The sequence below is a fragment of the Adiantum capillus-veneris genome, chromosome 18, assembly GCF_014529385.1.
Source record: "Adiantum capillus-veneris isolate H3 chromosome 18, ASM1452938v2, whole genome shotgun sequence".
In the NCBI taxonomy this organism is placed as follows: domain Eukaryota; kingdom Viridiplantae; phylum Streptophyta; class Polypodiopsida; order Polypodiales; family Pteridaceae; genus Adiantum; species Adiantum capillus-veneris.
Genome location: NC_140948.1, coordinates 23,940,203 through 24,228,560, shown reverse-complemented (window position 1 = coordinate 24,228,560; position 288,358 = coordinate 23,940,203). Strand labels below are relative to the sequence as shown.

At 42.4% G+C, this 288,358-nt stretch overlaps 3 protein-coding genes, 2 long non-coding RNA genes and 3 pseudogenes across 11 annotated transcripts; 4 read left to right on the top strand and 4 right to left on the bottom strand.

Annotated features, from left to right (window-relative positions):
* The first annotated feature begins 6,601 nt into the window (after positions 1–6,601).
* LOC147435357 (cellulose synthase A catalytic subunit 5 [UDP-forming] pseudogene) lies at positions 6,602–7,048 on the top strand (annotated as a pseudogene).
* A 21,001-nt stretch (positions 7,049–28,049) lies between these two features.
* On the bottom strand, positions 28,050–34,368 carry LOC147435356 (uncharacterized). The gene is made up of 2 exons (XM_086487724.1): positions 34,353–34,368; positions 28,050–28,567 (listed from the first exon to the last, which is right to left on the bottom strand). Exons 1-2 carry the CDS (start codon positions 34,366–34,368, stop codon positions 28,050–28,052), a joined length of 534 nt encoding a protein of 177 aa, XP_086343850.1.
* A 5,309-nt stretch (positions 34,369–39,677) lies between these two features.
* LOC147435355 (uncharacterized) lies at positions 39,678–41,218 on the top strand (annotated as a pseudogene).
* A 416-nt stretch (positions 41,219–41,634) lies between these two features.
* LOC147435354 (uncharacterized) lies at positions 41,635–43,163 on the top strand (annotated as a pseudogene).
* Positions 43,164–111,783: 68,620 nt separating this feature from the next.
* Positions 111,784–214,255, top strand: LOC147435352 (uncharacterized). Of its 6 annotated transcripts, XM_086488412.1 has the most exons (12): positions 111,792–112,069; positions 154,005–154,035; positions 154,115–154,128; positions 154,232–154,282; positions 174,411–174,480; positions 181,782–181,880; positions 193,112–193,178; positions 193,899–193,966; positions 194,098–194,221; positions 213,461–213,500; positions 213,571–213,638; positions 213,855–214,255. In XM_086488412.1, exons 1-12 carry the CDS (start codon positions 111,929–111,931, stop codon positions 213,865–213,867), a joined length of 786 nt encoding a protein of 261 aa, XP_086344538.1. In that variant the 5' UTR covers positions 111,792–111,928; the 3' UTR covers positions 213,868–214,255. The 6 variants fall into 6 exon arrangements, with proteins under 6 accessions (XP_086344542.1, XP_086344538.1, XP_086344539.1 ...); XM_086488416.1 differs by lacking the exon at positions 181,782–181,880 and having other exon boundaries at positions 111,784–112,069; XM_086488413.1 differs by lacking the exon at positions 154,232–154,282.
* Positions 193,190–213,453, bottom strand: LOC147435353 (uncharacterized). 2 transcript variants are annotated; one of them, XR_015185078.1, is made up of 3 exons: positions 212,627–213,453; positions 210,659–212,235; positions 193,190–193,566 (listed from the first exon to the last, which is right to left on the bottom strand). It is a non-coding gene; the product is annotated as an uncharacterized LOC147435353 (long non-coding RNA). The 2 variants fall into 2 exon arrangements; XR_015185077.1 differs by having other exon boundaries at positions 210,659–213,453.
* Positions 214,183–214,864, bottom strand: LOC147435351 (uncharacterized). The gene is made up of 2 exons (XR_015185076.1): positions 214,501–214,864; positions 214,183–214,419 (listed from the first exon to the last, which is right to left on the bottom strand). It is a non-coding gene; the product is annotated as an uncharacterized LOC147435351 (long non-coding RNA).
* A 23,340-nt stretch (positions 214,865–238,204) lies between these two features.
* Positions 238,205–259,307, bottom strand: LOC147435350 (plant/protein, putative (DUF3411)). The gene is made up of 8 exons (XM_086488411.1): positions 258,755–259,307; positions 257,866–258,030; positions 257,685–257,777; positions 257,480–257,595; positions 257,275–257,373; positions 239,031–239,333; positions 238,786–238,950; positions 238,205–238,664 (listed from the first exon to the last, which is right to left on the bottom strand). The coding sequence occupies exons 1-8, from the start codon at positions 259,139–259,141 to the stop codon at positions 238,451–238,453; spliced, it is 1,542 nt and encodes a 513-aa protein (XP_086344537.1). The 5' UTR covers positions 259,142–259,307; the 3' UTR covers positions 238,205–238,450.
* Positions 259,308–288,358: the final 29,051 nt, after the last annotated feature.

Below are 288,358 nucleotides of genomic sequence, written 5' to 3'. Positions count from 1 at the left end.
TTTGCCGATGCCGAAATCGGAATCCTGTTTGCACTCTTGAAAGTGCACATGCATGGGGAAACGATTTTGAAAATGAAATCGCTCTGATACCAGATGAAGGGGAGGAGCTGGGAGCATAGCGGAAGAGGAATACGCACGCACACACTCACACACACACCACCATAGCCACACACACAGGTTGAAGGGGGAGAGCCAACGTACTGTGTGCCCCCTTTCTTTCTTCTCTATGTTATGCACTAAGGCACAATACATAGTGTACTTAGTGTTAGTGGCTCATACAAGTGTATAGAGTACACTTAGGGTTAGTAGCATTTCGTGATGGGCGGTCGGCCACATGGCCATTAAACCTAACAATTGTCAAGCACAACAACAAGTTTCTCCAATAGTCCTTGAACCTCTTTGTTTGAAATTTCTCACTGATATGTGAAGATATCATATACGGCCACATGTGTTCAAGGTACAAGCGTAGGCATTTGCAGCTACAGAAAGGCCTTCTCTTCGTTAAAACAACCCATTGCTTCTTCCTTTCCATAGTTGTCATACATATCCAATAGTCCCTGATTAGCAATCTCATCGCGTGAAGATCTTGGCTCCACGCTTGCTTCCTTCAACCGATGCCCATCGTGAATTGGATGCCTCTCCTCTCCCAACCCCATTTGCACTGCCATCATGTCCAATGTCGATAGCCTTTGGCCTTTAGCTTGCAGTTGGTTCATTTGCCCTACACAATTTAGGAGTCAATAGAGTTGAATTCCCTTGCAGGACATCATAATATCTTTCTATTCCTTTGCGACATGGTTGCAATGGAATTTCTTTGCATGCTTCGACTAGGGTGAACTCATCTCCCTTGGAACTGTAAAGCTATCGGCCAACTACAATGTTAAAAATCTTGAGATCCTTTTGGACTACATTGCGTATATCCTTTATACTTTCAGTTTCAATTGCACTTGCAGATAGCTTCAGCTGATCATCGAGCGAGCAACTGCATCTCACCAGTTTCTACTTCCGCTACGAGCTCTATAGCTTCTTCGAAGCGCCATCTCTCTCTCTCTCTCTCTCTCTCTCTCTCTCTCTCTCTCTCTCTCTCTCTCTCTCTCTCTCTCTCTCTCTCTCTCTCTCTCTCTCTCTCTCTCTCTCTATTGAAGCCATATTTGGTATATCCTGAAATTAGTGTTGTCCAAGAAACAACATCCAGTACAATCAGCTCATCAAAAAACGAATTGTTCAATGGCTAGTCTTTCTGATTTTGCCTAAAAGTTGATTAAGCTATTATCCAGGGCTACATGTCTTGCAAGAAAACCCCATTTAAGGATGATGCCATGTAACGTTGAGGAGAGCAGTATATTCTGCCAATCTATTTTAACATTGAGCACATGACTTTAAGGAGAGCAGCATAATTTCTAACGGTGCCATTTTGTTTTCCTTCTCCACATCCATCTTATGTGTCGGTTTTTCTTGTTACACGTGTCTGGTGAACATAATGCCATCTGCAAGCTGTGTTTTGGGCCTACCCAAGAAGCCATGCCTACAGCTCCTAGGTGCCTCTCCCAGCCAGCTACTCCTGAGGGTGGGTTCAGACTAGGCGGCAGAAGAAAAATGCAAAGGGGCATCGATCCTTCATGGTGAAATTTCATTGGTTGGAGTTGAGGCACTCTTCTGTCGGGCCCTCCATTTTTCTTCCGACCCCCCCCCTCCCTCGGAAGAGTTGATGGCCTCTCTCAGCTCCCTTCACTTTTTCACTTTTTCTCCTCCACAATGTTCACACTAGGCGGTAGCACATTTAAGAAGGCTTGTTTCTTCTGCCGGTTCAGTCTGAACCCAGCCTCAGACCCGCCATCGCATTCACGTGCCTTGTCAGCAAAAAACTTTATGGCCCTCATCGGTATCGCAGAGGGGAGAGAGAGAGAGAGAGAGAGAGAGAGAGAGAGAGAGAGAGAGAGAGAGAGAGAGAGAGAGAGAGAGAGAGAGAGAGAGAGAGAGAGAGAGAGAGAGAGAGAGAGAGAGTTTCATATCGTTACAGACCCCTCTGGTCGAATTTCACTCCCAAGTGCCTCTCCAAGCCAGCCACTCAGACCCGCCATCGCATTCACCTTGCCTTGTCTGCGACAATTTTTACGGAGAGAGAGCTATAGATTGTATTTATTTAAAGCATTGTGTTGCTTTTCATTGCCCTATTGCTTGTTTTTTTTTTTTTGATGCCACTTGGCCTTTTGTGGGCGCAAAGAGGTGCAAAAGGACCTTTGGCTCACCAAGTAAGAATTTAATAGACATGAAATTGAACAGCTTTATAACTCGTGTCTATTATAAGTGGTATATGCATGTTGTTTTAATGGCTCAGTCGATGTCTGCATAAATGAGAAAATATAGAAAGCATTGACAAACTCTAAAAATTGAAGTGCACTATTAACCTAGTAATCATGTATGCATGTTGTGTGCAAGATAGATGACGTTGTTTGTGTTAAGCTACTTGGAAACAATGTGAATAATTCTACATATTTTCATGCAATGAGGTTTAGAGTGAAAACGGTAAATATATAATGCACGTCATACAAAAGTATGGTGGAGAGTCGACAGAGTAGTCTCTCCAAAAAATATTAGGAATGGAAGCTGTGCCTTGTTCCATAGTCTTTATGTGTTGTCCAAGCAAATGCATAGGCATGGAGGTTTGGATGTAGATTGCAAATCCTGCAATTTTGTTGAGGTGGATTCGTCCTTGTCTATTCCACTCATCCACTGTTGTGAATAAGCCCTAAGATGGGCGACTTTTAATTCTTGCAATGTGTACCACAGGAGGCATGTAGTATTTAGATCGTGATATAAGTTGCTAGCGTGCCTTGCAATTCTTTGAATTGAATCGTCTCGATTTGTGATGATTTTCATAGGTGATGTATCAATGGAGCACCTTGTTTGCTCTCTTGAGAAATCTAGTTCATCCTCATCGAGCTCAATTCCAAGCTCCTCTTCAACCCTTCTTCTTGATACTAGACACATCATCATCATAATTGGGGCACTCTCTCACATCCTAGGCTTCTCAGGTAAATTCATTTTCTTCAACGATCGTCTAAAAGAGCCATTTTTAATCTCATATGAACATTTGCATCACATTGCACATGCAATAGAATTGAATCCTTGCAAGTGCCTCGTGTCAGATTTGGCACGAGGTTACCTTCTTTTCCACCTTCATGCACAACTTCCAAGCATGCTGGGGACTGCGTAGGTAGAGTTCCTTCTTAATCTCCACTAAGCTGGGCAAGCTATAGCCATCTCCATCATTGTTTGGCTCAGCAAGATAAAGGCTTCGCCATTCTCATCTCCTCAATTAGGCGAGATGCAGTCTTTGCTAGGGTATGCATGCCGGCTTTTTTCTCCCCTTATCGTACCAGAGAGGGCACCATCTTCAGCTTCGTGACTCGGTTGGTGTGGACCTTCATTGGGTCTTCTTGTGCTTCTTTGTGAGCATGGAGGGATTTTCTACCTGCCGAAGGTCGTCCTCTTGGCAGATCTTTGTACATGTGAACACCTCCTTTTTTACTTGGTGGGAAGCAGTCCCCCTTTATCTCCACTTAACGAGGGTAGGAGGAAGCCTTCTTCATTTCCTCCTTTGAACTCTTCATCTATAGGCCAGGAGGCAGCCTTCTTCATCTCTTCGTTGTTGGCACTACCATAAGGCAGGGTCTATAGGGAGGAAATTTGCTAGCATGGCCATAGGGGCCTTGACCAATGAAAATTTTCCGTGGGAGGGTGTTTTTTTTAGGTGGAGGACATGCATGCAAATGCTTTTTTTATTATAAAAGAAATGTAAGGTGTCCAATGTCGAGTTGGTTATCGTATCGACTACAGTGACGAGGCTGTCGATTCTCGATTGATGGGGTGCAGCTCTGTGTGTGTGTGTGTGTGTGTGTGTGTGCGCGCGTGCGCGTTGGGTCTGAGTTCGGACTTCGAAGTGTCTTTGAAAAAATGTCTGTTTCATCTGTGAGAAAGCCGCTACCCTCCAGCGTCAGGCTCCATGTGCGCTTTCTTTGATCCACCTACTTTCTTCAAACCCCTTTTGCCCATGGCAATCATCTTTTTATAGGGATAATTTTGGAGCAATTGGGTCTTAACAATGGGTGAACAACAATGGCACTTTTTTGGAACGTCCTCAGCTAAGCTACTCAAGGTCCATCAGAGCCGTTCTCAAAAATGATGTAAGGCCTTGAGTTTTTCTCTAGTTAGAGGCACTGGTTTCTCTCTTTGTCACTTTTTGAATGAAAATTTTCATTCTTGGACATTAGCTTGATCGAGGTCTCCAACTTTCATGATTCTTTTTGAGCCATGGGCTCCTTCTTTTGAGTTTTGTTATAAAGTTCTATGGTAGTCTCCGCTTGTTTGTGTTCTTTTGTGTCCTCAAGTCTTTGGAGAGGTGGATTTCTCTTTGTATGTTTTTAAACTTTTACCTGATTTCTTGCCTAAGAGAATGGAGTTCTCTTTCTATGCTTTGTTTTCTTTTACCTTGTTGTAGCCAGGGGGAGTTTTAGCCTCAATAGCTACATTGGGCCCACTTCACCAAGGTGGTGGAGAAACTACATAGTCAGATGATGATGTAGATGGAAACATGGATATCCCTATCCATGCGGGGCTTCCTCCATTCTTGATGTGGCAAGAAATCTTCTTTCAGAGGCAACTCAAGATGGCCCCTCAACATAGATGTTACAAGAAATTCAACTATTTTCACTTCAACCCAACTCCAAATACAAATCTGAAGAGCTTCCTCCATCTTTGGTAGTGTGCAAGCACTTGCAAGTCTTGGTGAGCATAGCACTTAAAGTGCCGTTGTGCCAGAATTATTCCAAGGTGCTTCTTAAGTACGTGATATGAACGGAGACAGGGGGCCTTTTTTATCTGCCGTTTCCAGGTTTCAGCAATTGAACCCATCTTTGTTCTCACAAGGAGAGGGTATTTCACTTGGCCAGTCTAGCTCCAAAGAAGTGTGTAGACACCTTGATTCTTGTCAATTGCAATATCCTAGTTTGTATGTTCTTCAAACTATTATTCAAAATCAGGTGGGACAAGCTGTAGGTAATGATAGGGTTGGATTTGCTGCTGCGTAGCACTATTGACACCTCTAACTTCATTGCATTTTGAGGTACTTGAATCACAGTAGGTTAGTTTGTAGTCAGTTTCTACTTGTTTTTCATGGCCTAATCTTATGATGCATACTTTAGATATAGGATTCAGTTAGGTATGAAAATAGCTTAATTGGCAGTCCACATGTTTGTCAAGATCTCGCACACCCATAATTGCATGTCTTGGAGGTTTTGTCAATTGTACTGAATGAGGAAGAGCAGCCCACACAGGTTTGATGTTGTAGATTCTCTGGTCACAGATTCTTAGAATTGTTGAGTGTAATTCAATTGCAATTTATGCAAGGGCACCCTGATAAAGGAACGCTTAGGGAAGCAGATGCAGAAATGTCTCATAGTTGAAATGTACTAGACAAACATCTCTAGATGTGGGGGTCAAATTGTGCGCTTAGAGATGTTTCATTCTTGTGAAACATCCACAAACCCTCAGCTACAGTGACTGTGGAAGATGGAAAGACTTTTGGTGTGTATCAAAGGAGGTGGAGGGTGCTTCATTAGTTTGTTGTCTCTTGCTTGTTCTTGTGCTTTGATGCTCTCGCTTTGGTGAAATGACTCTTTGTGGGCTATATTTGCTCTTTGAATAAGGACAAGTTTACATCCTTCAAGGGAAACTGAGAGTTTGTGTCTGCATCACATTCTATCCTTAAGGTTGTGGTAGACTCCGAAAACTATTTTCTCTCCCTCCTATTCCCCTTTTATTTGCATAATTTAAGGCGAAAAAGTAGTCCTTCCTCGATACCTTATTAGGGCTGATTTGTCCTTGATGTCAAAGACACAAAAGTTGAGTTCTTGCATTGTCTGTATTTGCTCATCTGCTTTGTCAAGGTCACGTTTGAAGTAGCTATCGCTTGGTTTTATATTTCCAATCTAATATTGCATTGTCACTTTCTTTTTCCTTGTGGGTTTATGGGCTTGATTTGTGCTATATGCAAGTTTGTGTTAGCCTTATGATAAAGGTATGTAGATGTTTGAGCTCATATGCATGCTTAATGGAGACATTTTTTGTTTGTATATGTTCATACATCACATGTCTCCATTTCATATAGTCATTGAACTGATTTATGTTGTACGCCAGAGGCTCTTTCATAATTGTGATGATGATCTATCCTCACCTAACTTCCTTTGCGCACAGGACGTCATTTGTCATGTGCAAAATGAATGTCTGTATGCATCCAGAGGTCAAGTTGAACTGTATGTTTATGCATCCTTTCCTTAACACTTTTTAAGTGGTGTGTCTGTTCGCACATCCTACTACATCCGTTATCTTCAAGGGGACCTTTTAGGTGCGAGGACGTTGATCTTTTGCAAGAAAAGAAAAATCATCCTATTCCAAGGATTCCTTCCTGTTTGTCACTAGTAATTGCAATGGCTCTCTTGAACATTGAGGCCCACAACAAGAATGATGCCTTTTATAGGTATAAGATGCCTCGGCTTGTTACAAAGGTCGGGGCAATGGAATAAAGACAAACCTTGTCAATATGGTTGATGTTGCCAAGGCTCTTGCTAGGCCTCCATCTTATACAACTAAGTTTTTCGGCCGTGATCTTGGTGGGCACTCCAAGTTTGATGAGAAGGATGGAAGGCCTTCAGAACTAGCAACAATAGATGTATTTATAAGTAATGTGGACCACATGAAGGAACCTCCAATTTTTACTACAAACATAGTTTTGTTTATCTTGGCTGTCAACTATCTAGTTGACAAGGTTGCTTGCTATCTCTCTGATGACGGAGTTGCAATATTGACATTTGAGGCAATGTCAAAGACCTCCAAGTTTGCTAGGAAGTGGATTCCTTTTTGGAAGAAGTTTGTGTCCGAACCTAGAGCTCTTGAGATGTACTTTGTACAGAAAATTGACTACTTGAAAGACAAAGTTCATCCGTCTTTTGTCAAGGAGCATAGAGCAATGAAAGTTTGTTGTGTTTGAGATCTACATTTCACTAGTTGGAAAATATGGAGAGCATTATTTGATTTATCCTGAGCATTACTACTTGTTTTTTGGGATAGAAGCATAAGAACCTTTATGTATTCTTACACTTTCTTTTTGGGATAGAAGCATAAAAGTCATTATATATTCTTAGAAGACACAGCTATCAATATTCTTTAATCGAGTTACTTTTGTTGGTGAGTTTACTCTTTTCCCATACCACAACTTATATTATTTGTCACCACCAAGCATAAATTACATCTCTATGATTTCACGCACGTAGAGCTCAATAATAGTTCTAGCGAGCAATTCCAATATTTAATCAAAGGCAATGCCCTTGTCTATTGTAGACGACCTTGTTGAGGATGCCGCACTAGCAACCCAAGCTTAGAGGATGTTATTTCGATCAATACACCTTGACCTTGTATTGGTCTTTTTAAGGCTCAAAGGTTATGGGTTGCAGCTTCGCACCATAGCCTACTTATTGTGTGTGAGGTTCAGAGGCTGAGAGTTTCCATATTGGCAGTGTAGCAATTTGTGGCACCTCTCCCACTTGTCACAATCGTGTGTGCTGCATGTGCAAATGATGTTGCTTGTCTACTAGTGTGTGGCCTGATTGAGGCTTTAGGAAAACGCTTCTCACTCTTCTTAACAAGGTCAATGATGAGCTCTACTAATGTGTCACATCAAAATAGTCAATGTTGGCTTTCAAATTTGTGCAGACCTCGAAACTACGATAAGTACTTTAAAGCTTTCAACCCATCAGCACTAGTTGCTTTTCGGCAATGATATTAAAGGATTGTGCAAGGTTAATGCATATTATTATGTGGTTTTAGGATGTTGGCCATGCGATTATAATTGAGGGCAATGGCCTAGATCATGCCAAGTGGCCACCTCCAGGATTTACAAAGTAAAAAAACACATTACACTTACCAAGTCAACACTAGTGTTATAGACGGTCTCATTGTGCATCATATGTAAAGAATGTATAGATTCTTTGTCTTGCCCAATCTTGACTCACCTTGCAATTTCCATCCCAAAAATGTACAAGACCAAAGGCTCATCCGGGAGAACCCTTCCTTTGCATTCATACTAAACAACCTAGTTTTTCCTCTCTGTGCCCTTATGGGGAACACCTTACTCCCTCATGCAAGCACATATGACTACATTTAGAGTTTAGTGCATTTGGCCATCTACTCATTAGGGTCAGACATGCTTCACTGTCTACAAGTAGTGGTGGCATAATCCCAAATAGTACTATAGGGCTTTGGGAGAGATTAATTTCACAAAGTCCTCATGGTAGGTAAGCTAAGGGGTCGGTTCTATGGACTAAGATCGGGGGCGTAGTTGATTTGTGATTTGGTCACTAGCTCTAGCAACTCAAAGAGCAACTCTTCATGGAAAAGTATCACCCATTGCTATCATGTATGGAAGCGTTAAACCCGGAGATATCATACATGATAGCAAACATAGGTGATAGCATTTGTAAATAGACCCTTAGACCACATTTTCAAAGCAGACTTGTGTTTTCTAGCTTGTATATCTTACGATCAAATAAATTTTAGAGAGAACATTTTTGAACATGGAGATTTATTGAGCATATTGCTCTTAAATAGACCTTGTTGCCACATCCTACAAACAATACATTTCAATAAACAACTCCTTTGATATGAAAGTTTCACGCTTTGTGATTTAATATGAATATATATTTTCCCAAGAAAACATTATGAATGCATATGTTGTGGTCCAACTTGCAAGCACATATTACTACATTTTGAGTTTAATACATTTTTCCATCTACTCATCGTGAACCTTGCTAGGCCAGGCATGCTTCATTGTCTGCAAGTAGTGGTGCCATAATCCTAAATAATATTGCATGCCTTTGAGAGAGGTTGATTGCACAGAATACTAGTACTCATGGTAGGTAAGCTAAAGGGTCAGATTATGGTATGGACTATCATCGAGGGACGGAGTTGATTTGTGATTTGGGTCACTATCTAGCAGCTTAAAAAGAAACTCTTCATGGTAGTGTCGAATCCAAACGTACAACATATGCGAGTAAAAAAGAGAGAGGGTAAGATTATAACAAAGCAAAAATGGTGGAGAGAGAAAAATTTGAGGGCCAGTCTATAGGTAATAAATTACCTACATAAAGAACTTGTTGCAATGCAATGAGTTGAAGTGCTCGGCAGTTTGGACATGAGGAGTATGAAGGGTGGACTTTGTCGTAGGGCACATATGGGAGGCTTGAGATGCTTGCAGCCTTAAAGGACAATTAATGAGCAACAAATAGGGATCAATGCTCAAAAACCATCTTATTCCAAAAACTCAAAAGACCTACTTACTTATGAGAAATATTAGAGGTAAATTTACACTATATTTCTCTAAATTTTGTAGGATCTCACCTTGAAATTTGAAATTTAGATATTAATCTCAAAATTTGTATGTTGGATTACTCTACACCTAGGTTCTCTTTAAGCACCGATAGGATTGGTGGTAGTTGGAGCGACTCGTTGTCTCTCTCTCTCTCTCTCTCTCTCTCTCTCTCTCTCTCTCTCTCTCTCTCTCTCTCTCTCTCTCTCTCTCTCTCTCTCTCTATTGCAGGCCATCATCGCCATGATAAAACTCTTAAGCTCCCAATGCACTTGCTCTATTGCAGACCATCATCACCACACTTAAATCTATCCAACTCCTGCCTTGACACAATCTACTAGACGAATCTATAATAGACGAGAGAGAGAGAGAGAGAGAGAGAGAGAGAGAGAGAGAGAGAGTATCAAGCCCTAACAGATCCTCAATTAAAGAACCCGGAGGGTCTCTTTATGCACACAGGCGTAACCTCAATATTGAAACTGGAAAGAGATAAAAGGATAGTGGGAGCTCCACCCATTGTGCAGTTCTTGCAAAGCGTCTACCCAACAACTCCTCTTGCTACACCTACATATGGTTAAGGCCAAAGCTGGTGATGGTGGGGTTGTGATGAACATGGGGAGTTGCTTCCGTGTAGGATGAGGTGATGAGCAAGGGTTTCAGTAGCAAGTCCTTTGCATACATATGGTGGGGAGTTGCAGCCGCGGTTTGTAGAGGCCTAGGTAGTTGTGGAGTGGGGGCGGGGGGTTGCAGGTTGTTGGGGTAAGCCTAGCTTATGGAGCCTTTCCCTAGCTCCCCATGACCATGTACACATTCCAAATGATGCTCATATATGTATAAATGACCCATGGACCTTTCTAGTAGTTTTCCAGAGGCCAAAAAGGAGGTCAAAATAGCCCCTAAAAAGGTGCATACGGGTTCTCCACTTGTTTACATTACATACACTAATCCTCCTCTTTTGAACTTTATTAATGATGGGATGCGTACTATTGAAGTGCCACTACCCACAATGATAGAATTAGAAGAATGGAATTGATTAGGCTCTTTTTCATTATTGAATCAATTATTTTTGCATGACACTCAATTTCTTGCATCTTTACACTAAGCAATTTACCTCTCCCTAGATTTCATTTCCTTTTTGCATTTGTGTGTGCAAATATCCCTCTACTTAGTCTTCAAAACGAGTCCTTAACCACTGCTTTTGGATGAGATTAAGGCCTCCTAATTACATCCCAAGTTTAGGTGTGTGTATGTTTGTGTGAGCTCTTGCTAACCCGAGGATAAAATTCTATTCTTGGAGCATGCACACGTGAAAATGAGATGGTTTTAGTGGGTACGCCACTATTTATAGTGCATTGTTGGGGTTGATTGAGATTCAAACCTCACAAGCCTATTTTGGAAGAGGGAGAGTGTGGACCGGTTTTAGATAGAGCGCTAAAGGGTGAAAGCATGTTAACGTGTCGCACTTTTTGTGCTAGTTAACATATGCCAACAAGCACATCTTGTAAGCATAACACATGATACACTTTGTATAGTTCATGATGGTGGCCCACACACTTGAAAATACATGACTGTTGGACTTCAAAAAAATGAATTGTAGTATTTTTAATTCTCAAACATCGAAGCTCAGTCGTTACATTGAGGTAGTGGTGTAGTCATGATGCGTGGAGGGAAGCACGACGCAGGGGCCAAAGGTCAGAGAGAGGGAGGAAAGCGATTGCGAGCTGCAAGCAGGTCTGTAGTTAGAGGTTAGCAGTCAACCCAAGTGGAGGATAGAGGAGCCAACCACCTGCGACGGCTCTCTTGACAGTACTCCACCGGAAGGAAGTCGAGGGGCAAAGGTCTGTTGCTTCTCCTCCACCCTACAAAATATTGAAGGCTTCTTATTCCCAAGGATCCCCAATGTCAAAGTACATGCATGCAGGGAAGGGGAAGTAGGACTCAGGTACTCTCTCTCTCTCTCTCTCTCTCTCTCTCTCTCTTCAATGAGGGGGCCACATTTGGAAGCTGTAAATCAAGCAAAGCATGACACATTTCTCCAGTAGTCCCCGACTACTAATCTGTTAGTGAATCCTCTCACCCATGAGAAAAATGTGTTGCTAAGCATATGTTGCAATCAACAGAGAGAATTATGCATTCAGCTTATATGCTTGTTTTTGCAGTAGGTAGCCCCTAGCTGCAATCTTGTTGTGGATTCTCTCACACTGATCAGGTGCTTGTGCTTTGCCTTAGGCATTCAAGGTGCATGCTTAGATGATTGCATCTAAGGAGAGCCCGCGCAATTGCTTGTGTAGAAATTACTTGACAACCCTATTCTAATGGGGTTCTGTAAGGTTTTAATCTTATAATCCTATGTGGTGTGCAGGCCGATGGAAAGCTCCCAAGCTTAACATCCCACTGCAGGGAAAGTTTTGTGTCACAGCAGAAGAGTTTAATGTTGTCCATGGCCTCTCCATGGACGGTGTCGACCCCAAATTGGTGAAGTGGGAGCAGATTACAGATGTGGAGTGGTTAAGTGTATCAGAGAGGCAAAGGATAGTAGCAAATATTGCTTCAAATGCAGTAGCATTCGTAGCGACATGTACGAGAAAGTACTTTGGATGCACTACAAGGTGTACCAGAAGGCCCCCACCAACATGGAAATTAATTCGGCTTTTGCAAAGGGTTTTGTAAAACAATTCAGTCCAGTGGCAATTGCAAGTGGCTGACTTTGCTGTCCAACATTTGCAGGACCTTCAAGAAAAAGGATACTATGATGTCCATGTTGAAAAGTGGAGGGTGCATAATACCCACCCCTCAAGTCAGAAAACAGAGGAGGGCTCCACGAAAACAAAGGACGATTGCACTGGCCAAGTAGCTCTGAACATTGTTTCTACTACTAGGGCAACACCCCTCTCTATTAACAGCTCTCACAAAGTGATAGCAAGACTACCATATTTTGGGCTCTTTGATTTGCAACACATCATAAGTGCAAGTGACCATCTCAAAATCGACTGCAGGATGCTAAACAACAGCTCAAGAATGCGGGTCAGGAGCTTGAAGCTGCGAGGGTTCTGAAAGCAAGCCATGATATGGTCAGCTCTGTAGTACTTGCTATGATATAGAAGCTTCATGATGCTGAGAATGAATTGTGGTGTTTAGGCCTCACTGATAGTGTGGATGCAAGGTGAGAAATAGAGCTCAAGGTAAATATTGAGACTTGAAAGATACACTGGATGGTTTGGGGTTTCCTCACAGTGAGGACACCCCCACTGCTGTTGATATTGACATAACCTGTCTTCGTGTAAGTGCTGATGGTTTTTGTGATTGAACCTTATGTTTTGAATATGTGCACAACTATCCTATGTACTTACCATGCTTCTGTTTTGATTGGTTTGTAGATTAATGTGGAGGTGTAGGAAGCAAAAAGTGCACGCCTGCAATAGTCAATTGCAGTTGCTCATGCAGATAAGTAGGATGATACAAGGCTCCTTCATCCCCATTGCCCTATGCAAGATAGCTATGGGCACTTTTACAGAGTGTATAGGAGGGGTACCTGATGGTACAACAAGAAACGAGTGTAGTGGCTATGGTCTGCCACTAGAAGTACATGAAATCAGTGCAATGATCAAAATGCATGTGAGCATACCTATCACCTAATCTGCTTTGTTGTTGTATGCTCCCTGGGGAAGGAATGTAGAGCTTCCACCTGTCTCAGTAGAGGATACCAGTTGAATGGTGTGGCAAGGTCAGAGGGCAAGGACCTCCAATAACACAGAGTTCTAGTAAGATAATGTTAAGGAACAGTTATCCCAGCCTTGATTCCTACACTAGCCCTGTGTATGCTAGTTAGCACAAAAGGTATGCTAGTTAGCTTAGTGGGTATGGTGGCTAGCATATTATGGTAATTGGCAAACCTAGTTATGCTAGTTAGCATACTATGAGATATAGCTAGCATACATTGTCATGGTGATAAGCATATTGTGTATGCTAGCTAGCACAGCTAGTTATCCTAGCTAACATATTGTGAATACTAGTTGGCATTTTTTGTATGCTAATAAGCATACCTTCTATGCTAGTTAACAAAGTATGCATGCTAAATAGCATAGAGAGTTTCCCAATTAGAAACAAAGTATGCTAATCAGCATATTACATATGCTAATTAGCATATTTAATAAATATGCTAATTAGCATATCCTATTTTCTAGTTAGCGCACACAAGCGCTAACTAGCAAATAGGGTATGCTAATTAGCATATTTAACATGCTAATTAGCATATTTAATCTGCTAATTAGCATACTTTTTATGCTAGTTAGAACATTGTGTATGATGGCTAGCATGCAAGTATGCTAATTAGAAAAAAGGTATGCTAATTACCCGGGTAGGTCGCCTAATAAAAATGTAACCTATCACGTGAGTTCAACAGAAGGGTATTTAAAGTTCTTGAAACTTACAGAAATATATATACAGAAGGGCATTATTTTTTCAGATTTGAAAAAAAATTACGGATTTTAAAAGAAAAGGGTACATTATATTCTTAACAAAATTCACGGATAAAGGGTTTTACAAACATGTCTTGATTGCATGTGATATGGTAGTTTTACACATAGTGAACCCCCCGAGGCTAATTAGCAGTGTGCTAACTAGCAAACAGGGTATGTTAACTAGCATATTTAATATGCTAATTAGCATACTCTTTATGCTAATTAGAACATTGTGTATGATGGCTAGCATGCAAGTATGATAGCTAGAAAACAAGATATGATAATTAGCATTCTTGTTCTTTTGGTGGGGATTCTTGAGTTCTCCTTTGGGAAGGAGATGCGTCGTCAAGAAGTAAATTTTTGAACCCTTCATATGGATCCTCGTCTTCTTCCCGAATATGAGAGAGGCCTCTTTTGGAAGTCTCACGAGGAGGCTTCCTAGGTACTCTCTCGTCATGGTGGGGAGTTTGGAGAATCCCATGAGCACGAACCTACCATGCACTTCACTTTGGAGGGATGGATTGCCCATGGCTTGTTGAAGCCTAGAAACAAGGTAGCTAACAAGCATAGGGGCATCATTAGTAGCCTGCTCATTAGCAAATCAAAGCTATCAACATTAATTTCACTCTCTTTACTATTGTCAGCCATCCTAACAATTGTTTAGGTGTAATATTTTAAGGTGTACTTTGGCACTTCAAGCCCTAGTTACTGCTCCTCTTTACCCCTTCAAAAAAGCACTCAAGCTAATGTACCCGTGGCTCGAATATCATTAATTGCAAGGAATAGAAGAGAAGGTCTTTCAACACCAAAATAGTACCGGCTCCTGTCAAGCTTCTAATAGCTCAATAGTGGTTAAGCCGTAGGCAAGCCCCGTAGGAATCCACTATTAAGACCATAGCTCTGGACGGTGATGCCCCGTTATCTGCACGAAGGCATGCGCACTGCAAGGTCGAAAAATTCCTATTCTGCTTACTCAATTACAATTAATAATACCAACCATTTATAGCTAGCTTGAGGACCTCCCTTCTTGAGCAAGAAAAGAGAAACCTTGTGCTTTGATACCAATGTAACATTTAATGGCCTAGTAACTTGTGTGTAGCGGAAAATAGCATAAACATAGTGAGCATTTCATTGGAATAGATTCCTAATGAGCATAGAAAGAGTGCTTGGATGGAGAGAGCAACAAAAAGCATAACACCTAGTTAGATAGGCATGAAAAATACTTCAAAAGAGAAAGAAATTAAGCTATTGACAACAGTTGGAGGACCGGATTTACATGGAGCCGGTCCCCCCTCCAAAAGGCTTTGTATTATAGGTTTCCCCCTTCAAGGGAGACATTTTACAATACAATACTTTGTGGTCCTTCAATAACTTGATGGTGCAATGAAGTTGGAAGCTTCAAGCACCATGCACACACTTATAAAACACAACATCAATTCCCTCACGGTCTCAGACCCAAGACCTCACACACCTTCGAAGATGGTGAGAGTTAGTGGGGTATGAGAGTAGATTGAGAGGAAGAAGGAGTAGTCTTACAAAGTATATCTCCTCACATAATCACTCATAATAGCTTAGCATAGCTTAGTAATTAGCATGGTAGAGGAGATGAGCATGCATTGAAGCTTGGATCTTGGTTGGATGTGCATCACAAAGCCAAGAGTTGCTGGTGTAGGCCTCCCTTCTCACTAGCCTGGAGTAGATGATGAGCTTTCCATTAAAGCTTGAGAAGGAGAAAGAGAGTCTTCTTGCTTCACACATGAGATTGTGTGAGTGTGTGTGTGATAATGCCTTGCCAAAATCAGCCCCCTCTCTCTGTTGGCCGACCCCTCTTGCAATTTACTCATGTTGGCACCCCATTGGACCCTGCAAAGCTTAGCCAATGAATTGAGAAGCATAAGTGATAGCCTTGTGACATGTGTTCCCCTTTCCCCTTTTGTGAGAGCTTTAGGTAATTAAATAAAGCAATTAAACTCTCATTGGACCCCTTTGTCATCTGGCCGATAGGAATCAAGCAACAAGCCATTGGGCAGTTGAATGCTCATTGGACTCCTTGGGAGACTGGCCAATAGCCTTCTACAGAGCTTAATTCTTATTGGTTATTTTATTAAGTGTTTTTAAATGAATTAAACTAGATTTACTCTAGCCTAATTCTCATTGGTCCACCTCCATGGCCATCCTGAATGCACCTTGTGGGCAATTGAGCTAGGAAGCTGACATGTGTCCACTATGTCCTTTGTGTAAAGGGGCTTGCATGAGTGTGGGTGTGGGTGTGTGTGTGTGTGTGTGTGTGTGTGTGTGTGTGTGTGTGTGTGTGTTTCTCTCTCATCCCCTACTAAAAGGGCTCGTCCCCTCCTATGTAGGAGCTTGCAAAGACTTTTTGGCACACTACAAAGCATCCAATTTTCCCTAGGGTTGGACCATTGGACATAACCTTTGAATTTTGGAACCTTAGCATTTTGGAAGTCTTAATGGGCTGAACCTTAGGGTCTTTGAAGCCCATTGTTTGCACATTTCTCTTTTGTAGAGCCCCCCCCTTTGGATCCCTATTTTCCCTCCTTTGGATCCCTACTGTGGCTGGTTTGCCAGCTTAACCAATATTCTAGATTTTTCTCCTCTGGTACTTCCCCATATTAAATTATCAGTTTAACATTAGGAAATCGTTTAGGTGAATTAGATATTACTTATTATGACATTACCTCCCTCTTGAAATCATAGTCATCATCGACTATGGGGTAGAGAAGATAAAGCCTATTCATTAGTCCTTTTTCTAGCGGGTAGAGGATCCCTATCTTACCCTACGACATTGTTCCAGAATGGATGACTTATCCATGTGGTGCTTGAGTGCCTAAGGCTGCCGCAAGCATGTATGCTTTTTAGTCATATCAATCTTCCATAGTAGAGTGACAAGCCCTACTTGGTGTTTAGAAGACATCATCTCCACAAACTTGATTCTAAGCATGCATACTACTTAACATTTGTGCACAATAAAGAAAAAGAGAGTCTTATAAGTCAAAAACTTTTTTCATTTTAGACATTTGTACATTTGCTTACTTAGGGAAGCATTGACAAGGTTTAGGTTATCCTTTAATTGTATGCCTTGCATCCATCGAGCATCTTCAAAAGGATAGTTCTTAAACTTAATAAGATAATCTTACCGCCTCTTAATACCTTGTCTTCATGTCGGAGAATGGACTCAGGTTGCAGCACCTCTTCTTGGTCCTCGATCTCCGGTGGGTCTTCAATAGTTGGTTCTTGAGGTGGCTCTCCTTCGTAAGGCTTTAGAAGGCTCACATGAAAAGCATTGTGTATGAGCCAATGGCTGGGCAACTTGAGTTGGTAGGCCATCATTGAATGGTTGAAGAATCTGGAAGGGACCATAGTACCTTTTTGCTGATTTAGCATAGTACTTTTGGTGTCCTGTAGGATTCTTGCCCGTGGTGTGCCTTAATCGAGCCTTGGAATATTTAAGCAAGACCCAATCATTTTCATTAAAGGCTTGGGCTCTTCTGTGCTTATCAGTAGCAGCGTTTTGCCTTTGTTGTGAGATAGAGATAGCATCCTTAATCTTTTGGAAAGATTCTTGTAGGTCTCTGCTATACTCATCTGCAGAGCGAAGATATTCCCATGTACCTTAAGTAGCAGGGGACCTTTAGATCTTCCCTCAATTACCTCGAAAGGTGCTTTTCCTGTGGAAGTATGTACAGTGTTATTGTAGGCATACTCCACTAAGGGTAAGTACTTCTCCCATTGGGACCTTTGATCTACTTCCGTTACATACGGTTTTAGTAGATCAAGAATTGTTAGGTTCGTTATTTCACTTTGGCCATCTGTTTGGGGGCAATAGGCTAAAGAGAACTTTAGCCTTGTCCCTAAATTCTCAAAGAGGCCCTTCCAAAAATTACTGGTCATTCTAGGATCTCTATCGGACACTATGGACATTGGCAAGCCATGGTACTTGAAGATTTGTGAGATGAAGAGGGTTGCCATTTTGATGGGCTTTGATAGATTTTTTGACATGTATAAAATGAGCTTGTTTGCTAAACCTGTCTACTATCGTCCATATTCCCCTATTCCCATGGATAGACTTAGGCAATCCAAAGATAAAATCGATGGATATGCTCTCCCATGGTGAATTAGGGATTGGCAAAGTTTGAAGCAATCCAGGTTGCTAACCTCTTTCCAACTCCGTCTTCTGGCATACCACACATTTAGAAACATACTCTTGTATGTTTGATTTCATGGTAGGCCAATAGAAGTATGTTTCAATCCCTTTTAGGGTAGACTGAATCCCTTTATGCCCCGCATAAGGAGGAGCATGAGATTCATACATTACTTTCTCACGTAGTGAGTTAGTAACGCATAGTCTATTTCCATAGAGAAGATAACCATCTTGTAAAGTAAATGGTTCCTCTTTCTTCCCTAGTGCAAGGGCTTAAATCACATCTCTAAAATCGAGATCAATAGCGTACTCATCTATCATAGAAGATAGATCATTGTGAGTTGCTATGGAAATTGCATTTACTCTTGACCATCTTGAGAGTGCATCGGCTACTAGATTATGCTTGCTAGCAATATGAAAATGAAATTGCAAAAGGAAATTTTCCCACCTCATTTGTTTGTTGGAGAGCTTAGTTTGTGTCATGAAGTACTTAAGGCTTTGGTGATCCGTCCGTAGAATGAAAGGAGTCCCCATAAATAGTGATTCCATGAATCTAAGGCATGTAGACCTACAAGGAGTTCTTTTCATATATGCCTAGAGCTTGCTCAATAGGGTCGAGCTTTCGACTTTCATAGGCTATTGCGTGCCCTTCTTGGAGAAAAAAAACTCCAAGGCAATCACCACAAGCGTCACATTGGACCTCAAATGGCTTTGAGAGATCCGGCAATGCAAGCACAGGTTAAGAGATAAGATTTTCGAAAGCATTGTTCTCCTTGGCAGACCATGTATACCTAACGGTTTTCTTTGTTAGGTCATGTAATGGTCCTGCTATTAGTGAGAACTTTTCTATGAAGCGTCTATATTATGCACACATACCTATATAGCTTCTTAGTTCATGAATATTTCTTGGATTAGGCCATCCTTTTATTTACCTCTAGCTTTGATGGATCCATTTGGATGCCATCTTGAGAGATAATATGACATAAATACTGAATCTCTTGTAAGAGAAACTCACTTTTCTTTCGACTAAGAGAAAGTTTATTCTTTCTTAGAACTTGAAATATTACTTGGAGGTGTTGCTTGTGTTCGTCTAATGAATTAGAGTAGATGATAATATCATTGAAGAAAACTCCGGTAAAGGTTCGATGAGGCCTGAATAGCTTCTCCATCAAGCGGCTGAATGTGGCTGGTGCATTGGTCAAGCCAAAAGGCATGACAATGTATTTGTAAAGACCATTTAGTGCGAAATGCAGTCTTTACAATGTCTTGATCAACTCTCCTTATTTGATGGTAGCCACTTTTTAGGTCAATTCTACTAAAGTAGGTCAACCCTTGTAGCTTATCAAACAGGTCTTCTACCCATGGAACCGGAAACCTACTTTTGATAGTGATCCTATTTAGTGCTCTATAGTCGACACACATACAATATGTGCCGTCTTTCTTTTGCACTAATAACACAGGTGAACAAAATGGAGATGATCTAGGCCTAACCATGCCCTTCTCAACTAACTCATGCACTTGCCACATAATCTCCTCTTGTTGAGCTTGAGAAACTTTATAAGGAGGTTTATTAGGCGGTGAACTTCCTGGAAGAAGTTCAATTGCGTGGTCATCATTGCCTCGTTTAGGAGGTAGTTCACAAGTGATGTCGTCAATAAAAACATCTTGAAATCCCTTGAGAAAATTGGATAACTCTAATTCCTTGTGATTGTTTATATTCTCTTTTGCTAAAGCATTAGGTTCATTTTGAGAATCTTTAACAAAAATCATGCACACCAAAATAGAGCTCTTTATTGACTTATTGAAAGCTTGCGTATGTACAATGGGTATGGTGTTACCCATCTCCTTAGCATCTATGTACATGTATTTTTCCCTGAACCTAAAGTAGATTTTTCTTTTAGGGAATTTAACATTGGCAGCCATGTGATCAAACCATGGTGCCCCTAGGATTACCTCCTCGTACTTGAGAGGAGAGATAAAGAAGTCCTCTTTGTCCACATAGCTTTGGACATGGAGCCTCAATTTCTTGATTAAGGGAGTGACTGAAGCTTCTTGCCCCTTGAAAGTACCATCGGCGGGTAGGACATCTCCCATCTCATAGGCTTGGATGCCTAGCTTGGTAGCCAACTCTGTGGATATGAAATTGTCAGTAGAACCAGGGTCAAAGAGAATCAAAGCATCATGTTCTCTTACCTTTCCCCAAGCATGGCATAGAGAAGATCCTTTGTGGTGAGCTTCCTCTTCTTGGATTTCAACCAAGTTAGCTCTAGGAGGCTCATGGCAGGTGTTCTTTTGGGGACAAGCGCGATATGTATGCCCTTGCTCACCGCATTTGAAACAATGGTTATCCTTGTGATAACTCTCAAGCTCTTCTCCGTTTAGGAGGTGATGGAGAGCGTTTTGCCTGTCGTCTTTGTGGAGCCATCTCCGCCAAGGTTGCAGGAGACTCACTTCTTTCTTGCTCTTTTGCTGGGGGCTCTTGAGTTCTCTTTTGGGGAGGAGATGCGTCGTCAAGAAGTAAATTTTTGAACCCTTCATATGGATCCTCGTCTTCTTCCCGAATATGAGAGAGGCCTCTTTTGGAAGTCTCACGAGGAGGCTTCCTAGGTACTCTCTCGTCATGGTGGGGAGTTTGGAGAATCCCATGAGCACGAACCTACCATGCACTTCACTTTGGAGGGATGGATTGCCCATGGCTTGTTGAAGCCTAGAAACAAGGTAGCTAACAAGCATAGGGGCATCATTAGTAGCCTGCTCATTAGCAAATCAAAGCTATCAACATTAATTTCACTCTCTTTACTATTGTCAGCCATCCTAACAATTGTTTAGGTGTAATATTTTAAGGTGTACTTTGGCACTTCAAGCCCTAGTTACTGCTCCTCTTTACCCCTTCAAAAAAGCACTCAAGCTAATGTACCCGTGGCTCGAATATCATTAATTGCAAGGAATAGAAGAGAAGGTCTTTCAACACCAAAATAGTACCGGCTCCTGTCAAGCTTCTAATAGCTCAATAGTGGTTAAGCCGTAGGCAAGCCCCGTAGGAATCCACTATTAAGACCATAGCTCTGGACGGTGATGCCCCGTTATCTGCACGAAGGCATGCGCACTGCAAGGTCGAAAAATTCCTATTCTGCTTACTCAATTACAATTAATAATACCAACCATTTATAGCTAGCTTGAGGACCTCCCTTCTTGAGCAAGAAAAGAGAAACCTTGTGCTTTGATACCAATGTAACATTTAATGGCCTAGTAACTTGTGTGTAGCGGAAAATAGCATAAACATAGTGAGCATTTCATTGGAATAGATTCCTAATGAGCATAGAAAGAGTGCTTGGATGGAGAGAGCAACAAAAAGCATAACACCTAGTTAGATAGGCATGAAAAATACTTCAAAAGAGAAAGAAATTAAGCTATTGACAACAGTTGGAGGACCGGATTTACATGGAGCCGGTCCCCCCTCCAAAAGGCTTTGTATTATAGGTTTCCCCCTTCAAGGGAGACATTTTACAATACAATACTTTGTGGTCCTTCAATAACTTGATGGTGCAATGAAGTTGGAAGCTTCAAGCACCATGCACACACTTATAAAACACAACATCAATTCCCTCACGGTCTCAGACCCAAGACCTCACACACCTTCGAAGATGGTGAGAGTTAGTGGGGTATGAGAGTAGATTGAGAGGAAGAAGGAGTAGTCTTACAAAGTATATCTCCTCACATAATCACTCATAATAGCTTAGCATAGCTTAGTAATTAGCATGGTAGAGGAGATGAGCATGCATTGAAGCTTGGATCTTGGTTGGATGTGCATCACAAAGCCAAGAGTTGCTGGTGTAGGCCTCCCTTCTCACTAGCCTGGAGTAGATGATGAGCTTTCCATTAAAGCTTGAGAAGGAGAAAGAGAGTCTTCTTGCTTCACACATGAGATTGTGTGAGTGTGTGTGTGATAATGCCTTGCCAAAATCAGCCCCCTCTCTCTGTTGGCCGACCCCTCTTGCAATTTACTCATGTTGGCACCCCATTGGACCCTGCAAAGCTTAGCCAATGAATTGAGAAGCATAAGTGATAGCCTTGTGACATGTGTTCCCCTTTCCCCTTTTGTGAGAGCTTTAGGTAATTAAATAAAGCAATTAAACTCTCATTGGACCCCTTTGTCATCTGGCCGATAGGAATCAAGCAACAAGCCATTGGGCAGTTGAATGCTCATTGGACTCCTTGGGAGACTGGCCAATAGCCTTCTACAGAGCTTAATTCTTATTGGTTATTTTATTAAGTGTTTTTAAATGAATTAAACTAGATTTACTCTAGCCTAATTCTCATTGGTCCACCTCCATGGCCATCCTGAATGCACCTTGTGGGCAATTGAGCTAGGAAGCTGACATGTGTCCACTATGTCCTTTGTGTAAAGGGGCTTGCATGAGTGTGGGTGTGGGTGTGTGTGTGTGTGTGTGTGTGTGTGTGTGTGTGTGTGTGTTTCTCTCTCATCCCCTACTAAAAGGGCTCGTCCCCTCCTATGTAGGGTGCCATAATAGCTTAGCATAGCTTAGTAATTAGCATGGTAGAGGAGATGAGCATGCATTGAAGCTTGGATCTTGGTTGGATGTGCATCACAAAGCCAAGAGTTGCTGGTGTAGGCCTCCCTTCTCACTAGCCTGGAGTAGATGATGAGCTTTCCATTAAAGCTTGAGAAGGAGAAAGAGAGTCTTCTTGCTTCACACATGAGATTGTGTGAGTGTGTGTGTGATAATGTTTTGCCAAAATCAGCCCCCTCTCTCTCTCTCTTGTTCGACCCCTCTTGCAATTTACTCATTTTGGCACCCCATTGGACCCTGCAAAGCTTAGCCAATGAAAATTGAGAAGCATAAGTGATAACCTTGTGACATGTGTCCCCCTTTCCCCTTTTGTGAGAGCTTTAGGTAATTAAATCAAGCAATTAAACTCTCATTGGACCCCTTAGTCTTTTGGCCGGATAGGAATCAGGCAACAAGCCATTGGGTTGCTGAATGCTCATTGGACCCCTTGGGAGACTGGCCAATAGTCTTCTAGAGAGCTTAATTCTTATTGGTTCTATTATTAAGTGTTTTTAAATGAATTAAACTAGATTTACTCTAGCCTAATTCTCATTGGTCCACCTCTATGGCCATCCTGAATGCAACTTGTGGGCAATTGAGCTAGGGAGCTGATATATGTCCTTTGTGTAAGGGGGCTTGCATGAGTGTGTGTGTGTGTGTGTGTGTGTGTGCATGTGCATGTGTGTGTGTGTGTGTGTGTGTGTGTTTCTCTCTCATCCCCTACTAAACGGGCTCGCCCCCTCCTATGTAGGAGCTTGCAAAGACTTTTTGGCACACTACAAAGCATCCAATTTTCCCTAGGGTTGGACCATTGGACATAACCTTTGAATTTTGGAACCTTAGCATTTTGGAAGTCTTAATGGGCTGAACCTTAGGGTCTTTGAAGCCCATTGCTTGCACATCACTCTTTTGTAGATGGCCCCCCCTTTGAATCCCTATTTTCCCTCCTTTGGATCCCTACTGTGGTCGAGGTCCGCCAGCTTAACCAATATTCTAGCTTAACCAATATTCTACCTTTTTGTCCCCTGGTATTTCCCCATATTAAATGATCAGTTTAACATGTAAAAGTCATTTAGGAGAATTAGATATTAGTTAGTATGACACATTCTGAGCTAGTTAGCATAATATGTATGTTAGTTAGCATACGTCTTTGCTAGTTATCGTAATGTGTATTTTACTTAGCATGCACAGTATGCTAACCGGCAACAATGGTATGTTAATTTGCAGAGACGTTATGTTAATTAGCATAACTTATCTTCTAGTTAGCATACCATCTATGCTAGCATACATGGTATGCTAATCAACACACCATCAGTAATAAGCATACCATTAGCATATACACAATTTTTCTAATTAGCACTTTATATAAGCTAATTAGCATACATTCTACGCTAGTTAGCATATTGATCATGGTGGTTAGCACACTTTGTATACTAGTTAGCATAGTTAGCATAGACAATATGAATGTCTACAGGATATAGATGCCTACCATACATGGAATGCTACTTGTCACACTATGCATACAAGCAATCCTAATGGTATCAATTAAAATTAACGGGTGAATGGAATACATAGGTATCAATGATGTAGGATGCGAACTTGAGAAGACACATGTCAATCAAAGGATAGAAGAGAAGATCTGTAATGATGAATCTGATGAGCAAGATAGACAGCATGAAAAGGGAGATGTAATGCCACAGCATGCGACATCGTACAAGGCTTCTACACATGGTAAAGAAACAGATAATGATGATGAAAATTTTATCATGATTACTCATCCAAACCCAAGCCCCCTACAAATGATCAAACAAGTGTCTCAGAGGAAACATTTAGGAGTATGCAAGAGGAAGGTAGGAGTGCTCAAGAGGAAGGTTTCAGGACTGATAGTGGGCTGACTGCACAAGACTTCGGTGATGACAGCCCCTTGCAGGGTTTTGTAAACAAAGTGAAATTAAAGAGAAAAGGTGGCCTGGAACAGATTCTTGAAGATCCTGGGGGCGAGAAATGTGTTGCCCCTCCGAGCACCCTGGATGACATAAATGAACACAACAGAGGTGAAAAGAAAGCCATTCGCTCACGTGCTTGCAAGAAATTATGTTGAATATGTTCCCTATTGTGTCCAAGTTATGTAGTGTTAGCAATCTCCACACCCTGTGGAATTGTATCTCTCTGGATGTTTATAATGGAGAAACTCTTTTGAATATTATTTTATTGTGCAACAGTTCAGTAGTTTTTGCTTGTCCTTTATGATATCTTTATTTGATACCATTTTTGTGCCACAGGGCAAGAGAAACTGCAGTTAGTTGCCCTGCATGATTTGAATTATTCCATTGCATGCAAAACCATACGAAAGGGGCGTATTGCCAAGGCTAGATAGCTACGAAAAGAAAAAGCCGAGATTGAGAAGCGCCTAGCTAGCTATCTTAAACGCTTAACGAAAATTGTTGAGTACTTCAGCTATGTTCATCCCTTGGGGGAAGTTATTTTTGGTGAGTGGTATGCAATGCCAGACCCAATATGCGTGCCAAAGACATTGCCAGACGAGGGGCGCGCTTTGGTTCTTGATTTAAATGGCCTGCTTGTTCAAGTAGTAGAGCCAATGCACGTGGTGGCATTCCCCCTAAACATGCAAGGGAAATGATAAAGCACAATGTGCAAGATAGGAGGTATATATTTTGTCGTACAAACAGCCACAAATTTTTCGATTGGTGCCTCCGATTTTTCCATGTGTTTATATGGAGCACCAGTATGGCACCTAAAGTGAATGCAATATTAGAAACAATATTCAAAGAGCAGTGGGCTAATCTAAGAGGTGTTTTTTCACAGAATCATTGTAGTGGCCAGCCTTGGCAGATATATAATAAGCTTGTATTCTTGAAGGGTTTGAGATTGTTTAGGAAGAACTGCAAATTTGAGCCCCAAAACTATCTAATTATTGACGATAGGATGTACAAAGTGTGTCAGAACCCTGAAGGAAGTTGGCTTGTTACTCCTAAGATAGAGGACCAGACCAAAGAACATCAACAAAACTTATTGATAGATACTTTGAGCAGCTGGTTGTTCCTATGGCTGCAATCAGAGAATCGTGCAGCGTATACAACTGAAAATGCATTTGATATTGCCCCATATTTTTTTCACAAGAAGTGATCAAGAAGCTGGAATTAGAAATGCAAAGGCACAATGAGGCCCAACATAAGGAAGCCTTACGTAGGAGACAAAGGGAGGCTGATGAAGAAGCTAAAAGACACAAGAGAGAGAGAGGCTACAGAGGGAAAAATTACAGAAGCAGCAACAAGAAGAAGAAGAAGAAAGAGAGTTGCAAGAACCAAAAGCTCAGCAAGAAGAAGAAAGAGAGCAAGACCCAAAAGCTCAGCAAACAAAGAAGCAAACGGACACTGCGCAAAAGCGAGTGTACAAACATGCTAAACCACGATCTTATCTAGAGTAGGAGGCTCTCTGCAATTTTGTAACATTATGAGGGAAATTTGTAAATTGCCTTTTTAATGTTAGTAACTATTCCGACATTCACTTCAGATAGTAATGATTAGATCCTGTACTATTCTTTTTTTGAAGACAATACTATGTGTATTGTTGGAATTCTTTTTTGTCTTGTAAACATTGAATTTGTATACATTCTCGTTGGAAATCAACAAAGGTATGATAATCAGCATAATGTTTATGCTAGTTAGCAGCCTAGTTATGCTAACTAGCAAAAATAGTATGCTAATTAGTATATAAAGTATACAGGAAGCTACCATGTTTTCTCCTTGAAACCAATAATGGTATGCTAATTAGCATACTGGCATAAATAGTATGCTAATTATCATACATGGTATGCTAATTAGCATTCCTCCAATTAGCATACTGTGGTTTTTTGTTTTTGCTAACTTCCACTCATAGCATAGTATGCTAATTAGCATACATAGTATATAGAAAGCTGCCATCTTCTTGAAACCAGCATACAATATGCTAATTAGCATACATGGTATGCTTATTAGCATACAGAGTATATAGAGAGTTGTTATCTCTTCTCCTTAAAACTAGCAAAGGTATGCTAACTAGCATATTGTCTGTGCCTACTGGCATAGACAATATGATAATTAGCATACCTTCAATTGGCATACTATACATTTTTGTTTGTGCTAACTTCCACTCAATATAGTATGCTAATTAGCATACACAATCTACAAAAAGTTGCCATCCCTTTTCCTTGAAACCAGCAAAACTATGCTAATTAGCATATTGTTTATGCCAGTTAACTATGCTAATTAGCATACCCACAGAATGCCAACTCGGATAAACAGTATGCTAATTAGCATACACAGGATGCAGAGACATGTCATCTCTTCTCCTTGAAACTAGCAAAGATATGCTTATTAGCATACCTTCAATTAGCGTACTATGCATTTTTGTTTGTGCTAACTTTCACTCATAGCATAGTATGCTAATTAGAACACGCAGTATACAGAAAGTTGTCATCTATTCTCCTTAAAACCAACAAAGGTATGCTAATTAGCACAAATAGCATGCTAATTAGAATGCACAGTGAGCTGAAAGCTGCCATCTCTTCTCCTTGAAACAAGCAAAAGTATGCTAATTAGCATACACTTTATACAAAAAGTTGCCATCTCTTCTCCCCTAAACCAGCAAGGGTATGCTAATTAGCATACTGTTTATGCCAATTAGCATAAACAATATGCTAATTAGCATTCCACTCACAGCATAGTATACTAATCAGCATACACAGTATACAGAAATCTGTCATCTCTTCTCCTTGAAAACCAGCAAAGTTGCTAACTAGCATATATAAGTTTATGCTAATCAGCATAAACACTATGCTAATTAGCATTAGCATACACAGTATACAGGAAGCTACCATCTCTTCTCCATGAAAACCAGCAAAAGGTATGCTAATTAGCACATTGTTTATGCTAACTAGCATAAGCAGAATGCTAATCAACATACCATTTATGCTAACTAGCATACCCACAGAACACAATTAGCATACCTTCTTATTATCATACTGTGCAAGCCACTGGCCTTCTTTGTACACATCTTTCCAGACCCTAATGCCTTTCTTATAAGCTAGGGGTGCCTTCTTTTATAGTTTCCATTTATATTTGTGGGCTTCTTGCCCAAACCATATGGAGTCCTGCTGTAAAAAGCGTAAATTGTAAGACACCAAAGGAGGCAGACTTTGAGCTTGTTTGATCACCTCTCTAGAGTTCTATAGTTTCTTGATGATCTCATATCCTCTAGGTTTAATGAGACAGGTTGTACAAATGATCTCTCTTAAACTGAGACCCCTCTGTGATAGACACCAAAGCCATGCATACTCAAAGCACACAAGAGACACAAGAGACAGAAGATACCCAAGTTTTTGATAAAACTGCATTATCTCCGAGCAAGAACTATATTGAAGATACAGTGATTACAACTTAAATGCTAAAGGGCATGCTATTATAGATTGCTTCATAGCTTTCTGGGTTGATTGTGTACACTTGCCGTCTCCTTAGGATGTGCTCCATGGGTATTTTGATACATCGTACTAGATGTGAAAGTACGTGGACGATGGGATGCTTGTGGTCTAGCTTGAAGGTGTATTCATCCAATTGCTCGTAATACAAACCTTGCACAACATATGAGTCTCTATCAATTGCATTGCCCCACTCATCGAGGTACCCCTTCTCCACCTTCTCCTTTGCCGCAACACACTTGACAAGGTAGAAATCCACATCCTCTACATTGGTCGAAGCATCTGGATTTATAGCAAATGTGTTGCCAACACATAGAGCGCTACTCAACACATCATGATGACCTTCGTACGTGAAGTCATCATAGGCGAATGCTTCATCTGCCTGCTCAGAATCTGACACAGCCTCATCAGGTAATGGCAGTAGAGTATGATAATCCCAAGGCTGCACGTGAGCTTTATTGACGCAGGGATTCCATCTTCCGTACATGCATGCATCATAGAAGCATGCCAAGGCTCTTGTTGCAAGGGAAGCTAGATCCCCAGGGTTGTGACCATGAAAAGCATGGAGAGAGCGAGTTTTTGCCACAGTGGCACAATTCCACTTCACCTCCCTATTCACTTCCCCCTCTTTAACCTCCCAAAACACAATGACACATTCCCTTTCTTTTGAAGGATAGTGTGAAGGTGCTCCCTACGACCCTTGTCTAAAATAGCATATCCATCATGCTAGTGAGCATACTAGGTGTTAACTAGCATAAGTGGTGTTAACTTTCATACTTTTTGTGTTGACCAACTAACTCTGTATGCTATTTAGAACTTAAGTCCTACTAACTAGCATACTCCATATGCTACCTAGCAAACTCGAACTAGCATAATCACTTTCTGTTAGACAGCACACTTATCATGCAATTGATCATACTAGGTATGTTAACTAGCATACCAGGTATGTTAATTAGCATACATATTGTGTTAACCAACTAGCTCTGTATGCTATTTAAACCCAAGGCATGCTAACTAGCATACTCCATATGCTGAGTCTTTCAATAAGGCGAGCGACTATTTTCGAGCAAGTGACTATTTCGAGCGAACACACACACACACACACACACACACACACACACACACACACATGAGAGAGAGAGAGAGAGAGAGAGAGAGAGAGAGAGAGAGAGAGAGAGAGAGAGAGAGAGAGAAGAGAGATGGGAGGAGGAAAGGAAACATGGTTAAAAACATCAAATTATTGTCAAATGTTAGATAACATAAAATATTGAAACTTATGTGAGTTTCTTAGAAAAATGAGAAATTCTCATTAATTTCTAGAACATATAAAGGATGAACTGATTGCGACTTAAGTCAATGACAATAGGGACATCCGAGTTTCAAAACTTATGGCACCCTAAATTCTAGCTATAAGAGTTTTTCATGGTTGAAACGCAACCTCAATGATCTAGCTTAGATCAAACATTTAAGACTCTTATCTACGAGGACCTTAGTATAGATTATGTTTTTGGTAGCACACTCTAGCTGAAGAGAGAATTTGAAATAGATTATGTTATTGGTGGCACACTCTAGCGCGCACACACACACACACACACACACACACACACACACACACACACACACACACACACACACACCGAGAGATCATTTGAGATGGATGGACTCTATCAATGTCCCGATCGCTATCAAGTTGGGTAGGAGTCCATGTGACACGTGTAGGGGGTAAACTGTTAACCTGCTAGTATAAATTTCAATCATTATACATTAGTGATAATTTGTTTCGAAAGGATCTAGCATAAATTATGAACAAAACACTCTTTCATTTCAAAACGATTAGTGATCGTACACTTTGATTAGCTAGACGCATGTCATTGAATACATGCAATCATGTGGCCCCATGCCACAAATCATTATTTGAAGAATCTCAAAGGATTCAAAGGTGTCACAATAAGAGTTCTCAAGTTAAACACCAGATAAATTTTTGTCAGACTCAATCGTGTGTAGAGAGAGAGACAAGATCATCTTTACCTTGAGTGCATAAGAACAATAAAGATGTCATTGTTAGCAAAGGGTTGGTGAAATAATTAGTTGTGCTTGACAAAGTATCTATTGACTTGCACTTATGAAAGACCAATGTGTTTACAAAGAATGTCATACCGAAGATGGGGTCAATTGGAATTGCATGAATGCAAGGTAGGACAACAAAGGTAGGTATAGGGAACTATGGGTCATTTTTTGCAAATGTAGTGCAACTCTCTCCCTCTATATTCATTATCATGGATTTCACTTTTAGGGCCAAATTTCCACCAAGGAATGGCCAAGGAAGCGTTTGGATTGTTTTGAATGAAGGCAACAAGAGGGCTTTTTGAATTTACTGCAACCTATAGTTTCGACAGCTGTCTAACTTCTCCAACGTGATCGGGGGCTTTTATTTTCATATAAATGTGATCCAATTTAACCGAGAAGACGAATATATATAAAAATAAAGAAAAAATCTGTTGTAAAACCGCATGGTAATCCCATCGCAACGTTGCTCAAATCCATCGCCGTCAACAACGGCGCCCGCCCCATGCTGAAACTGGTCCACGTTTGTGCGGATTGGTTTGGACTAGTTTCACTAAGGATGAGAGCTAGAAAAATACATTTTCCCTACCTGATGAGAAAAAGGGAAAACTTAAATTCTCTCCATTTTAAGGTCAAAATTTGAAGTTTTCACCGATAATTACATTCGAACATGTGTAAATTTTCTTATTTCCTTAAAGGCAAGCTCAAAATCTAACTGGGATTTCACAATTTCTAACACTACAAGGCCATATGTGGAGTTGATAAAATATCACGCTAAACCTATTGGAACCGGCACGGACTGGTTTCGAGTCTCCACGAAGATGATTTGTATTTCATTTGCGAAACCATCATGCACCCCCACCATCACGAACTTGCTCTTCATCACTACCCTACTCTATGTCAGCATGGAAACAATGCCTTGCTCCACAGCACCCTCATGGCCGCCAGAACCAAAACACCCGCAATTGTCTCGCTAGCTCTGTGGAACGCCCTGGAGAAGTGTCTCTTTGCTCGTTTATCTGCAGCCAAATTTTCCCATGCTTAGGGAGGAGGCGGGTAGGAGGAGGGGGCTGTGCAAGGCTTCCCTACAGCCATGCATGAGGCATGAGTGGGGCACAAAAAGACGGCTTTGTATATCGTGTTGAGGAGATGATAAAATATCAAGCTAAACCTATTGGAACTAGTCCGCGCCGACGCGGACTGGTTTCGATAGGTTTCACAAGATTCTACATCAATATGGAAATAATGCCTTGCTCCACAGCACCCTCATGGCCACCAGAATAAAAAAAGCCGCAACTGTCTCGTTTGCTATGTGGAACTCCATGGAGAGTGTCTCTTTGCTCATCTCTTTGTTGTTTATCTGCAGTCAAATTTGCCCATGCTTAGGAGGAGGCGGGCAGGAGGATGGGAGAGGGATGGGGGTGTGCAAGGCTGCTCTGCACCATGCATGAGGAGGCATTCTCTCTCTCTCTCTCTCTCTCTCTCTCTCTCTCTCTCTCTCTCTCTCTCTCTCTCTCTCTCTCTCTCTCTCTCTCTCTCTCTCTCTCTCATGAGGCAAGCAGACGCTTGGGCAACGGAATGTTTGAGCAGGCCCTTAATCTCCAGCTATCAGTCTTTGTAAAGACACATAAGGAACTTTAAATCAATTCCTGCATAGGGAAAACCTATGTATCTTGTAAAATGTATCTATTCTACTAGTTATACCAAGTTGAATTTCCTACATATATCTAGGAAAAGGTAATGTCTACATAATACGATGATTCTATATAGGAAAACAAGTGGATTATCTAGGTAACATGCTATTCAATATAAGAAAATGCTCGTACCTTCTATTTTTTATATAGGAAACCATAGTTAACTAGCACACTTCTATTAGACAATATTCTCTATATAGGAAATGTAAACACATATTTAACTACAACGTAGTTGATGTCAAAACTTTTACTATCTGTAAAAAAATTCACCGGAGTTGTTCAACAATGAAAAAAAAGCACCATCTATACTACTTCTTTATAGAGCTTAAGAAATTCTCTAGTTGAGCGTTGCCACGTGTCACAAATGTACGTGTACATCCTAGAGAGAGAGAGAGAGAGAGAGAGAGAGAGAGAAGAGAGAATAGGATGTGGATTTTTGACGCGAGGGATTTGCTTGGCGTTTCAGACGATGCTTCTCTATCTCTGTGAGAGGTTGAGGGATCCTTGGGCTTCATTCTCCCAACAGGGCTCAGTTCGTCGCACATTCTACTCAAACTCAGAATCGAACCTTCTCCCGCTGGCACTCACTTCAGTTGTCTTATCTCAGGTCCTTGTTTGACCACTTTGCACCATGGCTCTACCAACGGTGTTTTTTTTTAATCCTAAGGTAGCATCCATGCCACCTGTAAGGGCTGACAAAGGCACGTTCTCTGAAGCTGAACTAACCAGTTGCCTAACTGGGGCATTAACCTCCGACCCTCAAGTTAAAGGGCAACATACAATTTGCATCCCTATCATAAAAGTCATGTCTCAGGTCTCAGCTTTTAAGAGTCGTGCTATAGTGTTGTATTTCATAGGCAAACTTTCGGCCCTAAATGAGATAGCAGGTTATCTAGACCAAGGCTTTAAGAAAGTTATAGTCGAGAAGGTTTTCTACAATGGGTTAGGACTGTATGAAGTTCTTTTTTTTTGGGCAGAGGATCAGAAAGCCTTTCATTCTACCTCAATAATTATCTTATGTGGGCAAGTTGTTCATGTTCTTCCCTGGCAGCCGGTCAAGAAAATTAAGGAGGATTGTCGTCTGAATGCCCAATATGGGTTGATTTTGTGGACATACCAGCTTTTTTGTGGCCTTGTATCAAGGATATGGCTATCTATCTAGGCAAAGTTCTATTCGTCCCCGCTATCAACTGTCCCAACAGGAACAGAGCTTGTGTTATGTGGAGCACTAATAAGAAGATTCCTAACACTATGAAAGTTAGTTATGGATACCCCTTGATAATTCTCCTCATGAAAGTTTGCAACCTTCAGTGTTAAGGGCCTCAGCCACCCCTCTAGGTTGCTGATATTTCAAAATTGGTTGCTGACCTCTGATTTGGATATTTGTCTAGTTCAAGGGCATAAGTTGCATGATAAAGTTGGGGATGTTTTGCAATTTAAAGGATACAGTCTGTTTTTTGGTGGAAAAAGAGGACAACACTCTGGTACTTTGACATATATCAGAAACTCCCTCAAGCCTCAATGGATCCTTGACCATAAATCAGGGAGATGCTTTGTCTTCCAAGTGGAATCCCAATGGGGACCAATGCAAATAAGTAAATTTATGCTCCTAATGATGTTGCAGAGTTGTGGAGATGGCTCGCCCTTCTAAACTGGTCACAAGGTATGCTTGGAGGAGACTTTAACATGGTCGAGACCTTTGACCAAACCACCTTTACAAAATGCTGGCCAAATCTATTGCTATCAGAATAGCACTTGAGCTGCAAAAACACATTCACCCTGCCCAAACATGCTTCATTGGTGGCAGATCTATTTATGATAACATACTTACAGTCCAATTGGGTATAGAGCATGCTATAAATTCTAAGCAGGACATGGTTATGTTTCAAATTGATTTGTCAAATTGATATTTCTTGAATATTTTACACCTTTATGTCCATCCCCCATTCCATAGAGGCTTGTTTGATTGTTAGGTCAAATATGGACATTCTCTCTAGACCAGAGAGCAAAAATTAATCATCCAACCTTAGATTTTCATTTTGATCATGTTAAATATATTTAAGTGACGAAAAGAAATTTCTAGTACTTTTAGAGTAGTTTTGGACCTACCAAAAATCAATTATCGTGACATACACTTTCTGAGAAATGTATCCACCATATCCTTGCTGCATTCTTTGTCCTCACCACCAAAATTAGGAGGCTTCATGCTCTTGAGCAATTCTTCCACCTCTTTTGAAGGTCTAAAGATGGCAACAAATAAGGCTCTTCAAAGTATCAAACCCTTCGACACGTTTCATGACTACAAGAGCAGCTATTAAATCTATGTTGCAAGGTGTGGATCCATGCTACGGCCTATTGACTCATGAAATTGACCATTAGATCTATAAGGAGTGATGAAATTTTCTCTCAATGCAATAATTTGGTTCTATAATGCATCTTTGCATGCCTCTAATGCTTTAAAGTCTTTTCTTTTGACTAAAATTCCCCAAATCATTAGTATCATGCTTTGTGCTTAACATGCATACATCATGAGAGAATACTTGCCAGCTTCTCTCAAGAATGTAAGTGTATCTTAATTGATTGCTAAAGCTTTTTGATGTCCACCCGTGTGCATGCACTTGCATGTAGCCTCCAATAAGGGAAAATCTTGGAATTTTGCCATTCATCACAGTACCAAGCTAGAGAGAGAGAGAGAGAGGATTTCTATATCTGTTACAATGCTCTCTGTGTCACGGGTCACACACACACACACACACACACACACACACACACAGGATTTCAATATCTGTTACAACGCTCTCTGTGTCACGGGTCACACACACACACACAGAGGTGTTCGTCAATGGGTATGTAATGCAATAATGGTTTGAGGACATGAGAGGTCTGGATTAAAGAGAAAGTTTGGTCATGTCAATGTTTTTGTCCACTTGGAAGGGACAAAATTTGTAGCATTTTATTCGTCTTTCAAATTAACTTACTCTCTAATCCATAATTCCTTGGCTATACTACATAGATCACTTGTTTCTAGTTTAATTTGAGAGGTACATTGAATAGTGGACTTGACCTAATCTTTTGAGTTAGGGTCCCGATGCTAACTCCTATCATGAATGACGAGGCACGAAAAGACCATTTATATGCATTCCGTGCCTTAAATGAATAATTGCAAGACGTAGTAACGCCACAAAGGTTATGCAAGGGTCACTGGACCTCCCTCGCTAGGAGGGGAACTTACCTTGGCTGAGCCAACCGCCCTTTCTTCTAGTTTCATGCACATTGGAGACCAAGGAAACTGAGTTATGAGCTATGATCAAAGTCAAATTGATAGGTATACAATATTTCTAAATCCATGATGCATAGTGCTTAAAAAATTCTCGAGCTATGAACATTGCCACGTGTCACGAGTGTGCGTGCACATCAGAGAGAGAGAGAGAGAGAGAGAGAGAGAGAGAGAGAGAGAGAGAGAGAGAGAGAGAGAGAGAGAGATGACAATCACCGTTACTTGAATGCTTCTAGATTTGATCACTAGAGTCCATACTTACTCTCTTTCCCCATCACTTTGTGGAATGTTAATGGTCACCCTTATATCCACAATCCTCCATCATCGAGTTTCATTAATCAAGCTCAGTATAGAGCATACATCATGTTTCATTTTCTACCATACATGATGTTTGACCTTTGAGGACAATAATACAATCTATCCATCTCTCTCTCTCTCTCTCTCTCTCTCTCTCTCTCTCTCTCTCTCTCTCTCTCTCTCTCTCTCTCTCTCTCTCTCTAAATGCAAATGCCATGCACCTTATCCTGCTTGGAGACCTTGCCAAACATATTTCCACTGAGGATGCCAAGACTAACTTACCGACAATATAACCTTTCATACAAGTGATTATTTAAACACAATCCAAAGCTAGGAAATCTCTCTTGACTCTCTCGATGTTGAAACTATTATGTATCATATGAGAAGATTAGAGAGTAGATAACATCCATGAAAAAGAGAGCATTGACTTCTTTAAGACGGAGACGCTGTCATGCTAACTTTTTTTCTCAAGACATTGAGAATGACGATGATGATCATTCTCGCTTTTACTTCACTTCATTTTGTTTTGAGCCGAGCCATTCTATCAAATCCACCAAGATTGCATCGGTTTGGTCTCGTATGGCATTTTGGCCTTTTGAAGACGTTTAATATACGTTTTGTCTCTCTCTCTCTCTCTCTCTCTCTCTCTCTCTCTCTCTCTCTCTCTCTCTCACACACACACACACACACACACACACACATGCATGCACAAACGGGTATGCGCGAGCTTGCACACGCACACACACCCATACATAACAAGATGAGTCTTTGAGGTTTTCGGCCTTTGGCTTGGGAAATTCTACATATGGCGGGACATTATAGTTCATCACACCTTGAAACTATTTCAAAAGTTGAGGTTACTCTCAAAGTTTAGTAGGCGGGATTACGAACCCTAGCCAAGGCGTGAAATGAAGCTGTACCTACCTAATCATAAGCAGATGTACCTTATTTTTTGGCGCGCAAACTCAATGTTAACGTTTTAGGTGGAAACAAATACTCCTGGTGATCTTGAGTATTCTCTTTTATTTTCACCTGTTCTGCGCCACAAAGCTCGAAGAGTTTCCATCACGCGGGTATCGGCCAGTTGCAGCCTCTGCAGAGGGCATAGATCGGCTTAAGTACAGCCTGATCTGCAGGTGATACTTGCGAGTTGCAGCGACCAGTTGCACGTACTGCAGCCTCTGCACTAGGTATGATTGGCTTAAGCTACACTATAGCATTAATTCCTCCAGCGCCTGATCTGCTCTCCATTTACGAGGGCTGGCAGCTACAACTACCCCTTGCGAGCCTGCTCCCCCCGGCCTGGCACGTGGTCTTCAACCCAGTGGAACCAGCTTCGCAACGTACAGCAACAGCTAGTAGCCGGCCTACTATCAACCCCGGCCCGACGTAGCCCTTGCGCGCTCTTTCCGCCCGTGGCCCTACTCTCGACCCCGGCCCGTAGCCCTTGTGCACCTCCTCAGCTGGCCTTGTGTGCCCACAACTAGTACTGCTGAAGCTCGTCCAGTGCACGCTGCCGGAGTTGATCGACATCTTCCTCACGGGTTGCAGGCGCCCAAAAGGTATACACCGCCCCATTTGATATTTGTTTAAATCTCGCAGTGCACTGCCCCATTAAGCCGCTGAGGGCACTAATATGGAAACTTCTACCGTTCTATAGAAGCTCCAGTGCATCCGAACAAGCATAGCAAGTAATAATTATACCCTAGGACGTAATATTTTGCCCACATAACATTTCATATAAAATCTTTACTAAAACCGGCTTTGGTTTTATGGTAGTGTGTGAAAAATATCTTACATGTTCTCATTGCAGCTCATTGTTTTATGCGCAGAGAATCGACCTGCTGCAATGTCCATGCTTTTTTCGAATTGAGGAAAACAACGACGATTCTAGAAGTTCGGCCGTGAGCGGGGTGTCATCAACCAAGAGAAGCTTCTCTGCGCCTTTTTTTTCTCAGGTAACTACAACTTAACTCTCGACTTTGAACCATGTCTCTTTCCTTTGCATTCACGCACATAGTCTGCACATCAACTCACATAGATATTCATATAAATTCATGGCCATGTATATGCACATATATATGCCAAAAGCATTAAATTAAAATCAAAGTGATTGTTTAAAAAACACTTTGTTTCAACAAGTCTTTCATGTGCATTTTTTTAAAGGGTTGCTTGCTGTGGTTCTCACACACACAAAGACATACACATACGTATATTTAAAACAACGAGCTCTATCTCAAGGGACAAAGTTACGTTTTATCATTTTCATTTGTCATACCATGCTTGTGTCTATTAGATACAAAGCAAAAAGGATTATATATTACAACATATTTGGTAGTAGTTTATTGTGAGAGTCATGAAACATGTGTACGCATGTATGTAACTCAAAAATAAAAACAAATATGAACATTTTTTAAAATTTTCACAGTTTTAAAAATGAAATATCCTTTACATAAGAGCGACGTTTAGCCGTGGCATAGTCATGACTCTTGAAGAGGTTTATGTCATGCTTAGATTTCGCTGAGACTAAGTACGAGTACTCATCCTACTGCCACCTTTGAGTGGGTCATTCCAATACTGTTACATGCATGTTATTAATAAAATAGGTTTGAATGCACGGTGCTCATTCTTGTCAACATGCATATGTAGGTTATGGCTCGACAGGAAGTAGTAGAAGAACTAGTTGCTGCTGAGATAGCTTGTCATCTTGAAGGGCTGATCGTTTGGCCAAAGAAACACTTTTATGTCTTTGGGAGAGAAAGGCCACCGATACGCATTTCAAGAATAGTTATAGATGACACTAGGTGGTGGCCCGAGAATATGGCTTTAGTTCTTTTGAAAGAAACGTTAAATCCACTTGATTATTACAAAGTAGTTTTCCATGATGAAAAATGTAAATCTCCAAGGATTTTAAGTGATAGGCTTGTTGTGATTGAAAGCCTTATTCCAATGTATGTGAATCTCCAAATTAATGAAGTTGCAGAATGCTGCAAAGTTATATCTGATTTGTATATGCGACTTATAGTACTTGGTACTACAACCTTTGACACTTGCATCATGTACATGCAGTCCATTGCTCTATGGCAGACATACATTCCTTTTGCCACCTTTGAGTGGGTCATTCGCATATTGACACACGCATATTATTAATAAAATAGTTTTTGAATGCACGGTGCTCATTCTCATAAATATCTAATTTGTATATGTGACTTAGAGTATGTGGTACTACAACCTTTGCCACTAGCATCATGTGCAAAAGTGTTTTTTTGGGTCACTATAGTCCGTGTAACCATGGCTCATGACATTTAGGTGATACATGCATACATGGCTTCCACCTCCAAGACTTTCAAGTGTGCATGCACATATAAATGTGCATTTACATTGGAAGGATATCAAATGCTGAGCAGAAGCACATTTTTTCAACATAGAAAACAGGTGGCACTCCATAAAGTTCACCCAGCAGATGTCCATTACAACAGAAATTTCGAAGCCCTACAAGGTCAATCACCTAATGTGAATGAGCTTGATAGTACACCACCTCTCCATAGTGCATCCGACAATGACACCACACGAAGAATGTCGTGCACATGTTCTGCATTTTTCCAGGGTGGAAAATATGTTGGGAAAACGACATTTTTCAGGCATGCACAACTAAGGAGTGTTGCAGGCAATCTAGCAAGTGAGCTTGGGTTTGTAAATCGAGATGGTGTGGAGGTAAGACACTTTGATGACAATATACCATACGTGGAACCATCAGAGGCTTCTTTGAATGTGGAAGAGGGCTTTGAAGAGGGCATAGAGGTGAGATCAGCAAGTACAACTGGAGCAGATGAAGACTGCCAACAAACTTTTGGCGAAAAGTCTTCCAATGTTAGTGTACTCCCAGTACTCCAAGAAAGTAGCCCGAAACAATAGTGGTCTATTTGGTGCTTTTCTATGTCCTCTTATGGAGGAATTGCAAGACTTGTTCATGTCAGGAATAAAAGTACACTACAACTATGATGTCAACAAAATATTTGGCATGGGAACTTAGCGACAACAGACATGCATATTACACGGGATGCTTATGATGGTCAATGGAGACCATCCTGCCCAGTGCAAAATAGGACTCTTCAAGGACGGTGGCAAGGAGGGTTGTCGAAGAGACAAGCCCAAAGCAACTCTTGATGCTAGTAATCCAATGTATAGAGGGCGATATGTTTATGATGACAATAGACGACAAGCAAGATATCCACCAACAAAACGCTCCATTTTGGAAATGTCCAATGCAATAACTCAGGCCAGAAGAGCAACCTCTCAAACTCAAAGAGAGACTAATCTTGCACATGCAGGACTATCTGGAGAGTCGGTGTTATGGAAGTTCTTTGACTTATATGGCTTTGACTTGTCACGTGACTTGGTGTATGATACAATGCATGTTCTTCCATTGAATTTGTTTAGTAAGTATACATAAAATGTCATGCGAGGATTGCAAAATGAATTGAAAAAAAAGGTGGATGAATGTTACAAGCTTGTATACAAGCTTGCACCACCATCAATTCGCAATGGCAGGTGGCCACACACTCCTAGCAAGTACTTTGAAGGTTTTAAGGCAGAGGAAAATCAAAAATTTGGTCAGTGGTGTCTGCCATATGTATTGAGTGTCATCAACAAGGTATCAAGACCCATGTATGAGCTTGGTCTTCTCCTAATAGACATTGCACACACATTTTACAATTTTAGTCATGAAAAGGGTTGGACAAAGGAGAGTATCAAGATAATGTGATCATTGTTCTCATCTTGGCGAGTAAGGAGCGAGGAATTATTTGGTCCAAACTCTTCACCATTGGAACATGTTTCTGGGAATGGGGAATTGCTTGATGACATTATCCGGCATGGATCTCATGATGTATATTGGTGTTACATTTTTGAAAGGATGGTCTCCATATACATGGGAGTGAAGACGAATAAAAAAAGCAATGAGATAACTTATGTCCACTTTTACAAGCGCGTTTTGTTTACATGGGTTACTCGCATGCTTCAAGAGGAGAAGGATGGATTCCTACCGCACGAGAGGAATTTGTCATTCTTACACCAAAGGTTGATACTCCCAGATGATTTCACTCTACTGCATCCTATGAGTCCACAATGCTCTATCTTCGATGAAAAAGGGCTCTTGGAACTCTCATCTCTAACAAGAGCCAAGGAGCTATGGCATAAGATTTTGGTAGATTATGAACCGGCTTACTGCCACAACATGATTAGAGCCAAAGGGATTGGTATAACCAAGAAGAAACACACAAAGAGATGCCTTTCAGATGAGGAGAAAAGGTACTTTGAGTAACTGTGGGCGATGATAGTTAGTGAAGGAGAAAATACTCTTGTCACAACCTACCAAAAGATACTTTACCAGGGTGAGGATTTTAAAGTTGGTGATCATGTGACTGTAAAGCAGGACAATGGTGATACTGATGCTCTTCCTCTAGGGCATTGGAAGGCCAAAATAAAAACATTGTTCTCTATCGAGCACAATGGTCAATATTATTTGTATTTTGGGGCAGAGTATTATAGACAATGCATATCCTCACACAATGGGGTTGACGAACTAATAGTTCATCATGAAACTGGAAATGAGCATTGTACAACAACAAACTATGCGGTACACTTGGGATTGTGTAAGACCAATCTCATCTTTGATGCATAAGTTCATACCTCTTCCGTTGACAGGTAACAGGCTAGTAGCATATGAGGTGAAGGATTTGATTCAAAGAAAGCGGCTTACAACTCTCGGAGAGGTCGGACATGCACCCCCTTGGTTAGAGGTTGGTGATATCGTTCTAGCAACCAAAAGTGATGGTTGGCGAAGATGATCTTGTACACGCGGTTGTTAGAGAGATTGACTACCAGGGCAAAAAATGCAAATTAGCTTGGCTAGTACATGATAGTCTTGATCATTGTACATGGAGGATACAAAGCCAGCAGTATGAAGAGAGAGATTGGAACTAATGCAAAGTAGTGATACATGACTTTACTGTAGTTAGTAGGAGGTGCATGTCTTCAAGAAGTGGTGCACAATTAAATTTGCCAGTAGTTTGGAGATGCACAAGTTCTTAGCCTTTGATGTATCAAACATTAAAATACTTTAATTGATTGGAAAAAATATTTTGTTGTGGTTTTTAAGTTTTGTTTACACTTTATATAATTTAAGGTATAACTTGTGACATTGTAGCTATTACATGACTTCTCCATCTGAAACAATGTCTCTCAAAGAGACAATAGCAATGCTAGAGAAAAGGGTACAAGAGCTAGAATCAAGTGGTGGAGAGTCCTCTAAGGCTGATCATAAGAATAGTAAGGAAGCTGGAAGATTGTCTCAACGGCATAGCAAGGCTATACAAGTTGCAAAGGAAGACATAGTTGAAAAACCAGTTCCGACATATGAGCAACTCTTCCGCTTCCCACTCAAGAAAAGTAATAGAGATCCATCTCTCTTGTATGGAAAAGAGTTGAAAAGTATTACGCTGACAGTGCACATGCAGTCCATTGCTCCAATCTAAGAACTGTTAGAGGCTGGATGAAAGCATTTGATTCCAAGCTTTGTGACCTACGGCACAATCTAGAGGGGAAGGATGAACTTATGAGCTTCATTCAAGAGCACCATGATGAAATTGAGGAGGTGACGTTCCGTGGTGCAGAGTACCATTGGAAAGTTGAGGACATCTACACATTTTGCTTGTGTCACAGGCAAGCAAAGCGAAAGAATGAAAAGAAAAAATCAACACTGGTCAATACCACAAATTTAATATCTGTAAGCCACATTATTATTATTTTATCATTGTTTTTAGCTATCATAATAAGATTGATTATGTGAAGTTGTGCACTGTAGGGAACCGACTTAGTGAATGCAAAGGCGGAAGACAAAGAAAAACAACTTGTGGGAGTTTCTACATTCTTTATTTTTTTTGTTTATTTTTAATTAAAGTTATTTAGAAATGTTATACATGAATTGTAGATCGAGGAAAATCATTTACAACCTATCAATGAAGAAGTGTATCATCCTCATATTGACTTTGAGAAAGACCAGACTTATTCAGAGGCAATTATCACTGGCGTGCAAGTTGAAGCCCTTCTAGATGTATGTTTTCTCAACTTATACTATGTCGAATTATTTTGTACACTTTCTTTAATCTAGTTATTTCCTTTTAGGATGTAGAAGAAGAGGATGAGGCTTTAGCTTCAAATGGTTCTTTCTTGGCTCTTATTGAAGATGTCACAAAGGTATGTCTATGTTATTGTCCTTTACAATAATTAAACTAGCTATGTATTTAATGTGTTTTCTTCTGAGAACATGCAAAAGTTGATCTCATTGAAGAACAAATGGATTTTGAGAGCTCTCATGAGGAAAATCAAGTGGATGTGAGCTCTAGAAAGAGCAAGCGTGCACCTAAGGTTTACTCACATCTTCTAACTTTTATATGCTTCATACCCTTGTATGCTTTGAGCTTTAACTTAACTTTTTTGATGCAGTGGAATCAAAAGATGATGGATATGATGCAGACTAAAAAGGCAAAAAAAGATTGCACCAAGAAAGAGGTAGTTGTTATCTATTGCCCAATATTTCATAGTCTAGAGCTCTAACTTAACTTTTATGCTTTCAATTTTCTATGCATCCAGAGTGTACTGAAGAATGTTCTTAATGAGAGTGTTACTCTTCAAAACACAAAAGCCTTCAATGAACTCTCAAATGCGTCTCATGAATATGTAAGGAGATTGACTTTAGTTGTACTCATCTTTTGGCATGGATTAAGCTTTTTCAATTAATGTTACCATATACATGTGGTAGTGATGTGTGTGAACACACTAGGACCGCCGGGGCATTTTTTCCCTCTTTAGGAGGTTTTTTCCCCCGTGCATTGTATATACGCCCATCACTCTAGGGCTATCTATCTTTCCATTGCACACTAAGTAATACACTCTCTATTGTGTGCCTTGAGCTTCCTTCGTCTTCTCCAAGCTGTGTGTGTTTCTCTGCAACCCTAATTCCAACAATTGGTATCAGAGCAGGTCACGTCCTCCCGGGCTTAGTCGCCAGCTGCTCCAGCTCACGCCTGCTCACTTTCTCCGATTTCAGTGAGCTTTGGCAAGCGTTCGCAGGTCGACAAATAATTTGGGAGGGCTCGAAGAGCTCGGTCTGCTCAGAATTTTGATTTGCGCTCATTTCGGCCTCCGTTTCCACTACGGGCAGTACTGCACAGGCTATTTCGTCATTTTGTGCAGATTTTCTGTCAGTGCCGTTTTCTGCATAACAGGTGCCTTATAGTCTTCTACGGTTTGTGCTATATAGCACAAGTTGTTCCCACTCCATTTCTCCTATTTTCGGGCAGTTTTCACATCAGGTGCAGCATTTACCATGGCTGACAACAACAACACAGATGTGTTCAAGATGTTTGCTGCTGAGGACAGGTTGGATGGGGACAACTACCCTATGTGGGCTTATATGATGCAACACGTTCTTGTGTCAAAAGGTGTCTGGAACATTGTGCAGGGCATTGATGTACGTCCTGGTTCTGAAGATGTAGGCGATATTGAGGATGTTGCAGGTCTTGCTGCAAGGATTGCAGCTGTTAGAGTTGTTTTGCCTACAGCAGAACAAGCTCGTTGGGATGTTAAGGATGCGCAGGCTCATGCATTGATTGCGTTGTCTGTGAAGCGCACCATTATTCCTCACATCCGTTCAGCAAAATCTGCAAAACAGGCTTGGGATATTCTAGCAGGTCTTTATGCAAGCCGCAATGAGGCTAAAATTGCTTTGCTGCGTAAAGAGCTAGAGTCGAAGATTATGCATGAGGAAGATGATATGGACACTTTCCTTGCTAGTGTCAAGGATATCAATGAGCAACTCATTTCTGCAGGTGAAGTCATTTCTGACAGTTCCCTTGTGCAGACTGTTCTTGATGCCTTACCAGATTCCTACCAGACTTTTGCTAGTACTTGGAGACTGATGACCCAAGGAAATCCTGAAGTTGTCAAGTTTGATGCATTATGCACATTGCTGTTGCAAGAGTCACTTTCTAGAAAAAACAGGACTAGGCAGCGTGCAGTTGAACAGGCTTTTATTGCTTCTCAAAGAAAGGGTGGTAACAGTAATGCAGCCACTTCTTATGGTTCTGCTGCGAGTGGCAAAATTTCTGTTCCTAATGCTTCTGCTGGCAGCACTTCGTCTGGCAATTCTGGTGACAAGGGCAAAAAGAAAATGCGTTGCCATTATTGTAAAGCCAATGATCACTTGATCAAGTCGTGTCCTAAGTTGAAGGCCAAAGAGGCTAAGAAGAAAGAGGGTGGTTCCACTGCAAATGCTGGTTCCACTACAAATGCAGCCATTGTTGAGTCTTCTGTGAAAGGAGATTGTGATGCTGATGTTGATGCAGAATGGGCTTTTAGCGCAGAGTGCACTTACAATCCTGCTGTCCATGATGCATGCTTGTCAGTTGCTGCAGATTCACATGTGTGGTATTTCGACAGTGGTGCTACAAAGCACATTACCTCACATCGTGAATTGTTTACCTCTCTCGAGTCTGTCCCTCATGGGAATTCAGTCACTTGTGCCAACAACGCCTCTTATCCAGTTCAGGGAGTTGGAAAGATTGTGCTCACTGCTGCCAATGGCAGTTCCTTCACACTTGTTGATGCACTTTATGTACCTGGGATCAAGAAGAATCTATTGTCTGTATCCGCACTTGCTAGACTTGGACTTGTAGTCAAATTTGTGGATGACAGATGTACAGTTCATGATCTCAGTTTTGGTGATGAAATTGTTGCATCTGGGCTTTTGTGCCGTGGGCTGTATAAGCTCACTTTGTATGACAAGTGTGGACAAAATTTTGCAAATGCTGTTGCAGATTCAAGGGCTATTTCAGATGCAAAACTTTGGCATGCACGTTTTGGTCATCTGAATTTTGCCAGTTTGCTGCGTTTGCAGAAATCTGATATGGTTGCTTCTTTGCCGCCTCTTGAAGCACCTATCAAACATGTTTGTGAAGGCTGTATTCTGGGTAAAATGCAGCGTTCTAAGTTTCCAAAGGATGGTTCAGTTAGGGCCACATGCAGGTTGCAACTTGTGCATAGTGATGTTTGTGGGCCCATGCAAACTCCGTCCTTGGGCAATTACCTGTACTTCGTGACTTTCATTGATGATTACTCCAGGCATGCATGGGTATTTCCTTAAAGCTTAAAGCAAAGTCCGAAGTTTTTATGTGCTTCAAACAATTTTTGGCTATGGCTGAAAATGTCTCAAAATGTACTATGGGCACCCTCCGTTCCGATCGAGGGGGGGAGTATATGTCTCATGAATTTAATGCATTTCTGGCTAGTCGTGGATATAAAACACCAATGTACAGTGCCTTATACACCTCAGCAAAATGGTGTTGCTGAGAGGAAAAACAGGTCACTAACGGAAATGGCACGATGTATGGTCAAAAGTCAAGCTTTGCCGCATTCTTTTTGGCTTGAGGCCATCATGTGTGCCACTTATGTACTTAACAGGTGTCCTACGAAAGCTTTGCAGTCTATTACTCCATATGAAGCATGGCATGATAGAAAACCTTCTATTGAGCACATGCGTGTTTTTGGCTGTTTGGCATATGCTTTGGTGCCACAAGTGCAGCGCAAAAAATTGGATGATAAGGCTGTCAAATGTATTTTTGTTGGTTATAGTGCTGAAAGCAAAGGTTACAGGTTGTATCATCCGCAAACAAAACGTATTTTGGTTTCACGGGATGTAGTGTTTGTGGAAGATTCTGTTCAGCCCTTGCTGTCATGTACTAGAGACAGTAATGTAAGCTCACAGGACATTTATGACACTTTGTTGCCTCTTTTCAGTGGTGGAAATACGAATGTAAGTTCCAATGAGGCAAATGTACAGCCTATGGGGGTTTCTGAAAATGTTTTAGATCAGCCTATTACTGATGCAGATGTACATGATGTACTTGATGAGGAAAGGGCTGAAAATGAGCAGGCTAGAGGTATGCCAAAATGGCTGGTGCACACTTTGCGTGACAGTAAATTGGATGCACCTTTATCTAGTCGTACTCGTTCAGGCTCTCGCCATGCATCTTATGCATCAGATTGTTATGCTTTGGCTGTGTCTAGTTTACATGATGTTGAGGAGCCTCTGTCTTTTGATGAAGCACAGAATTCAGAAAATTGGATTGCTGCCATGAAATCAGAATATGATGCACTTATAGAGAATGACACATGGACTTTATGTGATTTGCCTCCTGGCAAAAAGGCCATTGGTACGAAGTGGGTTTACAAGTTGAAACGCAAGCCGGATGGTGAGATCGATCGCCATAAGGCTCGACTTGTTGCAAAGGGTTATGCACAACAAAAAGGCATAGATTATGAAGAGACTTTTGCTCCCACTTGTCGTATGACTACTGTGCGTTTTCTATGTGCATTGGCAGCTCATTTTGGTTGGGATGTACATCAATCAGACATTGTTACTGCTTTCTTGAATGGTGACATATTTGAGGAAGTTTATGTAACGCAGCCTCGCGGTTTTGTCATAAAAGGACAAGAGGACAAAGTGTGCAAATGTAAGAAGGCTTTGTATGGGTTGAAGCAATCTCCTCGTGCTTGTATGAGAAAGCTGACACTCATTTGGTTAAACGAGGCTTTCGTAACAGTCCAACAGAAAGCACATTGTATGTAAAGCGTGAGGATGATGTATTTCTCATTGTGGTTCTTTATGTTGATGATTTGCTGATCACTGGACCAAATGAGAGACATATTGCTGAATTTAAGGCTGATTTGAATGCTACTTTCAAGATGAAAGATTTGGGGCTGTTGCATCATTACTTGGGTATACAGTTTAAGCAGTGTGATGGTGGTATTGCCTTGTGTCAGAAAAGTTACATAGAGACATTGCTATGTAAGTTTGGACTTGAGGATTGCAAACCTATTGCCACTCCCATGGAAACAGGTTTGTTGAGTCTACATGATGCTGGCGATCCTGCTGATGTCACTCTTTACCAAACTGCTGTTGGCTGCCTCATTTATGTATGCAACACGAGGCCAGATATTCAGTTTGCAGTCTCGCAGGTCAGCAGATTTATGCATAGCCCAGGGTCTAAGCATTGGCAGGCTGTCAAGAGGATTTTCCGCTACCTTAGTGGCACTTTACATCTTGGCTTGTTTTATCCCAAGGGGGGATCATTGCCGCCAGACTTACATGCTTTTTCGGACTCAGATTGGGCTGGTTGTTTTGACACGCGAGTGTCCACAAGTGGTTTTTGTTTCATGCTTGGCAGTTCATGTATATCATGGTTGAGCAAGAAGCAACCTACTGTGGCCACTTCGAGTTGTGAGGCTGAGTACAGGGCAGTCTTCACAGCTACGGTTGAGTGTGTATGGCTCAGACGCCTTATGGCTGACTTGGGTGTTGGACAGGACACTGCCAACACTATCTACACTGACAGTCAGAGCGCATTGGCAGTTGCGAGGAACCCAGTTTTTCATGCTCGCACAAAGCACATTGAGGTGCATTACCACTATGTCAGGGAGAGGCTCTCAGCAGGAGAGATCAGCTTGGCTTATGTGCCAACACAGGACAACCTTGCAGATCTTTTCACAAAGGCATTGTCTCGTGAGAAGCTTGAAGCTTTCCGCAAAGCTTTGGGCTTACTCCCCTTTGTGGACTGATCCTGTCCTCAGGGCATGGCACTTCCCTTTACTCATGTGCCAGCTCTCGTTCACCGCATCACTCCAGGGGGGATTTGTTACCATATACATGTGGTAGTGATGTGTGTGAACACACTAGGACCGCCGGGGCATTTTTTCCCTCTTTAGGAGGTTTTTTCCCCCGTGCATTGTATATACGCCCATCACTCTAGGGCTATCTATCTTTCCATTGCACACTAAGTAATACACTCTCTATTGTGTGCCTTGAGCTTCCTTCGTCTTCTCCAAGCTGTGTGTGTTTCTCTGCAACCCTAATTCCAACAATTAAGTAGTGACTTTTTACAATTGAACTTTTATTTAGGATATGAACTTTGATAAAGACGACCAAGAGACGATTTTAATCAAGTTTTTAGAGGTTCCAACAGTTGATGCATTGTATATTACGCTAAAGGCTAGTTTCAATCTAGCAAAGCATAGTACGGATTTCACAGGAGATCGTCAAGAGCAAAGTGTGGATGAATGCGCTCATCATTTGTAGTGTACCTTTTGGCCACAAACAAAGTTAGAATTTCCAAATGTGACTCTTCTCCACTAAGTGTGGATGATGTAATTGTGGTTGAGTGATGTTATGCTAATTTGATTATATTTAATGTAACCTTGAGACCCAAAGAAAGGGTGAACATTCTTGCATCAACTATTTTTCAATTGTTAAATTTATGTTAGATTGAATTCTTCAAAAAGCTACTGTGAGGCACTCTTATATGTTGTTCTTTTCTAATGAGGTAGTCTCTGCTCCAAATACCCATGCATAATGAGTTCGATGCAAAGATTTAATTTCTTTGATGCAAGATCTACGACATATTTGTGAGACTTGTTATTATAATATTATTATTTTAATTATAAAATCAATAAATTTTATATATAATAAAAAACTTAGATTTAGGTTATTCACTTATGTGACTCTTTTTTGTCTAGCTATTGTATATAAAACTAACGTGAATATTACTATGTAGTTTTTCTTCCGTTCCAATTACTATGTAGTTTTTTCTTGTGCATATGTTAATCAAAAATCTATATAGTTTTCTTTTTGGCGTGTTGGTCAAAAAGCTATATAGTTTTATTATGTGGGTCATTTTTACTGCATATATATACAATAAAGGGTGCCCATAGTACATTTTGAACATTTTCACCATACCAAAAATTGTTTGAAGCACATAAAAACTTCGGACTTTCTTTAAGCGGAAATACCCATGCATGCCTGGAGTAATCATCAATGAAAAGTCACGAATACAGGTAATTGCCCAAGGACGGAGTTTGCATGGGCCCACAAACATCACTAATGCACAAGTTGCAACCACATGTGGCCCTAACTGAACCATCCTTTGGAAACTTAGAACGCTGCATTTTACCCAGAATACAGCCACACAAACATGTTGATAGTGCTTCAAGAGGCGGCAAAGAAGCAACCATATCAGAATTTCTGCAAACGCAGCAAACTGGCAAAATTCAGATGACCAAAACGTGCATGCCAAAGTTTTGCATCTGAAATAGCCCTTGAATCTGCAACAAATTGCAAAATTTTGTCCACACTTGTCATACAAAGTGAGCTTATACAGCCCACGGCACAAAAGCCAGATGCAACAATTTTCCATCACCAAAACTGAGATCATGAACTGTACATCTGTCATCCACAAATTTGACTACAAGTCCAGTCTAGCAAGTGCGGATACACAATAGATTCTTCTTGATCCCAGGTACATAAAGTGCATCAACAAGTGTGAAGGAACTGCCATTAGCAGCAGTGAGCACAATCTTTCCAACTCCCTGAACTGGATAAGAGGCGTTGTTGGCACAAGTGACTGAATTCCCATGAGGGAACAGATCGAGAGAGGTAAACAATTCACGATGTGAGGTAATGTGCTTTGTAGCACCACTGTCGAAATACCACACATGTGAATCTGCAGCAACTGACAAGCATGCATCATGGACAGCAGATTGTAAGTGCACTCTGCGCTAAAAGCCCATTCTGCATCAACATCAGCATTCACAATCTCCTTTCACAGAAGACTCAACAATGGCTGCAATTTGTAGTGGAACCAGCATTTGCAGTGGAACCACCCTCTTTCTTCTTAGCCTCTTTGGCCTTCAACTTAGGACACGACTTGATCAAGTGATCATTGGCTTTACAATAATGGCAACGCATTTTCTTTTTGCCCTTGTCACCAGAATTGCCAGACGAAGTGCTGCCAGCAGAAGCATTAGGAAACAGAAATTTTTTGCCACTCGCAGCAGAACCATAAGAAGTGGCTGCATTACTGTTACCACCCTTTCTTTGAGAAGCAATAAAAGCCTGTTCAACTGCACGCTGCCTAGTCCTGTTTTTTCTAGAAAGTGACTCTTGCAACACAATGTGCATAATGCATCAAACTTGACAACTTCAGGATTTCCTTGGGTCATCAGTCTCCAAGTACTAGCAAAAGTCTGGTAGGAATCTGGTAAGGCATCAAGAACATTCTGCACAAGGGAACTGTCAGAAATGACTTCACCTGCAGAAATGAGTTCTCATTGATATCCTTGACACTAGCAAGGAAAGTGTCCATATCATCTTCCTCATGCATAATCTTCGACTCTAGCTCTTTACGCAGCAAAGCAATTTTAAGCCTCATTGCGGCTTGCATAAAGACCTGCTAGAATATCCCAAGCCTGTTTTGCAGATTTTGCTGAACGGATGTGAGGAATAATGGTGCGCTTCACAGACAACGCAATCAATGCATGAGCCTGCGCATCCTTAACATCCCAACGAGCTTGTTCTGCTGTAGGCAAAACAACTCTAACAGCTGCAATCCTTGCAGCAAGACCTGCAACATCCCATAACGCCTACATCTTCAGAACCAGGACGTACATCAATGCCCTGCACAATGTTCCAGACACCTTTTGACACAAGAACGAGTTGCATCATATAAGCCCACATAGGGTAGTTGTCCCCATCCAACCTGTCCTCAGCAGCAAACATCTTGAACACATCTTGTTTTGTTTTTGTCAGCCATGGTAAATGCTGCACCTGATGTGAAAACTGCCCCCTAAAATATGAGAAATGGAGTGGGAACAACCTTGTGCTATATAGCACAAACCGTAGAAGACTATAAGGCACCTGTTATGCAAAAACGGCACTGACAGAAAATCTGCACAAAATGACGAAATAGCCTGTGACCAGTACTGCCCGAAGTGGAAACGGAGGCCGAAATGAGCCCAAATCAAAATTCTGAGCAGACCGAGCTCTTCGAGCCCTCCCAAATTATTTGTCGACCTGCGAACGCTTGCCAAAGCTCACTGAAATCGGAGAACACATTGATATATGGACAGATGGGAGCTTGTATCCACCGGATCCTAGCACTGGAAGGTATCCATCTTTTCACACACCTCATGATTTGATGAGATTTGTTGGTGATGGGATTGATGGCTTACTAGGATATAGTTCTAGGTTATCTCAATTACACATTGATCATACACATTACATTCAATATCTCAAAATTGTTTTGTCTTCAAATGCAACAAGAATTTTAGAACTTGAAAACCAAATAGCATCTCTAAAACAAGAAAATCACCAGCTTCGGACTTTAAAAGAAACTCCAATAGGATTAAGAGCACGAGTAAAACGAATGAGAGATGTAGTAAACTTAACAGAAGGTTCTGGACAAAGAAAAAAAAGATTAAAGATTACTAGAGAACATGTGACTAGTCTTTTAGGATTTGATATGTCCAATGTTCAAGAAAGGGTGAGATTTTTGAATGAGGTAATGAACAAAAGTGATATTCTTAAACTTTTGAAACTTCCTGAAAACCAAACTCAGAAGAAATCGGTATTTTAAAGTTTATTGAAAGATATGGATTTACTGGTCCAACCTTCTCAAATGCAAGAAGTTTGTGACACAGTGGGGGTGAGTAGAAGGGGTTACAGGGCCATCTCTAAAACCTGGTTTCAAGTTTTAAATTATTACAAGATTAAAGCTTTGGGTTGCCTAGGCTTCACAATGTTGGGAAAGTTAGGACTCTATTAAACGAAGAAATACAAGAACATTTTTGAGAGAACTATCATATAGAAGGAACAATGCCATATGAAAAACAGAAAAAAAAAATCTTCTTTTGAGTATAATGTTTTTAATAACATTTGGATGAGTATAAAAAATGTTCAATCTGCTATGGTGAGATACTATAATATGCAAGAAGTAGATTGTGAAGGAAACTTATATTTGTTCTGAAATTGGATGAAGCTCGAATTCAGAAATGTCAAAAAATGGAAAGAGTATCCATATCCCTTATGAATAGAGCATTGGACTATAGCCAGGGTAAGCTTGATTCCCCATACCACAAAACTCAATCAGAAATGGAACTTTGGTGGATTTGAGCAGCTCAAATACCAATAGAAAATCACGATACCTTGAAATGGTTGTTTTTGCAAACCGATATCCCTTCTGTTATACAGGACCAAAATGCAGGTGAAAAACTCTGTGTAGATGGCATGGGTGACTTTTTTGTAGAATGGCACTTGAGTGCCGACCTAAAAGCATTAAAGTGCATGTTTGGTGTATGTGGAGGTGCCAATACCAAGTATCCATGTCTATATTGCATAGCAAGCACTGGAACAAATGGATGGCTTGCAGAACACGAGATTGGAAAAGCACCATCGAGGAATAGTGTTAACGTCATCGACTACCCATCGTCTTCTATGATTTGGGATCCAATTCTAACAATAGATTTAAAAAATGTACATATATGCACAATTCATGCAGAGATTAGAATCTTGGAAAAATTGCTTTGACTCCATCTTGACTATGCATATTCTATTAAGCCAATTAAACTTCCAGACGAGTGCATAGAAAAATGCGAGGCTTTGCTCTCTCAAATGGGTTTTCATGGTGGTCAAGTGCATCTAAAAAAAGATCCCACTCTTTCAAAAGGAACCGGTAATGTTTTTCAAGATTTTCAATGGGTGGAGCAAAAGCCAGAAGATTTTTGAGTAACCATGACAACAAACAAGTTGATGCTATGTGGAACTGCTGGAAGGATCTTTGTGTAATAACAACCAATGTCAAAAGTAGAGCAGATGTAGCCAACAAACGCATGGAAGTGTGGAAGAAGCTCGATAATTTTTTGAAAGTTTTGAGACAACAAGTTAGCTCTGCTACTTATGCAAATGACTTTAAAAAGACAATAAAGCTTAACTGCTATTACAGATGCTTGGGGAGCAAAAGACATCACATATTACTTGGTGAGTATTCAATTACTTTCTAAAGTCTGGATAGTATTTTACTTTGCATCCTATTGAGTTCAACTAACTTTTTTTTTATTTTTAGCATATTCTGTACCTACATGGACCATCTTTTGCAAAACAAGGACCCCTTGCAACATGGAATACTCAGGGAATGGAAAAATCTCACTATCAAGCGAGGACTTCTTTTTTCAAATGTACGAAAAAGGGAGGGGGACAAAGAAGGAGCAATGCACTAAAGGAATTATTCAATTGGTTCTATAGGAGGCAATTGCAACGGATGAGATCAAATAACCATGCTGCTCAACCACAATTGGAGATTAATGCTTCACTTTGAAACAAAGAAGGAGCAATGCACTAAAGGAATTATTCAATTGGTTCTATAGGAGGCAATTACAACGGATGAGATCAAATAACCATGCTGCTCAACCACAATTGGAGATTAATGCTTCACTTTGAAACAAAGAAGGAGCAATGCACTAAAGGAATTATTCAATTGGTTCTATAGGAGGCAATTACAACGGATGAGATCAAATAACCATGCTGCTCAACCACAATTGGAGATTAATGCTTCACTTTGAAACTTTGTACTGAATCTTTCTAAAGAGATCCAAATTCAAAAAAGAAATTTTGGTGCAAAAAATTGTCAAATGTACATCAATTTTTTATTTTTTTAATATCTCTAGGCATGTCACCTCTAGATCTCAAAAACTTTCTTCTTTTATAGCCCCCAAGAAGGTTGACATTTGTCTCCTCAGCTGCTGCTGCATAGCTAGAGTAGCAAAGAAAGTATCCTGCTTTTGAGGCATTGAATCCTGCAGCATATCCAAACATTCGAAGTGCTGCTGCTCTCTTAAGTAGCATGATCTTGTTTGCATTGATTTGAAGGGGAGTGTACCCTAAAAACCGTGACAATATCTTCAGTGCAAACATTGGCAACTCAGGATCTTCAGAATACTGCATGTGGAAAGCACAGAAGGTGGCACTATCCAATGTAGGCATGTAGTGCATGAGAGAGGAGGCATCCCTTCTTGAAGAGCCCTCTATTGCTTTCCCTCTCGAGCCTTTAGCTCTCCCAAGAAAATTTTCTTTGTCAAGGAGTTCAATCTGCAAAACAAGACAATGAGTAATTAAAACAAACTTGAAAAAAAAGAAAGATTTCAGAAGGGAGATCACCTTTTGCAACTCATCTTCGGCAATGACTTTTTCTTGAAGGAGATTGCATGATCCGGTCATCTCTCTTATGTCAACTTCCTTTCCAATTTTTTTCAGCTTAAAGTCTTTGCCAAAAGATTGGATGCCAAGCTCAACAAGCCTCTTCTCAAAAGCCTCATCTTTGAGGGAAGGTTTTTCCTCTTCCACTCTTCTCATGCATAGAGCAAGTGCATCAGGAGCAGGCAGAAAATATTTATTGGATGTCTGAAGATCAAGTGCCAAAAACTCCTCTTTTGACTCTTCTTATGTGTCAATAAAATCTTTGGCCACCTCAGAAGCTTCAGAAACGGTTGCAATACAGTAGTCCTCCCTCATATTAAGTAGACACTGGATATGATGGAGAGGGATATACTCTTTCCCATTGATATAGAAGTAGGGAAGGTTTGGAATAGTAAGGGAAGCTTCAAATACCTCTACCTCAATAGTTGGCTCATCAATGACAGTACTAGCTCTAAATTGAGCCACATCAAAATTTGCACTCTCCTGCTCCTCAGCTGCAACATCAACTTCCTCCTCTTCTATAATTTCACTTTTCTCAAGCTGCAAAACTGTGGAAACATTTTTATTTGTTGCCTCATCTATATCTTTCACTTCATCAGCTTTGCCTTGCATGTCAACTTTAAGGAACAAAAAGAAAAGAAAGGAAACTTCTTTTGGAACAAGGTTGGAAGGCTTTAAATGTAATTGACAAGAAATGGTAGAAATCTTCCAAACCTCCTTTTTACTTTTCTTTTCTCAATTGAGTTGGTGGTAAATTCGGTTAGATGACAATAAGTCTTGCCATCTAAAAACAAACACTTGCCTTCAACTGCCTCTTCAAACTCTTTGAATTCTTCTGTCAAGAAGTCCTTCAAATGGTCTAACAAAGCTGCAAGATCAAACACACGGTTGAATATTTCATATGCTTTGGTGTACACCTCCATGTCACCACCATCCATCACAGCCACCAATAGTTTCTCACTTGGACTCTCCTCCAAAATCTCCTCCCGGCCTTCGTTCATGGTAGAGGAAAAGTCGACATGTGAAGCTACTAGGTACAAGGTCCGAAAATACGCCCAAAGCGATATAGAGCAATGAGGGGGAGGGGTAAACTGAGAGCAGAGCACTCGGCATTGGGTCTCAGAACCTCACTAGCACAAAGCGTTTCTGTTCCTGATAGAAAATGTATAAACAATATGATCAGTTACTGTAGATTGGGCCTGCAAACCTTAAACCGGCAAAGTCAAAGACTATAACAGCCATGAGCAGGAGACCAGAAACATAGTATCGTGAAGAACCACCTAACCCCAGTCAACCAGTCAAGGGATTATAGACTGTGGGTCCATCATAGAACAAAGTTTGAGTATTAGTTTCCAAAGCCAGCATCCTGGTTTTCTCATAGAATGAAAAAACCTTATGTTTAGGATGTGTGTAGGTAGCTATTCTATCATAAATAATGAGACATAATTGAACTTTTTACATTCAAAAGACAGCTGGCTTAGAACAAAGGAACTAATATGTACAAAAACAACTCAGCCTTAGAATTATCTTTGTACATGTTTGTAAGAATGAAGCCTCATTCCAGTATACAAATAGCAGAAGAACTTCCCTTGCAGTAAGTGTATGTGTAATCTACGATGGACAACTTGCTAAAGCCAAAAAAACCTTTCCAATATAGGATAGAGTCCTTACCTGCATCCATCCAAACAAGACAACAATTTTGTTAGCCTTGGATGTGTTTTACAAGTATCAATGGACTATACCAGTTGTTATCCATGTCCATCTTACAAACTTTTTTTTAGCCTTCTACAAGCTTAGTCCACAATATTTTAAAAATGTTCTCTTTTTTATAAAAAATCCCAAAATTTCTATCAAAGGCATATCATTTTGATTAGAAGGCCATCACCCCTTCTAATCCAAATGTCTGAATCCCCCCTTTTTTCATATTTTTACCATTTTATGAGTTTTGAAAATTCCATATAAAATTTTAAAAGAATATATCAGAAACCATTTAGGCTCGTTTAAAGTTTGTTTTTAGGTCAGACGCCCATCATAGTATAAGGAATCCAAATCATCCCTCATTTTGTATATTACTTACCTTATACATCCCTTTTAGCAAACCAAGTAGCAAGGAGTCTTAGCGGATATGACCCAGGTCTTGAGTTTAACCATTTAAAAAAACAATACCATACTCAAGTGCTAGTACCAAATTATTTCTTACGGCTACAAAAGGAGCTACACCCGCCTATGCGAATGTAGATAGTGCAATGCATAAACTATCCCAATCAATAGAGTAATGAGTAAGTACAACAAAATTGTGCAACCGGGCCCACAATCACCTCTAAGAACCAGTGTGCAGTAGGATAGAAAACACCACCCCCAAGTATGTACCTATAACCATCCAATACACAGGGCCTATCTAGGCTACTTATGATAGTGATACAAAATCTATGTACAGGTGACAGTACTAAGTAGATCACAAAACATTTAGATGATCAGTATGTCCCCATAGCGTGTCTGATTACCATCAACAGAGAACTGCCAAGCTAAGTTACGCAGGAGCAAACGCCACAACAAACCCGTGTTAACGTAGAGTTAAACCCCCCCCCCCCCCCCCAATCAAACCAGTTATTACAAAGAACTAAAAACGGTCAACAGTTGGTATACCATACCCGGAACCATCATAAAGTGTCTGAGACCAGTAACTACACAGTGTTACGAGCAATCCGAACCACATTATAGGGGTTTTAAAAAATAACATCACCATAAAGTAGGATGTGTGTGTATAGTTGGTCCATCATAAAGTGTTTAAGACCATTAACTACACAGCATTACCAGCAATCTGAACCATAGTGTAGGGGTCAAAGCCAAGCCAAAAATAACATCACCATAATTATTCACCCACCCAAGGATCGACAACCATGTTTAGTTATACTGAGCGACATCCTCATAAAAAGCCACACCAAAAATCTTGCAACAATAACATTAATACAATGATAATTGTCATTGAAAGTAGGTCTACAAGAAATTACGTATGAGTAGAATGGAAAACTTGAGTAGCTTGTGTTGCGAGCTCCATTCTTCATTGTAAAAAAGACAGACACTCCTACTTTATGCAAGCAGAACAACAAACAAAGCTAAGTGAGGGGCAGAGATGCACCCTCACCTCTTTATATAGAGGAGGGAGGTGGGCCACCAATCCCTTCTAATGAGCAGAATGGCATGAGTGGAGCGACCCCCTTCTGAGACAGCGAGGTCGGCTATGTTGTAGAGGAAATTACCCTAGCGCATTCACGGTCGGTTTTGCCATAGGGTAGTAGACCACCCCAAAAAAATGTATTACCTGTGTTACAGACGGGCCAAGTCCCATGGTATAGACCATAATATAGTGAAGCTTTAGGAGTTATGTGTCAAAATAAGCTCGGGGCTCTTAAGTAATACTGTGTGTGTGTGTGTGTGTGTGTGTGAGAGAGAGAGAGAGAGAGAGAGAGAGAGAGAGAGAGAGAGAGAGAGAGAGAGAGATAGATATATATATATATCACACCGTTTTTCTCAGCATTCGACATCGACGAGGTGTTTTCATCGTGGTGGTCAAAATTGGCATCGACATCCAATGTTTTTTCTCGGCATTACATCGACACCAAATTTGTCATCGACACACTACCTTGACATTGACATCGATACAACGTTTTTATGGCATCGTGAGAGAGGGAAACTTTAATATTTAGGCTTCTTACTCTATTTTGCATAGGCCTTGATGTATGCCTACTACTATGGTTTGATTATCTGACGCTTTGCTGTCGATGGCTCATACCAACTTTATCAATCTTTTGAACACACACATCTACACAGTTATAGATTTATAGGTTTTCTTAGCACGCATTCATTCTACGGATGTGTTGTTCTTACACTTGATAGATGCTAGTTACTACATGCATATCATATGTGGTTTGAGTTGTTTAGCCTAGTTTGCTACAATTGACATGTTTTTTCATTGATCAATTTCAATTTTAGATGGAGATTTATGACAATTGATTACTTATGTTTGGGAGTTTTATGTGTATGTATATGTGTGATTAGCACCTAGTGTGTGCTTGTGCTCTATTGAGAGCAATTTTTACTCCCCACAGTTTTTTGAAGCTGAGCACTGAGGGTCGGGTTACCCAGTGTGAGGTGGATTAGGTTTCTAGAGATCCCCATTCATGGCCTTGCCATAGGACATGCATAGACACACATAGGTGCTTTGACACCAAGTTGGTAGTCTTTTGATAGAATCTTTGAGCATTATATGCCAGAAGACTCTATTTAGAGTTTCTGTGTTGATTTGTTGTGTTTTGCTTTAGATTTTGATATTTGTACAAAGGAGACTCTACCAGATTTTTCATGTGAGTCCTCTAGTTTGCTTATAGCACTCTTTTGCATTAACATCATAGTGATTTTGTTGAGGTTCTAGTTGAGATTTTGATCTTTGTGTAGCGGCACTGTGCTAAAAAAAATTTCTAGAAAATTTGCCATAAGTTCTTAGCATTACTCTCTTGCAGTTAGCTCTTGTCAGTATGGTTAGATCTTTGCAGAAAGAAAATTACTACATTAATAAGTTCGATGGCACAAATTTCACTATATGGAAGCAGGGAATGCTTGATGTGCTAATCAACAAGGACTTGCAGTGTCATTGAAAGAGCACAGAGAGGGTTTATACACTAATGATTACTAGGAGGATCTTGAGCTCGTGCCATGGAAACTATAAGGTTGCATCTTGGTGAGTCTATATTCTTCATGATTATGGACAAGATGAATGCTAAAGAAGTATGGGAGCCTTTATGCTCAACATTGGATGGTAAGAGTACATCGAACAAAGTGTTTTTTCATGAAGAATCTTATGTGTCTTAACATGAAACAAGGTAGCAATGTCACTTCACACATGAACAAGTTTAACAGTGTGTTTACTTAGTTGACATCAAAGGGGCTTAATTTTGATGAGATGAAAGCCAGTTTCTTGCTATATTATTTGCCTGCATCACGGGATACATTTAACAATGCCATTAGTAACTCCATCTATAAGGATAGACTTGTTTTCAATGATGTCACCAGTGCTTTGCTCATGACAGAGATTCGATGTCAATCCCTTGACACTAATGGGCATGGTGATGTGTATATGGCATGTGGAAGTAGCCATAGGAACAATCAAAGGCAAAGAGTTTGTAGTTGTAGTCATGGTCATTATCACAATTGCAAGAATGCACATAGCAAGAGCCGTGGATGTGACATGAGGAACATTGAATGTTATCATTGTCGTAAGAAAGGACACATGAAAAAAGATTTCCGTCATTGTTGCAAAGAGAGAAGGGCAAATCCATTGCCATAAATTCTACACCTCCTAAGAGTAGTGTGAAGATAGAGGAGCTCAATGTCATTGAGTCTCCACATGTTGATGTTGTTCCTCACATGATGCAGTCGTCAGATGTACTAGTCTTCACTTTTGATTTGAGTTCAAAGGCATTATTAGATCTTGACAAATGGTGTGTGCAAAATTGGATTATTGACTAAGGTACAATTTTTATGTTACTCCTCACAAGGAGTGGCTCTCCAATTACGCTTCAACACATGGTCTAGTTAAGCTAGGTGATTCTCATCAGCTTGAGATATATGGCATTGATGTGAAGTTGTGTATGTGAAATGGTACTAAGTTCATGCTACAAGGTGTTTACTAGGTTGACATGTGCCAAAGTTAACAAAAAGCTTGGTTTCGATAGGAAAATTTGATGATCTTGGCTACACTATAGTGTTGGGCACCGGTTCTTGGATGATCAAAAAATTTAACTTGGTCATGCTCTAAAGGCCAAATTTTGGCTCATTATATTCCTTAGAGCTGCCTTCTATTGAGTTGTGGTATAGCCAGCTTGGCCATAGGAGTCAAAAGGAAATGAAGTAGTTAAGGCATTTTGCTTATATCCCCGTGTTAAACTATTCAGATTCTAGTTTTTGTGAGCATTGCACATCAAAAGTTAGGAAATCCTCTAGATTTGGTACATAGTGATTTATGTGGGCCTATGTCGCATAAGTCTCTAAGGGGGGCATTATATTTCCCGACTTTCATAGATGGCTCTACTTGAAAGACGTGAGTATACCTCCTGAAGAGGAAAGATAAAGTTCTTTGTGTCTTTCAGGAGTTCCTAGTTATGGTAGAAAACTAGTCAAGCAAGAAGTTGCAGGCTTTGTACACTAACAATGGGGGAGAGTATGTCTCCACCATGATTAAAGACTTCTGTAAAAAATGAGGCATTGAAAGACATTTTATTATGCCATATACACCTGCTCAGAATGGAGTTGTTGAGAAAATGAAATGGATTGTTCGAGAGAGGGTCACTTCCATGCTATCTAGGGAAAATTTCCTCAAGAGTTTTGGGGAGAGGCTATCATGAGATCGGTGCAAATAATCAATAAGTTGTCTAGTACATTGTTATACAATGCATATAATCACATGCAAGAAGTTTGATTAATACAAATTACTTGTGTTTGGGTGTGAGGTATTCTCACATGTGCCTAAAGAGCTTAGAAAAAATATGGACTCCAAGTCACACAGATGCACCTTCATTGGCTATGGTGTACATGGAGAGATGGGTTATTGTCTCTGGCACCCCAAATCTTGGAGAGTTATTCATAACTCACAAGTGATCGTTAATGAATCAAAGATGCAGAAACATCCCGTGAAAGAGGTTGAGTATTGCAAATTAAAATTCAAGGCCGTAGCCTCAATTCCAGTTATGCAAACAACTCAGTCTACTAGCGATGTACCTACCACTAGCAGTGCTCCAAAGAGAGATAGTGATGCTTTTGAGAGAGCAGAGTCTAGCAGTCAGGCAGTGAGGGGAACTACATGTGTATCTTGTGCCCTTGAATGATGCCATGCAAGATTAAACTCCATTGGTCACTGACTACTACGGAGGACCTACCTGCTACCAAACCTAGGGTGTCCACTTAGAGAAAACACCATATTTAACGTGTGAACGGGAGGTCATTGTAAAAGTCCTATGTAAGTTTTTGGGTACACTAAATTCTCTCTTTTGTAAATTTTAAGTCTAGTTAAAAAAACCCTTCATATAAATGAATATACTTGATCATCTCTTTAATAAACTCATGATATACATAGTATATATTAAAACTATAAGCGGAAATTATGTTTAAATTTGTTAATATGGTATTTGAATAGAGATTCTCAAAGCAAAGTAGCTTAAGTTACAACCATTTAATCAATTTTACTTATTTTCCAACATCTAGGTATACTGCATGGTTACAAATACACACATTAACAACATTTATCTTTCAATTCATCTTTGTTATATGTTAACCCTCATATACATTTCTATCACCTACGATGGATGCCGTATTATTTATTTGGTAGAGTCAGGTACCTGGCTTGTCAGTCCAATAGGAAAAGGGTGAGAGTGATCGCCAATGAGAGGCTCACTCTAACTGGATCATTCAATGGTTAGTTGGCTAAGTATGGGCGTCCAAGTGTGAATGGGGCAAGCTCATATAAAAGTCACCTAAACCTAAAATTTATTCATTCTCTCATTTGTGCAATTGAAGAATGCTCTTGCTCCATCTCCATCTTCTTCTTCTTCATCTCCTTGTGTGTGTGTGTATGTGTGTGAGAGAGAGAGTGTGCGATCGAGCATTGCGACGACGGCACATCGGCGGCAAAGCGGTTGAGCGCAGCGCAGCAGCGGCTCCTTCTTCTTCACGGCGGCGAGGAATCCTCCACAACAGCAAGCATAGAGTGGTGAGTGACACACCATCACCATCTTTGAACTTACTAGTTTAAGCTAGTTGCGTGCTTGGAGCCATTTGCAGCTCACACACAGTGTATCAGCAAATCCCTTGCATTGACACGTGCGATAGACGCGCACATTTTTGGCACCGTTGTCGAGGAATCCATACACTAAGCTTGAATGGCACTCTGTGCTTCTTTGTGGTGCAATTTCAATTGCAGGGAAGGTAGAGAAGGAAGGTGTGTGTGTTGAGAAGAAGGAGTTTGTTTTGCTACTGTGTATTATTTTGTCAATAAGGAATTGAAAGGTACTATGTTTTCTTTGTTAATAAGGTTTTGAAAGGTACTGTTTTTTCTCTGTGATAGGGTGTTAGTATTAAGGTTGTAGATCCATAATGTTAGTTATCTGTAAAGTATAGTAAGTAGTTCTGTTAGACACTGAGTTGTTGTAGTAGTGTGTTAGTGTGTAACAGTAGAGCTGTATTAGTGGTACGTAGATAGGTTAGGTGTGTGTGCTTGTGCACACATCGCGGCCGCGGCGACCTTATCCCAACAAATAAATAAATAAAAATTTAAAGTTTAAAGGTAGGACCGGGATCGAGAATATCCCCCAGACCCAAGCCCAAGTTCACGCTCAAGCTCAGCAGGCTTCAATTCCCCTTTAAAATTACGTATTTTAGCCTCACACGTAGCTAAAAATCGACCTTTTCGAGGACCAACTAGAACAATTGGTTTCAAAGGGTGATGAGCATATTTCAAACGGCATGATCTACCCAAGGAAGAGGGGAGTGTTTGCTGACAGTCATCATTTACTCACTCCCCTCTCAACCTTCCTCCCCAACCTCTCAATCTCCCAATCTTAGGGAATGTATATATAAAGCCTTATACTCACCAAAAAAACCAAAATACTAAAGAGCAAGAGTAATTAGTAAACGAGTATGCACAATAAAAGTCAAAACATTGACCCAGACCTACACATTCACATCCGGTACACTGAAACAAAAACCTATGTCATAAAACACCTTTGATCCTCATCACTCGAGTGATGGAGGGTAGGTAGAACTAGTACGATAGGAGTGTTTGTGTTTTAGAGTTTAGTGATTAGCAAAGTTCTTTCTTCCCATTGATGTGACTCCTAGAGGTATTCTTTGTGTTTCCTAGTGTGTACAGGAATGTGTTGTTGTTGTTACGATTTGGACCTTCATGGAATCTTTCTCTCGTTCACACTTCAAATCAAGCATGAACATCAACACAAACAGGTGTTTTTTATCCATTAGCATTGCCCCTTATCTTTTTGCATCCATGTTTGTCTGCTTTAATTGTGATTGGTAGCATAATATCCATCACATTTTCTTAGTATCCAACATTAAATTCAATGTAATTTTTTGTCATAATCACTTGTCTAGGTTTAAAAATCAAGCAGTCCGACTAAGCTAGTTTGACCAAGCTAGGTGTTAGACATCTTCTCTTAATACCATGGGGATTGCCTTCCTAATAATCTATAGTTACTTAGGTTCTTAATCCGATTTAGGCAGCATTTTGTGCAATGTACTAGGGCTTTCTAGTGGGCTTAGTCCCTATTGACCTTTAGCTTAAGTATTATAAAGGGAGTTTACTAGTGTGATAAGTCTGGGGAGGGTAACAGTGTTATATGACCCCCCAAAGTTACAAAATTAAAATGCTGAAAATGACCAAAAAAAAATCAAAGTACCACAACGTAAAATCTTAAGGTGGAAGAGAAATCTCAGCTTGATTTGTTACTCCACTCACATGTATCGCCTATCGTACTAGAGCCCTAGAGGTTCCCAGTGTGGGTGCTTTTCCTTGAAAAGCAAAAAACCCAAGGCATACAAAATAAGCACACACATCAAAATTGAATCACTGTGAAAAGACTTTGGGGGGTCAAAGAAAAGATAATCAGTCAAGAGATGATTTCATGAAAAATTCCTTTTATCGTAGCTTAACTACAAGGTCTTCTAGGTATAGCCTCTAGTCAGCCCTCAGACATAAAAAACTTGGCTCTTGCGATTAAACAACTTAATTGACTAGAGAAAATTGAGAAGCTTGCCCATGGTATTAATAGTTGAACTTTAATGCCTTTCGACCGTTAAATTAGCGACCCCAGGCTTGTTTAATTTTTTATCTTTACAACTATTTATGTGTTTGATTATATTGAAATTTAATGTTTATTGCTGACAAATGGTTTAAAATTCTGTTACCAATCAATTTGTCTGCCTAAAATTGCATATGCTTTTTAATTGTATATGAGAATGCAATTATTTTGCCAATGTTGATTTTGCAGTGTTAATTGAAGAAGGCTAAGGACATTCATCTCAAATGCTCTTCCACATCAACGAACGAGCTTCAACTCAATAGCTTCCGAGGACGGAATCTACATCAGGAAGGGGGGCATGTTAACCCTCACGTACATTCCTATCACCTACGATGGATGTCGTATTATTTATTTGGTAGAGTCAGGTACCGGGCTTGTCGGTCCAATAGGAAAAGGGTAAGAGTGATCGCCGATGAGAGGCGCACTCTAACTAGAACATTCAAGGGTTAGTTGGCTAAGTATGGGCACCCAAGTGTGAATGGGGCAAGCTCATATAAAAGTCACCTAAACCTAAAATTCATTCATTCTCTCATTTGTGCAATTGAAGAGTGCTCTTGCTCCATCTCCATCTCCTTCTTCTTCATCTCCTTGTGTGTGTGTGTGTGTGTGTGTGTGTGTGTGTGTGTGTGCGCGTGTGCGCGCGTGAGAGAGAGAGAGAGAGAGAGAGAGAGAGAGAGAGAGAGAGAGAGTGTGTGTGCAATAGAGCATTGTGATGACGGCACGGCGGTGGGCGAAGCGGTTGAGCGTGGCGCAGTGACGGCTCCTTCTTCTTCGCGGCATGGAATCCTCCACGACAGCAAGCGTACAGCGGTGAGTGACACACCATTTTCATCTTTGAGCTTACTAGTTTAGGCTAGTTGTATGCTTGGAGCCATTTGTGGCTTGCACACAGTGTAGCGGCAAGTCCCTTGCATTGACACGTGCGACAGACGCGCACATTATAATGTAAGCACTAATGAAATGCATAGCTCAATCTAAGCATACTATGGTTACAAATACATACCTTAGCAACATTTCTCTTTCAATTCTTCTTTGTTATAATGTAAGCAGTAACAAAATGTATAGCTCTATGTAAGCATACTACATGGTTACAAATACATACCTTAAAAATATTTCTATACAATTTGTCTTTGTTATAATGTAAGCACTAATGAAATGTATAGCTCTTTCAATGTCTACAACAAAACTTTCTCATGCCACATTGACATAAGTAAAAATTAGGTTAAAATTCATATTAAGGCTTTGAAGTTCAAAGTCTAGCTCAAGGTTAGTTGCAAAGGGTCTACCAAGGCTTTGAAGCTCAGACTCTAGTCATCTAGGTTAAATTCATACCCAAGGTCGGTTGCAATGGGTATGCCAAGGCTTTGAAGCTCAGACTCTCGCTCATCATCAACTCATTGATAAGCATATGAATGACTAGAATATGCAATTTATGACAAACTCCAAATGGTTCATTTGATCAAATTACAAAAGAGGACTTATTTTTTACTTTGAAAAAGAATAAGATGAAAAGTGAAGCAAAGCTTGACATAGACCTACTGTAGTCAATTATGCTCTTCTCCTAGAGAAACATGGAGATGTTGATAGAGCTAGTTTTTTATATAAACCAAAACTCTCATATAATGGATCTCAAGGAGTATGTAACAATAATTGTTTAATTTTTGTTTGAAAAATAAAAAGATGAGAAGTAAAGCAAAGCTTGACATAGACTGTGCGCTTTGCCGCATGTGTTGAAGGTTGGTAACTTGCCAAAACACCGTATACGAGCCACGAATGGCTGCAAGCACACAACTAGATAGTCCTAGCAAGCTCAAAGGGAAAATGGTGTGTCACTCACCGCTCAATGCTTCTGTCATGAAGGATCTTGTGCCACGAAAAAGAAGGAGCCGCCACCACTGCCATGCTCAACCGCAGATGCTGCCGCAATGCTCAATCTCTCTCTCTCTCTCTCTCTCTCTCTCTCTCTCTCTCTCTCTCTCTCTCTCTCTCTCTCCCTCTCAAGTATACACACACATACATACACACGTGAGCACACGAACAAGAAGAAGACAGAGGTAGAGCAAGATCACTTCTTAGCTTGAACCTCAAAGAATGAGACTTTTAGGTCAAATGGACCTTTTATAAGAGTTTGAACCATTCACACATGGGTGCCCACATTGGTCGATCGTTGCAAAAACACTGTAAAAATAAGATAAGTGGTGCGTCTCTCATCGGTGATCACCTACACACCTATTGGACCGACAATCCCGGTCCATGACTCAATCAAATAAATAACAAGGCGTCCGTCGAAGGTGATAGGATGTCCGTAAGGGTTAACATGCCCCCCTTCTTGATGTAGATTCCGTCCTCAGAAGCTATTTGAGATGAAGCCCATTCATCGAGGTGGACCATGTATTAAAATATCTATTTTCAACAATGTATGGTGTTTATGTTTGGTGCTCAAAGAGTGGGCAACATTCTTGCATCACCACAACCTTTGATCTTGCCTTTTGTTGACCATCACACATCATTTGACATGCATGCTTCTATTTTATTTTAGTATGCATTGCAAGCTAGCACAACATTGAGTGTGTAAAACATTTCAAGAAAGAAAAAAGAAAAAAACGTGTTTTCAACTTGAAATTATTCCAATGGAGGTCCAACACTCAACACCAAATGTCAGGATATCCCCTCTTTTTTGGAGAGCTAGGTGAGGATGATGAGTTGTTTCTAGCAAATTTCAAGATGGGTTGTCATATAAAAAGGGTGGTAGGTGATGAGGACTGCTTAGACATATTTGAGGTAGTTTTTAGAAAAGATGTTACTACTTGGTTTTTCTGTCTCTCTAAGGAAAATAGGAGAATTTATAAGGATGTTTTGGATCAATTCAAGGGATAATTTTTCAATTCCCAAATCACTCAAAAACTATGACAAGACATTGAACTGCTCACAAGCAAAAAAACATACATGACTACAACATCTACAAGAAGGAGTTTCTACATCTTGGGCCTATATGGGTGAGGAATATCACTAACCCTAGGGATGGGGCATATTTTTTTTAAAATGAGAGATTCATAGCTAGCCTATTTTCCACACTCAAGGTAAAAGTAGAGGTATGCACCTGACATCTTTGATGTAGCCAAAAGTAGGGCTACCATGAAGTATAGGAAACTCAAGTGCATTGAAGGAGACCTTTCAATAGACACTCCTAAACCTAAAGAGACAACACAAGCATCAAATTCTAAGTAGATTCCCAAGGTAATGGTTGAGGTGATTGAAAAGTTGAATGAATCTTTAAGCAACCTAACAAAAAACCTAGCACAAGTTGTAGGTCCCAAAGGACAAGCAAAGAAGTCAAAGGAATGAGAGCCACAACCTAAGTATGTATTGTAGTGTTGGAATTGTGGGAGTCTAGGCATGGAATGTCTAATTGTTTCTGGCCCAGTGGGAAGCCACGAAGACCTAACTTAAATTATCCAATGTGGAATGTAGGGGAAGGTATGAGTCAATAACCCACGCTTTTGCAAAGACCAAATGCAATGAGACATTAACAATAGGGAGGAGCAGAAGGAATTTCACCATGTTTGGATCCAAATGTGCACATGATGGAAGTTACAAAGATGAAACAAGAGGATATTTAAGCAAATGGCATCAAACGTGGGTTTGAAAAAGGGAAGACAAAGGAAGAAGTGACATCACAAGGTGCCCATTACGAGGCAATAAGGTATTTGAATCGTGACAAAGGGCCTCATGCAAAGACTAGGCATGCACATTGATGAGACACCTAAGAGAGTTTGTATGGTATGATGAGCTTGAACATTATTTTTGTAACATTAAAGTCATATTTTTTAGAACTACCAACACATGTCTCCTTACTGGGAGTACACATTATTTGCTAGATCTAGTGTTGAAAATAAAAAATTGGTGTTGTTTGGGTACAACAAGATCCCCACACTACCAAGATGTGATCCATCTACTAGGGTCATGAATGCTTTGGAGAAATGCTACATGGAAGCAAAACTCATGATGCATGCACTCATGTTTGTAGTGAGAAAATTTAGGTCCTACTTGCTACCAAAAGCTTTTGTAATTCTTGCCGCAAAAAATTCATTCCCTTGGGTTTCATCTCAAATGACTCTTAGTTCTAAAATCACAAAGTGGGTTGTGGAATTGCAAGAGTTCCAATACTCTTTCAAGGTAGAAGATAGTGTGCGTGCACAATTGGCACAGATTCTCACTTACAAAGTGTTTAAGAAGGAGATTAAATTGCCTAAAGTAAAGTCCCTACCATTGCCACCGCCTAAAAGCATATCTAAGGCATTCACTTTGTTCTTTGATGGAGCTTTTCAACGAGCTATGGGTACATTAGGGGGGGGATTGGTGTTGCTTGACCCAAAAGGAGAGGTGCTCATGAAGGAGAAGGTCAATTTGATGGGTTCTACCATCAATAATGAAGCAGAACATGACATACTAATCCCTGGCTTGAAGATGTGCATAAGTTAAGAAATACAACGTCTCATGGTAAAGTGGGATGCACTTCGCATTGTGAAGCTGATTTTAGGCATTTGATCATGCAATAACAAAAGCCTAAGAACAAAATGTCATGCCATTTATAGGTTGCTTATTCAATTTGAAGAGGTGCAATTGTATCATATTCCTAGGAAACAAAATGAGGTTTGATTTACTTGCACAAAAAATAGTTGCATGTGGTGAGAAAGAAGTGCAAGTCATCATGGTGATACTAGCTATCAAGCAACCAATGTACCAACGAATGCAAACATTGGCTCCCATTGTTGGCTACATTTTCGAGGGCGTGTTTCCACAAGGATCCACAAAAGCTTAGAATAGGGGGCTCGTAAAGAAGACAAGTTTGTATCTCTTCCTAGGAAGGCGCCCTCTATCAAAGAGGAAAGGATCAAGTGTGCAAGAGAGTACCAACAATTGAAGAAATTCCAATCATTCTAGTAGAAGGTTTGCAAGAGGAACGGGTGGTGATCATTTTTCCCAAGATCTATCCATGAGGAAGATTTTGCTTGCAAGGTATGTTTGGCCACGCTTGCATGTTGATGTCTAACATTAGTGTAAAGGATGTCACAATTGCCAAGTAAATGGAAACAAAATATTGTGCATGGCCCAAGGATATTAGTGCTTGCAAATGGACCCTTTGAAAAGTGACATATTAATGCTATGGGTCCACTTATAACTAAAAATGGATAACTCTATATTTTAGTGGATATAGATTACATGACTAGGTGGGTGTGGAGGTGCTCAGAGCATGGCAAGAGTAAATGAGAGGATGATGAGCAAGTTTGTATACAATCATATTTAATGGAAATTTGACACACATTTGGATATTGTATCTATAATGGCCAAGGATTTAGAATGGTATATACATCATCATAGCACACCCTAATATCCGCAGTAATCAATTGGGTTAATGGATAAGGCTAATGGTTCATTATAGGAATTATAAATAAAAATCCGAGAAAATAGACAAAATTGTGGGAAAACTTCTTGGATGGGGCATTGTGGGCTTACCGTACTACCTATATGGATGCAATAAAGTTCACACTTTTCACCTTGTCTATGGCCCATATATATATATATATATATATATATATATATATATATATATATATATATATATATATATATATATGCTTTGCAACCTATCGAGCTTAATATTATAACAATGTAGCTTCATAGAAAAGGAATAGAGGGAGATCAATATGCATGGATAGATTGCCTTTCTACCTTAGCTAAGCTTGAGTCAAAAATAATAGCGGCTTATGAATGCTACAAGAGGAAGTACATGCAAGTAAGGGAGAGCCTTGAAAAGAAAGTGAAGGACAACAAACACAAAGAAGGAGAAGGTGATCTTGTGCTAAGGTATGACAATAGTCTTGATAAAACAATTGGTCATCAAAAAGTACACCTAACTCGCGAAAAATACACCTCACCTTGAATTTAGCCAAAAGTTCTCAAAAGACTAAAAAAACATCAATTTTGGAGCAACTTAAAAAAATAATAGTGAACATTCTCAAAAAGACTTCAATTTTTTGAACTAAGGTCAATATAGAAAGTTTTGTAAGACGAAAAAGTGCAAATATTTCTTTAAAAATTACACAACATTCTACTAAAAAGACAATAACATCCTCAAAAGCTTACAATTGAAGACTCAAGGATTTCAATTACAATCCTTAGAATTTTTCCATCAAAATTTTTATGGTTTGCTGACAAAGATTACTTAACTTTTCCAAAGTGAGACCATAAACAAGAATTTTCATATTCCCCAAGTTTAATTTATTGATAAATAGTTCGCTTTTTTTTTTTCTTGTTCTTAGTCACCTTGATCACCTCAAGTAGTACTTACTTGTATTTGAATCTTGTCAAACTTCTTTGTATCAATGAACATCAATTGAATATAAATTTGCAATACACTTGTATCATAGAATACACGAGTATGAAGATTTTTGCTCATTTGTTGTGTATAAGTATTTTAGGATTCAAGTTTTCTTAATTCTAGAAGACAAGAGTACTTCAATCTTGTATTCCGGAATATAAGTTTTAACACTCCTCCATTTTAGAACACAAGATTGTAATGTACTTTTGTATTTTAAAATACAAAATTACAACACAAGTGTATTCTAGAATACAAGTTTGTAACTTATGTATATTCTGGAATACAAGTTTGTAGCACAAGTGTATTCTGGAATACAAGTTTGTAGCATATGTGTATTCTAGAATAAAACTTTGCTGCAATCTTGTATTCCAAAACACAACAAGAAGGTTTTGCTCTCTCCAAAGGTCGTATCTAGGTATGTGTTTTCCATCTCCATCTCCATCTTCATATTCTCCATCTCCTTGTTCTCTGTGTGATTTTGCTTTATTTTCACGTGTGTACTTTGCATGGTTGTGTGCAAATCGTTTTTGCGTTTTTCGTGCGTGCCGCGACGTTTAAAGGCAATTTTCGGGTCCCAGTCTTGGATAAGCATATTCAGCATTCCGAGAAATTCTCCAGTAGGTGTCCTGAAGTTTTACCCCCCTTTCGGAGTTGTTTATGCCCTTAGAATTTTGTTTTGAGCATCACAGCAGAAGATAGTTTTCAGCCATACAAAAAAAATTCTTGTGTATCTTACAGAAAACATGTATTGGTGTGGAGGTTAGAATTACATATTCATGATGGATTGTAGATACAAAGAGGGCTATGTTTTGACAATCTTGTGCAGAGAAAGTTTCCTTTGGTGGTTTGATACATTGGTTGTGTAGATCTTTGCACACATGGTGCGGATTTATTGTTATATGCATAAGGACACAACAAGAAAGCGAGTGTGATTCTTCTATTCGTGATGTACTTTTCAATGAGTGTAGGTTGGATGGTATAAACTACTCTCTTTGGTCTTCCTTGGTCAAACAAGTACTTAAGAAATTTGTGAGATTATGTCGTTGGCTTGGAGATTGAACCGTTGAGTGTTGCTCTAGTCACTCCGTAAAGAGATAGTATGAGTACTATTGTAGCACCTATTGTTGGTGAGACACTAGAGCAAGGGAGGTGTACTAGCATAATACACTTGCTTTTGGTATCATTTTGTTAACATATAAAGATCTATTGTGCCATAACTAAAAACATACTTCGATTTTTTTGCTTTAAATACATATAAATTCTTAATTTTTTACTTAAGAAAGCCTTGAAATATGAGGGACTTTTTAATCTTCTTTGTTTAATTTTTTTGCAAATTTATATCCTTCTTGTTGTTTTTAAGTGTATATTTTCGATTTGGCATGCTTGATAGCAAGAATTTATGGTTCTTTTGTCCATGTTTGCAGCTTCTTCTTTGTAAATCCTTCTCCTTCTGGTGATGCTCATGTTTTTAAGAAGCAAAGAAGAGGTCAATAATCTAATCTCGCTAATCAATCTTCATCTTCTCTAATTGGTTTAGGTCGTACAAATTCACTCACTCCCTCATGTAGTAAACTTGCTACCATCATTCCTCATTTTCAAGCACTTAGGATGCGTGTGTCAATCGTTGGAGCAGATTCTAGAAGACTACTGCTTCCACCTCCTTTCGCTTTTGAAAGTGGTGCTACTCGACGACATTTGTTAGCTGCTCATCAATTTCTAGAACAAGCTCAAGGTATTGACGAGACTTTACTGATGGTGCCTTTACAGAGAGTCATTGTTCCCCCAAGAGGTATGCTTGCTACCTCTTATAAACAAAAAAAGCATCAACTCATGATGTTCAAATCCTTTGGGAGCATGCACGACACAAGAATTCTGAAGGTCATGCTTGGTCAATTCGAGTAGGTGTTTTTGGGCACAATCAAAGAAATATTGAACCTCTTATTTCTTTATTACGTCGATGATAAAGGTCTCAACAATGAGGAAAGCGTTTTCAAAGTGGTAGGTTATCTTATTGATATCAGAGAAAATACCTTGCACAATATCTTATATTGTTTTCTAGAAGGGAAAGAAAAACAAATTGTGAATGATAAAGAGAAGAAATATGCTTTCAAACTTGCTTCATAATTTTAGTTTTTAGTTTTTTTTATGAAGCTTTGTTACAAAAGTAGAGATAATCTTGTTACTTAACTTTTTGAAAAATTAGATGCAAAATTTGGGGTTTGTAAATTATAAGTATGTGTTTTATTTGCATTTTTCATCACAATAGTGAAATCACAAAGTTAATGTTTTATTAATTGGTCAAAATTTGATATGATTATGGGAATGTAATTTTTTTGCGTTAAACATGTGATTGTAAATTCATCGATTCTCCATTGTTTTCAAGATCATTCATTGTTAAATGAAGCATGACGTAGAAATTTTTTAAAAAATTAGCCATAATTTTTTTATTTAAAAAATTGCGAGCTTAAATGCTCATTTTTTGAGTTTTTGGGCTATTTTTGGGTTTTTTTTTATGGCAATCAAAACTACATCTCATGACCTATTGTAATTTTTTATGACCAAGTGTTATAATAGGTTTGATGCCAAATTCAATACTAGATGGAAAGGTCCATATTTTTTCAAGAAGGACTTCATAAACTTGAATAGGAAAGAGCACTCTAAGAGGGTGAATTGATATCGGCTAAAGCCCTATTTGAATCACATTCTATTGAAGGATTTACAAAAGAATGACCAAAGGGCTACATCTTCACATAAGTTTTGTTGTTTAGTTCATATTTGTGGTACCAACCATGATATATAGAATCAATCAAGAATCATGTTGAAGGAAGCAATCATAAGAGCAACATTGCACCACTTTGACTAGAAAAGAGTCTTTATGATGGTACATGAATATATCATCATCTAAGCGGGGGGGCTAAATGATTTCTTTTCTATATGTGTATGCCATATTGAGTCTCCTCATCCTAGAAAAATCACCTTGACACTATGGCTATCGTCATTTTTACATCGTACATAGGTATGAGTGCGTTAGGGAACCTTCCCCATATCTCCTTGAAAACCCTTAGCTAGCTAGTCACTTTGCTAGATGAACCATAAAAATGTGTGTGTATTTTATCTTATAGATGACCTAAATATACATTTTTGTATTTATTTAAATTCTCACCCCTAGGTATGTGTTATTTTTATCCTAAGTATACCAGAACATTGGATCATCGCTTGCATAATTTCCCTTACCATTGTGCATATCCCCTATTTTATAAATAAACATATTCATGCAAGCCTTCTTAAATTTTTTTGTGAGTCTACTCTAAGAAAAATGCACAAAAATACTTTTCACTCAAGCATTCTTTTTTTCTAAATGCATTTTCCTTTTATATCAAGTGAATAAAAGTACATCACTAAACGAACAAATGAGGATCTCATGAATTGATTTTTCTATATTTTTCATGTCCTTTATTTTTTCATGTTTTTTTGGAATTTTACAATTATAAAGAGGTGCCATTATTCTAGATCCCATTAATAGTCTATGCACTGGGTTGTTTTCTTCCATCATGTATATATGTGATATTTGAGAATGGTCCTCCTCCATACATGTGTTCATGATCACTTGAGTGTTCTATTTCATACTCTCATACGTGGTGAGGATCACTCTTGGAGCCTTATGAAAGTTCAAATAAAGAAGGGGGTGGGGGGGTGGGGGGGGGGGGAGCATTAGAGACTTTTGTAGTGGAAAGAGATACATGATTTGGCTCTTTTTTTTTGCATTTGCTTCCACTTCAAATTAGAAGAAGTGGTCAATCTAAAAAATGTAGCCTACGAGCTCGGCAATATGTCCAAAATTTTTCGGCTTATGGTTTTGAGATAGGATTGTTGTCTTGTTTGCATGGATGCAGGTGAAGAGTCTATCATTTCTTAGAATTATTTTGGCTTAGCTGTTGTTCGTCACTAATGTACTTGACTTTCGTCACACTATAGAACAATTAGTGTAGATTAACCCCATGTATAAAAACACTAGAATGAGACCTCATTCTCATATCTATGTACAAAAATAATTCAAAGACTGAGTTGTTTTTGTGCTACTCTTTGTCCCTTGTCTAAATCTAGCTTTCTTTTGAGCTATTATGTTCTTTTGTGTATATGTATTAAGTTGAACAGCAACATACACACACATACACAAAGAGAGAGAATTTCCTATACCTGAGCTAAGTGATAAAAATCGTTCTTGCTTCGGTACCCAAACTAGCTCTGGAACAGGTGTGTCATACTCCGTGATCCTTCCCTTTCCTCGATCTTCAATCGGGACATAGTTACAAGATTTGACTCACATGGGTCTATAGGTGATGGGACAGGATACAATTTTATATTTAAACACCCACATTTGATCATTCCCGTCATAATAGCCTTGGGCTTCTAATAGTCGCTTAGGAATCCAATGTATTGTTTCCTTACATTTCTTGGGACGAGTGGGGAATCTCTTACGAGGCTTCTATTTTGAACCAGATTGAGCATCAAAAGTGATTGTTAACAAAGCTTTAGGGACCCATTTGTATGTTGCCCTTGACAAATCACGTTGAGTCTTGGGTGCCTCATTCTTTGTTTCAGCCATGGAAGATGAATCTCTAGAGGGTTGTGCTATAGGGACAGATGTTTCAACCTCTTGAATATGGAATGTTCTATTATGTGTTCCCTAGGCAATAACTCAAGGACTATCGCTTGAGTGGCAGGACTGAGAGTTTGTTTCTATGTCATGATACAGTTCCCCAATCAAAGTACACTTGGTTGTAGATATCCACTTACGTCCTAGGTTTATGTTGCCCTCCATAGCACCCCCGGGAATGACCAAAAAGCTTTAAGTCAGGGCCCTATTGTCATAACTGACAGGAGTGTGCAAGATTCCAAAGATATTAGTTTTCTTCCTGTTACTACCCTTGACTTGGATGGTACTCTCGGATAAAGACAACTTTCCTAACTGACACCACATTCCATAGGATAACAGATTATGTTTAGCTCCTATGTCCAATAAAGCTTTATATAGAACTTTCCCATAGGTGTTATTTAACTCGATGGGGTATCGTAGACGTGGGTCAAAATCTATCAAATCATCCTCTGATTCAACTTGAAATGCATGTGTAGCTCCAAGTTTGGCCTCGTGTTGGCACCTAATACGTTGTTGTCACTCCTGAGCATCGGCTTGATGTATCTTTTTTAACTCTGCTTGTGCCTTGGCTGCCTTCTTCTGATGAATGGCATGTAGCTCCTCTTGGCCTAAAGGATCATAGTATCTTTTAAATTTAACTCTGCTTGTATCTTTTTTAACTCTGCTTGTGCCTTGGCTGCCTTCTTCTGATCAATGGCATGTAGCTCCTCTTGGCCTAAAGGATCATAGTATCTTTTAAATTTACTCCCATTGAGGAATCCAATGGTTTCCACTCCATCAAGAGTTTCCACACAAATGGTACCTTGTGGGGTTATTTCGTATACTCTATATGGTCCTTTTTCTGCATATTTCAACCTTTTCTTCTTATTATGCACTCCATACATAGGAACTTTATCCCCAACCTTGATATCCTTGTTCTTTAAATGACGATCAGACCATTTGTTTTGCCTATCCTTCTCCACAAGTTCATTTTGCATAGTCAATTGCCTCTCTTCATCTAATCGCTCAAGGATATATGAACACTCAACTAAAGGGTTACCATCCCAACCTTCTTGTTAAGCTACTCAAAGACTAGGAATGACAAACTCCCATAGTATAACTACTTCTTGGCCATATACCATCTTGAATGGTGTACAATTAATACCCACTTTGTATGCAATACGATAAGCCCATAGAGTTGATGCCAGCTTTAAATCCTAATATGTGCAATGAGCCTCTACCATCTTGGTCAAGATAGAAATTAAAGTCTTGTTAGTACTCTCAGCAAATTTCCTATGGCTATGCCCATGTGTGCTTCTTGCAGTATGTGAAAATACTCATCCTTGCAAGCACATGGTCTAAGGATATCGTCCTTCTCTAGCTTGTAGAGAGTACTTGCAATTAGATAATAAGGTTCACATTCCTTTAGTAGCTTTTCAGCTATATCCTTTACGAAGCTCCTTGGGTGGAAAATCATTAAAAAGTTTACAATCTTCTCACTCCATTCAGGCATGGTCTCGACTAGGAATAAGGAAGTATCGGGCAATTCATCATCAATTCAAGTTGGGGCTTCACCATTGGGTATCCAAGACAAATGATCAGCCATGACATGCCTTTTATCGAGGTCTCACCATGACAGTAAAATCAAACTCAAGAAGAATTAATAACCATCATGTAATTCTTCTCGTGGAACATGTTTTGTTTATACAAAGCCTTATTACATTTGCACACTTTGTCCTCTTGTCCTTTCTTGACAAAACCACGAGCTTGTGTTACATAAACTTCTTCAAAATATGTCACCATTCAAGAAAGCAGTAACAATGCCTGATTGATGTACATCCCAACCAAAATGAGTTGCCAATGCACATAGAAAATGCACAGTAGTCATACACCAAGTGGGAGCAAAAGTCTCTTCATAATCTATGCCTTTTTGTTGTGCATAACCCTTTGCAACAAGTCGAGCCTTATGGCGATCGATCTCACCATCCGACTTGCGTTTCAACTTGTAAACCCACTTTGCACCAATGGCCTTTTTGCCAGGAGGAAAATCACATAAAGTCCATGTGTCATTTTCTATAAGTGCATCATATTCTGATTGCATTGTAGCCATCCAATTTTTTGAATTATGTGCTTCATCAAAAGACAGAGGTTCCTCAACATCATGTAAGCTAGACACAACCAAAGCATAACAATCTAATGCATAAGATGCATGGCAAGAGTCTGAACGAGTACGACTAGACAAAGGTGCATCCAATTTACTGTCACGCAAAGTGTGCACCGGCCATTTTGGCATACCTCTAGCCTGCTCATTTTCATCCCTTTCCTCATCAAGTACATCATGTACAGCTGCATCAGTAATAGGCTGATCTATAACATTCTTGAAAACCCCCATAGGTTGTACATTTGCCTCATTGGAATTTACATTCGAACTTCCACCATTGAAAAGAGGCAACAAAGTGTCATAAATGTCCTGTGAGCTTACATTATTGTCATAAATGTACTGACAGCAAGAGTTGAACAGAATCTTCCACAAACACTACATCCCGTGAACCAAAATACACTTTGTTTGTAGATGATACAACCTGTAACCTTCGCTTTTAGCACTATAACCAACAAAAAAACATTTGACAGCCTTATCATCCAATTTTTTGTGCTACACTTGTGGCACTAAACCATAAGCCAAACAGCCAAAAACACGCATGTGCTCAATAGATGGCTTTCTATCATGCCATGCTTCATATGGAGTCATAGATTGCAACGCTTTCATGGACACTTTTTGAGTACATGAGTGGCACACATGACAGCCTCGAGCCAAAACAAATGTGGTAAAGCTTGACTCTTGACCATACATTTTTCCATTTCCGTAAGAGACCTGTTTCTTTCTCTCAGCAACACCATTTTGTTGAGGCGTATACGGCACTATACATTGGTGTTTTTTCCCACGACTAGCCAGAAATGCATTAAATTCATGAGACATATACTCCCCCCTCGATCGGAACGGAGGGTGTCCATAGTACATTTCAATACATTTTTAGCCATAGCCAAAAATTGTTTGAAGCACATAAAAACTTCGGACTTTGCTTTAAGCGAAAATACCCATGCAAGTCTGGAGTAATCATCAATGAAAGTCACGAAGTACAGGTAATTGCCCAAGGACGGAGTTTGCATGCGCTCACAAACATCACTATGCACAAGCTGCAACCTGCATGTGGCCCTAACTGAACCATCCTTTGGAAACTTAGAACGTTGCATTTTACCCAAAATACAGCCTTCACAAACATGTTTGACAGGTGCTTCAAGAGGTGGCAAAGAAGCAACCATATCAAATTTCTGCAAACGCAGCAAACTGGCAAAAGTCAAATGACCAAAACATGCATGCCAAAGTTTTGCATCTAAAATAGCCCTTGAATCTACAACTGCATTTGCAAAATTTTGTCCACACTTGTCATACAATGTGAGCTTATACAGCCCACGGCACAAAAGGCCAGATGCAACAATTTCATCACCAAAATTGAGATCATGAATTGTACATCTGTCATCCACAAATTTGGCTACAAGTCCAAGTCTAGCAAGTGCAGATACAGACAAAAGATTCTTCTTGATCCTAGGTACATAAAGTGCATCAACAAGTGTGAAAGAACTACCATTTGCAGCAGTAAGCACTATCTTTCCAACTCCCTAAACCGGATAAGAGGCATTGTTGGCACAAGTGACTGAATTCCCATGAGTGCCAGACTCAAGAGAGGTGAACAATTCATGATGTGAGGTAATGTTCTTTGTAGCACCGCTGTCGAAATACCACACATGTGAATCTGCAGCAATTGACAAGCATGCATCATGGACAGCAAGATTGTAAGTGCACTCTGCACTAAAAGCCCATTCTGCATCAACATCAGCATCACAGTCTCCTTTTACAGAAGACTCAACAATGGCTGCATTTGTAATGGAACCAGCATTTGCAGTAAAACAACCCTCTTTCTTCTTAGCCTCTTTGGCCTTCAACTTAGGACACTGCTTGATCAAATGATCAGTAGCTCTACAACAATGGCAACGCATCTTCTTTTTTCCCTTATCACCAAAGTTTATAGACAAATTGGGGCCAGCAGAAGCATTAGGAACGGAAATTTTGCCACTCGCAGCAGAACCATAAGAAGTGACTGCATTGTTGTTACCACCCTTTCTTTGAGAAGCAATAAAAGCCTGTTCAGCTGCACGCTGCCTAGTCCTATTTTTTTTGGAAAGTGACTCTTGCAACAATGTGCATAATCAAACTTGACAACTTCAGGATTTCCTTGGGTCATAAGTCTCCAAGTACTAGCAAAAGTCTGGTAAGAATCTGGTAAGGCATCAAGAACAATCTGCACAAGGGAACTCTCTGAAATGACTTCACCTGCAGAAATAAGTTGCTCATTGATATCCTTGACACTAGCAAGGAAAGTTTCCATATCATCTTTCTCATGCATAATCTTCAACTCTAGCTCTTTACGCAGCAAAGCAATTTTAGCTTCATTGCAACTTGCATAAAGACCAGCCAAAATATCCCAAGCCTGTTTAGCAGATTTTTCTGAATGAATGTGAGGAACAATGGTGCGCTTCACAGACAACACAATCAATGCATGAGCCTATGCATCCTTTACATCCCAACGAGATTGTTCTACCATAGGCAAAACAACTCTAATAGCAGCAATCCTTGCAGCAAGACCTGCAACATCCTCAACATCGCCTACATCCTCAAAACTAGGACACACATCAATGCCCTTCACAATATTCCAAACGCCCTTTGACATAAGAACATGTTGCATCATGTAAGCCCACATAGGATAATTGTCCCCATCGAATTCGTCCTCAGCAGCAAACATCTTGAACACATCTATGTTATTGTCAGCCATGGTAAATGCTGCACCTGATGTGAAAACTGCCCAAAAAGAGGAGAAATAAAGTGGGAACAACACGTGCTATAAATCACAAACCGTAGAAGACTGTAAGGCACCTGTTATGCAGATAACGGCACCGACAAAAAAATTGCACAAAATGACGAAATAGCATGTGCACTACTGCTTGTAGTGGAAACGGAGGCCGAAATGAGCCCGAATCAAAAATTTGAGCAAACTAAGCTCTACGAGCTTCCCAAAAATTTTGTTGACCTGTGAACACTCGCTAAAGCTCACAAAAATCGAAGAAAATGATCAGGCATGTGCTAGAGCTGCTGGCGACTAAGCCCAGGAGGACGCAACCTGCTCTGATACAGATTGTTGGAATTAGGGTTGCAGGAAAACACACACAGCTTGGGAGAAGACAAAGGAAACTCAAGGCACACAACAGAGAGTGTGTTACTTAGTGTGTAATGGAAAGATAGAAAGCCCTACAGTGATGGGCGTATATACAATGCTCGGGGGAAAAAACCTCCTAAAGAGGGAAAAAATGCTCCGGCGGTCCTAGTGTGTTCGCACACATCACTACCACATGTATATGGTAACAAAGGGTGGTTTATTTTCCATCACAGGTTTGAACATTATACAATCCTTAGCTTGGTGAACTTACCTACCACATGCATTGCAATTCCCATTGAATTTTACTCTAAATGTAGGGCATTCACTAGTGCTATGTGGACCAAAGAAAACTGAGCACCATTGTTGTTCCCTTCTTGGATACATAGGATTGTTTTGTGGAGCACAATTATCTCTAAGACTTTCTTGAATGGCCTTGGTGAGATCTGCTAAAGTCATCTCACATATCTTTGACTCTTTAACAATAGGATTTATGGTTGTTGGCTCATGCCTCGATGCTTGCGAGCTACTAGACTTTTGCTCAGAGGACACTCTTTCACCTACAATCATTAAATTGTCTTCCAATTGGATTGCATTGATAGTAACTTCCTCCCAGGTAGTAACACCTCTAATGACTAGGCCATTATATATATTCTCATGTTGCGCTCTTCAGAGGAATCTATCGAGCAATTGGTTATTGTTGAAACGCTCATTTACAGGACAACGACAGTTTAAGTGCTTTAGACGACTGATAAAGTCTCTCACTGACTCGGATTTCTCACGTTTGGCCTTTTGTAGCTGAGATGCTACACCCCAAAGCACACCTTCTCGTATATACTCCTTTAGGAACAATCTCCAAAGAGTAGGGTAAATTTTTTTCTCTTCCATCCTTAAGGTTCTATACCAATCCCCAACCTTCCCACTCAAAGTCAAGCTTAAAGCATTGCTCTTATGTAGTTCATTGTGTTCTCCTAGGAAATCGCATATTTGTTTAAATACTTCGATGTGCTTTTGAGCATCTTCATCCCCATTGAATTTTTGTGTATGCTTTGCAATCTATACCACTTTACTCCTAGGTTCTCTTTCAAGCGCGGGATGCATATTCTCTGCAATAGATCGACCTATTGTTTGAGAAAATGCTGCAAAATCACCTATGTGAGGAGATTTAATCGGTGGAGGAATTCATGCTAGAATCATATATGGGGCGGGGGTGGTTACCGACCCTGACATATATGTAGCCAACCTAGGATATGGAATATGATTGGGCATAGGCCCACTCGGATAAGGGCTTGAGAATGGCACTCTTAGAGCATATGCTATTGGTATAATCGGAGGTGTAGGAGACATGTGTGCATAAGTGGCTATAGGCACATACAGTTAAGGTCTAATGGTAGGTACTACGTCACTAGGTAGCAGTATTGTACTAGCCCTAGAGGTCATAGGTGCATTCTCTGTCAGGTTCATCATTGGAGTAAGCACCGCGGTTTCTTTGAGAGGAAGTTGAGCCAAACTAGGACAACTAAAGTTGTTGTTCGTGGGCTTAGAGTGCATCAGGACTCCAGGCAAAACGACATATGAGGGGGTCCATGGAACTTATCATAGGAGTCTCCATTTGTGATAGAGTAGGCTATTTGGTCTTGCTTGTATCCAAAAATCCCATGGGGCCAGCTAAGGGTAAGTTTATGCTTCGATTTTTCCTCTCCGAGTGGATGATTCCATGGAAGACATCACAGATTATTCTTTGTTTCTCCTCAATATTAATGGCGCTAGATGTGGATTGTATAATCTCCATCCAACTTACATGGTAGGAGTGTCCAGAGTATAGATCCGTCAACATCTCAGTGTGGAGGTCATATTTCCAATTTTCATTAAGGAATATCCCTTCTAGACTTGACATGTTAGAGGTCCATTGTGAGGTGGAAGCAATCCTAGAGCCTAATGTGGAGGGATAATGGATGCCCATGTAAACAGGGGCACTCTCTATATGCTCCTGCTCTAGCACACGAGTAGAGTGTAGGTGCATGTGACCTTGACACCCTAGAAGTGTTGGTGAGTGTCCATGAAGGCCGTTCACCTAGTTTTTTGGGTGTTTTGCAACTAGGTTTTACTCTCAAATTTTTTATCTTTTGGTCCTTTTTGTTTTTTACCAGGCTATGGAATATAGCGTGTGATAGGTCAAAACGAGCGTCTCAATCAGAGAGATGTGGCGTGCTTTATAGCCCAAGATTTGGTTACTTTACGTATTGAAATCCTCAAAGTCATCTATTTCTAGTTGGGAACAAGGCTTCAAATGGAGAGCCCAAGGGTGGAAGTGTGATGGGGAGGTGGAGACTTGTCCCACATGCCCTCAGTCCCTCTTGTGCGTGTAGACTAAATGTATAGTCTTGGGTCTATACTATATCATAAGAATGAAAACTAAGGCCTTGACCTGGGCCTGGGGAATGATCTCGGTCATTCTTTAAATAAACGTTTTTTCTTTTAAATTTTGGATTACTTTTTTCTTTCAATTTTTTTCTCTGATTTTCTCTTTCTTTTGGCTGAAAAATGAAGATTTTGTGCAGAAAATACAGGGAATTACTCTGAAATGCAGAGAATGCAAATTTTGAACCAACAATTCACAAAATTACAAAAAATGCAAAAAGTTTAATGCAGAACTTGCAAGAAATTTCAAAAATTACTATAGAGTGTAGAACATTGCAAAAAACGCTTGGAATTATTGCAGAATGTACTTCAACAAAAAATAAAGAATACAAAAACACAAGGGAATGGGCCACTAAACTATAGCTTCCACCTTACCTGGGTCCGGAGAAAGACCATCCTTAGAAACTATGTATCCCAAATAGACAACCTTCTCTACAAAGAAAGAACATTTGCTCCGCTTGGCATAGAGTTGGGTTTTTCTTAGAATCTCCAAGACATGGCGTACATGCCATTCATGATCTTCTCTAGTCTTTGAATATATAAGGATGTCATCAAAGAAGACTAGAACAAAATCATCTAACTCTATCCTGAAGAGGTCAATCATGAGACGGTTAAATGTGGCAGGGACATTAGTTAGGCCAAAAGGCATGATGGTGAACTCATAATGCCCAAACCTTGTGTTGAAAGTTGTTTTTGGAATATCCTCCCTTTTTATCCCAACTTGGTAATAGCCTGACCTGAGATCGATCTTGGTGAAATATTTAGGACCATCGAGCCAATCAAGTAGCTCATCTATGTGAGACAAGGGATACTTGTTCTTGACAATGCACTAATTTAGGCCTCAAAAATCTATGCAAAGTATGAACGTTCCATCTTTTTTCTTTTGGAAGAGCACAGGAGCACCCCAGGGAGAGACACTAGGTTTGATGAAACTTTGTTTCAAAAGGTGAGTCAGCTGACTCTTCAGCTCTATGGATTCACAAGGTGAAATCTTGTAGGGAGTCCTTGCTATTGGTTGGGCACTAGAAATGAGCTCGATCTCATGCACTAATTCCCTAGGTGGTGGAAGATTTGTCAACTGCTCTGAAAAAATATATTGATATTCATTTAGCCATTCAGGCTCTGATTTTTCTGATTTGGTGTCTGGTTTATTGAGTCTTTATAACCTAAATTGATAATCCTTTCTTTAGCCCCTTAACCAAATGACTGGCTTTGATCACCTTCAGGGGAGCTTTCCCTGCTCTGTCTTGCACTAAGACTTGATCACCCTTTGAGTTTGAAAAAGAGATGCTTCCTTCACTGCAATGGATGTTTGCTTTATTTTTTCTCAGCCAATCCATCCCTAGGATTCCTTCAAATCGGCCCATCTTTAGGATTCTAAATCTTTGTTGGGTTGAGTGATCTTCTAGTTGAAAGGATAGATCTACTGTCTGTTCATCTGTCAAAATGGTGGATCCAGTTGCTAGAGAAACCCGTAGCTTACGGCTTGTGGGTTGGGAGGTGACTTGCAATATTTTTACAATGTTAGGTGACAAAAATGAATGTGAGCTACCAGAATCAATAAGAAAGGAAAGAGGTTTACCCTCAAACTCTCCCTTAGTCTCAAGAATGGAGAATTGTCGATTTTGGCCATTGGGATCTAAGGCAGCATATATGTGGGCTTGCTCCTCCATCTCATTGTTTATTGAGATGAAGTTCATAGTTGATGTTCTAGGTGGGTGGGTGGATTTTGTACATGAAGATGAGTCATAGGAGTAGGTCTTGCCTGTGTTGGATTTCTCCCTCTGGTCCAAAGGCTTTTGAATTGTCCCCCTTGATTGGGTGAATTCAGATGGTTAGCATGGGGGGCCAAATTACTGGGGTCGTTTCCTTTAGGGAATTCAGACTTCTTATGACCAAACTCTAGGCACTTGTAGCATTGAAATTTTCTTCCACTTTGAGGGACTAGAAGGCCATTTACACGAACAAAGTGTGGTGGCGGTTGGGGTGGCATCTACCTTTGGTATAAATGGTACTTTATTTCCTTGACAGGGCTGTTGACCGTGGTAAGAAGGAAATTCTCGCTTCCTAATAGTTGTAGTGCCTCCCTTAAAAAGGCTCTTATTCTTTGACTTGGCCCAAATTAGAGCGTCTATGAGTGAGGCAAGTCGAAAGGACTCCACTTCGGGAGCCAATCTCTTCCAAGTCCAAGGATGAAGCGACTTAGATTTTGTTCCTCTGTCATGAGAGGAGCATATTGTGAAAGTCGGACAAACTCCTCATAGTGAACTTTGACAGACCTATTCCCCAGCTTGCATGAAAGAAACTCATTTATCTTAGTGGTGGAGTATTCTAGGGAAAGATATCATTCCTTGAGATGATGCTTTGACTCATCCCAACTCTGATTCACCTCTGCTACTTGGAGAGATTGACAATTGAGCTTCCACCATGTTTTTATTGGTCCTTCTAGCTTGGCTCTCCCCATTATCCCTTGAGCTACTGCATTGTAACCAGCAAGAGAAAAGTAGTCATCCATCTGAATTACTCATTCTTCTAGTTGAGTGGGTGCATTATCACCCGTGCCCAAAAATGGATGTGGTGGCACATATTTGAGAAAGGCCTTGAGATCCTTGTCACGCCCAAAATCCTCTACAAGGGCTGCAGCAGCAACAAGCGACATTTGGTTGGAACGTGGCATAGGGGTAACTTGGGGTGCTGGTGGCACTTGTGAATTCAGTGGTCTATGATCTGAAACACTAACTATTGGTAAATCCTGAGAAGCCTGACTTCTTGTGAGCTTATGTGGCATATTTTTATGACTTAGTGACAAAAAAAATACTTTCTCTTAGCGATCAAGTCAAAAACCTTTCATATATACAAGATTAGTTAGATTCTTTTATAGATAGACCTTTCAAAAAGGTAGAATCTTTGTTATTTCTCTCTTTCAAAAAAAAAATCTTTATTTTTATTATGTCAAAACTTTTACGTCTCGGGGAAATAATTAATGATATAGGCTTGCACTTCTTTGGTAATTTCTAAACATCAAGCTCTTCCATCTCTTGCTTTGATAGTACAGACTTTAACGCCCTAAGGTTACCAGTCAGAGAAAATACAAGTCTGTGGACTCGGGAAAGAAAGTGAATTGCGAGTACATATAGCCTCACCGATTTTTTTCCAAGGGTTAGGTGTAAATAGTCCAGTAAGTGCTATTCTCTGTCGTGGGTAGATAAACATCTTATCATGGGGGAGATTGGTTATTAATAGAAGAATCTTGCTTTCATATTCTATGGCATGAGAACTAATAATTCAATAGCGATTGGGACCTAGTTCCAATTTCTCCCTCATCATGGCTAGGCAAAGATTATTTAGAATGTGGTCATCGCCCCAGAGAGTTACTTCACTTATGTTGCATTGGGTCTCCCACATTTTTTGAGCTCGAATTGTCCCCGCTGGCAGGATAGAGGAGGTGAACAAGTGTTCCAACATGGCCTCCTTGTGTTCCATAGTTGCTACTTCCATTTTCTATTGGACAATTTTGAGTACTTCTTCTTCTTGAGAGGTCCGCATCATCTGAAAGAGTTCATGCCATTTGAGCACTTATTTTTCATTATCTCAATATTTTCTACAACAGTCAGTTAAAATCTTTATCTATCCAAGGATAGAAACCGCGCTTTGATACCACTTGTGAGGGCCATGTCAGGGACCACTAACTGTACCATCTCCAAATGGATACACCGTGATCCTCGACATCCCTCCCATTTGTGAGGGCCTTGCCAGGGACCACTGATTGTACCATCTCCAAATGGATACACCGTGACTCGACATCCCTCCCACTTGAGACCGACACCAAGACAGGACTCCTCCTGCTCTTCGATGCCAACTCAAGGGGGTGATAGCATTCACTTATTTCATACAAATCCCTTAGCCCCAAAGACCTTTGCTTATCATTCCAACTCCCTAATCGAAGTCATTAGACTAACTTTGAACTCAACCTTCCAGGGTCAACTGGTGGGAGTTCTCTAATTCACCCTTGGTTCAAGGTCACTGACGCTTTTTTTCCCGGTTATGACCGAGCACACTCGTCAATGCCTTCCCTTAAGGTGAGCGTATTTATAATCTACACAAATCCCTCATTCCGTAGATCGGAATCCCTTTTCCCCACTCTTAACTTATAGGACAACATAAAATTGGGTTCAAATTTCTAGCCAAGAAATTAACCCCCCGGAATCCTCCCTCCCACTGAACCGTTTGATAATTGCACTCTCACAAGGTAGTACTATGATGCTAGAAAATAGTATTCCAAACATGCCAAACCAAGAATACAGTTTAAGCATTTGAAAGCAGTATGCAAACTGTTGCTTACCCTTGCAAGTGTGCATTTATCAATTTGTTCCCACCTTTTTCCATTTTAGAACGTTTTACTTTCTTTTCCTTTAGTATTATTAAATTTATCTAGTTATCTTTCAAGCAATCACATATACTTCTCTAGGCATATCCCTATCCTCGTCCCATGACTTGGGTATCATGTCTTCTCTGCCACGTGTGGAGGTGGTGCTTTTACACAGCTTTTAATTCTTATTTTTTATTTTCATTGTTTGGGAAAGGCTTACAACTAATCTATCTAAAGTTCCTTTTAAATAAATATTTCAAGAAGAAGAGAAAAGGTCCGACTTATGAGGACAATTGCTGGATAGCCCATTTAGGTTCCTAGCCTTTCCAAGGTTCAATTTTTTTAACCAAGAAATTAGAAGAGTTCTTTAATTAATCACATCTTCCTCTCTTATCCGATCCCACTTTGGATCCATTTTCCTTCCTCCATTCCCATCGACAGTACGCCTACCCGGACTAGGCCAATTTTCAAACGTATCTGCAGGTCTCCCTACTCTGCCGGGATTCACTTCCATTCAATCCCATTTTTATGGCAATGAATGAACCCGAGTTCAAAACATAAATCCATGGTTATTAGTCCTAGCCAAGAAGGACCATCCCCCGTTGCATCCCACCACCCATAGGCTAGCACTTGCGCCGACCTTTTCCAACATGCAAGACAAAGTTCACATTTAAACCTTTTATGTTATGCTAGGGTTATCCACGTCAAATCTTCTCGATAAAGTTTTAATCTTAGTTTAAATTTAGATTAAGTTCTTTGAGTTAGAATCCCTTAGTTTCTATTTCATTTTAATCTTAACTCAAACAAGACCTTAAGAAAACAACGAGTCTCTTAGAAGTTAAGGTTTTGTTTCAACGTAAGTTTCAAGTTAACCCCGTATTGGACAAATCCCATTCTGGTCCCTTTGCATCATTTTCCATCCATGGGGCATCTCTATGGAAGCGGTGGGGTTTTATATTCAAGCAACCGGGCATCACTTCCGTGAAGCTATCCCCTTACTCCCCCCCATATCGCAATTGCATAACAAATTTGAAAGAATACAAACTTGAAAAGAATAATGCATATGCTCTTTATGATGATCCTCTCTTTATTGTGGGTCATGAATTGCAACCTAGAACTTTAGAATGCACCAACTTACAATCATATTTTTTTTTTGAATGATTATGCAAGAGTCAATGCTTGATTGTGTAAGAGTAGAACCATTCAATGAATGATAGTATAAAAGTAAAATGCAAAGTTTCTAAGAGAGGGTATGCTCGTGTAGTAAGACATATTCGTGCAAGGGAGTATGAATGCTTAATAAAATCTTCTTAAGATGGAACTTAGGCTTACGTCTTCTATCATGGAGAGGATTGCTCACATAGCTATGAGAGGCTTAGAGATTCCGATTTCCCAATTGTCAAGTGGGAAGGGAGGGAATGACTTTATGGGAATCCTCTTTTTCAAATAACTTCCTTTAATTATTCTAATTTAACCTTCAAAACCTCAATTTTCTCTTGAAAAAATTAAGTATTAACCTAATTTGCATTACTAAACAAAACCTTGCACATATACAACCAACATAGAAGTTATGTCTTCCTCCTAGCAAAAAGGATTGATTATGAAATTATGAGAGCTTAAGCATGAATTTAAGTAAGCATGAAAGTAAATCTCTTTCAAGAATGAGAAATAACAAGAAAATTTTACCTTGGCGTGTATATAGTAGGGTCTTCTCCTTGATTTGGAAGAGTAATGACAAAGTGTGTTGACATAGCCAGCTCTTTCCCGCTTCACTTTGCTTGAAGACCACCGATTTGGCTATTGGAAGAACGAGAGGTTAAGATTCAAGCTATGGAAAGCTTGAAGGTTAGGAGAGAGAGGGTGGAGAGTGTAATGGTAATTTTGATTATGGTTAGAGACATGGATTTTCTTGGGGAGAGAGGTGTGTGTAGGAGATGTGCGTGAAAGAGTATTAGCTTTGGTTTTCACAGCTCACTCTTAAGCTTGCACTTTCAAAATGTGATAAGAGGGGTTTAACAAGTAGAGAAGGCCTCCTTTTAAACTTGATTTGATAAGGCCCTTAACTTATCTTGATAAGTTACTTTTGCATATCTTGATATTCTTTGTTCCTTTTCAAAGATTCTTCAACAAGCTACTTATGCACCAAGCTTCTTTTTCACTTTAACTTACAACAAGTGGCTTATGCAACAAGTTACTTTTTCACCTTATCCTTATTCTTTCTTTGTTTTCTTATGCGTTTTTTTTAAAAGATAAAACTAATCTCCATGCATTGGTTATATCCACGTCCCATGGTATAAACCGAAAGTGTCTCGTGCGTAACTAGGGTGCTTGAGTATATCCCAAATTTACTCGATCATTTTTGAAAAGTCTACGGCTTAGATATGTCATCAAGAGTAAGGGTTAAGAGGAGGATCTTACACAAATAGTCCCGAGGAGCATTCAAGAGCCAACGTAAGCCTAAGAATCTAGGTGGGAAAGAGAAAAAGGCAATGGGCTGGTAGTACCCATTGAGGACTTTTGTCGATTGTGAACATCATACTGGAGCACGTGTGTGTGTGTGTGTGTGTGTGTGTGTGTGTGTGTGTGTGTGTGTGTGTGTGTGTGTGTGTGTGTGAGAGAGAGAGAGAGAGAGAGAGAGAGAGAGAGAGAGAGAGAGCATGTCTTGTCGATGTACTCTAGAGTCGGGTGACACATGAGAGCTTTGAGAGCAAGAATATTATTGGATCTTACAATTGTTGACCCATGTAAAGAACACTTGTAAAGGACATGTACACGTCGGAGGAGTAGCAAGGGGCTTTCTGAAGAGTGTTGGTACCTAACTCTTGATCTTACAATGCTTGTGTCTTGTTGTCGGACTTGGTTGATTGAGGACATGCAATTATTGACATTCATCTTTCATATTGCCCACATGAGCACTTTCAAGTGCTCTTTGTCCACCCACCTGGGGTTGAGAGCTCAAAATAAGTGCATTTGGAAGGTAGAAAGTCACTCCATTGATGTTGCGACACAAAAATTGTGAAGATGATGCAATCCCCAAAGTGTATTTTGAACTCTTACTCATTGAAAGGTATTTTCCCATGCTTCAATTTTCTACTGCTAGACTTCCATGAGCCTTCACATGAGCTCACTTTCCTACTTGCCATGTTTTTGAGATAATCAACACTCAATTGCACTCTCAAGTTTTCAACTTCTCTTTGCACATAAATGTGAGAATCCCCATGAATTCTTGTTGAGGCTTTAAAATTTGAAATGTGTCTAACCTCCTTGTGGTGGAATTTCAACCGGGCTCATCGATGTTGTCCTTAACTATAGATGAGGAAGCCTCCACAATGAAAACATCATTAGCCTCAACTTATTTTTTCATGAAGGGTAAATAGAGTGGCTACTTAGCCATGTATTGATGCACTTGAGTTAAAAGGCATGCTTGCATTTGGGAAGCAATCAGAGGATATCTTGGATGTCAAAGCATCAATCGCACCATCACTAACATCCTCCCTACTTTCTCTTTGCATCCTTCCATGGGCTCAAGTCCTTCCTTGAGCCCATGGAAGGATGCAAAGAGAAAGTGGGGTGGATGTCAGTGATGGTGCGTTTGATGCTTCCAAAATCACATCCATTGATGAGGGAAGGAGGAGGGATAGAGCAACACAGAGGGAAAGATCGTTTCAATCGTAGATTTGAGGCCATGTGACTTACAATGTTTGGCATAGAGGAGGAGGATCAAGGTGAGCACTGACAATTCCTTTTGGTGGGCTGGAGAAGCGGCCATGAAGGACATGGAGAGAGAGAGAGAGAGAGAGAGAGAGAGAGAGAGAGAGAGAGGACCTTGTATAGAGGTTGCAATATGGGCTCTAAGTGCATTGCATTTGAATGTCAATCGTGTTCATCAATGTTGCACTTAACTACAATTGAAGAATCTTCCAGAATGAAAACATCATCAGACTCAACTTTGTTTTGGCATAAAGGGTAGTTGGAGTGACTGCTACGCCATCTATTGATGCAATTGAGTTGAAAGGCATGCCTACATTTGGGAAAAAGTTGGAGGACATTTTCGATGTCAAAACACAAAAGGTGACATCACACTCAAGTCCTTCCTCAAGCCCATGGAGGGAGGCAAAAGAGACAGTGGGGAGGATGTCAGTGATGGGCAATCGACGATGGAGTCATGTATGTGGATGAGGTAAGGAGGGACAGGGGAGCGACATCAAGGGAAAGATTGGGTTTTTTACAAACGCCAAGGCCATGATACTTACAATGCTTGGCATAGAGGTGGAGGAGAAAGACAAAGGAGAACATGGTGGTGAGCATTGGTAATGCCTTTCGATGGGTTGGAGAAGCGCCCATGAAGAACATGGTTGTCACACACACACACACACACACACACACACACACACACACACACACACACACACACACACACACACACACACACACAGAAGAGGTCATAATTTGGGCTCCAAGTTCTTCCATATAGTCTTCAACTGTGGTCTCTTCATGAGAGGACAAAGTTGTGTTCTTGCCTCTTGATGCCTAGCACCTCCAACGCTGACTTCCAGTAGGATGACATTTGTGAACTATTATTGGGGTTCCAACTTGTCCCTCCTCAATGCAAAAGCTATCCAAGGAAGCTTGCATGCCTGGCAAAAATCGAGTGGTTTTTCTCCACCCTTAGATCCTTCTTGCTACACTTGACGTCCTCCGCAACCTTGAAATATACTTGTTGCTTGAATTCAATACCTTAGCTTATGCCTTTTGTGATGTTGATAGGAGTGACATCAATATGTCTCAAATTTTTTATCTTGACAGTCTTACTTGTACTTCCATGTTGGCTCAAGATTGACAACATCAACACTCCTTTTTTGAGGCCGATAACGAAATACCTCCTTTTTTTAGTATGACAACAAAGATAGAAGACTATTCTACATTTTTTAAGTTGGAAGGATGTGAGGACATATCCATGGTGGAGGAGTGAGGTACTCGCGAAAGAGTGTTGACACCCAACTCCTTATCTTCCAATGCTTGTGTCTTGTTTTGAGACTTGGTTGGTTGATGTAGAGTGTGCAATGGCTGAATATGTTGAGGTCCGTACATCTATCATATTACCAACATTTTTGCTTCAAGTGCTCCTTGTCCACTCAGATGGAGTTGAGCGCTTAGAAGACTGCATCAAATGGTAGAATGCCACTTCATTGACATTGAGAAAGGGCAACATCTAAGCTAATGAGAGTAGCATGAGTCCCCCCATGCTTAAACTCTTTCTAAAGAATCAAGGATGCACTACATGTTGTTATTTTCAACTTATGTGAGGTGCAAGCATATCATCACCTGATTCAAGAGATCTTAATTTTTTTTAGATATGATTACTCATCTAAAGAGAATGATACTTTTCATCCTTTGAAGTTTATAAAGAGAAAATACATAAGGTATTCAATTCAATAAGTAATGATGTACGAAGTATACATGCATATGGGCATCTTCAAAATACTTACGGACATAAAGATCAAGTTTCTTTTGGGATTCAAATTCATGGTCATATAGCCGAGACGCCAAATCCATATGGCAAAAGTTATGTGAGCCAAAGAGTTCTTTCATATGAACCACAAACGATGTAAGCATGCATACGAACCACAAAGATGTGCTAGTCACACAATCTCAATGAGCCTTTTATAATTTATCAACTTTTGTTGCACAAGCTTATAGCTAAACAATATAGTCTCGTGTTGCAAGGAGCTCTCTCTCTCTCTCTCTCTCTCTCTCTCTCTCTCTCTCTCTCTCTCTCTCTCTCTCTCTCTCTCTCTCTCTCTCTCTCTCTCTCTCTCCCCCACAAAGAAGCACACAATTGTTACTGACCGAAAACATCATCATCAATGCCATTTTGTACATGGAAGTACTCATGCATGATGTAAACTAATCGCCTCACAATCATGCTATGAAATGACTGGGAAAGTAAGACCCGTTCTCTTGATTCCTTAGCTCTCCCAACTCTACAACTATTGATGCAGCTTATAAACATGCATATGCCTTGGATATGGTGACTCTAGGTGCTCCTTCAAAGGAGTTTATGCCCACCTCCATAACTACCATTATCTAGCTTGTCCACCTGACATTGCTACTGGGAGATGCTTACCTCTAGTGAATGAAAGGCGCTTGATGTAGGTTGAGGTAATTGCATGTATTTGTCAAACTTTATGTACCACTAACTTGCTTCTTATTTTAGCCCATACAATGCCTTATGTAATCTACATATGAGTTTTGTCCTCGTAGGTTGCTCAAGTTTTAGTTCAAAACCCTCTTGCTATTTATGTAGACATCTTCTTCTAAGGGTCTTCACGTCCATCTAAACAAGTTCTAAACTTCTATGTCCTCATTGGCTACTAATCCAAGCAAGATGCAACATAGACATCTTGACCATTGGAGACAAAATCTCATCAAAATCCACACCCTTATTTTGCTCGAAACCTTTAACCAATATAGCCTTGTACTTAGGAATGGAATCATCTGCCATGTACTTCTTCTTGTACACCCATTTGCAAGGCAAGGCTTGTTTTCCCTCTAGAGACTCTATCAATTCCCAAGTTTCATTAGCCACAATCAAGTTGCACTCATATTGCATTTCCTATTCCCACTTCACACTATCTTCCATCTCAATAGCCTCTTGGTAGCTTGGGGTATCCACTTGTAAGATAGCACGTACAAATGACATAAGGGTATTTTCTTTAAAGTTGTTACAAAATCTATTTTGAAAAAGGGGTTAAAAAATGTTTGGGATTTTTCTTACAGAAGGGGTTTTTAAATCTCATAATTCCTAGGACTATGGAGAGAGCTAATGTCTCCTGGCTAGGTAGGGATTACTATTTGCTGACTCACTGAGCTTCACCTATGATACTTTCTTATATTCGTCATAAAATAAGTAATAATTTTCAAATACTAACATTGACAATTTGAAGTTATAAACAATTGCTTGTGGGTAAATGTGTACAATGGCCTTAAATCATTACATACAAAATCTACCCAAGTCGCTCATACTAGGTTTTCCCACTCAATGTAGACTCCTTTGGAGTAAACTGAGAAGAAATGAAAACTTTCCTAGTAGGAAACTCTCCTTCACCTCTAAAACTCCATCACATCCTCATTTGGTTGTTTTACCTTTGGACATGAATAGCATCTTGCTAAGCTTGCACCTGCTCACATGCACCATAAAGAATCACATGCACTTGAAACTATAGACAGAGAAAAACATGCTGACAAATGTAGATGTTATTGTGATCTTTACAATTAAAATTTTTGAGACCCAATTGATAGCAATTTAACTTTGGAAGTCCAAAATTCTGTTTAGGTATTACAACCACTAACAAAACAATAACAAAATTTTCATTACTAGATATGAACTGAGTGATTGTCACTCCATTTTCTTAAACCCAACAAGTGAAATTGACATGTACTACTTGAACTCCTTAAAAATAGGAGAGTTGACCTCACCATACTACTCACAATTTTCAACTCATCATGTCAAGGGAACTCTTCTATAGAGGCAACACCACTTAAACCTACAAAAACACAAACTTACTTAGGCTCATAATTACTACCATGCCCACAGTGAGAAAATCTCCTATCATATTTCCTAGAAATAAGAAGAAAACTGAGTACATTCCTTCTCATGGCAAAAACAAACACCGGTTAGGAGATTTGCCTTTCCACCTTTGCATTGAGATAGTCAGGATACTATCCAGCTGCAAATCTGCTAAGAGATGACAGAGGAAGGCACACTCTCAATGTACAATCATGAAACAAGTGAAGTAGCCAAATTCAACAATGTTGTGATAGTGAAATTCCTACTATCAGCTAGCTCTAAGTGTAATATTTTTGTCTACATAGCTTGATCCTTTACAAATGGTCTTTTTTGGCCCATAAAGGATTATACGATATCAACCTATTAGGCTAGCTAGCACTCACAAAAAACTTGTGACCCAATTACATTACCTAATGGGTTTTGATTTCTACTTGTGATACAAAAAATTAAAACACATATATTTTCTCATAATGTACCTATGATTTTGTAAATTTTTGAAAATAAAAGTGAATCTCATTAGCTAGATCTAATGCATATATAAAACCTTACCTTAGTGTATCTTCATCACCAAGCTTTGCCTTTTAGTTAGGCTTGACATCATGATTAGGCAGCATGACGTGTGCAATGGAGGTTAGGGCCACGTGGGGGTTAACTGTAGGAGTTAGTTGCGATGGTGCTCACCACCTTTGAGTTGAGGCACAAGGGGGTGCACACAAAAAGTAGTGTTGGCGCTTAAAATGTAAGGTGCACGGAGGTGATTTTGTCACCCACAAATTCACATCTAGAAGGCATACAAAAGAGGAGCCTAGCAACTAGTGGGCACTATCCCAATGCCTCCAAAATTATGTCATCCACTAGTTAATATCTTGAAGGCATATGAAAAGAGGAAAGTGGATTGTAATTTTTTGGAAGCCACTAGGATATACATTTTTTACAATCCATTAGGATATACATGATTGTTTTTTATTTTTGAAATCCGGGCTAGTGCCCACCATCTACTAGGCACTAGGCAGCAAGATTTGTAAATTTTGGATTTCTCCCTCCCTTTCTCTTACACATGAACCTCATCCCCACTATTATTTAGCGAGGAGATGTAAAAGACGCAGGGGTTGAGGAGTCAACGTTGACCTTGGCATGGGTGATTCTCATTAAAACATAGAGAAGTCATGGTCGCCCTTTGCAAGAGATGGACTCTCTCTCTCTCTCTCTCTCTCTCTCTCTCTCTCTCTCTCTCTCTCTCTCTCTCTCCCCCCCCCCCCCCCCCCCCCCCATGCTACATCTCCCCGCATGTAACGTGCTTCAAGGCATCAATTTTCTTTTAACCTACACCTTTTTTACACCCCGCAAGCATCAACATCAACAACATGAAGCTCATGTTTACCCTAGTAAAATAAAAAAGAAAAGCTGCACTTTTAAGGTCATCTCCTTACTCTTGTTGTCAAGTGACAGGAGACAAAACCTGTTGTTTTCCGTCCCCCAAAGCACAAGTATGTAGTTTGTGAGCAACTTATTTGTCTCATTGTAGGGGTGCTAGCTTGTTAGGAGATTTTTTTACAATGTGTTAGTGGATTGTTTCCTTTTGAACCATATCTAGTTACGCGGTGTCATTGAAATGTTTCTAGTTGCTCCTATTCCTCTAGTTCAACCTTCATGATTGTTGAAAACTTGATTTTTGGAGTTGCTCTTGCACTTGTGCCGGTCATGTTGAATCTCACGAGTACTTAGTTTTGATTATTGCTTACATTGACAATTGCGATAACTTAGATTATACATGTATAATCCATGTAGTGGATTATTTGAGATTTTTTATAGCTCTTTCATGTTCAAACAAAAACACATGCTCGAAGCAAGTAGGCTTTCTCTCAATTGAACATGCACGCATGTTTTGTGACAGGAATCTTAAAGCACATTGAGGTAGTCATGGAGGAATTTCTACCAATGATCAAGTGAGTTAGAGTTCTCTACAAAGTTATGCACCATTTCGTTTCTTTTGCAAAGGTCATGCTTTCAATTTATGAGAAGAGCTATCATTTCACCTGTTGAGGGCTACTGAGACAGATAGCAGTATTGTGGACATTAAAGACCATATAAACCAAATGTGGGACCTAGCAACAATGGACAGTAGAGCAGGCTTGGAGCAGATCATAGGAAGATTTTAGTAGGTAGCAAGGAGTGTGCTGAAAAATGCTTATTCTCACAGCTCCCAAGCTTGTGGTGAGAGTTGAAAACTATGATAAGTACAATGGGATCATAGTTGCATTAAAAAGTCTAATGCCCATGCAATTCTTTAGTTGGTTATATAGCATGTCTTAGTTGGTTCTAGCAAAGCTGATGTCTCTCAAGTCAATACACGTTCTTACTCTGTATATTTATTGAAGGTGAAAAATGCGACATTCTTGCCCATTATTTGCTAAGCATTTACATCACCTTGTTTTGTTGGTTTTGCATTTTGCAAGAGTCTGGTGAAAGTGGTACATAAGCGACTCGTTGAAAGTTTTTCACGTTGAAGGGTCTAGGGTAAGCAACAAGAGAAGCGACCTCTAAACACTCCTCAACGCTCTTGTGCTACTCAATTAGGGTTGGGGCAACCACAAGCACAAGAAGAACAACAAACCCACAACCAAACCCAAACAAGAAAAGGGGCACCACCTAGTTATAGATGCGAACTAGGATGCAGAGAGTAGCAGCACAACAAAACACACACAAACAATCTGATATAAACACACACACACACACAACAAGTAGAGAAATAAGATATAGAGTAAAGGGGAAGACAAAATAATGGAGCTTGTGCAGTACTTGGTTTACCACTTGCGCGATGATGTTGTTCTTTGGGAAGCTATTACAAAGCTTACATGAAAACTACAGCGATGCGTTGTGAATGCTAAACATTAGTATCACACACTCATTGTGTTACGGTTATGGGAGACCTCTCACCACTCCAACCTCTTACAATGGACAAGAATTAGGAAATGAAAGCATGCTCAACCGCTTTTACAACAAGCTCAAGCAACACAATTTTAAATATACAAATCACCTTGAATTCATCAAACTGCACTTCACAAGTGGATGGAGGAAGATGTCAAATCCAAATCACACCTTTGATGAACAAACCCAAAATTTTTGGAATGATGGAAGAGCATGTACAACACTGATCTTGAGATGTAGCACTCACACTCTGTCACTTACGATGTGTAGCATCCAAAACTACAGTTCACCAATGTGTGAAACTCACAATATGGTGACTACACCTAGTCTCTCCTTACACATATAGTGTTGGGGTGCTATGCGAGAGATAATTTACAAGCAAGAAGAGGGGCCTATTTATAGGTTGGTGACCCCTTATTAAGGTTATTGATAATCCTTTTTACAAACTAGCAAACCAAGATTATGATTTTTTGAATATCAAAATATGGTGGGTTTCGCTTCTCTACTTGAGTCATGGATGTGGGCCCAACAGAAACATGCATTATTGATGGTAGAAGAAGATGAAATTATAGAGATAAAGAGAGTGATAAAGAGGCGGTTTTTCCCCACTATGTGCATTTCTTAAGATTAGGTGCCTTTTATGATTATGTCGATAGTCATTCATGTTAGTAGGTTAGTACCTTGAGAGATGACTACGATACGCATGTGAAGCACTTTACAAGGGAATTTACAATGGGTAAGTCCTCAAAAGAGATAAGCAATCAGATGGAGTGTGTGAAAGCTATGGAAAATTTGCAAAATTTCACCTATGTACAACGGTTTTTGATGAAGTAGTAAGTGTAGACAGCTCTTGCATAAACGCATTTGTACGTCGATGAGGTGAAGAATTTAGAGTGCTTGATGCTGAAAATTCTCCTTTGCAGAGGTTTTGGATATTTTTTTGAACTTTTGTGGTTTTGGAATGGATGAAGAGGGAACGGTAATATGGAAGTGATTATAAAGAGATATGGGAGTGTTTATGTGTGTAGAGACATTAATTTGAAGCTAAAGAATTAAGGTGGGAAGAGAATGGTGAAGAAGGTGAGAGGAAAGATGGAATTTGAAGGTTTGAGGGGGAGATGGAGGGGATGAGTGGGTGTATATATGTGGAAGTGTGTAAGGAGTGAAAGAGACTCGGATGAATCCTTGTCTGAAATTGTGGGTAGACTGGGGTCCACTTAGAAATGTTAGCTTTGAATACATTTTACAAGTGTCAATGGACTTTATTAGTTGTTATCCATGTCCATCTTACAGCCTTTTTAACTTTAGACCAATTGTCATAAGTAATTTTGACTTCCTGTTTTGCTTATTTTCAAGTATAAGGTGTGTGTTTTTGTTCCTTTTCAGGTTCCTTTTTAATTTCTAATCAAAAAGGTCTCAGTCCTTTAAGATTCAAGTGAGTTTTTGTAGGTTATAAATAAGGTTATTATATACCCCAATTTTTAAGACTTTAAATAGCTATTTATATAGTTAAAATTTTGATCAGAATGCCACTACCCCTTTTGATCCAAGTGTTTTACACCCAACTTGGTTCCAATCATTTTTATTTTAATGTATCTTTGTTTAAATATACCAATCCCTCCACTAGGTATCTTGCACTTTTGAATGTCTTGATTTTTGAAGGAGTTTAATGGTGCCATGAATTCATAATGTTTTTGCATAGTCCACCCTTGTGATCCCTTTAGAGAAATCACTTTTTATGCCACACAAGGTACTCTAATAAAACTTGTCAAAGTAATCGAGATAAAAAAATTGGGCTTAATATAGCCGTTTCTAGCTAGCCAGAGCAGAGAGATACCCTATACATTTTTTTCAAAAACCAATGCCATCTCTGTAGTCTTTATACCCAAGAATTCAATGCTTCATCATGAGACATCAACCATGCTATTACCATATTTAATTGCTCTTGGGTCTAGACTTAACTGTAATGAAAAAAAATCCAAACCCAAAGACGAAGCCTTATTTTGCTCAACCAGTCTCAAAAACATTTAGCCCAAATAAGTGAGCAAGAATATACAAGTGAATGAGGTGCCATTCTCCCTTTTTTTTAAAAACAAAACCACGCAGTAGACCATTCTTCAATGTTAGATAGCAAAAAAGCAACAAAATTTCAAGACAGTATGCAGTGACCATGTCATGTGTGTTTTTTTAACAAGAAAATATCATTTTAGAGCAGGTACAACACACGCATTGAGTAAGGCAACATACCAAATAAAATTTACCCAGCTATGTTCATCACGACAATGTACCAAGTAAGATGTGTGTGTGTTCTTTAAAAAAAAACCATTTCAAAGTATGCGTTGAACCGGGCATAACACATCAAGCATAAGTTGTGAAAAATTACCCAACCAGGTGCAATACCAACAATATGGCAAGTGGGATGCAAAAAATCATGCAGATATGCGATAGGTTTTTCCCATTATGCACAGATCATTGTGTCTAAGTTGCAGGAAAATACAAATCTCGGTACAGTACACATAGCATGGCTTAGTAGGAAAAAACCATTTCAAGCATGAGCAGAGGGCGGTTAGTAAAAAACCAGTGTAAGTTGCAAAAAAAACCCAAGCAGTCGGGTAAAGTGCTAGCCTGTGACACATTATCATGCTCGATTATCTCCATTACTCCTTAGAAAGCAGAAATGCCCTCACTCCTCACTTTCACATATGCACACTTACACAATCAAGGCTAAGTGAGGGTCCAAAGCAACCCTCACCTCTTTTTACAATAGGAACACACAGGTTGAAGCGCTTTGTAATGCATAGAGTGGAAAAATCCCATTTGATCAATGCACTCAGCAGGTCCAAGCTTCAAGGCAGATGATTACCCGGTGTAGCCGCCATGGAAAGATAGTAAGATCTATGGTATGAGAGAGAGAAGGATAGGAATTCACTAGTATAGCAAGGTACCATGTGTGAGACAGAAGGGGTATGTAGTAGGGGGTGTGGGTAGAAAGAGGAGGTAGAAGGGGTGTGATAGGCAGAGTAATGCCTGGGAGATATACATCATTTAAATGCCGCATACAAAAATTGATACAAATGAATTATCATGGGCACCATCCCACGAGGGATTCATGGGATTACTAATTTAAATGTGGCAACTAGGTGGAGATTCCCATGCCCATGATTAAAAACCTAGAGGGTTATTCTCAAAAATTAGAGAGGTTCCATATAACATGTTCAGGGCTCATAGTCTCAATTGCTAAGATAGGGAACGCATACCCAAAATTACCTTTGGTGTAATCTTGAAAATATTGCTTGTAGGGTGCCGCATGGAATGGAGACATAGAGTCTACTATCCAAGAATTGGACACATTATCTAATGAAAGAATTGGAGCATCTTGCTCTACTTTACTTGCCACATTGGCCTCCAATGTTGGCTTGTTGTCTTGAGAATGTGACTCCTTCTTCTTCTTCTTGGACCAATGATCCTTCTTGACCTGGCCCTTCTTACTGCAGTTCCAGCACTCAAGGACTGACTTTGTACGTGACTTGCTCTGCCTTGAGCGGTCACAACTTCTCTGGTTCTTGAACCTCTTCTTCCATCTTCCTCTCGTTTCCACTAATAGTGCACCACTCGATGATTTGCATGTGCTTCTCCTTTGCATTTCCTTGCTTAAGAGAATACCACAACATTATCAAACTTGAGAGTAGTTGTACTAGAATTGAGCTACTTACCATCACAAGGTTGTTCCAACTATTTGGGAAAGAGGATAGTATTAGGACATCTCACACTTCATCGTCAAAGTTGACCTTCACCAATCAAAGCTCACTTATGTTGGTGTTGAAGTCACTTAGGTGTTTTGTAAGCAAACCACTCTATGCCATTTTTAGATTGAACAATCGCTTTATGGAAAATACCTTATTTGATGCAAATGGTTTTTTGTAGAGGATGTCAAGAGCTTCATCAAGTCCTCCGTGGTCATATCTAAAACGTTAAAGGCCACTTTTGACGCAAAATAGTCGGATTGTAACCAATGCCTTTCGATCTAGGACATTCCAAGCTCCATCTTCCATTGTTGTGGGCCTCTTTGCAAGACCACCTCGGGGCAAATAGAGATCCTGTTGGTAGAGGTAATTCACACACAAGAGAGAAAGAGAAAGAGAGAGATCACACATGATATATGTGGTTCACTCAAGTGTGGGCTACATCCACGAAAAAATAGACACTTAATAGCTTTTCACTTCAATCTTGAAGTAGGTTACAAAGGGATTAGCAACCCTTAATAGAACTCCGCCTTGCTTCACTCTCTTATACCACTGCACACACACACACACTTCACCTCACCTTACAACCATTTTTTGTGTAGAAGAGGCCTTCTTTTATAGGCCAAAATGAGCCTTAATGGGCTACCCTCTCTCATAAGAGACAATCATGTGTGTAGCTGCCCTTGTGTAGTCAAGTTCAAGTAGAACTCGCCCATGCGCCAATGTGTACAAATGACCAACACATAAATATCAAATTGGAGTGATAAGCTACCCAGCTAGGGCATGGAAACACTCACATGATTAGTGAGCTAATCATGACAACACAAATGGTGACTCTATGAGATGAGCTTCTCGGTTTATGTAAGAGCTAAGCCACAAAGATTTTCAATCTCCACATCCACTTCTTTTCACCTCAAACCAACTCAATCACACACACTAACAGTAGCAATGATGCACACATCACTAATCCCATCATGCAACACACTAATCACAAGTGTACACACATAGATCTATTGAACATCCACAACCTATATGCACACACAAAGAATAGAGGGCAATCACACAAGATTAGAGTGGGATTATCCACTAATTAGTTAAGATTAAGCTAATCAAGCATCATAGGCAACCATAAGAGAGAATGAAAGAGACATAGTGAAAGAGAATTAAGCATTGATTAGTGTTAATCAAATCACATGAGCAAGGAGAAGATCAAGGACTCCATAGCCACACACCTCATGAGCTCTCACTAGACGTGTTCTCAACAACAAATGAAACTGAGAACCCGCATTCCATTTACACATTGCCTTATATACCTAGCGTGTGCATTGTGCGGGTGCCAAAGGCCTTTAGGGCTCCACAACTTACTGTATCTGCAGCCTAGGCATGCTAACTGACGTATTCTTTACAGCTTGGAACTATTATTGAGCCCGTAACACATTAAAATTAGTACAATGGTTTGAAATAAATTGGGAAATTGCAACATATAGCCATTTTGGAAAAATGTGAAAATTTTGAAAACGCTTTTGTATCGTAGAATTTCAGGACATCAATCTTCCCCATGGTCATATCTTGCTGATTCTTGCATCCAAAAATAAGCCAACAAAGATGTGCATATGATAGAATGGTTTGTAATGAACATCTGAAGAAAGAAATTTTCCCTAATTCGTGTGATGTTGCATCACAATATTCAGACTTGACCTGGCGAGACTGACAATCCTTCGATGTAAACAAAGTTAGCAAACCAAACAAGCACTCATCGACGGCCATGGCTTGAAGAAAACCCGTAGAGGGGTGCTTTTATATTGATTTCAAAAAGGGGTCATGGTCTTTACTAGCACCATTTTTGAAAATGGGTTGCCTAGACTCCAACCTAGAAGGGAAGATGGATTTATTGATGTGAGGATTGCCACCCCGACACTGGCTCGTTTGGCCCTCTTTGAATTATCCCGATTCAAGGGCATTTGGATCGCCCACAGAGAAGTACTACTCCCTATAGTTGAATATAATTTGGGGCAAGTCAGCAAACCATCTGAAGTGCGCGTGCAAGAGCGTGTGTGTGTGTGTGTGTGCAACAATGGAGAAGAGAGGAGACACAGGTTTAGGTGGACTCCAAACACAATAGGGTTAGGGTTATGAGTCCTTATTATTTTATGTAGAATGAATGATCAATGTTAGTTCTCAATTAGTCTTCAACTGCCCAACACTCGGGCGCGGCACATTGGGCTTTACCACCCCAACAACCTCCCACTTAAAGGGCAATGTTCCTTCAAGCTGGGGTGATAATGTATATATACATACAATACAAGTAGACAATGACCATGATCATCTACCCGATGCCCATGAATGCCCGATAATGTGAAAACCGCTCTGAAGGTAATCCCTTTGTTAGAATATCAACAAGATTCTCAGTGGTGTGAATCTTGGCAAGTTGCAATCGCTTGTCCTCAAGCACCTCACGAAATGAAGTGATACGTCACATCCACATGCTTTGTCTTTGCATGAAACACTGTATTCTTTGCCAATTGTATAGCACTTTGGCTACCACAATGTAACACAGGCATTTTAACATTGATTCCCAAGTCTCCCACTAGCCGACCAAGCCATATAGCTTCCTTGCAAGCTTCTGAAGCTGCAACATATTCAGCCTCTGTAATAGACAAGGTAACACAATCTTGTAAACGAGATCGCCATGAAACTGCACCTCCAGTGAATTAAAAAACATAGCCTGAAGTGGACCTTCTCTTGTCCAAGTCTCTTGCATAATCTGCATCCGTGTAACCCATTACACATGCTTCCTTTCTTCCAAAGCAAATGCACGTGTCTTTTGTACCATTCAAATATTGCATAACCCCTTTCACTGCCTCCCAATGTTTCTTGCCTGGATTTGACATATATCTGCTAACAACTCCCACTACAAAAGCAATATCAAGACGTGTAGCAATCATAGCATACATCAAACTCCCAACTGTAGATGAATAAGGCACTTGTGCCATTTCAGCCTTTCCTCTTCAGACTTAGGGTAATCATTTTTAGAAAGTTTCACATATTGAGGCAATGGAGTATTCAATGCCTTCCCCTTCTCCATATTGAAATGCTTGAGCACTTTAGCAATGTACTCAGATTGAAACAAATAGACCAATTTCTTGCATCTGTCTCATTTGATGCGCATGCCAAGGATATGGCTTGCTTCACCCATGTCTTTCATTTCAAAGTTTGCATGTAACTCTGACTTCAAGGCTGAAATCTCATCCTTGCATTTCCCGGCAATTAACATATCATCCACATAAAGGACCAAAATTAGCAAACTACCATCTATAGCTCGCTTAGTGTAGAGGCAATGGTCCATATCGCTATGTTTGTAGCCTTGAGAGAGCATGAACAAGTAGAATTTACGATACCACTCCCTTGATGACTGTTTTAGACCATAAAGAGTCTTTTCTAACTGACACACCAAGTCCTCATTGCCCTTCTCAACAGAACCTTCTGGCTGCTGCATATAAACTTCTTCTTGAAGGTCACCATGCAAGAACGTCGTCTTGACATCCATCTGTTCAAGTTCCATGTCGTCTTTAGCAACCAACGCAAGTACACACTGCAGAGTAGTCATCTTGACAACCGGAGAAAAGATCTCATCAAAGTCAATACCCTGTTGCTCCTTAAATCCTTTAACAACAAGTCGTGCCTTGTACTTGGGTTTATTATCATGAGGTGTAATTTTCTGCTTGTACACCCATTTGCATGGTAATGCCTTTTTACCTTTAGGCAACCGAACCAACTTCCAAGTTTGATTCTTATGCAACGAGTCTATTTCTGATTGCATAGCTTTCTCCCACTTTGCCTTGTCATCCATTAACATGGCTTCCTTATAGCAGGAAGGCTCTCCCCAATCTGTCGACATAATGTAGTCCAATGAGAAAGTAAATCTATCAAGAGACCATGAAACTCTTGTAGACCTTCTAATAACTGCTTGAGCTGGTTGTCCCTCAGCAACATCTTGTACTACAGGAGGATTCTATCCTTGTTGTCTGACATTAGGCACTTCAGCCCTATTGTGGACAACTCTATCTTTCTTGGAAGTTAACTCTCCTGACCTCCACTGTATGCACAGGCTTCTTATGCACTTTTCTTCATTGAAGTATACGTCATTGATGCGAACTATCTTTTTAGCTTCAGGATCCCAAAACCGAAATCCCATCTCGCCAAGATTGCCATAGCTAAGAAATATGCATTTCTTTGACTTAGGAGCCAACTTGCTTCAAAAATCCTTTGGAACATGGCAATACGCTTCACAACCAAAGACTCTAAGATGCTTGTAAGAAGGTGGCTTCCCAGACCAAAGCTCTTTAGGCACCTTCTCATCTAAAGCCTTGTTAGGAGATCTATTAATAAGATGGACAGCAGTTGCTAACGCTTCCGCCTAAAATCCATTAGGCAACTCTGCATTAGACAACATGCTACGCAACTTCTCTTGTATGGTACGATTCATCCTCTCAGTGACACCATTTTGTGGAGGGTTATATGGAGTAGTCAACTCTCTTTTGATGGAGGGTAGTCAACTCTCTTTTGATGCCTTTGGAATCACAAAATTTTTGAAAGGCTTTAGTGACATACTCACCACCATTTTCTGACCTTAAGCACTTGAATTTCTTACCATACCGATTCTCCACTAATGCCACAAAATTTTGAAAATTTGAAAGAACTTCATCCTTCTTCCTGAGAGGATATACCCGCACTTTCCTTGAAAAGTCATCAATGCACATAACAAAGTACAATGAACCTCCCATGGATATGTTAGGCATAGGTCCACACACATCACTATGCACTAACTCTAATGGCTCACTTTTTCGAGTGCTTCCCTTTTGTGTGGTGACTATGTTTGTTTACCATAAAGACAATGCTCACAAACTGAAAACTCTGAGAAATTAAAGCCAAGGACATAACCAAAATGAGACAAGATTTTCATTCCCTTTTGAGACATATGTCCTAACTGGCGATGCCACAAAGAAACACTTGGCTGCTCGATTACACAAATTACATGGTTTTTAACATTGGATCATACATGTAGCATGTACAAAGTCCCAGACTTTGAACCATGTGCTACCACTAAAGAACCTTTGGTGATCTTCCATGAACTATCACCAAATGTGCAATAATATCCTGCATCATCCAATTGTCCTGTACTAATCAAGCTTTTGGTAAGCTTCGACACATGTCACACAAAAATCATTGCCAAGACAAACACGACCTTTACGGGCTGCATCATATGTATTGAACCACTCTCTGTGAGGAGTCACATGAAACGATGCACCTGAGTCAATAACCCAATCTTGTAAAGCAAAGTCATCAACGACAACCAAAAATGCTGAATCCATGGTAGATGTGACATAAATGTCTCCATCAGAATATTCAACAAAAACATTGTTGATCTCTTCAATCTTTATAGTGCCTTCCTTAGTCTTGCCTTCTTCCTGCTTCTTGTCTTTACATTTCTCTTGTTTCCACTTTTGACAGTCTTTCTTCATATGACCCTTTTTGTGACAATGATAGAACTCAATTTCTTTTTGGCCACGTGATTTGCTAGGACATTTTCCTCTCTGATTCTGCTTGCCCTTTTCTTGTGATCGACCACGAACAATGAGAGCATTACTAGTACCACGAGAAGTATCAAGATTCTTCCTGCTAACCTCTTCAGTAAGCAAACTGCCCTCACCATCAGCACATGTTAAACCATTAGGAGGTGTTGAGTTACTTATGGCTGTGCGAAAAGTATCTCATCTTTCTGGCAACATAGCTAGCAAGAACATTGCTTTGACCGAATTGTCAAAATTGACTCCTTGCGCAGAAAGCTGACTGAAAATTGAGACGGTTGCACATGGGTGTGCCCTCATCCATCTTCAAATCAACTAACTTTTTCGGCCAATAAACCTGTGATGCTGCACTTTGCTTCTCATAGAGGTCACATAACTTCTTCCACAGCTCATAGCTAGTCTTTTCCATGTTCACATTGAAGTACACATTCTTTGACAAAGTCAACATGATGGTGGACCTGGCAAGCTCATCCAACTCCTCCCAATCATACTCGTCCATATCCTCAGGCTTTATCCCCTTCATCTTTATCGGCCGGATCTGCTTCTTCTGTACTAATACATTGTAAATTTGTTCCTTCCAAAATGGGAAGTTAGTGCCATCTAACTTCTCAATGTTGAACAAAGAGTTCTCCAATGATGAAGCCATCACTCAACAAGGAAAAAAAGTGATAGATCCGCTACACTAACGAAGATTATAGAAAATCTGCAAAGTCTCCCTGCATAATTGGCTTCTGAACCCAAAACAAATGTGTACAATGACTCAAACACTGATCAAAGTGGCTAAACCGGCAAAATAGAATCTCAAAGAATTGTCACTGTCAATGTCTCCAACTCTAGAAGAGTTTCTTTGACCAACTGAACACTGTCAACACATACGCATAAAGATGACAGCAATGCCAACAAGGGCGGGTCAGCAGATGCACACCAATGCTGCACTAACCGCATAAACATACATCCTATGTCGATGCCGAAACTATGGGGACGTCGGGGATCGCTCCAAAACCTGTATCATTGAAAGGATCTCCACATTTGAGAATCCCTCAGGTCAATAGAATTTTCCGCGACCCTCAACAATAGGCTTTGCATATTTCCATCACAATACATAAACCGCATAAGATCTTACACCAACCATAGAAACTCTTTTCTGTAACCGCTCCGGCGGTTTGTCTGATTTAGTAGACCCTCAAGATCTTACATCAAATATGCATGTGACAGAGATTACAGAAAGAGTCTGCAACAATAACCTGTACGCCGAAGGTAGACCACCCTACTGTCTGAACTAAATATCTCTCAAACCATGCAAAATTTGCAGAAACTTCCTTCTGCAAAGTTGTAGAGCACGCGAAAATGGTTGAGCATAGGCGGAATGGACATGAAATAAACCGTTTTTACAGGTCAAAATAGATCTGTAAAAATCTGCAGCTTGTACTTCACGACCTATAGGCAGTCTGAGTGACGTATCTCAAAATTGGTGAAGATTTTGAGAGAACTTTCTTCTGCAAAGTTGAAGAGGATGAGAAACCGGTCACAACTTGAGAGAACCGACTTGAAAGAAGACTTTTTGGTAGGCCAAAACAGATCTGCAAAAACATGCGGTAGTTTTTGTTGCTTCTCCGCCTGCCTCTTCGCTGAGCTCCAATGGTGCTCCCAATCCCTAAGCTTTGATACCAGTTGAAGTGCGCGTGCGAGAGCGTGTGTGTGTGTGCAACAATGGAGAAGAGAGAAGAAGAGAGGAGACACAGGTGTGGACTTCAAACACAATAGTGTTAGGGTTATGAGTCCTTATTCTTTTATGTAGAATGAATGGTCAGTGTTAGTTCTCGGTTAGTCTCTAACCACCCAACACTTAGGCGCGGCACATTGGGCTTTACCACCCCAACACCATCCAAACCCCAAAACCATGGGATAGAAATCAAGGAAAAAAGTTAGTTACCGGCTAAATCGTGAGCCATAAGTTCAAAAATTTGCCAAAACTATCCAAACAGCACCTCAGATGCTCCTTGGGTCGTTTTGGACTGGGGTACCTGGGGGACTCGGTTACGGCTCATGTGGGGCTCTCAACTTGAAAATGTCCCCTTGGGGGGCTCCTAGAGCCATTGAGGCTCACAACAAATTTGAAAAATGTTAAAAAATGGCATGAGGGGAGGCAAGGGTGCACGAGGGATTCCACGGGGCAACATGGAAGAAATTCATTGACGATCCCTTGGGGAACCCCCCATGCAAGAGAATTCTAACATTGTGCATTGGACCCAAATGCTCCATCCATGGTAGATCGAAGATCTAGATTCAAATACCCGTGCGAGTTTTGTGCAGCTACTTCCACTCTTATATATGGAAACATGTGAGGACTTTAAAGCTAATAGAGAACATGCGTGTACCTCATTGTTCAAGTAACTTGGCAAAGAGAAAATTTGCACAATGGGTACTAGATATTGGCGATGCGAATGTTTGTCATGGGGATTTAGTTGATACTGTGGCATTTCTAAGTAGTATAAAACTCCAAGACAGGTGTGTTCAAGGCCTAATTCGTTGCATATACGATGACTTGCAAAATTTCTAGGAACATGCAAGCCTCTTCAAGGATAGGTGTAATCAATGACTTGGCTATGTGTAAAATGAGAGGAGTCAACAAACAATACTTGAGTGGAAATTCTCTTTGTACATCAAATTGTAATGGGAGGTTATATCCAATTCATTGCTTTGATTATTCTCTGTTTAAGCAATGGGACAAGATTGATATGTAAGCATTTTTATCACATAGTCATTGAGGTAGAAGTAATCATAAGTCTCATGTTGGAAACAATGTATTTATACCAAGGATCAACTTTATCATTGGAGGTTCTTAGGGATTACCTTTTGACATGAAGCGCATGTAGTTTCCAATGAGGCTTGCATTTGGAATGACCATCAGCAAGGCACTAGGCCAAACACTTGGCTTCTTAGGTTTATACATGGCTACACTTGTTTTTGCTCACGCTCAACTCTGCGTAGTAATGTCCTGTGTGCGATCTTCTACTGCCATCAAGATTTTGATAGATGGTAATCCAAACATGGATCCAATGGCATACACCCCAAATATTGTTTACAAAGAAGTGCTACAAGTCACACATGTTTAAGGTGTGATACTTTCTTTCATCCATGCATTACTCTTTGCCTTTAATATTTTAGTTAATTGAAGTTTTATTTGAATCTTACTTTGTGTTAATTTCTATAGATGGCTAGCCGATCTACAATCAGATACATGATGGATAGAGTATCCGAATATCTTTGGGGTAATTTGGTGAAACTTTACAAAAAAACGAGTCTCACATGTTTGCAATGATTGAACAAGTAAAACATAATAATCGTGTTTTATGTATTCAGATCCACCTTTTTGGAAGGGATTATATCAGCACATGATATTGCCATATCATACAAGACTTTGACATCATAAGGTAAGGCTTCTGAATCAGTATTTGTTGTGCCAATAGCTTTTGATTTTGTCTAACATATCTTCCTTCTTTGCAAAAAATACTATTATCCTACCCATCTCTTGGTAGGTCTTTACGAGTCCATGTGCTGTTTAGGGCTCATAGAGTACTATCATGTTGCCCTAGAGCTGGATGAGACAGAAGGACAGAGACATTTCTCTCTTAGAGGGATAGGGTATCAACACACATAAACACACTACCTTCCATTGGATTTGAGGCAGGGAGTTGGAAAGCACGAGTATATGTTGCAATGATGCTTTTAGGTGGCTTTGGGCGAAATATGCGATATACTAGAACCTCGATGCTACCTGTGTATATTGCAAGCATCATTTTAAAACTAAATAACAACTTTTAAATTGGATTTTTCTTTTAGAACTATAACTAACATTAGATGGGTTTGGTTTGGATGGTTATCTCTTTTTTGGCTTGGGATTTCTTTTGTTTTTGTCGTTTGCTCTCTTATCAAGAAGGCTCTTTTTTGTAGCAAAATTATATGCTCCTGTTTGGAATTGGTTCTTTTTTGTAGCAGAATTATTTTCTCCTATTTTGAATTTAAAACCATGTTGCTTTCGAATCCCTTCCTGACCCCCTCCCCCCTCTCCCTTCTCTCTCTCTATGGAGGGAAGAAGAGTGAGCTTTTCTATTTTATCTCCTCTACTTTTTATTTCCATCCACAGGACGATTACATACTAGAAGTTGGTTAAATGCTATAAAGAATTGAAGCTAATTGCATACAATAGAGAAAGCAAGCATGTCAAGGTAAGTTTTGGATTTTGAGTGTTTAGATAGTAAAGAAGTATACAAAGAAGGAGAGAAATAAAGAAAAGAAGAGGATATGGTTAACGAGTTACCATCTCTCTCTCTCTCTCTCTCTCTCTTTTACTGAAGGCGGAGTGGGACAAACTGGTTGATAGGCCACGTACTGCGTAGACATGGTCCTCTCACTTTAGAGATGCCTTTCCAACATGTAGAGCGTATATTTTCTAGTTGAGATCAGTTTATGGGGCCTACTAGTTTCTTCCCCAGCGCTCACTACACGTAGACTCTAGAGCTTATTTCTGGACGAAAGGCAATTTGATCATTAGCTCAATACCACCTCGAGGCGCTCCGAACGTTGTGAGAAAACAAGAGATGAGTCGAGGTACTCGTGGCTTCCTCCAAAAAGCGCGCCTTCTCTGCTCTTCAAACTTGACACTCAAATGCGCACGCAGTGGTCTGCAGCGGGCTTGTCTTACGCAGCAGTCGCGAGGGGTCAAAGTCCTAGGGTCAGAGGTGAGTTCTTCAACTCACTCCTATGCAGAGGTTCTGTGGTATAGTGTGTTTGTTGCACGTCTCTCTCTCTCTCTCTCTCTCTCACACACACACACACACACACACACACATTTTTTTGTAATGTCAGATTGAATTACAATAAGAAACCTCAAGGCGAGAAAAACCATAGAAGGTATTGCAAACTGTAACTAAGAAACAGTCAAAGTAGAGCTGGTAATGGCTAATAGGGAGCTCGTTCAAGTCATAGGCAACTTGAAGAGATTGTCTAGATATCTTGAAGAAAGAAACATATTCCACTTGAAGTTGCTGAAACATGAGGAAATTCCGTGCTCTCCACACTGTTCATAGTACCGAGAATCTAACCCAGCCGAAAAAGTATACATACGACCGAAGCAAAGGCGGAAGCACTCCAAAGATCGAGAAAAATTTACCGAATTGTGACCCAGGGAAATATGAGCAAAGAACTGAAGAGATGCTATCCACAAACTGTCGCGTACGAGAACAAGACCACAGTAGATGTGGAATATTCTCAATGGCTGCACCACAGCGAACGCATTGCGAAGAGACCAATCTCCTAGAGCGCAGTAGTTTGCTAGTGGAGAGAACCCAAACAATACATCTCCACATGAACAAACGCTCCTTGAGAGGTAGCTTAGCATGCTACAATTTCATAACTTTATTCTGCCACCAAGTGACACTCTTATTCATATTCCATACCTTGTTACAGTGTTCTTGGATCCAGGAAGATGACTACAAATGATAGTACACTTTCTTTGCAGATATCGAACCAATCGAAGAACCAACATAGAGCCAATCGCAAATTCGATTGTCTTCAACCAGTGGCGGGATGGGAGATATAGAGTCGACCAACTCCTTAATGGTGTCCCACATGCGCCTGTAGTGTAACTCAAGTTCAAAGATAAGAGTAGCCTGTCTGAAGGAGAGCACCCGTCCTTCAACGTCTATCACATCTATTATCCTGTCAACACCTTTCTGAGAGAGAAAGTAAGTCTGTTTAGGAGAGCATTGAACAAGAGTCTGAACAAAAACTGTACTCCAATGCAAACTCTCCAATTAAAGTGAAGTTCCACAGGTGTCATCTCTACCATTCCACAACAATTCCCTCGTGACCAACTTCCAATCTGCCACTAAACTGGAAGCAAAGGGACATCCCGGAATTGTAGCTTCAATTTTTCCAAAAACCACATCCCAATACGACGGTTGCCAAAGGCCAAGAGCTGGCGTGGAAGCCGCATGAGAGCACAAAAACACAAGCATCTGCGTCTAGGGCTTGTTTTGTTCAACTAGTACCAACAACAAAGTAGCCTTCCTTGCTGTAACATGAGAACACAAATGAAGGGTATTCAGACCACCACGTTTTGGAGTACATAGCTTATCCATCGCAAGCAATCACAAGCCTTTTTTGTGAGAGGAAGTGGACCAGAAGTGCTCCAGAATCCGAGACATGAAATCCCCGAAGACGGCGGGGTGGCCAATGCAACAATGGCAATAAAAATTGCATGTATGCCACCAAAATAGACTGCACTATTCTGAGTTTTACATGGAGCGGCAAGGTAGACAATTTCCAATAATGCAATTTAGACCTCAGTTTATTCTCAACCCATTGCAACAACTTCGCATTGTTAACCGACCAAGCCAACGGATAACCAAGATGCCTCACAATCTGATCAGGCTTCACTATTTCACTTGGCCATAACAATGAACATAGCATGCCAATCCATTTGATGCAACGACAACAATTTAGATTTTCGGAAATTCACTTGCAGACCTGCAGCCAACCATAAACATGTAGTGCTTCCATAACACAACGAATATCCTCAGGTTGATTTCTAGGCCAAAACATGGAGTCATCGGCATACGCTTGTGCCACAAAATGATCATGAGCTGACAGTTGCAATCCATGTAGCCGATCGAAAGCTGTTAGGGAGTCTAGATACAACAACAGAGGATGTGTAGCAATAGCATACAACGTGGCACTCAAAGGGCATCCTTGCCTGATGGATCGACCAAGATCCCATAATCGAGTCAGCTCACCATCAAGAATTGCACAGATTGACTGTTTTCATAAAGAAAATAGACTACTCAACGCATCCTGGAAAGCCCAAAGCCGTCATGATCTGAGCATTGAAGTCCCTATGAATAGTGTCAAATGCTTTCTCTATATCAATGTCATGTGACACATCCAACCCTATGTGTCCGTGGACAAGCTACAACATAATAGGGTTTAGTCAGTTCAGTTAGTCTAGATTAGAAGTGATCTGGCACTTTTGTGAGTCTATTCGTAGACTGTGCATGCCCAGTCACTTAGTATAGATGCATATCCTCTGGCTACACGCAGCACACATCATGATCATCAGTATTCCCATCAGAATCCATAAGGGGAATTTTCCAGTGATTTTAGCCTATTTTCCCTATTTTTGACATTTTTCACTTATTAATTTAAGTGACTTTCCAACAAAAGTAGGTAGGGCAATTTGGGTAAGAAAATATATAAGCAAATCAAAGTTAGCACTCTTGGGCAGTTGAGCAAGGAGCACAACAGGCCACAGGCAGCAGGTACTTCCCTCTCTCAGCAAGAACTCTCCAAGCTTCCCTTGGCGAGCCCCTCTCCCATCAGCTAGTGTTTTTGGTCTCCATCCTTACCTCCCTCAAGCCTTGGCGATTTCAGCCTTACAGTCCTCGCCAGCAGTCCTAGACCCCTAGTGTTTTTACTAACGCTACAAGCAGCCCAGCGTTTTCTATTTTCAACTCATTTTGGCAGCAGATGGTTAGCGTTTTCAGCATGCATGAACATCAGCAGATTCAACCCTAGTCATTACAAGAGATCCACCATTTTCAGCCCTCAGAAACGCAGCCAAAACAGAGTTTTCAGCCACCCTGAGTCAGTCCCAGATTTCAGCCATAGTGTTTTTATGGCCAGCAGATAGAAGACCATAGATTTCAGCCCTTAAGTTGTCGTCGTCATCCTGTTAGGAAATAAGACGTAGCTAAATAGATTTTTGAGTAGATTACTTAATGGAGAGAGATAGATTTCACACACAAGAGATTATAGAGTAGAGAGAGAGAGAGAGTACACACGATATATGTGGTTCACCCAATGTGGGCTACGTCCACGGGAAAGCAGCCACTCAATGGCTTTAGCACTTCAAAAGAAGAAGTAGTTTACAAAGGGATTAAACCCTTGATAGAGCTCCCGCCTTGCTTCACTCTCACCACCTCACACTCACCTTGTTGCATCAACTTCACACTCTGAAATGTGTGTAGAAATGGCCTTCTTTTATAGGCCAAAAGGGCTGCCCTCTCTTATGAGAGACAGCCATGTGTAGCCGCCCTTGTGCGAATAAGTCCAAATCGGACCCTCCAATCCGCCCATGTGTGGCCGCCCTTGAGAAGACAAGTCCGCTTTTGAATTCGGCAACCGGCCACCGGCCATTGACTTTCGACCACCGGCCATTGACTTCCGACCACCGGCCATCGGCCATTGACTACCGGCCACCGGCCAACCGACCACTTTCCGGTCGCCGTCCGGCCATAATATTCCGGCGAAAAGGAATATTCCTTGTATGCACCTTGTCACTTGTATGCACCTTTTCTAGCTTTAGCTATCCCTCTTCCAAAAGAGTGCGTATGAAGTGATATCTCACCTCAATGTGCTTTGTCCTTGAATGAAAGGCTGAGTTCTTCGCAAGATGGATAGCGCTTTGGCTATCACTGTACAAGACACAATTGTCTTGTTTGAATCCAAGCTCTTCTAAGAATCTGTGAAGCCACAGAATTTTTTTGCTTGCCTCCGTCATTGCTACATACTCTGCTTCCGTGGTAGAAAGTGAAACCACTTTCTGCAGCTTTGAAGCCTAGCTTACTGCTGTGCCTCCAACCGTGAACACATAGCCAGTAGTGCTCCTTCGAGTATCTTTGTCACTTGCCATATTTGCATCAGTATATCCTTCTAGAAAAATATCAGTTCCTTCAGAATACAAAGCATTTGTTGTTGTCCCTTTTAGATACCTAAGTATCCACTTCACAGCTTGCCAATGCTCTTTACCTGGGTTGTCCATGAATCTACTCACAACTCCCACTGCATGTGCAATGTCTGGCCTTGTCCAGACCATAGCATACATTAGAGAACCTACCGCTGTAGCATATGGAACTTTAGACATATAGGCTATCTCCTCTTGTGTCTTTGGACACATATCCTTCGTTAGTTTAAAATGACCAGCCAAAGGTGTAGAAACTGGTTTTGCATTTTGCATTGCAAACCTTTCTAGTACCTTATTGATGTAATCTTCTTGAGATAGCTTTATTGTCTTCTTCGTCCTGTCCCTTGATATTTTCATACCAAGTATCCTCTTTGCAGCACCTAAATCTTTCATTGAAAAAGATTTAGACAGCTCCTCTTTCAGGTCTTTGATGTCCTGCATGTTAGCACTTGCAATCAACATGTCATCAACATACAACATTAGGATGATGAGTTTCCCATCTCCCAAATTTTTCATGTAGACGCAGTGATCCGAGTTGCATCTTGTGAATCCATGATCCAACATCCATCGATCAAACTTCAAGTACCATTGTCTTGATGCTTGCTTTAAACCATACAAGCTCTTCTTTAATCTGCAAACCATTTTCTCCTTACCTTTTACTTCATACCCCTTTGGTTGAAGCATGTAGATTTCCTCCTCTAAGTCACCGTGAGGGAATGCCGTATTTACATACATTTGCTTGAGATTTAGATCATGAGCAGCCACAAGGCTTAAGACAAGCCTAATTGAGTTCATTTTTACAACAGGAGAAAATATTTCATTGAAGTCAATACCTTTCTTTTGAGAAAAACCTTTTACCACAAGCTTAGACTTGTACCTTTTCTTCCCACCTTCTTCTTCCTTCAGCTTGTACACCCATTTGTTTTGAAGTGCCCGCTTACCTTTAGGCAACTCAAACAACTCCCATGTTTGGTTGCGATGTAGTGAGTCCATCTTCACTTGCATGCTCTTCGTCCATTCTTCTTTGGATTCATGTTGCATAGCTTCTTCGTATAATTCCGGCTCTCCAGAATCTGAGATCAAGAGATGGTTGAAGGAAGGAACAAACCTTTCTGGAGGTCTACTTGCTCTTGTATATCTTCGGGGAATAGGTTGAGGCTCCTCATTTGGTTGATGTTGTTGCACATTGTCACCGTTTGCAGTCCTTGAGTCTTCACTGTCCTCAAGCTCCATGTACTCATCGCCTGTTTCTTTTGTTTGTTTTCTTTCCAAGTAATCTTTGTACATATTTTGTTCGTTAAAAATTACATCCCTACTCCTTAAGATTTTACCATCTTCAGGATTCCATAAGCGATACCCAAAGTCTCCTTCTCCATAGCCAATGAAGAAACACTTTTTGGACTTTGCATCTAGCTTTGATCTTAGGCTTCTATCTATGTGCATGAAAGCCTCACACCCAAACACTTTGAGAAATGCATAATTCACCGGTTTACCTGTCCATGCCTCTTCTGGAACTCCCCCATCCAATGCCGTTGAGGGTGACCGATTGATTAAGTATACAGACGTACTTACAGCTTCCGCTCAAAGCTCAAGCGGTAGGCCTGCATGTAGCCGCATGCTTCGTGCTCGTTCCATGATTGTCCTGTTCATCCTTTCCGAAATTCCATTTCGTTGAGGTTTCCTTGGGGTTGTCCTTTGCCTCCGAATGCCATTGCTAGCACAAAAACTTTCAAAAGCTTGGCTGTAATATTCGCTTCCATTGTCGGATCTGAGGCATTTAACCTTGGTACCTGTTTCATTCTCCACAAAGGCTTTCCATCTTTGAAATATGAAAAATACATCGGATTTATTCTTCATGACATAAACCCATGTTTTTCTAGTCGCATCGTCTATGAATGTTACATAGTACAATGAGCCACCAAGTGATGGTGTACTTGCAGGACCCCAAACATCAGAATGAACCAACTCAAGTTTTTTATTTTTTCTTTCATTTCCTGATTTTTGAAATTTTACCCTCTTTTGTTTACCATAAACACAATCTTCACAGAACTCTAAGTCAACTTCTTTCAAACCTGGTAGAAGCTTCTTTGTTTGAAGGATTTGCGTTCCTTTGGCACTCATATGCCCAAGTCGGTAGTGCCACACCGCACTGTCAACTTTTGTAGTTGCTGCACAAGCCGAAGGTTGCGTGCTAACAGTACACAAGTAAAGTGTACCGACTTTTTCTCCCTTGGCAACCACCAAAGATCCCTTTGAGATCTTCCACCGTTTGTTTCTGAATGCAATGTAGTGACCTTCATCGTCCAATTGTCCTGTAGAGATCAAATTTTTGCGAAGAGAAGGAACATGCCTAACATCTTTAAGCTTCCATTCATTTCCGTTAGCAGTTTTGACAGAAACTGTACCTTTGCCGATAATCTCACAAGCTTCATTATCTCCGAAGTATACATACCCAAAATTACCTTTGGTGTAGTCTTGGAAATGTTGCTTGTGTGGTGTCGCATGGAATGAAGCCCCGGAATCTACTATCCAGGAATTAGACACATTGTCTAATGAGAGAATTAGAGCATCTTGCTCTACTTTACCTGCCACATTGGCCTCCGATGTTGGCTTGTTGTCTTGAGACTCTGTCTCCTTCTTCTTCTTGGACCAAAAATCCTTCTTGACGTGGCCCTTCTTGCTGCAGTTCCAACATTCAAGAACTGACTTTGTGCGTGACTTGCTCCGCCTTGAGCGATCACGACCCTTTTGGTTTTTGAACCTCTCCTTAGGCCTTCCTCTTGTTTCCACTGATAGTGCAGCACTTGATGATTCTCCTGTGCTTCTCCTTCGCATTTCCTCGCTTAGGAGAACACCCACAACATCATCAAACTTAAGAGTATTTGTGCCAGAGATAGAATTACTTACAGCCATCACAAGGCTGTCCCAACTATCCGGTAGAGATGATAGTATAAGGAGAGCTCGCACTTCGTCATTGAAATTGATTTTCACCGATCGAAGTTGACTTATGTTTGTGTTAAAGTCATTTAGGTGTTCTGCAACTGAACCATTCTCTGCCATCTTTAGATTGAACAAGCGCTTCATAAGAAATACCTTATTGGATGCCGATGGTTTCTCGTAGAAGTCGTCAAGTGACTTCATCAAGTCTTCCGTGGTCTTCATCTCTGAAACATTGAAGGCCACCGTTGACGCCAAGCTTAACCGGATTATTCCCAGTGCCTTTCGATCAAGGACAATCCATGCTTCATCTGCCATTGTTGCGGGCTTCTTCGCAAGACCGCCTAGTGGCAAATAGAGGTCCTTCTGGTAGAGATAGTCTTCAATCTGCATCTTCCAATGTTGATAGTTTTTGCCGTTGAACTTCTCAATCTTGAGCTTCCCTTCCTCCGCCATAACTCCCACTCAATTCAAGGAATCCTTTCCTTGAGATAATTTAGCTACGAGCAAACCTTGCTCTGATACCAGTTGTTAGGAAATAAGACGTAGCTAAATAGATTTTTGAGTAGATTACTTAATGGAGAGAGATAGATTTCACACACAAGAGATTATAGAGTAGAGAGAGAGAGAGAGAGAGAGAGAGAGAGAGAGAGAGAGAGAGAGAGAGTACACACGATATACGTGGTTCACCCAATGTGGGCTACGTCCACGGGAAAGCAGCCACTCAATGGCTTTAGCACTTCAAAAGAAGAAGTAGTTTACAAAGGGATTAAACCCTTGATAGAGCTCCCGTCTTGCTTCACTCTCACCACCTCACACTCACCTTGTTGCATCAACTTCACACTCTGAAATGTGTGTAGAAATGGCCTCTTTTTATAGGCCAAAAGGGCTGCCCTCTCTTATGAGAGACAGCCATGTGTAGCCGCCCTTGTGCGAATAAGTCCAAATCGGACCCTCCAATCCGCCCATGTGTGGCCGCCCTTGACAAGACAAGTCCGCTTTTGAATTCGGCCACCGGCCACCGGCCATTGACTTCCGACCACCGGCCATCGGCCATTGACTACCGGCCACCGGCCAACCGACCACTTTCCGGCCGCCGTCCGGCCATAATATTCCGGCGAAAAGGAATATTCCGGCAAAAAAATAAAGTCTCGGGGGCGGAGGCCCCCGAGGCCTCTAAAGTTGCCCCTGATTTTTGTCCGTGAAAATTTTGGTTTTTGGTGAGTGATTTTCCTTCACGCACGATGGCTTCTCCTCATAATGGGGACCTTACAAATGTGCGCTTTTACCACAGAAAATTAAAAGGGTAAATCAGGCTCCATACTTAACACATCCCCGTCATCGTTACCGACATAGTCCCAGGTTGCATCAGTCCATTGCATCGTCATTGTACCACTTTGTGCAATCAATAGTAGACCACTCTCGCCGACGAGAGTGGGGCCTTTGGAGGAGGGTTTTACAACGTCTCTGGTGTCGTATCTCTCTTCTCTCTCTATCTCTCAGTCTCATACACTTGCATGCACAATGTCCATTCACTTTGTTTGTGATCATAGCATTCTCTCATTAAGAACGGAAGGCTCTCCCTTCCATAAGAACTAAAAGGAACCTTGAGCAAATATGGATCACTCATCTTGAGAACTACAACATTCATTCCGCTGCACCTAACATTGGTATCAGAGCTTTGGCAGTGTTCTGTATCACTCAAGGAAAGAACCACAAGAATCACAAGAATTTTTTTTGCTTGTTGCGGTCGCACGAACCCAAGTTCGCTTGGGCGTGTCGATTGTTTTTGAAGAGTGACAGGAATCCCAAGAAAGAAGGGCTTGTCTAGCTTCCCCTTGTGCCTCTTTTCACTCATTGAGAGCGGACGGTGCACTTAGTGGCCGGTCAATCGACGTGAGGCGGGAAAAAGCAACCTTGGTGTGAGCGCAAGGCCGCCAAGGGGTGCGCCCGCGGAAAGGAGTAGAACTCGGGTGAAGAGAAGATCCTTCTCAAACGCGGTTTGCAAGCGAAAGAAAACCTCAAGAACCTCAAGAGCCTCAAGAACCCAAGCACCCAAGAACCCAAGACCCTCAAGAACCCAAGTTCCTTGTGAACTTAAGAACCAAAGATCATAGTGCATGGTCGTCACCCGAAGCGGAATAGATACTTCGCATACAGGTGATGAGCACGAGATAGGCGACGAAGGATTCTCCCCACCAGGAGATTTTTCTAACCTTCCCCCTTCGCCATCTACGCCACGAGTTGGACCCACGTCTATGGAGGCGATGGTCAAGTCGATGTTGGACATGATGGCACAACAACAAGAAACGAATCGAGTTGCGTGGGCATAACTCGCAAGCAAAGCAGAACAACAAGAAGCTAAGGACCGTGAGCGCGACGAAAGAAACGCAAGACTTGCCGCTCAACAAGAAGACAATCGCCTTGCTTTAGAACGCGAGCGCGACGAACGCAAAGAAAGAAAACAACAAAGAAAGGCGGAAGAGGCCGCGCTTAGGCGGAAGAGGCAGCACGAAGCGCGGCCCTTGAGGCCGAGCGTGCAGCTCAAAGAGTGGCTTTGGAGATCGAGCGTGAGGCTCAACGAGAACTATGCACTCAAGAATTGATTCGACAAGTACTTGCCTCAAAATCCGAACCACCCAAAGATCGTGGGAGTTCCTCAGGTGGCGCAAGCCACGATGCGGATTCCAACAACCCAGTCACAGAGAAGTTGACTTTCAGTAAGTATGATGGTACGATGGATGCTACGGTTATTCATTCTTGGTTACATCAATTTAATGCTTATTTTGCAACAACTAAGAAGACAGGAAATAGCAAAGTTTTGACGGCAGCTATGTACCTTGCCGGTGATGCTATTAATTGGTACCACGCATGGCAAGAGGCACAGTTAGCCGCACACCTAGATGAAGCCGACGAATTCACGCCCCTTTCCTTCAATTGGGCTATTTCCAAGACAAGCTCAAGGCGCGGTTTATGCCACCTTAGTACCTCGCACGATTGGAGGACGAGTGGCGCGCTCTCAAGCAAAATGGTATGCCGGTTATGTCTTGTTCTAATCGTGTTTTGCAGCTAGGTACCCAATTACGCAGGTCGGATGATGAACGCAAAGAGGCATTCCTTTTTGGATTGGACGAGTATATCAAGTACGATGTCAAGGTGCTTGATCCAATCGATCTCAACAAGGCGTTAGCGATTGCTCTCGCACAGGAGATAAGCACAACAAGGGAAAGCCTAAGGAGAACAAGACTTCCACAAGTACCTCGCAGACTTCTCAGAACCCTCAGAACGGTAAGAACGGTAAGACTGGTAAGAATGGTAACTCTTCTAACCAATCTTCCAACAGTCTCTCAGAAAAGAATTCTTCCAATGAATCTAAGGGTAAGGCTAACACAATTGCTAAACCTAAGCTTACTCCAGATGAAAAGGTAGCACAAGGAATTGTAGGAGGATACATCACGTCAGAAGAGCAAAGCACTTATTCTAAGGAAGGTCGTTGTTTTCATTGTCACATTAAGGGTCACATAAAAAGAACATGTCCTAAGCTTGAATCGAATGAATCTAAAGAATCCACAAAACCCACTTCCTCTGTCAATGCAATTAATGATAACACGAGTGTGCCCCAAGTTTCTCCTGACCCTCCCATTGATGATTCTCTCATTAAATGTGATGGTCGTACGTCGGGGCAGCGTTTTGTCATATTGTTTGACCCAGGTAGTATGCATGATGTGATGTGACACATCCAACCCTATGTGTCCGTGGACAAGCTACACCATAACAGGGTTTCCGTCAAGTCCAGTCAGTCTAGATTAGAAGTGATCTGGCACTTTTGTGAGTCTATTCATAGACCGTGCATGCCCAGTCACTTAGCATAGATGCATATCCTCTGGTTGCACACAACATGATCATCAGTATTCCCTTCAGAATCTATCAGATTCAGGCAGTGGAATTTTCCAGTGATTTTAGCCTATTTTCCCTATTTTTGACATTTTTCACTTATTAATTTAAGTGACTTTCCAACAAAAGTAGGTAGGGCAATTTGGGTAAGAAAATATATAAGCAAACCAAAGTTAGCACTCTTGGGCAGATGAGCAAGGAGCACAACATGCCACATGCAGCAGGTACTCCCCTTTCTCAGCAAGAACTCTCCAAGCTTCCCTTGGCGAGCCCCTCTCCCATCAGCTAGCGTTTTTGGTCTCCATTCTCACCTCCCTCAAGCCTTGGCGATTTCAGCCTTGCAGTCCTCGCCAACAGTCCTAGACCCCTAGCGTTTTTACTAACGCTACAAGCAGCCCAACGTTTTCTATTTTCAGCCCATTTTTACAGCAGATGGTCAGCGTTTTCAGCATGCATGAACAGCAGCAGATTCAACCCTAGTCATTGCAAGAGATCCACCATTTTCAGCCCTCAGAAACGCAGCCAAAACAGAGTGGGAATGTTATTATCACTAGAACAATGCGTGCGTATCAATCCTGTGAGGGTTCTTTGGACCTAGGTTCGAGAGCCAAGATCGGTTCTTCGGAATCTATCGAATCTTCTTGTGGGGGATCTGTGGACCTTGACTCGAAAGCCAAGATCGATTCTTCGTGATTGATTGAATCTGCAACGAGGTTAGCTTCGCTAGAAAAAGCATCCACTAACTCATCATCCTTGTGAACAATCACATCATCTTCATGCAACTCATCATGCTTGTGAGAAATCACATCTTGATCATGCAAATCATCATGCTTATCATCATGCTCATCATTATCATCCAAATCATCATGGTGATCACAATCATGCAAATCCTGTTATTATCACGAAACCATCGAATGCCCAAAATCATATCACATCCTAAGAGAGAAGAAACAATAAATCTTCTAGTGAAGACAGCTTGTTGAATTGCAAACAACACATCAAGGCACTCCTCCGTGATGAGAGCGTCCATACCGGGAAGAAAGCCAGAGACCTCCATCGAAGATCTCGGACTAACTTCGAGGCGGGCTCTCTCAACAAGAGAGGGACTGATCACATCATGCATACTACCTGGGTCAAACAATATGACAAAACGTTGCCCCGACGTACGACCATAACATTTAATGAGAGAATCATCAATGGGAGGGTCATGAGAAACTTGGGGCACACTTGTGTTATCATTAATTGCATTGACAGAGGAAGTGGATTCTGTGGATTCTTTAGATTTATTCGATTCAAGCTTAGGACATGTTCTTTTTATGTGACCCTTAATGTGACAATGAAAACAACGACCTTCCTTAGAATAAGCGCTTTGCTCTTCCGACGTGATGTATCCTCCTACAATTCCTTGTGCTACCTTTTCATGTGGAGTAAGCTTAGGTTTAGCAATTGTGTTAGCCTTACCCTTAGATTCATGGGAAGAATTAGACTGTTGGAAGATTGGTGAGAAGAGTTACCATTCTTACCAGTCTTACTGTTCTTACCGTTCTGAGGGTTCTGAGAAGTCTGCGAGGTACTTGTGGAAGTCTTGTTCTCCTTAGGCTTTCCCTTGTTGTGCTTCATCTCCTGTGCGAGAGCAATCGCTACCGCCTTGTTGAGATCGATTGGATCGAGCACCTCGACATCGTACTTGATATACTCGTCCAATCCAAAGAGAAAAGCCTCTTTGCGCTCATCATCCGATTTTCGTAACACGATTAGAGAAAGACATAACCGGCATACCATTTTGCTTGAGAGCGCGCCACTCGTCCTTCAATCATGCAAGGTACTAAGGTGGCATAAACCGTGCCTTGAGCTTGGCTTGGAAATCAGTCCAATTGAAGGAAAGGGGCGTGAATTCGTCGGCTTCATCTAGGTGCGCGGCTAACTGTGCCTCTTGCCATGCGTGGTACCAATTAATGGCATCACCGGCAAGGTACATAGCTGCCGTCAAAACTTTGCTATTTCTTGTCTTCTTAGTTGTTGCAAAATAAGCATTAAATTGATGCAACCAAGAATGAATAACCGTAGAATCCATCTTACCATCATACTTACTGAAAGTCAACTTCTCTGTGACTGGATGGTTGGAATCCGTATTGTGGCTTGCACCACTTAAGGAACTCCCACGATCTTTGGGTGGTTCGGATTTCGAGGCAAGTACTTGTCGAATCAATTCTTGAGTGCGTAGTTCTCTTTCAGCCTCACGCTCAATCTCCAAAGCCACTCTTTGGGCTGCACGCTCTGCCTCAAAGGCCGCGCTTCGTGCTGCCTCTTCCGCCTTTTTTTGTTGTTTTCATTCTTTGCGTTCGTTGTGCTCGCGTTCTAAAGCAAGGCGATTTGCTTCTTGCTCGCGGTCCTTAGCAATGCGATTTGCTTCTTGTTTATCCATCATGGCCATCATGTGCTTGACCATTGCCTCCATAGGGTTTGGTACACTTGGTGGCGTAGATGGCGAAGGGGGAGGGTCGAAAAAATCTCATGGTGGGGAAAATTCTTCGTCGCCTCTCTCATGCTCATCACTTGTATGCGAAGTATCCATTCCGCTTCGGGTGACGACCATGCACTATGATCTTTGGTCCTTACGTCCACGAGGAACTTGGGTTCTTGAGGGTCTTGAGGTTCTTGAGGTTCTTGGGTTCTTGAGGATCTTGAGGTTTTCTTTCGCTTGCAAACCGTGTTTGAGAAGGATCTTCTCTTCACCCGAGTTCTACTCCTTTCTGCGGGCGCACCCCTTGGCGGCCTTGCGTTCACACCAAGGTTGCTTTTTTCCACCTCACGTCGATTGGCCGGCCGCTAAGTGCACGGTCTGCTCTCAATGAGTAAAAAGAGACACAAGGGGAGGCTAGAAAAGCCCTTCTTTCCCGGGATTCCTGTCACTCTTCAAAAACACGATTAGGAATCAACACGCCCAAGCGAACTTGGGTTCGTGCGACCGCAACAAGCAAAAAAAAAATAAAAAATCTTGTGATTCTTGTGGTTCTTTCCTTGAGTGATACAGAACACTGCCAAAGCTCTGATACCAATGTTAGGTGCAACGGAATGATTGTTTGCGCTTTGCTCAAGATGAGTGCTCCGAATTGTGCTCAAGGTTCCTTTTGTTCTTATGGAAGGGAGAGTCTTCCGTTCTTAATGAGAGAATGCTATGATCACAAACAAAGTGAATGGACACTGTGCGTGCAAGTGTATGAGATTGAGAGATAGAGAGAGAAGAGAGATACGACACCAGAGACGTTGTAAAACCCTCCTCCGAAGGCCCCAGTCTCGTCGGCGAGAGTGGTCTACTATTGATTGCACAAAGTTGTACAATGACGATGCAATGGACTGATGCAACCTGGGACTATGTCGGTAACGACGACGGGGATGACGACGAGGACTTAAGGGCTGAAATCTGTGGTCCTCTATTTGCTGTCCATAAAAACGTCATGGCTGAAAATCTGGGACTGATTCGGGGTGGCTGAAAACTCTGTTTTGGATGCGTTTCTGAGGGCTGAAAATGGTGGATCTCTTGCAATGACTAGGGCTGAATCTGCTGCTGTTCATGCATGTTGAAAACGTTGACCATCCGCTGCCAAAATGGGCTGAAAATAGAAAACGCTGGGCTGCTTGTAGCGTTAGTAAAAACGCTAGGGGTCTAGGATTGCTGGCGAGGACTGCAAGGCTGAAATCGCCAAGGCTTGAGGGAGGTGAGGATGGAGACCAAAAACGCTAGCTGATGGGAGAGGGGCTCGCGAAGGGAAGCTTGGAGAGTTCTTGCTGAGAGAGGGGAGTACCTGCTGCCTGTGGCCTGTTGTGCTCCTTGCTCATCTGCTCAAGAGTGCTAACTTTGGTTTGCTTATATATTTTCTTACCCAAATTGCCCTACGTACTTTTGTTGGAAAGTCACTTAAATTAATAAGTGAAAAATGTCAAAAATAGGGAAAATAGGCTGAAATCACTGGAAAATTCCCCTGACTGATTCCGATGGGAATACTGATGATCATGCTGTGTGCAACCAGAGGATATGCATCTATGCTAAGTGACTGGGCATGCACGGTCTACGAATAGACTCACAAAAGTGCCAGAGCACTTCTAATCTAGACTGACTGGACTGATTGAACCTTGTTATGCTGTAGCTTGTCCACGGACACATAGGGTTGGATATGTCACATGACAATCAATCCAATAAAATCTTTAGCAATATTATCCATAATTTGCCGGCGAGGAATAAATCCATACTGAGCCGGATGTATGCCGGAAAACAAATGGTCAGCAACACGTGTAGCTATCATTTTTGACGACAATTTGTAAATGACCGGCATAAGCGTTATTGGACGCCAGTGTGAGAAGGATTCACACAATGCTTGCTTAGGCAACAATTTCACCAGTCCTTTCCACGATTGTGGCAATAATTGCGTGGTCCATGCATGATTTATCATGAAAAGGAGAGGCTGCTTAAGGGATTCCCAAAAGCGAAGGAAAAATTCAACCGTAAGCCCGTCCTATCCAGGCGATTTCCAAGGACCAAGATGTAACAAACTGTCGTGCAACTCATCCTCAGTAAAACTGGCCTCAAGGGTAGCTGCATCATTTATTGTCAATATAGGATGTACATAAGACAACAATAACTGTCTGGCTTGCAAAACCTCACTCGAGGGAGTGTCAAGCTTGGCAAAAACTCGTTGAAAATGATCCACCATTGAGTCCGCCAATTGACCTTTCTTGGTTGTACATTGCCCAGCTTCGTCTTCAACCCTTTTGATAGAGGCAGATGTCCTCGAATGAGGCAAGTGCTTAAAGAATTGTTTCGATGAACAACCTTTATCCATAAAAGCGTATTGCCTAGATCTAATTTTCCATTTTTCAAGTTTTTTCTTATCATTATGTATCAACGAGGTTTTGGCTGCGCATAATTCCTCTTGTTCTGAATCAGTTAGCCTTCTAGTATCTCTCTCACACACACACACACACACACGCATGCACGCACACACCATTTCATTTTGGTTATACATACACATGCAAACACACACTTTTCTTTAGTGAAACTTATTCTTGATTGATTAGAGGAATGTGCAAGATATGACCACCCAAATTGTGTGAATCTATGTTAAAAAGCTAGAAACAATCAAGAAAAGTCTCAAATGGTTGAAGTTAGTTGTCTCCCAAATGGAAACAGTCACGAAGAGGCTGAAGAAAGTGTGGGTAGGGTAAAACAGAGTATGAAAGTATGGGTAGGGTAAAGCTGAATAATTACTACCACACAAAGAGCATGCTCAAGGTAATTCCTTGCATGATCAACACCCCCCAAAGGGCCTAAAATCGCACCCAGGCAAGAAAGTACTTGTACTCCAATAATGATGGATTCGGTCGACCACAAATCTAGAAGAATTCTCCGAAACAATAGCAAGAGAAATAATATTGTAGCCTTTGTGTAACGTCACTAAAAAAGTTTTGAGCATGAGAACAACGAACACATGAGGCACTGTCTCATCTCATTGGTGGCAATAGCAACATAAAGAGGAAGACATGCGTTGACGTGATAGGACTTCAATTGAAGTGCACGTATGAGACAATGCCAAAAGAAAACCCGTTGTTTGAGAGGCAATTTGCACTGTCACAAGACGGGCATGTTAGGTGCAGCGGAATGATTGTTTGCGCTTTGCTCAAGATGAGTGCTCCGAACTGTGCTCAAGGTTCCTTTTGTTCTTATGGAAGGTAGAGCCTTCCGTTCTTAGTGAGAGAATGCTATGATCACAAACAAAGTGAATGGACACTGTGCGTGCAAGTGTATGAGACTGAGAGATAGAGAGAGAAGAGAGATACGACACCAGAGACGTTGTAAAACCCTCCTCCGAAGGCCCCACTCTCGTCGGCGAGAGTGGTCTACTTATGATTGCACAATCTGGTACAAATGGTATGCATGAGACTAATGCAAGTCTAGGCTATGTCGACGATGACGACGGTGATAACGAAGTCGACCTAAGGGCTGAAATCTGAATCTTTCTACTGCTGTCCAAAAACTCTATGGGTTGAAATCTGCGAACGTTCTATCTGCTGAATTCTGACTCTATGTCGGTGACGATGTCGATGACGACGATGCGACGACGCGCTGAAAACGCAGATGCTGAAATCTGCGTTTTCCGGGCTGAAACTGTAAACTTCGCGGAAACTGACCGTGCGGCGAGGAACTGCTGTGGGAAGGTGAGATCTGCGAGGTTCGGAACTTGATCTGCGATGTCTAACTGCTGAAAACTGAAAACGCTGATAGTACTTGACTTTCCGTCACGATGATCTGCAAAAACGCCGAGGTGGTGCTGCAAATAAAAAACGCTAGGGGCTGAAATTGGTGTTTCTGTCACCGTGGTTCTGCAAATGCAAAAACGCTAGGCTGATCTGTTGTGGTCTTGTCCCCAGGGATTTGCAAGAGCAAAACGTTGGCTGATCTGCGGTGGTCTTGTCCAAAAACGCGAGCAAAGCTGTTGTGAAGCAAAAACGCTTAGAAGTCCTTGGGTTCTGCTGAGAAGTTGCCTGTTGAGCAAGGTGCTCCTGCTGCCTTTTCTGCCAAATAGTACTAACTTGGGTTTGCTTATATACAAACTTAGCAAAATTGCCCTACCTATTTTTGTTGGGAAGTCACTTAAAAATAATAAGTGAAAAATGTCAAAAATAGGGAAAATAGGCTAAAATCACTGGAAAATTCCCTTGACTGATTCTAATGGATTCTGATGGGAATACTGATGATTATGCTGTGTGCAACCAGAGGATATGCATCTATGCTAAGTGACTGGGCATGCACGGTCTACGAATAGACTCACAAAAGTGCCAGATCAGTTCTAATCTAGACTGACTGGATTGACTGAACCCTAATCATGGTGTAGCTTGTCCACGGACACATAGGGTTGGATGTGTCACGTGACAGGGCACCACGTGCCAATAGAAAAGAACAGACTGAACAGGCTTTTAGCACTTCAATAACAACTGAATTGAAAGAGAGAGACGACAGGCGACACGGAGTGGCATAATTCCACCCCAGAGAGTATTGGCCCTAAACCTTGGTGCCCCTTTCGGTATTTCTTTATATTGCATCAACTTAGTACAAGCTGGTACTCCAGACTCTGCACCTTCTCCAGGAAGCATGCCAAAGAATGAGCCCTAACCTCATATTTAAAGGCCCTTGGCCTAAAAAGCAATTACAGTGAAAAGCCTTCAAACTCAAAAGCATATGGTCCCAAAGCAAAGCCAAAAAGCTGCCAAAGCAATTTACGAAAATCCGTACAGTCCTGCCACGTCAACACCGCCAGCGTGAAAAGCGGAAATCCGTACAGTTTTGCCACATCATCAGCCAACGTGATTTTTGAAAATCTGCCACGTCATCAGCCTGTTGCGCAAGTTCTTGTGTGTGTGTGTGAGTCTTGCTTTATTTCCTTTATGTCACTTGGGGCCCCATCGGACGGGGTCCCCATAAGTTGGTAGGACTTGTTCTTCTGTTACTTGTTTTTCTTAGGGTTTAGGCCCCTCGCCAGCATCTGCAAGTTGGCTCCCTTCTTTAGGCCTTTGACACGTCAGCAGTTTGTGACATCTCTCCTTCTTGAAAGAGAGTAATCGTCCGCGATTACAGCATAACTGCAAAACAACTCAAGCTAGCTCAAAAATTTCCGAGGGTCATTCCGAGGGACAATCAGTTTGCTCTTTTTGTTAAGAAGTTAGCTTCTCCTTTCGGCTCTTTTGATCAAGGAGGTAGCTTCTTCTTTTGTCCACATTGGAACTCTTGATATTCCGGCGTAGTAAAATTAGCCATCACACCCAGACCGTACTGATCTTCCAGGGGTGTCTTGATGCTAAAATTACATACCTAGGCAATCTCATCCAATTAGGAATATTCAGTAATTGGCACATGACAATGCAACATAAATGCTTACATATGCATGTTACAAGACATAGAAACATAAAGCCGCCGATGAACACTCCTCCCGCATAACCTAACAAGGTCCGGGCCGGGAGATATTCAACGACTCCCTCATCACTCCTGCCGCATAACCTAAAAAGGTTCAGGCCGGGAGATATAGAGGCCTTTTACAACCAAACGCCCCCCAGACCGCAGCCTGCGTCATTTGGAGGTGCTGAGAGTAACCATTGCTCAAACTTCTTAATACTCCTCCCACATAACCATCTAGGTCCGGGCTGGGAGTCAAAAACAACACTTTTCAATCATCATTTCTCACAACTCTACTCGGGAGTAAAATCACCAATCATTGAAACCAGTATTAAAACCAGAGTCAAACATTTCAAATCGGCACCAAAACAAGTTCAAAACAGATACTTTCCATTTCATACAAATTTTCAAACAATACTTTCTAGCTATAAAGAAAAACAAACAGAGAGAGTTCATTCAAGGTTTTGTTCAGACAACCGAACTTTGAGGACGATTGGCTTGTCCTTCTGCATCACGGTGATGGTTGGGTTTCGAACGTGGAGAGTCGCGTCATTCTTGTCGTGCCAAGGCATGCCCAAGAGAACGTCGCAATTGCCCAACTTCATGATGTGGAAATCAGCTTTTCCATGATAATCTTGAATAGTCACTGGAAGAGCACCAATGAGTGGTACTACTTTTTGAGTTTGCCCCGTGGCTAGCTCAGCTTCAATTTCTCCACCCTCTACATCATAATCAAAGTGCATCTGCTTTAAAAATTCTGGATGGATGAAGTTCTCTGTAGCTCCGGGATCAAAGAAAATAAGGGCTTTGAAGCCATTGACTTTGCCATATGCTTGACACAATTCATTTGTACTCTCAAGACGTATGCCATAAATATCAGAAACTAGTCCAATAGCGGGTTTAGCTCTCTTAGCAGGAGGTGGCGCTGGGGTTCTGTTGACCGTTGGTGCGAGCGTCGGCTCCTCTGGTCTATCAGTGCGTTTGGGACAATTAGAACGATTATGCCCTGTTTGAAAGCAGCCAAAGCATCGGCCTTCTTGTAGTAAGGTGTCTCGTTGTTGAGTGTCAAACGAGGTCTTTGTGGTTGATTTTCACGACTCTCGAGAATTTGTTCGTTGTTGCCGAGAGTTGTGGTTAGTGGCTAGAGATTCTTCTGTGGTAAACTCTAGCTTTCCCTTCATCAGTTTGTAGCTGACCGCGGCATGGTCCATAAGTTCTTGCATGGTAGAGACTTGCTTGGATAGACAATATTCTTGCAATGGTGATGGTAGTCCAATGGTGTATTGCTCGCATTGGGCCTCCAAGGGAACAAATCTAAAGAAGGACACCGGAAGGTACACGTCGAGAAACCTTTGGTTATATTCGTCCCTGGTTTCGGTGGCAAGCATTTTCAAGTTGCCCCACTCTACCAAAATCCGGACTTCAAATATAGAAGTCATGTAACTACGTGCAAAAACTGTCTTGAAAGCTTGCCAGGTCCTTGGAGTATGTGGTTCTGTCGCGATTGAACGCCACCATTGCATAGCATTATCTTTAAGAAATCTCCCTGCTCGAGAAATCTTGGATTCTTCTGTATAGTTCCCTAAAGCAAAGATGTTGTCGAATTGTTGTAGGAACTGTAATGCTTTCTTGCGATCTCTCACCTCGGAAAAAGTGAAAAATTTGACTGCCGTGCCGCCATCTTTGAAATCTTTGGGTTGGTTAGGCGCATATCCCGGGTATGGATAATAAGGGTATCCATATGGGCTCCAACCACTGTAGCTTGGTGGCGGTGGTGGTGGTGGAGGTGGGAGCAATGACGGTGGCAAAGGCGGTTGCTGTAAGGTGCAGCAGAATGAATGTTTGAACTTTGCTCAAGATGAGTGCTCCGAACTGTGCTCAAGGTTCCTTTTTTTCTTATGGAAGAGAGAGCCTTGCGTTCTTAATGAGAGAGTGCAATGATCACAAACAAGTGAATGGACACTGTGCGTGAAAGTGTATGAGACTGAGCGATAGAGAGAGAAGAGAATACGACACCAGAGACGTTGTAAAACCCTCCTCCGAAGGCCCCACTCTCTATGGCGAGAGCGGTCTACTTATGATTGCACAAATCTCTACAATGCTTGGACTTGCCAACGATGTCGACGACGACGAGACGGGCTGAAATCTGAAAACTCTAATGGCTGAAATCTGCAAATCTTTATCTGCTGAATTCTGACTCTATGTTGGAGACGATGTCGATGGCGACGATGCGACGACGACGCACTGAAAACGCAGATGCTGAAATCTGCGTTTTCCGGGCTGAAACTGTAAACCTTGCGGAAACTGACCGTGCGGCGAGGAACTGCTACGGGAAGGTGAGATCTGCGAGGTTCAGGACTTGATCTGCGGCGTCTACGGGCTGAAACTGAAAACGCTGAGGTTTCTTGATGTTCCGTCGCGGTGAAACTGCAAAACGCTGGGTTATGGTGCAGATGCAAAAACACTAGGGCTAAAAATCTGCAAATCTGTCGCCGGTTGTCTTGCAAATGCAAAACACTAGGCTGATCTTATGTTCTGCTGTTGCCGGAATCTGCAAGTGCAAATCGCTGGCTGAGCTGGTCCAAAAACGCTAGGTTGTTGCTGTGGAGCAAAAACGCTTTGGGGTTCTGCTGAGAAGTTGCCTGTTGAGCAATGGTGTTTCTGCTGCCTCTTCTGCCAATTAGTACTAGTCTAGGTTTGCTTATATACAAACTTGCTCAATTTGCCCTACCCACTTTCCAACAAAAGTCACTTAAAAATAATAAGTGAAAAATGTCAAAAATAGGGAAAATAGGCTAAATGCATTGGAAAATTCCCCTGAAGGATTCTGATGGATTCTGATGAGAATGCTTATGATCATGTTGTGTGCAACCAGAGGATATGCATCTACACTAAGTGTCTGGGCATGCACGGTCTACGAATAGACTCACAAAAGTGCCAGATTACTTCTAATCTAGACTGACTAGACTAATTGAACTCTTGTCCACGGACACATAGGGTTGGATGTGTCACGTGACAGTTGCACTGGATCAGGGTTAGATGGCTGCACCATATTCCTGAAGACTCCCCCGATCGAAACAGACGGCTGAGAAGGTTGCCGATTGAAAGCTCTCGTACTTTCTAGTGCCGGAGGAGGAGGTACCACCTTGGGCATCAGAGGGGGTAACATGTAGTTCAAAAATTGTTGAAAACTTTGCAGCATCGGAAGATTCTGTTGAGGATGCCATGAAAGAATGTCGTGAAGCTCGTTGAGCAGAAATTGCAAATATTTTGCTGAATCCATGAATTCCAAGTCTTGGGTTCTTATGGCTTATGCCCTGTAAGACACAGCGATGAAGACGGGAGCGCGCCTGATGCGCGATGAAGGGTGTGAGTGGCTAATAGGTCCGGGATCGGAGGCCGACGATACCTCAAACCGAATATACCTCAAATAAAATTCCAATAGCTCTATCTGCTCTTATGTAGGACCGGTATGCTTTCAGAAAAGCACACGTCTGATGCTCTGTTACCACTGTCACAAGACGGGCACCACGTGCCAATAGAAAAGAACAGACTGAACAGACTTTTAGCACTTCAATAACAACTGAACTGAAAGAGAGACAACACGCGACACGGAGTGGCGGAATTCCACCCCAGAGAGTATTGGCCCCAAACCTTGGTGCCCCTTTCGGTATTTCTTTATATTGCATCAACTCAGTACAAGCCGGTACTTCAGACTCCGCACCTTCTTCAGGAAGCATGCTAGAGAATGAGCCCTAACCTCATATTTAAAGGCCCTTGGCCTAAAAAGCAATTACAGTGAAAAGCCTTCAAACTCAAAAGCATCTGGTTCAAAAGCAAAGCCAAAAATTTGCCAGCGCAATTTACAAAAAGCTGTCACAAAGTGATGACGTGGCGGACAGCAGAAACCCTAATTTCTGCCAGAAACCCTAAAATTCCTGCAAACCCTAATTTTTGCCAAAAACCCTAAATTCCGGAAATCGAGGAGGCGGATTATTAATTTTTTTTTTTTTTTTTTTTTTGGGAAAATGATGAGCGACGCGAATTTTGCTTTTGCTTTTTTTTTTTTTATAAAAAAAAAAAGAGAAAAGACTCTCTAAGAGAGAGAGAGAACTGATGCTTTTGATTTTAAAAGCTTTTGGGGCTCTGCTTTTGGGCATCCCTTGTAACCTTTAAATTAGTGGTGAGGGCCTCACTTCTCAGAGCATCTGGACGCAGAGTCTGAGAGTGAAACCCTAACCGCTCTCTTGTACTTTGATGATTGATTAATACAAAAAGAAATACCGAAAGGGGCGCCAGTCTTTGGGGCCAATATCTCTAGGCACGGAACTCCGCCGGGCCAGTGCAAATCTATTGTGATCTGTGAATTGTTTTGAAGTGGTTATTTGGTGCTGTCGCAGTTGATTCTTGACTTGGAGTGTCCAAGTTTGTTACAGTGGTATCAGAGCACGGCCGATTTCTCTTCTACGGGAAATCCGATCCCCGAATTTTTTTTTTCCGCGGCACCTATGGCTTCAGGCAATGATCAGTCGACTCCCTCTGCATCTGGAGATGCGGGCTGGGATCACAACGAAGATTCAGACAGAGAGTATGGCCCGCCTCGGCCTACTCAGGCGGAGCAAACAGAGATGGAGCGTCGTCAATTGATTGGCGATGCAACAAAGATGATGCTCAATTTTGCCAAGGACCCGAAGATGGTAAAATATATGAACCAGACCTCTTTGAAAGAGGTACAGATGGAGTGGCAGAGAACCACAACACCACTCCCGAAACCCGCTCTCAAGAAACCTTCTACGTCCAAGAAATATACGGAGAAGGAACTGGAGAACGTGGTTGATGCACGGATTGCTCAGCTTTTCGACGTGCAAAAGAAAGGCAAAAAGCACGGCAAAAAGCAGAACAAAGGTACTGACTTCCCGGGATATTTGGGTCGTCAGTCGACATTCGACAAAGCAAAGAAACGGAAGAAGCGTGTTCGATTTGAAGGAGTACCCAGTTCTTCTTCTTCTTCTTCTGACAGTTCTTCTAGCTCCTCGGATTAGAGCGAAGAAGACAGAAAAAAAGCAAAAAGCGAAGCAAGACACAAAGCTTCGGAACGGGCAAGGAAAAGGCAAAGAAGGCTACATCTCGCCCAGAGACTGACAGTTCTACTGAGGACTCGTCTACAGACAGCTCAGATTCCGATGACGGAAAGTTTTATGCGAACAAGAAGAATTTTTACAAAGCCAACCAGTATGACTTTCTCGAAGATAACAGCAAGAAAGTCCGAGAGTTTAAGGAAGGTGGCCACTCGATCAAGTTTGATACTTTTCAGGATACTCAGATGCTTCGAAGGCTTTGTCTCTTATACAGCAGTTTGACATCGCTTTCGCGGGAGGACGCTATTCAGAGCACTCCAAGATTCGGAGAGCTGCCTCTTACTCTGAGGGGAATGCTCGTACTTGGTGGTCCACGCTTCTATTAAGCAAGACTGTGCCAGTTACATGGCTGAAATTCAACAGGCTTTTTATTTCTTCTTGGTTGACTCAAGAGTTTGAGCGAGATATACGAGTTGCTTGGAACCATCTCCGGATGACCAAGAGCGATACAGTGAATTCTTATTGTGAAAGATTCTGGGGCTCTTTTCTACCCGCCTCTTCATTCAAGAAGATCTCGTTCAGAGAACAAATTGAGCGGTTTACCTTGGGTCTACCTACAGAGATCCGAGATCACTGCTTGGAACAAAAGTCAGCTTCTATTCAGGAGTTGATGAGTCATGCGAAGCGGGGCTTTGCCATTCACTCTGGCAGTCTGACCTACCCCACAGATGAGGCCATGACACAACGAGCCAAACAGACTTCTGGGAATGAAAGTAGAATGAAAAAGAGCAACCCAAAGAAAAAAAAAGGATGCACGACCCAAGCTTACTCCTGAGGAGAGAGCTCGCTTCATCAGAGAGGGGAAGTGCTTTGGATGCGGGAAACATGGACATATTTCCGCAAAGTGCCCTGATAAGGCACAGAAAGAACAGAATGATAAAGACAACGACAGGTCTGAGAGTTCGAGAGCAGCTGAGGAATGTGGCAGAAAAGGCAGATAGAAAAGCAGAACTGGTACCACATGGCGTGGGACTTGCACCGAATCAAATGAATGAAAGTACAAACTTTGCCGTTTTTTTTTTGGGGCAAAGTGAAGGATCAAGAAGCTCTTTTGAAGGAGCCAAGGCCAACTTCTTTTCACTTGGAATTGGCGGCTCGATTTGGAACTGCACCCGACAGACTGACGCCACTGGCGGAGGTAGTTCGACTGGCACCCGGATGGGATGTTGCCATTACACCGAGCATTGGCAAACTTCGTTTGCAATGACAGGGGTGTTCAGGGCACGTGAGTGACGTTCTACTCGGGATCCCTTGGTACCACAAGAACTACGCCGTGGTTGACTACCGGGCCGAGAAAGCGACTTTGATAAATGAAGGGCTTAGAGATTGTACTTGATGAACTTCAGTTTTCTTACTCATTCTTTTGGGAGAACTGAACCATGGATAAAAGTTGAATATGTTTTGACCTGAAGAAAAGAACGCCAAGATTTTTTTCTCCACGCTCATGCCGATTGCTTTTGAGAGGGCTTGAAGATCATACCATTGATCTGATATCTGGAAGCACGCCACCGAATCGGCCACCTTATCGTGTGAGCCGAGTACAGAATGAAAAGATTATGAACTCAGTGAAAGACCTCTTGGAAAAGGGTCTTGTCCAGCTTAGTACTTCACCGTATTGCTCTCCAGTGTTGTTGATTTTGAAGAAAGACAGATCTTGGAGAATGTGCATCGATTATAGCACTCTCAACGAAATCACCATCAAGAACAGATTTCCGATTCCTAGGATCGATGATATACTCGACAGGTTACAGGGATCCTCGTGCTTTAGCAGGATTGACTGGAAGAGTGGATATCATCAGATCAGGATAGCGCCAGGAGATGTCTACAAGACAGCTTTTCGGACGACTTTTGGGTTATTTGAGTTTTTGGTGATGCCTTTTGGCTTAACCAATGCTCCTGCGACATTTAACCGGATGATGGACAGGATTTTTCGAGAGTACAGGCTATTTGTTGGCACTTTCTTTGACGACATCATTGTTTTCTCGAAGAATGAGGCAGAACACAGAGATCATCTGCTTCAAGTCTTTTAGGCATTACGAGATCACACGCTAGTGATTAATGCAAAGAAAAGTGAATTTTTTCCTACCATGGATACACTTTTTGGGACACATTGTGTCAGCAGCACAACAGGAGTGCAAATGGACCCGGCCAAGATAGAGACTATCCGTGATTGGCCCGGTTTGAGGAATGTCCATGAAGTTAGAAGCTTCTTGGGACTGTGTTCATACTACAGGCGGTTCATACGAAAGTTTGCAGAGGTTGCTTCCCCTTTGCATATCTTGACACAGAAAGGAGTACCTTTTTCGTGGGGACCCACAGAGGTGACTGCCTTTCAGACATTGAAAGAGAAATTGACTATGGGACCTATTTTGACTTTGCCGGACTTGCAGAAGTCATTCGAAGTATATTGTGATGCTTGTGGTCGTAGTCTGGGTGCGGTCTTGATGCAAGAAGGCCATGTCATAGCTTACGAGAGCCGTTTGTTCTCTAGGCCGGAGATGACAGCACAGATTTATGAGAAAGAGCTTTTGGCGGTTATCCATGCTCTTACTCAGTGGCGGCATTACCTACTCGGAGCGGATTTTACTGTCTTTACAGACCATCAGAGTTTGCGCTACTTCTTGTCACAGAAGCAGCTTTCGGAAAAGCAGATGCGGTGGGCGAACATCTTGTCACAGTTTCACTTCCAGATTGTCCATGTGCAGGGACAGAAGAATGTGGTGGCAGATGCTTTGTCTCGGAAACCGTTGGTTCTGGCTATTTCCACGATACATCATAGGAGCTTCGAGGATATGGTCGATCAGTGTGCCACAGATACAGATTTTGCAGATATTTTCACACGGATACGGGATGGGGAGACAGTAGCTGGATACTCCCTTCGGGAAGGCTACTTGATGAAAAAGACTATGTTGTGCGTTACACAGCCGTTGAGGGAAAAGGTTATGACTGATTGCCACTGTCCACCTTTTACGGGTCACCGCAGCATTGCTACCACCATGAAAGGGGTAGAGAGAGATTTCTTTTGGCGGAGACTGAAGAAGGATGTGGAAGAGTTTGTGCGCAGTTGCTTGGTATGCTAGAAGGTCAAGTTTGACAGGCATAAGGCACAGGGATTGTTACAGCCTTTACCCATACCCACCCACCCGCCCCTGGGAAAATATTGAAATGGATTTCATTTTTTTTTATCTCTCGAGAATACAGAATGATCACGATGATTTTCCGATTACATGGCACGCCTGAGACGATTGTCTCCGACAGAGACCCCAGATTTATGAGTTTGTTTTGGAAGGCAATTTGGGAGAACATTGGGACGCGGTTGCAGTTCTCGTCATCGTTCCACTTGCAGACTGACGGGCAATTTGAGATTGCCAATTCAGTGATTTTAGATTTATTGAAGTCTTGTATCTCGCATCAGAAGACTCAATGGGAAAAGAACTTACCTTTGGTGGAATTTGCCTACAATAACACGATACACTCTTCGACGGGGAAGACGCCATGAGAGATTGTTGAAACTGCTGCGAAGGTTCCATCCTTCCTGAGCACGAAAGATTAGAAATTTGAAGCGGATGAATATTCGCGAGATTTGGATACGGCTTTTGCCAAGGTTCACGAGACTTTACAGAAGTCTCAAGAACGACAGAAAAAGGCAGCGGATCGCCATCGTCGCAACTGGAAACTGAAGGAGGATGATTGGGTGCTCTTACTTTTGAGAAGGCACGCCTAAGAAAAAAAAAAGGGAAAGGAGAGGCTTTTTCCAAAGCTTAGTATGTGATACTACGGACCTTTCCAGATTACTGACAAGATAAATGATGTCTCCTTCCGATTGGACCTGCCAGATACTTGGAGGATTCATAATGCATTGCATGTGAGTCTCTTGAACCCTGTTAAGGGTGATGTGCCTGATGATGGGGAGCCTGATGAGCAACCCGAAGTGGAAGAAAACGAGGAGATCCTTGTTCCTGAACAGATTTTGGCACATAATGATACGAAGAAAGGTAAAGTCCGAAGGCGGTTCTTGGTTAAGTTCAAGAACTTTCTTGCATTTGATGCGAAGTGGATGGAGGAGGAGGACCTAGCAGATACTCCTCGGATTGTGAAACTTTACCTCGATGTTTTGGTTTAGCATAGTCTACTCCAAACGGAACCCAGAAACTCAGCTTGGCCGAAGATCTGGTGCAGTGGGATGCACAAGAGGGGAGTCGCTCCACTCCTTTGTCAACAGATGCCTCGATTTTGATACTAAAGTCACTGATGTCTCTTTGAGCTTCAGGGATACTGAGAGCTGACAGTATTCTGCTGGATGACTTTATGAAATGGAATTCCTGATTATGATACTGATTTGTTCTTGACTTCTTGTGAGTGCAGGAACTGATAGCCGAAATGACTGCAGCATTTTGGTCTGATTGATCTCGAATAGACATGGTTGCAATAGGGGTTAGTCAATCGGACATCGATGAGGTCCCGATTGGACCTAGATGTGATTGCTAGCTACATTGCCGATAAATCATGGTCTAAGATCCGAATGAATGTTGAATGTCATGTGATGTCCTGTGATGTCTGGTGATGTCCTGTGATGTCGTGTGATGTGACTGTCGATTTTGTACATGTGCTAGATGTGTGCTCCTAGTACGTAGGTACTAACAGTCAGTGTCTGCTAAGACGGTTTATGGCTTTTGTCGGTTTTGCAGGCGTAATCGCGGTCGATTACAATGCTTTCAAGAGGGGGGTATGTCACAAAGTGATGACGTGGCGGACAGCAGAAACCCTAATTTCTGCCAAAAACCCTAAAATTCCTGCAAACCCTAATTTTTGCCAAAAACCCTAAATTCCGGAAATCGCGGAGGCGGATTATTAATTTTTTTTTTTTTTTGGAAAAATGATGAGCGACGCGAATTTTGCTTTTGCTTTTTTTTTTTTATAAAAAAAAAAGAGAAAAGACTCTCTAAGAGAGAGAGAGAACTGATGCTTTTGATTTTAAAAGCTTTTGGGGCTCTGCTTTTGGGCATCCCTTGTAACCTTTAAATTAGTGGTGAGGGCCTCACTTCTTAGAGCATCTGGACGCAGAGTCTGAGAGTGAAACCCTAACCGCTCTCTTGTACTTTGATGATTGATTAATACAAAAAGAAATACCGAAAGGGGCGCCAGTCTTTGGGGCCAATATCTCTAGGCACGGAACTCCGCCGGGCCAGTGCAAATCTATTGTGATCTGTGAATTGTTTTGAAGTGGTTATTTGGTGCTGTCGCAGTTGATTCTTGACTTGGAGTGTCCAAGTTTGTTACAAAAGCCGTACAGCCCTGCCACGTTAGCACCGCAGCGTGAAAAGCAGAAATCCGTACAGTTCTACTACATCATCAGCCAGCGTGATTTCCGGAAATCTGCCACGTCATCAGCCTGCTTCGCAAGTTCTTGTGTGTGTGTGTGAGTCCTGCTTTATTTCCTTTATGTCACTTGGGGCCCCATCGGACGGGGTCCCCATAAGTTGGTAGGACTTGTTCTTCTTAGGGTTTAGGCCCCTCGGCCGGCATCTGCAAGTTGGCTCCCTTCTTTAGGGCTTTGACACGTCAACAGTTTGTGACACACTTCCAAGTCTGCTGTAGAATAATGAAGAGGTTTGTGCAAATTCCATAACCGATTATCATCCTCTGAAATCCAAGGTGAGGGAATGAGCAAGTGATATGCGTCGAGGAAGTAACTGCATGAAAACCAAAGGAGGAGTAACCTTGACGATCAAAACACCAATCTTGCAAATTTTCTATAATCTTAAGTGGAGGATTTGATTGAAAAGTTGTAAGATACTGACTCATAGCTCTCCACAGTGGTGGATGATGCATTCTCTAATGCCACTTTGAAGAGTCGTAGGAAAAGAAAGAACCATACCATCCGCATCAATCACATCATTAAGATGACATATATTAATTGTGAAGAGATCATATGCTTTTCTTGGATAGGCCAAAGCTAATGGTATGTTGAACTACTCTGCTCTAATGTATACTCTGAGAGCACAATGAATTGCTCATGTGTGGTTGTTGTCTAGACCAATGAAGATAGCGCAATATTTGTTGCCAAGCTAGAATCAAAGAGGTGGCATAAGGTGTGATGTTATTAGTGGGTGCACGGCCACACACAATGGAGCAAGGGGTTGTCGCTAGTGGGAACCTCCTCCAAAGAAGATAAGCATTGAATTGCCAAGTGTCTATGGTAAGTGGATTGGGCCCTGCAGGATCATGGCGGGTGGAGGCAACCTACGAGCCAAGAAGGGGGCAAGGTGGTTTGGCTTGGTGTGTGTGTTTGTGTGTGTGTGTGTAGCTTGAGAGCAAAGCTCGATCAAGCACGCCATAGTTTCTCTAATACTAGTATGAGAGCAAGCGCTTTCGCTACCTCCAACCATAGTGGAGCTTGCCATAGCTTGCTACACTTGGCCAACACACCCTTGCTATTTCTTGTTTCTCCCAGGCAGCCATACATACCTTGCAATACCGCTCCACCCCTTGGCCACCGCCTTTGCTGATTTCAATAGCCACTGCCTTACTCACCGGTCATGGGTTGCCACTGTGACATTACATATGCAATTAACACTAGTTCTGTGATTGGACACTCAAATGTCTTAGGACACTAAAGTGTCCTGCGCAGGTGTTGCGATACTTGAACTTCAAAAAGGTCTGCAATGCTTGCTGCTTTGGGCTACACCGAAAGTGATGCAGAATAAGCTGCTCCAGTTCCATGTTTTCAACTCTGTCTTCGATCTCGGGTTTTCTTCTTCAAGAATCTTCGTCGGGGGAGCTCCCTGAAACAACTGCAATCACAATTTCATAGACACATCTTTTACTTTTAGGGTGACTGGAAAAGGACTATGCTTCCTAAATGACTGTGGATAGAATGCAGATGAAAAATGTGACGGAGTGTCAAACCTTTCAACGAATACATGCCAAACATGGGATCTAAACTTGACCTTTCTACCTAAAACTATCGACTGTGGCAAACCATAAAGGGAATATCCTTGCTTGATGGACAATCATGCTAATGCTTTTGCGGTGACTCTGTCTTGCCAAGGAATGAGCGTGCAAAAGTTATTGACATGACCTACAATGGTGCAACATTGTGTATTCCTTGAGTGTAAACTTTCTACCTTTTTTAGAGTGATCTTTTTGCTTTTGTGCTCATCCGTGAATGAATCATGTGCATGGTGTAATATGGCTTTCCTATGAGAAGGTAAAAGAGAAAGACGGTGACGAAAATACAAGAGACCCTCACGAATGAAAATCTCGAAAAATGCATACTAACTATTTATGCAAACAAAAGATACTTACCAAATGGGTACTGTGGACCTCGACTCGAGAGCCAAGATCTCTCCTTCGTGATTGATCGCATCTGCAATTGGGTTAGCTTTACTAGGAACATTATCAATCAAACCACCAAATTGCTCACAAGACTAGAACCATTTGCTTGACAATCACTCCAAGGCGTACTCGGTATAGAGTGGAGCCACTTGAAGGCTTGATGATCCTTACGAACAATTAAATCTCTATCATGCAAAAAATGTTTCTCAGGCTGTATGTAAAGAAGAAATGACAGAGCGAGGTTCCTTATTATGCAATGATTGATTCTTTTCTGGTTTGTGAAATTGTGTACTGAGAGAGACTATGGGACTGCGTGTTTTATCCTTCTTCAAAACATGAGAGTGCGAGATTAATGACAAAGACGGAATATTCTTCTCACATTGAATAACCACGGGAGAGGCACCTTCGACCGCGCGTGAGAGTGTTTTCTTTCCAATTAACTTATGGATCAAAATTTAAAACCACTTCATGCCAAAAATCATATCACATCCATACAAAGGAGAAAAGAAAAACTTAAGATGAAACCCTATGTTTTGAACTGAGACTGTCATGTTATGACATTCACGATAAGTTACCTGGAGGAGGCAACTCCAAAGGGAAGACCGAAGCAAGTCCCGCAGTACCTAGGCCTCTGAACAGAGGTACTTGGTCGCTGTCACGCCCAAATCAAGTTGGCGAAATGGGTCTCTCAAGGGATTAGTCATGGCCCTAAGAGTGTAGATAATTCTGGCCTCTTGTAGCCGAGAGGAAACTAGTGACAAAAGCGTCTAGACGCCTTTGGTTTCTGGGTGCATAGTCTTGGTCGTTCTTGTTGTATACTTTTTTGGTGTATGAGGGGAGTGGCCAGGCGTGCCCTATCCGACTCCGAAAAACAAAAAATTATGACATTCATGCGTAAGTGAGAAGTGCATGCTGGGAGCAAATGGAGAGATCACGATGGGATTCACGAGAACAACTTTTAACTGTGTGCTCTTCACAAGAGAATCACTAATCACATCATGCATACTGCCATAATTAAACAAGGTCACAATATGCTGACCATTCACATGACCATAACACTTCAAGAGAGTGTAAGGTGCAGCAGAAGTGAATGTTGAACTTTGCTCAAGATGAGTGCTCCGAACTGTGCTCAAGGGTTCTTTTTAGTGAGAGAGTGCAATGATCACAAACAAAGTGAATGACACTGTGAATGAAGGTGCTGAGAAACTGAGAGAGAGAGAGAGAGAGAGAGAGAGAGAGAGAGAGAGAGAGAGAGAGAGAGAGAGAGAGAGAAGAATATGACACCAAATGGTTCTCAAACCCTCCTCCAAGGGCCCCCCTCTCTATGGCGAGAGAGGTCTATGCTATTGATGGCACAAATTTGGTACAATGGTCTAGATGCAATGACTTGCCGACGATGTCGACGACAATGATGACGATGACGAGGACGGGCTGAAATCTGAAAATGCTAGGGCTGAAATCTGCAGATTTACTGACTGTTGAATCCTGACACTGTGTCGGCGAGGATGGCGATGGCTACGACGCGATGACGATGCATTGAAAACACAGATGCTGAAATTTGTGGACAACGGGCTGAATCTAAAAACGCTGGCTGATCTGACGGTACGACGAGGATCTGCTGCGGGTAGGTGAGATCTGTGAGGCTAAGGGCTGATTCTGCGGTTTCTAAGTGCCGAAAACTGAAAACGCTGATGCAATGGGCTGATCTGACGCCGGAAAACTGCAAAACGCTAGGCAATCTGCAATCTGCAAAAACGCTAGATGGTCTGTAGCAAAAACGCCAAGGCTGATCTGCAACTTGAAAACGCTATCTACTGGGATTGAAAACGCTGGCTGATCTGGGAAGTTCAAAAATGCCATGTTTGTTTTGTGGCTGAAAACGCTAAGTCTCTTGCCAGTCTTGCTGAGAAGGTGCATTGCAAGTCACTGGAACATCTGCTGCCTCTTCTGCCAGAAAGTGCTAGCGCTAGGTTTCTTTTATAGAACTTAGCGAATTTGCCCTACTCAGTTTCCCAACAAAGTCACTTATTGAATAATAATTGAAAAATGGATAAATAGGGAAAATATGTTCTGTGCACTGTAAAATGCTCATGATGGGTACTGATTGTCATGCTGATGATCATGCCGTGTGCAACCAGAGGATATGCAACTACTCTAAGTGCCTGGACATGCACGGCCTGTGCACAGGCTCACAAAGGTGCCAGAACACTTTCTAAGCTGACTTGAACCCTGGATCTGAAGTAGCTACATAAGGTTAGATGTGCACGTGACATTTCATCCTTTTCAAAGTGAGGTACTGATACCGAGCTGTATGGCGTCCAGGGAGTGCGCCAACAACTCTAGGTAATCTCTAAAAAACTCTTCGCCGGCCCACTCTGATGCATGGGTCGTGCGATACTTGAACTTCATGAAGGTCTGCAATGCTTGCTTCTTTGGGCCGCGTCGAAAGCGACACAGTGTTCTGCTGTGGCTTCAATACTTCAAATTCGGCTATGGACGTACGTCTACCTTCTTCAAGAATCTCCGAGGAGGAAAATTCCTGAAACCATGTCCAACATAAATCATAATTATACCCATTCCATGTAGAGTAACTGGAAAAATACGATTCTTCCTAAACGACCGTGCATGTAATGCAGATGAACAAAGTGACGGAGTGCCAAACTATTTACCAAACACACGCAAAAAGTGGGATCAAATATTTACTTTTCGACCTAAACCTATCAATTGTGGCAAATCACAATGAAAATGCCGATGCTTGATGGACAATCTTTCTTGTGCTCTTTCTGAGATTGTGTCATGCCAAGGAAGAGACATGGGATGTGAATTCCTTGAATGCAAACTTTTCTTCTTTTTGAGAGAAATCCGCATACATCCGTGCTCATCCATGAGTGAGTCATGTGCATCGTACGTACAATACGGCATGCCTATGAAAAGGGAGCATATAAAGACTGTGATGAAAATACAAGAAACCGTCACGAATGAAACATTCGAACAATGCATGTTGACTAATCATTTGAACACACAATACTTCCTGAGTGGGTTCTTTGGACCTCGACTCGAGAGCCAAGATTGGTTCTGCGTGATTGATCGTATCTGCAATGAGGTTAGCTTCACTAGAAAAATCATCATGCAAACCATCATCCTTGTGAACAATCACATCTTTATCATGCAAAAAATGCGTGTCGTGCTTCTGAAAAGGAATGACTAAGAGAGTCTCCTTTTCTTGTTCTTTTTCGGGTTCCGTTTCATGTCTCTTTTCTTGTTCTTTGTCATGCAACAAATCATGCTTCTCTGGAATGAGACTACGTGTTTTATCCTCGTCCAAAACATGAGAGTGAGAGATTAGTGACATAGATGGAATCTTAGTGTCACATTGAAGAACCACGAGAGATGCTCCTTCAACTGCGAGACTGAGAGTGTTTTCTTTCCAACAAACTTGTGGATTATGACCTTTAAACCACTTAATGCCAAAAATCACATCGTATCTTGAGAGAGTAGAAATCACAAACTTTCAACGAAAACGGACATTTTGAATGGACACGGTCACATCAGGACGTTTATGCGTAAACGAAGAGTGCATACTAGGAGCAAACCCAGAGGCCTTAATGGGATCAATGGGTCGAGCTTCTAGACGTGCGCTCTTCACGAGAGAGTCGCTAATCACATCATACATACTACCAGAATCAAAGAAGACCACAATGCGTTCAACGTTGGCTATTCACATAACCATAACAATGCATGAGAGATGCGTCGGCACGATCGTGAGAAACTTGGGACACATTAGTGTGCTCTCTGATTGCATTAATAGAAGATGTGAATTGTGTGGGTTCCTTTGTGGGTTCTTTACGTGCGTTCTTAGGACCAGAGTTATCGGGGAACGGACAATTTCATGCCTGGAACGTCAGAACGGCGTTCCGGCCGGTTGGAAACAGCGGCTGGAAACAGATGGAACGCCCTGGAACGGCAGCACGTTCCGACAGACAGCTCAAAACTGGAATGGATGGCCGGAACGGCTGGAACGGCTGGAATGGCCTGCAACGGACAGAAACGGGCATTTTTGAACAAGCTGTAAAAACGCCTCATAGGCCTCATAGGCTCTCCTATATAACTAGCCACCCCCTCACCCTTTCCTCTCAAGCTCACTCGAGTCTCTTGCTCTCAAGTTCTCAACTTCTCAAGGCTCTCTCTCTTGCTCTCAAGCTTCAACCTCCCCTCGGCGCTACGGTCTACTCATTGCTCAAGCTCTCAAGCCTCAAGCCTTCAAGGCTCTCAAGCTCTCTTTGCTCTCAAGCGCTCAAGCTTGAAGCCTTTAAGGCTCTCAAGCTCTCTTTGCTCTCAAGTGCTCAAGCCTCAAGCCGTCAAGGCTCTCAAGCTCTCTCTTGCTCTCAACTTTCAAGGCTTCAAGGTTCACGCTCTCTCCCTTGGGCTCGACTCTCAACTTTTCAAGAAGTGAAGCCTCTCTCAATCTCTCTATCGCGACTCTCTTTTGTCTTCATCATCCATCACTCCATGGCCTCTTCTTCTCGTACAACCCCCTCCGTTCATGCGGGCAACACTCAAAAGGTGAAGGAATGGTCGTGGTGGGATGAAGTGACCTCGGAGGGCACCTTGTCGGCGGTGGGAGGTTCTCGTGCATGGGCATTGCAAGCTATGCTCTTACACGCGGAAAGGGGGGCATGGAAAAGTGAGGGCACACTTTCTTCGAGTGCCGGGACATGAGGTGAAATTTTGCACCAACGTAACCATCGAGAAGAAGAAGGAGCTCGAGGAAAAGGATTTGCAATTCAACCATAAAGCCAAGCCTGCACGCAAAGGTATCGACCCAAAGACCCTCCTTTTCCCTTGTTCCTCTCTACCCGGTTTAGGTGTCGGTGGATCTTCATCGGCTCCGATTCCTCGCCAAAGGACCCTTGCCACCTCTTGGGACCCAAAGAAGAAGGAAGAGGTGGATGCGGCCGTGGCCCGATTCTTCTATCACGACCATATCCCATTTGTCGCGGCGAGGTATGTTTTATGATTTATCAATCTTCTCTCTGATTTCTTCCATTATCGTCGTTTCCGCCTTTTTGATACTAACTTCTTCTATGTTTGATCGAAATAGGTCAGAGTATTGGAAAGTCATGGTGCAACGGATAGGAGAGTATGGCACGGGCTATGTACTGCCATCTTCAGAGGCTCTCCGAACCACTTTGCTCGATCGAGAGAAGGCTATCGTGGAGCAAGCAACACTCAATATTCAACGTCTTTGGGCCAAACATGGCGTTTCCCTCATTGCCGACGGGTGGAGCGGTACAAGGAAGAGATCTATCCATGGTCTCGTCGCATACTCGAGTGGAGAAATGTACTTTGTGCACTCTCATGATGCCAGCGAGAGTGGCAAGTCCGTCGATGTCCTCTCTGCAAAGTGGACTAGAGTGGACAGCGGCCATAGAAACGATCGGTGAGCAACACATGGTGGCCTTTGTCACAGATTGGGAGGCATCAAACAGGGCAGTAACAACTATTATAGAGGGCTACTATCCGTATGTGACAGTGTGCTTTTGCATGGCACACTGCTTGAACAACCTTCTAAAAGACATCGGCAAGCTAAACTGGATCGCTCCAGTCATTGCTAATGCAGTGAAGATTGTTACTTTCATTAACAATCACACCTTGGTTCGGAGCGAGTACCTCAAGAGGTCGGGCGGAAAAGTGCTTCTAAAGTATTCAGACACTCGCTTCACATTCAACTTTCTTCTTGTGCGCAGGCTGTCTAGGTGTCAAAATGCGGTTCGACAGGTCTTCATCAGTGATGAGTTCACCACCTCCCCCTATGCAAAGACAGTTGCAGGGATTTTGTGCAAGGATAAGACAGAGGATCTTGAGTTCTGGAAGAAGCTCAAGAGTCTAGACGCACAGGTAAAACCGGTGGTTCATTTGCTTCGAGTTCTGGATGGCATGGATCCTTGCATTGGCAAGATTTATGAGGCAATGCACCGCATGATCGAGCAGCTTGCACAACTTGAGCTGAAAGTAGAGCGATATTAGAAGATCCATGCGCTTTGCAGCTCGAGGTGGAATTCATATGCCTCTCCTTTACACGGGGAAGCGTACATGGTGGATTCAGAGTTCCAAGGTGCATGGCAAGGGACAGATAGAGAAGTCATGAACCAATTTACAAAGATCTTAAAGAAGATGGTTCTAGACAGAGATGGGCGACACATTGTCAGAGATCAATTGAGACAGTACAGAGAGATGCGGGGGTCATTTGGCAGTCCAGATGCTCAGATTGATCGCAAGAAGATAGGTTCAGTGCTATGGTGGGAGGACTATGGCTATGATGGCCTTGAGCTTCAGAAATTGGCGATCTGTATTCTTAGCCAGTCAATTAGCACCTCATGCTTGGAGCAATTGTGGAGTACCTTTAGCCACATTGCTTCCAAGAAGAGGAATCGGCTTGGAGTGGAGAAGGCTAATGATCTTGTCTTTGTCAGCACAAATTTGAAAATGCTTTGCAAGAGTACAGACAAACAGACAGATCCTTTTACACAGTGGGAGATGGAGCAAGAGGCTCCTCAGGCAGGTGGAGATGCACATCCACCAACACCAGGTACTTCATCCGTGGCTGAGATCGAGCCGGGCCTAGAGCTCGATGATGAGGAATGGGAAGATGTGCATGATTTACAGCCGGCTACTACGAATTGGGAGGCCTCTCAGGCTAGTGGCTCTTGAGTCTTGAGTCTTGAGGCTCGAGAATTGCGACTTTAGGACTTCCATTATCCTTACCTGGCTGCTTGAGCCTTGTTCTCTTTGACATTTGTAGCTACTAGCATCTTTATGGTATTTGTCACCTTCAATCTTTTGGTATTGTGGTCACTGGTTTGCCCCCCTTGTAGTCTCGACTCTCATTATGGTATGTCACCTTTGGTTTTTTTGTAGCGCCTTGGCGGGCCTTGTTAGCCATAATTAAGCGAAAAGTGTTATCTCTGACTACTACTCTTGCAATTATTTGAGAACTCTAATCTGTAATTACATATGTTATTGACAATTGTGTATGGGCATTGTGTTTGCTCAATGTTGTGTATGTGCTATGTACTCTGGGCGCTGCACATCCCAATCAAGTCATAATAAGGTTGAATGGTCTTCGAATTGTGTTTTTTGTGGGTATTAGAGTCAAAGGACTCTAGTACTAGTATTCAAACACATAACGCTAAAAAAAACAATATTTGGGTGTTTTTTTAGCCTCCCGGTCCGCGCCGTTCCCGTTCCGGACCCATTCCCGTTCTCCCGTTTTGCAGGGAGGCCCGTCGCCGTTCCTGTTCCGCGTTCCGGGTAACTCTGCTTAGGACAATCTCGTGTTATGTGACCCTTAGTGTGACATTGATAACATCTACCTTCCTTAGCATAAATGACTTGGTCTTTTGACGTTATGTATCCTCCTATAATTTCTTGTGCGGCTTTTTCATCTGGGGTGAGCTTAGGTTTAGCAGTTGTGTTAGCTTCACCCTTAGATTCATTTTGAGAGTTCTTTTCCGAACGATTAGAGGAAGATTGGCTAGAAGAGTTACCATCCTTACCATTCTTACCGTTCTGTGGGTTCTGAGGAGTCTGAGAGGTAGTGTGAGAAGACTTGTTCTTCTTAGGCTTTCCTTTGTTTTGCTTCATCTCTTGTGCGAGAGCAATCGCTACTTCCTTGTTGAGATCGATTGGGTCGAGTACTTCGTCATCAAACTTGATGTACTCGTCCAACCCGTAAAGAAATGTCTCTTTGCGCTCATCATCCGATTTGCATAATTGGGTGCCGAGCTGCAACACACGATTAGAGAAAGACATAACTGGCATATCATTTTGCTTGAGACTGCGCCAATCGTCTTTCAACCGCGCTAGATACTGAGATGGCATAAACCGCGCCTTGAGCTTGTCTAGGTGCCGGTCAACTGTGCCTCTTGCCATGCGTGATACCAATTAATGGCATCACCGGCAAGGTACATGGCTGCCGTCAAAACCTTGCTATTTCCTGTTTTCTTAGTTGTCGCAAAGTAAGCATTAAATTGATGCAACCAAGAATGAATAACATTAGCATCCATCTTACCGTCATACTTACTGAACGTCAACTTCTCAATGACGGGGTTGTTGGAATCCGCTTCTCGACTTGTGCTACATGATGATTCTTTGAGTGGTTCGGACTTCGAGGTGAGTACCTGTAGGACCAACTCTTGCATGCATTGGTCTCTCTGCGCCTCACGTTCTAATTCCAAGGCCGCTCGTCTGTCTTCGGCCGCTATGCGTTGGGCTTCGTGTGCTTGCTCACGCTCAAGCTCAATAGCTGCCTTTCTTTCTTCGGCCGCCAAGCGTGCTTGCTCATGCTCATGCTCCAAGGCTACCCTTCTTTCTTCGGCCACCAAGCGCGCTTGCTCGCGCTCGCGATCAAAGGTGGCGCGTTGCGTCTCTTGTTGTAGCATCATGTCCATCATCGACTTGACCAAAGCCTCCATAGGATTTGGTGCAAACCGTGGCGTAGATGGGAAGAGGGAGGGTCGGAAAAACCTCCTGGTGGGGAAAATTCTTCTTCACCACCTCCATGCTCATCACCTTCATGCAAAGTATCCATTCCGCTTCAGGTGATGACCATACACTGAGATCTTGGGTACTTAAGTTCGTGAGGAACTTGGGGTCTTGAGGTTCTTGGGTTCTTGGGGTTCTTGAGTTCTTGAGGTTCTTGAGCTTGCAATGTGTGTTAGAGAAGGCTTTTCTCTTACTCGAGCTCGACTCTTCCCTGCGGGCGCACCCCTTGACGGCCTTGCGCTCACACCAAGGTTGGTTTCTCCCACCTCACATCGATTGGCCGGCCGCTAAGTGCTTGGTCCGCTCTCAATGAGTGAAAAGAGGAACAAGGGGAGGCTGGACAAGCCCTTCTTTCTTAGGTTACCTGTCACTCTTCAAAAACACGATTAGGAATCGACACGCCCAAAATGGACTTGGGTTACGTGCGACCGCAACAAGCAAAAAATTTCTTGTGGTTCTTTCCTTGAGTGACGGAACATTGCCAAAGCTCTGATACCAATGTAAGGTGCAGCAGAAGTAAATGTTGAACTTAGCTCGAGATGAGTGCTGCGAACTGTGCTCAAGGGTTCCTTTTACTTATGGAAGAGAGTGCCTTCCGTTCCTTTAGTGAGATAGTGCAATGTCACAAACAAAGTGAATGACACTGCGAATGAAGGTCTTGCTGAGAAGGTGCAGTGCAAGTCATTGGAACTTCTGCTGCTTCTTCTGCCAGAAAGTGCTAGCGCTAGGTTTCTTTTATAGAACTTAGCAAATTTGCCCTACTCAGTTTCCAAACAAAGTCACTTATTAAATAATAAGTGAAAAATGGATAAATAGGGAAAATGGGTTCTGTGCACTGTAACATGCTTATGATGGGTACTGACTGTCATGCTAATGATCATGCTGTGTGTAACCAGAGGATATGCAACTACTCTAAGTGCCTGGACATGCACGGCCTGCGCACAGGCTCACAAAGGTGCCATAACACTTCCTAAGCTGACCTAAACCCTGGTTAGAAGTAGCTTGTCCACATGTACATAGGGTTAGAATTGCACGTGATAGAGAGACTCATCTAGATGATCATTAGAAACTTGGAGCACATTTTTCCTCATTTATGATACTAACAGAAGATGTGGGTTTTATGGGTTCTTTTAGTGCTTTCTTAGGACAATCTCTTTTCATGTGACCTTTAGTGTGACTTTGAAAACATCTTCCTTCTTTTCCATACTCAGTTTGTTCTTCAAGACTTAATCAACCTTCTACTATTCCTTGAGCAGATTTTTCATGAGGTGTCAACTTATGCATTTCCTAAGTTTCAGCCTTTCCTTTATTATCACTGTTAGGTGAAGAGTTCTATGCTTTAGGTATAGTGGAAGATTGAGAAGACGAAGAATTACTGTTTTTCTTACCATTGCTCTTACCATTCTGCTTGTTCTGAGGGGTGCTTGACTTGTTGTCCTTCGGCTTACCTTTGTTGTGCTTCATTTCTTGCTCAAGAGCGATTCTGACGGTGTCATTGTAGTCGGTGGATCGGAAGACTTTCACGTCGTATTTGATGTACTCGTCCAAACAAAAGAGGAAAGCCTCTTTGCGATCCTCGTCCAATTTACGCAATTGAACACGAATCTGCAAAATATGGTTAGAAAAAGACATAACAAGAGTTCCATTTTGCTTGAGGCCTCTCCAATCCTCTTTCAACGGATCAAGGTACTACGGTGGCATAAAAACGAGCCTTGAGCTTGTCTTGGAAGTCGCCCAACTGTAAGACAGTAGTGCGTCATCCGTGGCATGCTCGAGATGCTCAGCTAACTATGCCTCTTGCCAGACTTGATACATATACTTTGAACTTTCAACTTCACTAACTTCTTTCCTCAGTTTTAGGAAACAATAGAATATATTTGGGTAACATATTATTCAGCCCCAAAGCTTGAAACTTAAGTTTATAATTGGTACATGCATGGGAGAACAAAACATATATCAATAACTGGTACATGCATGGAAAAACAAAACATATATCAATAACTGTGAACAAAATCCCCACAAATAGTGAAATTTAAGCTTTACAATATACAAACTTCAAGATTAAAAGCTTTTGTAGACCAATTTTAATGTCATCTTACGCTTCTTTTCCCCTGAAAAAAATTGACTTTCTGTGGCAGATAAGGGAGGGCAATGTTGTCGAACGGAAGGGTGAGTGATTATTAAAAGCTGGACATCTTCTTTCAGTTTTCCTTATTGCTTGCAATTTAATGTGTTAATGTTTCCTCAGGGCGAATGATGGAGGTGTGTCCAGAACATCTGTATTTTGTGATGTAAAGGGTTCCCTTTGCTTGCTCTTCTGCTTTGTTTTGGCCTTGTAGAAAAGCATGTCAATTTTCTAGTGTAGGTATTGAAGACACAGCACACACAACAAGGAAGGGGGGGAGCAACAATACAGGTGAGTTCTAGAAGGTGTGTGCACGGATAGCACGTTACCTTACATAATCTGGGCCTTCATAATCTGTATCTGACATCATCACCAGTATTCATTCACTCTCTCTTTCTTTTTTCATTATGCTGAATGGTCTTTATTTGCTGGGCTGGATAAGGTTTATCTTCCTGCAACTGCATATTTTGTTGTTATGAGAAGTCAGGGTTGAGAAGCTATTCTAAATTGGACTTTAATGTCTTTAGATCTCTTAAGAATGCTTGCGTTCCGGATTTTTTAGTGGGTGAAGTGTTTTCTGGAAGATTGAATTCAGACTTTGTTTTGGTGTGGGGTTGGTTATCCAATGCTTGCCATCTGAGCTACAAGCGCATCATTAGATTTTCTCAGTGGGTGAAGTGCTGTTTGGGAGATTGAATTCAGGCTATGCTTTGTTCAAGAGTTGGTTATCAAATGATGTCCATTTGAGCTACAAGCGCATCATAAGATAAACAAACCTTTGGTCTCCTCTTTCCTCTTTGAAACTAGAAAAGATATAGCTTGCTGTTTGGAGACACTAGTTATGCTTGTGTAATCAGAGGGTACTCTAAAGTGCCTAGACATGCAGGTCCTGCGTATAGGCTCACAAGAGTGCCAGAACACTTCCTAGGCTGTCCTAAACCCTAGAAGTAGGAGTTAGCTTGTTCCTTGCTTGTCCACATGCACATAGGGTTGGATGTGCTGTGACAAGACCATCCTCCTCTGGGCAGCTATTATGGGAGAGTGCCCTGAGAGCCTCTTGAAGCTCCTTTGGTTGGAGTGGGCTCTCAAGCCGCTGGGGCATCTCTTCATTGACTAAACAAGGCATGTGTGCCCACACCTGCTTTCTGCATGCATCCCAGCGCTCTGTTTATGGCTCGACTGAGAGCAACCCATGGGAAAAGTCAGTCTCAACTACACGCATATCATCAGGCTCTCTAGCAACGGTCCCATCCAGTCTTCTCATCTTGTGAGCACTGGTCTACGCATGGCGAGGACCCATCATCTCAAAAAAGTCACTAGTAACTCTGTCTTCCAACTGGGTCGGCTGAGATGCCTGATGGTGGAAGGGAAACTCATGGCACCGCTCCTCAATGGTGATCAGCTCCCGCCGAGTCTGCCACATCCGATCCTCCATCCAAGGGCTACTTGGGTGACTCTCCTGCATCCATTGTGGCTTCCGACTCTTGGAAGTAACGACTAAGCTCCACAAGGTGAGTGGACGCTCGAGCAACAGGGTTGCCTAGTGTGTCCAAACTCGCTCTCCAAAGCGTCACAACTTGCTCTCTGAGCTCTGTATCGCAGGGATCAGTAGCGTACAAGCGATCTATCTTAAATAGATTCACCCCTCCTACTTTGTGGTTTGAGAGAAGAGAGGCTGTTTGAAGCCCGTACAAACCGTGCATGCTGCCATACATTGGAAATTCTCAAAGTCATACATAGGTGCTCCCAAGCAGCCAACTTAGCTCTGTGTATAGTAGCATGGCTATCCCCAATCCTATCCATAGAATCCTTAAGCATATTGAAGTCACCCTCAATGCACCACTACTCTGCATGAGGGAATGACTCCACAATATGTGACCAGAACTCAGCCCATGCACTCGGATGGTTGGGCACATAAATGTTCAACAAGCCCACAAGTCTACCTTGAATCTGCATAGTGACCCATTGGGCCTTGCTTGGCACCATGATACCTCTACCCACAATGGCCTGCTGCCATGAGTCCGTGTAGTCATACATACACCTCTCTTGATGCCTCCAAGCCCAAAAGAAGTTGACCAGAAAGTCTCATAATGACCATGCAAGATCTGTCCACAATGCCGAATACGGCTCTCACAAAGGTGATGCTCCTAAAGCATGAGTATATCTAGTGTGCGAAGCTCCTGTCAATCTACCCGTGCCGCGTAAAATCTGGGGTCCACCATATTCCATGAGACTATCCTCATGGGGTCAGTGAGAAAAGACCAATGCTGGCACAACAGCCAATCTGGCAGATCTTCGAGGCCTGCTTGGATGGGGAGTAATTTGCATGTGAGCAACCTTGAGAGAGGCGAACCTGAATTGTCTGTCAAGCCAGTCCATAGAGCCACATCCTCTATCTAGGAATTCTCATGTACCTATACATAACAAGGTGCACTCTGAGTGTTTGCAAAGAAACGTGCCTCAATGTGTCTACAACCTGCTACATCAGATCGTGTCACTGAGAACTTGGTCATGGGTCAAAGGGTCTGTATCAAGTTTACCACTCCCAAGTCTCGCGTGTGGTGAGAGAACTCAAGGGCCTGGACATGGAGCCAATCCAACACCGTATGCATAGTCGATTCTGTGTGATCCACCTTTGATTGCCAGGAAAAGAACATGTACTCTGAAGAAAGCTGCCTCAACGTCAAGAGATGGGTCGCCAAAGAAGCTGAAGTTGTAGTTGAAAAGATCCCATCGTTGGCGAATGTCAAAACTGATCAAACTTGGAGGGACCGCCGCAAAGGGGAAGCTTGCACCAAAAGTGGCGTCCTCAGGTAGGGTTGTCCCTCCCGAGCCTGTCGGCTTCGTGGCAAAAGCGCTGCCAAGAGATCTCCAAGTTGCAAAGGAGTGTCCTGCCACCTGAGCTAGTGGTGGGATATGAGATGGGCCAGGAGACGAGGCTGCGGGTCTGGTGGGGGAGATAGGAGGGGCGGGAGGAGAGGGTGGAGGAGGGGGTGGTGGAGATGGCGGGCGGGGGAGGAGGGGGAGCTAGTGGTGGCGAGGCTGAGGTGGAAGGGGTCTCCTTAAAACTGGATTTTGATGATCTCAGTTTTTTTCTCATTGAGGAGAAAGCTGTCTTAGTCTCCCAAGGCAAGGTCCGAGTTTTGAAAATTGATGAATTGCACATGTTGCATCAGAAACTATGGACTCTCTTATTCTACAAGAGGCAAACCCTTTTTTGCTTGGCTGCATTGATCTACTCGTGTGCAGTAGGCTTTTAATAGATTAAGACTGTGGAATTCTCAATTCTCTTCGGCCATCCATTTGAGAGCGATAGGTTGAAGAGAAATTCAGCTTCGTTCCCAAGTCTTTAAATAATCCATTTTAGAAATTAGCATTCATTCTAGGATCTATATTTGAAACAATAGACATTAGTAGACCATGATACTTAAAGATTTGTGAGATGAAGAGGGTTTCCGTATGATGCGCTTTGATAGTCTTTTTGACAGTTATGAAGTGAGATTGTTTGCTAAACCTATCAACTATCATCCATATTCTTGTATTTCCATGAATTGACTTTGGAAGCCCAAAGATAAAATCCATTAATATTTAGAAATCAAAAAATTTTAGCGAGCGAAACTTGCCATGAAACAAGGGTGAAAGAGAGGGGGAAAAAGGGGGAAAGAGGAAAATTTTGTAGACACAAGTATACACCACACGCGTTTTGCTATTAGCTCATTAGTGGTGCAAACTATATAAAAGGGAGGGAGGGGTTATAAGTTGGAGGATTTGTTAGGAGGACAAGTTTCCAAGATGCAAGGTACAAAATTTTATAGTGGAGGAGGGTAGGGGACAAGGTTGGACCGTATGTACGTACGGGCTGGATCCGCACGGTACGTCTGTACAGTACGGATCGGTACCATACGGATTCAATCCGTACAAGTTTTTTTTTTTTTTGGGTGGTGGTGGTGGTGGTTTCTCCCTCCTCTTAAGTTCCATTGCTATTATTGACATGTGGTATTGTGTCCCAAGTTCATATCATGGACCATGGTAGGTCACTTGATTGATGTTTATGCCATATAGACATACAAAGTGATATATTTGTAGGCTTCTCTCATGAAATTCCTATTTTCTTTCTAATTTTTAAGGGATTTTTACCTTTCATTTTGTAGGAAGTGAGGGATAATTTGAGATGATGGAGTAGAGAAGGGATTATACAAAGGGCAACGGTGGTGTAGAAACTTGCGAGTAGGTGAGAGGGTCCATGAGGTGGAGTAGGGCTTCATTAGTGTACCAAGTTTTGGAGAGGATAACGGGCTTGAGATTCTTATCCGCCGGTTTGACCACTATGGTATGGTCATTCTTCGGGGAAGGCATGGATTCTATCAAAAAGGGTTTAAAATGGAAAGGAGGATACGAAGCAAGGAGGAGTTCCAAGGGAGTGAAAAGATAGAGCAATGAAGAGGATTTCCATATGATGCGTTTTGATAGTCTTTTTGACAAGTATAAAATGAGGTTCTTTGCTAAACCTTATCAACTATCGTCCATATTTTTGTATTCCCATAAATTGACTTTGGAAGCCCAAAGATAAATATAATTTTCCATGGAGAATTAGAAATAGGTATTGGTTGTAACAAACCAGGTTGCTTCCCTCTATTATACTGAATCTTTTGGTGTACAAGACATTGAGACACATAGTCTTGAATTCCCTTTTTCACTATGGGCCAATAAAAGTATGTCTAAATTGCATTCGTTGCAACTTGAATTGCATGATGCCAATCGCAAGGAGGGGCATGTGATTCAATCGAATCTTCTTTCTTAAAGAGTGACTAATGTTTTTTTTTCCCCGAGAAAGAGATCCTTCTATTAGTTAATGAAACTGCCCATAGGGCTACAACCACCTCTTCAAGAGAGGGCTACAACAACCATGATGGGGAGACTCTCCCAATGAAACAACAACATATGTACAATGAGGCTAAATCAAGAGATGCGAGGAGGGAAAAGCCACATAGGTGGTCGGTAGTGCCATCGGAGTACACCCTGGACCATGGTGTAGAAAGGCCCAGGACGCCAGAGTCGAAGGAAAGCCTCTCTGTGCTCCCGTATGCGGTTGAAGCTGCCCTGTAGTCTCTCTAGCTGTCCTCTGAGAGTGTGGATCAGCTCTAGGCAAAGATCCCAAACAGTCTCTGCTGGTGGCACAGGGCGAGCCTCAAAGATGCGGAAGCAACGGGCCCGGCAGATGAACCAGAGTGTCAGGCCACTGATGAGCTCCCAAAACTCCTCTCTCTCACTGCACCACTCCTGTGGAGTAAGCTCTGTGGCAGGCTGGAGTGTAGGTCGCCCCCCCTGCATCACTATCATCCTGCTGGTGGAAAATAGCTCAAACTGAAGTGCCGGGCCCGTGAGGGTGGACCAAGCCGCTACTCCCCAAGTGTACCGTCGAGCCGTGGAGAGAGCAGGCATCAGACGAAGAACACAAAGCCACACCTGCTGTGCCAAAGGACAGTCCCAAGACAGTGACGCTGACTCTCCACAAGATGGTCACAAGCTGCTTATGCGGCCGAGAGACCACTATGCACTAGCCAGCTCCCAATTGCTGTAGCTCTGTGTGCGACCAGCCCACTGAAACAAGGTGACTCGCCTCGGCTGTCTGGAATCCCACAACCTTTCCCAGAAGGCTGTCAAGAACTCAGCTGTGAGACCCTCCTCCTACCAATGAGGTGTTGCAGCGGGGCGGGCCTCTCTGTGTGCTGCTAGTATGTGACGTCCCTGTCGAACAGTGTACTGAAAGAACGGGACACCTGGGTGGTCTGCAGAAGAGAAAGCGTCCCTCTAAAGCCACTCTCCAGGATCCCATTGTACTCGTGCTAGTGGACAGCACTCCCAAGCCCACAGTCTCCAGTGTCCAGTCTCAAGAGCTGCTGGGTCAGGATCAATGACACAAGTCCTCCCACAGATGCCCACCACTCGGATCCTCTGAAAACAGCACTCTGCCAGCTGCGGGGCCTCTACTGCAACTCGCTGTAAGCGTCCCTCACCTTGCAACTCGAAAAAAAGGGATGGAACAGTCTCTGAGCAGGCCCGGACTGAGATGACAACCTCCAGTCGTGTGAAGGCTCCCATCCACATGGGTGCTATTGGCTCGAGAGGTGTGAGCCACTTAGTTGGAATTGCCTCTGAGATGTCCTGGCACATGCTGTGCACCCCTCTCATGCCCTGTAACTGGAAACCTTGCAACTCCTCTGACAAGCCTGAAAATTCTAACCACTCACCTAAAGAGCGCGTTGGACCCGCTGCCATGGGACCCTAGGAAACATGAGGCCGACTACCAACCAAGTGGCCTCTCTAAGTGCTAACCATGGGGTTCCAAACAAGGGGCTGTCGTAGGCGCTCCTCCGTGCAAGTAGGCTGTCGTTGCTCCAGGCCTCGCCGCAAGTGCTCCCAAGATCGAAGCAAACTCACAGCGAAGCGGTCCTCCAGTCTTCTGCTCAAACCAACTCTACGCATCTCTGTGAAGATCCATCTGGTCGAAGGTCGCCAGGGACCTCCAGCCTGAGGCACCCTAGCACAAAGCCGTTGTAGCAGAAGTCCATTCAGGGCTTCTCACCTAGAAGAAGTCCTTTGACTATGAACTTCCCAAGAAGGGCTGTGCTCTGCTGTGCTGGGTCAATGATCCCAAGCCCTCCCTGTGAACAAGGAAGAGTGATGACCTGCCAAGCCACTTTGGCTTGGGCTATCAAAGTGTCACGTCCTGACCAAAGGAAGTTCCTGATCAGCCTCTCTACCTGGCTGATACAAGAACTCGAGAAGATCCAGTAAGAAGTGATGTACCACATAGTCGCCAACAACATCTGGTTGGCCACTACTACTCTGCCAGCCACAGAAAATCGTGCTGAGCTCCAGTGTAACAATTTCCTCCTGATAGACAGGAGGAGGGGAGCAATCTGCTGTTTGGGAGATAAGTCCAAACCAACCTGACAACCCAAGTACCGAACTACAGTCCCTGGGGAAATCCACCTAAAACCCTCTCCTGGCATCCAATCGGGGACAAGAGCACTACCAACCGAGAAAGCCACTGACTTTCTCGAGTTGATCAGTGCGCCTGATGCACAACAGCATAGAACAGAAAGAGGAAGGGGGCAAGAGGACAGCCCTGTCTGACCGAACGTGTGAGCATGAAGCGATCACCTCTACCTCTTGCCAAAAGTACGTGATTGTGTGCCTGTCTATACAAAGCTGACACCCCTCTGATCCAAGCATCTGAGAAGCTCATCCCGCGTAGAGTGCCCTCTAGAAAGTCCCAATCAACTCTGCCGTATGCCTTCTGAAAATCGAGAAGAAGAATCACGAGGTCCTCACCACGGAGCCGCGCTAGGGCAGAAGCCTCCCAAAAAGTAAAGATGTTGTCAAGGATACTGTGCTCCTTGACAAAACCTGTTTGAGTCCCATGTATAAGGCTGTCTAGAAGTGGCTGGATCCTCAAACTCAGAGCCTTGGCAAGAATTTTGTAGGCTGAGTTGAGGATGGTGATGGGGCGCCACTATCGAATCTCATCCAAGGAGCCACTCTCCTTGGGAATGAGGTAAATCAGACCCTCACTCATGCTGTCAGGCATCACTCCTGTGTGCAAGATGTACTGAAAAGCACTACAGAGATCTGGGCCAAGCAAGTCCCAGTACTCCAAGAAAAAGCTGGGAGTCATCCCATCCTCACCTGGATAGCTACCACGGGGGAGGGCACCAAGAGCCGTGTGCAGCTCCTCAAGCTGAAGTGGCAGCTCAAGCCTTTGACGCATCTCCTCAGTCACAAGGCAAGGCATCTGTGCCCACACCTGCTCCCTGCATGCATCCTGACGCTCTGACTGAGGCTCTGCGGACAGTAACTCACGGTAAAAGTCGGTAGCAACTGCACGCATATCCTCGGGCTCAGAAGCAACTGACCCGTCGGGCCTCCTCAACTGAGTGATCTTGGCATGCGAATGCCGAGGTCCCACTGCCTCGAAGAAAGCACCAGTCACTCTGTCACCCACCTGTGTCCACTGAGATACGTGTCGATGGAAAGCAAACTCATGTCACCACTCCTCTGTGCTAACATGCTCCTGGCGAGCCTGCTGTAGTTGCTCCTCCAACCACGGGCTCTCTGGATGCTGCTTCTGCATCCTCTGCAACGAAGCAATGCCCCGTCTGAGATGCTGCTGCTCCTCTCTCACTGCAGCCCGGCGAGCCAAAGACTCCTGGAGAAAGAAACGACTAATCTGAGCTAGTCTTGAGGCCACTCTGTCAGAAGGAGAATCCTGCCTGTCCAAGCTGTCACCAGCGTGTGACTACTATCTATCCTTTTTGTTGATTTCTTTCTTATTATCAATTTACTTTCACTTTTTGGAAACACCCCTCGGGAAATCTAACTGCCCTGCATTGCATAGCTAGTGTGGAGCTGTCAGAGGGAGTCCAGGCCTGAGGGCAAGAGAGCACTAAGGTTGGACAAGGACTATGGTTAGCCAAGTGGGGTCATTGACTAGCCAAAGTGGAATCCTTTGCTACAGAGGCTACATTTCAGTTATGGATGTGGCCACAGTGTACAAAGAGGGTCGGATGACCTAGAAAGATACAATGGCAGCATCTCCTAAAATTTAGGGAACTGCTATTTTGGGACCTGAAAATGTGTTGGCGTCATTACCTCCGGAATGACAAAGGGAACATTTTCTTACTCTGCCGTGAAGTCAACTGGGCAACCGGTTGGGATATTTTTAGACGGCAACCCCGAAACGGGAAAATGCTTATAAATGTGCCAAGTGGCACCTTCTGGTGCACTTGCCTCATGCATCAAGAAGTGGCGCTGAATTTAGGAGGGGGAGAGCCTCATTTTCAGATTTGTCACAGGTTAAGAGCTATGGAGTGCTTGCTTTCCCTCTTATGCACAGTGCGGTGCCAGGAGTGATGCCCTGCACGCTACGCACTGCCCTCTCTCTCCCCTTTGGCAGTATGTTATGCCCCTCTAGTGGGTTTTTCATTTGACCAATGTACAGTTGTGTGGGTTCATGCGCGATTGCCGAGGCAAGAGCCTCTTGCACAGGTACTGGATTAGCTAGCGGCTAATCCCCCCGCAGGTGCAGGTGAATTCGGAGAGGTTTCACGCCAGAAATCTTGTCCGATTCAAAGGGCAAGTAGCCCTACAGGTGCGGGAGCTCGAGGACTTGCTGCGGATGCGACCGGCACGCGAAACGGAGCCCGAAACAGTGAATTACAGCCTGCTGTGCATTTTTGCAGGTTTAGGGTTTTGGCCCTAAACGGACCCTAATACCCCCAGGAGGTTCGGGGACGCAAGGGGACCGCTGTACAGGTGATCTGGCGCATTTTCAGGGCTGAAAATAGAGAATTCAGCGTGCTGCAGATTCTCGCCAGGTTTTGCAAAGTGCCCATATGCGTCGGGAAAGTCGGCCAATGCGTGGGAATACTGACCGTGAAGGGTTCTAGTACAGTTATGCTACCGAAATCAGGCTGGAACAGTGGAAATTCAGCCGAGTTTGTGCGGGGCAGCTTGTAGGGAACCACAGCGTATATTCCCTCTTTTGAACAATAAAGAAATACCGAAAGGGGCGCCTAAGTTAGGGGCCAATCTGGTGTCCGTCTACTCATACAGGTGCAATCTAGCAGCCTGTATCCCTCTCCCCTTTGTTGTGTCTTGAAAGTACAGGTAAAATAGACGACTAATAATGGGTGAAAGCTAAATCAAGGTTTGAAGTAAAGTCTACCGCCCTTTTTGGATTGAACAGGCCGGTTTCATGGTTCCATCGACGGGATTAAATCACTTTTTTCCATAGAAGTGAGCCTTGGTCAGTTTTGGGCTTGAAGACACAGGGGATCATAGACCAGACATAGGGAATTGCAATTATGGCTGACAGACCATATGATGTGACTGAAGAGGTTTCCTCTTCACAGGGTCAACCGACACATGAAGTGGGTGAGTCCTCAAGACCACCACAGACAGATGACGATATATTCAGGACCCAGTTGGCTACTGCTGTGGCTATGTTCACACAAGTAATGCAGAACCCAAGGTTTTTAGCCTTTCTGCAACCTCCTGTTCCGTCTCAGCAAGTTGGGTCACTGGATCATATTCAAAAGCCTGTTAAGACTCGAGCACAGGTGATTCATACTGCACAGTCAATGGAAACACCTGTACACTTGACGGAGAACATGCAGTCTCCACAACCTATGCCTAAGGTGCAAGAACAGGTGGCTGAGATGCCAGTATTTCAAGCTGTACCAGTTCAGTCCGCCACCTTTCAGCAGCCTATAGCTGGTTCTAATGGGCAGGGAAGCAACCTACAGGCTATGCAACAGGTCTTCCCACCACCTTCAGTACACCCTGGCTATTTTGGAGGTGGATCCGTATTCCAGAGCATGGCTGGTCATGCACCTGGAAATCAGTTTTGTACGCCAGGAACAGTGTTCGGGGGTGCTCAAACGATGATGCCTAACCCCATGTATGGTGTCACGAGCATGCTACCAGGTTTTCAAAGCACTCAGGGCCAATTTGGGATGCCACAGGCAAATTTTGGTATGGCTGGAATTACAAATCAGCAGCCAAATATGGTGTTTCCAGGTCAAGTTAATAGCGGCCAAGGAACACAGATGAACCCTAATAGTGTTCCCATGTTTCAGTCACTTCCATATGACAATTTGACGCCGCTGGAGAGGCCAACTCCGTACAAAGAAGGTGGCAAAGGTGTGTCATTCACGACCTTTACAGGGTTTGATGACAGGAAGAAGGCTCTTTCATTCCTCCAGCAGTTTGACAAGGCCTATGCAGGGGGAAACTTTACAGAGGCTTCAAAGGTCCGCAAGGCAGCCACTTTCTTGACAGGGAATGCGGGACAATGGTGGACAACTTTATTGCTTCAAGGGCAAGCTCCGTCCACATGGATTTACTTCAAGCAGATTTTTGCAGCAGCGTGGTTATCTGATGACTTTGAAGCAGATGTCATGACAGAATGGCACCAGCTAAATGCTGCCACTTGCAGAAATCTGGATGATTACAATCGGAAGTTTTGGAAAGCTCTACTTCCAGTAACTTCCTATAGGTTTGTGCCATTGACAGAACAGATTGAAAAATACTGTTGCGGCCTACCCAAAGGATTGAGAAAATACTGCACGAAGACAAAAGTCACTACTTTGACGCAGCTCATCGAGGTAGCAAACACTGGCAATGGTTTGCTCAAGGGAGAAGATTGTGAATTTAACACTGGCGTCAAGGCAAGATCAGGCAAGAAAAATTCAGCCAAGAAGCACGTTCCCAATGAGGCTCCTAAAGGGACTCAGGAGTCAGCCAACGCAAGGAAAGATAAAGCTACGGCTGAATTAGAAAAAGGACCAGCGAAGAAATGGAAAAGACGTTTTCCTCGCAAGTCAGAAGAGCAAAAGAAGGTCCTGAGGACAGAGAACAAATGCTTTATATGTGAGCAGCCTGGCCACATTGCTTACAATTGTCCTACAAAGAAAAGGCCAGCTGATTCTGATGACAAGGAAGACAAGAAAGGAAAGAAGCCCATGGCTGGTCTAGTGCCAGATATGGTGGGTGACAAGCCAAATTCAGATGCAAGTGAGCTTTGCAGAGCATGGGGAAAGGTTAGGGATCAAACAGTGCTTATCTTCTTTGATCGAGGTGCCAAAGCCAACTTCATTTCCCCAGAATTGGCTTCAAAGTTGGGAATCAGACCTGAAGAGATGGGGTATACAGCAGAGGCAGGTTTGGCATGTCCTGGCCATACAGAGGCTGTGACGCCCATCATTGGAAAGTTGCGTCTACATATCCAGTCCTATGTAGATGCTGAAGAATTTTACATCATGCCACTGGACGGATGTGATGTGTTGTTAGGTATTCCTTGGTTGTTTCGTGTACAGGGAATCCTGGATACCTACAACAAAAAGATCACTGTACAGAGCAGGGGAAAGACTCACATTCTGGATGTAAAGCTTAAAGGGGAGTCTATTCCTACTGTATCAGCTTCTGCTATTACTTCTGTAATGAAAAAGCATCTTTTTGCGTACTTGGTTTTTGCACGTGAAGTGTCAGATTGTGATGAATCAAATTTATCTGTGCTAGATAAAGAAAGGTCAATGTTTTTACAACAATATAGTGACTGCTTTTCCGATTCATTACCATCTCAATTACCGCCAGAGAGACCCGAGGACCATGTGATAGATTTGGTGCCAGGCAGTAGCCCACCAAATAAGCCTCCGTACAGGGTTAGTGCGGCTCAGCAGAAAGAGATAATGGGCCAAGTACAGGAGTTGTTAAAAAAGGGGCTGATTCAGCCTAGTTCATCTCCATTCTGTTCTCCAGTGTTGTTGGTGCAGAAAAAGGATGGCTCATGGCGTATGTGCATCGACTACCATGCACTGAACAAGAATACCATCAAGAATAGGTTCCCTATACCTAGAATTGATGATATTATGGACAAATTAGAAGGAGCAGCTATGTTTAGCAGGATAGATCTAAAGAGTGGGTACCATCAGATCCGCATTAGATCAGAGGATGTGCACAAGACTGCTTTTAGAACGACGTTTGGCCTTTACGAATTTTTAGTGATGCCCTTTGGTCTCACAAATGCTCCTGCTACGTTCAATAGGATGATGGACAGAATTTTTCGTCCACACCAGCAGTTTGTTGGTACATTCTTTGATGACATGATAGTCTACTCAAAGAATGAAGAGGAGCATAGGCATCACTTGGCCATTGTGTTCAAAGAGCTACGTAGTCATAGGTTGCTCATCAATGCAAAGAAAAGTGAGTTTTTTCTGGAAGAGATTCACTTTCTGGGATACATTGTCTCAAAGGATGGTGTCAGAATGGATCCTGCAAAAGTTGAAGCGATCAAGTCATGGCCAAATTTGAAGACCTTGCGATACTTCTTGACACAGACAAAGTTATCTGAGAAGCATATGCGATGGGCAAATATTTTGTCCATGTTCCATTTTCAGATTGTGCATGTGGAAGGCAAGAAGAACGTTGTGGCTGATGCCTTGTCAAGGAAGCCACAAATTTCAGCTGTGTCGATTCCTTATCATCATGAACTTGATGATATGAGAGAACAGTATGAAAATGATGAAGATTTTGCAAGGGTCTTCGAGCAACTAATGGATGGACAACGTCATGAACACTATCTTCTTAAAGACGGGCTCATGATGATGCATGGCAGATTGTGTGTCACAAAGCCATTGCGACACAAAGTTATGGAAGAGAGTCATGTCCCACCGTATGCAGGGCATCGTGGTATCGATGCTACAGTTAAAGCGGTTGAGACATTCTTCTATTGGCCTACATTGAGAATGGATGTGGATGCCTTTGTGCGAGAATGCCTAATATGCCAAAAGGTCAAGTTTGACAGGCAAAAGGCACCAGCGTTATTGCAACCACTACCTATCCCAGATAAACCATGGGAAAGTATTGCTATGGATTTTATCTTTGATCTTCCGAGAACGCAGACAGGAAACGATGGTATTTGGACCATTATTTGCAGATTCAGCAAACAGGCTCATTTTATTCCTGTCAGGAAGAAGATAAAGCCAGATCAAATGGCACGCTTGTTTATGAGCAATATTTTCACAGTCGATTGTTAGCGACCGTGATCCACGCATGACAAGTTTGTTCTGGAGAGGTTTGTTTGAGAATATGGGCACCACGCTCAAATTCTCTTCGTCATTTCATCCTCAAACAGATGGGCAGTCAGAAGAGGCAAATTCTACTGTCCTAGATCTGTTGAAGTGCTATGTGTCAGAGCATAAAGGAAAGTGGGAGCAGTATTTGCCATTGGTGGAGTATGCATACAATAATACAGTGCATTCATCAACTGGCAAGGCACCCTTTGAGATAGTTGAAGGTGGCAAGAAAGTTCCTCCCATACTGCATACAAAGGACAAGATATTTGAAGCAGATAAGTATGTTAAGGACATGGATGAAATGTACAAGAAGGTCAAAGTGGCCTTAGAAAGGACTCAGGCAAAGCAAAAGAAAGCAGCTGATCGTCACCGTCGTGAAGTGGTATGTTCACTTGGTGATTGGGTGCTTTTACGCTTTGAAAAGGCAAGGTTAAAGAAGATGAAGGGCAAGGAAAGACTGTTTCCAAAGCTTAGCATGCGTTACTATGGGCCTTTTCAAGTGTGCGACATAATCAGTGATGTTGCATATAGGCTGAAATTGCCCGACAGTTGGAAGATTCACAATGCGTTTCATGTGAGTCTTCTCAGACTCTATGTGGGTGATGTGCCAGAAGATATGCCAGCGGAAGATCAGCCGGAAGTCGAGGAACTTGACGAGATCTTGGTCCCTGAACAGATTTTGGCACACAAAGAAAGGAAAGTGAAAGGCAAGGTTGCTAGGCGTTACTTGGTAAAGTTCAGAAACTATCCACCAATGGATGCGAAGTGGATGGAAGAAGGTGAACTTGCAGAGTCACCAACTGTGTTATCACTTTACCTTGAAGCCTTCGATTTGCAACCTACCTTGACCCCTTGAGTTTCAAAGCTACATGGATTGTCAGTGTGACAATGGCTTCTGAAACAAATGATGTACATGGTATTTAAAGTGAGCTCAAATCAAATACCTGTTACATGAATGTTAGAGCTGTACAGATTGTCAGTTTGGCAATTGCTCTTATGGAATGTCCAGAAGTTTGGTTAGTGCTATAGAAGTGAGTATTTCTTGTCAGTTTGTCAAGGATACAATGATTGCTTCTATTGAAGAGTACATGTGTAACTGCATTCTTAAACTGTCGGTTTGGGTATGCTCGAAAGTGTTACGGGATCCAACGTGTACTATAAGACAGTGGCAAAATGTGCAGCTACCATTTTGTCATTGGAAAGTTAGTGACTCAAAGCAATGGCAAAGTGCGAAGCTACCACTATGTCATTGGGACAGGGTTCACACGCAGGCAATACATGAGTCGACGAGGTGTTGAATACACTAGGGTTGACAATGAGCATGTATGTGTCGTATATGTGTCGACAGGTGTTGAATACATCAGTGTTGACAGTAAGCATTTACGACATAGATGCAAACGAGGACGTTTGAGATTTCAAGAGGGGGGTATGTCACCAGCGTGTGACTACTTTCTATCCTTTTTGTTGATTTCTTTCTTATTATCTATTTGCTTTCACTTTTTGGAAACACCCCTCTAGAAATCTAACTGCCCTGCATTGCATAGCTAGTGTGAAACTGTCAGAGGGAGTCCAGGCCTGAGGGCAAGAGAGCACTAAGGTTGGACAAGGACTATGGTTAGCCAAGTGGGGTCATTGACTAGCCAAAGTGGAATCCTTTGCTACAGAGGCTACATTTCAGTTCTGGATGTGGCCACAGTGTACAAAGAGGGTCGGATGACCTAGAAAGATACAATGGCAGCATCTCCTAAAATTTAGGGAACTGCCAAAAACGAACAACGTTTACTCACCAAAAATCCAAAAGTAGCTCGTGGGTGGATTTGGCGTCATTACCTCCGGAATGACAAAGGGAACATTTTCTTACTCTGCCGTGAAGTCAACTGGGCAACCGGTTGGGATATTTTTAGACGGCAACCCCGAAACGGGAAAATGCTTATAAATGTGCCAAGTGGCACCTTCTGGTGCACTTGCCTCATGCATCAAGAAGTGGCGCTGAATTTAGGAGGGGGAGAGCCTCATTTTCAGATTTGTCACAGGTTAAGAGCTATGGAGTGCTTGCTTTCCCTCTTATGCACAGTGCGGTGCCAGGAGTGATGCCCTGCACGCTACGCACTGCCCTCTCTCTTCCCTTTGGCAGTATGTTATGCCCCTCTAGTGGGCTTTTCATTTGACCAATGTACAGTTGTGTGGGTTCATGCGCGATTGCCGAGGCAAGAGCCTCTTGCACAGGTACTGGATTAGCTAGTGGCTAATCCCCCCGCAGGTACAGGTGAATTCGGAGAGGTTTCACGCCAGAAATCTCGTCCGATTCAAAGGGCAAGTAGCCCTACAGGTGCGGGAGCTCGAGGACTTGCTGCGGATGCGACCGGCATGCGAAACGGAGCCCGAAACAGTGAATTACAGCCTGCTGTGCATTTTTGCAGGTTTAGGGTTTTGGCCCTAAACGGACCCTAATACCCCCAGGAGGTTCGGGGACGCAAGGGGACCGCTGTACAGGTGATCTGGCGCATTTTCAGGGCTGAAAACAGAGAATTCAGCGTGCTGCAGATTCTCGCCAGGTTTTGCAAAGTGCCCGTATGCGTCGGGAAAGTCGGCCAATGCGTGGGAATACTGACCGTGAAGGGTTCTAGTACAGTTATGCTGCCGAAATCGGGCTGGAACAGTGGAAATTCAGCCGAGTTTGTGCGGGGCAGCTTGTAGGGAACCACAACGTATATTCCCTCTTTTGAACAATAAAGAAATACCGAAAGGGGCGCCTAAGTTAGGGGCCAATCTGGTGTCCGTCTACTCATACAGGTGCAATCTAGCAGCCTGTATCCCTCTCCCCTTTGTTGTGTCTTGAAAGTACAGGTAAAATAGACGACTAATAATGGGTGAAAGCTAAATCAAGGTTTGAAGTAAAGTCTACCGCCCTTTTTGGATTGAACAGGCCGGTTTGACAAGCTCTCTACCCAGAGGGCCTCTACTTGCTCTCTGAATGCAGAGTCTAGCAAGACCCTCTCTGGGATGCGAAGCATCGTGCTCCCCCTCCTCTGCCTGTCTGCCATTGTGAGCATCATTGGTGCATGGTCCGAGAAGGAAGCCCCTACCAAAATGCCAACTGTCCCTCCCAAGTCACTGAAGTGGTCACTAGTGTAGAAGCGATCTATCGGTGATAGATTCACTCCTCCCACTCTGCGGTCCGAACGAGAGAAGGCAAGGCTGTTTGGGGGCCTCACAAAACTAGAGTGCTGCCACACATCTGAGATCCTCAGAGTCATACAAAACCTCTCCCAAGCTGCCAGCTCAACTCCATGCACAATAGCATGGCTACCACCAATCCTGTCAGAAGGGTCCTCCAACATGTTGAAGTCCCCCCCTATGCACCAGTGTTCTGCCTACGGCAAAGCCTCAACTATCTGTGACCAAAACAAGAGTGACTAATGTTTAGTCGAGAGCCATAGAGAAAATAACTATCTTGTAAAAGATAAGGGTCTTGTATTTGGAAGGCAGAGCCTCAACTATCTGTGACCAAAACAAGAGTGACTAATGTTTAGTCGAGAGCTATAGAGAAAATAACCATCTTGTAAAAGATAAGGGTCTGGTATTTTCCAAAGTGCTATGGCTGACAAAACATCTTTGAAATCTGAATTAGTATTATAATCATCTATCGTAGATGTCAGATCATTGTGAGAAGATAAGGCGTTGGCATGTGGTCTTGGTGGAATGCATCAGCTCCTTGATTATGCTTTAGTGGTGTGAGCTATATGAAAAATGAAATTGCGAAAGAAAATTTGCTTACCTCATTTGTTTGTCGTTGAGCTTGGTTTGCGTAAGAAATACTTATGCTTTGATAATCCATTAGTATGATGAAAGGCATCCCAAGAAGATAGTGCTTCCATGCGTCGAAGGCATGTAAGATAGCTGAAAGCGATGCTATCAAACTATTAGATTGAACTTGGAAGTGTAAAATATGGCTCTACCGCCACATCTTTCTAATTTAAAAAGATGTCATGTGAGAAGAATCGATCAATAGAATATGTAAGTCATGGGAACAAGGGGCTAGGTACGCGAATGGATGCAACCGTGCTTAAGAGTGCAATCAACGACTCTCATATGCAATGGCATGCCCTTCTTGAAGTAGAGCTGCTCCAAGGCAATCACCACAAGCATCACAATGGACCTCAAATGGCTTTGAGAGGTCGAGCAACACTAGCACAGATTAACTTTTCTTTGAGCATAGAAAAAGCTTGTTTCTCTTTAGTAGCCCATTCATACTTAATGTTCTTCTTGATTAGGTCATAGAGTCGACCAGCTATAGAAGAGACTTTCTCATCAATCACATGTCTATTAAGCTTCTTAATTCATATAGATTTGTTGGCTCAGGCCACGTGTTTATTGACACAAGCTTTTGAGGATTCATGCGGATGCCATCCTTTGAGATGATATGATCTAAATATTGGATTTCTTTGAGAAGAACTCACTCTTCTTACAGTTGATAAAAGGTCATTAGCTCACAACGATTGCAAGAGTGCCTCGAGGTGTCCTTCGTGCTCTTCTTAAGGACAGAGAGTAGACTATGACATCATCAAAGAATACTCCCATGTAAGCCCTATGTTGCCTGAAAATTCATTTTGTCACTCCATTGAATGTGGCTAGAGCATTTGTTAGCCCAAAGAACATAACCAGATTTTTCATACAGGTCAATTGTGGTATGGGAGACTGTCTCTTGAATATCTTTTGGCACAATACGTATTTGAATGGTAGCCACTTTTAACTTTTAAGGCCTATGGAAGTTGTTAGATTCTTGTAGCATATAAAATAAACCCTCTATCCTTGGTACCAAAAAGCACTTCTCTAATGTTATCTTATTTAGCGCACAATAGTCCCCACACATACGTTATGAACCATCCTTCTTTTGCACTACAAGAACATGTAAGCAAAAGGGTGAAGAGTTAGGTCGTACCATACCCTTTTCTACAAGCTCATTAACTTGTGTCATAATCTCTTCTTGTTAAGCGGGCGAGACCTGATAGGTAGGTTTATTAGGAGGGGAGCTTCCAAGTATAAGGTCTATCCTATGATCACTATCCCCTCTTTTAGGAGGTAGTTTACTTGAGAAAGAAAAGAGAGCAGTCTAGAAAAGTGTATTGAGGTGGCACACATTCAACACAACAAATTCTAGATCTAGAAAGCACCATCACCATGTGATGGAATTCTTGAAAAGGGAGACTGCCTAGTGGCAAAAGAACAATTCTCTTATGTAGAAGATTTTCAGCAAACTAGAGAAGAACACGACTACACTAACAAAATTTTCTGTATTATAGTGCATAAATGGCTTTCAACTACAAAAGGCATATCCTCCTCCAAGTCTGTAAGTGAAAAATTGGAAACCCCCTTTGGAACTCCAGTCCCATTTGGGAAAAGTACGTGTGGGTAGAAGTAAAAGGTGGTAGGGATTCTGGACTCAAGACCATGAGCCGGTGTGGGTTATGCTTCCATACCACATGTCGTACAAAGAACCTGTAGTCTTTCCATTTCACGAGATCCAGAAGAATCAACAATTCGTAATGAGTAGAAAACCTGCTCCTGAATCCAAACATAGTTTTGTGTGCAAGAGGTGCAAACCTCTCTGGCTATAAAGCACGAGTCATGAGATAGTTGCAATCCCTCCTAGTGAGTATCATATATCCAATTGTCCTATTTAAGCATAGGTAACAAGATGGTCTTCCCTTCTAATCACGTCCAGGATCACCAACAAGAGGATATGGGGACTAGATGACAAGTTCTTGTTGGATCCAAAGCCCTCTGGCTAACAGATAGACCACCAGAGACCAAGAGACCACATAAGGCTTCGATAGGACAACACTCATCACCTTCCAAAGGGAACAGGTACAAAGATGTACACCACGTTCAACCATCTCTAGCAATATATCCACTTGTAGGTACTAGGAACCTTGCAATCTGAATTGCAAGCTGTAGCCACCATATCTCCACCGTTGTACCTTGGCATAAGCTCGCTAGTGTCATTCTCCGACATATCAAGTTGAGGTCACGATATGCCACCAAAGGCAGGCACAAACTTGGCTCAAGGCTGCAAGCACCCTCTCATGAAGAGATCTCCAACCTCCTTCGCAAGAGACAGATAGACCAGCCTGAAATTGGTCCAAGATCAGCCCCCTCTGCTGGTCAAACACGCCTGCTGGCTGGCTGAAAATCAGTGGTCTGAATCAAGTGCGAACTGCTGCACACGAGCCCCAAAACGCAGACACAATATTGTCCAGCTCCTCGCTGAAAAACATCAGCACTGTTCCATTGTCTACCGGATGAAAACTGAAGGTTTTCAAGGGTTCTTTCTGTGAACGTGAGTATTTTGTAACTTCCTTGGTGTGTGTATACACTTCAATAAACATTGCTTCACAGGTTGCCTCATCAACTGATTGACAATAGACACTATTAAGTATCACATTGATGTTATTGAAGAGTATCCATGTCAATAAACTGTTTCTGTGCACCTAAATTCTGAACTTGGATAGTATAAAGCTTCCTTAGTGCCCTTCAGTATTAAGTGCCTTTGAGGTTGCCTTTGAGCTGCCTTTTCTTTCATCTATATTTACTTAGGATTGGAGGTACAGTCTTTTATTGTTTGCCTACCTTTTTGGACATGGACTTGAACGTTTTCGACGATTTTTCATATATTCAGTTAGTTTAATCGACACTTGAATGCTGTTGTGCCACCCTTTTTGCTGAACATCTTTTGTTGCTGCTTTTAATTGAAAGTTTGATTGTATATTTCTATTCAGGTAGAGCTTCGAGACGTACAAAGTGGCCTTAAATCAACAGAAAGATTTCGGACTTCTGAAGCTATTGAAAGTAAGCACAGTTGTTGCATCTGGAGTTTGAAAAAGCTGTTGCATATGAATTGGAGCATTATAACCCACATATGACCCAAAGTGTCACCATTTAGCGAGTGATGAGGTGTAGTAATGGTAGGTTGATTACGTTAGGATTTTGTATACGTTTTGTATACGTTTACTGAGCATGCTTGGTTTGTCTTCTTTTCTTAACGTTGGCAGCGCTGCCAAGGGTCTATAGGTCAAGTGACCACACAAGATGAACAAAAGAGCCCATGAGTCCTATTTATAGGATTCACTTGAGAAGTAGCCAGTTTAGTAGATCATGCCATAGGTGGGGTGGGGGGGGGTGGGGGGGGACCCACCCCCTATTGAGTTACACGATTCTGCTGCTTCACAAAGATATGGATACTTGTATATGGCTAGTGTGGCTGGCCACCCTTGTTTTTGCATCTAGGCTGCATGGATCCTGGCCTATTTATGGGCTTGTATCCTGCACTTTTTTCTTGGGTCGTGGGGTCTTTCTCCAGGCTCGCCGACCAAGCCTCTTCAAGGGTATATAGGCAGCCGGGGGGCGTCCCCACTCATCTTGTATCTGTGTTATGTCACCCCTGTGGGGGTGCACCTTGGTCTATGAACGCCCTTGAGCATCTGCATCTGCATCTTCTCTCTCTTTCTCTCTGTGTGTGTGTGTGTGTGTGTGTGTGTGTGTGTGTGTGATCAAGGTCACCAAGAAAGGAAAAGGCAAGGAGATAACGCCCACGTCCACACCCACTATCATTAATCAGACACTAGAGGAGGAGCAAAGGAGATGGGTGCGTGCGTTACATGTGAGAATTTGCGGTCTTAAAGACAAAGGCAATGTGGACGAAGAGGTAAAAGAACTCATGGCCTTGATGGGGGTTCATGAGCCGACGCACACAAGAGCCTGGAGAGTGGGCAACATAAAGAAAAATGGAAGCAGTGGGGAAACCTCAAAAGAAAGAGCACTCATCCTCAGTTTTCCCTCCATGGAAGCGAAGAAGTCCTTGAAGAAAAGACCAACTCTTAAAGAGACGGGCATCTTTCTCGAGGATAATCTCACCCTCTCACAGATCGCTCATACGCAGGAAGTAATGCCGGAGATTAGAGCGGCAAGGGGAAAAGGCAAGATTGCCTTTTACCGAGATGGAAGAGTGGTAATACTAGAGCGACGCTCCACATGACGGTGCGAGACTTATGGGACCACACTCAAAGTGGCTGCCTGGAACTGTAATGGATCTATGCGTCTTGATGTGGGTGCTTTTGAGGATAGCTTTACCTGGAAGAGACATCATCTTTTACTCTGAGACACACCAGGCTCCTGGGCAATCCATGCCTCACATCAGTGGATACAGGTGGGAGACAACTTACAGACAGGAGACACGCTCAGAGCACAGAGGACGGGGCTCGGGGGGAGTGGCAGTGTTATTTAGAGAGGATCTGCAGCCATTGATACATATAGCCCGTAGGGATGAGCAGGCTAGGTACATGTGGGTGAGATTGAAAGCAGAGACAGGCAGATATCTCTACATTTCTATTTGCTACTTTCCCTCGAGTACATCAGTCTATGCATCACCCAGAGGACAGTCCCCTTTTTCTATTTTGGACGATGACATATGGGAGTTCTCTAGAGATGGTGACATTATCATTCTAGGGGACTTCAATGCTAGGACTGCCCATCACCAGACAGTGTTTTATGATACTTCAGAGGAGATGTTGATAGAGCTAGATGTTGTAGAGACAGGCCTGTCCAGACTATCACACGATGTGGAATATACTGAGTATGGGCGACACTTGATAGACATGGGCACCGCACATGGATGGGCCATCTTGAATGGCCTACAAAGATTTCCTGCTGCGGGAGGTTTTACATGCTTCCCACACAGACATGGAGCCAACACAGTGGACTATGTCATGGCACAGCCGAATCTCATCTCTAGTATCCAGGATCTCACAATTGGGCCCAGACCGGTCGGGGTGGCAGTGGATCATGCTCTTGTGTCGATGACCATCTCCTTCCAGTTCAGTGTAGCACACAGGCCACGGGTAGCAGCTCCTACTCGCTACGCCTTCACACGGGAGACGGATTCTGTATACATAGACGGGATCTACAGACGCCTATGCAGTGAGGACCCGGGGCGACCTCTGGAGGAGCTAACTACTATACTGACACAGACATTACATGATGCAGCAGCAGAGGCATACCCACACACACAGCCTGAGCAAAGACGCTGATTAGGGAGCATGCCTCAGAACAGCTGGTACGATGAGGAGTGCCGCCAGACTAGAGCTAGACTTCAGAGGGAGGTGCTTTTGGGGGACGTCACTCACAGACAGTCACAGATTGACTTCCGACGCCTGGTGCGGCGGAAGAAGAGGGCCTTTTCGGCTCGACTCGAGCAGGATCTATACCAGCTATTCTTGAGTCAGGACTCGCACGAGGCGTGGCGGCTCTTTCATGAGCAATCCCCCCCCCCCCCCCCCTTGTTGTTACCTCCACAGAGACCTAGGGTCAGTACGCATCATCTTTGTATACAGTACGTGGACAGCCGCCCCTTCCCAACCCCCCCGATCCATGCCCACATACATGTGCTTTTTTCACCGCTGAGATGGTGAAGAAAGCCATTGATAGGATGAGGACTGGGAGAGCATATGATCATGATGGCTTAGTCACTGAGCATTATATGCATGCCAAAGACCTACTAGCAGAGCTTCTAGCAGTTATGTTTAACTGTGCCATGTGTGAGGGCCTACCGGACACTTGGAGCCTATCTACGATTGTACCTATCTTCAAGTCAGGAGACCCCATGGAGCCCGGGAATTATCGCACTATCATGATTGGACACACACTGGCACGGTTGTATGCATCCATTCTTGATTAACAACTGAGTAGATGGGTAGAGAGGGAAGGAATGCGTGCAGCTGGACAGGCAGGGTTCAGGAGAGGCTTCTCTACTCTTGACCATATCTTGACACTCAGGGCCATCATCGAGGAGGGTTGATCTCATGGGAGACGGATCTATTGTAGTTTTGTGGACTTCCGCAAAGCTTTTGACACAGTACTCAGAGCTAGATTGATGCGCAGATTATAGGAAATGGGAGTACCCACAGAGCTCATTTGGGGGATCATGGCATTGTACAGATCAGTAGTAGGGCATGTACTCACCCTTGAGGGACTTTCTACACCGGTTCACTCCACTATTGGGGTGAAGCAGGGCTGCCCGCTCTCTCCTACTCTTTTCGGTATGTATGTGGATGAGGTTTCCGACTACATTAAGAGCGATGGTGATAGAGGTGCACAGTTGGCAGGGACATGGATTCCACTTTTGTTATATGCTGATGATATAGTGTTGATCTCCGAATCCCCAGAGGGAATGCAACGTCAATAGGATGCTTTGCATAGGTTTGCCCACGAAAGTGGTTTGTCTGTCAACCTTGGTAAAACCAAGGTTATGGTGTTTAATACCACCCCACAGTGGATCAGGAGGTCAGCACCTACATTCACATACGGCCAGGAGATTGTGGAGTACACAGATGCTTACACTTACCTTGGAGTGGTTTTTAGCGGACCTGCTTTCTCACTCAGAAGAGCAGCAGAGACCAGACTGACTAGAGCCCACGTAGCATTTGGTAGATTGGGGAAGATGTGTTCGCAGGTTCAGTTTCAGGAGCCCCGGACGAAGCTCTGGCTCTTTGACACTTTTGGTGGCTTCAGCATTGCTCTATGGAGCTGAGATATGGGGACCTTCATTGGATCACCACGGGAGGCCGGGTCGCACAGATGGATGGGGGAACATGGAGAAACCTCTCGTCTCTATGATCTCGCGGCTCATTAGAGCCAAGGCATCAGTACCATGGGCCATTATCCAAGTAGATCTAGGGCCCCCCCCACTAGTGGTTGAGGCGCTCACTAGATCAGTCTCCTTCATAAACCGCACATGGGAACTTCCTAGAGACAGATATGCTCGCATTGCACTTGAGTCCTCTCTACAGTTATCCATGCAAGGAGATACAACATGCTGGTATGGGGAGATGGCATCATGGTTTCAGGCGCATGGGTTCAGCATAGACAGGCTGCCACCATTCCAGTACTCATTGGATGCACCATCTCTCACTCTTACATAGTCAGAGATCACCAAGCTCATCCGCCAAGACCTGACCCAGCTAGACACCAGAAGGACATGGATACAACCAGCACAGGAATTGGGCACGAAGATGGCTTTCTACAGAGACCATCTTCTCCAGCTTACGGAGGATGGTTTTGTGACAAGACCCAGATACATGGACACCCACTTGTCTCATGGGATACGATGTGCTATTGGCCAGTTACACACATCTTCTCACGAGCTGTGGATTGAGACTGGGAGATACAGCGGAGTACCAACAGAGGCCAGGACATGCCCCTTGTGTGACATGGAGCCTGAGATAGAGTTGCACTACACATGCCGCTGCCCCGTCTACTACGAGATACGAGGACGCTTCCATTGCTTGTTCAGAGAGGGTTTTGGACCACTCTCAAGAGTCATGGGATACGAGGATCAGAGATGCTTGGGTTTGTTCTTGCTCGAGCTGCGGAGACACAGAGATTGGCACAGGATCCTCGTACGACACAGAGTCATGGGATACGAGGATCACAGATGCCTGGCTAGCCTCGCTGTCTGCGCAGACATAGAGATTGGCATCTGCATCGGATCTGCTCTCCTTGATTGGCATCCTTCTCTGATCAGGCCCCGCCTATGCCTGTTTCGACACTGGCTCAACAATCCTCTTGTGGATACGGGTTGGCCATGAGGGTTTCTCGGCCACAGAGGAGGATCTACGCTGAGTTTCGGCATTGGATCTTGCTATGGGACATCTGTCTACACTAGATCTACGATCGGTTTGGTGATGAGTACAGAATTACGGTGATTGCTTTTGAGTTACACGCTGGATTTTCTTTGCTTTCAGCCTTTCGACAGCTATGCACACGAACATTCACCCATTTTTGGACCTCTGCAATGCTCCGGTACGGTCCGGGAGTAGAGGAGCATGCTGATTTTGGCCGGAAATTTCATCCCCTCGCAGTCGGGCTTTCGGGTGGACAGCAGGCTGATAGTTTACCTTTCTGCCTCTCCTATGGTTTAGACTGACAGAACTAACATTCGAGGACACCATCCAATGGTGGTTCCTGCCGTCTATTGATGACTGTTGTAGCTTGCTGTATCCTCAACATCGGCTTGATCATTTCTTTTGGGCATGGGATCTATGGGGGGACTTTTCATTCCAGTTCGATGTCAACGGTTGTGACTTCAGAGTGAGTACAATTTGTGGTTTGATCGGTAAATACCATACGAGGGAATTTATGAAAGATATGGTTGCGTTTACGACATATGGGAACATTGACTTCCCAGAGAAGACAACACCATCCGCTGGTGGACAGAGACTTCATCGAGCCTTGGTATGACAGGTACATTGCCTTGGAGGTGCAATTTCTTGGCCTTACAAAGAGGAACTTGGATCTCTTCTTTCGTCATCGATATAGCCTTGATATACAGGTTTAGACTTGTTGGTTTGGGCACCCCTCTTCTTAGAGGACCTTGATAGCACAGGCTTCTTAGTCTGCCGGCTACCCCTCTTCTTAGAGAAGGACTACAATGCAGACACCTTGGTCTGGCCATTCCTCTTCTCAAGGACAAGTCACGACCATAACGAAGACTACTCAGGCTTTGATTATGAGTCGATTGCTTAGTCGAACTCTCTCCCTTAGCTTTGAGGATACTCAGTACTGACAGGACACCATCCGGTGGTGGTCGGTGTAGTCTGTTGGTGGCTATTGTAGCACGCGGTCAAGTTTTCCGGTGCAGACTTCTCAGTCTGACCTTCTTGGAGTTTTTGTGGATCGGTTGCTTGGCCATGATGAATTGTGGTCGCCTCCTCTTTTCTTCGAATGAGTGACCATAGATCTTATTGGGTAGGATTGGACATTTGCAGGCCTTTTGGCACTCCTATGACTGTTGGGTCTATGATAGTGGATGTTTCTACACGGTTTGGGATAGCTTTCTTGTAGTGTTATGCTTACTTTGCAGTGGCTGAGTAGAGTTGTTTCCTACATAGTCCGTGACAATATCTACTAGGAGATTTTTGCGCGACTGGAGTTCCCAAGACGATTGCTTCGCAGTAGACATCTTCATTCCATGTTTCACATCTTCGGTTTTTGGCGGTTTGTTTAGCATTAGGTGTTGAGAGGGGGTGGTAAGAGTTACAGCACTCTGCTATTGATAATCATTGAGTACAACTGCCTAAGGGAGCACCTTTGCAATCTACAACCATGCAATGATTTTCCAGAGAGCCAGTCTTGAAAAGCGGTGAGGACCTAAAAACAGGGCGCCCCCAAAAGCTGCATCGGCTAGAAATAGTGGCCCTTGGTTTTGCTATAAAAAGCTCACACAAATAGGCTGCCACGACAGAGTTGCGTTGCATTTGCGGAGGTCTGCCACATCAGCAAGATGTGCCACATATCAATTTTACGACCTTACCAACCCCCCCCCCCCCCCCCCCCCCCCTCCCTCCCCCCAAAAAAAAAAAAGAAAAAAAGAACAAAAGGAGAGTTATCACCTTGGGTCACACCTGCAAAACAGACTAAGGACAGAAAATAGCTCAATAGACACTGACTCTATGCACACATGCATCAGACTATGCAAATCTTGCACTTGCACAAAGACACAAGTCAATGAACAATCATCATGAGACTCACATCATTATCCTTGTTGAGACCTCAGGTATGAATCATGATCATTGGAACTTATTTATCAATCATATCCAGGCCGCACTGATTTTTTCAAGGATATCTTGATCTACTAAATCACGTTACTATCATATTCACATCACTCGTCTGGTGAACAAATAAAATGCTGTAGACATTCCATCTTTCAAACACATACTCAATACACACATGAGAGAGTACATGTAACAAGTTCTTTTTAGGAACTCCCATTTTCAATGTACATTTTTTATAAAGTCATTCCGTAGAGTACTGTCAGCCTGTCAGCACCCACCCACTCAACATAGTTCTGCAAGCTGCCACTCTCTTTTTCTTTAATAGCTGATAGGACTTCTTTGATTATGGTTGATGAACTTACCTTTTGTGGTTGTGTGCGTTTAGGTAGTGCTGTGTCTGCATACTGGGACTCTCTTTGACTTGGTTGATTTCCATGGCTCACAGTTGTGCTTCAATAACATCTTTCATTTCATTCTTGCTGGCAATTTTTGATTTCAAGCTAGCACTTTTGCTGAAGCCTTTTGAATTTGTGGAATCGATAGTCTCCAATGGAGTCTGCATAATCAAGGGTGGTGTTACAATCGGCGTGTTTGAGACTACTACCTCAGCTGCAAAGCTCTTCTGTGATGTACTCCTTTTCGGTATTGTCTTGCCACTTCTTGGAGATAAGCTGCATTGGTTCCTTTACCCCAACGCAAGAGTCACCCCCTCGCTACTAGTGGGGTGATTAAGTTACATTAAAAGATCTCTGTGAGTACACCTAGATGGGTGATGTGAAGTAGACAATTTGTGTAAGACAAGGAGAAAAAAGTGTGCACAAGAAAAGAAGATGGCGATTGTGTGGCTGTGGCTATGTGTGCGTAGTATGCACAGTTATTCGCGGTTGGTCCATGGACTTGAGATGTTTCTTTGAGGAGTGGGCCACTATGTGTTGACTTGTTTTTCCTGTAGTTGTCAGGAACCCGTCACATTTTCCTCAGTCCAGAGAGAGCTCCCATGATCAAATTTAGAGTGCAAGTTTTACATGATGTCTCCTTTTGGATGAGGGAGGCTACCATACATGAGCAGACAATGGTCGAGGCCAATTACTTTATGGATACCTGATAGTTTGCAGATCTGTTTGAGATTCAGTTTAGGCAGGCCTTAGGCAAGTTGGTTTGGTCAGAGAGATGCGCATGGTACCTTCCATCAGCTTTTGAGTTGGGCAATGAGTGGGTCCCGCCTCTCTTACAGTTTGGTTGTGTTGTAGATCCGCATCTTTTTTTGGGGTGCATCATCTGGAAATGTTAGAGTGGATGCAAATGATTTTGGAGGCACAGCCTAGGGGTTTCACAGTTCCTTTGCTTTTGTGAGCTGTTGCAGGAGGGATGCTTTATATCAGTCAGAGACACATCACTGGAATTTGTGGTTTTTGCTACATTGCATGAGGTGGACAAAGCTTTGGCCAGATTGTTTGGTGTGAAGAAGTCTGTGATCCGTCTCTGAGACTGGGTAGCCTCTTGTCTCATTAGGCTCTCTTTGTGTAGCTTGAGCAAAAACAGTCCCAGACATCTCTGGTCCTCATACCCCATGAATCTAGAGAGTGGTCCAAAGCCCTCTCTAAACAGGCAGTGAAAGCGGCCTCGTATCTCATAGTAAACTCGGCAATGGCATGTGTAGTGCAACTCTGTCTCAGGCTCCATGTGACATAGGGGACATGTCCTGGCCTCTGCTGGTACTCCGCTGTATCTACAGTCTCGATCCGAAGCTGGTGTGAAGGTGTGAGTATTGGGCCAATAGCACATCGTATCCCATGAGATAAGTGGGTGTCCATGTATATGGGCCTTGTCACAAAACCATCCTCAGTAAGCTGGAGAAGATGCTCTCTATAGAAAGCCATCTTCGTGCCCAGCTCTTATGCCGGTTGTATCCAAGTCCTCTTGGTGTCTAGCTGAGTCAGGTCGTGGCGGATGAGGTTGATGATCTCGGATTGTGTAAGAGTGAGGGAGGGTGCATCCAATTAGTATTGGGAGGGGGGCAATCTATCCATGCTGAACCCATGTATTTGAAACCATGATGTCATCTCCCCATACCAGCATGCTGTATCTCCCTGCACAGCTAACTGTCGAGAGGACTCGTGCTAGGCGGGCATATCTGTCTCTATGAGGTCCCGCAAGCGGTGTATAAAGGAGACCGGTTTGGTAAGCACCTCGACCACTAGTGGGGGGGCAACTAGCTCTGCTCGAATAATGTCATGTGGTACTGAAGCCTTGGCTCTAATAAGCCGCGAGATCATAGAGACCAGAGGCTTCTCCATGTCTCCCTATCCATCAGTGCGACCTGACCTCCCATGATGGTCCAATGAAGGCCCCCATTTCTGAACACCATAGAGCAATGCGAAGCCACCAGAGTGTGAAAAATCCAGAGCTTCGTCCGAGGCTCTTGAAACTGAATCTATGAATACATCCTCTCCAATCCACCCAATGCTGCATATGCTCTGGTCAGTCTGGCCTTTGTTGCTCTCCTCAATGAAATTGCTGGTGAAACCGGCCTGTTTAATCCAAAAAGGGCGGTAGACCTTAGACTTAAACTTTTTTTGCTTTCACCCATTTAATTTGTCGCCCACTTTACTTGTACTTTCAAGACAAAACAAAGGGGAAAGGGATACAGGTTGCTAGATTGCACCTGTATGAGAAGACCGACACCAGATTGGCCCCTAAATAGGCACCCCTTTTGGTATTTCTTTATTCTTTAAAAGAGGGAATAAAAGCTGTGGTTCCCTACAAGCTGCCCTGCACAATCTGGGCTGAATTTCATCTGTTCTGGCCCGATTTCGGCAACATAACTGTACTAGGACCCTTCACAGTCAGTTTCCCCACGCATTAGATGACTTTCCCGATGCATACGGACACTTTGCAAAACCTGGCGAGAATCTGCAGCACGCTGAATTCTCTGTTTTCTGCCCCGACAATGCGCCAGATCACCTGTACAGCGGTCCCCTCACGTCCCCGAACCTCCTGGGGGTATTAGGGTCCGTTTAGGGCCGAAACTCTAAACCTGCAAGAATACACAGCAGGCTGTAATTCACTGTTTCGGGCTCCGTTTCGCGTGCCTGTCGCATCCGTAGCAAGTCCTCGAGCTCCCGCACCTATAGGGCTACTTGCCCTTTGAATCGGACGGGATTTCGCATGTGAAACCTCTCCGAATTCACATGTACCTGCGGGGGATTAGCCGCTAGCTAATCCAGTACGTGTGCAAGAGGCTCTTGCCTCAGCAATCGCGCATGAACCCACATAACTATACATTGGTCAAATGAAAAGCCCACTAGAGGGGCATAACATATTGCTCATAGGGGAGAGAGAGAGCAGTGCGTAGCGTGCAGGGCATCACTCCTGGCACCGCACTGTACATAAGAGGGAAAGGAAGCACTCCATAGCTCTTAACCTATGACAAAGTTGCAAATGAGTCTCCTCTCTCATTTTAGGCGCCCCCTCTCTGGCCAGGAGTAGCAGAATGCTCACGGAGTGCCACATGGCACACTTTCTAACTTTGGGTATTCTCGGCTAAAAATATCTCAACTGGTGCATCAGTTGACTTTGCAACAGAGTAATAAAATGTTCCTCTTGTCATTCGAGAGCTAATGACGCGAACACATTTTCAGGTCCAAAATAGCAGTTCCCTAAATTTTAGGAGATGCTGCCATTGTATCTTTCTAGGTCATCTGACCCTCTTTGTACACTGCAGCCACACCAAGAACTGAAATGTAGCCTATGTAGCAAAGGATTCCACTTTGGCTAGTCAATGACCCCACTTTGGCTAACCATAGTCCTTGTCCAACCTTAGTGCTCTCTTGCCCTGAGGCTTGGACTCCCTCTGAACAGTTCCACACTAGCTATGCAATGCAGGGCAATTAGATTTCTAGAGGGGTGTTTCCAAAAAGTGAAAATAAATAAATAATAGGAATGAAATCGACAAAAAGGATAGATAGTAGTCACATGCTGGTGACATATCCCCCTCTTGAAATCTCAAACGTCCTCGCTTGCATCTATGTCGTACATGCTCACAGTCAACACTCGGGTGTGCGCACACCTGTCGACACATGTACGACACATACATGCTCATTGTCAACCTTGGTGTATTTAACACCTCGTTGACACATGTATTGCCTGCGTGTGAACCCTGTCCCAATGACATAGTGGTAGCTTCGCACTCTGCCATTGCTTTGAGTCAATAACTTTCCAATGACAAAATGGTAGCTACACATTTTGCCACTATCTTTTAGTACACGTTGGATCCAGTAACACTTTCGAGCATACCCAAACCGACAGTTTAAGAATGTAGTTACACATGTACTCTCTAATAGAAGCAATTACTGTATCCTTGACAAACTGACAAGAAATACTCACTTCTATAGCACTAACCAAACTTTTGGACATTCCATAAGAGCAATTGCCAAACTGACAATCTGTACAGCTCTAACATTCATGTAACATGTACTTCATTTGAGCTCACTTTAAATAACATGTACATCATTTCTTTCAGAAGCCATTGTCACACTGACAATCCATATAGCTCTGAAACTCGAGGGGTCAAGGTAGGTTGTAAATCGAAGGCTTCAAGGTAAAGTGATAACACAGTTGGTGACTCTGCAAGTTCACCTTCTTCCATCCACTTAGCATCCATTGGTGGATAGTTTCTGAACTTTACCAAGTAACGCCTAGCAACCTTGCCTTTCACTTTTCTTCTTTGTGTGCCAAAATCTGTTCCGGGACCAAGATCTCGTCAAGTCCCTCGACTTCCAGCTGATCTTCAGCTGGCATATCTTCTGGCACATCACCCACATAGAGTCTGAGAAGACTCACATGAAACGCATTGTGAATCTTCCAACTCTCAGGCCAATTCAGCCTATATACAACATCACTGATTATGTCGCATTCTTGAAAAGGCCCATAGTAACGCATGCTGAGCTTTGGAAACAGTCTTTCCTTGCCCTTCATCTTCTTTAACCTTGCCTTTTCAAAGCGCAGAAGCACCCAATCACCAAGTGAAAATACCACTTCATGACAGTGACGATCAGCTGCTTTCTTTTGCTTTGCCTGAGTCCTTTCTAAGGCCACTTTGACCTTCTTGTACATTTCATCCATGTCCTGAACATACTTATCTGCTTCAAATATCTTGTCCTTTGTATGCAGTATGGGAGGAACTTTCTTGCCACCTTCAACTATCTCAAAGGGTGCCTTGCCAGTTGATGAATGCACTGTATTATTGTATGCATACTCCACCAATGGCAAATACTGCCCTGCTCTCTCTCTCTCTCCCCTATGAGCAGTATGTTATGCCCCTCTAGTGGGCTTTTCATTTTACCAATGTACAATTATGTGGGTTCATGCGCGATTGCCGAGGCAAGAGCCTCTTGCACAGGTACTGGATTAGCTAGCGGCTAATCCCTTGCAGGTACAGGTGAATTCGGAGAGGTTTCACGTGAGAAATCTTGTCCGATTCAAAGGGCAAGTAGCCCTACAGGTGCGGGAGCTCGAGGTCTTGCTACAGATGCGACCGGAACGCGAAACGGAGACCAAAACAGGGAATTACAGCCTGCTGTGTATTTTTGCAGGTTTTGGGTTTCGGCCCTAAACGGACCCTAATACCCCCAGGAGGTTCGGGGACGCGAGGGGACCGCTGTACAGGTGACCTGGCGCATTTTCGGGACAGAAAACAGAGAATTCAGCGTGCTGCAGATTCTCGTCAGGTTTTGCAAAGTGTCGGTATGCGTCGGGAAAGTCATCTATTGCGTGGGGATACTGATTGTGAAGCGTCCTAGTACAGTTATGTTGCCGAAATCGAGCCAGAACAGGTGTTTCTTAGCCTAGATTGTGCGGGGCAGCTCGTAGGAGATCACAGGTTTTATTCCCTCTGTTAAAGAATAAAGAAATACCGAAAGGGGCGCCAATTTTGGGGCCTACAGGTTGTCGGTGTCTGCTTGGAGCATTCTAGCTTCCGAGTCGTGTGTGTACTTAGGTGTTAATCCCCGTTACAAGTTACCTTTGCAAAGTACTCTGTGTGTGTCTAAAGTAAAGAATTTTGGGTGAAAGGCAACGCCTACCGCCCCACGGGCCCATTTCACCAATACTCTCTGGGGTGGAATTCCGCCACACCGTGTCGCATCTCTCTCTCTCTCGCAACTGTTTTGAGGCATACCCACATACTCAGCCTGATCAGAATAGAGGATCTGGGAACATGCCTCAAAACAGCTGGTATGACGAGAAATGCAGAGAGACGAGAACCCAGGTCCAGAAAGAGCTTACACTTGGGATCATCACATATAAGCAGTCTCGGATTGCTCTTCGGCGTATAGTACGTCGCAAGAAAAGGGCATTTTTAGCCAAACTAGAGAAGGATTTATATCAGCTCTTCTTGAGTCAGGACTCACATGAGGCCTGGCATTTATTTCACGAGCACTCATCGCCTCCGACAATTACTTCTCCTGAGATTTGGGGTCAATATGTAACATCATTATATACAGTATCTGGACAACCTCCATTACCAGATCCGCTAAAGCCATGCCCTGCTACTGGTACTTTCTTTACTACGGAAATGGTGGAAAAAGCCATTGATAAGATGAAGACAAGAAGAGCATATGATCATGAGGGTTTAGTAGCAGAACATCTGATCCATGCAAGGGATCTACTTTCAGAAGTCCTTGCTCGTCTGTTTAATCGGGTCATGTGTGAAGGATTACCTGAATCTTGGATTATCTACTATCGTACCTATTTTCAAGTCAGGGGATCCTATGATACCCGGGAACTACCGTACCATTATGGTGGGTCACACATTGACCCGACTGTACGCATCCATTCTGGAACAAAAATTGAGTAGATGGGCAGAGAATGAGGGCATAAGGGCAACGGGACAAGCTGGATTCAGGAGGGGTTATTCCACTTTAGATCATATTCTTACGCTCAGAGCCATTATTGAGGAAGGAAGAGCAAGCGGGAGAAGGATGTATTGTTGCTTTGTGGATTTTCGGAAAGCTTTTGATACAGTACCAAGGGCCAGATTGATGCGCAGAATGCAAGAGTTAGGGGTCCCCAAAGAGATTATCTGGGGGATCATGGCCTTATACGGGTCAATAAAACTGGTTATGTACGTACTCCAGAAGGGGATTCCGACATTGTTCATTCCACCGTTGGAGTAAAGCAGGGATGCCCACTGTCCCCTACTTTATTTGGTATGTATATAGATGAGGTATCAAATTACATTGATAGAGAGGGTGACAGAGGTGCTCACTTTGCAGGGTCATGGATCCCTTTGTTGTTATATGCAGATGATATTGTATTGATAGCAGAATCACCAAATGGAATGCAGAGGCAGTTAGATGCATTACATAAATTCGCGGAGGACAGCGGACTGTCGGTAAATTTGGGTAAAACCAAAGTTATGGTGTTTAACACCATACCGCAGTGGGTTAGGAGATCGGCACCTACATTTGCATATGGCCAGGATACAGTAGAGTACACAGATGCATACACATACCTTGGTGTGGTATTTACAGGACCGAAGTTTACTCTTAAGAAAGCAGCGGATGCTAGATTGTCCAGAGCCTCTATGGCCTTGGGAGGGTTGGAGAGGATGTGTTCACAAGTGCAGTTTCAGGAACCACGAACAAAACTTTGGCTCTTTGATACTGTGGTGGCTTAGGCTATGCTTTATGGGGTCCAGATTTGGGGACCATCTGTGGATCAGGATAATTGGAAGTCAATGGAGAGACCTTTGGTATCTATGATTTCCCGAATGATTAGAGCCAAGGCCTCCGTACCTCACGCGATTACCCGAGCGGAACTAGCTGCCCCTCCGATAGAATTTGAAGCTCTTACCAGATCAGTGTCCTTTATACATGGTTTATGGGATACAAATAATTGCCGATATACTAGATTGGCCCTCGAATCCTCTCGACAATTATCAATGAAAGGAGATACATCATGCTGGTATGCGCAACTGTCCTCGTGGTTTCAGAGACACGGGTTCAGTATGGAAAGATTACCCCCCTTCCAATACTCTCTTGAGGCTCCATCACTGGCAATCACATGAACGGAGATTAATAAAATCATCCGCCAGGATCTTATACAGTTAGACACTAAGAGAACATGGGTAGACCCTACACAAGAATTGGGCACAAAGATGGCCGACTACAAAGAAAACTTCCTACAACTATCTGAAGATGGTTTTGTGATTTGCCCGAGCTACATGGATACCCACCTGTCTCATGGTTTGAGATATGCTATTGGTCAGATTCGTACATCCTCACACCAGCTGGACATTGAAATTGGCAGATTTAGGGGAATCCCACCTAAGAGCAGAATTTGCGAGTTATGCGGAATGGAGCCGGAGAAAGAATTACACTACATATGCCATTGCACCGTATACTATGAGATACGTGGGCGTTTCCATTGCCTATTCAAAAAAGGCTTTGGACCTCTAGATAGAGTCATGCAATACCAAGATCAAAGGTGCTTAGGCTTGTACCTACTGGAACTACATCGGCACAGGGATAATCTAATGAGAAGACAAAGAGCACTACAGCCTCAGAGGCAGATCACAGATTTCTTCGGATCGAGAGAAGCAAGAATGGAAGGAGAAGCAAGAGGCCAGCCGCGAGCACAAAGGAGTACCCACATTCATACCAAAGGCACCCTCATTGACAGGGCGATTGAGCTTAGGAAATCGAGACGACCACGACCGAGATGCAGAATCACACTTCACCGGAGGAGACTACAACAAAGGATTAGAAGCATTCTAGCCAGACACCCAGAATGCTCCTAAGAAGTCTATCTAATACTTTGTATTTAGTTTTTCGCATTTATTTTCACACTTTCACACTTTTCAGACATTGTAACAGATTCACCACTTTTGTATCAGTTTGGTCTCATAGGTCACTCTGGCCTTTTTGAAGACGTTAATATAACATTTCAATTTCTCTCTCTCTCTCTCTCTCTCTCTCTCTCTCTCTCTCTCTCTCTCTCTCTCTCTCAGTTCAGTTGTTATTGAAGTGCTAAAAGTCTGTTCTTTTCTATTGGCACGTGGTGCCTATCTTGTGACAGCTTCACCGATAGATTTGCCTATTGGGACATGGGTAGACAAAGGAACTGTCGAAAGAGGGGGTTGCAAGAGTGGCTATGGACATTCAGATTGCATATGACCGAATTTACCACATCGAAAGCAAGAATTTGCAAATTTGCCCCATTTAAGTTTAAAAGGACTCTTGCCCACCCATAGGTCTCCTGAATCAACCATAATTCCTTCAGGGGTTTGTTTGTCAGGGTCCCAAAGAATGCAAAACTTGTTGGTATTCGCATCCAATTTTGGAGGCAAATCACCTTACCAAGTTGCGCAGCCAATAACGATAGGAAATGTCTCCACGTGCGAGGGAAATCAACAATTTCCACCCACCTGGCATTTGTGGCGAATAAGACTTTGATAATCTTTAGCGAGTGCCCATGGTAGAACATGAGTCATCTGCGTACCAAAGAAGAGGGGAGACATCTCCAACAAAAAATTCTTGGCTTCAGTATCTGCCAATAAAACTTCATAGAACGGACAGCCTGACGTTTAAGAAGGAAGCATTTTGCCCAAGAAAAACAAGATGACTGCATTCATGGGATAGTGCGCAACTGGGTCCATAAGGTCATGCATGGGAATCCGCACCTCGAGAGCAAGTGCCTGACCATTCCAAGCTTTTTGGGCCTCTTCGAAGTCCTTATATAAACAAGATTTGATTTCGGAGGCGACCTTCGAAGAATTATCCATAGCTTTCCGACGCTTGAGAACACACGGAAACTCTAACATGCAGCAGCAAAACCACAGCTAAAGGAGAAAGCCTATTGGTATGCACAGTGCAAAGAACTAAGATTTGTATCTACTTTGAACTATGTACAATAACCCCATAATTATATACATGACCCACAGAGGGCATACATCTGCAATCAAACACCTCTGTTGAGAAGGGAATCGAAGACTAGCACAAGGACACCTTTGCACGCAGAGGTGGGTCGCTCTGAATTCTGCTCGCCAAACAGCCACTGAGCTGAGCCGAAACTGTTGAGAACAGGATTGGAGCAGGCCTAGGGGATTCACGCGAGCGAGGTGGAGCAGCAGGAGCTCACATGAAGGGTAGGCAGGGGATTCTCACGATAAGGCAGGAGGAGGGGATCGTGCTTCTCTCTCTCTCTCTCACGATAAGGCAGGAGGAGGGGATCGTGCTTCTCTCTCTCTCTCTCTCTCTCTCTCTCTCTCTCTCTCTCTCTCTCTCTCTCTCTCTCTCTCACACACACACACACACACACACACTTTTTTGTAAATCAGTTTGATTTAGCTATCTGTGGGAAACCTCAAAGAGAGGAAAACCCACCAAAAAGATGTACAAGGAAAGGAACACAACAGTGTTCGGCGGTATAGAATAGCTAAAAACATTCATAAGAAAGCTGATGTATCTCTGCTGTGATATCACCAACTTCCAAGGCAAACCTCAAAGACTGCGGAAGGGAAATCTTGAAGAAAGGTAGTGGATCGGTATGAATGCGATGGAACATATAGCCATTACGCTGCCGCCACAGGCTCCAGTATGCCCAAAACCTGACCCACATGAAGAATGCTGCAAAGCACTGCAACGCCAGCGAGAAGATACCGAAAATCCAAAACCGCTTATGGAAGACCGTCGTGGGAAAACGTAGCTGCATACATGCAAAAACCCGACGAAGGAATTCTCGAGTGACACGGCAATCCCACAAGAGGTGACAGACATCCTCATCGGCAGATAAGCAACGGACACATGATGAAGAGCGGATACGGCGCAGCCGAAGAAAGGTACCCATTGGGAGCACACCAAGTAAACACCGCCAAAGAAACAAACGCTCTTTCAACGGCAAACGACTTTCCCATATTGCAGATATAATCCTACGCCACCAAATATCGGATTTATGCATGTGCCAAATAACGTTGCAATGATCAGCAATCCATGGACGAGGCAGCAGAAGAGCATATGCCTGGCCAGCAGAAATATCACGAAATGGCATTTCCCCAAGCTTCCAGTCAGACATGCGATCACCATCTGCCAAAGGTGAAACCGGCAAGAAACCTGACAACATTTGCTGTAATTCTCTCCAAAACTGGCGATAGTGCATGCCCAATCCAAAGCGGCGAGCGGCAAATGGAAACTCAAAAGTGAAACCATCCGCATCCACCACATCCTCAACCACTCGAATGCCACGACAGGAGAGGAAATACGCCTGGCGAGGCGAGCGGTCAACCAAAGTAAGAGAAAATGCCCGACTCCAATGAAGACTCTCCGCACGAAGCGAGTTTCCTTCCCTCCGAGCATTCCAGGAAAGATAAATCGTAACCTGTTTCCATGCAGAAAGCAAGGTGGAAGAAAGAGGGCATCCAGGAATACGAGCATCCATCTTACCAAATACTGCCTCCCACATGGATGATTGCCAGTGACCAAATGAAGATGTAACCACATGCTGAGTCAAGTGTGCAAACATAAGAGTCCAAGGCTGAGATTGTTGCACAAGTGTAGGCAAAAGCATAGCCTTCCTGGCAATGACATGCCTACGCAGATCCAATATATTCAAACCACCAAAGCGCTTTGGTGTACATAGTTTCGCCATCGATATCAAGTGCAACCCTTTTTTGTGAGCATGCGTTCGCCACAAATGAGACAAAATGGTCGATATTAGAGAGTCAAGACACACACACACATGCACGCATGCACGCGCGCACGCGCACACACACACACACACACACACACACACACACACACACACACACACAGAGAGAGAGAGAGAGAGAGAGAGAGAGAGAGCGAGATATTGATGATGCTTTCTTTGTTTTGAAGAGGTATTTTGCGAGGAAAAGACTTACACATTTTTGTATATCGAGGGCGACAACGTTTTTTTGATGGAGTAAGTAGCTTTGTTGTGAAGATATTGCGTTTTATTGAAAGGGAAATAGCCCGTCTCTCAATTTCCTTTTGAAAACTTTGGGGTTTGTGTAGATTAGCATAGCAACGAAGAACTCCAAGGACGATTAATGAGTTTTGCAAGTTTTTTCCATGGAAATAGTACTTTCTATTGAAATAATACATTTCAAAGGTGGCACTTGCATGGATGCACCTTGAAGTTTAACTTGGAGTTTGAGACACACTTGATGAGATGAGTAGTGTAGTCCTAATCCTTAGACTTTGCATGATGATGCCTTTTTGTTTAAATACTATCTGGATTGTCAGTGTGTAGTGAATCGATTTCCAAGCTGAGTTGAAAAAATTGTCATCAGCCAAATACTTGCCTGCTCCTGTAAGTGCAAAAAGACCATCAGCTATGACAAATTACAATCAAGTAACCAGCACAACCTCTTCTCAAATGGAACTCAAAAGAGAGGACACATGAAAACGAAGGCACACAATGGGTGACAGTCTGACAAAAATTTGTAGAGAATGTTGCTCAATTGTCGTTTACTATGTCAGCCAGAGGAGTCCTTTTTCCTTCAAAAGCCTGTATGCACAGGGAATATGAAAACTATGTTTAATAAGGAAAGGTTTAGATTTACAAAGCAAGTCCAGCATCACCATAGTTCCTAGAAGAAGCCTTCTCATGCTCTTTGTGCTGTTTGACCATTCTATACAGACCAAGTACTTTTGAGCAAGTAGAAGTTTCAAAAAGTATGTTTGGCAATGGGGCAGCATACCTTACAGGTAAACGTGCATGAATATGGCCTTCAATTTTGGCTGTGTGTTAATCTCTGCTGTTTCAGAATTTGTGCATTGATTTTCAAGGGAGATTCTGCTTAAAAGTTAATTCGTGTTTTGAACGTGTGCATGGACAGATGGTATGTCGGTATCTGGGCAAATGGCTGATGGAAGGCTTTTGTCGGTAGCAGTTCCCCAGCGTGTTACTTGTAAGGTCGTTGAAGCTGAGGCTTCATACAAAGGACAAACAGCAAATCCAACGTGAGTGGATCACTAATGTGCTTTCCTTGTGCATTTTGGACTCTTTTCTTACTCTGGCAATGCTGTAATCAAAGATGGGCCCCTCCTCCCCCCCTCTTCCTCTCTCTCGCTCTCTTCTGTCCTCTTTCCCCTCTTTTGCTTCCTTCAAATAAATAAGTTTATGCAGATATCTTTTGAGCATCCACAAGCAATGTTCTACCAAAAATTATCTTGTAAAGGGGTTCAAGGTTCTAACAAAAAACAAAATGCACTCACCCTATAAATAAAGAGTCGCATGCCCTTCTTCAGCCATTTTGGAATAGCCATTTCTTTTGCTATGGTTTTCAAAGGCACTCATGTGTTTATGGCCATTTGAGCCCCGCAATTACCAGAGCGTGCTTATTTTTGCTCTTGGGTGTGGTCTGGACGACAAATGCACAATCATCTTTAACAAGCCTTTCACCGTGGCACCAATTCTTCCATCTTGCCCAACCTATTCTTATGTGGTCAGCTCTCTCAGTCTCTTCATGACCTTCCATTTGGTGGACATTTTGCTCAAAGGTTTGAGGTTTTCTACAATTGGCTTTTAGGGTTCTTAGATTGCTCCACCTAATTAGGGTGAGAAAACAGGCCTAGTGCATGCAGCCTTCCCCCTGCCCCTTCGCCCTGGTGCCTGTCCCCCCAATCGCCCATCGCGCTCGCCACGCTGGTTGTAGGCGGTCTGCTCTGCTGCCCGCTTACTTGCTGCAGGCTGCCGCCCCGCTGCCCGCAATTGCTGGCTAAGCCCCACCCATCGTTGCCCTCATTGGGCCCTCGTAGACGCCATGCCCCACTGCTCGGCCCACCCCTGCTGCTGCTCCTCCTTTGTAGATGCCTGCCAGGCCCTTGCACACGCTTATAGAGAAGTTCTCATTAGATTGCAGCTCGCTGACATTTTAGACCTGCCTTCAAGATTGATTGCTCACAGCCCTCCTATTTGCAGGCGTTTTTCCATGTGTTCTTCATCAGGTCATTGGCTATGAAGCTATGCTAGCTAGATGTTGATGTGAAGAGGTTTGTGGTGACCTCCTTTGACTGCAAGCAAGGTGTCACAAAAAAGCGTTGATAAGGTGAAGGTAGCGGCTACCGTTATAGTTATCAAAGTAGACTTATGAGAAATCCAAAAATAGAACTAAAGCGTAAACCTAATAGACCTCTATCAAAGAAATACATACATCCCTATCCAAAGTTCCAGCATGGAGCCATAGTACATTCTCTCAGTGTGGTGTAGCCCTCATCTAGAGATACATCTCCATGTAGCTGAGATGCTATGAAGTTTGAAGTTATGCAAAATCATCCCATATGAGATACGTCTCCATGTAGCTGAGATGCTATGAAGTTTGAAGTTATACAAAATCATCCCATATTGTACCTACTTCGCATAGGTTGAGTGTAAGGTGCAGCGGAAGTGAATGTTGATATTGCTCAAGATGAGTGCTTCGAACTGTGCTCAAGGGTTCCTTTTACTTACGTAAGGGAGAGACTTCCGATCTTTAGAGAGAGAGTGCAATGCTCACAAACAAAGTGAATGCTACTGTGAATGAAGGTGCTGAGAGAGAGAGAGAGAGAGAGAGAGAGAGAGAGAGAGAGAGAGAGAGAGAAATACAACACCATACGATTCTCAAACCCTCCTCCAAGGGCCCCCCTCTCTCTATGGCGAGAGAGGTCTATGCTATAGATTGCACAAATCTGGTACAATGGTCTAGATGCAATGGACTTGCCAACGATGCGGATGACAATGATGAGGACGACGAGGACGGGCTGAAAACTGAAAACGCTAGGGCTAAAGTGCTGAAATCTGGAAAACGCTGATCTGCTATTGAATACTGACACTGTGTCGGCGAGGATGACGATGGCGACGACTCGACGACGATGCACTGAAAACGGAGATGCTGAAATCTGAAATCAGTGGGCTGAAACTGAAACGTTGGCTGATCCGACAGTTCAGTGAGGATCTGCTGCAGGTAGGTGAGATCTGCGAAGCTAAGGGTTGAATCTGCAACGGCTAAGGGCTGAATACTGAAAACGCTAGGCTGTGTGGTTGGATGGGGTTGCCGATGATCTGGAACCCCAAAATAGCTGATTTGGATGGCTGAAAACGCTTAGGCTTTCCGCCGGTCTTGCTGAGAAGGTGCACTGCAAGTTGCGTGAGCTTCTTCTGCTGCCTTCTTCTGCCCGTAGTGAGTGCCCACCCCCTGCTTGTACACTTGGACAAGCTGAAAACGGAGATGCGGAAATCTGAAATCAGCGGGCTGAAACTGAAACGCTGGCTGATCCGACAGTTTGGTGAGGATCTGCTGCGGGTAGGTGAGATCTGCAAAGCTAAGGGTTGAATCTGCAATGGCTAAGGGATGAATACTGAAAACGCTAGGCTATGTGGTTGGATGGGGTTGCCGATGATCTGGAACCCCAAAATAGTTGATTTGGATGGTTGAAAACGCTTAGGCTTTCCGCCGGTCTTCCTGAGAAGGTGCACTGCAAGTTGCGTGAGCTTCTTCTGCTGCCTTCTTCTGCCCGTAGTGAGCGCCCACCCCCTGCTTGTATACTTGGACAAGGTTGGGTCGAGTAGTCTCCCCAACAGCCCCACGACCTTGAAAAAATGGCATAATAATTTAATAAATAAATAAAATACCTGGAATTGACTTCGCCCTAACTGTTATGGAATTTGGGTATACTGCTTGGACAATGCATATGCTGGGTGGTACTGGGTTGTGCAATTAGAGGATATGCAACTACTCTTAAGTGCGTGGACATGCACGGCCTGCGCACAAGCTCACAAAGGTGCGAGAACACTTCCTAGGCTAACCTGAACCCTAGACCTGAGATAGCTTGTCCACATGCACATAGGGTTAGATGTGCACGTGACATTGAGTATACAGGCTAAAGTTTCAGCCCATCGTAATAGAAGGACGCACCATTTGTTTGCATTTTTCCATACTCATCAAAATTTAGTGCTAAATGGCTTGAGCCCACACGGCAAGTCACTAGCAACTTTATAAGTTGGGAGGGGTTAGGGAACTATACCAGAAGGGGCATAATGGACACATGCTAGTAGGAGAGCAACGTGCTTGACAACTCACCACACAGGAAGCAAGCGACCAGCTTAGGGGCACCCAACATGAGAGAGGGCTGATTTGGACTTCTTGTGAGTGGATTTTCAGGTCTCAAGCTTTAATGGAAATCTTACCTTCTCCCCTGTCTCATGTAGCACGATAATTCTACCCTCGTGCATCTCTCTGCCCCTTACACCTATGGTAATGCCCCACTAAATTGGGCTTCTCATGTGACTATGTACAGTCTTGTGGGTTCTATTAGCGTTTGTCAAGTCAAAAGCAATCTGAACAGGAATTGGATTAGCTAATTGCTAATCCCCCACAGGTACGCACAGTTCCATCGCGACAGATTGCGAAACATTAGAGTTTTCTCGCGTGAAAACCCGTCCAAATCAAGGGGAAGTGACCCATTGCGTGCTGGAGCTTTTGAGACACTCATAGACGTGTTTGCTCCACTCAAAACGGTCCAAAACAGAGAATTTCAGCTTGCTGCATTGATTTACAGGTGTAGGATTTTTTCACCTAAACTGCAAGATGCACTTGGGAAGCTTCAGGGAAGTCTTGGGGTGGTTATACAAGAGTTCGAGCACCTGTTAGTGGCCAAAACAGGAAATTACAGCACGCTGAAGTTTACTTACAGCTCCCTGGAAAGCTTCTCAAATGCAAGGGGATCTGTCCTAGACTTGCACTTTTGACCTACATAGATTTTGGTGCCGTTATGTTGCCGAAATTGGGTCGAAAACCTACAGTTTCATTCCTTGACAGGTTTGGACAGCTTGGTGGGAGTTTGGTTCAAGTGTTTGGCTCGTTTGTTTTCAATTGAATAAAGAAATATCAAAAGGGGCTCCAGTCTTTGGGTCTACAAGGTGTCGGCCCTCGTGTTCGACAATCTAGTAGCTTGACGCATATGAGTTCTCTCTTCTTTTCAATCCTTTGTGTGAAATTAACAGGTAATTGAATTAGTGCCGCCCTCTACTGTGTACTAGCCGTTTTCATGGTTCCATCGACGGGATAGTCACTTTTTCTTCAAAGAGTGCAACGTGCATTGTTGTGGGTGAAAGCAACAGAGAGCATATCATTATGTTAGAGAAGAGAGACGAGGTACTTGAAGAGGGATCTTCCTCACATGGTGCAGAGGAAGCTCCTACAACTCTTCAAGAAGAGGACAATTTGTTTAAAGCTCAACTACTTGGCTTCATGGAAACTTTTCAGCAATTGGCCAAGAATCCAAGGATGCAAGAGTTTTACCGGCTCTACACAATGTTTACAGGCTCCGACACATGTTACGTTGCAAGAAAAGGATATTTCTCATGCAGTGGGGTCTCTTGATGCTTGAGGGAAAGTCCATATGATTGAGCAACGAGCGGTGCCCATTGGTCCAAAGCAACCTGCTTTACTAGGACGAGAACTGTTTGTGAATTTTCAAGGGAGTAATGAACAAGATGTACATCAAACCAGTCCACCGCCTATTTCATATCTTGATTATTTTGGAGATGATTTAGTGTTTCAGCCTATGGCTGGACCTCCCACATGTTTGCAAGGTTATATGCTAGGAAATGTGTTTAAGGCAATGCAAACACGTCTGGTTAACCCTGTGTATGGGAACTTAGGTGTTCAACCAGGTTTTTAGGGTGTCTATGGCAATTTTTGAATGCCTTTAACACACTTTGGAATGGCTGGTTTTTCACAACTATGCTCACAATGCGGATATGACATGAAAGAAGGGTGATGCGAGTGTTGGAACGGTCAATTCTGAAGCTCTACTTTTAAAGGCATTTGTTTATGACAATTTGACTCCTTTGAGTAAACCAAAGGAATACAAAGGCAGTGAAGTTTGAAACTTTCACTGGAACACAGGACAAATTGAAGGCTTTGACCTTCATACAATAGTTTAATGCAGCTTATGCGGGTGGAAACTTCACAGGATCTTCGAAGACACGCAAGGTTTCCACTTTCTTGAAAGAAATGCGTTTCAATGGTGGACTGCATTGTTGAACTAGGGTCCAATTCAAGTAGATCTTTGCACCTCCGTGGCTTACAAACACTTTTGAGTGGATATGATGACAGCATGGCACAAGTTAAATGTGGCAAACTGCTCTGGGACGCATTTTTGCTAGTAAGCTTTTTCAGGTTTATGCCATTGTGAGAACAGACTGAGAAGTATTGTTGTGGGCTGCCCAATGGAATGAGGGACTACTGTACAAAGACTAATGTCATGAATATTATGCAGTTGATTGAGAACGTGATAGTGGCCAATAATTTGTTGCAAGGAAATTCCAATGGATTTAAAGGCAACGAGAGAGAGGCACAAGACAAACAATTTTCAGCCAATGGCAACATCGCAACAAAGCCTTCTGTACCTTTCTCAAAGAAACCCTCCATAGGTATAGTTGACAAGTCCAAGAAGAAATTTAAACCTTCTTCTGGGCAAGGTCAAGGACAAAAAAGGTATTTTTTCTGGCAAAGATTTGCCAGAAAGACAGAAATCATTTTTATGGTAAATCTTTTGAAGAAAGAAAAGCTCTAAGAGAAGCTAAGAAATGCTATATCTGTAAAGATGAGGAACATTTTGCAAATGAATGTTCGCAAAGTAAGTTACAAGATAAGGATGACAAGTCGGAGCATAAAGGAAAGAAGCTAAAACCCAATGCAAGACTTGTCCCAGAACTGGTTGGTGATGAGACAAACATAGATGCCACGGAATTGTGTAGAGCTTGGGGCAAAGTTAGGAATCAAACAATATTGGTTTTCTTTGATCTTGGAGCCCGTGCAATTTTTATATCACCAGAATAGGCATCAAAATTGTGCATTCATATAGAAGAGATGGGTATGACGGTGAGGGTTGTGATGTGTTATTGGGTATCCCATGGTGTTACAGGTGGCATGCTATGGAGGATACCACAAAAAGATTACCCTTGTACATAGAGGAAAGGTTCATGTCCTTGATGTAAAGCTTAAAGGCGAGTCTAATCTAGTTGTACCTGCTTCTGCTATTTCATCTGTAATAAGAATTATCTTTCTGTGTACTTGATCTTGCAAAAGAACTACCTAAAGTTGTATCTAATTTGTCTACTTTAGATAAAGATAGGACAACTTTCCGAAATGGTTTTAGTGATGGGTTTTCGGACTCTTTGCTCCTCCTGAGAGACCTCAGGATCATAGCATAGATCTTGTGCCAGGTTCTAGTCTGCCCAATAGACCACCATACAAGGTTAGTGCATCTCGACAAAAAGAGATTTATGAGTCACGTCAATGAGCTTGTAGAGAAGGGGTTGAATCTTGATTAAGTCTAGTTCGTCCCCTTTCTGTTCGCATGTACTCCTAGTACAGAAGAAGGATGGTTCATGGTGCATGTGCGTAGACTACCGTGCTTTAAATAAGAATACCATCAAGAACAAGTTCCCCATACCGAGAATAGATGACATTCTTGATTGGTTTGAGGGAGCGTCATTGTTTAGCACGATAGACTTAAAGAGTGGGTACCATCAAATATGCATTAGGCCAGAAGATGTCCATAAGGCTGCTTTTAGGCCAACATTTTGTCACAAACAGGTGACGTGGCGTGCCCACAGTACACACACACACATACACGCTCCCCTGGCACACAGTCCCGGAAATGTTGGCTGCTCCCGAAATTCACGCGAGGTTGACATGGCATGACTGTACGGACATCTCCACAGATTGCGGCGCAAAATGCGAGGTTGTATGGAACTGACACATGGCTGGCAGTGTATGGAATGCAAGCTTTTGTGTGGGTTGCTTTTCTATGCAAGGGGCTGAAAATTTCTACGCAAAGTTTATGGGCAATTTTTGGAGTTGCTTTAATTATCAAGCAAAGCTTGAGAGAGTCAAAGTTGTTTATTTTTACAAGGCTTTTGATTTACAACTTTTGGGGCTCTGCTTTTGGCATCCCTTGTAAAACCTTTATAAGTGTGGGCAAGCCTCCCACTTCTCAGAGCATCTGGACGCAAACTCTGAGAGTGAGAACCTCCCACTCCCGTGTATTTTGAGCATCTGGACGCAGACTCTGAGAGTGAGAGCCTCCCATTCCCTTGTATTTTGAGTTGCAAATTAATACAAAAAGAAATACCGAAAGGGGTGCCAGTCTTTGGGCCAATATCTCTAGGCACGGAACTCCGCCGGGCCGTGTCGAATTAATTGTGAATTGTGAAATGTTTTGAAGTGAATTCCTGTCGTGTCGTGGTAGAATCTTGACTTGGAGTGTCCAAGTCTTACAGTCACGGCCGATTTCTCTTCTATCGGGAAATCCAATCCTTTTTACTCGGCACTTATGGATTCAGACAGAGATCAATCGACTTCCTCTGCATCCAGAGATGCGGGAAGAGATCACGAAGAGGATTCACGCGAGGAGTACGGCCGGCCTCGCCTACTCAGGCGGAGATTGAAGAGATGGAGCGTCGACAATTGATTGATGATGCAGCAAAGATGATGTTAAATTTTGCGAAGGACCCGAAATTTGCAAAATTTAGGACCCAGACCTCCTTCGACGAGGTGTATGCATAGTGGCGGCAAACCACAGAACCACCCCTCAAACCGGCACTCAAGAAACCTCCTACTCCAAGGATGTTTACAGAGCAAGAATTAGAAGAAGTGGTTGATACACGGATTTGTCAGCTTTTTGACGCGCAGAACAAAGCCAAAAAGCATGACTAAAAGCAGAAGAAAGGAACTCACTTCTCAGGTTGTTTGCGTTGTCAGTCTACTTTTGCCTCGGCAAGAAAGCAGAAGAAGCATGTGCGATTTGAAGGAGTACTCAATTCTTCTTCTTCTTCTTCTGACAGTTCTTCTAGCTCCTGTGACTCGAGCGAAGAAGACAGAAAAGGGAAAAAGCGAAGCAAAAAGGAAAGCTTCGGAAAGCGCAAGAAAAAGGCAAAGAAGTCTTAATCTCGCCCAGTTGTTGACAGTTTTACAGAGGACTCGTCTTCGGATAGTTCGGACTCTGACGACAACAGCTTTTATGCAAAGAAGAAGAATTTCCATAAAGCCAACCAATATGACTTTCTAGAGGATAAAAGCAAGAAAGTCCGAGAGTTTAAAGAAGGTGGAGAGTCAATTAAATTTGACTCGTGAGATGCTTCGAAGGCTTTGCCTTCATTCAGCAGTTTTATATAGCTTTCTCTTGAGGGCGTTACTCAGGGCACTCCAAGATTCGGAGGGCTACCTCTTACTTCAAGGAAAATGCTCGAACGTGGTCGTCCACGCTTCTATTGAACCAGACAGCGCCAGTTAAATGGCTGAAATTTAAAAGGCTTTTTATTTCTTCTTGGTTGACTTGGGAGTACAAAGGCGACATACGAACTGCTTGGAACCATCTTCGGATGACCAAGAAGGATACATTGGACGCATATTGCGAGAGATTCCGGAGCTCTTTTCTACCAGCCTCTTCATTTAAGAAGATCTCGTTCAAAGAACAGATTGAGCGGTTTACCTTGGGACTTCCGACAGAGATCCAAGATCACTGCTTAGAGCAAAAGTTAGATTCCATTCAGGAATTGATGAGTCATGCGAAATGGGGTTTTGCCATTCATTCAGGCAGTTTGACCTACCCCACAGATGAAATCATGACGCAAAGGACCGAACAGACTTTGAACAATGAACGTAGAAAGAGGAAGAGCAACCCAGAAAAGAAAGAAAAGGATGCACGACCCAAGCTCACTCTTCGAGAGAGAGCTCTCTACATCAAAGAGAGGAAGTGCTTTGGATGCTGGGGAACTGGGTATATCTCCGCGAAGTGCCCTAAAAAGGCACCAAAAGAACAAAACGACAAGGATGAAGACAGGCCTGAGGGTTCAAAAGCAACTGAGGAACGTGGACGAAAAGGCAAGATGAAAGTAGGACTGGTTCCAGATTGCATGGGTACTTACCCAAGCACGATTGACGAGAGTATATAACTTTGCCGAGCATGGGGCAAAGTGAAAGACCAAGAAGCCCTGATCTTCTTTGATGGAGGAGCCAAGGCAAACTTCATTTCACCTGAATTGGCGGCGCGGCTCGAGATCTCACCCGATCGGATGGGGCCACTAGAAGAGGCAGTTCTAGCGGCACCCGGCAGGGAGGTAGCCATTACACCTGTCATTGGCAAACTTCGGTTGCATTGTCAGCGGTATTTGGGGCACGAGGACTTCTACATAATGCCCTTGGAAGGTTGTGATGTCCTCTTGGGAATTCCCTGGTACCATAAGAACAACGCCGTGGTCGACTATCGTGCGAGAAAAGCGACTTTGACTATAGAGAAGGGCCGAACCATTGTACTTGATGTAAAACTTAAGGGCGAGTCTGTCCCTATTGTATCGGCTTCGGCCATTTCAAAATTAATGAAATCCAGTCTGTTTGTTTACTTAATCTTTTTGAGAGAGTTGAATGATGAAAATAGGACAAATATGTCTGAACTTGATAAAGAACACCAACATTTTCTCCACACTCATGCCGATTGCTTTTCAGAGGGCCTACCAAGCGAGTTACCACCAGCTCGTCTTGAGGATCATACCATTGATTTGATACCTGGAAGCACACCTCCGAACCGGCCACCTTACCGTGTGAGCCTAGCCCAGAACGAAGAAATTATGAACCAAGTGAAAGACCTCTTGGAAAAGGGTCTTGTCCAGCCTAGTACTTCACCGTACTGCTCTCCAGTGTTGTTGGTTTTGAAGAAAGACGGATCTTGGAGAATGTGCATCGATTATAGAGCTCTCAACAAAATCACCATCAAGAATAGATTTCCGATTCCTAGGATCGATGATATTCTTGACCGACTACAAGGATCCTCGTGTTTTAGCAGGATCGACTTGAAGAGCGAATATCATTAGATCCGAATCGCACCCGGAGATGTCTACAAGACAACTTTTCGGACGACTTTTGGGTTATTTGAGTTTTTGGTGATGCCTTTTGGCCTAACCAATGCTCCTGCGATATTTAACCGGATGATGGATAGGATTTTCGAGAGTACAGACTATTTGTTGGCACTTTCTTTGACGACATCATTGTTTTCTCCAAGGATGAGGCAGAACATAGAGAACATCTGCTACAGGTCTTTCAGGCATTACGAGATCACAAGTTGGTGATTAATGCGAAGAAAAGTGAATTTTTCCTACCTGAGATACACTTTTTGAACACATTGTCTCAGCAACAGGTGTGCAGATAGAGCCGGCCAAGCTAGAGACTATCCGTGATTGGCCCGATTTAAAGAATGCCCATGAAGTTAGAAACTTCTTGGGCTTGTGTTCGTACTACAGGCGGTTCATTAGAAAGTTTGCAGAGGTTGCTTCCCCTTTGCATATCTTGACACAGAAAGGAGTCCCTTTCTCATGGGGACCCACAGAGGTGATTGCCTTTCAGACATTGAAAGAGGAATTGACTACAAGACCAGTTTTGACTTTTCCGGACTTGCAAAAGTCATTTGAAGTATATTGTGATGCTTCTGGTCGTAGTCTGGGTGCGGTCTTAATGCAAGAAGGCCATGTCATTGCCTAGATTGTTCGCAAGGCCAAAATTGACAGCATAGATTTATGAGAAAAAGCTTTTGGCGGTTATCCATTCTCTTACTCAATGGCGACATTAACTAGTCGGAGCGGATTTTACTATCTTCACAGACCATCAGAGTTTATGCTACTTCTTGTCACAGAAGCAGCAATCGGAAAAGCAGATGCGGTGGGCGAACATCTTGTCACAGTTTCACTTCCAAATTGTCCATGTGCTAGGATAGAAGAATTTGGTGGCAGATGCTTTGTCTCGGAAGCTGTTGGTTCTCGCTATTTCCACGATACATCATAAGAGCTTTGAGGATATGGTCGATCAGTATGCCACAGATATAGATTTTGCAGATATTTTCACTCGGATACGGAATGGGGAGATAGTAGCGGGATATTTCATTCGGGATGGCTACTTGATGAGGAAAACGATGTTGTGCGTTACACTGATGTTGAGGGAAAAGGTTATGACCGAATGCCATTGTCCACCTTTTATGGGTCACCGCGGCATAGCTACTTCCTGAAAGGTGTGGAGAGATACTTCTTTTGGCCGAGACTCAAGAAGGACGTGGACGATTTGTACGCAGTTGCTTGGTATGCGAGAAGGTCAGGTTTGACAGGGATAAAGCACAGGGATTGTTTCAGCCTTTACCCATACCCACCCGCACCTGGGAGAGTATTGCAATGGATTTCATTTTTGATCTCCCGAGAACACAGAGTGGTCACGATGGTATCTAGATTGTTATCGACAGATTTAGCAAGCAAGCTCATTTCATTCCAGTGAAAAAAACGGTCAAGCTGGATCACTTAGCGAGACTGTTTGTGGCCCAGATTTTCAGATTACATAGCATGCCCGAGATGATTGTCTCCGACAGGAAACCCCAAATTCACGAGTTTGTTTGGAAGGCTATTTGGGAGAACATTGGCACGCGGTTGCAGTTCTCGTCATCTTTCCACCCGCAGGCTGACGAGCAATCAGAGATTGCCAATTCAGTGGTACTAAATTTATTGAAGTCTTACATCGTGGATCAGAAGACTCAATGGGAAAAGTATTTACCTTTGGTGGAATTTGCATACAGTACCACGATACAATCTTCGACGGGAAAGGCGCCATTTCAGATTATTGAAGGTGCTACGAAGGTTCCACCCTTCCTCAGCACGAAAGATACGATTTTTGAAGCTGATGAGTACACGCGTGACTTGGATCACGGCTTTTGCCAAGGTCCGGGAGGCTTTGCACAAGATGGCCAGTCCATGTGCAGTCCCCATGTCTGTCAGATATCCCCTGTACCGAGTGTGCTCCTCATCCTGCGAACACCTGGCCAATCCCATATAATTGACATCCAACTCTCTCAACAGTTCCTTTGAGGTATCGTAGAAAGCTGTCTGAGAGTGGCCCGTCCTGGCATTAAAGTCTCCCAGAAAGAATGAGGTCTCCATCCCTAGAGAACTCCCATATGGCCCCTTGGGCGATGCATAATGAGATGTGCTAGGAGAAAAATAGCATATTCTAATGTAGAGTGACCTCCTTGTCCCCATTCTCACTTTGACCCACATATATCTGGCCTGCTCATCTCTCGGAACACACGAATGAGGGGGTGAAGCTCCTCCCTAAATAAGAGTGCCACACCTCCTGACCCACATCCTCTATGCGTTGATCTCACCTCCTGTCTACAAGTAGTCTCCCAATGGTATCCCGTCGCTCTAGGTAATGTGCCACTAGGAGTCTGATGCGTCTCCAAGTACAAAATAATGTCTCTTCCCATGAAGCTATCCTCAAATGCGCCTACATTTAGCTTCATTGATCCATTACAATTCCATGCTGCCATTTTAAGGTGGTCCCATAGGTCTCGCACCGTTATGTTGTGCGTCTTTCCAAAACCCCTGCTCTCCCTCCTTTGTAGAAAGCAATTTTTCCTTTCTTCCTTGCTGCCTTGATTTGTGGCATCAGCTCTTGCATGTGTGCTAGAGTGAGGTCATCACCCAAAAATATCCCAGTTTTCTTGAGTGTTCATCTCTTCTTTAGAAATTCCTTCCTAGCGTCCAACGTAGGGAAACGTATAATGAATGCTCTTTCCTTGGGACTTCCTTTCTCATCAATTCCCTTCTTTCCCTCTCTCCAAGCACCTGGGCTCAACAATGCCCATGCGATTCAAGAGTTCTTTCGCTTCTTCTTCTACTTTTCCAATGTCTTTGAGACCTGTAACACGCACATGAAGGGCTCTCATCTTCCTCTTTTGCCCCTCCTCAATTGTCATATTGATGATAGTGGATGTCGGTGTGGCTTCATGCATCTTATCTTTTCCTTTCTTTGTGCCCTCGATCCACTTTTCAGCTTTATCAGCCTTCTTGTGTTTTGAAGAGGTGCTCCGTCCATGAAGAGGCCGTTCGTGCCTTTTGCTCCTCCTCTTCATGTAGAGTTTTCACGATTCCTTAATGCTTTCGAGCTCCTTTATCATTGAGGGTTGATTTTCTACCTCCTTTTTAGGGGTATTTTTACAAGCTACAAGTTTTTTCTTAAGTGCTTCAATGCATCCTTTTCATTCATGCATTCTTCCACATTTGATTTTCAAGATAAAAGCAACAAGTGCATCCTCTAATCTTTTTTGCATCACACATTCCATTTCTGCCCTCACGCATTTCGACCTTCAATTTTTCAATGTCACTCCTCAAAAAGCTCAGCTCCGCCTTAATCATCACCTATACCTTCCCATACATTAAGTCTGTCAAAGTCGACGATGCCAAAGCGTAGAGACCAAGGAGAGAGAGAGAGAGAGAGAGAGAGAGAGAGAGAGAGTCTCCTAACCAATCAACCTTGGCAATGAATAACTGTATGATAATACAATGGGAGCAAGGAGGTCACATATATACCCACCTCAGTAAATTGACCTACCCAGACTTTGACAAATAAGTAAAATAAATACCTAAAAGCCAAAATAAATAATGGGATCACATTGGGCAGTTTACTTGAAATGCCAAAACTCTACACGCTTTCTGCAGCTCCTAGTGGACATAAATAGTGAGACCAAGTTGATGAAGAAACTGCCATGGACACGCCAACAACAACGTTCATGCTACATACACCTCGGATGTGCTACCCTCAACTTTGTACCTTAGAAAAAATGCCATCTTGAGCATCGGTTGCCTTTTAGAAAATTTGAACTGTAGACCACACTACGTCTAAGAATTTCCATTTGTAAACTGTGAACGTATCACGTCCAAAATACTCCAAGATAATGAACTGTGGAACACATCCTGTCCATAATCCAACCAACAACAGTGGATTGGTGCACTCATCCATAGTGTTTTAGATACGTTTGATTTGTTCCCTGCCAGATGAATACCTTGAATTCCGACCCACGGGTTCAAACACCGATAACTTGAACTCCAACACGAGGGTCCAAATTAATTATAGGGAGCATTGCTTGCCCCTCTCTGCCACTCACAAGCCTCTCTCTGGCTGAAATTGGTGGCGGCACCGATCTCCATGTGACTAGAAGGCTAGAGTCCGTGCCAGTGTGGTCACCACCACACCAACAGCCTCTTTGTTGTCCTTCCCTGAGTCACTATCACTACTTTCCTCATGATGCTTGCTTTTACCTTTGTCCTTTGTAGAGCCTCTATCTTTGCCTTTTGGATCTACAATCTTTAGACAAATGACCACGCTTTCCACAATTGTAACAACGGTACTTGATCTTCTTTCTGGAATGTGAAGCAGCAAGTGCTTCCACACCTTTCTCAGAAATCTGAATTTTGCCTTGAGTTATCAACACAGCTTCCTCCTCAATGAGAAAAGAGCTAAGATCATCAAATTCCAGCTTTTCCTTTGTGATTTGTAGCCGAAATGTCCTAGACACCATTTCATACGCCTCAAGCAACTTCGTGAGAACCAAAGTAGCTAACTGAGTACTGGTCAGTGCACCTTTCATAGCCGATAGTTGATCATGAATAACTTTAGCCTTCATAAAAAATGATTGCATGGAATTTCTGGGTGGAAACTGGATGGCAAATAACTATCCAAGAAGGGTGCTCGCATCGTAGAATCCCGATCAAACATTTCAACAAGCTTGAACCACATATCATTGGCAGTCTTCAAAGTCTGAATGGTTGGAGAAATTTTCTTTGTAAGAGATTTCGCAATGGCCAACATTGCTTTGTATTAACACATCCCAATCGACACACGATTTGAGATCAGTGTGACATGAAACGTTTTGTGGTTTCAGCCGATTTGGGGTTTCAAGGTTTTGAAACGTTTCATTACAAGAAAAATATGAAACGGAGGTTTCGTTTTACATGTTTACATATAGTCTATATACACAAAAATACACACATATATATACCTACATATATAAGAGGTATGTATATATGTATGCATGCGATTGTGTGATGACGCAATCTCTTCATCCTGAGTCGTCACCCAATCTTCCAATGCATTTATCTTGCTTTCTTGAATTAAAACGCGTCTGTCGAGCATTTTAATTGTACCCAATAGATTTTGGTTCATCTTGGTAATGGTCTCCGTCATTTCCTTTTTGCACTTTTGGATGGCATCCTCTAGCGGGTCGGCTTTATCGTTCAGCTTCCTCATGCTTAATTGTCGCCCAAAAGGCGAGCAATTCGTGTCTACCTGAAGGCGAGCAGCTCTACATGACAGCGAGCGGCGAGCACCTATTGGGCGAGCACCTTTGGAAAGGGCAAAAAAAAATTTGTTGGACTAGCAGCTTGGACGAGCACCTTTGAAAAGGACGAGGGCAAGCAGTCGTCGGCGAGGGTCGAGGGCAAGCAGTCAGGGGCGAGGGCGAGGGCAAGCAGTCAGGGGGCGAGGGGAGGGTCGAGGGGCGAGGGGCGAGGGCGGGCAGTCAAGGGAGGGGCGAGGGGCGAGGGGAGAGGGGCTTTCTCTATCTACGCTTGCAGGTTTTTTTTTTTTTTTAATTAAATTTTATAAACCCTCTCTCTCTCTCTACGCTCACAAACTCTCTCTCTCTCTCTCTCTCTCTCTCTCTCTCTCTCTCTACGCTCTGCCCTCTTTCTCTCTCTACGCTACTTTTCCCCTCCCCTCTTTCTCTCTCTACGCGCTAGGTTAGGTTGGGTTGGCGCGCGAGGAGGGGGTAGGGCGGGAGAGCAGGGGATCAGGGTGCAGCGCAAGCAGAGGGCGGGAGTGCAAGGGGCAGGCTACAGCACGCGAGCAGGGGGCGGGTGCAGGGGCAGCTGGGGAGCAGAGGGCGGGGGTATAGGGGGCAGGTGCAGGGGCCGCGGGGAGCAGAGAGAGAGAGAGAGAGAGAGAGAGAGAGAGAGAGAGAGAGAGAGAGAGAGAGAGTTTTAACGTCGTAGGAAACTATTCCAAGAGACCTTAAAGATCTAGCCGACAAGAGAGAGAGAGAGAGAGAGTCTCCTGAACCAATCAATTTTGGCAATGAATAATTGTATGATAATACAATGGGGGCAAGGGGCTCACATATATACCCACCTCAATAAATTGCCCTACCCAAACTTTGATAGATAAGTAAAATAAATACCTAAAAGCCAAAATAAATAATGGGATCACATTGGGCAATTCACTTGAGATGCCAAAACTCTAATAAAGTCATCTTTGACTCTAGAAAGTTTCTCTGCTCTCACAGAATCCGGCGAGAATGTGATCTCCCGAATCCTTCGCCCAAGTGTCGCTTTCGATTTAGGCGGGGTTTCGTAAATATTGTCATCCCCGACGTCAACCGATTGGTCCATCCTCAGGACATGCCCATGCGATGAGGGGGAGCAGGTGCTAACTTCCGGCAATGAATAACTGTATGATAATACAATGGGGACAAGGGGTCACATATATAGCCACCTTAGTAAAATTGCCTACCAAGACTTTGACAAATAAGTAAAATAAATACCTAAAAGCCATAATAAATAATGGAATCACATTGGGCAGTTCACTTGAGATGCCAAAACTCTTAACAAAGTCATCTTTGGCTCTAGAAAGTTTCTGTGCCCTCACAGATGCTGGCGATAGTGTGCTCTCCCGAATCTTTCGCCCAAGTGTCGCTTTCGATTTAGGCGGGGTTTTGTAAATATGGTCATCCCCGACGTCAACTGATTGGTCCATCCTCAGGACAAGCCCACGCGGTGAGGGGGAGCAGGTGCTGGCTGCCTGCAGTGAGAGACCTTTACTTCGCTGCCTGTAGAGAGAGGCCTTCACATCGTTGTGGTAGGTGAGGAGAGAGGCCCTTCACTTCGCTTGCTGTCCTCACTTCGCGCTGCCCTCAGAACTCGCCCTCAACTGCAGAACTGCACCCTTGCTGCTTTGCAACATAGGTCGCACGGTCCTTGTGGAGCAACAGGTTGGGTAGAGAGCTGCCTTCAGGTCGTGCAGAGAGAGGCCTTCACTTCGCACAGAGGGAGGGAGCAGCCCGCTACGTCATCCCCAGCAGGTCGTGCAGCATTTACAACGTAGAAGGAACCAGGTGGTGGTGGTCGTGTTTGTATGATAGTTGATCATGTCATGTGAAGCCACAATTTGACCATGCTGAACTATAGTGCCAAGGGTAATAACTTTGTTTTTTCACAATCCATATAAGCCCTACAGCCAGTTTGAAAGTGGAAAGAGCATCAAGTACTTCGAGTGGAGGATTCTTTCACATAAAGCAAGAGTCATCTGCATATACTTGAGCGAAAGAAAGCTTTACACCCAAACTTTGTAGTCCCTGTGGATACCCTTGATCCAACAAACAATGCATACAAGAGCAAGGATGAGTGGCAATAGTGTACAGGACTGTACTCAAAGGGCAGCCTCCCCTCACCAGTACATGAGCGTCCATGACTTTGTCGAGCATTTATCCCTGCATGCCAGGTATCATGCGGTACATCCCTTCCATAAAGCTAGGCCTCCCTGCTCCATATGAGCCAAAAGCACCTGTGCCATAAGGCTCAAAAGCACTTGCTCCATATCAATCTAATCCCCTTGGAGGCAGACCAAACTGACTCTTGATCTCCATATCTGAGAACATAGATTTTGTACTCAAAAAGCCCGGGCAAGGTGGCATCTGCCGCTTCATCTGATGTATCGGTTTGATTTATTGCCTCTGCTGATTGGCTACTGAGTTGGATATCTTCTTATTGCTTGACACTTTTGTACCTTTGCTTTTGCTCTTCGCTGAGGGTTGATCACCCCCTTCCTCTGTCTAATCAATGTTCATGGGCTTGCCTTCATGTATTTGTGTAAAATGGATCTCTGGAATTAGCAAGAAAATGCTTCATGAGGATGTTGATTTCGTTGTCGTGAGCTTTTTCCACAATCAAATTTCTCTGATGGTAGTTTGAAATGTTTTGTAGCGAAACAACGCATTTTGAGGGTGAAACATTTTGGCCTTGGTACTCCTCTTCTTCCTGATAATTAGGAGGTCCTGCTTCCATGGTCGATTGCTGCATATTTGGATCGAATTCTTCTTAGGAGAATATTTCTTTGAGACCACTGAAACTTGCAAGTCACATGACAAGGCGGTTAAAACCTTGCAACATCATTGAATTGAATTGAAAACAAAAAACTGAACCCAAAATAACATTGTAGATGAGACACACACTGGCAAAACTCCACTATCAGAAGCATTGGCCCCCTACTCATCGCCCTTGGTTGTAGTTCTTTAGTTCTTTAGGTGGTGGGTACAATTGTTCTGAGAGATCACAATCACAAGGTCTGATACAAACAGAGTCACAATCTGAGAACTAATGGTGCTCTGGCCTCCCCTTCATTGGCAATTGGCCTCAAAAGCACGTATGAATCACTTGTTATTTTTACAACTGTTGCTAAAAGTACACAAATATCATCTAGTATCAATAATCAGTGCACAAAAGCAACAAATCACCTGCTTTTACAATCTGGCGCCCAAACAGCAGCATCCCAACATAAAATCAGCCTCATCAGCCTGCCCGTATCCATGTCATAGCAACATCAGCGTTACGCATCAGCCTGTTCGTACAGTCCATGAATTACTGCGTGATTTTCGCAGGGCTGGGACTTGGGGCAATTGGGTTCTGCTCCGGTCGGCTTCACTCTGTCCAATCAGGTCTGGCTTGACATGTCATCTTTTTGTGACATACATAATTATGATTTCTCGAGCCAGTCCAGACAGCTGAAAACTGTTTTGTAGTTAATCCGTCCCAACCAGGAGATTTTTCCTTTGCTTAATTGATTCAAAGATGCGTTGAGCATAGTGGCAAAAAAGGCTCTTCTAGATAGAGGGCTTTGCCCCTTTTTATGAAGTGTTTCTTGCTCTGTTGGAGTTTGCTGTCACAAGTTTTCTTTCTAAAGTCGGCGCCTCAAGTCACTGTCATACCACTTGCTAAAATCCTGAATGGGTGCTCGTATGCGGCTGACCCAAGCAAACTCTATAGCTTCTTGAGCATGCAGAGAAGAGACCAGATTGCGAACTGAACCATTCCCAAGTCCTAGTCATTGTCCCCACGGTGTGTGGCTGCTAGAATGAGCTAAGCACCAAGCAAAGTAGGCATGAACGCCCAATCAAATGGGGAAGTGCTTAAGAAACATGTTTGTCTTTTTGGTAGCATCTCTTATGAGATTGTAATGCCTGTTAATTAGTGGTGATCCACTTTTGAAAGCGGTTCCAATTTTCTGAGTCCAAGTTCTTTGCTATGGATCCTTGCAACATGAAAAATTGAATCTACATCTGAATGTACAGGTACAAGAAAGTTGTGCTGGACAATGGACTGCAAATATCGGTACAAGTAGTCTTGTATTTGTTGTTGCTCCTCTAGCCCTCCTTTGCTCACGTGGTTCTTCAAAACACAGGCACCTAATTTTATTGATGCAGAAGATATGATAGTTGTTGATACAACGGATAATTCTTACTTGACCAGGTGAGCCAGTTTATGCGAAGAAATATTGTTATAGTTATGAAGATATTGTAGAGCAAGAAAAGCTTGAGAGCCCCTAGTACTCAATGACCATCCTAGATGCTTGTACGTTCTTAATATATAAAAAATGAGGCTGAATCTTTGTTTGTGAAAAAGCAATTGGATGATTCTTAGACATTTTGCTGCTTTTTATATGAACTCTTGAATTTTTGCTTTCAGGGCAAAAGCTTGAAGTAGTCATATTGCCGTGCAGAGATCAATTCAGCTTCTATAGGTTTCAGCCTTCTATAGATGTAGAGAATAGAGGTTAAATGGGTATTTGAGTCAGCCCCTCCTATATGTAAGAAGGGAATTTTCCAGCTTTTCTTTCAGAAACCAATCGCAATAAGCAGGGTTGATTTTTTTTTTGGGAAACTTTCATACAAACCACACAGTTAAAGCAACGGTTCTCATAATAGCACCTGCACAGTTGACGGTCCCATCCCTTGACTTGATATTTTAAATATTTATCCAGTGTATGGTTGATTGGTGGTCTCTAATAGACTGATTAATCAATGATATGTGGGTAAGACTCTTGTGAAGTAAAAGCAAAGTTCATACCAAAAGCCCTTTTATGAGGTTCTGCTTGTAATATGCTTGATTGATGGGTCCACCATCTGCGCTTATTGCCCCTGCCGGTATCCTCATTGCGCTCTTGTTTCTCTGCCCCTAATGACTCAAAATTCTCAATGTCCTCTACTTTCAAATAATTGTAAAGACCGACAGACATTTGCTTGAAAGGAACCTGCATGGGCAAGAGAAGCTGATGAGCATAGCAATATCTGTGCTTTTACAAGGTTCTTGTGCTTAATTCCTCTTTAGTTACCAAGGTCTTATGTTCTGCCATTAAGAATCCAAAATGTCAAATTTAATTTTGACTATCAAACCCTCGTGTACTTAGGGTCAAGCAAAGCTGTTTGAATTTCAGCATTCTACCCCGGTCCTGTGTGGGTTGCCCGTTGTCAGATGCAAGTCAGTCCAGGGAGCGAACGCCACACTTTTTAGGTGACATCTGTCTCTCTAGACCAAGTCAGCAGAGTTGCATTTGACAACCATTTTAGTGTGGGTGGAGTGATAGGCAACCACACAAGACCGAGATTTCTATACAAGAACCATGCTGCTTGGGAGGTTTACCAGGCCGCCCTGAATTGTACACAACTAGAAGGGAGTAGATCAAGCAACACAAGATCCCTCTATGCACCTAAAAGAATAGACGTGTTCAAAACATTGATCCCTTTATGCACCTAAAAGAATAGACGTGTTGATTTTGAACACTGGTTGAGACGATTGAAAAAACAAGGTGAAGACTTATGTTGGCATCCTAAAACATAAAAGTGATTGGGAATTCATGTGAGGCTTGCAAATGAAGGGACCTATTTACCAACTAAGAAACAAAGAAGATTGCAAGCCTTAACATGCATAGGTCTATGGACCGTAACTATTAAAAATGATTTCATATTCAAATGTACTCCTAACTCCCTTCCTGACTGAGGCTTGTTTTACACAGCCAACAAGGTGTCTTCTATGCAACAAAATAGGGTAGATCAATTAACACCAATCTTAATTGCAATCTCGCATGATTGTTTGTACTTACTTTTTTGACGATAACAAATTTGTGAGCTATCTGTCCTTCAACCACTTCATTGTAGAATATTTTTGACTGTAGAAATACTATAATATGGAGTGACTTATATTTACAAGAACACCCATGCCAATAACATTGCTATGTGGAATTGCAGATAGCATTAGCGACATTTGCCACATGTTGCTCAACAAAGGTTGTTTGCTCAATGAGAGAAGGATTTTGTATTAAAAAGCATGCCATTTCAAATCAAAAAGTTTTGCCCTTCCTTGCTTTTTGGAAGATCGAAATTTAAAAAATAGAGAAGGTCCTAAGCTCTAGGGTTTATTTTTTGTTCTATATCATATTGTTGCAAGTGTAGTTTCACACATGCTGTTATTTTGAACACATTGGGAGTTTGCGAAGTACAGGTTGTGATTGGCCCCACCAATTGCCACTCTACAATGGTCAAAAAAGGCATGTAGGTTGTACAAACACTACACCATTTAAAGCAAGCTAAGTGACCAAATCATACAAGCCTCTCCCTTCATTGGAAAAGGCCTAAAGTTTGGTTTGTTTGTTTTTTTTTCATAGCCTTAATCCTTACCTACTTATCTCAATCAGTATAGAGGGCTTACGTATTGGCAAGGCAAGAGAAATCTCTTGTACTATCATCCATAATAGACAAAACCATTATAATCACCTTTCAAATTGAGCAAGTAAAGGCTTTCGTACATTTCCTTATATAGACATTCACCGTTTGCATGTCTCTATTGAAAGGAAAAAATGATGGCCATATAGCAAAACCAAGATAACAAAGACCATCTTTCCTTGGGTCTAATTTGCAAGACTCCAAAAACAAGGCTATCTTCAAAACGATCACTCAGCGCAAAAGTAAACTTGGTCCTCACAATTGGAAAAATTATGTAGCAAATTCATGAGTTCATGTGATCCACAAAATAGTCTTATTCTAAAAAGAGTCACGTTGGTGCACACCATGGTTTTACACCTTGCGTACAACTCTTTCACAAATAGCCAACAAGCATCATCAAGCAAAAACACAGAAATAGAAACTATTGTTAAATACGTATGGAATTTTTCTCAAGACAAAAGCTATTGAAAATATTGAAGAAAGACCATTGAAATTCTATAAAATTGAGCCATTGTGCATAATATTGGGTCAAACTCTACCTTTAAGTTGACTTTTCATGAAGTATTTAAAAATTCTTCAAGATTGAAACTAACCAAGAAACAAGAAATAAAGGGACCACCATAGAAAACTGCAACTTGAGCTAGACCTCTAGAGAGTAGTTAGTAAGGTTCATGCCATGAAATGAATTGAACAATTGATTAAGGACAAAGACTATATATCATAATCCTTCCATGTGAAGATTTGAACCTTTTGAATGGAGACATATTCTTGCAATTGTAGATGTGTGTCTTCACAATGCCATGTTGACAAAAAATTTGTGACTTAATGTCTTTGCAAAATGGTCTCTACTTATGGAAACGAACACATACACACAAAAATGGTAAGTCTCATGACATCATGTGAAAAGAAAAGTAGTTTCTAGCTCAATGATATTGAGCTCAAATGGAATATGAAAAAATCACCCATCACATGGATAAAAAGAGAATGAATAGCCTAGTAAGGGATCACTAGTGCCTTCGTATGACAGGTGAAAAAACCAAACTAGAAATATGTGGTGTAACTTGCTCCTCATATTTTTTTGAATAAATTGACTCATTTATGAGAATTCATTTTGAAAAAAGTTCATTAAGGTTGAATAATAGCTCTCGAAAATCCCAAAACATTGAGCTACATTGGTGTGATCTTAGGGAAGGATATTTCAGTCAAAAGACCTATCGACTTAACCACCCATACTCTTCTCTTATTCTAAATCATAATCATTTGGCTGAATGAAAAGATGGAAGGAAAATACTAAATCAAATTGATTGAGGGGGATGTGTTCGGGAAGAACAAGTAGGGTAACATTCATTTGACGACTCTAATATTATGAGTTGGTCCCGTAGCTTTTGTATCCTTATTAGATCATGTTTCAGGGGAGAGAAATAAAACCCTTTGACAAGAGAGCCATTGTGCTTTGGTTGGCCCACTTGCAGGGGAGGAGTTTCCAATTTCATAGTCCAAAGCCTATGATTAAGGGTTTTGAGGATGGGCTATGGCCTATGTCCCTTGTGGGTACTCCTACTTGTGGTTGATACTCCATGTATGCCCATTTTTCATGTGTGGTGAAGATAACCTCTCATTATCTCTCAAGCACAAAGATGTCTCTAGAAAGAGGTCAAACTCTCCTATGTAGGCATGGCGTAGGAGTAGATGTGGTCACACCTAAAATCATACCTTACTAGTCTCTTTCCTATATGAGGTCCATCTACTCTTTGTTCATGTGATGAAGTATGGTGATGTTTGCATAGCTCACTTGTTTCATAATTTACCCCACGTGATATACTTCACACTCCTTCACAAACACCTCCAAATCTTTGAATTATATGCATTATTGTGCACAAATAGTCCCTTTGGAGTCCATGCTCCTTATCAAAGAGATATGTACAAATATTGGAATAATGCCAAATACCTGCATGAGAAGTTCATGATGATCCTTAGTGGATTTAAGAGAGAGAGAGAGAGAGAGAGAGAGAGAGAGAGAGAGAGAGAGAGAGAGACTTGGTCTATCCACGTAGATATTACATTACATATAGAGACCGTTGGAAACATAGCTAATATTAGAGAACATTTAAACGGTTATATCCTTAAGAAGATAAGGTACCTGCATATGGTGTAAATACTACATCAATAAAGGTATATATATTCACCTCTTACAAAATCCAAATCAACATTTTGCAATGTATTTGTGAACATTTTCCTTAAGCACTTGCACCTATACATCTCAAAAGTAGTTTGACCTATGCATAAGCTAGCTCTACATTCAAACCACTTGGTTTGACAAGGACATCAAATTTCCTCAAGCAATGTATATTAGGGGAAGAAGGGCGTGTAGCACCGTCACAGCCCGTGATGGGCCTGAAGTGGGTAGGTTATGAAGGACATCGTGGACTGGCTACCCATGGACTACATGGGCCAAGTCAAGCTACTTAGAAGTTGATGGACCTTGACAAGAAAAATTTTGATGAGTCTTAAGAGCCATATAGGAAATTTATAGGGTGATTTTGCACCCCAATCTATGGGGTGTAGCACAAGCATTGTATGTGTACACACACACACACACACACACACACACACACACACACACACACACACACACACACACACACACAATATACATATCTCATACATACATACGCACACTTCTTTTTTTGTAATATCAGATTGAATCACTAATGGGAAACCTCAAAACGAGAAAAACCAATAGAAAAAATTACATGTAGTAAAGCAAAAACAGTAAAAGTAGAGCTCATAATGAAGGGAGGAGAGCTCATCCAAGTCACGGGAAAATTTAAGAGATTGTCGAAGAGAGGTTTCGAAGAGGAATACCTAATCCACCTGAACCTGCTGAAACATGAAAAAAGTATCTGCTCTCCTAATTGTCCAAAGCACCCAGAATATGACCCAATCAAAAAGGTATGCATGCGGCCGAAGCAGTAGTGGAAGCACTCCAAAAATCCAGTATCCCAGGAATAACGAGTTCGAAGACATGTAGAGATGTAATCCACAAACTGTTGTGTATGAGGACAATACCACAATAAATGTGGAGTAGTCTCAGTGCCGGCACCACAACGAACATATTGCAAGGAAGCCGTGAAGAAATTCTCCAGCTGGAGAACCCCAATGATACATCTCCACATAAACAATCACTCTTTCAAGGGAAGTTTAGCATGTCACACTTTCATGACTTTATTGTGCCACCATGTAGTACCTTTATTCATATTCCATACCATATATTGTAGTGTTCCTCTAGCCAAGCAAATGACTGCAAATGATAATATACCTATTTCGGGGATAAAGAGGGGATCGAGGAACCAACATAATACCAATCACATACTCAATCCTCAGTAGTGAGCGATGGAATGGGAGATCTAGAATCAACAATATTGTTAATAATATGCCATGTGTGTCTATAATCCATTCAAATACCAAAAGTAAGAGCAACCTATTGAAGTGAAATTGCTATTACTGTCGACAACATGTGATATCGCATCGATGCATTTCTTGGAGAGAAAATATGCTTCTCTGGGAAGCCGTTGTTAATCAAAAACCACACTCCCATGCAAACTCTCGAGTTTGAGCAAATTGCCACTCGTGCCATCCCGACCATGCCATGACAATTGCTTCATGACTTGTTTCCAATTAGCTACAAGATTGGAAGCAAGGGGGAAACTCAAAATTGTAGCTTCAAGTTTTCCAAAAACCACATCCCAGTACGAAGGCTACCAATGACCAAAAGCACGTGTAGAAACCGCATGAGAAGAAAACATCAGCCTCCAAGATTGTTTTTGTTCCACCAGTACCAATAACAATGTGGCCTTCCTTGCAATAACATGAGAACACAAGTGTAAAATATTTGGACCACCACAATGCTTTGGAGTACATAGTTTATCCATAGCAAGCAACCCCAACCCTTTTTTGTGGGAGCAAGTAGAAAAAAAATGGTCCAAATTCCAAGGCATGAAAGCACGATCACGACGAGGCTGCCAATGCAACAATGGTAGAAAACATTGCATATATGCCATCAAGATGGGTTGCACTATTTTGAGTCATACACGTAGTGGCCATGTAAACAATTTCCAATACTACAATTTATATCTAATTTTTTATCAATTCAACTCAAATGTTTGGCATTTTTCACCGACCAAGCCAAAGGGTATTCAAGATGCCGCACATGCTAATTTGGCTTCACAATCTCACCTGGCTATAATATAGAATGCCAATCCATATGATGCAGAGGAAAAAGTTTAGATTTTTGAAAGTTAACATGAAGACCAACAACCCATCCATAAATGTGCAAGGCATCCATGATACATCAAACATCATCTGGATGATTTTTGGGCCAAAACATGGAATCCTCAACATACGCTTGTGCCACAGAATGATTGCGAGATGATAATTCCAATCCATGTAATTGACCAGATGCCATCAAGGCATCCAAATAAAGCTAAAGAGGATGAGTGACAATAGCATACAACATGGCACTTAAAGGACATCCTTGCTTGACAAAGAGGCCAAGATCCCACGACTGCATAAGCTCACCATCAATTATACCCAAAGATTGACTATGCTCATAAAGAAAGTAGACCACACAACGCATTATAAAACCAAAGCCCAATCCTACCATGATTTGTGCAATGAAGTCCCAATGAACAGTGTCAAATGCTTTCTTTATATTAACCTGCATGATAAGTACATCTTGTCTAGTATATTTTTCATATTCAATGCCGATGAAAGCATTATCAAGATTATCCATAACTTGTCATTGAGGAATGAATCTATTGTGAGTGGCATCTATGCTGGAAAACAAATGATCTTTAATGTGTGTATCAATTTGACCTTAATCTGTAAATGACCAGCATAAGCATAATGGAACACCAATGAGAAAAGGATTCACAAAGTGCTTGCTTAAGCAACAATTCTACCATGCCTTCTTTTCGTGATTCTGGTGCAAAGATTGTGTAGTCCATGCATGATTCATCATGAAAAGTAGAGGTTGTTTTAGGGACTCCCAAAAGCAAAGGAAAAAACCCATAAGGCCATCCCATCCAGGATATTTCCAATGACCAATATGTAGCAAACTACTATGTAGTTCAACCTCATTAAAGTTAGCCTCAAGTGTATATGCATCAACCACAATCAATATAGGATGTACATATGACAATAGTAATTGCCTAGCTTGCGATACCTCCTGCAAAGGAGCCACAAGAGTTTTAAAAACCCCTTGAAAATGATTTCTAACTGGACATTATTAGTAGTCCATTGTCCATAATCATCATCAAATTTTTTAATGGACGTAGATTGTCGCGAAAGATGCAAGTGCTTAAAAATGCGATCTGACTTTCCTTTTTCTAGTTTTTGCTTGTTATTATGCATCAAAGAGACTTTAGCAACACATAAAGTTTCTTGATTGGAAACATTAAGCAATCTCAAATCCGACATGCAACCTTATCTGCTTGAACCTTGCCTCTTTGTTGTTGCATGTACCATGTACCATAATCATGTATGACTGCATGGATACGCATGACAAAACAATACCAAGCCAGATCCACATCGATAAAAAGATGAGAGACAAGAGGAGGAACCACCACTTAAACCAGATTTTGGAAGGCTTGATGAAAAAGATATGCATTATTGATATGCAATAACCACTTGCGGGGAAGAGGAGAATCATCAGGAGATGCATCAAAATAAACCAACAGTCAAAGAGGAAAATGACCTGATAGGGTTAAGGAACAATCAACCCGCATACTGCATACAAACATATCATATTGTTGAGTACCCAATAAATACCAGCAATCCAATCGTGCTCGATACATTGAGTGTGCATCATGGATAAAAGTATAACCCCTCTCTGTAGAGAGAGCAAGGGCCCACAAATCCAAAATACCTACATCATTGACAATATTGTCCCAAGTGTTTGCAGGTGCATAATTGAAATACTCAAAGCAGAATGCATGCGATTGCTAGGGGTAGTTAGACTTCTTTGGGCCAAAGCAACGTAAGCATATATACAAGAAAATTTCAAAATATTTCCCAAAAAGAGACATGGAACAGCTATCCACCGCCCCTTAGGGTCATTATGGGCCAAGATTGGTTGAAATTCATGTCACGCCATCATCAAAACACCCGAATAAGTATTAATGCCAGCATAAGCAATCTAATGTCCCCCACAATATGAAGATTGATCAGCAAAATCATGTTGATTATGCTCCTATAATACTACAATATTTGCTTTATATATATGTACGTAATTCCTGGTCAGCTTCCACTTGTCATGGTTGCACAACTTGGTTGCACAACCTATGCACATTATTATGAAACATCTCAGAGAAGTATGCATCTCTACAATATTTACATGAGAACCACAGGCAGAGAACATCAAGAAGTAGTGCCCATTGGCACATCTGCATCGATGCCAACAGCCACCCACAGGAGAATCCACATGCATTCCTTGCAAGGAATGGTGGTGCATAGTCAATGACACATATGTGATATTAAGCAAAGCATATTTGTAAGAATGAACCACTATATCCACGCTTCAACCAATATTTTGTGATCATGAGAGGCACATGCAGAGTGCCCACTTCTTTTTCCATCTGAAGTAGGCACATAATTTCTTTATGTAAGCAAAAAACGACGTTTAACCGTCTTCTTTGGAGTTTTCCAACCATCATTGGTTTCAACCAATTTAGCTTTGCCTTTGGTGTCAATCTTCACGCTAGACTATACATTGTCCAAAAGCTTATTTTTGTCTTTATCATGTTGAGGCTGCATGTTTCCATTGGAATCCCCCATCTTTGTCTTCATAGACAAGGAAGAGGGAGAAGCAACATATGGAGGAACAATAGAAAGTGGCAGTTTCAATAGAGGCTGTCAGCATTCAGATTGTATATGTCTAAATTTACCACAACAAAAACATGCACGTGCAAATTTTCCACATTTGAGTTTAAAAGGCCTTTTGCGTGCCAAAGGATCACACAGAATTGACCATGATTCTAGTAGGTGTTTTTATGTATCTCAAAGAACAAATAATTGATTGAAATTGGTATCCAAGTTGGGGGACATATCACTTTGCCTAACTGAGCAGCCAAAAGAGGTAGGAAGTGCTTCCATGTGCATGGAAATCCCACTATTTTCACCCAAACTAGACACCTGTGAGCAGATCGAATGCTAGTGATCTTTTGTAAGTTTCCACAACAACACATTCACACATTTATAGTTTTCTATCCATTAAGATATAGATGTACAAATTTAGAAAAATGATTTCTCTTTTCTGGTCCCCAAGGTATCTCCTAAGCTATTGGAAAAGCACTTTAATAGGAAAAATCATCTTTTATTGGCTTAATCAAGACAGTAGTACTTGTTTCACTAGATGAAAAAAATTGCAGTTTAATGCTTTTTTGACAACGATAACTACAAACTTTCTTAGTTTCCCCAAATCAGGCTTTCTCTATGTAGCATCAACGGGTAGGCTTACTTCAATCCCCATCAAAAAAGTGCATAAAAGGGCAAGTTCTCCAGTTATTTGGGATGATTTGGGGCATCTTACAATGTCATGTATAATGCCAAATGAGATGCCTCTTGTACACACTTTTAGTCAATCGGATTATCATTTTGTGCATACACTCTACTAGAATCTCCATTCTGTGATTAAGTAGTGATTAGCATGTAAATATTATGAATGGTTCTCTCTTTTATCCTCCCTAGTCCCTATAAATGGTATTAGAGCCATTACTGGTGATTAGCACATCCTAATCAACAAATTAAGATCCCTATGCTAGATCATGTGAAACCTCTCTATTGCCATTGTGGTTGATTCATGCTCTACTGCATATAGGCTATAAGTAGGCTGCATTTTTCAATTTCATTTTGCTACTTAAATGGAATATATACACAGTGTTAGCCACTACCCATCTTAGGGCGCAAGCTAGAGAAAGGAAATTGCATAGAATTTCATTTCTTTAGAATTGGCTCATTGAATGTGCTCGAAATCCTCTACATGAGCTTTCCATTGAGCCCTTAAACTTTGCAATTAGAGATCATTTGCATCCTCAATCACCTCATTAGGTGTGTGTGTGTGTGTGGGTGGGTGGGTGTGTGTGTGAATCCTTGGGCTATGAAACCATACTCTCATCCCAGGCTCATGCCTCTTTATAAGCAACCCCCAAGCTTGGTTTCATACTAGCTGACCCTTGGTCTTACATTACTCCCCCCTTGGAGGTGTGTTTTCTTCCTCAAAAACAAAAGTGGGAAATGTATTTTTAAGAACACTAATGTTTTCCCATGTGGCACCTTCTTCAGGTCGATCTTTCCACTTGGCTAATGCTTGACGACGCACATGATGATGAGTACGTAAGTCGTGATAGTCTAAAAAGCACTAGAGTTCATGTGGCTAGGTTGGAGGTTCAATGAAATCAATCAAAATCTATTGATCAATGGCATTCTCGTCCCTATGCAAGTGTTTACATAAACAACTTACATGAAAAAACTGGATGAATACGAGAGTGCACATGTAAAGAGAGTTTATAATCCATATCTCCAACTCGCTGGAGTATCTTAAAAGGCCAACAATATCTCAAAAATAATTTAGGTGTTGTACTAGTTTTCAAACTTTTTGAATGTTCTGGTGCACGCAAAAAAACCTCTTCCCCTTCCATGAAGGCTACTTGCCAATGTTTCTCATCAACGTATTGTTTATTTCTATCATGTGCTTATTGAACATTTTTACGAGCTGGTTTTAGCATATCCATATGATCCTGGAGAAAATCCTTGACTTACTGAATTTTCTCAATTGCCAACCCCATTGTAATCAATGATCTAAACCATACATAAGCATGAAAGGACTAAATCCAATAGTCACATGCTTTGCACTATTATAAGCAAACTCTAAAAGAGGAAAATAATTTTTCCAATCAGATTGCTTTTTTCTAATGTAGGTGCTTAGCATATTCTCTAGCACTAGATTAACACTTGCAAGATGTCCATCCTTCTTTGGATGATTGGAAATATTGAGTTGTGTTCCCCAACTGTTTACAGTCTTCCAAAAATGACTGGTAAACATAGGTTCACTATTACTCACAAAATTACAACATAATCCATATAATTGATACAAAGTGGACTTGATTGAAATACAACTTACAAAGTTTAGTCTATCTATCTACAAGCACCCATATCGAGCCATCACCTCATATGGTGGTTGGTAGACCCACAATAAATCCCATAGAGATATTGCACTCACGGTGCAAAATAATTCATAATCTATCAAGTTCATGAATTTGCATGTCGCCTCAAATATGCCTTTGCTAAACACTAGGGCCCATAACACCTAGTGTGTATTCATTTAGCAAAACCATTTCCAAGCATTCATTTCCATGACTATTGACTTGTAATTGCCAATGCTTATGGTGGAAGTTATGCTCATAGCAATCATGAAAAATGAGGGAATAAAATGTGTAAATAGCTCTACAAAAAAAGAAAACAAACACTTCCCACTGTAATTACCCACTAGCCTTGCTAAAACATTTGAACTATAATAGAATGTAAAGATAAGTCACATCTAGGTACAAACAATGAAACATTTTCATTAACAGGATATAGCCTTGTTATATGGGTACTAGATATGTAAAATTGCAACCTAAAAAAACCTTGAAACAACTAATTTTTAATGTTGTTGAATATTACTTGTAGCATTAACTAGCCTTACTAAGTATCCAAAAAAATTTGGCCACTAAAATTGTTACTGATATTACGTGCTCAAAATGGTCTAATAAATGGATTTCACTAACACCTAGGGACTCTGTCACAATACATAATAAGGTAAACAAGCGCCAATGTCAATCCTAGAGACTCATATTCTCCACATGTGGAATATGTCTCATATAATGATGTCAAGAAATATGATATTTAGCAAGTACAAGATGTACCTGTGTGTGGAGATAATTGGAAACATTCAATGACATGAGTGAGAGGGACCTTCCTAAAGTATGCTTCACACTAGCTAAACCAAACTCCATGATTTCATAGACCATGTTGTACCTCTTGCGATTAACAATATGTGCCAAACAAAACCCTACCATGTAGGCATATAGCTATTTCAATAGGGAGTGAACCCTTTTTTGAATCAAAATGAAAAGTTAAGAAGAAAGTAACAGGTTGCAGAAATGGTACCTGGTACACTACTTTCCCAAAATCCTTTGCTCATGTGTATATGCATGAATAGGTGGTACACAAGCTACCTATTTTTGGGGATGGTAGGGGGGTGGGATGTTTGGTAGCTAGGTGAGGAAACATAAATTTCACTTGAATATTGTAAATTAAGAATTTAATCATTCAAAAGCTTTACTCTTTTGAAATTGTCTACAAAACTTCACTACGTGTGTGAAAGTAGTGGGAGCCGGCACCTTACTGTGCAATCATGATGCCTGCTAATCCACGGTTGTAAAGAGCGGGCAACGCTGGTCATGCAACTCCCCTAGCTGAAGCAAAGGAAAGCAAGTCAACAGGGAGGAGGAGGAAAACCCGTTCTCCATCTCTCCTTCCTCCACCCTCAGACTCCCCTTTGTGCATGCCATCGACATCCCCTGCCAGCAGTAAGATGACAAAGAAGGTGTCCACTACTCCTTCACGCAAGGCCTCCACTCCTTCAAAGATGGCAAATGTTGTCACTCTCAACACAGAGAGAGGTACTATTGTGCAAGCATTCGTTTGTTTTACTAAACTTATGTTGATTGTGATCTCTGAGCCTTATGTATTTATTACTAGTGCATGCATGCATTCATGTATTATTTTCTTGGTTGTCTTTGTACATACTACATTGTTCTTTCCAAGGTCCATAAGCTTATAATTTTGCTTTGAAGAAAACTCAGGTGCTAGATGTTTGTGCATTCATTCAAGATCCATAAGCTTATATGCATGCATTCAATCTTGCATTTAAAACCCGGGGTAGAGGCCTACAAGCATGCATTTAAGCATACATGTTTGTGCTACATGTTTGTGCATTCATGCATTTTTAGTTTAACTTTTATTGGTTGGCTGCCCATGTTTTCATGTCTTAGCTTTTTCCCTGTTTTGTACAAGGCAAGATGCATTGGTGCACTCTTTATGTGTCATTTGAGAGGAAGATAGTTTTTTGCATGAACAAAGCCCAAGCACATGAAGTATATGACATTTCCAACTCGGGAGTGGATGCATGATCCCTCACTCACGCTGATTTCACAACCAAAGCCCATTTGAAATGCTTTAAGGATGTGCCAAAGAGGGGTAGTAAAGTAAAGCCCATTTGAAGTGCTTTAAGGAGGTCCCAAAGAGGGGCAGTGAAGTAAAATCTAGAGATGTGAAGCCAGAGTTTTGAAACAAGTTTTATACATTGTTCACAGCTGTGTATCAGGAACCTCCAAGCAATTATGGTATGGAGGTGACTACAAAATTTTCCAGGGGCTTTCTATACGAACAACTGAAGGGACAAGTCGATTGGGCTTTGTTTTTAGAGAGTATGATCACACATATGGATGCAAGCAAAAAAGCAGAGATGGGCAGTTTCCCATTGCTCCTTTGCCTCGTAGAGTTCTCGACGATTAACGAAGACTCTAGACCACTTAGAGGTAGCACACTAAACTCCGGTCTCTAGAGTGGATGATGTGTAGAAAAATCTTTTATTTGGTCCACCATGTCTTGCACATCTCTATACTATTTACAACATGGTTGAAAGCACGCATGTTTTGGCATTGTCAAAGTGTAATGAAGCTACCAGGAGCTTGAATTTCATAAGACAGATGTGCACTAAGTATGTAGAGGCCGCATTACAGAAGACAGAAGACAACATGGATGATGTGGATGCAATGCATGTGGAGAAGCTTAGAAATAATGTCAACATGGTGTCACTAACAATCCAAACATTGAAAGGAATTGTTGTGGACAAGGCATCAGCTGAGGCTATGCAGTGCATGTGGAGAAGCTTAGAAATAATGTAAACATGCTGTCACTAACAATCCAAACATTGAAAGGAATTGTTGTAGACAAGGCATCAGCTGAGGCTATGGCTCGGGCTCAAGATTTAGCATATGAAATGGAGGAGTGCACATGCCTGCATATGGATTTTGTAAGAAGCATGTAGGTCAAAAGAAGTACAATATTGTTGTCTACGCCTCCACCAAAAGTTCCACCTATGGATATGGGCACCTTTGCTTTCCACAAAGTTTGTAGTGCTTGCGGGTTGACGATGTGATGATGCACTTGGCATGTTTCTGCTGCCTTTCACATGTACTATTTTGGCCACATTGCTGCAAGCAAAGATACAGACATGGAGATGGGCTTCCTCCAGCCCATTTTAAGAGCTATGTGTGCTTTAGTGATGCTCGTTAGTATCGATGCCAATTTTCCAAGGATTTCAGTCACAAACCAAACCGTCAACGAGGGCGGGGGCATAGTTCAATCGGTAGAACGCATGTTTTGCAAGCATGAAGTTACTGGTTCAAGTCCAATTGTCTCCATTCGTACATAGATTAGCATATTAAATTTGTAACTAGGCTAGGAAATAAAAATTGTAATGAAAACTTCCCTATTGCTTGGAGCCCAGCACTACATTGCCCGAGACGCCTTACCCCTTGGCGCGGCACCTTAAGCTAGGGAAAACCCGACTAACTACCACCCGGAGTCATTGTCGAGGCCTAGTCAAGCGACTCAACGACAGGTGCACAATGGTAGTTAATGCATGCTACATGCTCTGTAGGCTCTTCTAGCCAAGGGAAAGCACCTACTTTAACCAAAAGAGCTCAGTACGGAACCTGTTTGCTACCACCTATACAGAATCGGTGGGTTACCCGCTTTAGGCTATAGCCGAAGAATAGGTGGGGGGTTGCTATCATACCCAATCTAAGGTGCGACCTTTAGGGGGTTCTAAGGGAAAAAATTGACCGTCTAATCCTCTTAGAGGAACTCTCCCTGAGCAAGGTAGACATGGTGGCTTGCCACACTGGCATATACTTTGGGCCCTCTGCACCCGAGACATAGGAAGACTACATATCAGGGTCGCTTCCCTATGGGGATACATATTCCTTTGATGGACTAGACATTTCGACTGCCCAAACCCAAAGCTGGCTCATTCTTACTTCACATTAAAGGAGTAGTTCTAGAGTAGCCAAAAAGTTAAAAGAAAGCATCAAATGAAAAACCTTCCTCATTTTTTATTGTGAAGAGACAAATGAAAAACCTTCCTCGTTTTTTATTGTGAAGAGACAAATCCTATTTAGCAAAGAAAAAGTCTTAGGAGGAGAAACAAGTCAGATGAATAGTTACATAAAAAGCTTCACCTTAAGCAATGTATTTTAGAAAGTCTCATGGATTAGATGGTCTTGCACACTTTAGGGACGACAAAGAGCTCATCAAGAAGTATTTCTGAAACATCATGAATGTAGGCAAACTAATTACTCCAAGAGGTGTATTATGAGGTCAATGACACAAACCTGTGTAAGTTAAATAAAGGAAATGAATCAATTAGGTCTCCCCAATCTCATAAAAATAAAAATTATTGGGGTATAGGCGCCTGTGCCTTGTTTGGCCGTCCAGAGTCTGGGCGCTCACTGACTTGTATACCTTATGCATAGCATAAGTGTATAGGGGGCTGCTCACTCTTTGAGTCTCCCCACCCATATCTGTGTGTCGTGTGTCTCCTTCTCTCTCTCATTCTCCATCTGTGGTGCTCTCCGATCCCCTTCAATTGGTATCACAGCGACAGGTGTGAGAGCGTAGATGGACGGCTTCGGGATGAACTCGTCGGGTATGGCGGAGAGGTCACAGATATGAGCAAAGAAATAGAGGAGGCTTGTGGATAGCCATACAGAGGCTTGCAGGAGAGCTCACTGTGTACAGCATTTTCCCTCTTCTCGACAAGCTTTGCAACGGCTACATCGGCAACAGATTGGAGCTTGAAGCTTCCATAGACATGGAAGCATTGTGAGATTGATACATTCAGCTCATGCATCGAGGTGGAAAGTGAGTTTGAGCCTTTCTATGAGCTCAAAGAAACGCAAAAGAAAGTCGTTCAGTTTTTAGCAGTTTGACAGCAATCTACTGTTTTGCTCATAACTTGAGCTATAAAGCTCCGATTCCAAAACTTTTTGGTTCAAAACAGAGCTAGCTTCAAGCTCTATGACTTTGTAGAGGGAATTGTTTTTTGATTATGAGTGCAGGTGGGTCTGAAATTAAAAACACAGAGACTGTTTTTAGGATAGTTTTGGGCTCTGTTGTTTTCTTTGCTGCAGACAGCTTACCCGTGCACACTGCAGGTAGCAGGCACGTATGGGGTGTTACAAGATCGGGTTTGACTCCTAGGTACATGTTGAGTCTAGTACTCCCACAAGTGTTGCTAGTTGCAGTTGAGTGGTTCTTCTGCAGTGTTGTGGCTTGCATACATGGTCTTTGAGCGGGTAATGCTCTATGTATGCTTATGTGGTGATGAGCAGTAGATCTTGTGAGCAAGTGCAAAGGTTGGTTGTGGATGACATGTATGGTCACCTGTGGTACTCTTTGTGAGCATTTGTTGGACACACGTTTGCAGAGCTTATGTATATATGTTGAGTGTAGTTTGATGTGCAATGATTGCTCATTGTATAGCTTGCAGGACAATGGTTATTTTTGTGTTAATAGCCATTGTGCGTCGAAACTCTGGCGAAATTTTCCCAGGAGTTTTATGCGCATCATTTATGTGATCTAGGTAGAGATTGCGGGTTCCACTCAGCATTTGCGTGCGGTGTTCTCTGCAAGTGGAAGATTTGTGCGTGTGTATGCATCGATACAGCACAGTGTGGGCTTGGTGATTAGCTCACGGTTTGACAGGCATACAGTTATCTTGGCACACTCAGAGGAGTGAATATTGTGATGTATGCTTGTGTGGCTACGAGCTAGGTAGCCGGATTCGAGCACTAATGGCTTGAGGTTTTTTAGCAGGTTTCAGCTACAGGTTTACAAGTTTACACGCAGGTTTGAGGGCTTATTTGGGCGCTAAATTTTCAGCCATTGTTTCCTCTTTGCAGGTGTCCATGTATGGCTCAGTTGTAGGCTGATCTGGGACACGTTTGTGACTTGTTTATGCAGCTGTTTAAGAGCTTAATTTTGGGGCTGTTTTGGAGCTGATTTGCAGCCATATTTTACAGCCATACAGGAGCTTGGTTTACTCTACAGGAGCCGCGTACACTTGGCATTTGGGATTTGCATCATTGCCATTTGTGGAGCACAGTGTGGTTACACTACTGCGAGAGATTTTATGCGTGGATTCGCATGAGCATTGTAGGTGCTGGTGAGCTCTTTTTCGGAGAGCATTTTCTCGTTTGCAGGTTGCTTCTTTTGGATTAGTTGAGTGCATTTCATTGCTACCATACCTAGAGTAGAGTTACAGCTCTTGGTTATTTTTGACATTCACTTATAGTAGTCAATATGTGTGAGAACTTCGAGTCTATGACAATGACTCATGAGAGACGGCGTTCTCGTTCGTGTCGACACTTGAGATGTTGGCATTGTGGTCACACAGGGCACATTAGACGGCGATGCTTTTGTCGTATGAGATAGCACAGGAGACAGGCTAGTCTCAAGGATGTAGTAGATGCTATAGGCTCCGTTGACTTGACAGCTGTGCAAGATCAGATACAGTGTCTGAGTACCCTAGTGACAGTGAGGTCACATTTGCTTCCTATATTACTCCTGATTTTTTGACGTCTGAGGATAGTGCACTTCTTTTGCAGTGGGTGCTAGACAGGGACGCTACTTTTCATGTCACTCCGTATCATGACTGGTTCAGTAGCTATTCTAGCAGAGTGCATGGTAGTGTGCGATTGGCAGATGGGTCACTGCATGAGATTGTTGGTTCAGGAGATGTAAGACTGTCATTACCGAGCGGTGCATCGTACGTGCTCAGAGATGTGCGTCATGTGCCAGATTTGACGATGAGTTTGATCTCCGTTGGTCAGCTCATGGATAGTGGATGTCGGGTATCACTGCTTGAGCGATCTTTTGCGTTGCATTTGGGTTCGCTAGTGATTGCGAGAGGTGCTAGAGTTGGCACATGGTACCCATTGCACGTAGTACTGGTGCGAGATGGTCGAGTCTCAATCTTGTTACAGCCATGCAGAGAGCGAGAGACCCAGACAGTCTCTTTTGCTCATGGGTTGCAGGGTGCTTTGCATGGAGTGCAGAGTAGTGAGCTCGTTGTGCACACAGTTGGGGCATGAGTTGAGCAGTCACACAGAGAGGTGACAGAGTCAGACATGCATGCTTTGCTAGTGAGACTGAGCAAAGCAGAGATTCAGTTGTGCGACATACTTCTATGCAGAATAGACAGGTAGAGCGGTTTTGCTCTAGTGAGTCACAACAAGAGGACGTTGTGCAAGAGTCTATGCATAAGGAGTTAGAGCATGAGAGCTCTAGTGAGTCACAACAAATTGAGTGGTCATGTTTGCAGTGGATGATTACAGAGGAGACTGAGATGTCAGCGATTATGCAGTCATTCCTTTCTATGCTCGACAGTGAGCATAGGGATATAGTTGTGCAGGATATGTCTTCCAGCAGACACCTAGAGCAGCTGGTTTGCTCTGAGGTTGCACGACAGGTTGATGCGGCTTTTGCGGACAGTCAGGAGATGCATGTGGCTGACACGCCTTGTCAGTCAGAGATGCCTATTGCCAGGGATATATATGTTGATGCATGCTCTGTAGAGCTAGCAGGGCCCGCTAGCATTGCATCGGCATTCGGTAGTCTCATGTATGAGATGCTGATCTTGAGACCGGATATCGCAACTGCAGTGGGAGCATTTGCAGTTGGGGTTGTCAATCGTTTGTTGACTGATGATGGCATAGTGCACGAGGGAGATATGCAGGTATTGCGTACATACTTGCAGTACGTGTGCGGTACGTCTGGTGGTGTATGGACTTACACGGGAGCAGGACAGCCGGATGCACACGATCACAGCCAGCCAGTGGGCATCGATTGAGAGCGGTTTTCTCTCGCCTTTTGTAGTCTTTAGAATAGGTTCCCTTACTTAAAGGCACAGTCGCCTTTAAGTGGGAGGTTGTTGAGATATAGGCGTATGTGCCTTGCCCGGCCGCCCACTGACTTGTATACCTTATACATAGCATAAGTGTATAGGGGGCTGCTCACTCTTTGAGTCTCCCCACCCATATCTGTGTGTCGTGTGTCTCCTTCTCTCTCTCACTCTCCGACTGTGGTGCTCTCCGATCCCCTTCAAAAATTCTTTCAAAACATAAGTGCATAAGTGAAGGGTGAGTTTAGGAAATGAAAAGATAGGTGAAGGTGGAAAGTCAAAAGACTTTTTGTGTCCACATAAATAGGTGTTTCTCTGCTTTTTCATTTTTCCTTTAACGTTTTCTTCTAAGTTCTCTTTAGCGTCTCTCTCTCTCTCTCTCTCTCTCTCTCTCTCTCTCTCTCTCAATCAATGTTGTATTTATCTTTCTTAGGTAATATTGTTGCAAATCTATGTGCTTCGTCATTGCTTGCCATTACATGCTATGGATTAATGCATCGTTTTTCTTGTTTTTGAGTGGAATCTTTGAATTAGGAGCACCTTTTAATTTTTTTGAAGCCATTAGGAATACCTTTTAATTTCTTAATTTTTATTTCTATTTTTGAACAAAATGTAGCAAATCGAGCTTTAAAAATGAACGAGTTGCTCTAAATTGATGCTTTTCAATATTCATACATCTTTTAGACGATTTTCTAAAGAGCTAAAAAAGTAAAATGGGGACGAAAACATGCAGTTAGTAAAGAGAGCTCAAGAGTGAATTAAACACCAAAATTACTCTCATAAACAAGGGTCACGACGGCTTTCAAAAACAATAAGTAATAAAATTGTTAGGTTGAATTAAATTGGTATCAGTGTTTGGGGAAGGATTACCTCGGCTTAGTCTTGAGCCGATTGAAAATCGAGACTAGCTAGCTGCAAACCATGGTAAATGGAAGAAAAACCGATGAAATATGTGAGTCTTTCAAAAATTTGGCAAACCTCAAAAATTTTGCTAGTATTTTCGGTTTTCTTCTTTGTGAGGAGGAAACTCGATCAGCAACAACGGCTTAATAAAATAGACTTTCTCGAACATTAACATTGACTGGAATCAAGCTGTAAAATGCAAGAAATGTAAAGCCAAGTAAAGTTGTGAAATAAAAGGTGAAATATAAAGAACTAATTAGTATATGTGTATGTGTGTAAAATTTATTAGAATTATGCAAGGTGAAGCTTCACTTTAGCATTCTAAAACAATAGAAGGCAAAAAAAACATATATGTGTGTAAAATTTACTAAAATTATGTAAGGTGAAGCTTCACTTTAACATTTCTAAAACAATAGAATGCAAGAAAAGTAAAGACATGTCAAGATGCGAAATGAAAGGTAAGCCTCCATCATGCTAAAAACAATGAAGTCTCTCTACCCAACACAACACTAAGGGTTTCTTTTAGAAAGCCAAAAAGTGTTCGTTTTTAGTTTTACTAGAGTATCATTGGCATTAGGTCTCCCCAATCTAAGTAAATTAAAAATCCTTTCAAAACATCTCAAGTGCACAAGTGAAGGGCAAGTTTAGGAAATGAAAAGAGGATGGAGTGGAAAGTCAAAAGACTTTTTTGAGTTCTTTCCTCAACGTTTTCAAGCCATTAGGTCCATTAAGAAAGTTTTTTATTTTATTTTAGAGCCATTAAAGTCATATTATGCAAAGTAAAATCATAAAATAGTCAAATGTTTTACAAAGTCTACTAATAAGGTGTAGGGAATGGACATTGGGAGGGCATTCTGCAGTTTAGGCGACCGACGGCAGCCGACGGCGGCGGCGGCAACCGGGAGCCTGTTGTCTACTGCAGAATGGGTCAACCAATGCCCATTCTCGGCCATCACGGTCGTTGGGAGGGTGCCAAGTCAGCAGGTGAATAATGGAATGATGTGCGTTGCTTACACATCAGCAGGCAGAATTTTAAGGCTCAGATTTCGCCGGTGTCTTCGTGTTGTAGCAGGTCATTGGTTGCAGAAACAGCCGACTAGTGACTATGACAGATAAGGAGTGACTGATAGATGGCTAATGGAGTTTTTTGCATGTGTGTGTACGAAATGGAATCCTAATAAGCTTAGTCATGTAATAATTATGTAAGGTAGATAAACCTGTATTTTATTTGCATCTAATAACAAAAAAAAGGGTATTTACGTAAACTTGATTAGACGAGGAACCCTCTGTGGCATTGGGGGCCACTTTGTTTTCAAGGTGCAAAAGCGCAGCTTTGTAGTATGCAGTCGAAGAAGGCTTTGTGTATAAGATTGCAAGTGTTTTGACACAATATAAAGGACGAAATTACATGTGGAGCACGGGCTACAATTTGGACACGTCAAGTGGACTGCATTGCAGCAACCAGTACTACAGATGGATATGGCGTGCACATGAGAGATCGTGAGTGCATGGCTTATGTGTGTGAGCGAATAGCACTGCCAGGCACTTTAAATAGAGAGCATGGTGTGTGTAAGAGTGTGAGAGAGGGGGGAAGAACATCCTCATCTATAAGTGCCATGGGTAAAGTCAAGCAATCGACGGCAGAGATTTGATCCGCCGTTGATCAAATCTCATCAAGCAGGTTCCCCCCCTACGTCGCAGCTGCTCCTCGAACCCTGGACGTCCACTACACGGAGTCCACCCTTGTGTATTTACAACCCCCCCCCCCCCCCCCCCCCCCCCCGGCAGAGAACCAGTGTGCCAAAGCATGTGACCCCACCGATCACACACCCCCATTGTCAATCCCTTGAGTCCCCTCCCGTGGCACTTATAGACTAGGGGAGAACATGGTGGAACGGTCCACTGACAAATTGCAACCATCTTTGGCCAGAAGCATACCCATTATTTTTCCCTTGTATACCCTTATAACGGGTTAAAGCCTTTTGTTTTCAAGTATTTTTCCATAGTTTTGTCAAAGAATTTTTCTTGGAGAACAATGTAGTATTATAGTTATTATGGACAAGCTTTATAAAAAGTCCATGTAGCAATCTTTTATGAGGAAGATAAGTTTTATTTGTAGATATTGTAATGTTAAATCTAGTGGGCAGTACTAGGCCGTATTAAATGGTGGCTACACAGTATAGGACAGAGTAAGAGCACTTTGTTACGATTCAAGCAGATAAGATAGCTTGCGATGTTAATTCAAAAAAGGGAAGTATCCTACACTATCAACATGTCACGGTTTGGTTTTAACATCTTGAGCCCTATTAACGACATACACACATGTTTCTCTGGGATAGGAAATTCTGTTATTCAAGGTCTACCATTTAAGAAGGTACTCAAAATTAACCGGATTGAACTAATGACATGTGTGTGCACACGGGCGCGCACGTGCACTGGTATAATCAAAGAAAGATGGATACTCGACGTAGACTCAAAGTAAACACTAGATTATGCATTAGAAAAGAGAGATTACAAGGCACTCATAGAGGCTGACATCATGACTTTAGGATGAGGTGAAGCCTCACCATATGCATCACCATCCTAGGTAGAAAGCTATATCACATAGACTATCATGCGGTTTATGTCACACACTCTGACTAGACAAGGGACGGTGCCCATGCCATAAGAGTTGGTGCATAGGACAAAGAGTACATGCTAGTTGCATGCTTGACGGTGGAGTGGATGACATATTCAAATCGAACTTCACCTCCAAGTGATGCACCCCACTCATGAAGGCTCGAGTAGGTTGATTTGTTCAACACATCTCACCACCCAAGACTATAAGGTCTGCTTTCAAAGATCTGCCTCTCGAATGTTTCCATAACTCAACTCCAACACTTTTGGTACAATACAAGTGTCTAATGCTGCTTCAATTTTCACTCAAAGTTCTCATTCTTTGTCTCTTAAGCTCAATGCTTTCATTCATTGTCTGTGTCTTCAAATTAAGCACAAGGTTATTGACTCTCTGCTTTTGGTGTCTACAAAAGTTAAGTGTAAGTTTGAATCCTCACTAGCAACCACTTGTGGCTACCCACTTCAATCTCTCCTCAGCCCCTACGCCATCCTTGGCCTCGGCTGCCCCTAAAGGCTCAGGCCACATGAGTCCGTCTCAGCAGCACTCCAACCTCACTGCCCTGCCCCACCACTGTGCCAACAGTGGCCTGCCTACTCCGCCATACCACCAGAGGGAAGCACCCTGTCTGTCACATCACCCCCTTGCAGGTAAAGCTCCTAACCTAAAAAGATGTCAAAGGTGATTTATGGGCAGGCTTATCCCCAATGTTAACGACTTGATTTTGTTGGCGTGGGGCTATGTCCTTCCAGCATAGTCAAAATTGATGCTAGGTTTACCAAGTACACATGCACAAGGACTCCAAGCTCAGGGTGGTCTGTAGGAGCCATAGAGGATGAAGCAGGGTAGTGGAGAATAATCCAGCCCTGTGACACTGTAAGGAACACTGGTGCTGGCTCATCATCTTAAGAAGCGTGGCCGCGCTCCTCCGCTACGCTGACTTATGTATCCCACTGACTGTGCGAAGAGTGTGAACTAACTCAGCCCAGATACCAGTTACTGTATGCGCAGAAGTGAAGCTCACCACCAATAACATGCAAGTATCTAGCCTTCCAACTACAGTTGCAAAAATCAGCTGGCGGGGGTAAGGTTCAACAGCATGTATAGTAACTGATAGCATACCTAATGTGCCCTGTCAATAATCCCGAGAGACAGAACCTGTGCAAACACCCACCTCACAGTGCAGGGCACAAACTGGTTACCGCACGCCGTACCACATGCACATGTGGGCAAACCCACATTGCCAGCTCATGTCCCCACTGGAAAACCAACATGAACTATCAATCACATAAAGCCGAGTATACAGCTGCTGATCTGCAAAGGCTGATCCGCAATCCTAGAGAAGGACCAATATCTGTACATGTAGGCATAATCCAGCCAACACTTCCATCACGTGTCTCTCTCTCTCTCTCTCTCAGGTGAGCACACACACAGGCACACCGACACACAGAGCATGTGCCCAATCAACTGATACATGTTATTAAAATATGAGTGATCATTTATATCAAAAAAATTATACATCAAAAATCTGCTGCAAGAGGTAAGTCTCGTATGTAAACTCAACTTTTTTAATAACAAGGCTTTAATCTACAGATCTGAGTTGGCAACGATCAATTTTTAACAGTACATGTCAACAAATGATTTGATAACTTATTTGATCATATCCCACAATCACGGTATCAAGAACCTTCGCTCTTGAGAAGGATGATTGCAAAGTAACACCATGCGAAAAGCCAAATAATGTGAGCAGCGCACCTCGGTTTTGATGAAAACTCATAGGCTTCCATGAGGGTAGTACTGGCTACATTGCAACATCAAAAACAAAATTTGACACTCTTGGAGTGAAAGCTGCCTCGAATAATGCACACAGCACTCACTGCCAGTGTCTCTAACCATATGTTTCTTGCAAGGTCCCGTGCCCTCGAAGCTGCTACAGAAAAATACAAGGAGGCAGAGAGTCACCTCATAAAATTGAGCCTCAGCTAGCCACCATAACCCTCCTCTTCACTTTCCTCCTCGTCGGAGCTTTTGGCAACAAATTGTCAAACTTAAGCATGCCCTCTAACTGATTCAAAGAAGGCAGAGATGGCCTTCTATAAGCTTGGTCAGCACTTTCTGCTGTCTGCTCTGTGGCAACATCAAGTCCTAGCCAGCTAACACGACTGGCATCTCCAACATAGATATTCAAAGCCCTGCAGAAAATATTGCTTTTGAGTGCCCAAACTCCACAAACTCTAGACCCCGAAACCTAGATGCTAGAGCCCAAACTAAACAATAAAAAATGAGAGGGAGAAAAAGTTGAGATTCTATCACCTTAAGATGGTGCTACAGAACACGACTACACCAATGTGGTTAAATTGTTGTTGCATCACTTTCTCTGCCCCATAGACTAACTGGTAACGCAGGTTTCCTGATAGTCCTAAAAAGGCTCCATAGCTAAGAGCAGAGGTCTTTATTGGTGGAGCAGGCACAGATAAGCTGGCAACAACCACAAAATCAACATAACACCACAGAGAGAAATGTACACTGCATAAAAACAGGAAAAACATCTCTCTTACTTCTCTTTCCCCGATGCTATGAGCTTTGTCAAACCGCCACTTGCAGCCCCAGTTAGCAGTCCAACCAGGCAGAGTTCTCCAGCTTTGTAAAAGAAACTTTGTACTCTTTTTGCCATATCAAATTCTCGAAATGCATAATTTCTTTCGAATATGTTGCTTGGCAATTTCTGTATCGTATTTTGCAAGTTGAATTTGAAGGTGGAACCGTACGATCGGCAGGGTGCAAGAGACCACACTATTGCAGCATTGCAGAGGGACATTGACAATACATTAACAGCTGCTAAACCCCACTCTTCTTTCAGTCTGCAATGATACATAATAACACAATCTTAAGCAAAAAAGCTTTTACAAAGCAATCGGACAGATACAAAAACAACTGTTGGAATATGAGATGAATGGGCACAAACATACAAATAGAATGATAGCCTTGATAGGATTAATCATTTACAAGAAAAGAGGATTGAAAGAGCATCCAGAAACATGCAGGCCACCATCACAGCCAAAATAATTCCTTTTGCAAATTCCAGAAAGTTGGAATAAATAAAAGAAGAGCAATTTGTGAACACAGAAAAGCAAATAACCAATGATAAGAAAGGACCAGTACTAAAACCAAAACAATACTAAACAGCAATCAGCTACAAGTAGTAGCACAGGCAACAAAGTATAGTAGAAGTTGTGAGCCCAGATTAAAAAGCCATAGTAGCATGGGACACGTCCCAGATAGCCAAGACGGGGAATGGGGGACTGGGGCTTAGAGGGGAGCCTTGTTTTCACAAAAGGGGTTCAAAACAAACGGGACAGCATTGGAACAAGGGGAGACAGGTGGGTAGTTGGGACGGAAACCCCTAAAAATGGGCATCCCAAATTACTATGTAAAAAGCAGCAATAAACTCATTGCTTGCTATGTTGAACTGCATCAGTATCAAGGACCAGAAGGGACGTGGTGTCCAAGCTTCATGTGCAAGTTCAGCTTTGATTACCTTCGAACGAAAAACCAGCCTCTACCAACAAAGATATGCCTAGTACAGGGGACAATGCATTTTGTTTGCTAAAATTAAAAATGCTCATTGCCGTAGCATTGTTTTTCAGTATCGTTGGAGCTGGTCTGGCCTTTTGGCCTAGACAATTTCAGCTTTACATCGTGTTTTCAGTCGTGTTGGTTAAGCTGTGTTTGTATCGTGTTTGTATCTTCAGGAACCAAACTTGGTGACAAGCTGAGTGAATCTGAGGATTCAAATCTGCCAGAACTAAGAGTTGAAGCATATTAACTTTCTCAAGTTTCGTGGGGCCTGTTTCTCGGAGGGTCTATGTAGCGAGTTGCCTCCAGAGCAGCCAGAGCCCAAAGCTAAGAGTCGAGGCATATTAACTTTCTCAAGTTTCATGGGGACTGTTTCTCAGAGGGTCTACGTAGCCGCTAGCGAGTTACCTCCAGAGCAGCCAGAGGCTCACGCCATTGATTTGATACCACGGAGTACCACTGACCACTGTACAGAGTAAGTAGAGCTCAATATGACAAGATCATGAGCCAAGTCAACGTTATTGGAAAAGGGCTTGATCCAACCAAGTTCTTCACCTTTTTGTTCGCCAATGCTACTTGCACAGAAGAAAGACAGATATTGGAGGATGTGCATTGATTACTGAGCTGTTAATAAAATCACCATTAAGGACAGTTTCCAATACCCACGATTCATGATATACTAACAAAATCCACTTTACAAGCTTCTACTTGCTTTACTGGGATCAACTTCAGAGTGGATAGCATCAGATCGGAATCAATCAAAGAGATGTATGCAAGACCACATTCAAGACATCCTTGGATTGTATGAATTTTTGGTGATGCCATTTGGGCTCAGTAATACTTTTGCAGCATTCAATAGGATGATGGACCGGATTCTTCGAGAGCATAGGCAATATGTGAGCACGCTCCTTGATTATATCATGGCTAACCAACATGGACAACCTCGTAATCTCCAAGAGGGGATGTGGATGTACCTTATGGTACCGAAGGATTCTGAAACGATCCGTACTTGTGAATGCTCGAAATTATCTTCGCAATATTGTGGACCATTCCAAATTGTCAAGAGAATTAGTGATGTCTCCTACAAACTCGCTCTATCCTCCAATATTACTATCCACCCTATGTTCCACGTTACCCGCTCGAAGGAGCGAATGGGACACAATGAACAAGTGTTCCTTTGGAGGAAGTACCGAGTTTGGAAGTTACCACTCCTTATATTCCGCTTGAGCCTGAATTGGTTCTTGATCAAGGGGCGGTCTTGCAAGGCTTCTTACCCCGAGTATTTGATCAAATGGAAGCATCGACCTGAGTCAAACACTACTTGGGAATTAGTACGTTCATTGAAGAGTCGTTTTCCCGGTTTCATCACTCAGGACATTGTTGAAGACAACAATAAAAAATAAGGGGGGGGGAAGTGTTACGTTCCCAGACATCATGATGGGCGTCTGAGCTATATGCAACTAGTGTGAACCAACCCCGAGAGTGAACACACCCTTGGTTGAATAAGAAGGGCTGTTAACAAGTCCTATAAATAGGACTGAGGTCTCACTTGTCAGGCATCTTGTGTGATCATCACACTCTAGGACCTTGGTCCTTGGTAGCTCTACCCACACATCAACCGGGTGTGGGCTTGGTGATATGGCACACCAGCCCTTCCGGTAGAGGCTAGCCTGTTAGCTGCACGCTCCTAAGCTCGAGGGTGAGCCCGTATCGGCTCTATGCCTAGGAAGTGAGTCTGATGTCCGCACTCTATGTAACAAACTTGGACACTCCAAGTCAAGATTCTACCACAACACAGCAGAGATTCACTTCAAAAACAGTTCACAATTCACACTTGAGTCAACACGGCCCGACGTAGTTCCATGCCAAGAGGTATTGGCCCCAAAGACTGGCGCTTGTATTAATCTGTGTTCAAAGTACAAGAGAGTGGGTACATGCTCACTCTCAGACTCTACGTCCAAATGCCCTGAGAAGTGAAGCCCTGCCCACTAATTTATAGATACAAGGGATGCCCCAAAAGCACAGTCCCAAAATCATTTAAACTTAAAAGCTTCTCAAATTAAAGCAATTGTCCCAAAAGCTGCTATAATCAGCCAGCACAATTTCAGCAAAAATCCGTAGGCAGTGCCACGTCAGCAGCGCCGCAAAAAGCGGGATTTCCGTACAGCAATCAACGGATTTTACAGAGCGTCCGTACGATACTACCACGTCAACCTGTCAGCACGTTTTTCGGGTCCGTACCCTGTTGCCTGACTCTGTGAGTGTCCAGGGGCCTACAGGCTGCCACGTCACCAGTTTGTGACATACCCCTCATAGGCAATGACATGGCCTTCTTGCAATAAGACCGCACCAAGACTACGACCACAAGCATCACAATATACTTCGAATAACTTTTGCAAATCCGGCAAAGTCAAAATTGGTCCCGTAGTCAATTTCTCTGTCAAAGTTTGAAAGGCAGTTAGTCACCTATGTGGGTCCCCACGAGAAAGTGACTCCTTTCTGTGTCAAGATATGCAAAGGGGAAGCAACCTCTGCAAACTTTCTAATGAACCGCCGGTAGTAAGAACATAAGCCCAAGAAGCTTCTAACTTCATGTACATTCTTCAAATCGGGCCAATCACGTATAGTCTCAATCTTGGCCGGGTCCATCTATAATCCTGCTACTTAGACGATGTGTCCCAAAAAATGTATCTCCGGTAAGAAAAATTCACTCTTCTTGACATTGATCACCAACTTGTGATCTCCCAATGCTTGAAAGACCTGTAGCAGATGTCGTCTATGTTCTGCCTCATCCTTGGAGAAGACTATAATGTCATGAAAGAAATTGCCAACAAAAGATCTGCACTCTCTGAAAATCCTGTCCATCATTCGGTTAAAAGTCGTTGGAGCATTGGTAATGCCAAAAGGCATCACCAAAAATTCATATAAACCGAAGCTCGTCCAGAAAGCTATCTTGTAAACATCTCCCGGCGCAATTTGGATCTGATGATATCCGCTCTTCAAATCGATCTTGCTAAACAAGAGGATCCTTGTAGTCGGTCAAGAATATCATTGATCCTCGGAATCGAAAATCTGTTCTTGATGGTGATTTTATTGAGAGCTCTATAATCAATGCACATTCTCCAAGATCCGTCTTTCTTTAAAGCCAACAACACAGGAGAGCAGTAAGGTGAAGTACTTGGCTAGATAAGACCCTTTTCCAAGAGGTCTTTCACTTGGTTCATTAGAGATTTCCCCCCCCCCCCCGTAATAGTATCTTTATTACTCAGGAGAAGTCTATACAAGTACTTGAACCGAACGTATTACCACGTTCGTTCTAGAATAAGACTTGATGGTTCCCGGAAGCCTCACCTTCTGATTCCTAGGACAAAACCCTATTCCAAGGAACTTCCGTTCCTTATTCCAATTCCTCGAGAATCAAGGTTCTCGCCTCTGGATCTCACCTTCCAGACTCAGGGCATGGCATCCCTGCAACTCTTTTCCAACTCTCTTTCCAGAGTCCTCTTCCCGCAGAACAACTCTGCTTTCCCGGACACGAAGTCTTTACTTGGGAATCCCAACTTCAGGATCACAACTTGAAAGACTACCTCTCTCCGATCCGTGGATCTACTTCCCAAACTCGGGTACGAAACCCTTGGGCTGATCTAGCTCTAGTTCCTCAGAGCGCTTTTCTCCTACAGAGGCTCATACCTTCCTCTGCTCCTACTCCCTCACTAAGAGGAAGTACACCTGCAAACAAATACTCAGAGTTCATAACATGAAAACCGTTACCTTCAAAGTCTCGACGCTCGAAACGCAACTCCGTTCTCGAAAAGCAATTCCCCGGAAGAGAGCTCTCCATAGAAAATCCTCTCTTCCAATCCTACACACAAAAGAGGTGTGTTCTCGCGTTCCTTCTCATAAATCAGCCCCGTCTACGACGTTTATGGGCTGAAAACAGAGGAAAACAGCAACTTGTCGCGATGGAAACACGCTTCGTAGGCACTTCTTCGCGAGGGAACTCGCGCACTGGGTCTTGGCGACATCTGGTACACTTGGGGCAGCCATGGGCATCACCTGCAACGTCTTCTTTACGGCTGAAATTCGCAGCAACATCTCCTCCTTGCAAAGATTGGTCCTCCTCCTAAGTAAAGGGCATGTGATGCTTTTATAGCTCCTAGCCACGGGCACGAATAGCTGCTCGCGTAGAGATCGCGGCCGGGTTTTTTTTTTCCCAAAATTTTCATATTTTTTTTCGCTACTCTGCCAGAAAAAGAGAGAAAAAACGCTGGCTGATCTGTTGCCTTATTTATCAGATGGCTGCCCACTTATTAAGTGGGCGATCGGTCACCTTTAAAAATGGTCTGAATCTGTCCAAAAACTCAATAAAACCTTATAAGTTAAAAACAATGCTTTCACAGCACTTCCCAGGCGTCCCTGGATGCAATCACATGCACAGTTGCAATGCAGACATAGACTTCCTCGCGAGAAAGCATCTCCTTTCCCGAAAGGCAATCCCGCTTTCTCAAAAAGCATCTGTTTTTCCTCAAAGTTTCCTCTGAACCCATCTTCATTCAAGTGCTTGCTTTTTCCTTGTGCACAATTCTAACACAGTTCGGAATTTCCTCCCGACTATGGATATTCCCTTTCCGATGCACCCGTCACCCACCTTGTGACGCATCAGGAATACCCATCACCTAGTCCTTTCCTACCGAACTTACGGTACAATCTCATTCACCATGCTCTATGGCACCCATCCTATGACGCATCAGAGATGTCCGTTCCCGGATGGTCGAATACTTCTTTCCGATGCTCCCTGTCACCCATCCAATGTGACGCATCAGAAGTACCCGTTCCTAGTGGCCTTACAGATATTCCCATTCTCAGTGTTCCCATCATTACTTTAAATGACGCACTAGGAATACTCTGTACTCGGATGTCTCCAGTGAGAAAAGCCCTCTCACTAAAAATTCCAATAATTCATTTAGAATTATTTTTCCTTGGTGTTCCAAGCGAGAAAACCCTCTCACTTATAAATCCAATAATTCATTTAGAATTATTTTTCTGTAAGATAAGGCCAATTTAGCAACAGTTCATAATCTGTTCATTTTGTGCTCGGCTCACACGATAAGGTGGCCGGTTCGGTGGTGTGCTTCCACGTATCAGATCAATAGTATGATCCTCACGACAAGAAATTGGCAACTCGCCTGGCAGACGCGCACAAAAGCAATCGGCATGAGTGTGCAAAAAATCTTGGTGTTCTTTATCAAGTACAAACATATTTGTCCTATGTTCAACATTTAACTCTTTCAAAAAAATCGTTACTGTCTCCTCTTGAATGGTGAGTTGCAAGAGGAAGTGTATATGGATCAGCCACCTAGTTATGTCGATCCAGGTTACCCAGATTATGTATGCAGACTTCTCAAAGCTTTGTATGGTTTGAAGCAGGGCTCTAGAGCATGGTATGACAGGATTGCCAAGTATCTTGTCAGTATTGGTTTTAGGAGAGCTCATGTTGATCATTCACTCTATGTACGTGAGAGTGATGTGGGGATTGTGGTCATTACCATATATGTAGATGATCTTATTATTATTGGTGACAATGCTATGGAGATTGACCATGTGAAGGGTCTTCTCAAACAGGAGTTTGAAATGAAATATTTAGGCGAGTTGCGCTACTTTCTTGGCATTGAGGTGATCAGGACTCCAGAGGGTGTATGGCTATCACAGAGACAGTATGCTTTGGACATGTTGTCAAAGTATGGTATGGATGATTGTAAGCCAATTTCTATTCCCTTGGATGTGAATGCAAAGCTAAGTGCAGAGAAGGGTGATGTTGTTGAGGATGTCAACATGTACAGGAAGATTGTGGGTAGTCTAATCTACTTGACTATCACAAGGCCACACTTGAGCTACACAGTAGGCTTGGAGAGTTAGTTCATGCAGCTTCCGAGGAAGCCACATTTGGATGGAGTACGACGCACACTTAGGTATGTGCAAGGTACTCTTGACTACGCATTGTTCTATGCAACAGATGCACCATTAGCATTGTATGGGTATACAGATGCAGATTGGGCAGGTAGCATTGTTGAATGGTGAGTTGCAAGAGGAAGTGTATATGGATCAGCCACCTAGTTATGTCGATCCAGGTTACCCAGATTATGTATGCAGACTTCTCAAAGCTTTGTATGGTTTGAAGCAGGGCTCTAGAGCATGGTATGACAGGATTGCCAAGTATCTTGTCAGTATTGGTTTTAGGAGAGCTCATGTTGATCATTCACTCTATGTACGTGAGAGTGATGTGGGGATTGTGGTCATTACCATATATGTAGATGACCTTATTATTATTGGTGACAATGCTATGGAGATTGACCATGTGAAGGGTCTTCTCAAACAGGAGTTTGAAATGAAAGATTTAGGCGAGTTGCGCTACTTTCTTGGCATTGAGGTGATCAGGACTCCAGAGGGTGTATGGCTATCACAGAGACAGTATGCTTTGGACATGTTGTCAAAGTATGGTATGGATGATTGTAAGCCAATTTCTATTCCCTTGGATGTGAATGCAAAGCTAAGTGCAGAGAAGGGTGATGTTGTTGAGGATGTCAACATGTACAGGAAGATTGTGGGTAGTCTAATCTACTTGACTATCACAAGGCCACACTTGAGCTACACAGTAGGCTTGGAGAGTTAGTTCATGCAGCTTCCGAGGAAGCCACATTTGGATGGAGTACGACGCACACTTAGGTATGTGCAAGGTACTCTTGACTACGCATTGTTCTATGCAGCAGATGCACCATTAGCATTGTATGGGTATACAGATGCAGATTGGGCAGGTAGCATTGTTGAATGGTGAGTTGCAAGAGGAAGTGTATATGGATCAGCCACCTAGTTATGTCGATCCAGGTTACCCAGATTATGTATGCAGACTTCTCAAAGCTTTGTATGGTTTGAAGCAGGGCTCTAGAGCATGGTATGACAGGATTGCCAAGTATCTTGTCAGTATTGGTTTTAGGAGAGCTCATGTTGATCATTCACTCTATGTACGTGAGAGTGATGTGGGGATTGTGGTCATTACCATATATGTAGATGATCTTATTATTATTGGTGACAATGCTATGGAGATTGACCATGTGAAGGGTCTTCTCAAACAGGAGTTTGAAATGAAATATTTAGGCGAGTTGCGCTACTTTCTTGGCATTGAGGTGATCAGGACTCCAGAGGGTGTATGGCTATCACAGAGACAGTATGCTTTGGACATGTTGTCAAAGTATGGTATGGATGATTGTAAGCCAATTTCTATTCCCTTGGATGTGAATGCAAAGCTAAGTGCAGAGAAGGGTGATGTTGTTGAGGATGTCAACATGTACAGGAAGATTGTGGGTAGTCTAATCTACTTGACTATCACAAGGCCACACTTGAGCTACACAGTAGGCTTGGAGAGTTAGTTCATGCAGCTTCCGAGGAAGCCACATTTGGATGGAGTACGACGCACACTTAGGTATGTGCAAGGTACTCTTGACTACGCATTGTTCTATGCAGCAGATGCACCATTAGCATTGTATGGGTATACAGATGCAGATTGGGCAGGTAGCATTGTTGAATGGTGAGTTGCAAGAGGAAGTGTATATGGATCAGCCACCTAGTTATGTCGATCCAGGTTACCCAGATTATGTATGCAGACTTCTCAAAGCTTTGTATGGTTTGAAGCAGGGCTCTAGAGCATGGTATGACAGGATTGCCAAGTATCTTGTCAGTATTGGTTTTAGGAGAGCTCATGTTGATCATTCACTCTATGTACGTGAGAGTGATGTGGGGATTGTGGTCATTACCATATATGTAGATGACCTTATTATTATTGGTGACAATGCTATGGAGATTGACCATGTGAAGGGTCTTCTCAAACAGGAGTTTGAAATGAAAGATTTAGGCGAGTTGCGCTACTTTCTTGGCATTGAGGTGATCAGGACTCCAGAGGGTGTATGGCTATCACAGAGACAGTATGCTTTGGACATGTTGTCAAAGTATGGTATGGATGATTGTAAGCCAATTTCTATTCCCTTGGATGTGAATGCAAAGCTAAGTGCAGAGAAGGGTGATGTTGTTGAGGATGTCAACATGTACAGGAAGATTGTGGGTAGTCTAATCTACTTGACTATCACAAGGCCACACTTGAGCTACACAGTAGGCTTGGAGAGTTAGTTCATGCAGCTTCCGAGGAAGCCACATTTGGATGGAGTACGACGCACACTTAGGTATGTGCAAGGTACTCTTGACTACGCATTGTTCTATGCAGCAGATGCACCATTAGCATTGTATGGGTATACAGATGCAGATTGGGCAGGTAGCATTGTTGAATGGTGAGTTGCAAGAGGAAGTGTATATGGATCAGCCACCTAGTTATGTCGATCCAGGTTACCCAGATTATGTATGCAGACTTCTCAAAGCTTTGTATGGTTTGAAGCAGGGCTCTAGAGCATGGTATGACAGGATTGCCAAGTATCTTGTCAGTATTGGTTTTAGGAGAGCTCATGTTGATCATTCACTCTATGTACGTGAGAGTGATGTGGGGATTGTGGTCATTACCATATATGTAGATGACCTTATTATTATTGGTGACAATGCTATGGAGATTGACCATGTGAAGGGTCTTCTCAAACAGGAGTTTGAAATGAAAGATTTAGGCGAGTTGCGCTACTTTCTTGGCATTGAGGTGATCAGGACTCCAGAGGGTGTATGGCTATCACAGAGACAGTATGCTTTGGACATGTTGTCAAAGTATGGTATGGATGATTGTAAGCCAATTTCTATTCCCTTGGATGTGAATGCAAAGCTAAGTGCAGAGAAGGGTGATGTTGTTGAGGATGTCAACATGTACAGGAAGATTGTGGGTAGTCTAATCTACTTGACTATCACAAGGCCACACTTGAGCTACACAGTAGGCTTGGAGAGTTAGTTCATGCAGCTTCCGAGGAAGCCACATTTGGATGGAGTACGACGCACACTTAGGTATGTGCAAGGTACTCTTGACTACGCATTGTTCTATGCAGCAGATGCACCATTAGCATTGTATGGGTATACAGATGCAGATTGGGCAGGTAGCATTGTTGAATGGTGAGTTGCAAGAGGAAGTGTATATGGATCAGCCACCTAGTTATGTCGATCCAGGTTACCCAGATTATGTATGCAGACTTCTCAAAGCTTTGTATGGTTTGAAGCAGGGCTCTAGAGCATGGTATGACAGGATTGCCAAGTATCTTGTCAGTATTGGTTTTAGGAGAGCTCATGTTGATCATTCACTCTATGTACGTGAGAGTGATGTGGGGATTGTGGTCACTACCATATATGTAGATGACCTTATTATTATTGGTGACAATGCTATGGAGATTGACCATGTGAAGGGTCTTCTCAAACAGGAGTTTGAAATGAAAGATTTAGGCGAGTTGTGCTACTTTCTTGGCATTGAGGTGATCAGGACTCCAGAGGGTGTATGGCTATCACAGAGACAGTATGCTTTGGACATGTTGTCAAAGTATGGTATGGATGATTGTAAGCCAATTTCTATTCCCTTGGATGTGAATGCAAAGCTAAGTGCAGAGAAGGGTGATGTTGTTGAGGATGTCAACATGTACAGGAAGATTGTGGGTAGTCTAATCTACTTGACTATCACAAGGCCAGACTTGAGCTACACAGTAGGCTTGGAGAGTTAGTTCATGCAGCTTCCGAGGAAGCCACATTTGGATGGAGTACGACGCACACTTAGGTATGTGCAAGGTACTCTTGACTACGCATTGTTCTATGCAGCAGATGCACCATTAGCATTGTATGGGTATACAGATGCAGATTGGGCAGGTAGAATATTCATCCGCTTCAAATATCTAATCTTTCGTGCTCAGGAAGGATGGAACCTTCGCAGCACTTTCAACAATCTCACATGGCGTCTTCCCCGTCGAAGAGTGTATCATGTTATTGTATACCTAGATGGATCCAGGATAAGCCCAGACTCACCCTTGAAGGAAAGTGCAAGGTATAGACCCATGGTAGTCACCCACAAGACAATATAACCATCAGCTCCATCATGCATAGTATTGACTAAATACCACGACATCCCCACTAACGTCGTCAGTGCCCAATAGTGGGTGTAGAACTAGGTAGTAACATATGCTCCCCAACACAACACACCACACGCACATACACATGAGCATACATCAACACGAAGTTCAGTGCATTGAGTTCCTGTCATGACTCCGGAGATCGAGGACAGACTCAGCCATAATGAAGCCTAGCACTAAAAGAAGCATTAAATCGAAAAAATTAGCACAAAAATGAGGTAGTTGATGGGGCATGCGCACCACAAAAGATAGAAAGAATTAGCACAATATCAACTGGTCGTAACTCAAACGAAAACTTCACAATGTGAAGTATGCATGTCCGCAATACGACTAAAACATATACCTAGATGAATCCAGGATAAGCCCAGACTCACCCTTGAAGGAAAGTGCAAGGTATAGACCCATGGTAGTCACCCACAAGACAATATAACCATCAGCTCCATCGTGTTATTGTAGGAAAATTCCACCAAAGGTAAGTTCTTTTCCCATTGAGTCTTTTGATCCAAGATACAAGACTTCAATAAATCTAAAATCACTGAATTGGCAATCTCAAATTCCCGTCAATCTGCAAGTGGAACGATGACGAGAACTGCAACCGCATGCCAATGTTCTCCCAAAATTGTCTTCCAAAACAAACTCATAAATCTGGGGTCTCTGTCGGAGACAATCGCCTCAGGCGTGCCATGTAATCGGAAAATCATCGTGATCATTCTGTGTTCTCGGGAGATCAAAAATGAAATCCATTTCAATATTTTCCGAGGGGCGGGTGGGTATGGGTAAAAGGGTGTAACAATCCCTATATCTTATGCCTGTCAAACTTGACCTTCTGGCATACTGCGCACAACTCTTCCACGTCCATTTTGAGTCACAACCAAAAGAAGTATCTCTCTACCCCTTTCATGGTGGTAGCAATGCCGCGGTGACCCGTAAAAGGTGGACAATGGCATTCAGTCATAACCTTATCCCTCAACGACTGCATAACGCACAACATAGTCTTTCTCATCAAGTAGCCTTCCCGAAGGGAGTATCCCGCTACTGTCTCCCCATACCGTATCCGTGTGAAAATATCTGCAAAATCTGTATCTGTGGCATACTGATCGACCATATCCTCGAAGCTCCTATGATGTATCGCGGAAACAGCCAGAACCAATGGTTTCCGAGACAAAGCATCTGCCACCACATTTTTCTGTCCCTGCCCATGGACAATCTGGAAGTGGAACTGTGACAAGATGTTCGCCCACCACATCTGCTTTTCCGAAAGCTGCTTCTGTGACAAGAAGTAGCACAAACTCTGATGGTCTGTAAAGACAGTAAAATCCGCTCCGAGTAGGTAATGCCGCCACTGAGTAAGAGCATGGATAACCGCCAAAAGCTCTTTCTCATAGATCTGTGCTGTCATCTCCGGCCTAGAGAACAAACGGCTCTCGTAAGCTATGACATGGCCTTCTTGCATCAAGACCGCACCCAGACTACGACCACAAGCATCACAATATAATTCAAATGACTTCTGCAAGTCCGGCAAAGTCAAAATAGGTCCCGTAGTCAATTTCTCTTTCAATGTCCGAAAGGCAGTCACCTCTGTGGGTCCCCACGAAAAAGGTACTCCTTTCTGTGTCAAGGTATGCAAAGGGGAAGCAACCTCTGCAAACTTTCGTATGAACCGCCTGTAGTACGAACACAATCCCAAGAAGCTTCTAACTTCATGGACATTCCTCAAATCAGGCCAATCACGGATAGTCTCTATCTTGGTCAGGTCCATTTGCACTCCTGTTGCTGACACAATGAGGACTTGAAGCAGATGATCTCTGTGTTCTGCCTCATTCTTGGAGAAAACAATGATGTCGTCAAAGAAAGTGCCAACAAATAGCCTGTACTCTCGAAAAATCCTGTCCATCATCCGGTTAAATGTCGCAGGAGCATTGGTTAAGCCAAAAGGCATCACCAAAAACTCAAATAACCCAAAAGTCGTCCGAAAAGCAGTCTTGTAGACATCTCCCGGCGCTATCCTGATCTAATGATATCCACTCTTCAAGTCAATCCTGCTAAAGCACGAGGATCCCTGTAACCTGTCAAGTATATCATCGATCCTAAGAATCGGAAATCTCTTCTTAATGGTGATTTTGTTGAGAGCGCTATAATCGATGCACATTCTCCAAGATCCGTCTTTCTTCAAAACCAACAACACCGGAGAGCAATACGGTCAAGTACTAGGCTGGACAAGACCCTTTTCCGAGAGGTCTTTCACTGGGTTCATAATCTTTTCATTCTGTACTCGGCTCACACGGTAAGGTGGCCGATTCGGTGGCGTGCTTCCGGGTATCAGATCAATGGTCTGATCTTCAGGCCCTCTGAAAAGCAATCGGCATGAGTGTGGAGAAAAATCTTGGCGTTCTTTTGATCAGGTCAAAACATATTCAACCTTTATCCAGCGTTCAGTTCTCTCCCAAAAGAATGAGTAAGAAACTGAAGTTCATCAAGTACAATCTCTAAGCCCTTCATTTATCAAAGTCGCTTTCTCGGCCCGATAGTCAACCACTGCGTAGTTCTTGTGGTACCAAGGGATCCTGAGTAGAACGTCACTCGCATGCCCTGAACACCCCTGTCATTGCAAACAAAGTTTGTCAATGCTCGGTGTAATGGCAACATTCCATCCGGGTGCCAGTCGAACTACCTCCGCCTATGGAGTCAATCTGTTGGGCGTAATTTTCAAATCGAGCCGCCAATTCCAAGCGAAAAGAAGTTGGCCTTGGCTCCTTCAAAAGAGCTTCCTCATCCTTCACTTTGCCCCAAAAGCGGTAAAGTTTGTACTTTCATTCATTAGATTCGGTGCAGGTCCCACGCCATGTGGTACGAGTTCTGCTTTTCTATCTGCCTTTTCTGCCACATTCCTCAACTGCTCTCGAACTCTCAGGCCTGTCGTCATCTTTATCATTCTGTTCTTTCTGTGCCTTTTTAGGGCACTTCGCGGAGATATGTCCATGTTCCCCGTATCCAAAGCACTTCCCCTCTCTGATGAAGCGAGCTTTCTCCTGAGGAGTAAGCTTGGGTCGTGCATCCTTCTTCTCTGGGTTGCTCTTTTTCCTTCTACTTTCATTCCCAGAAGTCTGTTCGGCTCATTGTGTCATGGCCTCATCTGTGGGGTAGGTCAGACTGCCAGAGTGAATGGTAAAGCCCCGCTTCGCATGACTCATCAACTCCTGAATAGAAGCTGCCTTCTGTTCCAAGCAGTGATCTCGGATCTCTGTAGGTCGACCCAAGGTAAACCGCTCAATCTGTTCTCTGAACAAGATCTTCTTGAATGAAGAGGCGGGTAGAAAAGAGCTCCAGAATCTTTCACAATAAGCATTTATTGTATCTTTCTTGGTCATCCGAAGATGGTTCCAAGCAGCTCGAATATCTCGTTCATATTCTTGCGTCAACCAAGAAGAAATAAAAAGCTTCTTAAATTTCAGCCATTTAACTGGCGCAGTCTTGTTTAAAAGAAGCGTGGACCACCAAGTACGAGCATTCCCCTTAAAGTAAGAGGCAGCTCTCCGAATCTTGGAGTGCTCTGAATAGCGTCCTCCCGCGAAAGCGATGTCAAACTGCTGTATAAAAGACAAAGCCTTCGAAGCATCGAAGTATCCCGAAAAAGTATCAAACTTAAGTGCTTGGCCACCACCTTCCTTAAACTCTCGGACTTTCTTGCTTTCATCTTCGAGAAAGTCATATTGGTTAGCTTTGTAAAAGAAAATTCTTCTTATTCGCATGAAAGTTTCCATCATCGGAATCTGAGCTATCTGTACACGAGTCCTCAGTAGAACTGTCAGTCTCTGGGCGAGATGTAGCCTTCTTTGCCTTTTTCTTGCCCTTTCCAAAGCTTTGTTTCTTGCTTCGCTTCTTGCTTTTTCTGTCTTCTTGGCTCGAGTCTGAAGAGCTAGAAGAACTGTCAAAAGAAGAAGAAGAATAAAAATTGGGTACTCCTTCAAATCGAACACGCTTCTTTTGTTTCTTTGCCTTGTCAAAAGTCGACTGACGACCCAAATAACCTGGAAAGTCAGTGCTTTTCTTCTGCTTTTTGCCGTGCTTTTTTGGCTTTCTTTTGCGCGTCAAAAAGCTGAGCAATCCGTGCATCAACCACGTTCTCCAGTTCCTTCTCCGTATATTTCTTGGAGGCAGAAGGTTTCTTGAGAGCGGGTTTCGGGAGTGGTGTTGTGGTTCTCTGCCACTCCATCTGTACCTCTTCCAAAGAGGTCTGCTTCATATATTTTGCCATCTACGGGTCCTTGGCAAAATTGAGCATCATCTTTGTTGCATCGCCGATCAACTGGCGACGCTCCATCTCTCGCCGCTCCGCCTGAGTAGGCCAAGGCAGGCCATACTCTCTCCCGGAATCTTCGTTGTGATCCCTGCCCGCATCACCAGATGCAAAGGGAGTCGACTGATCCTTGCATGAAGCCATAGGTGCCGCGGAAAAAAAATTGGGGATCGGATTTCCCGTAGAAGAGAAATCGGCCGTGCTCTGATACCACTGTAACAGACTTGGCCACTCCAAGTCAAGAATCAACCGCGACAGCACCAAATAACCACTTCAAAACAATTCACAGATCACAATAGATTTGCACTGGCCCGGCGGAGTTCCGTGCCTAGAGATATTGGCCCCAAAGACTGGCGCCCCTTTCGGTAATTTGACTGTTTTTCAGCCATACGGACGCCAGGATCATTGGGAATCGTGCCCCACTGGCAAAGGACAATTAGGGGACTGTTTGGGGCTGCAAACAGGGCAAAAACCAGTAAATACAGCGTGCTGAATTTACTGTTTTTGGACAGGAATCAGAGGGTATACGACAGTGCAAGCGAGTTCCAGCAGGGGAATTGGTTTCGCGCAAGTTTTGGGGCTGTTATGCTGCCGAAATTTGGCCAAATCAAATGGTATCTAGGTGGATACACGTGAAGGATTCCCAGGACCTTACCTTGTAATTTACCCTCCTAAAGAATAAAGAAATACCGAAAGGGGCGCCAATTTTGGGGCCTACAGGTTGTCGGCGTCTGCTCGGAGCATTCTAGCTTCCGAGCCGTGTGTGTGATGAAGTGTTAATTCTCGTTACAGGTCTCCTTTGCAAAGTGCTCTGTGTGTGTGTTTAAGTAAAGAATTTCGGGTGAAAGCCAACGCCTACCGCCCTACGGGCCGGTTTCATCGTGTCTTGGAATTTGCAGAGGTGATGAGATTCCCGATGTAGAGCTCATCAAGAATTCAATCGTTAGGTCTAGTGTAGTGACTACTGCATGAGGGAACCACTCCACTCTCCATACACCTTGGCAAGATTGGGAAGGGAAGTTTATGTTTGTATCTTTTTAGCACAACCATGGTTATTGTGGCTCACAGTATTCTGCATGGGACTTCTATGCATGGTTGGAATTAATAATGTCTGGTCTTTCAAATTTGCACGTTTGCTTGAGTATGTGAGGAATGACTGCATCATTCCGTCTCTAGAGAAGCTAGTGCATCAAGAGTTAGTTTCGTCTGGATGAGATGGCTAGATGGTAACCCTAGTGTATCAAGAATTTCAGATAAGATGAGATGACTCAGTGAACTTTTTTCATCTGAATGTTCAATGTTTATCTTGTGGGGATGGTCATTAGCATGTTTGAAAGGAGTGAGTGTCTACTCAAGGTTTGGTTTATATCTGTTTTACAGGTGTAATCAAGGGAAATCACTCTTCTTTATAAGGGGGGCAAAAGGGGGACACAGGGGGTCCAAAAAGAGATGACATGACATCCTTGTACCAATCCTAAAGAGGAATAGAGCCAAAGTTGCACTAAACTGGAGCCCGATCTGCTCGTGAAACGCGGTGTGATTCCTGACGCAAACGACAAGGCTAACGTGGTAGGCCGTAGGAATATTAACGTGGCAGCTGGGAAGTCATGGAAAGCATTGACTTCTCAAGGCTTTTAGAGGTGTCAGTTTGATGAAAAGCACTTGACTTTGAAGTTTGGTGCTTTAGCACCGTAAATAATTGTGACTTTTAGAAGTCACTTTTGGCTGCTTTTGGACCCATGCATATAAAAAAGGGGCTAGGGGAGCCATTAGAGCATGACCAGAGATTGCAACTCTATAGATAACTTAAGAGGAAGAGCATGCCTCTTCGACAATTGTAAACTAAGACTTCTGGAAGTGGAACTCTACCACTCCGTGTCTCTTGTCTACTATGATCAGTTCTCTTTCAAGTTCAAGTGTTTGCTGCTTCAGTTAAGTTCAACGTTGTTGTAGTGTTTGTACCCCCTTCTTACATGACTTGCCAATTACATCATGTGTCCTTTGCAAATTCTCTTGTATGGGAAGTCAATTGAAGTTATTCACTGTCCGGCATGTGGTGTCGCCAGTTACATTGTGCTTAGGTATGTTTGTTGCAAGTGTAGAACCCCAAGGTACAGTTCCACTTAGTGGGCCCTATCCCCCCGCCCCCTCCCTCTTTTCCTCCCTTGCCTAGGTCCATAGTCGTTAAAAAAGGGATAATTGATCATAGTGAAGGTTCACAAAGAGCATAAATACAACGAGACCCCTATAATAAGAAAAGAGAATGATGGCTCACTTTTTGAGCAACCAAGGCGCCGCCTCAAGTGGATATGTGCTTGCTTTTGAAATTGTTTCAAAGCACACTTTGAGTAAAGCCTCCCCTAAAACTAAAGGCCAATGTGGAATAAGACCAAGTTTTACCACATACACTCATGCATGCATACGTACAATTTTAAATGCATATATGATATACCTAAATGAATTGTTTGAGATGCACTCGCTTTTATAGACAATGCAATGGTGAGCCTTTTAAGGCCAATAGATTCTAGAAGATAAGAACTTATCATCTTCATATAAATAGAGAGCAATGACAAGCCCTCTTCACATATTGCCTAGATAGCATCGTTGGAGCATTGTGCCTCCTCCCTTACACCTTCAACTAGTAACATCAAATGAAACATCAAGGGTCGATTTACTAACCAAACACATAAATATAGAGCTTCATGAGCACATGTATCTTCAAAGCACGGAGCCACAACTTGTTGATAAGTGAAGGAAGATTGGTAACTAAGTGAGAAGAGGAGACCAAACACAATTTCGCGATTAGAGACATCTTCTTTTGTAAGTTGCAATGCCATTTACCTTTCCTTCCTGTGCTTAAACTCCCACCAAGACCCATACGCAATCGTAACAGCTTGCTCCCAAAGCAGCTTGTAGACGAAGCTGGGATCAGCAATCATACTGCATAGAGGAAACAATTTTAAAAATTCAATTGCATCTAGTTAAAAAGTAAAAGGTTACCCCCACAAATGAATTTTAGTTCAGTAAAAATTGGGAAAACACTCACCGCCCAACAAACGCTCTTGAAGGCGAGGGAGGCATTGCTCTGGATAAGAATCTGGCTAAAGTAGGCCTCCCTATGTACGATAGATATCTCACCATCTGTGCAGAACTTATAAAACCCTGCAATCAGATAATGCAAATGAGTCTCCAAGAATAGATGCATTACAAGATCCGTATGAACTGTGCCTAGGAACATCTATATGACATACTAGCTCCACAGCTTGCCGCAAACCAGCTGGTAGCTCTGCAAATGTCTTATACCACTCTTGCATGATTGCTTCCACAATTTTCCTGTCAAACACCTACCAGACAAGGTACAGATTGAATTGGATACCTTCAAGGACTGAAACTATCTTTTCGTTCTTCAAAGGGGGGGCGACAGCTATATACCTCTGGGAGGGCAAGCCTCCTTCCAAAGAACCCTCCATCATCCGCTTCATCATCATCATCTGCATCCCCAAAGTAATCATCATCATCACCTCCATCGTCACCTCCATCTCCACCGCCATGATTTATTCCCTTGCCAATATCTCCACCACCACCACCATCCTCGGTCTAAAATACCATAGCCAATGCAATATATAACCAGTTGATGAGAATAGAGCCGCTAATTTTAATAGCAAGCAAAAGAGGGAGAATATTCACTGGGCAAACAAATTTCAACATACAGGCCAACACAGCCGCCCACACACCTATGTGTTCTTCGCTAAACATGTAAACATGTAAAATCTTTAATCTCCAAGCATGACAAAATCTATTAACGTGTCTTTAGCACCCCATCATAAGCAGAAAGGTGTTTGCACTCACACCACTTGTTCTTCTACATGACAGTACAAGTCTGGAACGGCGTGTGACATTCATTGCATACTAAAAAGGGACATATGACACACCAACTTCAAAAGAAATTGAACAAGCTTGTGTAGAAGAGCTGAGACTTGCAGCAACAAAACAAAAGTGTCATTCCCAGCACACAGAGGTTGTCCCTGAAACACACTGTCCCCGCCATAGCACAGACAAAATCAAAAGCTTATTTGTTGACATATGCATTGTCAACATATTTCCACAAGAAACAACACTACATTAACGTTTTGTGATAAAGCCCATGGTGAGGCAAGCAACTAATTACAACCTATCAAAATCAAAACACTTCGCACAGCAGCAGTCATCAAGTTCTTTAAAAAATCTACCACCATAATGCTGAATCAAGTCACGCATTTCTCTAATGCAATGCAAAAGCAGATGCATTAACAGTCTCATGAGAAGTTTGCAAAAAACATACCTTTGGTGCTACTTGCGAAGTTTTCTGAGACAAATCAAGCTTTGATTTTTCAAGGGTAGCTCCACCGCCAAATGCACCGTATCCTTTTTTCATAACAGGAGCCATAGCACGAATTGAAAGGGTAAAGTCAGCGTGTCCCTCCTCATGAGCATTCTCATTCTCTGTGAGACCACTTAAATTAAAGGTTTCAATTCTGTGGTTCCCAGGGCGGTGTGTAGAAGCTGCTTGGTGGGTTCCATCAAATCCAGGGCGTTTGCAGCTTGAAAGAACAGCATAGCTTGTGTGGATATGGCGAGGGGTGTGTGCATGCTTGCACAATGGTTCAGCAGACGTGTGGGCTGTAACGAAACACTGCGTGGGAAGAGAAGCACTTCTCAAAGAGGCCATGTCTAATTCGAGAAGCTTCTGCGGGTGGAAGGTAATACCCTGATTGAATTTACAGTTAGAATAGCGATGGCTTCCGCGAAGTGCCCGTTTCTGTGATCTCGCAGAAGAAGTGGAGTACTGAGAGATGACGCCAAGGTCCTGCAGACCGAGAGAAAGAGAGGATGTAATCTCCAAATTACATTCATACCCAATCCTCACAAAATTACCCACATATACATTTATATTGCTATGAATTTATTTATTTTTTGGGGGGGGGGGGGGGGGGGGGGGGGGGGGGGGGGGGGGCTTTCTAAAAGAAACCCTTAGTGTTGTGTTGGGTTAAGGAGACTTTCATTGTTTTCATTGAATAACATACTTGGGTCCTTTAGCAACTCATTAATTAATTAGACTTGAAGATTCTTTCACTTAGTTATCTTGCTCTGCGTTTGCCTTTGTTCCTACCTACGTATACGCTCCATCCTTGTCCCCACTCGTCATCCCTTCCGCTCCCCCCTTAGCGGATTGCACACAGCTTGCCCTTTGCCATCGCTGATGTGGGTGAGCCAATGCAAAGAAGGCACAACTTACCCTTGTTGTTGTTCCTCCATCCCTCCCTCTCTCTATGTTCTCTAGACACCCCAGAGCTCTTCCTCAGGTGCATCCCCCCTCCCTCTGCTGTCGATTGATGGCCATATCACACGAGCTCTTGAAGCAGCTCACCTTGCAACCACATCGTCAAACCAGGGAGAGAGAAACAGATTCTATCGCTGCATAAAAACCACAGAGAGAGAGAGAGAGAGCCCACCCTTTTGGCATGCAACACACACAGAGACAAACGCGATTGCAGTACTGCCCTGGCCTTTCTCTCTCTCCAAGCGTCACACGCTCCCGTGCCACACAATCGGTGCACTCAAGAAAATTCATTTTTCCAACCATACAGAATTCTTTTCTTTGAATTTGTGAAGAGCAAATTTCACAAAAGGGAAAACAATGAACCCTAATTGCCACAAATTAGAAGGGTATTTTGGTAATTTTTCCTTATAAAATCAAGTTTTTTTGGGTTTTCACACTGAGTTTGTCATTTTCCCCTTACCCTCTATCTAGATTTTTGAAATTGAAAATAGCACGATATTAACCTGGGACACATTCTTCCCGAACATTGGTGCCCTCGAAAAAAACTCTCTTTTCCTCTTGCTATCACATCCACATGCCATGTCCATGCGAACCCCCCCTCCCCTTTCTTTCCACTTTCATCCAAACTTTTACAAAAGCATCTTGGCTGATTCTTATAAAAAGAAACTAAAAATGGATTGTAGGGACATACTTGAGACTTACCTTTCATTTCACACATGTCTTTACCTTTCTTGCATTCTATTGTTTTAGAATGCTAAAGTGAAGCTTCACCTTGCATAATTTTAGTAAATTTTACACACACACACACATACGTGTTTTCTCAACATATTTCACCAGTTTTTCTTCCGTTTACCATGGTTTACAGCTAGCTAGTTTTGATTTTCAATCGGCTCAAGACTAAGCTGAGGCAATCCTTTTCCAAACACTGATACCAGTTTAATTCAACATAACAATTTTATCACTTTCTTATTGTTTTTGAAAGCCGTCGTGACTCTTTCACTTGTTTTTTAAATAGCTGTGAGTATATGTGCCTACGATTTAGGAAAAAGCCAGTATTGGCGAATCTTGGCAGATGCGGGCGGAAAAAAACCAGACTAGAGGTGCCGACACTGCAGCGCGCAGAGAGGAGAGAGAGAGAGATAGAGAGAGAGAGAGAGGGGGGGGGGGGAGATGCGAGGGCGATCGATGGGGGCTATGGACGCAGAGATGTGATCTGTTGGATGTCGGGTTGGCTAGGTGAGTTGACCTTTAGGAGTTCACGCGAACGTTGTGAGTTCAAATCTCTCATCCGCCTTTTACTAGAGATCAATCCTAGCATAGCATTGGAACTTGAGGATGGGATCCCAAAAGGTATCCCATGAAGTATTGAATATAATAAAGGTTGTACCAGCCATGAATAGTACATTTATATTGCTATGAATTCTTGAATGGAGGGGCTCATCTAATCGTCAAGATCGTTGGTTTGGGGGCAGCAAATCTGAGCCGTACATTTACTGTCGATTCTACTACTAAATGCAATTTTGGACTCCACGTCAGCAGACTGAATGCTCACTGCAGCATGCAAATGATTGCATGCCACATCAGCAATGGGAATTTCAAGCAACGTTTGATAGGTTTGTGGGCAGAATGCTCACGATAGCACGCAATCAGTATGCGACAACTCAGCACACAGAACAAGCAGCACCCAGGCCTATGCAAACTCTGTAGCTGAAAGACTTTGTGCAGCTGTCTGTACTACCTGGACCTCCTTCCAGCAACACTTGACGGACGGGAATGGTCCATCAGTGACCATTCCTCTGTAATCATTGCTCTCGCTATGGCTGTCGACTCCCATCGATCGCCATGGGTTGTAATGATTACGAGAAATGGTCACTAATGTACCATTCCCTACCCCTTCATGTAATGTTCAATTACTCAAACACATAATTACCCAGATACACAAATCTATATTCCTTCTAGGGGAGTCGCTTGTGTGAGGTTCTGTCATAAAATCTAATATCTAACCAACCCAAATGATTTTCTCGTATTAAACTGATCATTTAATGTGGGATAATAAACGGGGACAAGGGTTAGAATATAGACATGTGCTTCTAGACCTATCTCAACACGGGACTCGGGAGAGATGGTTGCATCTCAATAGGAGTCCAAAAGGAGATGGTCTATCAAACAGCAATGTGAAATAAGTGCTTCTAGACTTACCTCAACAGGGAACCAAGGAGAGATGGTTCGATCTCAATAAGGGTCCAAAAGGAGGTAGTCTATCAAAGAGCAACGTGCATCTAATGGAGCTTAAAAGACCTTAGGGTTAGCTTCATTAAAGACCTTCAATGGTTAGTGTTAAAAGTCCTTTGACCTTAAGCAAGCTAGGGCTGAGCTTGAGGTGGGAACCCAACCTAAGCTTGAGGTGCTTGTCGTGCTTGATGACTAAGGTGCTTGAGTCAAAAAGAGACCCTACAAACTTAATGAGGAAGGTGCTTGAGAAGCTTCCTATGCATGAGGGGTAAGGTGCTTGAGTCAAAAAGAGACCCTACAAACTTAATGAGTAGGGTGCTTAAGAAGAGTCAAAAAGAGACCCTACAAACTTAATGAGGAAGGTGCTTGGGAAGCTTCCCATGCATGAAAGTCTCAAAGTTAGGGGAATCTTTGACTTAATCTCCCACTCACCCAAAGGGAACCCCTTTTCTCAAAGGGCACATGGGACATGTCAGACTCTCCCTATGCTTAGCCACATGGTGTGCTTGAATGCTATTGGTTGGGCTAAAGAGGGGTCCAATGAGCTTCTAGTTCCATCCAACAAATATTTAGATATTTTCAAGCTCTCTCTCTCTAAGGGGTAAGGAGGACACTTGTCCAAAGACTACCCATGTACTTGAATGCATGCTGCATGTGATTGGCTAGGGGGGGAGAGGGGTCCAATGAGCTTGAACATGTGTAAAAGCTACAACTCGCCCCAAGCAAGGACGGGGGGTGCTGGGGGGGATATACACCACACACACACACACACACACACACACACTCATTTTGGGGATTCATTCTCACTTGGTGAAAGTTGAGGAACTCCACCTCCTTCTCCAAGCTTGTGAGAAGTAAGAGCCTACACCAACACTCTTGGATCTGGAATGCAAATCCAGCCAAGAGCCATGCTTCAATGCTTAAGCTTGTCATCTTCTCCATCTTCATTACTATGCTATTATGTATGCTAGCAAGAAGAGTGATGATAAGTGAGGAACTATTTCTTTCTCCTATGGAATGTTTCTTCTTCCTCTTCCCTATCCTCATCCCCTGCTAGCTCTCTCCACCTTCGAAGGTGTTTGAGGCCTTGGGATTGAGGCTTGGGATAGTTAATGCTTTCTACAAATTTTATGTTATGTTTGTGATGCATGAAGCTTTCCATCTTCATTGCATCACCTAGGTCACAAGGAACACAAAGATTGTATTGTACCAAGTCTCTCTTGATGGGAGAAACTATAATACAAATGCCTATTGGAGGGGGGACCGGCGGCTCCGTATAAATCCGGTCCTCAACTATTGTCATGTTCTATAAACTCTCTCTCTCTCTTGCAAAAGTATTGTTCATGCCAAGTTAACTAAGTACAATATTTACATTTCTACCATCAATTATGCTCACAAAGTAATCTCACAGAAGTGCTTCACCTAATTTTCTAATTCAGCTACTCTCAAAGTTCATAGGCCATTTCCATTACATTGGTATCAGAGCATTTGGTTTCTCTTTTCTTGCTTAAGAAGAGAGGTCCTTAAGTAGCCTATAATGGTTCTTTTTTGTTAATTATATTAGGGTAAGTGGGATTGGGATCTATTATCGGTTTTGTTGAGCCCACTATGTAAGATAGGTGCACACCTCAGGAGCTTTGGTCTTAATAATGGAGTCTTCTTAGACTTGCCTACGGCTAAGTCCGAAAGGAGCTATCCCTCTGCAACTTTGCTATGTTAGACTCACTCCACTACTCTCTATAATTAACCAATTCAAGCCGTGGGTGCAGATACTTAAGTGCCTATTTTCAAAGGCTAAGAGGAGTAGCAACTAAGGTTTTGAATTGCCAAAGCATACACTAAGTAAACAGTACATAAGTTTAATTAACATGGCTGACAATAACCAAGAGAGTAGAATGAACATTGATAACTTTGATTTTGCACATGAAGGTGCTAATGATGATGCCCCCATGTTTGTTAATTATCTTGTTACTAGGTTGCAACAAGCTATGGGCAACCCTGCTTTGCAAGCCGAAGTTACTCAGCAACTTCGTGCTTATGGGATTTTCTTTCCTCTCCAAGAGGAGAGAGAGCTTAGGAGGCCTTCTTCACCTTCCTCCTCTACCGATGAAAGCTATGTCTATTCTCGTAGAGAATACAAGAGGGGAGGACATCGCAAATTTTACCCTGCATGGCGAAGATCACAAAAGCTAAAGAAGTTCAAAGAGGGAGGAAAGAGTATCTCTTTTCTCACCTATGATGGCACCTTTGGTGCTACTGACAAAGTATTGGCCTTCATCCAAAAATTTGATGCGGCCTTTGGAGACGAGGGCTTCACGGAGTCCTCCAAGCTATGCCATGTAGCTATGCACTTCCAAAAATCGGCTTGTCAATGGTGGGTTAGCCTTCGTGGCAACGGCGAAGCCCCAAAGACATGGAAGACTCTACGAGTTTCCATCATGAAGCAATTCCTTGCAAGTGATGCAAAAGACAAAGTGCTTACCAAATGGTGAAGTTTAAAGCTTCTCTCTCATGAGTATCCACAAATATGTGGACACGTTTTGGGATTTACATCTCAAGACTACTATCTTTCAAAAGATAGACTTTGTCGAGCAAAAGCAACAATTTTTTGCAGGGTTACCCAAAGAGATAGCCGAGTATGTCAACTCTCAACGGCATGGTTCTATCACCGAAGTAATCCACCACACCATGGTTGATTTGCGCATCAATTTCCAACAAGGGGCTAGACGGAATGTCAAGCCCATGGAAAAGAAAGACAAAAGTGATGCGAAGAGGAAAACCAATGCCCAAAATTCTTATCAAGGCTATTCCAACAACAACAACAATTGGTCCAAGGAGAAGGGAGTTTACAAAGGTAAATATAAACTCTCTCCTAAAGTGCTAGAGATCTTTTTGTAAGGACCACAAATTTTTTTTAACCATGGGGAGAAGGCCATGGTTATCGTCCTTGCCCCAAGTGAATTGCCCGCAATGAGACTCCTAGAGTCTCTATGTTTGAAGCTCCAAAAGAGGATGCTCATTGCCAAGAATTTCTCCTTTCCTATTCTTGGGGAAAGATGGAAGAGCATGCCTTTATTTTGTTTGACCCTGGTTCAACTCATAACTTCATATCCATGGAGTTGGCCACTAAGCTAAGCATACAAGCCCACGAGATGGGAGATGCATTGAAAGCCAATGGAGCTATCAAGGGACAAGACGCCTCACTTACTTCCTTAATTGGAAAATTAAGGCTTCATGTCCAAAGCTATGTGGACAAAAAGGATTTCTTCATGTCCACTCTCAAACATGAGAATGTTATCGTTGGGGCACCATGGTTTAACCGCATGGCTTCCAACATGAAGTTCCCTGAAAGGAGAATCTACTTTGCCTACAGGGAAGAGAGCATGTACATAGATGCTAACGAGTCGGGGAGCACCGTATCCTTGCAATAAAAGGAATCAAGAGGAATTAGAGTTGTCTAATTTCCCAAATGGATCCCAAGATGTTTTCATTGACGACATCCCTAGTGAGCTACCTCTAAAATGAGGGATGATGACCATGTAATTGAGCTCCTACCAGGAAGCTCACTGCCTAACAAGCCCCCTTATCGATTTTCACAAGCTCAACAAGAGGAGATCATGAGGCAAGTGCATGAATTGGTGGAAAAAGGGATGGTGAGGTCTAGCTCCTCTCCATTTTGTTCACCATTGCTTTTAGTGCAAAGGAAAGATGACACATATCACATGTGTGTCAACTATGGAGCACTTGTTGAAGATGATGAAATAGGAAACAGAAGGAAGACAACAACTCTGAGTAGGAAGAAGATGGATAAGGAGAAGACACAGAGCTTGCGTACGAGATCTCTGTAGTCTCTCTCTCTGTATTAGAATAATAGAGTATACAAACTTAGAGCTACAAAGCTTATATGAAACCCTAAGAGATAAGGTGTCCTTTCACACCGGATGTCCAGGGGGAAAAACCCAGTGGGAGAAAAGTGCCCCTGGTGAAGTGCGTATACATACTAACACTACTACATGTCTACAAATCCCCCCTGTAGTGATAGTGTGAATCCGTACAAGGTAGCAGATCATCATGTGTATGAGAGTAAGCCCAAAGCTTTTCGGAAAGCTTCAAACTTTTCTCGTGATAACGCCTTCGTAAATAGATCTGCAATGTTATCCTGTGTAGGACAATAAGTTAGTGTGATCTCCCCTGCATGTAGCCTTTCCCTGACATAGTGGTAGTGAACATCTATGTGCTTTGTTCTTGCATGAAATACTGGATTCCTTGCAACTGCCATAGCACTCTGACTGTCAGTGAAAATGGTAGTGGGTGCCTGTTGACACTCACAAAGATCTGCCAATAACGTGCGTATCCATACACAATCAACTGTTGCCGTGAAAGCTGCCCTGTACTCAGCTTCACAAGTTGATGTAGCCACTGTGGGTTGCTTCTTGCTTAGCCAAGATATACATGCATCCCCAAGAAAAAACAATTGCCACTTGTGGAATGTCGTGTGTCAAAATCACCAGCCCAATCTGAATCGCTGTAACCAAGAAGCTGCATAGAACTGTGCTTTCCATACATATCCCCCCTTGGAAAGAACATGGCAAGATTAGGGGTACGTGAAAGGTAACGAAGTATGCACTTCACAGCCTGCCAATGATGCATACCTGGGCTGTGCATAAATCTGCTTGCTTCTGAAACCCCAAATTGAATGTCTGGATGAGTGTTGCCTGCCAAATATATCAAGCAACCAACCGCTGCTGCATAAGTATGTACATCAAAAGGTTCTCCAACATCGTGCATGCTCAACTTTGATCCAGTTTCTACGGGTGTAGAGATTGGTTTACAATTTTGCATACCAAACTTGTCCAAAATTTTATGCAAATATTTTGCCTGCAGCATGTATATGCCATCCTCTGATTGCACAAACTGAATACCCAAGTAATAATGTAGCAAACCAAGATCAGACATCTCAAAGGTTTTTCTCAAAGCATCTTTAAACGCTTCAATGTCATATGCACTATTGCCTGTAAGAAGCATATCATCCACATAAAGTGTTAGCATAATGAGAACTCCATCTCTCTTTTTGACATACAAAGTACTTTCTGTTGGACTATTCTGAAATCCCTGGCCAATCAAATAAGTATGTATCTTCTTATACCATGCTCTTGGAGCCTGTTTGATATCATACAAAGCTTTACGCAATCTACATACCTTTTGCTCTTGACCTTTTACAATAAAACCACTTGGTTGACTTACATAAACTTCTTCCTGCAAATCACCATTCAAAAAAGCACTTTTGATATCCAACTGATGCACTTTCCAACCATGATGAGCAGCAATTGCAACTAGTGATCTAACTGTGGACGCACAAGAAGTGGGAGCAAAGGTTTCATCATAATCTATGCCTTTCTGTTGCGCATAGCCTTTTGCCACAAGCCTTGCTTTGTACCTGTCAACAGTACCATCTTGTTTCCTTTTTACCTTAAAAACCCACTTTGTACCAATAGGTTTTTTACCTGTAGGCAAGTCCACTAGATCCCATGTATGATTCTTATGAATAGAATCAATTTCTTGCTGCATAGCATCTTTCCACTGAACACACTCTAAAGCTTGTTCAAATGAATCAGGCTCATCTGCATCACAAAGAGTGCTAAAGCAAGCCAAATCTACTTGCTCTCTACCAAAAGTAGTAACAACACGTGTTTTTCGTGGCAACGGTGCATCCAACTTGCTATCCTGCAAAGTTTTCTGAACCCATTTAGGCAAGGTTCTTTCTTCCCTGAGAACTTCTTGCTCTTCACGCACAATTTCCTCTACATCATGAGGTGTCACATGCTGATCAAAAGATTGATCAAGATTATCAACCTGTTGTGATTCTTGATTCTCCACAAAAGAAGGAAGCAAACCTTCAAATACATCATGTGTCTGCATATGAGGTACATCAAAAGCAACCATAGGTTGAGCAGTAGTTTCTGCAAAAATTACATCACGACTTTCAAAAATCTTGTTTGTAGCAGGATTGTAAAGTCTATAACCTTTACTTCCACTATTGTACCCCACAAATATACATTTGATTGCTTTATCATCAAGCTTCCCACGTAACTGCTAAGGGATGTGAGCATAAGCAAGACAACCAAAAACACGAAGATAACTGACTGAAGGTTTTTTGTCATACCAAGCTTCATATGGAGTAATGGTCTTCAAGGCACGAGTTGGACACCTGTTCAAAACATGTGCTGCACAAGCAACTGCCTCCATCCATAGCTTATGAGGCAAACTCTTAGCCTTGAGCATACATCTAGCCGTCTCCATTAAAGACCTGTTCTTCCTTTCTGCAACACCATTCTGTTGTGGTGTGTATGGCATAGTGCATTGGTGTTTAATGCCTTTCTTTCCCAAAAAATCCTTAAATGCACCTGACATGTATTCACCTCCTCGATCGGTACGAAGAGTCTGTACTTTGTAACCTGTTTCATTTTCAACCATGGCGACATAATGTTGAAAAACTGCAAACACATCTGACTTTGCTTTGAGTGGATACACCCAACAAAACCTGGAAAAGTCATCAATGAAGGTCACAAAATAAAGGCTGTTTCCCAAAGATGGTGTCCTCATAGGACCACATACATCATTGTGTACAAGCTGCAACTTTCGTGTCCCTCTAACTGAACCATCCTGCGAAAATGCAAATCTGTGCATCTTTCCAAGAACGCAACCTTCACATACATGTCTTGGTGGCATCTCCAATAAAGACAAATCATGCACCATATTATGACGTTGTAAAGTCATCAAAGTGCCATAACCAACATGCCCAACTCTAGCATGCCACAACTCAGCATCCTGCATGGCCCGAGTCTTTGTTTCTGCAATACATACCTGAATCTGCTTTTCATAACGATCTAGCACAAATAGTCCATTTTCCAGCGTACTTGTAGTGATAAGAGAATAACCATTCTCTCGATCTCGTACAACGCATCTGTCATCCTCAAAAATGACCCGAAGACCATTTTTTGCAAGAGAGGATACAAACAACAAATTCTTCTTGATCCCTGGAACATATAAGACATCTGGTAAGCATAAATCTGAACCATCTGAAATGGTAATCAAAATCTTACCAACGCCTTTGATTGGATAAGAAGCATTATTTACACATGTCACCTTCTTTCCTGCTGGAGCTGCATCCAATGAACAAAACAAATCCTTCCTTAAAGTAATATGCCTGGATGCACCACTATCAAAGTACCAAATCATTTGTGTCTTGTCAACACTGTAAGCAGAAAAATCTGAACATACTACAAAAGCATAAGAATCCTGCACAAAGTTTGCAGACTCTTCTTTAGCTGTAGAAGAATCACCAGAAGCTGAAACAACCAAACTTGACTCTTTCTTCTTTTCTTTAGCAATTCGCTTTTTACACTCACTAATGTAGTGACCAGGTTTCTTGCAGTAGTGACATTTACCTTTCTTCTTGGACTTGTCGGAATCACCTTTAGACTTCTCTGAAGATTGTCCTGCACTAGACTTGGAGTAATGAGCACTCTCTTTACCCTTGTTTTTATTCTGTACAACAAGAGCATGATCCATACCATCCACCTGTAAAGACTTGTTCTTACATGATTTATCCTCCTGCAATAGCAAAGCCACTAACTCTTCAAAATGAAGAGGCTCCGGATTAGCTCGCAAAGACCGAGTCAAAGAAGTCTGAAAAGTCAAATAAGATGGTGGTAGTGAATTGAGTGTTTTGGAAACCAAGTCCTTCTTTGGAATCACTTCATCAATGCTAAGCAATTGCTCTTTAAGATCCCTGATTTTTGTAAGATGCTCGACGATATCGTCACCTTCGTCCATCTGTATTTTGTCAAGTTGTTTCTTCAAAAACTCTATTCTGGCAGCGTTTCTTCCTCCAAACATAGCTTGCAGAGTGTTCCAAGCATCCTCAGAAGTTCTGCAAGATCTGATATGTGGTGTGATTGTCCTCTTTATGATTAAGGCAATCATAGCCATAACTTGTGCATCTTTAGTATCCCAACTCTTTTGCTCTGGAGTGACTTGTGAGGGTCCTGCACCAACAGCTGCACCACGACCAGGCGTGGCAGGTGCAATGCTACCTGGACGAACTTCATCTCCAGATACATAATCCCACAATCCTTTACCAACCAAAACATTTTTGGCCATAAAAGACTAAAGAGAATAGTTGGTACCATCCAAATTGTCTTCGGATGTAAACGCACCAAAAATCTCTTTCTCCGTAGATTGAGCTATACTGTGGATGCACACAAGAGAGCAAAATAACCTCCAAGAGATTCACAAATCTCCTCTCCAATCCAAGCAAAACTCTACACAAAATCTCAGCACAAAGCTAAGACAAGCTGCTTCCCAAAAGAACTGTTTACCTGAAGAAAATCTGTCAAAAAGCACACCCTCTTGATCTAACGCCTCCGAAAAGTAACTTCTGCTACACTGCTCAGAACAAAATCTTGAGGGCTCGAACGACTTCGAAAGGGGGGTAAAACCCCAGGTCCTCCCGTCAGAATACTCCCGGAACGTCGAGGATGCTCCCACGAGCAAATTTTCCGAAAACTGCCTGAAAACTGCAATTGCGCGCGCGAACGCGAAAATGCAAGTAGAGGCTCTGGAAATCACCTTGCTCTGATACCAATTGTTGAAGATGATGAAACAGGAAACAGAAGAAAGACAACAACTCAGAGTAGGAAGAAGATGGAGAAGGAGAAGACACAGAGCTTGCGTACGAGATCTCTGTAGTCTCTCTCTCTGTATTAGAATAATAGAGTATACAAACTCAGAGCTACAAAGCTTATATGAAACCCTAAGAGATAAGGTGTCCTTTCACACCGGATGTCCAGGGGGAAAAACCGTATACAAACTCAGAGCTGCAAAGCTTATATGAAACCCTAAGAGATAAGGTGTCCTTTCACACCGGATGTCCAGGGGGAAAAACCCAGTGGGAGAAAAGTGCCCCTGGTGAAGCGCGTATACACACTAACACTACTACATGTCTACAACACTAAATAAGATTACTATCAAAAATAGATTTTCCATGCCGCGGGTAGAAGATCTATTTGATAATTTACAACTTTTGGCCTGACAAATGTTCCAGACGCATTCAAACTCATGATGGACAAAAATATTCAGGCCATTCAAATTCTCTTGAGGAGTACAAGTGACACCTCCAGGTAATCTTTCAAGTTGTGAGAGAGAATAAGCTTTTCATTAATCAAAAGAAAAGTGAATTTTTCCTACAAGAGATTCAATATTTAGGTCACATTATCTCTAAAGATGGCACCCGTATGGATCCAACAAAGTTAGAGATAATAAAAGGATGGCCTAATCCAAGGAATCTACAGGAGGTACGAAGCTTCATAGGTATGGGTGCATACTATAGATGCTTCATTAAAAAAAAAAAATCTCGCTAAAAGCAAGCCCATTACATGATTTAACGAAAAAGAACGTTAAGTATTCATGGACTGCAAAAGTGCAAAAAGCTTTTGAAGAAGCTTAAGGAGAATCTTATCTCTCAACATGTGTTCACACTACTAGATCTCTTAAAGCCATTTGAGGTCCAATGATGCTTGTGGTAATTGCCTTGGAGCTATTTTGCTTCAAGAAGGGCATACCATAGCATATGAGTCAAAGACTCAACTTCGATAAGTGTGTCTTGGGCAAATACTAAAAAGAGCTACTAGATATTCTATATGCCCTAACAGGTGGAAACACTATCACTTGGGGACTCCATTCATCCTAGGAATGGATCACAAAGCCTCAAGAACTTCATGACGCAAACCAAGCTCTCCGACAAATAAATTAGGTGGGAAAATTTTTCTTTTGCAATTTAAATTTCATATTGCTCACATTGTTGACAAGCAAAATCAAGTGGTTGATGCACTTTCACAACGACCAAGGGTAAATGTGGTGTCTATAGAAACTCACAATGATCTATCTTTTATGATAGATGAGTATGCTAGTGACCGAAACTTTAAGTATGTAATTATAGCCTTTGCATTAGGGAAGGAAAAAAAAACCATTCACCTTGAAGGATGGTTATCTTCCAAACGGCAATAGGCTATGTGTTACTCACCCATACAATAAGAAAGTCATGTATGAATCCAATCTTCTCCTTATGCGGGGCAGAAAGGGAATCCATAACCTACTCTTCAAGGAATAGAAATGTATTTTTGTTGGTCTACCATGAAAAGTAAACATACAACAATATGTTTCAAAATGTGTGGTATACCAAAACTTGAGATTTGATCGAGGGAAGCAACTTGGATTGTTTCAATCGACACGCTAGGGAAGCCGATTCCAACACTTTCAATTCATACTACAGATATTCTTTGTGCGCGGGGTCTTTGACTTCTGAGATCAAGCGCTGAATTTCTTCCTTGGCCGAATCGGAGAAGGATGTTGTGGCTAGAACTGTAGATTTTTGCGTTGCTTTTCCAGTACTTGTAGTTGGCACATTTGTTTGGTGAGCTTCGAATGTGGATTGATCAAATCCTCCTGCTTGCTCAAAGCCACTGGGGCTGTTTGTTGAGGCTTTGCTTGAATTGCCCTCAGAGCCTCCAAGTCCCCCCGTGCCTCTGCCAACTGCTTCCTCAATTCTTCAATTTCCTCGTCTTTGGCTTTTTGCAGTGCCCTATGTCCTACTGTGATGATTTGTCTATCATACTTTTCTTGAGCAAGGGCCTCTTTTAGATCATGAACCTCTTGGTTCAGTGAGGTTGATCTACCGGTCATGGTTGAGGAGGTGGGAGTCTCTTGTATGGCTAAAAGCTTGGTCAGAGTCCTACTGACCACCGCATACGAATCTTGCACCGTTTTGTTCTGTTCCCTTTATTTGGTTAGTTCCTCCTCGAGGCGTTGCTGCTCGACTTGCAGAGTAGTGTTTGGATCATTAAAATGTTGCACCTCCTTGTAATAATAGGCCGAATTTTCTTGTTCTTTTTGCAACTCAGACCGGACTTGTAGCTGCACTTTCTCCAATTCCTTTATTCTTCCTTTTAGCTGCAAGGTATTTTCAACTGCCTTAGACGCCTCTCTTTTGGTATCTTCCAGCTCTAGCTCGTGCAGGTTGTAGAGAGCCCTTTGGCATTGGAACTAGAGCTTGATCTGCTCTAAATAAGTATCAATGTTGAATGACTTGATTATTTTTTCTCCCACCTCTACTACCGCTTACGAACAAGGCGATCTTGGTTTTTGCTCGCTTCTTTGACCTTGATCTGATGTCTCAGCCTCGTCATTTGTTTTTTCCTTCAGTTTTAGTACTTGAATTGCCGTTGAAATTGTAGTAGGCTTTGGTTGTGTTGTCTCCATTTCCTGATTTGTCTTTTCTTTTGATTGCACCTTCTCCGCTCCTTACTCTGGGAGGTCTACAACTTTTTCTCTCTTTTTCGTTGTAGCCTCTGAAGGTACCTTTTGTCTTTTGCAGATTCAAATTCTTGACTCTGCTGGTTGGGCATGTCCTACTCTCTCTTCTCTTGTGGGTTATCTTCTTTTTCCTTGGTCTTATAGGATTCGTCAGATGATTCAAGATGATCGATGCGAGGCAGCTTTGCCTCTTCTCTTTCTCTTAGCTCCATCTTTAGTTTGAGCTCGTTCTGGATCCGTTGTCGCGTGGCACTGGCAATGTTTAGATTTTCCTTGGCCTCTTGTCTTTTTTGCTGCTTGATTTGCTCCAGAGATGTTGTCTGCCTGCGTAATAATGGAACATTTTCTTCTTCCTCCTCCTCCTTTTCATCGTCCGCTTTTGTTCCCTTACTTAGTTTCTCGTCGTGCTTCTACAACCGGATTCTTTCTCTCAGTGCTTGTGCTTTCTCCATTGTTTTCCTGGCTTGGGTAATTGGGATGGCCTCTGCCACGTGGGCTATTCTCTTCTTCAATCTTGTATATCCCAGGGAGAACTCACTGTCATTCACCTCCTCTGAAGATTGGTACTCCGAAGGGGTATCTCTTTGCTGAGATGCAACTTCTTGGCTACTCAGAGCATCTGACTCTGTCTTTTCCAATGTCAGTGTCTGTTTATGTTGCACTTTGCCTTGTTTGTTTAGCTTCTGGTTTTGGCCTTGTTGATGGTCCTGCCACCGATTTTACTGCTCTTTTAAACTTGTGGATCAAATCTATCTGCGCTTCCACGGGTGGTAGATCATCAATCATCCCTAATGCTTGATAGGCAATTCGCGTCAGCACTGGTCCCGCATTCATGTAGGTCTTGCTCTTTTGGCTCCCCTTTAGATTTGCTCCGAGGATGTTGTTAAGAGGTAATTTCCAAAGTCGCAGTTGATAAATCTTCTCTCTGCTAAGCCGATTGCCATTACTACTGCCATGTGCAATAGCGGTTCTATGTATCTTGGTGGCTTCTGTAATTTGAAGTGTTGTGCTATGAGGCGCAATGGCAATTTGGTTTCTAAGTAGATCAAATCTTGATATGTCAACTTGTGTCCTCTTTGCTTTAGGAAGGCTTTGTCATTGTCTATTGCTTTTGTCTTTTACAATAGATTGTGCGTCCCTTGCTGCAGATGGAGAGCTTTATTGATTGTTTCTATTGTGATCTTAAGCTTGATGGTTGCTCCATCTTTGTCAATTAGGGTGGCTTCCCCATTGTACTGAATTGAGCTTATAAGTTCATGAGCTCTTCTAAAATCCGCTCCCCATGGCGGTAATCGTAGGAAGCTGTCCAGCTTTAGGCACCTGTCCCCTGCTTGCACTTTTGGCTTTTGGTGTAGTGTCCACATTTCCCTTGAGAAAATGGTGGTCTTCACTATCTCTCCGTCCGCGGCTTGAAATCTTCCAATGAATCTGTTAGTAGCTGGTATTGCTTCGAGACGTGTTCTGTGATATGGGCCTTCTCATTCAAGGATATCTCTGTTATCTCATAAGGTATTGTCTCCCACTCCCTTTGTGCTTCACTCTATGGCTGTCAAAAAGACTATTAAGGCACATCAAATGGCAACCCTCTCTAGATCTCAAATTTTCAAGCATCGTGGATTTCCAACACCCATAAGTGTCGAACAAAGATCCTAGAATGACCAGTAATTTCTAGAAGTGTCTCTTTGAGAATCTAGGAAGTAGAGAGGTAATGTCATAAAATCTAATATCTAACCAATCCAAATGATTTTCTCATATTAAACTGATCATTTAATGTGGGATAATAAACGTGAACAAGGATTAGAATATAGACATGTGCTTCTCGACCTATCTCAACACGGGACTAAAAGGAGAGATGGTTGCATCTTAGTAGGGGTCCAAAAGGAGATGGTCTATCAAAGAGCATTGCGAAATAAGTGCTTCTAGACTTACCTCAACAGGGGACCAAGAGGAGAGATGGTTCAATCTCAATAGGGGTCCAAAAGGAGGTAGTCTATCAAAGAGAAACGTGCATCTAATGGAGCTTAAAAGACCTTAGGGTTAGCTTCATTAAAGACCTCCAATGGTTAGTGTTAAAAGTCCTTTGACCTTAGGCAAAAAGCTAGGGCTGCTTGAGGTGGGAACCCAACCTAAGCTTGAGGTGCTTGTCGTGCTTGATGACTAAGGTGCTTGAGGTGCTTGTCGTGCTTGATGACTAAGGCACATGCTTGATGACTAAGGTACTTGAGGTGCTTGTCATACTTAATGAAGGGTAAGGTGCTTGAATAAAAAAGAGACCCTACAAACTTAATGAGGAAGGTGCTTGAGAAGCTTCCTATGCATGAGGGATAAGGTGCTTGAGTCAAAAAGAGACCCTACAAACTTAATGAGGAAGGTGCTTAAGAAGCTTCCTATGCATGGGGTGTAAAGTGCTTGAGTCAAAAAGAGACCCTACAAACTTAATGAGGAAGGTGCTTGGGAATATTCCCATGCATGAAAGTTTCAAAGTTAGGGGAATCTTTGACTTAACCTCCCACTCACCCAAAAGGCACCCCTTTTCTCAAAGGGCACATGGGACACGTTAGAGTCTCCCTATGCTTAGCCACATGGTGTGCTTGAATGCTATTGGTTGGGCTAAAGAGGGGTCCAATGAGCTTTTAGTTCCATCCAACAAATATCTAGATATTTTCAAGCTCTCTCTCTCTAAGGGGTAATGAGGACACTTGTCAAAAGACTATCCATGTACTTGAATGCATGCTGCATGTGATTGGCTAGGAGGGGAGAGGGGTCCAATGAGCTTGAACATGTGTAATAGCTACAACTTGCCCCAAGCAAGCAAGGGGGGTGCTGGGGGGATATAAACCACACACACACACACACACACACACACTTATTTTGGGGATTCATTCTCACTTGGTGAAAGTTGAGGAACTCCACCTCCTTCTCCAAGCTTGTGAGAAGTAAGAGCCTACACCAACACTCTTGGCTATGGAGTGCAAATCCAACCAAGAGCCATGCTTCAATGCTTAAGCTTGCCACCTTCTCCATCTTCATTACTATGCTATTATGTATGCTAGCAAGAAGAGTGATGATAAGTGAGGAACTATTTCTTTCTCCTATGGAATGTTTCTTCTTCCTCTTCCCTATTCTCATTCCCCGCTAGCTCTCTCCACCTTCGAAGGTGTTTGAGGCCTTGGGATTGAGGCTTGGGATAGTTAACGCTTTCTACAAAGTTTATGTTATGTTTGTGATGCATGAAGCTTTCCATCTTCATTGCATCACCTAGGTCACAAGGAACACAAAGATTGTATTGTACCAAGTCTCTCTTGATGGGAGAAACTATAATACAAATGCCTATTGGAGGGGGGACCGACTCCGTATGAATCCGGTCCTCAACTATTGTCATGTTCTATAAACTCTCTCTCTTGCAAAAGTATTGTTCATGCCAAGTTACCTAAGTACCATATTTACGTTGCTACCATCAATTATGCTCACAAAGTAATCTCACAAAAGTGCTTCACCTAATTTCCTAATTTCGCTACTCTCAAAGTTCAAAGGCCATTTCCATTACAGGTTCCCACCCTCTCACCATAACCACTTGGTAATTGGAGGGTTCCCGATTGGTCGTTAGGCCCTAACCATTTAAGAGAAGCAAAGTCAAGATAGATTTGAATCCACTAATGGACAAGCTTTAGTCACAAAATAACTCGAGTTTGAACCATTAAAGAAGCTTCCTAACTTTGTCTCATAGGGGAAGCATGAAAGTAGCACGAGAATTTAACTAATTCTCATTTTCCAAAAGAGAGAACCTCAAATGCCTTTTTCCCCATAGCTTTCAGAGGCATGAACATCTCAGAGATTCTCGACTCTTAGCGCAATAAGATTCTAATTTTGCTTTTCGTAGGCAAAGGGGAGCGGAGAGTTTCTTGATCAATTGAGGCCACCCATCCATAGACATGGCAGTCTGAGCCAGTCCCCACTTTTCACCCTCACACTCATACTTTATACTTGTTTTCTAATTATTACCACTTGGTTGTTCATAACACAAAGTTCTTTCCTTATGACTCTTGTCACAGATTCCTTAAAACAACTCTTCAAACATGATCAATTGGCACCAAAGCATGCTTTCTTAGAAGAAAAACAACTTACGTATTTTCTCCAATAAAAAACCAAACCCTAAGAGTTCACTCCTCTTGGTGAGACTTTATTACCTTTGATGTCTTTGGCTGCCTATATAACCAAAATGTCATGCAATTTGGGCACAATAACAAAGGGACTATCTTGCATTTTGCGCACAAAATCGCAAGATATGTGCACCCTATGCATTGCTATAGCGTTCACTCCGCTAAGCCCTCATCCTTGGATATCAAAGAGATTTTTGACTATACATTTTGAATGAAGAAGGTCAAAGAGTTTTCTTACTAGGCAACAGTTCTTTCTTACGATCAAATAGTCTATTTTTCAAACATTTTTTTACTACAAAAGAAAATTATGGAAATATATGCCTCAGTTTGCAATGGGTTTAGTTCCATTTGAGATTGTTTTCTCTTTTCGTTTCCTAATGTATCCTCTATGTAATGCATGCAATACTTAATTAGACTTGTTTAGTGCAGGACCGATGCTTAGCAAGTTTGGTGGCATGTCCTCTGTTGCGATTATTTTTCCCTTATCAACTTCTCGACTAGTGCCACCTCATCGTCGTGAGTCTCGCTAACACGGTTCCTTTTTGGGACCACTCTCACAACTACTTAGTTAATTTGAAATTGTGTAGGAACTAATTGATCAAAAACCATTTGATAATAAAGTTGAGGTTGATAATTACGTCAATTTATACTTCATTTCCAATAACTTCAATTTAAGACACACAAAAATTTGATTATGTAAAGCCTAAAGGACATTCACATCCAGACCATCCATTGCTGAACTTACACTAAACATAGGTTTAGCTTACATAAATCTCTTGCGAGCAACTTTAGTTGAAACAGGAATTTGAACGAAATTAGCTTATTTTGCAAGCATTCAGATTACATTGATGAGAAATTGAATACATGATCATACACAAGCGGTTGTGAAATTGAGCAATGAGTCTATCATTATTTTCAAAGTGTAATGTAGAGGAATTATCATAGTTTAGGTATAAACTTTGCTAATTCCAGCTGGATATAAGTAAATAAGAGTAGTATAGTATAGAGATATTTGGAGAGGATTCCAAATAAGAGTTATGGTAGCATGAAAAAAATAAATTCCAGTACCTAATTGTGTTTTGGAGTTATTGATCTCTCAAAGCTTCGAAGAAGTAATCACTAAGGTTACTAGCTACAATAGCAGTGTCTTCTTTTCCCAGGAGTGTGTGTTTCAAATGAGTGAGAGAAGGGTCCTTTTTATAGATTTTTGGTAAGTTGGGGTTGTGCTTAACTTGCCCCGTGCTTCCCAAGCTAGCTCCCTCCTTCCCAAGGCTCCCCCTACTGTTATTCTTAGTTGTAGAGGTGTCAAGTGTACCTTTGCTTGCCAAGAAAGGTATTAGGTGACCACTCTCTAAGCCTTCCATGACAACGTTGGGTGCTACACCTCATGTAACCCCATGTTTAGAGCCATTCTTTCCATAAGAGATGGGTCCATGGCTATGGATCATCCTATGGGCATCCATGGACATATATGCCCATGCACATGCATACACATACATACCTTTGAATTATAATTAATTATATTAGCATTAGGATAAAAATTAATTGATTTGAGTGAGCTTAGTTGATCAGAATTAAATTTTAAAAATTCATTTTAAAAGACGAGCTTGAGGATGACAAACTAATGCAGTAGATATACACACCACACCGTCTATAATTATCAGTTTTTAGAGCAAGTAGCTATTTTTATGAAAACTCAAGGCGGGGTAGATTAGAATGAGATGATCGCTCCCAAATAGGTGCAAGCTGCTCAAAACTTACTATTTTAAGGTAAAAAAGACAAAAAGTAGAATCTTTCATTTTTTGAGAGAACTACATCCATATTAACATCTAGAATCCATCAAAGGTGAAAAAAAATGCTAAAAATATAAACTTTCTAAAGATGGCTTGATGATAATATTTCCCATGGAGAACCCCCTTGCTAGGGTGGTGGAAACCTTACATTCTCCCAAATTTGAGGAATTGAGATGTCCTCATCTCAAAGGTAGATCTGGATAATCTTTGCAGATAAATTTTGTCTTCCGATGTTGCATCTTCTTCAGGAAAATCTTTCCGTTTGACCAGATGTTTCTGTTCCTAAGCTTCCTTTCTTGACTTTCTAGAACATAATCAGGGTGAAGTTCAAGGACCCCTTGGATTGAAACAACTTTTGCTTTGATATCCAAGGGTTGATTGGGGTTAGGAACATATGGCTTTAGTAGGGTAATATGAAAGACATCATGAATTTTGAGGTTAGAGGGTAAATTTATTTTGTAAGCTTGATCACTTACTACTTTGACAATCTCATAGGGTCCACAATATCTTGGGCTGAGATTCTTGTATTTTCCCAAGGATACGTTTCTTTTCTTGGGTCTAATTCAAAGGAATACCTTGTCTCCTTCTTTAAAGGTTTGGGTTGATCTCCTTTTATCCGCATAATGTTTTTGTATGTCCTGAGCAACTTGAATATCCTTGTGAATAGCGGGCTTCCATGTCTTCGAGCATTTGCTTTGAGGTTTCTACCTTAATAGTAGGGTTTGAGAAGTTTAACATGGCTAAACTGTTGGAATTACGGTTGCAGAGAAACACACACAGCTTGGAGAAGATGAAGGAAGCTCAAGGCACACAATAGAGAGTGTGTTACTTAGTGTGCAATGGAAAGATGGATAGCCCTAGAGTGATGGGCGTATATACAATGCACGGGGGAAAAAACCTCCTAAAGAGGGAAAAAATGCCCCGGCGGTCCTAATGTGTTCACACACATCACTACCACATGTATATGGTAACAAATCCCCCCTGGAGTGATGCGGTGAACGAGAGCTGGCACATGAGTAAAGGGAAGTGCCATGCCCTGAGGACAGGATCAGTCCACAAAGGGGAGTAAGCCCAAAGCTTTGCGGAAAGCTTCAAGCTTCTCACGAGACAATGCCTTTGTGAAAAGATCTGCAAGGTTGTCCTGTGTTGGCACATAAGCCAAGCTGATCTCTCCTGCTGAGAGCCTCTCCCTGACATAGTGGTAATGCACCTCAATGTGCTTTGTGCGAGCATGAAAAACTGGGTTCCTCGCAACTGCTAATGCGCTCTGACTGTCAGTGTAGATAGTGTTGGCAGTGTCCTGTCCAACACCCAAATCAGCCATAAGGCGTCTGAGCCATACACACTCAACCGTAGCTGTGAAGACTGCCTTGTACTCAGCCTCACAACTCGAAGTGGCCACAGTAGGTTGCTTCTTGCTCAACCATGATATACATGAACTGCCAAGCATGAAACAAAAACCACTTGTGGACACTCGCATGTCAAAACAACCAGCCCAATCTGAATCCGAAAAAGCATGTAAGTCTGGCGGCAATGATCCCCCCTTGGGATAAAACAAGCCAAGATGTAAAGTGCCACTAAGGTAGCGGAAAATCCTCTTGACAGCCTGCCAATGCTTAGACCCTGGGCTATGCATAAATCTGCTGACCTGTGAGACTGCAAACTGAATATCCGGCCTCGTGTTGCATACATAAATGAGGCAGCCAATAGCAGTTTGGTAAAGAGTGACATCTGCAGGATCGCCAGCATCATGTAGACTCAATTTCAAACCTGTTTCCATGGGAGTGGCAATAGGTTTGCAATCCTCAAGTCCAAACTTACATAGCAATGTCTCTATGTAACTTTTCTGACACAAGGCAATACCACCATCACACTGCTTAAACTGTATACCCAAATAATGATGCAACAGCCCCAAATCTTTCATCTTGAAAGTAGCATTCAAATCAGCCTTAAATTCAGCAATATGTCTCTCATTTGGTCCAGTGATCAGCAAATCATCAACATAAAGAACCACGATGAGAAATACATCACCCTCACGCTTTACATACAATGTGCTTTCTGTTGGACTGTTACGAAAGCCTTGTTTGACCAAATGAGTGTCAGCTTTCTCATACCAAGCACGAGGAGATTGCTTCAACCCATACAAAGCCTTGTTACATTTGCACACTTTGTCCTCTTGTCCTTTTATGACAAAATCGCGAGGCTACGTTACATAAACTTCCTCAAATATGTCACCATTCAAGAAAGTAGTAACAATGTCTGATTGATGTACATCCCAACCAAAATGAGCTGCCAATGCACATAGAAAACGCACAGTAGTCATACGACAAGTGGGAGCAAAAGTCTCTTCATAATCTATGCCTTTTTGCTGTGCATAACCCTTTGCAACAACTCAAGCCTTATGGCGATCAATCTCACCATCCGGCTTGCGTTTCAACTTGTAAACCCACTTCGTACCAATGGCCTTTTTGCCAGGAGGCAAATCACATAAAGTCCATGTGTCATTTTCTATAAGTGCATCATATTCTGATTGCATGGCAGCCATCCAATTTTCTGAATTCTGTGCTTCATCAAAAGATAGAGGCTCCTCAACATCATGTAAGCTAGACACAGCCAAAGCATATCTGATGCATAGGATGCATGGCAAGAGCCTGAACGAGTACGACTAGACAAAGGTGCATCCAATTTACTGTCACGCAAAGTGTGCACCAGCCATTTTGGCATACCTCTAGCCTGCTCATTTTCAGCCCTTTCCTCATCAAGTACATCATGTACATCTGCATTAGTAATAGGCTGATCTAAAACATTTTCAGAAACCCCCATAGGCTGTACATTTGCCTCATTGGAACTTACATTCGTATTTCCACCACTGAAAAGAGGCAACAAAGTGTCATAAATGTCCTGTGAGCTTACATTACTGTCTCTAGTACATGACAGCAAGGGCTGAACAGAATCTTCCACAAACACTACATCCTGAGAAACCAGAATACGTTTTGTTTGCGGATGATACAACCTGTAACCTTTGCTTTCAGCACTATAACCAACAAAAATACATTTGACAGCCTTATCATCCAATTTTCTGCGCTGCACTTGTGGCACCAAAGCATATGCCAAACAGCCAAAAACACGCATTTGCTCAATAGAAGGCTTTCTATCATGCCATGCTTCATATGGAGTAATAGACTGCAAAGCTTTCGTAGGACACCTGTTAAGTACATAAGTGGCACACATGATGGCCTCAAGCCAAAAAGAATGCGGTAAAGCTTGACTTTTGACCATACATCGTGCCATTTCCGTCAGTGACCTGTTTTCCTCTCAGCAACACCATTTTGCTGAGGTGTATAAGGCACTATACATTGGTGTTTTATCCCACGACTAGACAGAAATGCATTAAATTCATGAGACATGTACTCCCCCCCTCGATCGGAACGGAGGGTGCCCATAGTACATTTCGAGACATTTTCAGCCATAGCCAGAAATTGTTTGAAGCACATAAAAACTTCGGACTTCGCTTTAAGCGGAAATACCCATGCATGCCTGGAGTAATCATCAATGAAAGTCACGAAGTACAGGTAATTGCCCAAGGACGGAGTTTGCATGGGCCCACAAACATCACTATGCACAAGCTGCAACCTGCATGTGGCCCGAGCTGAACCATCCTTTGGAAATTTAGAACGCTGCATCTTACCCAAAATACAGCCTTCACAAACATGTTTGACAGGTGCTTCAAGAGGTGGCAAAGAAGCAACCATATCAGATTTTTGCAAACGCAGCAAACTGGCAAAATTCAGATGACCAAAACGTGCATGCCAAAGTTTTGCATCTGAAATAGCCCTTGAATCTGCAACAGCATTTGCAAAATTTTGTCCACACTTGTCATACAAAGTGAGCTTATACAACCCACGACACAAAAGGCTAGATGCAACAATTTCATCACCAAAACTGAGATCATGAACTGTACATCTGTCATCCACAAATTTGACTACAAGTCCAAGTCTAGCAAGTGCGGATACAGACAAGAGATTCTTCTTGATCCCAGGTACATAAAGTGCATCAACAAGTGTGAAGGAACTGCCATTAGCGGCAGTGAGCACAATCTTTCCAACTCCTTGAACTGGATAAGAGGCGTTGTTGGCACAAGTGATTGAATTCCCATGAGGGACAGACTCAAGAGAGGTAAACAATTCACGATGTGAGGTAATGTGCTTTGTAGCACCACTGTCGAAATACCACACATGTGAATCTATAGCAACGACTGACAAGCATGCATCATGGACAGTAGGATTGTAAGTGCACTTTGCGCTAAAAGCCCATTCTGCATCAACATCAACAACACAGTCTCCTTTCAGAGAAGACTAACAATGGCTGCATTTGTAGTGGAACCAACATTTGCAGTGGAACCACCCTCTTTCTTCTTAGCCTCTTTGGACTTCAACTTAGGACACGACTTGATCAAGTGATCATTGGCTTTACAATAATGGCAACGCATCTTCTTTTTGCCCTTATCACCATAATTGCCAGACGAAGTACTGCTAGCAGAAGCATTAGGAACATAATTTTTGCCACTCGCAGCAGAACCATAAGAAGTGGCTGCATTGCTGTTACCACCCTTTCTTTGAGAAACAATAAAAGCCTGTTCAACTGCACGCTGTCTAGTCCTGTTTTTTCTGGACAGTGACTCTTGCAACAACAATGTGCATAATGCATCAAACTTGACAACTTCTGGATTTCCTTGGGTCATAAGTCTCCAAGTACTAGCAAAAGTCTGGTAGGAATCTGGTAAGGCATCAAGAACAATCTGCACAAGGGAATTGTCTGAAATGACTTCACCTGCAGAAATAAGCTGCTCATTGATATCCTTGACACTAGCAAGGAAAGTGTCCATATCATCTTCCTCATGCATAATCTTCGACTCCAGCTCTTTACGCAGCAAAGCAATTTTAGCCTCATTGCGGCTTGCATAAAGACCTGCTAGAATATCCCAAGCCTGTTTTGTAGGTTTTGCTGAACGGATGTGAGGAACAATGGTGCGCTTCACAGACAACGCAATCAATGCATGAGCCTGTGCATCCTTAACATCCCAACGAGCTTGTTCTGCCGTAGGCAAAACAACTCTAACAGCTGCAATCCTTGCAGCAAGACCTGCAACATCCTCAACATCACCTACATCCTCAGAACCAGGACGTACATCAATGCCCTGCACAATGTTCCAGACACCCTTTGACACAAGAACATGTTGCATCATATAAGCCCACATAGGGTAGTTGTCCCCATCCAACCTGTCCTCAGCAGCAAACATCTTGAACACATCTGTGTTTTTGTTGTCAGCCATGATAAATGCTGCACTTGATGTGAAAACTGCCCGAAAATAGGAGAAATGGAGCGGGAACAACCTGTGCTATATAGCACAAACCGTAGAAGACTACAAGGCACCTGTTATGCAGAAAACGGCACTGACAAAAATTCTGCACAAAATGACGAAATAGCCTGTGCAGTACTAGTAGCCTGTAGTGGAAACGGAGACCGAAATGAGCCCAAATCAAAATTCTGAGAACGCTTGCCAAAGCTCACTGAAATCGGAGAAAGTGAGCAGGCGTGTGCTGGAGCAGCTGGCGACTAAGCCCAGGAGGACGTGACCTGCTCTGATACCAATTACTGGAATTAGGGTTGCAGAGAAACACACACAGCTTGGAGAAGACGAAGGAAGCTCAAGGCACACAATAGAGAGTGTGTTACTTAGTGTGCAATGGAAATATGGATAGCCCTAGAGTGATGGGCGTATATACAATGCACGAGGGGGAAAACCTCCTAAAGAAGGAAAAAATGCCCCGGCGGTCCTAATGTGTTTACACACATCACTACCACATGTATATGGTAACATAAACATTCCTAACTATAAAGAGCTCTAAATGGTGACATGCCTATGCTTCTATGGTCAGGGAAATTATAGGCATATTCAACCAAAGGAAGATATTGAATCCATCTTTTTGGTTCTTGCGAATAATAAGCTCTAAGAATATCCTCAACTACCCGATTTATTCTTTTAGTTTGACCATTTGTCTGAGGATGATACATTGTGCTAAAACATAGTTGTGTTCCAATAGCTTGAAAGAGTGAGGTCCCGAAATTTGAGGTAAACTTTGCATCTCTCGCTGACAATTTTTTTCGGTAGACCATGGAGTCTAAATATCTCCTTAATGAAGATTTTGCTAATATCAAGAGCAGTGAAGGTTGTTTTAACAAGCATCAAGTGAGCTACCTTAGTGAGCATATCAATAACCACAAATACTAAATCATAGCCTCCAACAATAAGTTATCTAGTGACAAAGTCCATACTGATACATTCCCATTTTATTTGGGGTATATCAAGAGGTAGAATTTGTCTGAGTAGTTTGATTCTTTCAGCCTTAATCCATTGGCATGAGATACATTCTTTCACATAGTGAAGAATATCTCCTTTCATACATGGCCAAAAGTAACTTTTCTTAACAGCATTTAAGGTTTTTGCATACCAAGGTGTCCTGAAGTTGGGCTATCACGAGCCTCAATTATATTGTTGTCTTTAATACCGAGTCCTGAGGTGCAAATATCCTCTATTGGAAGTAAAAACATCCCTTTTGAACAAATTAATCCTTTATTGAGGTGTGATTTGCGGCATTATGCCTTGTTGAATCTAAAAAGATAAACATTAATAATTTGGGTCTTTTGCGGTTGCTTCGTTAATTTCCCCCCAGATAAAGTTATTAGGTATAGAGATGACATTAAGAAAAGATTTGCAAACTAAGTCCATCCGCAACCACGTTATTCTTCCCAAGTCTATATTTTATGTCAAATTCATATTCTTAAAGAAGTTCAATCCACCTTCTTTGTCTCATATTGAGGTTGGGTTGTGTAAAGATCCATTTCAAGCTTTTGTGATCAATGATTAATCAAAATTTGCGATCGAGAAGATAATGCCTCCATAATTTTAATGCATGGATGATTGCTAGGAGTTCCAAGCCATGGGTAGGGGAATTCTTCTGATGATCCTTGAGCTTTCGAGAAGTATAAGCCACAAGTCTACCATCTTGAGCAAGAACTCTTCCTAAGGCAAATTAGTAGCATCTGTTATATTACTTCAACCTCTTTCTTGAAATCAGGAAGCTTTAGGATAGGGGATGGTACTAAGTAATCTTTTAGTTTTGCAAAGCTGGCCTCGTGATTTACTCTCCATTCAATCCTCATCCCTTTCTTTAATAAATCTATTAAAGGTGCTACCATAACACATAATAATTGATAAAGATTATGTACCATCGTATAATTCCAAGAAATACCCTCTCTTGGAGTGTTTTGATTGCAGGATGTGCCCAATAGAGGTAGTGCTAGGAAGCTTATGGCTGTTTTTAGAGGTTGCAAAATGAGCCACCTCTCCACATGAAATTGCACAGGCTTGCATTTTGAAGGCATGTGGCACTATGCAACATTGATATCACGAAAAGAAATCATGATGATATTGTTAGTCAAGGGACGTTGAAAGAAAATGTCATGCTTGGCAATGCCTTGCTCGCATGTATGCCAAATGTGGTACACCAGAAAGCACAGAAAGTGCTTGAGGAGCTACCTATCTGGGATGTTGTCTGTTGGAATTCATTGATTACAGGATATGATGCCGAACGGGGCAAGGCCAAGAAGCTCTGGGCTGTTTTCAGCCGAATGCAAAGCATGGGCATCTCTTTAGATGTAATCACTCATGCTTGCATCTTGAAGGTGTGTGGCATCACTCAAGATATTGTTCTCGGCAAAAGAATTCACGATGATATTGTTAGTCACGGACTGCTGAAAGAAGTCTTAGATGACATCACCTATGCTTTCGCCTTGAAGGTATGTGGCACTATGCAAGACATCGATATGGCCAAAAGAATTCATGATCAGATTGTTAGTCAGGGGCTGTTGAAAGAAAACATCGTGCTTGGCAAAGCCCTGGTCAACATGTATGCCAAATGTTGTACTCAGAAAGCACAAAAAGTGCTTGAAGAGATGCCTGTCTAGGATGCGCTATGTTGGCTTGTTTTGACTGCACATATGTCCAACAGGGGCATAACCAGGAAGCTCTAGGTTGTCTTTAAAGGATGCAAATTGAGGGCATCTCTCCATATGCAATTACCTATGCTTGCATTTTGAAGGCATGTGGCACTGCGCAAGACATAGATATGGACAAAATAATGCACGATGATATTGTTAGTTAGTTAGGGGCTGTTGAAACAAAATTTCATGCTTGGCCATGCCTTTGTCGACATGTATGTCAAATGCGATGCTTTCAAGGTGCAAGCATAAGTGATTGCAGCTGGAGAGATGCCCTTGCTTTGCATTCGCTAAAAACATCCAAGAGCTTCTTGGCTTTCTCAAGAAATTTTTGTGCTCTTTTAGAGAATGCAAAATGAGACCATATCTCTAGAGGAAATTATCTAAGCTTCCATTTTGAAGGCATGTGGCACTATGCAAGGCACTGACATCGGGAAAAGAATTCACAATGTTATTGTTAGTCAACGGCTGTTATTGTTCAATAGGGGCAAAGCGAGAAAGCTATGGGCTGTTTTTAGAGGATGTAAAGTGATCCAGATGCAATTCCTTACACTTGCATTTTGAAGTCATGTGGCAATATGTAAGACACTGTTATCGAAAAAAGAAAGAATTCATGATTAGTCAGGGGCTATTGAAAGGAAAGGTCATGCTTGGTAAAGCAAAGAAAGTGCTTCAAGAGCTACTTGTCAAGGATGTTGTCTCTTGGACTTCATTGATTGCAGGGTATGCAAAATAGTGGCAAGGACACGAAGCTCTCTGACGTTGTCAACGGATGCAAAGAGAGGGAATCTCTCTAAGTGAAATCACTCATGCTTGCATCTTGAAGTCATGTGACACCACTCAAGATGCTAATACAGGCAAAAGAAGTCACAATGATATCATCAGTTAGAGGTTGTTGAAGGAAATCTTAAATGAAATCATCTACGCTTTCCTCTTGAAGGTATGTGTCACTATGCAAGACACCAATATAGGCAACAATTCACGA

Bases quoted from the DNA above. Each gene is read 5' to 3' on its own strand.
- LOC147435352 (XM_086488412.1), top strand. From the start codon at position 111,929: ATGAGTCGAGGTACTCGTGGCTTCCTCCAAAAAGCGCGCCTTCTCTGC. The intron at 174,481-181,781 runs GTAAGCACAGTT...TGGAATCGATAG, and splicing joins GACTTCTGAAGCTATTGAAA to TCTCCAATGGAGTCTGCATA. The intron at 213,501-213,570 runs GTACAAGTAGTC...TTCAAAACACAG, and splicing joins ACAATGGACTGCAAATATCG to GCACCTAATTTTATTGATGC.
- LOC147435350 (XM_086488411.1), bottom strand. From the start codon at position 259,141: ATGGCCTCTTTGAGAAGTGCTTCTCTTCCCACGCAGTGTTTCGTTACA. The intron at 257,778-257,865 runs GTATATAGCTGT...CTTGTCTGGTAG, and splicing joins GGAGGCTTGCCCTCCCAGAG to GTGTTTGACAGGAAAATTGT. The intron at 239,334-257,274 runs GTAAATGGCATT...GTATCATTGCAG, and splicing joins TTTAAGCACAGGAAGGAAAG to ACTGAAAGAAGAGTGGGGTT.